At 33.8% G+C, this 239928-nt stretch overlaps 9 protein-coding genes and 2 long non-coding RNA genes across 13 annotated transcripts; 3 read left to right on the plus strand and 8 right to left on the minus strand.

Annotated features, from left to right (window-relative positions):
• Nucleotides 1–5673: 5673 nt before the first annotated feature.
• On the minus strand, nt 5674–8119 carry Lamtor2 (Late endosomal/lysosomal adaptor, MAPK and MTOR activator 2). Its single transcript, XM_067288089.1, has 3 exons — nt 7958–8119; nt 6679–6841; nt 5674–6607 (listed from the first exon to the last, which is right to left on the minus strand). Exons 1-3 carry the CDS (start codon nt 8023–8025, stop codon nt 6461–6463), a joined length of 378 nt encoding a protein of 125 aa, XP_067144190.1. The 5' UTR covers nt 8026–8119; the 3' UTR covers nt 5674–6460.
• Nucleotides 8120–11043: 2924 nt separating this feature from the next.
• On the minus strand, nt 11044–23418 carry LOC136989749 (testis-specific serine/threonine-protein kinase 2-like). Its single transcript, XM_067288004.1, has 8 exons — nt 23099–23418; nt 17111–17351; nt 16896–17027; nt 15746–15859; nt 15523–15669; nt 15332–15458; nt 11347–11408; nt 11044–11267 (listed from the first exon to the last, which is right to left on the minus strand). The coding sequence occupies exons 1-8, from the start codon at nt 23387–23389 to the stop codon at nt 11044–11046; spliced, it is 1338 nt and encodes a 445-aa protein (XP_067144105.1). The 5' UTR covers nt 23390–23418.
• A 179-nt stretch (nt 23419–23597) lies between these two features.
• LOC136989667 (large ribosomal subunit protein mL62) lies at nt 23598–45440 on the plus strand. The gene is made up of 7 exons (XM_067287892.1): nt 23598–23776; nt 23848–23893; nt 34711–34770; nt 41370–41452; nt 41579–41748; nt 43842–43937; nt 44445–45440. Exons 1-6 carry the CDS (start codon nt 23615–23617, stop codon nt 43933–43935), a joined length of 615 nt encoding a protein of 204 aa, XP_067143993.1. The 5' UTR covers nt 23598–23614; the 3' UTR covers nt 43936–43937; nt 44445–45440.
• A 202-nt stretch (nt 45441–45642) lies between these two features.
• LOC136989597 (uncharacterized) lies at nt 45643–54115 on the minus strand. The gene is made up of 5 exons (XM_067287815.1): nt 53951–54115; nt 50392–50513; nt 48598–50001; nt 45805–46317; nt 45643–45772 (listed from the first exon to the last, which is right to left on the minus strand). Exons 3-4 carry the CDS (start codon nt 49997–49999, stop codon nt 46103–46105), a joined length of 1617 nt encoding a protein of 538 aa, XP_067143916.1. The 5' UTR covers nt 50000–50001; nt 50392–50513; nt 53951–54115; the 3' UTR covers nt 45643–45772; nt 45805–46102.
• Nucleotides 54116–58900: 4785 nt separating this feature from the next.
• Nucleotides 58901–74512, plus strand: LOC136989758 (uncharacterized). The gene is made up of 4 exons (XM_067288016.1): nt 58901–58925; nt 60616–60716; nt 71394–73299; nt 74472–74512. Exons 1-4 carry the CDS (start codon nt 58901–58903, stop codon nt 74510–74512), a joined length of 2073 nt encoding a protein of 690 aa, XP_067144117.1.
• A 3493-nt stretch (nt 74513–78005) lies between these two features.
• LOC136989822 (uncharacterized) lies at nt 78006–79292 on the minus strand. The gene is made up of 2 exons (XR_010882966.1): nt 78899–79292; nt 78006–78805 (listed from the first exon to the last, which is right to left on the minus strand). It is a non-coding gene; the product is annotated as an uncharacterized lncRNA (long non-coding RNA).
• A 1620-nt stretch (nt 79293–80912) lies between these two features.
• Nucleotides 80913–95336, plus strand: LOC136989661 (dual specificity protein phosphatase 19-like). Its single transcript, XM_067287887.1, has 2 exons — nt 80913–81195; nt 94922–95336. Exons 1-2 carry the CDS (start codon nt 80982–80984, stop codon nt 95326–95328), a joined length of 621 nt encoding a protein of 206 aa, XP_067143988.1. The 5' UTR covers nt 80913–80981; the 3' UTR covers nt 95329–95336.
• Nucleotides 95337–96157: 821 nt separating this feature from the next.
• LOC136989696 (uncharacterized) lies at nt 96158–98552 on the minus strand. Its single transcript, XR_010882945.1, has 3 exons — nt 98489–98552; nt 96520–96748; nt 96158–96430 (listed from the first exon to the last, which is right to left on the minus strand). It is a non-coding gene; the product is annotated as an uncharacterized lncRNA (long non-coding RNA).
• A 3565-nt stretch (nt 98553–102117) lies between these two features.
• LOC136989508 (dual oxidase-like) lies at nt 102118–141794 on the minus strand. Of its 3 annotated transcripts, XM_067287693.1 has the most exons (31): nt 141622–141794; nt 140024–140110; nt 139510–139671; nt 139253–139440; nt 135606–135810; nt 135372–135538; nt 135240–135300; nt 135064–135160; nt 134922–135000; nt 134749–134845; nt 134504–134676; nt 134245–134426; nt 133696–133814; nt 133490–133627; nt 133321–133422; nt 133048–133253; nt 131226–131411; nt 130931–131153; nt 129329–129601; nt 125597–125639; nt 123657–123820; nt 123350–123580; nt 121934–122027; nt 121162–121211; nt 119159–119319; nt 118974–119094; nt 104259–104488; nt 104007–104171; nt 102722–102877; nt 102470–102598; nt 102118–102395 (listed from the first exon to the last, which is right to left on the minus strand). In XM_067287693.1, the coding sequence occupies exons 1-31, from the start codon at nt 141674–141676 to the stop codon at nt 102270–102272; spliced, it is 4470 nt and encodes a 1489-aa protein (XP_067143794.1). In that variant the 5' UTR covers nt 141677–141794; the 3' UTR covers nt 102118–102269. The 3 variants fall into 3 exon arrangements, with proteins under 3 accessions (XP_067143794.1, XP_067143803.1, XP_067143813.1); XM_067287702.1 differs by lacking the exons at nt 139253–139440; nt 139510–139671 and having other exon boundaries at nt 141622–141772; XM_067287712.1 differs by lacking the exons at nt 139253–139440; nt 139510–139671; nt 140024–140110 and having other exon boundaries at nt 141622–141773.
• Nucleotides 141795–145511: 3717 nt separating this feature from the next.
• LOC136989824 (histamine H2 receptor-like) lies at nt 145512–162585 on the minus strand. The gene is made up of 4 exons (XM_067288110.1): nt 161665–162585; nt 159370–159487; nt 146168–146245; nt 145512–146095 (listed from the first exon to the last, which is right to left on the minus strand). The coding sequence occupies exons 1-4, from the start codon at nt 162544–162546 to the stop codon at nt 145536–145538; spliced, it is 1638 nt and encodes a 545-aa protein (XP_067144211.1). The 5' UTR covers nt 162547–162585; the 3' UTR covers nt 145512–145535.
• A 10743-nt stretch (nt 162586–173328) lies between these two features.
• Nucleotides 173329–216702, minus strand: LOC136989588 (formimidoyltransferase-cyclodeaminase-like). Its single transcript, XM_067287807.1, has 13 exons — nt 216465–216702; nt 207503–207686; nt 207307–207435; nt 204761–204849; nt 204508–204687; nt 199774–199893; nt 196961–197110; nt 194182–194370; nt 184049–184210; nt 179653–179696; nt 176544–176682; nt 175320–175415; nt 173329–173563 (listed from the first exon to the last, which is right to left on the minus strand). The coding sequence occupies exons 1-13, from the start codon at nt 216522–216524 to the stop codon at nt 173477–173479; spliced, it is 1629 nt and encodes a 542-aa protein (XP_067143908.1). The 5' UTR covers nt 216525–216702; the 3' UTR covers nt 173329–173476.
• Between the last annotated feature and the right edge of the window lie 23226 nt (nt 216703–239928).

Below are 239928 nucleotides of genomic sequence, written 5' to 3' on the forward strand. Positions count from 1 at the left end.
AAAGTTACTACAAATTATACTAGACATTTTATTACGCGTCATAGTTGATTGAATAAACTAAATTCTAGCAATGTTTTGTCGAAGTCTAGAAATTGTGGCAGTAATTATAAAATTTGTTTCTAAGACATTCAAGAGTATTATTGAATTTATTTTTAAAAGAAAAGGAACAAGATGAAATGTCACAAGACAATTGATGCCATAACAAAGGATTTTAATACAAATAACAAAGAATAAAAAAAAATCAATAAACTAAAAGATTATATATTATAAAGTAACCATTTACAAATGTGTTTAAACGTAGAAAATCTTCATGTAAAGATTGTTCCACAAAGCCCACATTCTGAATAGACTGATAGAAAAAGGATCTGAAAGAAATGGCAAGCCTAAAAGATGATGTTAAAGAAACAAGTTTGGTTACGAGTAATGTGTAGCAGAACTCTTAGGGTAGAGCCAATCGGAATGAATGGAACAAGGAAAGTATTTATATAAAAGTAAACAAAGTATTTGATACATATGAAAAAATTCTGATTGGAAATTCTGATCTGGACCTAGTTAAATACATTAGTGTGAAGGGGCTAGCTGGGGACACGAGAGTTTTGAAAGCACTCGTATGCCACTTAATCAGCTGTCCAATTGGTAGGACTGGCCTGTGGTTGTCGAAGGATGGCTTCCTAAGATTTAATGAGAAACAAGGGTCTGTAAAGATCCCCTGAAAGTTTGTTTTTCCTGACACCAGCCTAAGTGTAGCATTAAGCATGCTAGCATTTGTTCGCAAGGAATTTTGAGTGGGAGGGTTGCGAATAAGTTGGAAAGGCTGTTAGTCAGTGATGGGTCAGAGAGGGATCCATTTTAACAAATAACAATAAAATTTAATAAAACAAATCGATATAAAATTACAAATTAAGAGATTACAAATGATATATTCTAGGCCTATTCTTGCAGAGAGAAATCTATCTAACCTAATCTAAATTATCCTATACACGCGAGAAAATCTATATGCATGAGAGAGAGTTTACATCAATCTAACAATCCATATTATCTTCACTTCAGGTTTATTCTTGGCTTCAGTTGACTTTACATTGGGAGTTGAATAGAATAAGTGGAACAAACTACCATGTGCACATTATACTAAGTTTGGTGGGAAGACTTTCATATGGCAGGTTCGGATTCTGCTGAACTCTGACGAACTGTGCGCTTCATATGGTAGTTTCATTTGAAGAGTTACCCCGAATGGCAGGAAAATGCCCCTTTTTATAAGAGCAGATGGCTCTAGTAGATGGCTAAGTAGCATATGCAAAGATTTGAATCATCTCATCGTCAGCCATCAGAAAAAGGAAGTTTAACTTCTGTTCCTGGATACGATTGTTACTTTCTTTGTTTAAAATAAAATTTTTTCTCTAATTGAAATTAAAACGTTCTTTTTACAAATAATTTCTTTGAATAATTAACCTCCCTAAACTGCAGATCTCACATTAGCATTACCATTAATAGAAATATCACTGGTGAATTTCTGGTACTTAATTATTTTTTTAAATAAAAGTTAGCAGATGGTCAAACAAATAATGAAAAATATGTTGAATATTGAGTGCTTCAAAAAATTTATAATTTTTATACAAAATTAGTAACAAATTGAATACTCATATATCCTCAGTGAAAATACGTAAAGGCGTATCTCAAAATTTGGCAAAATGAGTTAGATATGCCTTTAAATATAAGCCTGGGTCTTTCGTGCTGTGACGGAGCAGCTTATTTCTATATAACACCATTTGCATTCTAGGGAATGATAAACACCAGGCATTTCTCACATATCTAATGAAAATATTAGATAAAAATTGCCAGGACAAATTTTGTAAACTTTTGAAAATATAACAACTTATGGATGTTTCTCAAGACACCATAAATACTACATTTTTAAATGATTTTAAAGGCGTATCTAAACTTACGCCTCTTGCAAGCTTGCTGCTAAAAATGATTCCAGCTTGCTTTACATTTTGATCTTCAATGGGTCATCTATTTTCCTGTATCAGACGACAGTGCAGTATTTTACAAAAGGTTTGCTATTTATAATTTAACTTTTTATGACAGCCTCTCAGGACTTATTGCTTTACCTGGAATGAGGGCAAAAGTGGTCGAGGTGCTTCTGAAGTATCAACAGCAAGCACTGTTTAGAACATTGCTGAAATACGATGAAAGGACTGCCAATTTATTTGCTGATGGTTGTGGTGGACAAAATCAGAATTCCATCATGGCAGGAGCTCTCGTATACATTGTTTTAGTTGAAACACTTAGATGAAGTCAGTCTTCATTTCTTTACCACTAATCACAGACAATATGAAGGAGATTCCACTCTCAATGTGATGACATACAGTATCTTATAAACCTTTATCTATAATTTTACATGGGGTAGTCTAAAAATAAGTTTCTCATATCCATGCATTTGCAGCTGATGCACTTAGAATAAAAAAAACCATGTTCTGATATATCCTTGAAGTGTGTTGTGTTTTGCCATAAGAAAGCATGTTGCAGTAGTTGCAAGTTATTGTAAGTAAATAGTGTGTTCTTGCCTATTAAACCAAGGAACAAAATGGAGAACAGATTTGTGTTACCCCAAAATCAAAACTTGCCTTCACGAAGTTGAAACAGCCACGTTCCCTGCCAAAAATAAATTTAAAGAGGCCCAATCAGCAGGCAAGATTCTTCTCAGTGTTCTGGGATGCCAAAAGGAGTGCTGTTCATGGACTTCCTAAAAAGTGAAAGTGTGAATGCCAACAGGTACTGTAACACACTGACAAGACTGAAAGCTGCTATTTGACAAAAGATGTCAGTTTAGGGATTACCCTTGATAACAATGAAAGATCCCATAAGATAGTAGCAACAGTATTCCATGTTGGTAAATTTGGTTGGGAATGTGTCAATCACTCTTTTTATGGTCTTGACCTCATTCCCACCAACTTTCACTTTTTTCAATCTTTGAAGAAGGCACTAGGAGAACAATTTCACCAGCAATGAAGTGAAAGAAACCATTCAAAACTTTTTCCTTATGCATAGAATTCTATAAGGTTTCTTGTGGAGCAAACAAGAAATGCAATATCAATGGAGATTATGTCAAAAAATGAAGTGAGAATGCCTATTCCTATCCACAATATACTGTATTTAGTCTCCAGAATAAAATTTCCTGTTAATAGTAGCCCTGGGAAACTTATTTTTGGACTATCCCATTTTATACAAAAAAATGCAATTAATTTCCTCTAATTAGAATGTGGCTTTATGAAATGTATATTTTATGGAAATTGCACATGTATTCTAATACTTAGAAAATATGGAGAAATAAGTTGATATAACAATAGAGACAAATAATCAATTGTCAAATATTACAAGTTCTTATTTCATTTTCAATTCCAAAATGCCACTAAAAATGTTAAGTTAAAGCAAATTCAGTAGATGTTGTTGTTGATGTTGAAACCGTGTTGTATTTGCTTATTGTGTACAGGCACAATGAAGTGACATTTTTCTCAACACTAGGCTAGTTGAATCTTTTATTTAGTTAGAAAAATTCTTTTAGTTAGAAAAAATCTTTTATTTAGTTAGGCAAATTCAGTAGTTTACCTTAAATACCCCATTTTTGCAAATGATAAGTTTTTGTTGTAACTGTGTAAAATGCTATATCCTTTATCAAGACCTGCAATCAACAAGATGGATGAAACATATTAGGAGTCCAGACTCCTGTATGATAGCTTTCATTGGCTTGTATTGCCAATCATTGTTGTCCAACTAAAGCATGTGCACAAATAACTAATGAGTGCTGAGAATACTGCATTAAGATACTAGAAACCTGTATGATGCAAAGTTTAAATTGTGTTGGAAGGATTCAGTCTGCAGTAAGCTGCAAGAATGAACATAATATACATATAGTGTTAAAAAAGCATTCAGCATTTATATGGTAAATAGTACACCCCCATACTGAGTAAAAAACCTTAGTAAACACATCAAAATTTCAACCATTTCTATAAGATATTAAGAATTTTGTATATTAGAAGGCAATAAGTTGGTTGTGATACTGCATTGCAGACAATATGAAGGACAAATCTTGCCATGTCTTTACATTGGTATTTACAGAATATGTGTCTTCTTTCCATTTTCATCCACATTTGGCATCATTTTAGTTGCAAACTCTCTTGGAAGTTTCAGGTCTTTGTCAAATCATTCATCTCAGAAAAGGTCAAGTTTTTGACCTACTCTCTCTCTCTGTGTGCCGTATCAGAAATCCTGACGTCGGCAAGCACCTGGCACAGGTTAATAAGTGGTTGGTAAGGTGCCAGGTGCTCGCCGACGCCAAGGTGTATCCTGGGGAAGTTACAACCAGAGTGGTTCCTCGTTGCCTTCTCTGGTGAGCAATGTTAAGCAAGGGGAAATGCCTTCCAGGAGGTCTTGTAAGGGAAACTGGCCCCTATTCACTTAAGTTGTTATTCAGTGAATATAAATGCTGAATGCTTTGACAACCTTCCTTAACATAATGCATTCATATTAATGCAATTTATATACAATTAATGTGCAATACAAATTTATATCTTAAATGTAATTTAAAATTTTCCATGAGTAAATAATTCTGCACTTTTTTAAAAAGTATGACTTACTTCCTCATAAGTATTTTTGGAAACTAAGTTTAATCTTGAATGTTCAGTGCAAAACATAACACAAAATCTTATAAATGTTAATGCACAATGTAATTATAACATATAAAACACACCACAAAACAATGATCTTACTACAAAAACAAAGTATAAAACATAGTGCAATGCACTATGTTTTATACTTTATCATTAACACCAGTTAGAGCAGGGATGTCCAACTCACAGGCTGCACTGTGGTCCACTTAATATTTTTATGCAGCCCACTGCACTAAATTTTTTAAGTATATTTCATTTATTTTGGTAAAGTATATTGTAAAAATTATTCTTGTTTCACTGGATATACTTTGATATTGTAATGATGTAATTGGTGCTAGAAAACCGTACCACCTCACATGCATAACATACTGTTGTTAACAATTCTTTCATGCATGATAAACATCAAAACTGCTGAAAGAAATAAGCTGAGTGATTCCCATTTGACTAAAATTCTTAGAATTAAGACTAGTACCATAAAAACAGATATTGACATTATAATAAAAGGAAGGCAAAAATATCAAAAATCGCATTAAATTTATCTTGTGTGAGTATAATTTCTTTTTTTACTATCAAGTATCAATAATGCAGGATTTTTTGTATTTATATATATTTATTAACATTTGATATTCAAATTTTGAACTTTTTATAAGCATATATTTATATAAAGTACCTTTGTGGCCTGCTGAATGTACCTAAATTTCTAATTTGGCCCATTAAGAAAAAAGGTTGGACAACCCTGAGTTATAATTAAGTTCTTTCATCCTCTAACAGCATATCCAACATTAAATGTTGGTTTATATTTTAAAAAATTTGCAAATCTACTTATAATACAGGTTACAATCCAGAGCATCTTGCACAATTTAGATTCATATTGCAACATAATCAAAAAAATAATGCAATAATAGGCCTAATATGACAATTCACTTTAAGTACTGTGACAAAGTTGAGAAATTTTTCTGAGACAGTTATTAAATTACTGATTTCAAATAATTAACATGATTGATGATTAGAACAGAGAAAATTTAAATTTATTCAGAGAATAGAAGGAGCATACAAACTTTGTGGCTATTCTGTATATATAGTGATTCACTTGGGAGTAAATACTTATACAATTCTTTATTTCATGACAGAGCAGAGCAGTTGACTGCGGTATGTTTACATATGATATTCAAACAGGACTGTGCAATCATGAGATTATTGAACAAAGTGTTCCATACTCATAATTGAACTGAATTGATACATACCTGAGCAAGTCATCTTGTACTTTGATAAACAGAAAAGAAAATTCCAATTTTCAACTAGATCAAACTTATTTCATCAGAGTATGCAAAAACAAACTGATTCAAGTTCATAGTAAAAAAAAAATGAAATTTGAGATTCTGAGACTGCTGCTTTTATAATTATCCACATTTATTGTACTGTATATCATTGATGAAATATATTTACTACTCTTCAGAATAGTAAATATATCTTAATATATAATTCCAAGGTGTGAAAGTACAGAGATAAAACTGAAAAGAAGAAAAAAGTAATACAAAAATTATTTCAATATTTTTTACATGTTTTCAATCTTTACAGTTTAGAATATACAAAAAATTTTTAAAAACATATTTAATAAGTAAAAGAATGATATTGATCACATAATTTACAGAACAAATCTGAAAATATAAAATTTGGAAAACAAATTCTTAGCAAGGTAAGTATTTATTTAAAAAGATCATCTGCTGCATCATAGACTAAATATTATTTTAATCCACGATAATAATTACTAAATTTATTTACAACATGTGTTTTCAAGACGATGCCACTTGCATCAGCGGGCCATCTAGATATTCAGCTAGTGCCTGAGTTTTGGCTTTTAACATACCAAGTCCTACACTGTCTTTACCATGGAGACAAAGTAAGAGATTTGCAACTTTAGTTATTGCAATTTTTCCTTCCTAAAATGATATGGAAGAAATGTATTTTATGTACCAATAATAAGGTAATATTGACTCTTATAAGACACTACCTCACAATCTAGCAGGATAAATTTCATGTTATCTTCATTCAGTGCAGTTCGACCATTCTTCTCGTAAGCCAACCAGATGCTACTGGCAATGGCGGCGGCAAGTCTCGCATCTTTATCTCCATAACCGGAATACGCAAGTAGTGTTCCTTCTCGGTTTAATAACCTGTACAAAATCCAGAAAAAATTAGAAAATTTAAGTTCTTTTTAAAATAAATGAATGATTAATAACAGGCAAGAGTAAACTCTTGCCTAATTAATCATTCATTTACTCTGTTGGACATCATTGTCACCCTGCTAAGAGTAGAAAAACCCATAAAAACAAGAAAAGCATCAAAAGGAACAAAAGAATTCGGAAGTCGCTCTCAATTTTTGAGGGTTTTGTCATGTTAAATGTATAATACTAAATAATTTGCAAAAATTGAATTGACAAACATTTAGAATAAGCAATTTCAACAGTAGGGTTTAAAACTTTTCCTCTTTAGGAGACTTAAAATGGCCTATATGCTGTATGATGAAATATATTGTCAACTCGATGTTATTTGTCGATGCATACTTAGTACATAGAACAAAACCATAACAAAATTACATCGTTTACTAAATATATATAATATGCAAATTATAAGGTTGGGTCAATCTCATTCAAAGTTAGAAATGTAGGAAAAATTTGTGTGTCTATCTGACACACACAAATTGGTCCTACATTTCTAACTTCGGTAAAACAAACTGATATCAGGGACTTTTCCTGGGTTTATTGGCTGCATTTAGCAGATTCAACAGCCTTAACTAAGCAAATTGGTAGCCATACATTGCAACCTGGATCTGCCAAACGACAAGTGACATATGCATCAGAACAAAATGCCTCATCGGTCAGGTAGCGTAAACAAAAGACACTACCAAATGTGACATCAATACACCAAATGTGTTCCGAAAGAGCGCTACTGTAGAGGGCATTCAGCAGAAAAATACTAGATAGCTCTGGAACTGTCGAGTGTGCCAAACACAGCCATTACTTCCTTTTCCTTTTCTTTCGAACTTGGAGATACAACATGCAAAGCTTGTGTTAATGACATCAAGCACCCAAGATTTGATTAAGTAATCGCTTGAGTAATGTAGTGTCTAATGTCTTGTTAATAAAGGATTTACAAATCTATAATTTTTGATTCTCAACTTGATTTTATCCATAGAAATCAATTGTAAATATAAAACTTTTCAACGTAATATCTGATATCCATTGAACACTGCGAAAACTAATTTAATACTTTCCTGTAGTGATACTTACAGAGTACATTGGATTCCTCCTGTATTAGCCTGACTCAATACTTGAGTCAATGCTTTTGGTTTAAGCATTATTCCTGTTTTAGCTTTACTTCAACCAAAAAACAAAGTACCACAACACCTATTTATCTGCCAATTCACGTGATTTACGTAACGGTCCGATAACAGTGCCACCTAAAATTCTGTTAATTTTTCACTTAATTTTTTAAAGTTTATTCTAATTTAATTAATTAATATTATCATCAAATTATATGTAAAATTAATTAAAATATTTAGTATTTATTGCAAATTAAGCGAAAAATCTTATACGTTTTTTTAATTTTTTTTTTAAATTCTGTCTAGATCAATGTTTCCCAACCTTTTTTGTGCTATGCCCCACCTCAGCGTCGTAACTAGTCTTTTGTGCGCCCGGTGCGAGCTTCTGTAACTACGCCCCAAAACTATGATATAAAACTTGGTCCAGGTCATTTCTACGTCCCCCCAGGGTCTGCGCTCTGTGCCTGGGCACCGCTGGCACCGCCCTAGTTACGGCACTGCCCCACCTAAGTCTTTCTAAAATTCTTATGCCCCCCTAACATATACACTTAATTGCCACACTGGAAAGGATTGGGTTTTATCGTGGTTACGACAAAACCCAATCCTTTCATCAAAGTCTCTTGCACTTTCCAGTCGTTGCCAAATGCGACCTGGAACACCACAACTCACGTCTGTCCACTTCAAGGTCTGGGCAACGAATCTTCTTTCTTCTCTTTCACCGGCATCAGGGCTTTGTTCACCTCTTTGTTCTCAGTGGTTCCCAGAATTGTTAATCCCACCCCAAGGGAAAAGGTTATAAAGGAAAGTTCTAAAAGAAAAGGGAAACAAAGAACAAAGAAAACTAAAACTAACTTAAATCAATATTTACAATAAATACAGCGTATAGCAGCTATATGGTTAACTTAAACTCTGGACGAGTCCATTTTCGAATTGCCCACCTTGAGGCGTGGGCCCCACGTTGGGAAACACTGGTCTAGATAAAATCTTGTAACCCAGTTTTCGATCTAGTTGAAAGTCAATAGCTCTAATGCTACGAAAGTGGCTTAATAAATATTTCTATCACTTCGAGCGCTGCAATCGCTTTGCGGCGAAAGTTTGGCTGGAGCATGTCACAAACGTCTATATCCCGAGCTTGCTTGCATTAATATCTATTTCTTTTTCATTGTGACGCATATGTAAGGTCAGTCTTTTCGCCTGATCCGAAGAGTAAAGCGCGTTTATCATTGGCTGCGTTCAGCAAACTCAACAATTCCGGTGCGTTAAAAAGCTCAACTGTGAGTCGTCGCAGCTTATCATTGTGTGACGGCAAAAGAAATTCATCACAAATGAATTTCTGGAAAGAGTTGTTTACCTGTTGAGTTAGTTAAACACGGCCATGCGAGATATTATAAAGAAAACTTTAACGAATGCTATTTCTACAGTATTAATGTCAGAAAATAAAGCTTTCTTCCCATTTACAGAAGAAGAAACCGATCTGCTTTTTTTACAATCTTTATTTAATTTAGAACCAAAGTTAAAGGGGAAAAAGACTAAAATTCAAGATTATATAATGGGTGGGCAAGCAAGAGTTCAGTGGGACCGAAATGTAGGTTTTGCAAAATGCATGGGAGCCGCAGTTCTGTACTGTCGTGGCAGATAGTATGGTAAGGCGCGTGATTTTATTATATAATATGAATATAATATAAAACAAATATTGAATTTGTTTAATAAACATATTTTCAGAAAATTATAAAAATAAAATTGTAAAAATAATAATAAAGTACGAATTTACTTGTGTAGTTACGACGTAAGTCGAAACTACGGTGGAAAACGCCAATAATGAGCACTTAAAGACCGCTAAATAAGACGACAACACAGAAACACAGATGTTTTCATGTTTCGTTCTCTAGGATTTATGATGTTATATTAACATTTACTGTAAGTGTACATATTTTATTATGATTTTATGTGCTTTTAACGCTTTTCTAGTGATATTACGTCTTCAATATTTGTGGCGGACGGATATAAAGTCGAATAAAATGACTTAAACTTGATTTTTATTTTTCCATATACTTTTTTGACAAACGACGTATAATCGACAACGACGTAACTCGAGGTATACCTGTATAATATAAAACAAATATTGAATTTTTTTGATAAACATATTTTCACAAAATTACAAAAATAAAATTGTAAAAATAATAATAAAAAACAGAAATTAACACTTTCAGCAAGAGCCGCATTTGCCCACGTCTGTTATATAACAATTGTTACTTCATATAGTGAAATTGATTTTAAATCTCATTTCAGATTAAACAGGAAATCTGTCAAGATATTGTTTAATCAAGTTTATAATTTTTTCAGTTTATCAATAATTATAAGAATAATTAAGTTATATTTTAATTAATTATACTTTCTCTATATAAATGTTTTATATATTACTGGTATTAATTATATTACGATCTCTAAATATTACTCTTAAAGGAAAGTTCGTCTCGCTAAAGTATCTGCTAAAATAAACGAAGAAATTTTTGAAGTTTAAAATGCGCGGAGAACGAAAGGAGTGTTTTTAAGTCTAATGCATTTTGCCATATTATCTGCAATTTCTACCACCACTATGGATTGTCCTTTATCACGTAGCGTCATGTGATCGGTAAAATGTTTGTGTTCTTTAAATGTTGTCGTACACCGAATCCTCAATTTTACCGATCGGTAAATGTTTTATGCATGCGGCCCTTTGTAATAAAGGTGATCCGATCATGCCTCTCTGAGAATCTGAGATCAAATCCGAATTAAATTTCGAAAATTTTCGTCATCGATTTGCCACAGATGATATGTAGAGTTCCGGCCCTCATCATACAGATCGTTCCCATTGCATGCCAAACTGAATAAATCCGTGATAAGCATGAAAATATGTCCTTTTAGTGCTTGTAGAGCGAAAGATTTTTATTTAAAAAAACACATAAATAACTATAAAAATTAATTAACTTTTTAAATTTTAAATACAAAATGTAAGTTTAACTTTTTTTGCTGTCCACTTAAAAATTTTTCCCGTTAACTAAATGATAATTCACTTTAATTATCCATTTTATTTATCATTATATTACACCAATTTTTCCAACTCTGTAATTTTTCTTGTTTATTTTTTTCGTGAATTCGAACATGTTTGTGAGAATTTTCCTTTGTACGACGAATATTAGAAAAAATTCTTGCTGAATGACTGTAGTGCAAGTTTATAATATCGTTCTTCGTATTTTCACGAAAACGTTTCTGCAGTAAATTTAAATTCTTGTCCAAATCTATAAAAGTAAAGCTCAAAAATTATTTTTTTTTTTTTAAACACCAATTCATATTTATGTATTTATATAATATTTTCACTTTTTGAACATTCCCAATCTTGTATGGAGTCGGCATCTTTGGGTTTATATTTCAACTCACTTCTGAAAAATAAATATATTATATTTTATTTTAAGTGTATTGAAAGAAGAATTGATGGAAGAACACAAAAAGAAATTGCGAATTATGTAAAGTGCTTGCAGCCAACAGTCTCTAGAGTTCTGAAACAACAAAACCCTGTTCAAATTTTAACTAACACACGCCAGAAATGTGGACTAAACGAGCAACAACTGCGAGGAATGAGAGAAACTTGAGAAGGATTGTCGTGCGAATCCGCTTTAAAAGCGTTAAACACTTGCATGCACAATGCAGAACTGGAATGAACGTTAGTAGCCGAACCACACGACTTGCACACGAAGGATGCACGACTTGCACTTCAACTGTTGTGTTCCCAAGACGAAGCCATCTCTAACGAAAAAGCAAGCGCGTGTCAGATGGTGCAGAGAGAGGCTCATGTGAAACGAAGACGACTGAAACAACGTTCTATTCAATGGCGAATCCCTGTGCTGTATCTTCTGTGGTGACCAAGGCCCACGTGTATGGAGAACAGCCAAAGAGGCCTTCAAAAAAACTGCGTGAAGAGATCCTTGAAGTTTGCATCGTCTGTCATGATATGGAGATGCTTGAGTGTAACGGTGTAGGACAACTGTGCATTCTTCGGGTACATGCCGATGCACATCTTACAGACATTTATGATACTATCAACAGAGGATTTAGTCGAGGAAACATTTCTATATTAACAAGATGGGGCATCCTCTCATGAAGCAAAGTCAACGATACGTTGGTTACAAGAACGATAGATTACAATCCTACATTGGCCAAGTAATTCCCAAGACTTAAACCCCATTGAAAATTTGTGGAGAGTCATAAAACAACAACTTAAAGAACGGTGCTCAACTAGTGACGTGCATTCGATACATTTGGAACTGCATCACTAAAAACGAATGTGAAGCATTAATCCGCACCATGAACGACATTAAGATTATTTTGTTGTATTTCCTATATTTAACCCATATGTAGCTAATATTCTAATTTTCGTCACGGTCAAACTGTTATTCTATTTTTTTGTCTTTTCATTTCCATCTGTAACAAAAAACGTTTGAGTTAATTTGTCTGATTAATGGATATAATAAATATACATAGACATATTGTTTATGTAGTGTCGAAAATAATTTTCGTACTCTGTGTTGTTCATGAGAAAATGTACACTAAACTTTCAGTTAGGTGAATATTCTAATTTTTTGTCTAGGAGTTGTACATTTGTAGGCTATTTACATTCGGAATTATTTTGTTAATACACTGTTAATTTCTGTTTCTTATCAATGTGATACGTAATCTATTATGATGAATTGTCTTGTTTATGAAAATCGTTCTGCCTTACTACAGTTTAAGTACTGTACGTTGTTTTTGTGTGTTGTGAACTGTGAGTTTCTGATTTAACCCGTTACATCATCATCCAGGCTTAATTAGTAATTTGGTTTATCGGGCAATGCGGATGGACATTACATAGAAAACTTTCCCCTATTTAGTATTACTAACGAGAAAATTCGGAAAATTCCACATGGCAGCCCATTGGCAAGGAGCGAACCCACGACCAAATACCAGTGTTCAGTGTGAACAACAGTTATCCACTCGGTCACTGGTGTTCACATTCATTAGTAATTAATTTCTCATCATGACTCAAATTATGTTTTGAAGCTAGATAGTTGATCTCAATTTTTTCCATTACGAGCGAATCAGACTGGAATTTCCATCGTAAATGACTTCAGCATAAGGGTATACAGTATATATTGAAAAAATATATACAGTATGTACTGTACATACATTCGTATTGGCCGTCATAATAACTTCGGGCAGTGGTTCGAAATCCTAATGTGGTCGGGCCGTCCCCTCCCAACTTCACTTCCGGCAGAAGATGAAACTTGCATTCACAAAACAGTCTTTAGCACCTGACTGAGAAAAAGAATTACCTGACCCATGGTGAAAATTATTATTTTGGTCATGAGCCGCAAGCGTTTTGCTTGACATGTTTGGGCCCTGTTAGCTTTGGCCAAACCAGTTTCTACTATTGTAGTGTGACAATCGCTCATCATATGTATATGTTGCAGTCAAAACCAGTTTTTAGTTAGGACGCGTTTTAACTAGTTGAAACTAGTTTATACTGGATGTCTTTGTTACATCTAGAATTTTCTAGTTATAACTAGAATTTACTGCTGTACATGTTTGGATTTTAGTTAAAACTAGTTTTAACCTTAAACATTAGTTAAAACTAATTTTAGCTACATAAATATGTTTGGGGGAAATAAATAAAGTGATGATTGGGATTAAAACATTTGTATTATTTAATACAATATTTATTGAAAATATTGGTCACACATCTGTGTTATTAACATTAATTAAAGCGATACGAAATTAATCATACACTATAGGAACATTTTTGAAGAAAATCACAGAACCATGTCGGCAATATTAACACTAAAACAACATCAGTAATATTAATTAAAGGCATACAAAAATAATCCTTCAATAAAGGAACATAAATATAACACAGAGAGAAAGTTTGACAATCAGTCAAAAAATTATCCCCTCCCCCAATATTTGTACATTTTTGGACTTCGGACCCTGAAACATCGAGAAATGCAAAAAAATTCAGAGGTTTTTACTTTCCTGTTAGCTTTGGCCAAACCAGTTTCTACTATTGTAGTGTGACAATCGCTCATCATATGTATATGTTGCAGTCAAAACCAGTTTTTAGTTAGGACGCGTTTTACCTAGTTGAAACTAGTTTATACTGGATGTCTTTGTTAAAACCGGTTTTAACTCAAAGTCATTTTTGACTAGCAGTAAATTTTAGTTATAAGAAAGACATCCAGTATAAACTAGTTACATCTAGTTAAAACGCGTCCTAACTAAAAACTAGTTTTGACTGCAACATATATAAATGAAATTGTCGATTATAAATCCTTTGTTTGGACTGTTCTAGAATGTTCCATCGCCCGTTGTTGCCTGGGGGCAATAAATCCGGTGGGGGAACAGCGAGTTTGTGTATATTGACACGTGGTTGGGAGAGACTCTTCTTTTCGGTTCCATCACGGGAGTAATACAAAGGCGATCAGCGACGACAATACTGTGCGAGGGAAAAACTACGAGAATGAACGAATTACGCTTCAATCGACGAGATGGCGATTATGCGACATAAAGTTTAGAGGAACTTCTGTTACAGTGTCTCCGCCCCTCTTTGTTTGTATAATGACGGTAGGAATTTCGTGTAAGAAAAAGTTTGCTGAATTAGACCAATATGTCATTGTCGCGACCAGACGAATCGACTGATAATAACGGGAACCTAAAGATATGCATTTTGTTAATACTTTCTGATTATTGTTTGTATCCGATTGGATGTTAACTCAACTTTCAGTTGAGAAAATAAAAGTAGTTCCACCATTGCGTATGACATAATGATGAATGACGAATCACGTTCTAATCGAAATAACCACAAAGAATTTACGAAGATCTGAATCGGATTCGAACTCCTAATCACTTATAGTCCCTCTCATGAAGAACCAGGGATAAAATCCAGGTGGACGGAAACCCCAAAAAGTTTATATGGATTGTCTGGCTCGGATACATAGGACTCTAACCACTTGCTACACCAGGCTGCCGCAGTAATAGAGAAAAAAAAATGATGTTTAAACATAGTTTTGTGGGGTCCCCTATTTTGTGGGGGCTCTGGGCACCGGTTCCAAATGTCCCTATGTAAATCTGGCCCTGGTTAAGAGAGCTTTCATAATGGATACATACCCATTATGGAAGCTTTTAGTGTTCGTAGAGCCAAAAACGAAAAATTCTGCATGTAGTAAGAATTATCTTACTATGTGATCATTTAACTAATATAAAAATTTATGTAATGTCCAATTTTTAGTAAATAATATTAATTAAACGGACGCTTAAAATATTTCAAAATAATTACTTTTCAGATTTTGCAATTATTTCTTTGCTCTTCTTTACGAATCTCGAAACTTTGTTTAAAGTTAAACGAGAAGCAGAGTTTTGATCCAAAGTTAATTCATGTTCCGGTCGATAATCAAATTTTAAAACTGAAATTTAAAACTTGTTTATAACAACTTACATTATTTATTTTCAAAATTAATATATATTAACTTTTGTTCGAGTTAGATTTTACGAATGACTTCGATGTATTGACTAGTTTCATTGGTTCCCTTATCCATTTCCAAAGGCTCACAGATCGCAATGATGGTCTTAAATTTGGGTCGGGATTGAGCATGTGATAAATTAAATCACGACTTTCTGAATATATACAAAAACAATTTCACAGAGAATGCTATACAATAACACAATGCTATACAATAATTGTTCAACCAACCATTACTAATTGGTATCCTAAAAGTAATCTTGTTAATTGCCTCCAGATATATATCTCTCTGTTGCATATGGATGAAAGGAAGTCTTCCACATAACATTGCATAAAGACATATACCTATAAATAGTATTGTTTTATATCAATAAATAATGTTAAATCAGATATTATAGCTGAATATTTTTAAATTAAATCTCTAAAAGGGAATTATCCTGAAGACATCTTAATGTCTTCAAGTCGACAACATTAATTGTAAAGCTTCATTCGCTAATTTGGTAAAAACTTAATGAAATTTTCTTGTATAAAGAGGATGGGCCAAATGGCCCTGGCACCTCCGAAAGTAAAAGGAAAAGAAACACTAGTAAATTTTCCAAAACTATTTTTCTAATTAAAATTTATTTTATTTATTTATTTTTTTATTGATATTGTGTTGTGTTCTTTTTCTATATTAATTATGAATTAGCGGTCACATAAGGTGGGAATTTTATCGAATTCCCATTAAAAATTTTTATCCATTCAACTCTGATTTTTCAAGATTAGATCTCGAGTGCGCTATGTATATGAGTGCTTGTATATTATAAATTATTTTTAATAAGATTTAAGTTTGAAGAAAAAAACTTCAAATTCTTTTCTTCAAGCTTAATTCACAAATTTCGTACAAACTTGAAAAAATTATTAATATAAAGCATTTAACTATATTTTTTGGCATTTTTTATAAGCAAAAAATTGTATCAGCTTGCCGCTCTAGGAAACAAGCGTCAAAATTTGAACCGAATCGTCAGACGTTTTTGCACTTAAATAAGAAAACATGCATATATCAACCCCGTTTCTTTCCAGCAGCTACTCCATTATGGGCATGGCCAAACACATGATGAACATGAAAAAACCCTCTGGTCAGTGACGGATTAGACCTTCCCGGACCCTTCTAAGTGATTTTATGACATCATTAACCAATAAGATTTATCAATACTTGTAACTGCAGATTTATTTATAAATTGATATAAAATTGCAACGGTAAAATTGTTTTATATTTTTTTCCAATTTCGGGGTCCAGAGACTCGGGCACCAAGGCATGTGCCTCACATGCCTAGTGAGTAATCTAGCATTGCTGTTAGTGCCCACAAGGAAAAAAGTAAAAAAAAACAAGAAAAACTACCTGCACACCATACATCTACTTTATAACCATTATAATTAGATTCCAACAATATTTCTGGAGCGACATATCCATAGCTTCCATAAGGAGCATTCAGTTTCATAAGATTACAATCGGAAGCAGCCAAATCGAAATCTGCCATGTAATCAAACATTTATATTCACTCATTGCAAATCATTTTAAATAAAATTTTGATGATGCAATAATTAAATGCATACCTGTCAGTTTTAAATTTAGTTCCTTATCCAATAAGATATTTTCTAATTTAATATCTCTATGACAAATTTTATACTTGTGACAAATTTCTATAGCATTCAACAGTTGTAAAAAAAGTCTTCGGCCTTCAACTTCTGAAAGACGTTTCCGTTTGTTGACGTAATTAAGAAGATCCCCATTTTCGGCTCTTTCGAGGATCAAGTAAAATGCGTCGTCTGTTTCAATGGCATCTGTAAAACTCACCTGAAAGTGAAAATAAAAATTAAAGTTTTTGAAAAGATTAGTTGAATAGTTAGGATTCTTTGACGGCCGGGTGGCTGGAGTAGTTAAGGCGTCAGCCTACAACTCTGGAAAACCATGTCAAAAAAAGCATTCAAATTCTTCTGTTATCGTGAGGACCCAAACGAGGTCCGAAATCGCAAAAATGCAGAATTCTGTTGTGAAAAAAATAACGATGAATTATATGAGAGAGAGGGAAAAAAAAAAGAACTCTTGATCAAAACAACGTGACGGAAAATGTAAACAACGAGTCTCGGGACGACGCCAACGTGTGTTAAACGACCTGTTAATGATATACGTACTTAACACCTTACACTTGCCGAGAAAAATATATTTATTTGCAACAAACACGCAAACGTTTTCAGCCTGATTCACAGGCCATCTTCAGGCTTGGAATACATTTGAAATTAAAATTCCATCCATGGAATACAAAAATTCAAATTCAAAATTAAATAAGGTACAATCAAAATAAAATATTGAATAACTAACATAAAGCAAAAAATAACAAAAAATATATAAAAATGTAACAAATGAATACGTAAGCATTAATAAATGCAAATTTCTAAGACATACAATAAAACCACTATATTGATTGGTTAGAGCCCTTATTAAACTTCTTAACCATAAACTTCCATGCAGAGGGAAGACTATCTGCGTCCCTCGCATTAAGACAGCCTTCTTGTAATCTACTTCTAAAAATCTGCAACTTTTCCGCTGTCAAGGCTAATGATGGAGACGATAAAGGATTTATGATGGCCGCCTGATTCCATTTGACCGTAGCTCCTGGCGCTTGCGCCATTTGGGACAAAACTGTTGCATTAGACCCCTTTCTGATATCATAACCATGCTCCTTGATTCTAATTCCTAAACTTCTAGTGGTTACTCCGATGTAATCTTTTTTAACGCCTAATTGCATGTTTTCATACGGAATTTTATAAACTCCTGCTTTCTCTTCTGCCTTTATAACATCTTTATCATTCCTGAGGATTTTGTATAAATTAGGGGCCCTTTTTTATAAGCATCCTCGAACTTTTTCTGTGTGCTATTTCTTTCATGACTGTATTCATACTTTCATTATATGTAAACTTTACAAACTTATTGGGAGCATTCTTAAAACATCTTTTCTTGATGTTGTTTTCATATTTCTTAATTATTCCTAGAATTGTACTTTTTTGGTAACCTAGGGTCCTGGCTACACTTATTATTCTATTTATTTCTTTCGTCCTGTCTTGTACTCTTTCGCAATACAAAAAGGCTCTTCTTATTAAAGCTCTGAAAGCTGCAATTTTATATTTATACGGATCCTTGGATTGGGAGGGAATATACAATGGGCTGTGGGATGGTTTAATAAAAACACTAGTGGACAAGTGGCCTTTTTTGAATGTGATATCGATGTCGAGAAAATGCAGATTCAAGGAACTTTTCTGCTCCAATCTTAAAGTAAGGCCATCATTGTTATCATTGATCTTATCTAAAAAATCTTTAATTCTGCTGTTACTTCTCCATAATATAAGCAGGTCATCAACGTATCTGCTGAAATACACGATATCATCCTTAAAACCATGAAAAATTCTTTTTTCCAGCCTCCTAACTACCAATTCGCATAGGATCCCTGAGAGTGGGCTTCCCATAGGGACCCCTCTTCTCTGTCTGTAGACCTGTCCATTAAACACGAAACAAGACTCCCGGCAGACCAAACTAGTTAAACTCTCTACTTCTTCTGTATAACTAAGCAATTCCGAGTTATTGCTGTATAAGAAATCCAATAGTGCCTCCTCGCACGATTCTATCCTTACTGACGGATACATGCTCTCATAGTCGAAAACCGTTGCAACTTCATCCTCCATTAATGCTATACTTTGCAGATCCTTAACCACCTTCATAGGATCACGGGCAACAAGAGTATCCGTGTCTAGTTGCAAGGATAAGTATTCATGCAATTTCTTTTCTAACACAAATGTGGGACCCCTGCACTTCTCTACAACAGGTCTTATTTCTTTACCGGTTTTATGCACCTTCGCGAAAGCAAATAATCTAGGTGTTCCTGGCCTAGGGTTCCTGCATTTCTTGAGAAAAGGCAAAACTTTGGAAAGCTTAGAGACCTAGTATTTGCTTTCGCGAAGGTGCATAAAACCGGTAAAGAAATAAGACCTGTTGTAGAGAAGTGCAGGGGTCCCACATTTGTGTTAGAAAAGAAATTGCATGAATACTTATCCTTGCAACTAGACACGGATACTCTTGTTGCCCGTGATCCTATGAAGGTGGTTAAGGATCTGCAAAGTATAGCATTAATGGAGGATGAAGTTGCAACGGTTTTCGACTATGAGAGCATGTATCCGTCAGTAAGGATAGAATCGTGCGAGGAGGCACTATTGGATTTCTTATACAGCAATAACTCGGAATTGCTTAGTTATACAGAAGAAGTAGAGAGTTTAACTAGTTTGGTCTGCCGGGAGTCTTGTTTCGTGTTTAATGGACAGGTCTACAGACAGAGAAGAGGGGTCCCTATGGGAAGCCCACTCTCAGGGATCCTATGCGAATTGGTAGTTAGGAGGCTGGAAAAAAGAATTTTTCATGGTTTTAAGGATGATATCGTGTATTTCAGCAGATACGTTGATGACCTGCTTATATTATGGAGAAGTAACAGCAGAATTAAAGATTTTTTAGATAAGATCAATGATAACAATGATGGCCTTACTTTAAGATTGGAGCAGAAAAGTTCCTTGAATCTGCATTTTCTCGACATCGATATCACATTCAAAAAAGGCCACTTGTCCACTAGTGTTTTTATTAAACCATCCCACAGCCCATTGTATATTCCCTCCCAATCCAAGGATCCGTATAAATATAAAATTGCAGCTTTCAGAGCTTTAATAAGAAGAGCCTTTTTGTATTGCGAAAGAGTACAAGACAGGACGAAAGAAATAAATAGAATAATAAGTGTAGCCAGGACCCTAGGTTACCAAAAAAGTACAATTCTAGGAATAATTAAGAAATATGAAAACAACATCAAGAAAAGATGTTTTAAGAATGCTCCCAATAAGTTTGTAAAGTTTACATATAATGAAAGTATGAATACAGTCATGAAAGAAATAGCACACAGAAAAAGTTCGAGGATGCTTATAAAAAGGGCCCCTAATTTATACAAAATCCTCAGGAATGATAAAGATGTTATAAAGGCAGAAGAGAAAGCAGGAGTTTATAAAATTCCGTATGAAAACATGCAATTAGGCGTTAAAAAAGATTACATCGGAGTAACCACTAGAAGTTTAGGAATTAGAATCAAGGAGCATGGTTATGATATCAGAAAGGGGTCTAATGCAACAGTTTTGTCCCAAATGGCGCAAGCGCCAGGAGCTACGGTCAAATGGAATCAGGCGGCCATCATAAATCCTTTATCGTCTCCATCATTAGCCTTGACAGCGGAAAAGTTGCAGATTTTTAGAAGTAGATTACAAGAAGGCTGTCTTAATGCGAGGGACGCAGATAGTCTTCCCTCTGCATGGAAGTTTATGGTTAAGAAGTTTAATAAGGGCTCTAACCAATCAATATAGTGGTTTTATTGTATGTCTTAGAAATTTGCATTTATTAATGCTTACGTATTCATTTGTTACATTTTTATATATTTTTTGTTATTTTTTGCTTTATGTTAGTTATTCAATATTTTATTTTGATTGTACCTTATTTAATTTTGAATTTGAATTTTTGTATTCCATGGATGGAATTTTAATTTCAAATGTATTCCAAGCCTGAAGATGGCCTGTGAATCAGGCTGAAAACGTTTGCGTGTTTGTTGCAAATAAATATATTTTTTCTCGGCAAGTGTAAGGTGTTAAGTACGTATATCTATAATGATTTGCTGAGTGCTTTATAATATGACCTGTTAATGTTCAACCCAAAGGTAGAACTCTGACACACGCGCTCATAAATAGGTATAAGTTTGACACAAGTACTCAAAGAAAAAATTCAACTTAGGAAAACAATTTCAGAAAAAAAGAAAAATTGGAAGGATAGAAAAATATCGCGTGATCGTTAGAATTCCAAAATAACATCAATTATAAACAACGGATTAAATTATGAATGCTGGTGTTGTGGTTCTATCAACAATCTCCGAGCATAGTCGATAAAGGGTGTCAAATAGACACCTCGAATCGGACCTCTCCCGCGACCCGACATGGTCTCGTTTTGCGCTTGAAAACAGGGGAGACCAATCGGGAAGCGAAGAAAGGGACGAGGGGCCAATCCGAAAGGTGGATAGTACACGAGAAAAAACGTATAAATACTGGGACTTCATGGTCGAAGAGAGTCTCTTCCGGATTAAGAACTGTCTCCTATGGATTAAGCCAACGGTGTGTATAGTGCCATCGCCCGGAACATCTCAGTGTATCTCCGCTCGACCCCATCGCTTGAGACTAGTGATGTAACGAATATTCGGTTACTACCCGGTATTCGGCCTATTCGGCCTATTTTTTCACTATTCGGCCGAATACCGAATATTTAAATCACTATTCGGCCGAATACCGAATATTTAGTCACCATTCGGCCGAATACTGAATACCTAAAAACAGGAGTAAGAAATAACAAAACCACAGTAAATTAATCATTTTGGTAACTTTTATTAATGCTGAAAATTAAACTATAATTATTAAAGTTAATAAGAAATAGCATCTAACTCTAGTATTAAATTATTTCGTAATTAAATAATATTATAACGTTTATCTAGCCCGATATCTTATGGCATTGATGGCGTGTAGGTTAGAATGTATCGGGCATTAATATTATTGTTTAGTTAATTATGTTATATTCGTATTCGCGTATATTTTTATATTTTTTACGATATTTTAAAATGATTTACGAAACGTTTTATTGAAACTTATCATATTTAATAAAAGAATTATTTATCTATTTCTAGAAGATGAGTAACTAATATATAATTTATTTTATATATAAAGCAAAGAATGAGCATTTTTCATTATATGCAAAAGATAACATTTGAAATCATGTTAATTTTAAAAATATTGGCAAAAACAATAGCACTAAAATATCACAAAACTTCACAAATGGAAAACCCCCAATAATATATTTGAACTGTTCCACAACTGGGCAAAACTAGACCATATGTCCCCACTAAAGTATATCCTTAGGGCACTATTCAATCTACAAATACGTAGTAAAAACAAAATTTTAGAGTTAAAAAGATCGATTGCAAATAAAATAACTTATAAGTTATAGCTTACATCTAAATACCAACAACTGCCGAATCATATCGGGCTATTTACGGCTATTACATAAATTATAAACCAATTTGGCACTAGAGGTAGACGTTAGGCTCCATCTCATATTAACTTTAATAATTATAATTTAATTAATTAATTTAAATAATTTAGACCTATTGGAAGAAAAAATCGTAGTGACAGCGGTCCAATAGAGAGCAGAGTGGGCGATCCTTGCCATAATGCGGTTGGCGCGCCAATTTTCGTACGTACGTTAATCAAGCTGAATAGTTTGGCTGAATATTCGGCCATTCAGCCACAATCCTGGCCGAATATTCGGTATTCCGCCACGCTCCTAGCCGAATATTCGGTATTCGGCTGAGGCCAAATATACTATTCGTTACATCACTAATATTCATTCTTTTTCCTCAACATTTTCTGCGTGGATATATTTTAAAATAAAAGTTTTTAAAAAAACAAATAATATTTTTTGCATACCACAAAATGATGTCGAATTCTTTGCAAGCATCTAATTTCATTCATAGTAATTATTGGATCAACCTTATTTTTTTTAACAATTTTCACAATAAATTGAATATCATCATTATTAATTTTCTTGGCCTTCTTAATTACGCAGCGATCCTCACGATAGAGAATTTTCCCAGTTATATATCCGCGTCGGAGTAATGGATGCGATTTAACTTTATCCGGCATCCATAAACCCCGACTATCTTTCAAAAACAAATTATTTTCGTTCGAATAATTAGATTCTTTATTTACAGCATCCATTTTTGTGTTTATTTATAAATATATTAACAATGGTGTATTATTAATTTATTGTTACTAAAAATTTTGATGATTAAATAAATATAATTATAAATTTTTTTATTATTTTAATAAATACGAATAAAAATAATATTTAAATATTTCCGAATTTAATTTTAATTGTTGCAAATATTTTATTCGAGAATATTTAATGTTTTAATTCTGGCAACACTGTAATTTAGTTTTGTAATGGCGAGCATGTTTGGAAGATTTGTAAACAGTGGGAATTTTATTTTAAATGCAAATTTAAGGAAATCAGTTGATTTTAGAAGATTTTCTAGTTTCAAAAGTAATTATAGTTTGGATAGAATATATCCAAATAGTAATTTAAATATTAGCACAGCGCAGGAGGTAAATATTAAGTTTTTTGTCATGTTTTTGATCATAAATTTTAGATTTAAATGAATTTAATGTTATTTTAGATTCCAAAAAATGAAGGAGAAAAATTTTCTGGTTATATTCCACTAGGTAAGAATTATTTTAAATATTTATGAAAAGATATACAATATAGCTTATGGAGCTTATCTACAGAATGGCTACAAAGATTAATGAATTACATTATTATACAGAATTACAAGTTAATGTTACCTTAGGTAGCCAAGATGGCGGGTCGTCTCTAATTCCAGCAAGGAAACGGTGGGATGCACATTCTAACCTAACCTAATGTAACCTATTCTAATAAATTATCATAATTATTAGCAATCAAATTATTAGAATAGGTTAGGTTAGGTTAGAACGTGCGTCCCACTGTTTTCTTGCTGGAATTAGAGACGAGCCGCCATCTTGGCTACCTAAGGTAACATTAACCGAATTACAATACAGGTGTTATTATTATACAGTAACGCATTATTTGCTAAAATTTTTTATAAGCCATACACCAACATTTTCTCTCTTTTGGACATGACTTGCATGTTTGGCTTTATTGTAAATAAAATTAAGAGAGAAAACGTTGGGGTATGGCCAATTACCAATTTGTAGTATAAAAATATAATTTAATGTACTGGGCTGTCCATAAATGACATCACACTGGAAGGGCTGGTAAAGCCAAGTCGGACAAGGGAAGGAAAGAGTGACGTCAGTGGACATCTGGGATATTATATAGATTACTCCCTATGGAATTTTGGGACTTTGAGTATATATCTGAACTCGGGATCGAGACAAGTTCAACGATACTTTTGGACTGGAGACCAAAAATAAGAAAGATATCATATTTATGATTTCTTGCCTTTCACAATGCATTTTATGCCATTTTAGAGTTTTACACTAGATGGTACTGCTTGTAGTTCAGTATACATTTTCTTTTTTTTTCTTTTGTTTAAGAACTATCGTGAATCAATAACTAACAACACTGGGTGGCCTACCAGCGGTCTATCGGGAACACGAACAGTTGAACGTCACCTAAAGGAAAAATAGCATAGAATGCATTGTGAAAGGCAAGAAATTGTAAATATTATAACTTTCTTATTTTTTGTCTTCGGTCCAAAAGTAAGGTATTATTGAACTCGTCTTGGTTTCATGAGTTCAGATATATACTTAAAGTCCCGAAATTCCATAGGGAGTAATCTATATAACAGCCAAAATCTGTTTTTTATTAAATTTTATTATATTTATTTTAAACTTTCTTGTATTTTTTGTTTCTGATCAGGGTACCTATCATTCATAAAGTGAAATCAATTTAAAGGGGAATCGAGTTTTGTTGGAAGTCCAAAGAGGGGAGGGGATTACGGAAACTTGGACAAACTGGGATGAGAGAGAGAGAGAGAGTAAAAATTTCAAGAAAAATGCTTAATTTATGGGCGGCCTCTAATGGCAAGTTCGATGTTGCATAATTACTTTCTGGTCGACTCATGCAAGAGAAATAGTGAGTGGCTGTATACATGAACGCAAAGAAAGAACAACTTTCGAAGATAGTATCATTCAAAAAATATATGGAATAGTAACAATGCAGATTAGAAAGGAAAGTGACAATTTTAAAAGGAACCAATAATTGATAGACTACCTAAATATTACTAAAAACACTTCTTTTTATTTTACAAATGTAAACTATGACATTACCATTTTCTACATCAACAGTTAAAGTCATTAAATCAGTTCCTGACACCTATTTTTAGGTTACTGTTGTAAAGTGAAAGTAATAAAGTTTTTCTTCACAGGTGTCGTATAATGAATTATTAATTAAGAATCTGTTCGGAAATGCTTACTGAACGGTTGGTGGTACCAATAAATGATGTTGATGGTATTTTGGTTGGTCATTCTCTAACCCACCCTTTAACTCTGGTAGCAACCTGTAAATGACTGGAAACTTTACATGTAATGCTTTTGAGTGTCAGTCATTAAACTTGTAAGTACAGTAGAGCATCGATTATCCAAATCAATTGGGGACTGGGGTTGTTCAGAAAATCGATTTTTCAGATAACTGATTATATACGAAAAAATACGTTATTAATTTAGTATATTAGTATATTCAATGTAATTAGTATATTAATATATCCCATATTGAAATTTTTCTCCGTTGCATGTTGCTTCCCATTGAATTTTCGTTGATGTTAAGCCTAAGAAAAATTTTTATAATAATAATCATGGCAATTGTATCATTAAAAATTATTTCTTTATTTTGTACAAACAAAATAAATATATTGAAAAATATAAAAACAAAAGAAATTATACTTTAGAAGTTAATCTAGTATCAAAAACGTTTGATTCAGCACAACACACGTTCCGACGCAGTTGGACTGGAATGGTTTTGGTTAACCGATATTTCGGTTGATCGGTGTTTGGATAATCAATGCTCTACTGTATTTCTGAACAGACCTAAGTGTTGTTAAGTCTGGACTTTGGGAGGATTCAATATCAAATCCACTATTCACTGAATTGAATTTTTGTAGTTTATTCTTTCCACTCTCTGGATACTAAAAGATCTTTTTTCAATTTGGCCAGGCCCACAATGGGATAGCTGAATTGTGAGAAATAGGACTCAACATATTAGGTATAGACCTATTAAACATATCTGATGTTCTAGGCCTAGAATTGTACTTGTTTCTCAGAGCACCAGACTGATGCCTTTATTATTGCAGCCATCTGACTGTCATACTGAGTTGGATTGTGCAATCCATGACATAAATTCATGTCATAATAAATACATGGTTATTTTATATAACAGACATGGGCAAATGCGGCTTTTTTTGAGTTACATGCGGCTCTTGCTGAAAGTGTTATTCTTTCCAGCCTTACCATACTATCCACCATGACAGTACAGAACTGCGGATCCCATGCATCTTGCAAAACCTACATTTCGGCTCCCACTGAAGTCTTGATTGCCCACCTATGTTATATAATAATAATTTTAGTAATCACTCATTTATTCTTTACTCATTTTTTTTAATAATCAATTTAAATTCTTAAAATTAATACCAAAGGATGTGAATGTATTTGTTGTTTTTTTCCAAATATGTACCAGAGTTCAGTCAAATCATCAAAAAAAAAAGCTAAAATTATGTTTGAGAAAAGTTTTTGAAAAATGAGAATATTTTAAGGCTAAGTTAAGACATGTTCACTGGCATCAAGATTAAGGTAATTGATCAAATCATTTGATCTTGTCTTAATTTTTCTATTTATGTACAGTATAGTACATTGTCTTTTAAACTTAGAATTACTTATATTCTACCATTACAATGGAAACTTATTATCAAAATCACTCATCATTTGTAGTATCATTTTGACAAAAATTTACTACAGTAATTCCATTTTATAGACCAGGGGTGGCCAACTTTTGTGTACATAAGATCTACTTTTTATCTTAAAAATGTGTCGCGATCGACTTGTTGTCGTAGGCATAGTCTAAGTGGCGAGGGGGGTGTGAAATACATACTATGTTTATACACTGTGCTCAGCGCCGGATTAAGCCTCTAGCGGGCCCTAGACAAAATTTAAATTGGGGCCCCATTTAAATAAGTTGCTTCTAAACAAATCTTATATAATGTGACATTAGCGTAGCTAGCATGGCTGACACCCGATGCGGATATCGTGGTGTCACCCCAAGTCACACCGTAGTGTCACCTTTTTAACTCTTTTATAAAACACTATTGAATTGTAATATCTTCGCACTCGAGCAACTTGAACGCTGTATCGAATATGCGATGTCGCAACGTATAAGTGTAGATTTAGAATATAAATCATAACCATACATCAGTACTACCACGAGAAGCGGCCCTACGAATATTTCTGGATGGTGCGAGAGATCTGGTCGCATATATTACTTCTGACGCACGGGTGACTGTTGACCTTTTTTTTTTTTTTAGGTAATGGCTAGTCGAGCGGAGCTTAGTAGGAATTGTTAAATACAGCCTTTTCTGTCCTATCGAATTTCTTAAATAATTTTTAACTCGTTTTGAAACAGAGAAATCTTCTGCACTGAAGCCGGGTCCCTCTGAATTACGGGCCCTAGACATTTGTCTACTTTGCCTATTCGATAATCCGGCCCTGGACTGTGCTTCAGTACGAGGTGCACATCCCGCAAGCTATGGGTAGATAAGGAAAATATATGTTCAAAACTATTTTTTATTTTTTAAATCACTTATTAAGTTTTCAAGATATAAGCTCATAAAGAAAATAAATTTCCAGACCCAACTTTTGATATTTGCAGTTACGAGTTCATTCCGTACAGGCGGCACCTAAAAAAATCGATTTTTCCACACTTTCAAGATAGATTTTTATTAACTTAAAATATAATTTAATTTTTTTAATCAATTACAATGTATAAATTGTGGTACTATTTGTTCGTAAACTTGAAAAAGTTGTTATAAAACTGCACAGTACGGCTGATAATTTGATTATAAGATTTTACTTTCGCGATTTTTTTTTGGGCGAGGAAAATTTATCATGGAAGAATGATATAAGATTTTTAGACTTATTTTTTGCTAATCTATCAATAGCTCGCGGGAGTGCTCTTTGTACTGAAACACCCTGTATATCTACCTACGTAAAAAACAACGTAATTATTTAACGGGCCAAAAAACTCACGTCCAGGGGAATTAAAACAACACGAGTAATTATTAACAATATTTATTAATTCAAATTAGCTACTGATAAAGACAGATTTAGAATTTATTTTATTACGTTACATTAATGGGAGGACTGAGTTTGCACGTCTCTTACCAAGGAAACATAATTAGGTGTATATCCTGACAAAGATAATAATAATGATTCTTCAGTATGGGAATCAGTCAGGACAGAATGTTTAGTCTTCGTTAACTTTAAGTATGAAAATGCCAATTCACACAGGTATGTAGTTCCGAAACAGGAATAAATATATTTGCTACATTTGGTGATACTGGGATATTTTTCTCAATTGACGTATTTCCAAAAATCCAAAAATATAGAGGTCTGTTGCCGAAAACGCTCACTTATCAAGTAAATAGATAGGTAAGAAAAGCCATAATTTAATTTAAAACATAAAGAACAGGTACTTACATTTTAAACAAATGAAAAATTGAAACTCAACGTTGTCACCGTGGATAAATAATATTGATTAATAATAATAATATTGTTAATACTAAAGAAAAGAAGCTACTCGCATGACAGTATCAAATATTCAAGCTAAATAGCTGTGTTTTCTACGAGTCCAGTGATAACTGCATGCATATTGTTGCTTTTGCGCGTTACGTTCACGAGTTGCGTTCAGTTACAAGTGTAACACATTAAGTCAAGACATCGCGAGCGATCGACCAAAATTGGCATCGTGATCGACTTGTTGGCCACCCCTGTTATAGACAACTGTCAATAAGAGTTTTTCAGATAGCTAGAAAGGTTTGATTTTTAACTTGAATATAAGTCTGTAAAACTGTAAATAAGGTTATATATATTATCATATATACACATATACACTATTGGAAAAATTTTTATTCTTATTTTCTTTTATTTCTAGATTATTTGAGAGACTCATTCTAATTATCTTGACATAGTTTGTTTTCTGTTATGTGTTTTTCTTACATTGATTATCATTGCACACTTCCAATGTGGATGATTAGTCCTTTTATAGAATTAAATTTTAGTGTACAAAAGATACTTTAATATTGAATTTTAACCATCCTTCTTACTGGAGCATATTAATGTGTAATGTGTTGTTCTTTAATTTTAGCTGTAATAAGGTTAAGATTAATTTTCATAAATATTTTTCCTAAGTAAAATTTTTAAATTAAAAATATTAAACTAATTATATCTCATTTCTTGTGTTTCAATTGATGAAAAGTTATAATTTAAGCAATGGATATTTTAATTTAACACTTCAAAAATTAACAGTTGTAATAACAGTTGTTTGCTTCTCTTTCAGTTGGGCATATGATATAACAGAATAAAACATAATAATTGCTAAATGTTAGTAAATGAAGTAAACATTTTTATTGATATAGTAATAATAATAATAATAATAATAATCTTTATTTGGCGTAAAAGGCTTTCGCCTGTTACAAGGGTGTTTTATTTAAACGCATATTTATACTCATATAATAACATCTCAACAACATTGATATTTTCTATTTACTGATCTATAGAATTTCGTTAATATTTTGTCACAATTATCATTTAGTAGATTGTTTAACGTAGTTATATAACATAAATAAACTCATGTTAGTACAGTTAGCCAATGGCCCTATTTGGAGCCTTTGTAGTTTATCCTTTTTGTTACAGCATTCACATATAATATGAAATTTAGATAAATTTTTGGTACAATTTGGACATTTAGATTGGGTGTAGTCTATATATTTGTCATTTATAATTATTCCATATTTATTTAGCCTAATCTGTATAAAAAACTTTTTGATGTTAAAGGCTAGGTTTGTCAATATAAAGTTATTATTCACTGGGTATTTTAAAATTGTTGTATACCAGCTTGTGTTTTTCCGTTTTCGTATATCTTCAATGTCTTGGACAATGGAGTGCTTCTTAGCTCTGTATATTATTTCTTTACTATACTGCTCCATATTATATGTACGATCCAAAAACAGTTTAATAGAAAAACCATATTTATTTACTATCTTCGATAGCTGCATTATCCAGCTTCGTCTTAAATCCGTTTCCCTTGATTTGTGGTATAGTAAAAACAGTAATTTTGTTGTTATGTCTTCTGCCTTAATAATTTTTTGTAGAAACATTAAATATCTTTTTATTAGTATAGTATTTAATCTGAATCTATTTGTTTCTAGTCTTAAGGCACTGCCCGGGATATTATATTCTAACTGGAATATCTTGCAAATAAATATATTCTGTATTTTTTCAAAGTCATTAAATTTATCCATACTCCAAATTGGGGCCGCATAGCCCATTGAATTCATCACTAGCGAATTAAAAGGTTGAAAATGTGTTCCTAAGTTCTTTAGTTTAGCCTTGCAGAATAAACCTTTAATAACTTTAAATAAACTAAAATAACTTTAAATTACTTATTACAATTTTTGCTTTGTTTAGTGAATTTTTATAATGTTTCTCAAACGAGAGGTTAGGTGTAAACGTTATTCCTAAAAATTTAATTTCCTTGACTATTTTCACTTCTTCTTTATTAATAAAAAAGGACATGTGCTTTTTGGATACGTTACTACCATTTCTGAATATCATTATTGTTGATTTTTTTGGATTTATTTTAACTCTTAACTTTTCCAAGTATTCACAAATTTGTTGAATCTTTCTACGGAGTGCAGCTGCAGTGGGAGCTACCAGCACAATGTCATCAGCATATGATATAGTATGTATAGTCTGATTTTCGATTTGAATTCCATCTTCGTCTCTTTTAAAGCAATTATTTAGATCAAATAAATAAAAGTTGAAAAGATATGGGGACAACGGATCTCCTTGTAATAGTCCTCTGTAGGTAATAAACGGTGTCCATATATTTGTATCCTGTTTAATGATTGTCTTATATTTTCCAAACAGCAGCCCTATCATTTTTATCAGTAGTTCATTTGCCTCAAATCTCTTCATTTTACACTGTAGGTCTGTAATGCTAATCATATCGTATGCTTTTTCAAGATCCAAAAACAGGGCGAACACTTTATGTCTTTTCTTAAGCAACTGTATTTGGATTAGTGACAACAACACAAAGAGGGCTGTCTGGGTACCACCCCCTTCTACAAATGCGAATTGCGTATCATTTCTATATTTATTAACAGCTGTCCAGTGATTGAATTTACCAGCTAATACTGCAGTAAATACTTTCCGTAGACAAGACAAAAGAGCTATTGGTCTATAGTTGGTTGGGTCCTGTCTGTTCCCTTGTTTAAATATCATGGTAAAAATAATTTCGTTCCAATTGGCCGGTATTATACTATAAGTGTAGAATTGATTGAATTGTCTGGTTAAATATCGAATGATTTCTAGTGGCAGCATTTTGATCAGTGTATTAGGTATTGCGTCCGGTCCCAGTGTTGATTTCTCTAAGTTTTTTAATACAATTCTGAAGTTCTTCCGTCTTAATTATCTCATCTTGATGAATTTCTGGCCTTGTCTTAGTTTCCATATATTTTTTACAAAAATTTTTCCGGTAGTTTTCTGAAAATTTATTGTAATATTTAAGCCAAATATTATATCCTATTCTAGTCTGTATGTCCAAACCTGACTTTTTTTTACGAAAACCGTTGATTATCCTCCAGAAAACTCTCGAGTCTTTAGCTTCTGATAGTTTCTTACTGATGTTTGAAAAATATAGTTTCTTTCTGGTTTTGATTAAATTATTATACATTTTCTTATACTTTAGATACTTCATTAGTGCTTTGCTGGTATTTGTTCTTCTGAAGGCCTGTAAACTCTTTTGTTTTTTAATTTTGTAGCTATAACATGTATCGTTATACCATTCGCATTTAAATGTTCTTTCATACCGCCACACACAATTCTTATACCTGTATTCTTCTAGTTTAGTTGTAAGACTCAGATAATTTTCTATTGGATCATTTTCTTTTTCCAAGGTTAACATCTCCCCAGTCATATGCTCAAAATCTTTTGACAATTTCCGTTTATTATAGGATGGTCTTAATTCCAAATTAATAGAGTGACGCTGTTCACAATTATTTGTCTTATTTCTTGTTTTTTGATATTTTACTAATTCCAACTGTATAGGAAAATGATCTGCAAGGTCATCCTCCAGAACATTCATAGAATTACAGCACTTTATCATTTCTTCTGAACATATAAAGTAATCCACTATTGATTTCCCATTTGGGGAAACAAAAGTAATTTCTGCAGGGGTATCTCCCCTCATCCTACCGTTCAGAATTACTAATTGGTTATTATGAACAAAATCTAGAAGTATTTTCCCCTCTGTGTTTAACATTTTATCTTTGGATATTCTCTTGTTGGCTATATTTTCGAACGTCTGAAAAAATATGGTATCAGTGACTTCGCCAATACGTGCGTTTAGATCACCTCCTAATATCCATAGTTGTGTCAGAATCGACCATCTATCCAAAACTTTTTGTACTTCAGTTAGAATTGGTTTCTTCTCAATAGAGGGTGGTATATATATTCCTACCACTCCCAAATATGTGTAAGTCCATCTCATTTTGATTTCATTCTCTAATTTTATTATAACAGCAATGACATAATCCGATGTGTATTGGAGAAAGATTTCACTTAATCTTTTCTTAATTAGTAACAGAATTCCACCCGACAGGCAACCAATCCTCTTTTTGCGTTGAGCATTGCTAATTATTACGCTATTATCTTGTTCTAGATATTTTATTTCCATATCACTAAATTTTAAAATCCAGGTTTCTAAAAATCCAATTATTTCATTTGCGTCTATAAATTTTCTTATCGTGGTTTTGAATAACTTCCCTCTTAACCCTTGAATATTCCAAAAACTCATCATCACATTATTTTTTTCTCTTGTTGTACTTCCTACTTTTTTCTCACCCAGTTCACTGTCTTTGTCTATCAATTCATCTCCATTCATTTTTCTATTGTTATTTTCTATATTATTCTCCATTCTCCGTTTTTTCTGTGTTATATTTAAGTTATCTTTTGTTTTTACTAATCTTATATTATATTTGTCTCTAAAAAATGATTCACCTGAATTATTTCTTTAGTGTTCAAATCATATGTATACATTGTATTTTCTTTTAAAAAATAGTCATCTCTTATTTTTATCCTGTTATCATCCGATTTCTCTAGTTTAATCTTTTTTAGTAATAATTTTCTCCTGATCCTCGATCTCAAACATAAGTCAGTTGATATTATTATTTTTTTCTTTTCGTCCATCATTTTAGACCTTGTTGTCCAGAATTTACTAAGAATTAGGTTTCTATCTTTAACCGATTCAGTCATAACCTTAATTACTTGGTTATGTTTTCTATTTCCTAGTTGAATAAGACCCTCAATTTCTATACAGTTAAGTTCTAAGTTTTCTTTTATAAATTTGTTCAACTCTTCTACATATTCCGAAGTTTTGAATGGAAAATTAAATATTATTAAATTCTTCTTAGTCGTCTCGTTTAACATTTTATCAATTTCAAAATCCGCCATACGTTTTAGCTTGCTATGCGAATCAGTTCTTTCTTCTAATGTACGTATTTTTTGGCACATCTCTTTCATCTCTTCCTTGAGCTTTAAATTTTCTTCGTTCATATTGTTGATTTCGGCTCTCATGGAATGGATTTCGAGATTCAGACGATCAAATTTATCTTGGATCAATTCATAGACTGATTTTAGTGAATATTCATGTTCAGTGGTGCTTGGTACTAGAAGATCTTCTGTTGGTTCAAAAAAGTCTTTGATCATAGCATACCTCGAGATATCAGCAGTATTCTTGGAATGTTGCTCAATCAAGTATTCCTTTTCTGACATTTCGGTTGTCTGAATATTTTCTTCGATATCCGTTGTCTGCTCTTTACGTGGTCTTCCTTGTCCCCTTTTTTGCATAACTTCTTGACTTGGTAACGGAGGAGATCGAGGAAGAGGACCGGGATTTAACTCTACACCAGCAATCATTAGCAAAATAATAATTAGTATTTGAGTTAGTGAAACATTTAAACTTCTCATTTCAGTTCTACACTTCATATTGTTCTGTAAAACTTCCATGTCTAACATCGCCATAACAGCTCAGCAGAAAAGTCACCAACACCTCCGCAGGCAGATCACGCTCCCCTTTTATTGATATATTAATTTGATTAATTAAGATTTCCTATCTGAAAGTGAAAAGTATAAATCTCATTTAAAACTATTATTAATCATTTGAGTAATTAATTGAGTTTGAAAATAATAACAATAATTTGTACAAATTTATGTATTAAAATGATTAATTTCAGAAGATATACAAATAACACATAGTAGAAGCAGTGGACCTGGAGGACAAAATGTCAATAAAGGTAAAAAATTTCATGTTTTTTTTTCTTAATTTAAATTTTTATGATTTAAAGTTCAACTAATTTCATTTTGATATAAATACTCCAAATGTTAGAAGTCAAATAAGAAACCAAGCCCAAATTATATTACTAATCAAATAACAAGCCAGATTTATTATTGAGCTACGTGTTGGCTAAACCAGTGTTCTGCAACCTTTTTTACTTGCGGCACACCCATGACTCAACACAGCACACCAAAATGTTATTCCCCTCAAAAACATATGATATGATACTATTCATAGAATTATGTAATGCCACTAACATATTGTTATTATTAAACAGACATCAACACCTGTGAGCAAATTTATTTTATATTTAATTTCTTAGAATACCTAAAAATGTGTGGCTTGTAATAAAGAATAAACAAACATCATCTTATTTCATCAGTGCTGCGGCAGAGAATGAAATACAAGTATAAGAAACACAACAACTATGATAAAAACATAAATAAAACTTGACAATTAATAGAATATGTAAAAGTTCACGTCACCCCTTTCACCTTGTGACGGCACACCAGTTGCAGAACACTGGGCTAAACAAATGCTGTGTAATTTGAACTGCAGGTAGGCAGTTAAGTGAATTAATTAAATAATAAATTTGGCTTATTATTTGATTAGCTAGGAATCAAATTAAGTGTATCTTCTTTCTAAATAAACATTTAATTTTTTTTAACTAGCTGGATATATAAATTGAAATAATTTCTTTAAAAGTAAATAAATAATTTGTTTTTAATCTTTACCAGTTTAAACACTTTATAACTTTTAAGAATATAGAATATTTAAAGTGTATTGTTACCTAAATGAAAAATTTATGTAACTTTTAAAAGTTTATCAAACTTTTTACTTTCATAAAATATAAAAAAGTTTGTTGTATTTATTATTATTCCATTGTTAAAGCAAAAGAGTATACATGAGGTCTCACACAAAAATACTTTTCGTAATTTTTAACATTTTTGTTTACTATATTCATTGCTACAAATGTTTTTAAATAACCCAGCAAATCTGTTATATAAAGAAGAAAGTTTATTAATTTGTTCTTCATGAATTTTGACACAATTTTAACAAATGCAATGAAACTTTTCATTGCAAGGTATCATTGTCTCATCCAGGAGGAGGTCAACAATCACCTTCAGATAAATTAATTTTAACCCCCATCCACAACAGATTTCCCTTTCTATGACAAGTGGGATGGTGTATTCAAATAGAAAAATTACTTAATATGAAGTTATGGTAAGCATAAAATATCTTCAGGGGTTTTGAGGGCACTAAGTTTAAATATGTGATCCACATTTTGTGAAATTTGATTTGTAGGAAGTGTCAGTTGGAGTAGGTACAAGCCAAACTACAAATCAAGTTTCTTCTGTATCGTACATTATAGTTGTCTTCTATATGTTTTAGCTTTTTTAAATCGTCTTCCATGTTTATATCATGGTCTCTGCATACTGACCCCAAAGAGATTCCAGCAACTATCAAACACAACCCTAACCCCAGATGCACTCTGGTGGAGTATGACCATGATTTACATTCATTGTCCAAGAAAATAGCTGACAATACTTAGCCTACAAGTGAGTTTTCATGTTATGTAATTTCCTACACAACAGAAAAGATAAGGCTGGTGAACATAAGGCTCCAAGGGTATACAAGGTTCTGGTAAGGACAGCAGATTCCAAAAAGATCTGGTGTACCCAATGTACACCAGATCATAGAAGACCTTCCATATGCAAAAGGTTACAAGAATATCATTACAATATTATGCAAAAAAGATACCACTTCCCTGTTCACTACATTACTGACGTAATATAGTTTTAGTGTTATACTCACGCCAAGTAATAGTAGTAGTAAAAATGATTTCACTGTGTACAGTGTTATTAATATTTTTCTTTTCGAGCACTTTCAACAAATGTATTTTCGTCGTCTTCAGGCAAAATAAAAAGATGTTATACATGCAATGTAATATGGCGCATGCATGTTGCTGGTCCACATCAACAATGTGACAGACGATGTAAATCGCTGTTTAACTGTTTATGTAGGGCGATCCATATGTTGGGCAGTTTCAGAGTGGGTGTGTTGCATGTTTCCAAAGTTGTTATGAATAGATCCTCCCATATACAGAGGAGTTTTCGGTCACTGCAGGCTCTGAGTATTGTAGATTGGGTCCACAATGGGTTGTAATTCAGATTGTGCACTTTTCTTGTGAGCTCTGTTGTACACCTTCCTTTGGCCACATCACCCTGGTGTTCGACTAGGCGGGTAGCAAGCATTCTTGCTGTGGCCCGAATATATCTCATTTCATCTGCAATGATTGGGATAAGTTTTCCACCTTTGAGAAATTGGGAGTTTATGTCATACCATTGGAAAATCCCATAACGGGGAGCAATACAAGATACATTAGGGTCACAGCAAGAATGCTTGCTATCCGCCTAGCCGAACACCAGGATGATGTGGCCAAAAGAAGGTGTACAACAGAGCTCACAAGGAAGGCGCACGATCTAAATTACAACCCATTGTGGACCCAATCTACAATACTCAGAGCCTGCAGTGACCGAAAACTCCTTTTTATATGGAAGTCTGTATTCATAACAACTTCAGAAATGTGCAACATACCCACTCTGGAACTGCCCAACATATGGATCTGCCCTACATAAACAGTTAAACAGTGATTTACATCATCTGTCACATCGTTGATGTAGACCAGCACCATGCATGTGCCATATTACATTGCATGTATAGCATCTTTTTATTTCGCCTGAAGATGACGAAAATACATTTGTTAAAAGTGCTTGAAAAGAAAACTATTAATAATGCCGTACACAGTGAAAATTTATTTTTACTATTACTGACATGCAAGCTGATCTTCAAAATGCCATGTTAATCAAACAGTCCTAGCAAACTGACCACATCAGGGCTCTGTAAGCTTTAGAAATGTACAAAGCTACCTGACAAACAATTTCATTAACTTTAAAGATTGAAAAAATATCTCATATGCTTGGCAATATTTTTATGATAAACTAGATCATAAATACCATAAATTAGTTGTTATTTTTGTGGTATAGTTTTGTATAATTATTTCTTTATTTGTATCTGCTTTAATTTTATAACATTTTAATTGGCAACCTAATCGTTATTTATTCAATTTTATATTCAATATTTTTATATTTTACTCCGAAAAAAAAATGAAACATTTTGAAATTAGTTCTGCACATTCCAATTTAGAATGTTGTTGACCTGAAGCAGATCTTGTGTAAGACTGAAACCATCTGTTGAATTTACATTAAATTATTTACTGGAATTAGCAAAGTTTTGATTGGTGTATTTAATTATAGTTATTGATCCAGTTAATCGGAAGAAGTTAATTTTGAAATGAAACTTTCTTAAACTCATAACATTGAGCTCAAAAATATTATTCTGCTTGGTATCTTATTTAAGGTTTATCAGATGAAATTTTATGTATTATTTCAACATTTCACTTTTACTAATCCAAACTTGTGATAATCCACTCTGCTAATCCATACTAGTTTTATTTTCTGTCAAAAACAAAAGGATATACAGTCAAATCAGCATAAGTCGACACCCAGATAACTTGACACCATCTGTTAAGTAGTCAGTTTCTGTGGTCCCGGCCGACTTACATAGGCATTAATGTTAAAAAACTCCGGTTTACTGACCATTAACGTCACCACTGGATAAGTCGACATACTTTTGCTGTCCCCACACTCCGATAAGTCGTCACCCCCTCCCGGAAAAATGAATTCACTCCGCGCTTGTGGTGCGAACTCATGTTTTTTTTCAGGAGGGGGACTCGATTTATTTATTAATATGTATTAATATATTTAATAATATAATAATATATTAATATTATTATTAATATGTATGTATATATATATACATACATACATATTAATAAAAATGCCTTAGTATTTTTATGTATAAAATAATAACAGATAAACAAAAAGAAAATATACAGTCTACATCAACGTCACACCAGAATCCAATTTTGCATTTTCTCATGCTAGAGGCATTAAAAATCCTTAGATGTTACTTGCTAACAATTGACAATTGTGAAGATGATGTTTTCAAGGCGTTTGTGATCGTTGAAAAAGAAAGTCGAGACAGTTAAGTGCTCAAAACAAACAACACTGAACGAATTTTTCAGTTTTTCATCTACAGAGTAATTGTAAATGGAGAACACAATGTATTGTAAGCCTATATTACTGTATAACGCACTACTGTATTTTATTAATTGTAGTTTTGTGGTTTTTTTTCCGACTTCACTTTAGTCGTCACATCGGATAACTCGACACATTTCCACTTCCCCTTGGGGTGTCGACTTATGCGGAGTCGACTGTATATGATTTTGTTTTGAGACATGATTAGTATGTAAAATTAATATATAATACTCATTTTAATAAAAGTATACTGTATATCAAAAATGACAAAAAATTATTTAAAATACAGGGTTCTCCAAAAAGAATGCTACAATTTTAAATTACTGTAATTATGTTAATTATGATCTGAGAAGTATGCAATGTATACCAATCTATAGAGTAACTGTTTGAGTTTCATCTCCCATCTGCATTCAAATGTCTTGTCTACTATCTCTAGGAAGTGATAAAAACAAAAATGGCATCTATGCAAAATAGAGGTGTTTGTGTTCTGCAGTTTGTAAAGTCAGAATCACTCATCATTGTCCAACATGAGTAATCTGCAGCTCCTGCAGGAGCAGTTGCCATTTTCATTTATGGCACTTCTTAATTGAGGACTTCGTGTATGTATTTGCTTGTAATCCTCTTCGACTTTTTGTTATGTATAACTCTTCTAATCCAAACAACCCTGTACAATAAATTAATTTGGATTAGCAAGATGCACTTAGAATGAGCAATTATTTATTTATTTGCTGCAATTTTTAATTTATTTAATTTAAATTATATGCTCTCCACCTCAAATTATTAGAGGCTTGCCTCTGTAAATCATATTTTTCTTTCAACAATAGAGTCATGCCAGTTATCTAACACCTTTCAGGGGAAAATTTTTGAATTGAAATAACACGTTTGCATTGGAAGTTCATATAAAGTTAATCAAGGCCTCCTGCCCATAAGGTTTGCATATTTGTCTCATCTTTCATCCATCTAACTCTGTTCTCAAGACAGACAGATGACAGTGGGAATTTATAGATCTACAATTTTTTTAAATTGCAGCCCAATAATTATCTAAGATCAAAGGCTTTAATTGCATTGTTAAATTATTTCTTAGTTTTTAATACAATATATTTATTTACTTGTATCCATTTCAGCAAGTAATTTAACAATGAAGTTGTAATATTATTTAATTTTGTAAGATGAAACATAACTTATAAGCAGATGTGACTTTTAATTTTTTTATATTAATTATGATTGTCAAAATATTATGATGTAACAGAGAAAAAAGAATTAGTATGTGCTTATTGTAATATTTATGTAAAATAATTTAGGAAAATTAATGATTTTAAAAATTAGACATGAACTTAAAATATTGCAGTCATTTGTTACGTCTGATAAATTTATAGTCCATGAAGGGAATGTAACATATTAAGAGAGAGTTTTTTATATTATAAACTAAACTTTAATTTCTAAAAATAAGTTATTTGATTATTAACTGATTATAAAAATTAAATTAGAATTTTGAAATAAAACTTTTTATAAATTGATTTATTCAATGTATGAATTTTTGAAATAAAAATACATAAAATTTCTAAAAGTTGAATTCTTAATTAAATATTAAAATAACAACTTGAAGAAAAATTATACATAAAAAATAAATTTAAATATATTATGTATTTATCAAGAATTATTAATTTTAATAGCTTCTATAAAATTTGTGATGCTCCTTTAACTTTTGTTTGCATTTTGATGATTTGGTGTAACCTTGGCCCAAGTGGTGATCAATTCAGTTCACTTAAATCTCCAACATGACTTATTGAGAGGCGTGACATGTGGTATTGAACAAAGAGTGACTACATTCAGCTGCTACTGAAAAAAGTTTATTTATTGTGATTTGTATTTATACACTACTGCTGCTATGTTACTGACTTGCAGAGAAAGAGAAACTTATGATCAGATAAATTAGGTACCTTAAAATTATTGTATGTAACCAGGAGGGATGCACGGTGTTCGTGTCTGGCAGTAGTCCAATGTCTTCAAATTTTCTTCTTGGATAGTTCTTTTTGGTAGTTATTCCAAGACATTCACACCATGCATTTTTTCTGTCAGCACTCCATCAGAATTCCTATCTATCCATTTCTTCTGTTAGCACATCCAGTTATCTGGATGGCAAGTTGATTTTACCCAGTTCCAAATGACTCCTGATTCAACTGATAAATAATCAGTCTTCACATGGGAATATGTGCCATGTATGTGTTTAGTTGTTATTGTTGATATTAGTATGCTCTTTTGCTATAACACTATATCTTTCCCATGGTAGTGACAGAAGTTGCTGCTGTGATCACACATATATAAAACAAAAACATTGAAGAATAAGCTTTTTAAAATATCTAAATTACATTTTAAAAATATATATTGTATATTTTAGTGAATAGTAAAGTAGAAGTAAGATTTCATTTATCTTCTGCTCAATGGATACCCGAGAAAGGACGAAAGAGAATGGAAGAAATGGTATATTTAATCATTCAAAATAGTCTATAATGAATAAAAAAGTTTCTAATTTTTTTATTTTGTTGTGCTGACATTATTTTTTTTATAAATAATAATTTAAATATAATTGTCTTGAATTATTTACAGCATAAAAATCAGTTAACGAAAGACGGATATTTAATAATTAAATCTGATAAAACAAGAACTCAAAGCATAAATCTAGCAGATTGTTTAGATAAATTACGTTGTATGGTGAGGGAAGCATGCAAGCCACCACCAGAAATTTTACCAGAAACAAGTATGATGTTAAAAGCTAGGTGTGTTCTGATTTGTTATTTTAAATTATTCTCTTTAGCCCAGCACAAATGAGTCAATATTAAAACAAACTGATCTCTTTGATGTCGAAGCAAGTTTGCTTGTAATTAAGTGATGGACTCCACCTATATTTTGTTAAAAAATCTGATTTATCTGTTTAATTGAAAATTATATTCAACTTGTTGGATATTTTCATTCAGTGACTCATGCACAGTCAGTCATCAATCCACAGATATAAAAATCAGTTACTGTCTATTTTGTTGAAGCAACCACATCAACTTCTTTGTGCTAGGCTTTAAAAATTTATTTATGCTAATTGTTTTCAATATACTGCTTAAATCCATTTAAATTATATATTATATTTAATAAGAATGATTTTATTATTGCTTCATTTTGTAATTTTAATAAGTGATATACTATTACATATTTACATGATATACAGTAGAGCATCGATTATCCGACCCCCAATCAACCGTCACATCAGTTAACCGACCATGTTCTAGTCAGTCGGCAAATTCAATTGTCCGCTAGTGATGTGGCGCTACAATATTTGGCTATGTCTTGGCTACTTTAATATTATGTTTGTTAAATTTTTGCGTGTTTTAGCTGGCAACATGGCTCGCCTTGAAAGGGTAAGCCAATATTTAAACGAGATTTAATTTTCTACTTTGTCTTTATTTTTGTATTTATTTTGTGCAAAATAAATAAATAATTTAACGATGATTATTATTTTAAAAAAAAATTTGTTAGGCTTAACATTGATGAAAATTCAACGCAAAGTAGGTTAATAGTGATATACTAATATACTAATTACATGGGATATACTAATATACTATACTAATAATGTATTTTTTCATACATTTCGGTCATCCATTTTTTCAATTATCCGACCAACTCCAGTCTGCAATTGAGTCGGATAATCGATGCTCTACTGTAATCATTAAACAGATATCAATATTTGAAACAATAGCAGATATCATTAGATTTAAGTCTGCAAATTTAATAAAACTGTTAATTTCTTAATATAATTAGGAAATAATGCACACATACAAATCACCATAATAAACCAATACTGATTTAGAAATCATATGTAATAGATAATAAGAATTTTACTAATAAGACAGTAAAGTTTAAGACTATAATTGAAAATACAGTAGACCCCCCTATAACATGGGTTCATATAAGACGAATTCGTATAAGATGGTAGAAAAATTGTGATCGTGTTCGTATAACACGGTAAAAGAATGAGACAGATTGTCATGGCCAACTCGTGTCTCGACAGGATTGGTCAAATCTGGACCAACCATTGAGTTTAAACGAGCAGTGAACCTACTAAAAAACATTTATTATTCAACAGCCATAAAAATTATATTTCTATTAATGATGTCTCCAAAATTTAGTGAATTTTTCTCAGAAAGAATAACTTATCAGGAAATGCCTCCACCATTCAATGAGCCACTTTGCGACAAAAACAAGCTTAAGCAATGACATCTTCGAACAGTGCACACTCAGTAAGTATTCCTACAATTTTTTGTTTATAGCATAGTTTATATGGATTACTCCCAAAAAATTATGTGTGTTTTGGAAATGTTCAAGTCAAATTAGTCTAGAATCGATTAATTTTATGGAAGAAAACCTTTCAAATGTCTGTACCTCCTAAATTGCACAAGTGCTGGGCTGTGAATGGCTCATGTATTTGTAAAATCTAAGTGACTTACAACATGGAATTCATATAACATGGAACATATCTACCGTGTTATAGGGAGTCTACTGTATAGAGAGAATAAGCATTTGCCAGTAACCACATCTGTTTAAACATTTTCAGCTTTATTCTTAAAGATAAATTTAGATTTCTTGACAATGCTTGAATATGCCTTTAAAACATAATTTTTAATTTTGTTTAATTCATAGTTGGTTAGGTTATTTTTTTTAAAAAATGAAAATAATATCTATTTTTGAGAATTGTTATATTTTATTCTGTTTTCATGAAAACAATAGAGTATCAGAAATAATTTTGATAAAACATACTTTTCATTATAAATTGAAGTTTTTAATAAATATTTTTACAAAATTACATTAAGTTTTTTTTTTGTAGGAAAGAAAGACAAGCAAGAGAACGTTTGCGACAGAAAAGGATGCATTCTGAAATAAAGAATAGCCGAAAAGCAGTTACAGCCCATGATTTATGATTGTATGTAATTACTCTGCATCTAGTTTAATTAAGATGTATTATAGTTAGAATTAAACGTTTTTAAGTCCAAAAATTTTTCTTATTTAACTGAAATTAACTGAAAATGAAATTAAATTAAGTTTAATTATTTTATTTTCAATTAAGAGACAGTTTATAAATGAAAGCAAAATTTTCATTGTAAATGGAGTAAAAGTTTTCAGATTACACAACAAAATAGGCAGTTGTTATGTTAGATAAATAATATATTATTTTAAGGTTGTTCATTATTCTTTCTAGGCATTTTTCATTTTGTTATTTAAAAAAAATTTTTTTAACTACTTGAACAATAAAAGCACTAGAAAATCAGTTTTAATACAATTATATAAATCTTATCATAAATTGTAAAATGCATGTTTTTTCTTAGATTTTTAAATATTGAATATGATGATAATGTTTAATTTCTGTTATAACAAAATTTTAGACAGGAATGGAAATACTTTTATTAAATTATTTGTATTTGCTGGCCAGATAGCAAGGCAGGGCATCATTCTACTATTCTGGAAGATGCAAGATTGAATTTGGGTAGGTGAAGAACCCTGAGAATTTTTCATATGTAGTCTGTCCCAGATGTTAAGCCCTGTCCTTCACCACCTAGCTACTCTTTTTTACCATGCTCTCTTTGTATCCACAGAGTAGAAAGAGAGAAAAAAAGAAAAAAAAATGATCTGTAATCTTTTGTATTCTAAAAAATTTTTATGAATGATCTGTAATCTTTTGCAACTTTTTATTCTATCAGAATCAATGTGATGAGTAGAAAAATAGTATGATTTGGAATGATACCCCAGTTATTTAAAAGTTGGTATGAAATAATTTTAAAATATATGATACAATTACTGCAATCAGGTTATAGACATACATCAGTATTCTATGAGTACAGAATACATTACATATACACTAAATATTCACAAAACTTCAATGAATGTCTACAATCTACTTAAATTGTAAATAGATTATTTACATATATATAAGTAATCTAATAATAACAGAATTGATAGCTTGATGATAAATTGTCAAAAACTACAAGTGTTAACAGTATTGAAAAATATTTAATCACATTAATAATACATGTTTAGTGATGTATTTTATATATATAAAATTTTTTCATTAAATGCTGATAAATTATGACAAATAATTAGCCAAAGCAACAGAATAAACTTAATTTTATTCATTTAAATTAATTATCAATTTTATATTTCTAACCTAAATGTTTACGTGTTAAATAAACAGTTTTACAATTTTTTAATCATGTAATAGCCCAATTTATTTATTGGATTAACGTACTCCATAAATAATGTCAGCTTAATTGAATATTAGATTCTGTTGCTTATAAATATATTCAGTAATTTTTATCAGATTAGAAGATCAGTTACTACTATTTAATTAAAATATTTCAGCTGACTTATCTGCTTACTATTCTGAAGGGACAGGAATTGAATCAATAATCTTGGATAATAGGAATGTCAATAAGTCCTGGGAATTTTTCATGGAACAGTGTTCTTGGGCCCTGTTCTTTAATATTCTGCCACTCCCAATTTGGACCTGGCCTGAATTTATGATGGTATGATTAAAAATTCCTTTAGTGTCCACAGGATGGAAACAGTAAAAAAAACAGATATACACATTTAATTTTGCAGATTTTTTTTTTATCATAAAATATGATACTAATTTATAATTTTTTAGTAATAATTGTAGAATTTATTAGAACTTCTAATCAAATATATTAATAAAATAAATAAAAGTTTCGTGTAATAGGAGTATTTAATTTTTAGTAATAATTCTGTATATTATTGTTGATTCTGTATGTGGCATCATTCATATATATATATACTATTGATTCTATATGGTTACAGTGTGTGTTAATGTTGTTCCTAGTTCACTAGATTGTATTTCAAGTCATAATTCAAACATAGATTTTAATAAAAAGTGTTCTTTTAAGGGAGTCACACTAATAACAGTGTTTTGTATTGTTATATTTAGTCAAAATTAATTTAAATATGTGATAATATATGGGTTATTGTCTTCCATATTTTTTATCTAAACAATTTTATGAATACACATATAGTAATAACTAAAGATGACAACTATATTTATAAATGACTATTTTTATTTTTTTGAAATAATAATTTTTATAAATTATCATGATACAGATAGTTTCTCCTTGAATAAATTTCACTTACAGGTGAGTGTCGTCTCTCTGTCCGGATTTTTAAGTGAATGGCAAAATCATTTATTTCACGCATAAAATATGCCATTAATAGATCTGGACGTTGCATTGAGCTTGAATCTGTGATTGCTGATAATGAAACATACTGTGGCATATACATTAATGACAATGATACACCTAGAATACAGAAACACATAGGCATAAATTTTATAAATAAATATACATATATATATATAATTTATTAGTTATAAACAGAAAGGTGATCAAATGAAAAGTTTACTTGCAAGGAGTAGACTTGGCAATGATGGCAAAGCATTTTAAATGTTATCCTTTGAGTCGAAAGTAAATAGATGTTAAAGATTTAAGTGTTTCTTGCAATGCATAATGATGCTCTACTATTAACAGAAGCTAGTTTAAGTGTCTTGTTGTTGATAAGTAGGAGATTAATGTTAGAGGTTTGTGGTTTACAGTAACAAAATGGCTTGCTTGCAGTATTGCCAAATCTATTTGCAAGTAAACTTGTTTGATCATTCAGCATATTATAAATATTAACAAATTAACAAACTTTTTAAATTTTGTTTTTAGTATTAAATATGAATTAATCTTAAGATGTTTGAATTATAAAATTATTTTTTAAAAGTTGCGTTGACACTAATTGATACACACACAAAATATTTTATTGCATTTGAGCAAAAAACTGACCAGTTAATCAAATTACTAAGAGTAAGATCGAGTAAGCAAGGAGATAAAAAGATGCTGATGCCATACTTTAATTAATAATGTAATAATTTTATAAATATATTTAAACCATTTGCAAGCTTTTTATTTTTATTATCGCAGAAAATTTAGTGACAAATTATCATAAATGAACACAGTTTTAAAAATAAGAGAATTAATCTGTTGAATAATAAAATATCTTAACTATAAAAGAAAGTTCTAAACACTTTAATTTCTTTTAAGTTCTTTATATTTAATACTTGTTTGAAAACAAATTTAACTTAAATATTGATATAAACATCCAAACCCAATCATTATAAATTAAAGCCAAATGATTGCTAAATTATATAATTTGGCAATCATTTGGTTTTAATATATAACTATTGGGTTTGAATGTTTATGACCTAAATTATTAATGTGTAGTTAAAATACAGTGCTCCTTTGCAAATTTATTAATATACAGGTATATGCTGCTTAATGACAGGGATATGTTTCAAGAGATACATCATTAATACAAGTTAATACAATTTCCGTTAGTTAATCACCATCATAACTCGTTCTATTTAAATTCACAAAAAAAAAAAAAAAAAAAAAAAACTATGAAACAAAACTGGTAAACATGTAAGAAGCCAAAAAGAATGTTTTTCATTAAATAATAATCTTAAATTTGTTGAATGGCAAGGTTGTTGTCAATTTATATTCACAAGTATTAATACAATATACTTTCTGTATATTTGTATATTTATACTTGTTGTACAAAATTATGTAGTACATAATTTTATCAAAGGGTTATTGAACAGTTGAAACTATTATTAGCTCTTAAAATACATTTTGGCCCCTGGTGTTAAATGTATGTGTTATTGTTAGGTAATCATATATTATTTATATAGGATTAATGACTGATGAGGGCCATTTAACGCCAGGGGTCAAAATGCATTGCAGAAGACATAAGGCAATAATATTTTCAATTATGTGATAGCCCTTCAATAAAATTATGTACTATGTATTTGTTGAAAGTATATTGTACTATATATAAAAAGAGATTAAAGGCTAATTGATAAATTCATTATTATTAAAAAAAATTACAATTACTTTCCTGAAGTATGATTATTGTTCTGAGTTGGAAACATTTTGATAAGTGATGAATTGAAATTTCTAAATTGCTTACAAGTAGATCATTTATCATTTTCTGTCAATTTTTTAAATAAATTATTTTGAAAAAGCTTGATTTGAAATTAATTTGACAGTTGAAAAGTTCGGTTCACAAATTTGATAGGAAGAGATTGATAAATTCATTCTGACAATATTTATAATCAATTTATATATATATGTGGCTGAAATATTATTGTATACATAAAATCAATCATTTTTATGAAATCTTTTTCATGACAACTGTGATCTAACAGTCTAGAAGATTAAAATATAAAAACATAAATCAGCAGTTCTACAATTCAGGTGATATATAACAATATTTATATAGCATTTAGGATAAGTCAAGCTCAAGATTTTTAGTTAAAAATTCTAGTTTAAGCTTATAGCCCAAGCATTTAGCAAACTATGACTGAAATATGTATAAGATATACAGTATTTCTATTGGGTATACATAAAATTTGACATATCCACTGCAATTTTTTTGGTATAACAGACATCAACTGAAGTAGAAATTCACTGATTTTATAATAATTACCTTAAACAATTATTTAAAAATTACTTATATTATCAGATAGATGTAATTCTTACCAATATGCTTGATAGGCATCTTCCAATAATGAATCATTCTAACGTCATCATTCCATAATGTCTTGACACAAGACAATACATGCATGTCATTTACTATCAAAGAATATTTCTTTGTGACAGATTCTACAAAACTGTCCACCAAGAATTGAGGTAGTAACCTATTCACATAATTCAAAAGCACACTTGTTATTCTTGAAGTTAACTGTGTGTTCTTTAATGACTTTGATTGTGTAATTAATTTTAAGAGACGACATTTTATATCAAGAGTTGCAAGTGGAAGCATTACAGGTGAGAATTCACATACATCAAACTTATTCATATCTGATTTGTGCATCACCATACTGAATAGGTAATCTGGGATATAACCTTCCATCACACTATAATATCTCCTCAGAGCACCAGCAATACCAAACAATAAAACATCTTTAGGCTTGACTAGAGATTGTTCTGCTATTTTGTTAACAAATTCCAAGTTCAGATTCTCTGTCCATGAGATAGATTTCTTGCCAGATATTCTTTGTTTGTGATACTGAATTTTAGAAGTCATTAGTTCTTTCAAGAAATAAATAGGTACTTCTATGAAGTGATGAACCAAGTCCAACAGTGTCAAAAATGCCAAAGCAATTTGTGTAGCGAAAATGGTAGATGATGTGGGGTGAATAGTTTGCAAATTAATTTGTTCTTTACAAAATAATTGCTTAATAAATTCATTGAAATAAGTTGATAATATATAGTGATGGCGTATTATAATGGCATACGATGCATTTTCAGACAGAGGAACTATAATAATTTGCCAAGGAGGATTTTTTGTTGGTAGTCCATACATATATAACTCATTGAGGTAATTCTGTAAGAGATCTTCATTTAGGGACTTGCCTTTCCACTTCCCAGTTGATAAAAGTATTTGATTATCAATGTTAAATTCATTATCCAACTTTTTCCACACGTAACACCCAAATTTAGTGCCAATAGTTCTTTTAATATACGAAAAATGATTCAAATTATCAATCATTTCCACAGTTAACTTCTTTATTTTCTTAATGTCAGGAGAACCATCAACAATAGCCAGAAAAGTAGCAAATCCTTTATCATTCTGCCAATCAAAAACACTTCTGACAGGTACACTCCATATAATTTTTAATTCATCTTCAGGGTATAACCAACTTAAGAGTTCCTGAACTGTGTATTTATACGTTGTAAAGAGAAGAAACGATGCGGCAAGAATAGGGATGATAACTGAGATCAATGTAAGAGAGATAATTATTTTCAGAAGAGACGTGACTCCTGTAGATTTGGCAAATTTAGTGAAAGTTGCAACCGCATGGACGGAACTGGAAGTGATCCAAGAAAGGAATGACCCTTGGCGTCGGATCTTGCTCACGCTACGATATATAACTTTCATATCTATATAAAATAAGTTGTTCTATAAGTTTATTATTGAAAAAAATCGTCATTTGAATAATACATTAGTTGTGTATAATAATAAACTTAACCTCTACTCAGTAGAGAACGAAAACGAAACTGTAAACTTTAGTTCTTTAACCCCGAATATACATTTCGAAAAGGAAAATATATAAAATGAATCACTTATGATATTTAACTTTCATAATTAGAGCATAACTAGATGCGAAACCGAAAAAAAGTTTCTAAATTACTTTTCATTCAACTAAAATGTAACCTTCAGCTAATTAAAATTCACGGTCCGACGATCATAATAGAATTAAGGTAGCGTTTTTTTGATTAATTACATTCGGATATGTTTATTAATTAAAGACAAGAAAACGTTCTACTTACTTTGCCAAGCTTAATTGATTTGATCTGGCAATCATCGGTTTCTGCCTATGCAACAGAATGTCCATTCGCCAAGAGCCATTCACTCCGAAAGATTGCTGAGTGCGTTTTAACCTTTGAAATCTCTGAAAGTATAAAGTACAACGGCCTTTTTAACTTATCTGCACATTTTCCTCTTATCGAAGGACATGGAAGATATAGAAAACAAATATTAAATTTTATAATTATATATTAAATCTTTATCTTAATGACTTTGATTTTAAAATACGATACGGAAACGAACTTCGTAAATATTTTGCAATAAATTATTTAAGTATGTATTGTAGTTTCCTGATTGCAAAAATTTATAAAATTAAAGATGATTTGCAAGATTAAAAATAGGAATTAATATAATATATATTAGAATTTTTTTAAACGAAATATAGCATTCTAAATGGTGTTAAATTCTTGTTACGCCGGCAAGCGACAGTAATTTCATGATATATGCTATCAGATTTTGAAAGATAACGCGCAGGAATCAAATACAAGTTTAAAATTCAAATTTTAAGCTTTAATAATGTTTAAAATATTCATTTTTGTTGAATTGTTTTACGCAGTAATTGTAAATCTATCAGGTTTGTAACTTGCAGAAGCAAGATTATCCTTTATTAAAGATGATCCTTGCTCTGATTACGTGTCAGAATTTTTATTTTGATAAATTACTTCTACCGATGTAAAGATTTAAAGACTAAATAGGACGTTTATTTCGCAATTTGGCGAAAGTAAATATTGATGGAGCGTTTATCCATGTCGTCATTAAGAGCTGCTGACGTTTTAAATTGAAGGTTTTGTGCTTCTCAAGGAGTCGGTATCTACAAAGAACCAGTCAAATGGCGAAGGACCGAGGTTTGATATATCCGTATAATAGAAATAATCTAGAAAATCTGAAGAACTATTCCATACTCGAATCTGGATCTCCCAGAATGGAAGGCTGAAACCCTGGGGTCCACAAAAAGGGTCCTTAAAACATTCGAAGCCTTGTTGCTCTTAAGATAAGTAAAGGTGCAACAGCTAATTCAGATGTTGCTGAGAAATTTCTATCAACTCTGACTGGCAATTGAAGACCTTAGGTCCATCATACTCAACTTTTTTTTTTCTCGGTCCGCATACACGTGATAGCTATTACAAGCGGGCCGCAACATAACGATTATAATAAAAAACACACAATTTCTCACTCACCCTAGAAAATTAGTGCGACTGTTGTGCGAACATTTTTTCACAATTTCATTTAAATCAGGCTTGAAACTGCTGCATGCTACTCGTAAAACGGCATCCAGGTGTGAATCAGTAAGCCGGTTTCTATATATGTTCTTTGCATATTTCATTTCTGAGTGACATTTCACATAGATACGTTGATGCAAACAAAGTAAAATTTTTTTTTTACCGTCTTATATTGTTCGGGCACTACTTTTCAGAAGTCAAGGTAATTATTTTCCGCTCTCTTTTCCTTAAAAATAGCTTTCAGGTGTGTATTGTTCTTCTCAATAAATTCGTCAAATAGCTCTGCGTAATTACATGCCAATATATCAGCCAGTTCTGATATTGCCGGTTTCAAGAGCCAGGGATTTTCAATGAGCAACAGCATATTTTTTATTTTCTTAGATCATGAAATCTATGTTTAAATTCCTCGGATAGCGCAGTTAAATAATTTGAAAAATTGTATAGTTTTCTGGAGAAATATGAATACCGTCTTGTTTAGTTTTTGTCATGGTTGGAAAATTTCGCAATGTTTTGTTTTGTATTTCTTGGTAATAAATGTTTAATTTTACTTCGAAGGCAAATATTTTATTCGCTATCTGTGAAATTATTTTATTTTCACCTTGTAAACCAGTATTGAGACTGTTAAGCTAAGGCCGGATGGCCGAGCGGCAAAGGTGGCAGCCTACCACTCTGGGGGACCCGGGATCGAATCCGAACGGGTCGAATAATCCCCAGGGTTTTTCGGGGGGTGGTCCGTTCGGATATGTCGGGCCCCGTCCCTCACCACCCGGTCGCCCCATTGTGGGCCTGGCCGAACCCATAATGGGCCTACTAAAAGAGGCCCTCTTAGTGCCCACAGGGCGGAAAGAGTTAAAAAAAAAAGAGACTGTTAAGCTTCTCTGCAATGTCGCACAGAAACGTTACAATACACCATCATTCATCATTTTGCAGTTCACTGTAAATTTTATTATGTTGCTGTAAAAACAGCATTATTTCTTTCCGCAAAGAAAAAAACCTTTCCAGAACTTTCCTCTGCTAAGTCAACGTACCGAGGTATGTAAAAGAACACACTGTATTGACCTCCCACTTCCTCTAAGACTTTTAATTTTAAAAGAACTTACGATAACGATAGGTTTCAGAGTAGTGCTCGGTTTGTTTGTCTTAATGAATGCAAATGGCTTGGGGGTGTCTGGTGAGATCACCAGATACCCCAAGCTAACAACCAGTAAGTACAAGTTTCAAAACTTGTTTATTATAAACAACCACGCAGGATATAAATATATAAAACATTTTTATCACCTAACTGATGAGGGTCATTTAACACTAAGGGACGAAACACATTTTAAATTGTAATTAGGGCAACAACTAGTGATGTAACGAATAGTATATTCAGCCTCAGCCGAATACCGAATATTCGGCTAGGAGCGTGGCCGAATACCGAATATTCGGCCAAACTATTCGGCTTGATTAACGCATGTACGAAAATTGGCGCACAAAACCGCATTATGGCAAAGATCGCGCACCGTGCTCTCTATTGGCCCGCTGTCACTACGATTTTTTCTTCCATTAGGTCTAAATTATTTAAATTAATTAATTAAATTATAATTATTAAAGTTAATATGAGATGGCGCTTAACGTCTACCTCTAGTGCCAAATTGGTTTATAATTTATGTAATAGCCGTAAATAGCCCGCTATGATTCGGCAGTTGTTGGTATTTAGATGTAAGTTATAACTTATAACTTATTTTATTTGCAATCGATCATTTTAACTCTTTAATTAAACACTAAAATTTTGTTTTTACTATGTATTTGTAGACTGAATAGTACCCTAGGATATACTTTTGTGGTGACACAATATGGTCTAGTTTTTGCCCAGTTGTGGAACAGTTCAAATATATCGTAAAAATACTAAAATATACGCGAATACGAATACAACATAATTAACTAAACAATAACATTAATGCCCGATACATTCTAACCTACACGCCATCAATGCCATAAGATATCGGGCTAGATAAACGTTATAATATTATTTAATTACGAAATAATTTAATACTAGAGTTAGATGCTATTTCTTATTAACTTTAATAATTATAGTTTAATGTTCAGCATTAATAAAAGTTACAAAAATGATTAATTTACTGTGTTTTTGTTATTTCTTACTCTTGTTTTTAGGTATTCGGTATTCGGCCGAATAGTGATTTAAATATTCGGTATTCGGCCGAATAGTGAAAAATAGGCCGAATAGGCAGAATACCGGGTAGTAACCGAATATTCGTTACATCACTAGCAACAACGCTTTCGATTGTGTAATAATCCCTACTCATGACAAACAAATTCTTTCAGGTGATTCCTTGTTCTTCTGGCCGAGGCAATAAACACACCTTAATTACGAATTATAGTTCCATTATCTATCTACTTTCTTTACCTGTGAAAGAAAGAAAACGGGTTGCGTATTGAATAACTTATTGAATTTCATCGAATTCGCTCGGTATGAATCAGATTGCTCTGCGATACATGCAGGGCCGGTTCTAGGGTTTTGAGCGCCCCGAGCAAAACAAAATTTGGCGCCCTTTCATACAAGAATATACAAATTTACTGCAAATTTTAAAAAAAAGTAAAAAAAAGCAAAAAATCAAAATTACACAATAAAGAACTGTATAAAAAATTTATTTATTTAAAGCACGGCAAGCGTTGTTAATGCAAAGTTTACAGAAAGACAAAGTTATTTAACCATTAAGGCGTATGACAGGCGCCAGTATCACTTTGACTATTTATAATTTTGTTGATATTTGTAATTTATAAATTTGATCTCGTCCATTTTTTGAGTAGATTGTTGCGATACTGATTACAAATTATCTTTACAAAATAAATAAAAATAAACTTTTTAGAGACTAAAAAGCATTTGTCTGCATCAATGTTGTATGATAAAAGCCATAAAAATTCTTAGGTTTCATTATTTTAATTAGTAAATTTTTGTCTATTAATCTTTTTTTTTTAGTTATTATGAATTCTGACTATACAAATAGTTTTTTTTTGAATAATTGTAATATTATTTATATCTGTTGACAATAATAAAATAAATAGCGTTGTGACCTTTATTTGGTATTATTAAAGAAAAAACAATTTATTGCTTGCTAAAAAAATCGGTGTCTCATGAAAAATGATCAATTTTAATTTATAAAATCTAAAAATTAATGAATGTAAAAAAATATTTTATTTTTATATCGGCGCCCCTCAAAATTTGGCGCCCCGGGCAGTCGCCCGGCTTGCCCGCCCCTTTATCCGGCGCTGGATACATGTTTACTTTCGAATCAGTGCTTAACGTTAATTACACTGGTCAACAAAAAAAAAATGTTTTTGAATGTTTCCTTTATTTCATGAGTGAAATCTTTCTAATTTTAGGGTGAGAAAATCGAGTATGACAAAGAAAAATTTTTATTAGCTCTAGTTTCTGTAATATACAATAGGTGGTAGCAGTGGTGATATTCGGCGGGTTCGCACAGGTTCGGCCGAACCCGTTGTTAAAATTTTCAGTTTCCCGAACCTTGTTAAACACACGGAACATTTCTCAGTGGGTTTGTTTTTTTTTTTAAATATATTAAAATATGCGTATTATACTCTGTAATACTACTAAACTAGAGCCTTATAGCCCGTTCGTACCGAGCATTTCAATCTAGACTGTGAGCAAGGTCAGGGAGTATGTCTTGGTGCGATCTCTCTCGACCGTTTCAATCGAGGTTTAATCACGATCGATTCAAGAGAGTTCTTGATCCAGTCATAAGAGAGATCCCAGAATGCCACGCGCGCGAGATAATACAAGATGGCTGTCGAACACGTGTCGGGCTATGGACAGCGAAAGAAAAAGTATAATGTATCTCGAGAGATGATGACACGTGTGTATTTCCAGAAGGGCCATTTCGCGGTAAAGATTACCCCTGCCAAAAAAAAAAAAAAAAGTCGACAGCCCTAAAATATTATCGTTACCTGCCCTTCACCCATGGCTCGTTACGTTCCAAGTACGCCACTGATTGTTAGATATACGGTTGCAAGAAAAAATATTGTATTTATTACTATTCAAAACTTCCATTTCATTTGTCGGTGATTGTCAGGGAAAAATTTTCTGCTAGCGAACCCCTTGTTAAATATTTCGAATATCACCACTGGGTGGTAGTATGTGATTTTAATGGCTTAAGAGAAAACGGTACATTTTAATTACATGTGCTAAGAACATTGAAAGTGCTTTTGAAATTTTTTAAAATTACAGTTACATTCTAGGAGTTCTAAATTAATGGAAGAATACCTGGCAGGTGGTCGGTGTGAAGAGAATCATGTGGTGACTTCATGAGATCGTTTTCTTTTCGCTTGCCTCTTGTAAGTGAGTTTCGGTGCATCCTTACACACAGACCAGCATTAATCCGCAAGCATTGCTTCATTTCAACGGCCCTGATATCTTTGTTCCGTTACAGAAATATCCTGGTGGAATCTTTCTTCATGTTCATCACTGATAGTTCCACAACTAGGAGGGAAAAAGTCTAGATGGGAGTAGAGAAAATGGATTTTAAAGGATATGTTGCATCTGAGTTGATGGTATTTTTTCAGTACTGTTACAAACTGAGTGTTGTTGTCATCTCTTTTGTTGCCTAGAACCCCGAATAACTCTCTTTAAGGCTTCCCAAGCTTCCTTTTCTTTTCCCTCCAAAACTCGGTCAAACACAGGATCCTTTACAAGTTGTCGAATTTGTGGCCCAATAAAAATACTTTCTTTAACCTTTGCATCACTCAATCTAGGAAAGTTGTTTCTTAAGTACTTAAATGCCTGTCCTTTTGGTTCATACCTTTAACAAAAGTTTTCATTAAACCCAGCTTGATATGAAGGGGTGGAAGAAGAACATTTTTTGGGTCCAGGAGAGGCTCGGCAATGTCACAGCTACATTTATTATGTTCATAACCTACAAACATATGGAGAACGTTGCGTTATGTCAGTTGAAAGGTGTGACAACTCCCAAAAAATAAATTTCCCCCAAAATACAAATGTAGACCCTAAAAAATGACATTTCACTGTATCTCCAAAGGGAGAGCTAATCGATCATTTTTATGGTGATTTTTGAATTCAGCAGATGGAAATACATAAGAATATGCTAATTTTGAGCCCGAAACATTTTCATCGTTGACCAGTGTTATTGGAAAAATGACAGTTCGTCAGGATGGCAGTCTACCGCTCTGGGAACACGGGATTGAATTCGGACGAGTCGAAAAATCTTCAGGAATTTCTCGGGATAGTCCGTCCGAATATGTCGGGCTTCTTTCCTCATCACTCGGACACCCATTTTGGATCAGGTCGAACCCATAATGGGCTTGCTAAAAACGGGCTCGACTGGGTCTCTGCCCAATCGATTAGTTCGGTGTCGTTTGAGACCGTCGAGCGAGAGGCAGCGGGTGGTAACGACCTTCCCCAAGTGCGCGTGGCGTGGCATCCTCCTGGACTCGGGATTATGCGACGCTACACTCTGCGTCCGCGCACTTGGCCAAAGTCTTCGGGGATCGTCCCGCCACAGATCTTGCTATGGAAGATATAGAAAGTGACAGCTCGTCCGAGTTGACATTTTCTGGTTGGTCGCATTCCGCCTGTTCTTACGCGACGGCGACGCCATGCCTTGCCGAAGTAGGGGAGAAATCGGAGGAGAGAGCTGCCCGAGTCTCGGGACCAGCGCCGTAACTAGCCTTTTATAAGCCCGGTGCGAGCATCTGTAACTACGCCCCAAAACTTTCAGGTCATTTATGCGCCCCCCAGGGTCTACGCCCTGTGCCTAGGCACTGCCGGCAAAGTCCTAGTTACGGCACTGCTCGGGACCGTAGTGTCTGTCTGTGGTTTTGTTGCTGCGGACAGCTGCGGGTTCCTTGGCCAAGGCGGTGATATTCTTCGATTTTCCCCTTCTTCACCCGGACTCACTCGACACCTTTTTCCCGGACTTGACCCACGGACTTGTCTCCCGAACGTGGCACTCAGTCGACGACAACGGATTTGACTCCCGATTGTGACCACCCGGACGTGACACGTTTACTCACCGGATGCGACATTCGACCGACAATTTCTTCCCAAACAGCTGTTATGAGGATTGAGCTTCCGGTTAGATTAGGCTAGGCTAAGTCAGGGCCTTCTCTCTCCTCATGACACGTTCGTGAAGAAAGACTATCTGATAAAGGTAATAACAGTGACGTGCCGTGACATTTGATGATAGGGAAGCTGTGTTTCTGTAAGAAGCCGACTTACTGAGGCAATCAATTAATTGTGCGTCAAGGCCCATTCGTATTCGTTCGTTCGATAAGCCAGTAAAAACCGTATACTTCTTTAAATGTATTTTTAGGCCGGATGGCCGAGCGGTCAAGGTTAGCAGCCTGCCGCCCTGGGGGACCCGGAATCGAATCCGGACGGGTCGAAAAATCCCCAGGAATTTTTCGGGGGGTTGGTCCGTCCGGATATGTCGGTCCCCGTCCCTCACCACCCGGCCGCTCCATTGTGGGCCTGGCCGAACCCATAATGGGCTTGCTATAAGAGGCCCTCTTAGTGCCCACTGGGCGGAAAGAGTTACAAAAAAAAAAAAAAAAAAAAAATGTATTTTTAATAGATTATCCGACGTACTTAATAAATAAAAAAGTTCAATATAATTACCTCCGTTATTAGATTCAATAAATTTCCTATACCCTCTAAATGCCAATTCTCACTTTGAGAAAAAACATATAACATTTATTAATTTAGATATATTTATTAATCGTAATTATCTTGTTATAATTTCCAATATTTATTTTATATTGTCTACCAATCTTAAATTCTATTCTATTTTGATTTCCAAATTGCTTCAATTTTACGAAAGAATCGTCATTCGTCATAAATTTTATGGTCAAAATGTCGAAATTTTTTGTCGACGTATTTATATTTAATTTAGGCATTGGTCTTTCTCTTTTAATAATGTTTTCTTTTTCATTATAAGGTCTTGAGCCAAAACTTTTTTAAAATAAATTTTTGAATCACTAGCCAGATATAAGGGCTAAAATTAAAATTATCAGAAAAACTTACTTAGTAAAACAAAATATCTGACGAATATACTTACCTAGTACAAAAAATTCTTCAATTGTATGAATATACTTTTAATGAAACTTATAATTAAATATAACTTCGTGAAGAAACGTACATAAAAATAAAATATTCTTTACTTTTTAAATCTTAAAACAATCCACTTAGTGAAATACTGTAGCTCCCTACGAGTGGCTAATGAATGGAATCAGAGACGATCCAGGTAGGTGTGTGCATGCCAAATCCCGAGGGTGCCGATACCGGTCAATATCAAATGCCTCTTTGTCGCATCACTAGTATATATCAAAGGACGCGACAGGGTTGTTGTAGATTTTAAACGTTTCTCACTATAGCTGTAAAAATCTAAATATGTTAAACTTAACAGATTGTCCGTCGTTCGTTTTCTAACTAATTCATTTTAGGACCGAGTGTTCACGGAAATTTCCAAAATTTACAACTTTTCGGTCACTCTCATTGAACTGGAAAAATTTCTGTCTTTATTACATCTAATATTACGAAGAGATCAGACCCCACTGTACTCCGCAAGAGATTGGTTCGGTTAAGCTTCTGTTTAAGTAAAATTTCGGCTCTTTCATCGGGGTTTTATTTATGTTTCTAATTCCCTAATCGCTTAATTATTTAACTACTACTTAAGTAGAAATAAGTCGAAACTAGTTACTTTGTACCTGAATATCTGTAGTTTTGGGAAAGAAGTGCAAAGAAACTTTTATGACAACAAATACATAAATCGTAAATTTAAGGAAAATAAATTCTAGAGCTTTTTCTGTACCATTGCACGTCTCATTCATTAAATTTGGTTGTAAATGATGATGCCAAAGTAACAGTTAATTTTTTAACACTACTAGAATTGTACACGTTTTATCTGCATCCGCTTACAGATAGGACATACTAAATCGTAATATCACCGGTTTAACATTGAAATCCGTAAGTAATATAAGATAGGAAAGCGGAATAAACGCGGAATAAATATATCAAATATTTTAATGGATTTTTTAAAACTCCTGTCAACTATACAGAACTATCATAAAAACATGCCAGTAAACTTCTATCGGTTGGGTTAAGTTATAAATCTAGTCTAGGGTGGGCAACCTTTTTTATAACATGGGCCAGAATAAATTTTACGTTTTTTCCGCGGGCCGTAGTAGTTAATTGACGCCTTCTTGTGACTTTTAATTTTTTTAGTTTGCAAATATGAAATAAATAAATAAAAAGTTAATTTCTACATTTATTTCTCTTATCGTTTTCGAAAATTACAAAGAATTGGAAAAATAACTATTAATTAGTTTTTTTCCAATTTAATAACCTATTAAAGATCTCGCGGGCCGGATAGAAACTTTTCGCGAGCCGTAGCTGGCCCGCGGGCCGGGGATTGCCCGCCGTTGATCTAGTCTGCTCATGATTCACATAATCAGGCGAGAGTGGCCGAATATCTAGCAGGCGGCTAACAGCCCACAACCGCTCCGGGATATAGAGTTGGACGCTTTACGCGCGTGTTGCTTCTACCAGCTAAACCGGACGAGGTTGGTGTACTGTGAACCCCATGTGCTAATGCCTATATAATCTGGCTGATTGGAAACTGACCAGGTTTCGACATTGCTTCCGCCACTGAATTATTCGAATATACAATAGCAATCTTATCGTTTTTTTTCACATGTAGTATAGAAATTTGTAAAAGATACATAATGCAGTTATAATAAAATATTAATTTTAATTAATTCAAAGTACGTTAAAATATGAACATTTATATTTTATAAAATACAAGGGAAGGTCATTGGAAGGTGGAAGCGGCGCTTCCATCGCTTCCAATGACGGCACGCCACTGGGTAATAATGTTGACCTTAGATAATAAATGAATGACCTTCTCGTTTTCTCACTGTCTTTGTGTTTTGTAGGGATATTTGAGAGAGAGAAGAATCTCCTTCCCCAACTTTACCACGAAGAGGACGAAGTGGCCATTTATCGTACAAGTGAATATTTTCCGAAATCTCCAATGGTAAGAACTCTTTCGCTTCATTTTTTAATACATCTTATTCTTGCATCGTAATATACTGTTTTTCTGTTTGTAGACATGCCGGAGAAGTTCTTCGATCACACACACGCACGGACATAATATCACTGTACGCGTGGTTATAAAAGCCATCAGTCGTTTACTAAAGATGTCACATCTATTGAAATGATGGCTTTCATTGGATTATCGTTATTGACCGTGTCTAAAAGTAAACAAAGCCTGAGGCAAGTCATGTGATTGGACCTTCCGCTAGAACGTCGAAGTTAAGTTGCCAGTGTTGGTTAATTAATAGTCGACGCATGTTCAGCTCATCTTGGGGGGGGAGTTTCGTGCAGCGGATTTCGTCTGTATTTATACGTAACTAGGTAGCCAGTTAATTAAAACTAAAAATAATAATCAAATTTTAAAATATTTAGCTTAAATTTAAAATTAAATTAAAATTTTAAAACTCTATTCTTTATATCGAAACAAAAACCGAAACCGTAGCTAAAATTAAAATCAAAATTAATTAATTAATGTAAATTGAAATCAAATCAATTGAAACATATTATTTGGGAAGGTGCGGATAAAGTACTGTACTTGTCGGTCTTGATTGATTTTTTTTTTTAACTCTCCGCCCTGTGGGCACTAAGAGGGCTTCTTTTAGTAGGCCCATTATGGGTTCGGCCAGGCCCACAATGGGGCGACCGGGTGGTGAGGGACGGGGCCCGACATATCCGAACGGACCACCCCCCGAAAAATTCCTGGGGATTATTCGACCCGTTCAGATTCGATCCCGGGTCCCCCAGAGCGGTAGGCTGCCACCTTTACCGCTCGGCCATCCGGCCGTCGGTCTTGATTGATTTGGTTAGGTTTATATTTCGTAGAATTGAGTCTCTTATAGAACTTCTTTATAAAGGGATAGTTTCGGTTTCGGCGGTGACAGAACATTTTGCTTTTAATATGTAAAATATATAGAGTAGATATAGATAAAAGTATTCAAAGCACAAAGCAAGATTCTAGTTAATTAAGAGTGTTCTTGTTTCAAATCAACCAAGGGTAGGTAAAATCTGGGAAAATTGAAGTGGCGTGTTAAACAATCATAAAAGATGGATTTGTATAGTTTTACATGCGAAGATATGTAAAATTGTGTCTATGGAATCGAAAAAATTGCATTGCCTGATAAGTCAGCATGTTTGTTAAATTAACGTTGTTGTAATTATGTCGCTTCTTATTCAACCGCAGCAACAAGTTCCTCATTATTTATGAAATCATCAGTGGCGTGCCGTCATTGGAAGCGATGGAAGCGCCGCTTCCACCTTCCAATGACCTTCCCTTGTATTTTATAAAATATAAATGTTCATATTTTAACGTACTTTGAATTAATTAAAATTAATATTTTATTATAACTGCATTATGTATCTTTTACAAATTTCTATACTACATGTGAAAAAAAACGATAAGATTGCTATTGTATATTCGAATAATTCAGTGGCGGAAGCAATGTCGAAACCTGGTCAGTTTCCAATCAGCCAGATTATATAGGCATTAGCACATGGGGTTCACAGTACACCAACCTCGTCCGGTTTAGCTGGTAGAAGCAACACGCGCGTAAAGCGTCCAACTCTATATCCCGGAGCGGTTGTGGGCTGTTAGCCGCCTGCTAGATATTCGGCCACTCTCGCCTGATTATGTGAATCATGAGCAGACTAGATCAACGGCGGGCAACCCCCGGCCCGCGGGCCAGCTACGGCTCGCGAAAAGTTTCTATCCGGCCCGCGAGATCTTTAATAGATTATTAAATTGGAAAAAAACTAATTAATAGTTATTTTTCCAATTCTTTGTAATTTTCGAAAACGATAAGAGAAATAAATGTAGAAATTAACTTTTTATTTATTTATTTCATATTTGCAAACTAAAAACAATTAAAAGTCACAAGAAGGCGTCAATTAACTACTACGGCCCGCGGAAAAAACGTAAAATTTATTCTGGCCCATGTTATAAAAAAGGTTGCCCACCCTAGACTAGGTTTATAACTTAACCCAACCCATAGAAGTTTACTGGCATGTTTTTATGATAGTTCTGTATAGTTGACAGGAGTTTTAAAAAAATCCATTAAAATATTTGATATATTTATTCTGCGTTTATTCTGCTCTCCCATCTTATATTACTTACGGATTTCAATGTTAAACCGGTGATATTACGATTTAGTATGTCGTATCTGTAAGGGGATGCAGAAAAAACGTGTACAATTCTAGTAGTGTTAAAAAATTAACTGTTACTTTGGCAGCATCATTTACAACCAAATTTAATGAATGAGACGTGCAATGGTACAGAAAAAGCTCTAGAATTTATTTTCCTTAAATTTACGATTTATGTATTTGTTGTCATAGAAGTTTCTTTCCACTTCTTTCCCAAAACTACAGATATTCAGGTACAAAGTAACTAGTTTCGACTTATTTCTACTTAAGTAGTAGTTAAATAATTAAGCGATTAGGGAATTAGAAACATAAATAAAACCCCGATGAAAGAGCCGAAATTTTACTTAAACAGAAGCTTAACCGAACCAATCTCTTGCGGAGTACAGTGGGGTCTGATCTCTTCGTAATATTAGATGTAATAAAGACAGAAATTTTTCCAGTTCAATGAGAGTGACCGAAAAGTTGTAAATTTTGGAAATTTTCGTGAACACTCGGTCCTAAAACGAATTAGTTAGAAAACGAACGACGGACAATCTGTTAAGTTTAACATATTTAGATTTTTACAGCTATAGTGAGAAACGTTTAAAATCTACAACAACCCTGTCGCGTCTTTTGATATATACTAGTGATGCGACAAGAGGCATTTGACATTGACCGGTATCGGCACCCTCGGGATTTGGCATGCACACACCTACCTGGATCGTCTCTGATTCCATTCATTAGCCACTCGTAGGGAGCTACAGTATTTCACTAAGTGAATTGTTTTAAGATTTAAAAAGTAAAGAATATTTTGTTATTTTTATGTACGTTTCTTTACGAAGTTATATTTAATTATAAGTTTCTTTAAAAGTATATTCATACAATTGAAGAATTTTTTGTACTAGGTATCTGGCGTGCCGTCATTGGAAGCGGTGGAAGCGCCGATTCCACCTTCCAATGACCTTTCCTTGTATTTTCTAAAATATAAATGTTCATATTTTAACGTACTTTGAATTAATTAAAATTAATATTTTATTATAACTGCATTATGTATCTTATTAAAAAATTCTATACTACACGTGGAAAAAAACGATAAGATTGCTATTGTATATTCGAATGTCAGTGGCGGAATGGAAGCACTTCCGAGACAGCTTTCATGGCGAGAATAACTGAATGGTGTAAAGCAGCCAGAGGGCATTGGCGCATGCGCTTTACAGAGCACCAACCTCAGCCGGTTTAGCTAGTGGAAACTACACGTGTAACGCTTCCAACCATTCTATCCCTTAGCCACTGGCAGGGAGCTATCTGACTAAGTGAATTGTTTAAGATTTAAACATTAAAGAGTATTCAATGTTATTTTTATGTACGTATTTTTGCAAGTTATATTTAACTATAATTTTCTTTTAATTATACTGTAATTATATTGACAGATTTTCAGACAAAATCTTTAGAATTTTTATCACTTTTAGATGTTATAATTTTAATATTATGAAAAACAATTTTTCCAAGCGTGTTTTAATTCTATAAATTAAGTAAATTTTATGAGAAATTTTTTGATTTATCTAAATTACGTAGCGAATCGCAATATTTATATTCGTGTCCGGATTATATTGACAAGTAACTCTTAAACATAAAACATATTATAATTAATGTCGATCCGAACAAAGACGTACTGAAAGAATTATATGATTAAATATCATTAATTTTTACGGTACCGTCTACCAGTGGGTCTGTTGAGCTCAGTTTTTTGACCACTGAGCGAATTTATACATTGGCCAGGAACACTCGATCGGAGGAAAAATTGTCGTCGCTTTCGATAGAAAAAGAGCTTTCAAATAAATACGCTGATGGAGTCGACGACCAGCGACTTTTATGATAAAGTAATTAACGACTTTGCGGAAAAAATCGCCAAATAGAGTTAGTTTATAAAAAATTAAAACAAGAAGTTTTTCTATCATTGTTTGTATCGTATCAATTTGTATTATGTATGTATTATTTGTATTTTAGAACTAAAATACATAAATTGTTTATTTTTGTCATTTCCAGTATTTGTTTAAAACTTTTATGGAAATGTGATGTATCGGACAGGTCTGACCCGTCACGACAGACGCGAAAAACGATTAATTTACAGAAAAATTTATTAGTTTAAAAAAACATAGGTAAAAGTTGTTTGTAGTCGGACACCCATTGTTTATATCAAACGGCCAGTCAGAAACCATAAATCGTGGAAGGAAGTCGTTCTATGATCGGTGGAAGATCGAATTCATCTTCTATTTCGACTTTTCTCCCGTTCCAGGTAAGAGTCTCGTTACGTTTAGTAACCAGGGACCAACCACTCAGGAAGCGTGACTAAGGGAGAACGACCAATCAAAATGGATGAAAGAAAGAACGGAGATTGATATAATCTCCGACAATCGAGAACAACTGGCACTCGGTTAACGTTCCGAATAACCAAAACGTTGTGTGTCAACGCGCAAAAAAAGAAAAAGAAAAAAAACAATTTTTCGTCTATTGTGCTAACCTGTAACCCGTGCCACTTCGGACTTAGACCGTGTCCCCGACTCCAACGGACGAAGTCTCCCCGTGCCTTACAGACTCGTCAACGCCACTATCCCGGGGCCACCTTCGATCGACCATCGAAGAATCACATCGACGCCCAGGATGTCCGAACGGCTGATTGTCCTAAAGCAAACTATTTCGCACATACTATATGTTTATTTTATGTTAAAATAAACGGTTTTTGTCAGATACTTGTCGTCTTTGTCTCTACAGCCACCACCCATGTACGAATGGACCATAGACCATTACTGACGCGCAATTAACTGATTGCCCCTGGAAGTCGGCTACTTAGAGAAACACAGCTTCCCTATCATCAAATGTCACGGCACGCCGCTGCTAGCTATGTATATTCATCACACATTTTGTTTTACCAAGTAAGTTTTTTTTTAATTTTAATTTTAGCCCTTATATCGTGGCTAGTGATTCAAAAATTTATTTTAAAAAGTTTTGGCTCAAGACCATATAATGAAAAAGAAAACTCCTCCTAGAAGGGAAATGCTTATAAGGGTTGGGAAGAGGAGTTTTATGGAGGAATAAAAAATGGCGGTTATGCGTAGGATTCCATAACCCCCTAATTCTAGGAGAACTGCAGCAAGGATTATGGAACCAGCTACTGGGGCTTCTACGTGGGCTTTTGGTAATCATAGATGATATTAAAAGAGAAAGACCAATGCCTAAATTAAATATAAATACGTCAACAAAAAAATTTCGACATTTTGACCATAAAATTTATGACGAATGACGATTCTTTCGTAAAAGTGAAGCAATTTGGAAATCAAAGCGAAATAGAATTTAACACTGGTAGACAATATAAAATAAATATTGAAAATTATAACGAGATAATTACGATTAATAGATATATCTAAATTAATAGATGTTATGTGGTTAATGTGTACCTAGGTAGCCAAGACGGCGGACCTTCCGGTAATCTCGATCCAGGGGACCTATTCTGAGTAGTATCGTTAAGCTAACGAATGAGATAAAAACCAGTTTCTATCGGAACCACGTGATTCGCGTTTAATCAACTGTGAAAATGCTATTCTGAGCCGTTCGTTTCGTTTTCGGTGCCGATAGCCACGTGCGATAACTAAGCTTTTGTTATCGGTCACTCTCGAGGTACCGTTAGGAACGTAACGAAAGTGAAAACAACATGGCGTCTTTTGGTGTAAGGATGATTTTACTTCACGAACAATTGGAGAGAGAGGAAATTAGAATTCGACGTCGAGAATCTCAGTTTAATCTTCGAGCAGCTGGTTACTTAGTGACGTCAAGATGGCGGCCATCTTGACTGCGATTTACGATGGAGCACATGTGATCACGTGATTCGCTCCGTGATTTATTAAATACTAAATCCCGATTTTAGAATTTAAGGATTTTGTTAAAATAATTACTATTTCGAAATAATAAAGAAATAAATAAAAATAAACGATAATTATATAATGTTATTACTTACGTCATTGTGCATGCTGCTGTTCCTCTCTTTTTTTCCGACGCTTGGTTTGGACAGGAATTGATACCGTTTGACTACTCGTCTTTCTGTTCTTCTTTCTTTCGTTCCTACTTTTATCTTTATCATCATCAGTAATATTGCATTCCTTTCTTTTCTTCACCTTTTCTTCGACCACCTTTTTTACTTTTTTCTGAATATTAGAAACTGGGGCTGCAGGGACTGTCTCGGGTTCTTTTATTAGCGTGATTTCGGAACGATCGTTTTCTTGACAGATAAAACAGCTCTCGTCTTCTCGACATATTCCCCCTACAACTCATTTCGTACTTTTTAGTTTGCGGTCTTTTTCATATTTTCGTTTACATATGACAGTCTCGTCGATTTCGACGGTTTTCTTCGGACCTCCGATTTTAAATGACGTCATATTGTGCAGAGCAACTAGCATAATAAAATGTATATGGTTGGACCAGTCGACAGCAGCCTTATTCGAAATGCCTACAGCAATACCCGAGGTGGTCGAAGAGCATTCCAATGCAATGTAATGCCATATAAAAGAAAAGATTCTACTTCACGATATTTTTCCACATTTACCTTTAAAGGTTCCTTCGAATGCAGAACTATTTCTTCGACATTTTTTGCATCTCATCACACACGAATCTCGGTCGTGTCGATAAAAAATTTGGCACGAATTCGAACAATTCTTACAAACACTTCCTCAATATGCTGTAATCCTAGACTCACCGCAAATTTAAAACCTTTATCAATTCTGGGGTCCATATCTAATTCGGAAAATTCCGATTCGAGCACTCGACAGAAATCATGGGCGGTGCACGCTGCCCAAAACTCTTGGGAAGAAATATCGAAAGAACTCATAACTAACCAATTAATATTAAACGAAAAACTTCGAAAAGAAAAAAAAATTACGTCTAAAGTCAAAAATCATTCCAATCGACACAATTATCACACCTGTTACCATTTTCCGCCGATAACTCTACACGAAATGCGTCGTTACTATTAATTTGCATATCACAACTAGGGATTGCAATTGCTGGATCCCTCATCCAGCAATCCAGCTGGATCCAGCGCATTCTTCGGCCTGCTGGATCCGCAAATACTCAATTAACTTTCTAAATAATTGCGAAAAAGTTTACGTCGTCGCGTTGCCGCTTTGCTAACTACTAGACTGCTACTAATTACTTACTCACTACTTTACTAACACTAATAATTAAATTACTCATAAATAAACTATACCTTAATCAATCCAGCAAAATTTAATAAAATAATAACGTATTCAATCGCTTTTAACAATCTTCCTCAGTTACAAAAAAATACAACTTTAACTATAGAACATAAAATGTGTTTGAAATAAATATAAAAAGAATAGTGCTTAATTACATCCCATTTTTAAACAAGATACATAGATGTACTGCCAGGTCTAATAATTTTCGTATTGTATACCGACGTAATCCCACTGTTTTCAAACTTTTAAGAAACGATAAAAAGAAAGAGGATCAGAATTCAACAACGGGTATATATTCGGTGCCTTTACACAACCAACGTTTCAATTCCAAGCTTGTTTATGTGGGTGCAACGATGCGCAGTTTAAAACAAAGGCTCAAGAGCACAAATATACAATCAGTAAGAATCTTGACAACACTGCACTGGCATCATACGCAAGACAGAAGGATGGTAACGTCCAATGGGATCAAGCGGCAATTATAAAAACGACGACAAATAGGCAAACGGTCAAACATCTTGAGAGATTGGAAATCTGCAAGGCGCACATGACAACTGGTTGTATAAACCATAGAGATGCAGACTCATTGTCTACCATGTGGAGATCCTTTTACATTAATTAATGTTATTAACGGACAATGCTGGTTTCATTGGATCTTATATACAAGGGCGCATATACTTTTGGAATCAAACTGATCCAAGATCACTTCGATCGTTCAAATCGTGTATACAAAGGAACTACTGCGATCCGATCAATCTCTATTTGCGTATACAAACGCCATCTAGGATCAACTGGATCGCGATCAAACTAATCCGAGCGGAGGGTAGGATCGTTTGGATCGGATAAAAGAGATTAAAGATGGCGGCTTCCATGGTTGAAGTTAAGCAGTAAATAACGAAGAAACACGTTTGATTGTTGACAAAGAAACTTATTTAAAACTTATAAATGGCAAGTAAAAACATCATTATTAAAATATCCGATAAACTGAGATGAAAAAATAAGTATTTAGAGACAATTTTGCTACATTGTACAACAAGAATCTATGACGTGCACTTTCATCTTTTCTGCAGTTTTATTTTTTAATTTTGTGAAATTTTTTTTTAAATTTTATTTTGTGGAAAACAATTTTATTCACAGAGTAATACGATTTAAAAATTCGTATGAATGAGCACAAACAATTTTGTCAAATAAACGATAATTCATAACAGCGTATGTCGTTTAGTTCTAACTACAGTTTTAATATCGAGAGATAAAATGAATTATTTTAATTTAATTAATTGATCCTTGTTAGTTAACATATACAGAATTTCAAAGATATTATACGTATATTTTTAAAATTCAGTATATGTTAACTAACAAGCAGAGACTATTATTAACTAACAAACGTTTGCGCCATCTTCGATTCTACTCGTATACTTTCCGCCATGACAGAATCTATCTGTATCACGTGACAAGGACTGATCCGATTTTACAGATCGATCCATACAAAACGAAAAGTATATGCACCCAAAGTGTTTTTTTTTTTTAACTGACGGTACTCAGAGACATCTGTAGAGCAATCTAACAGCCGAACTGTCGCCAAATTTGGGAGAGTGACTAAGGACGACATGGGAGAAGAGATTCCGCGAAGAAAAAAGTAGTACCCAAATTTTACGGTAGGGGTGGATTTGGCGCTGTTGTAGCAAAACAGCTAAGAATCTGCATAAAATCCAGCTGCAATTAACAAACACACGAATGAATAATCAGACAGAGGTTTCAGTGTAATAACGAAAGTTTAATTAATCAGCAAATAACCTTCTCCCTTCTTCAATGTGATCACCGTCCTGCTGGACAACTCATTGCACACTGAACACCGTGTTCTCTATGGCCGAACGTAACATGGCCGTCCGCAGGAATGTTCATCACAGTTCGAGAAATGTTGTCCTTCAAAGTCATCAAGTTTGGGACACTACTAAGATAGACCTTGGACTTTAAGTAACCCCACAGGAAAAAGTAACATGGGGTTAGATCCGGGGAGTGAGGCGGCCATGCAAGTGGAAAAAAGCGACTGATGACCCTTTCTTCAGTGAAGTGCTGGTAGCTTTTTCGCTACAACAGCGCCAAATCCTCCTCTACCGGCGAATTTAGGTACTACTTTTTTCTTCGCGGAATCTCTTTTCCATGTCGTCCTTAGTCACTCTCCCAAATTTGGCGACAGTCCGGCTGCTAGATTGCTCTACAGATGTTTCTGAGTACCGTCAGTTAAAAAAAACACCCTGTATATATTTTTTCCGCTATTTATTTTGTTTATTTATCTATATTTTGTCCGTTTGGGCGTTTTCCGTTAATTTTCATATTTATTCCGAACACATTTTATGTTCTATATTTAATGTTCTATTTTTTTTGTAACCGAGGAAGATCGTTAAAAATGATTGAAAACGTTATTATTTTATTAAATTTTGCTGGATTGATAAAGGTGTAGTTTATTTATTCTACTTCCAGTACATAGTTTTACATACCTATAAATAACTACAGACTAATATGTAGAGCCTATATATATGAAAACTGGTAAGACTGATAGCCACTTAGCCACTGATTATCCGTCCTTGCATTATTATAATATATTAATATTAATTAATTAGTAGAATTACCTTTGCTATTATTTAACTTAAAGATTAAATGTTTAGTTAGATTATAATTATAATGTAAAGTTAATTATCTCTATCTCAAGTGTTAAACCGAACCAAAGTTAATTTTACTACCTAAATGTGTAAGAAGTTTTACTGATTTATAGTGACCAGTCTAAATAATAAAAGCTTTTAAAGTATTTTTTTAAATGTTTTATTTCATTAAAAAACATAAATTGCAGGATAGATAGATAAATAACACTTTATTGCACCAAAAATACATCCACGCTGGATCCAGCTGGATTGCAATCCCTAATCACAACGCGATAGTCCGCAGCTCCCTCCATCTTGACGTCACTAAGTAACCTGGATCGAGATTACCGGAAGGTCCGCCATCTTGGCTACCTAGGTACACATTAACCTGTTATGTTTTTTCTCAAAGCAAGAATTGGCATTTAGAGGGCGTAGGGAATTTTTTGAATCTAATAACGGAGGTAATTATATTGAACTTTCTTATTTATTAAGTACGTCGGATAATCTATTAAAAATACATTTAAAGAAGTATACGGTTTTTACTGGCTTATCGAACGAACGAATACGAACGGGCCCTGACGCGCAATTAATTGATTGCCCCTGTAAGTCGGCTTCTTACAGAAACACACTTCCCTATCATCAAATGTCACGGCACGCCACTGGAAATCATTAATAAAATCAAAAATCGACATCCCAGCAAATATCAAAGAAATATTATATAAAGGTCTAGACTTTAATGGTCCGAATAAATGGGATACCTTAGAAATAATACCAAACTTAGACAAATTATGTAATAATCTTCCAGAAGCAGATTCAGGTATTATGAAAATGAAATTGAGTAATAGAATTAAAAAATATGTAACTAAAGAGGGAAAAAAATCAATAATTAAAGACAAGAACTACTTCCAGTATATAAATCAAATCAAAGCATTACATAATTTTTTACAAGAAAATAAAATAGAGATCATTAAGGCTGATAAATCAAAACAAATTGTAATAGCTACCCAAGAATGGGTTAAAAATAAGAAACAAGAAATAACGAATAATACCAAATTTAGAAAACTTCCTATAAATCCTATTGAAGTTATATATTTAGAACTTAAAAGACGAATTACAAAATTAGAGCAACTACATGAAATCAACAAAACCGAAAAGTGGTTTATTCTGAATGAAGGAAATGAACGTACACCAAAACTAAACATACAACTAAAAACCCACAAAATAGGAGAAAAGGTTCGTCCAATCGTAGACTTTAAGTATTCCATGTTATACAATTTAGAGAAATTTCTAAAACAGCAGCTTAAGCAATATCAAAACTCACAATTCGCAATTAAAAATACAGATGAACTTATAGAAGAACTAAACCAAATCAGTATTGAAGAAGACTCTAGGATAGCTAGCCTCGACGTGGTAGACATGTATCCGTCAATAACATGGGACTTAATAGAAGATAAACTAAAAAATCTGGAAGTTAATAATGAAATTATAAATTTAATAGAATTTACATATAGAAGCAACTACTTTGAATTTGATGGAAATTACTATACACAGACGGATGAAATAAGCATGGGATCAGTAATAGGACCAAAATTAGCGGAACTAATCATGATAGATGTAGATAACAAAATTAGCAGCATAAGAGGTGTACAATTCTATAAAAGATACGTTGATGATATTCTATTAATATATAATAAAGCAGAAATCGCAGTAGAAGGAATTAAAAAACAAATCAATAACATACACGAAGCAATAAAATTCAGAGTAGAAGTAGAAGAAGAAACCAGTCAAGAAATTAACTATTTGGATATCACAATAAAAAGATTAAAACAGGGTTTAGAATTTCGAGCATTCAAGAAGCCGAGTTCAGGAAACATAACAATAAGATATCAATCTAATATACCACTGCATATCAAATATAATACATTTAAAATGGAATATTCTAAGATTAAACATAGAACAAGTCAAAAGATATATATACATACGGACATAGCTGAATTAAAAAAGAAATTTCTTTTAGCGGGCTACCCGCAACGACTATTAAATAAATGGGAAATTAAATTAAATACTCCTAAATTAAATACTCCAAAAATACCACATAACAATGAACAAGCAAGTAATATGAAGTATACTGCTTTCCCATATATCAAAGGCTTATACAAAGAAATTAACAAAGAAATCAAAAAACTAGACTTTAAACTTGCACCATCATACCAAAAACTGTCTAAAAGATTAAAACACCTCAACCCATTGAAAAAACATCAAGCAATAACTGAAGCTAAAAACGTAGTATATAAGATCCCTTGTACTTGTAATAATAAAAAGCACTATATAGGAGAAACAAAAAGAAAATTGGGAGTCAGATTAAAAGAACATATAGCTGACTTAAAATATCATAGAATAAATTCCGTTTTTCATGACCATTGTACTCTAAACGGTTGCAAAATAGATAAAGATAGTGTGGAAATCCTTCATAAAGAAAAAGAAATATATAAAAGAAAGTTTAAAGAAAGTATAGAAATTATAAAAAGTAAGGAATGTATAAATAAAAACCTTAGTATAAAAATAAACGAAAATTGGCTCAGCATATTATAAATTGGAACTAAGTAAATTATTTCTATATAAACTAAAAAGTAAATTATTTCTATATAAACTAAAAAGTAAATTATTTCTATATAAACTAAAAAGTAAATTATTTTATGTAAAATAATAAAATAAAAATTAATGCCTATAAACAGAAAATTGCCACGAGGTGGCCTATCTACCACATCACTATGTAAATGAATATAGTCATACGCAACAAAACCAATAGGAATTCGTTTGTACAATAGAATCTCTGGCTTCGATGAAAAAAGACCGACTAGATGATAAAAAATTAATTAATGTACAGAGAGGTTTTAAAACAATTTTATGTTTACAAAATCTGTGATTTAAAGTTGGCTGAAGAGGGGCGTCAACAGCCCGAAACGTGTACAAAACTTAATATACGTATCAACTGAAGAAAAATTAGTGATGAAATTTGCCATGTGTCCGAGAAAATACACCATATAGTTTGTGTTCAAGTTGCAGAATAAGCACCGGCACGGTTTCATAAATACTACTAGTTAATTTTATTTCAAATTACTATAATAGTCACATCACAAAAATGTTTATAGGTTCTTAGAGTGCAGTAGAAAGATTTTTCCTATTTTCTACTATGGTACTTAATGTGGGTGTCTGCTGAGAGGACAAATGTCCCCTTGCCCCTCCCTGGAATTGAGTAAAAAATCCCACAAATTATAATCATAAATGTGATTGAGATATTTAACTTTACATCACTGACCATGGGATGCTTTTATGCAATACTGCATCCTATAATGTACAGTACTTGTGAGAAAACCCCCAAAAATTAAAAAAATCACATAAAAATTTATTGATGTAATTATTTGTCTTCAAGCTTTGTCCCAGAAAATTTTCTGCAGACATCCATGTTTGTAATGTGTGCCACTATTGGCACATTTACATCATGTTAGCCATCATGCACCATCAATGGCACATAACACAAGAAAATGCAATGCTACTTATCATTGGTAAAAGAAAATTTATTACACTGAGTAATTTATTAAAAAGAAATTAAGTAGAAAATCATAAAATTGAACATTCCTTGATAAAATTGAAACTTGAAAGTTATGAATATACTGTAAATGAAAAAATTTATTTCAGAAAAGCTTTTGGCTTTTGTGAAACATTCTCAGATACAGTAATAATGAGGATTCAAGAAAGCCAAAAATGTTTCTGAAATATTTTTGGTTGCCTTAAATAAGCAATATATTCATAAGTTTTGAGATGTTTGTAGTATTGAGTTTAATGAAATTTTCAAAATTTATGCTAATAAATAATGTCAACAAAACCTTCAAAAATATACAATATACCTAATAGGATCGAAAACATTTGTCCTAGCATATTTATATTAAAGTATATTTTCTGCTATATTTTTGAAGGTTTTGTTGGTGTTATTTACTAATATATAACCAGCTGTGAGATTTAGACTTAAACTAATTTTCCTTAAAAAGGTTTCTTCTTTCAAATTAAGAATTTATTTTTAAGGTAAAATAATCCTCTTTGGGAGAAAAAACTATTTAAAAGACAAACATAAAAACAAGTGAATATTTATCTATCTTTTTCTTGATTTTGTTGGATGTTTGTGTTTGTCAAATTGATGCTAGGACTATGATAATATGTTAAGTGAGGATTATCCTTGAATTCAAATTTTGATTTCTAACAAAAGATCAGAAATGACTGCTTCTTGAAACTGCTGCATATCTACGATCCATGCATTTATGGTATTCATTCAAAGAGTAGGGTTTAAAAACATATTAAAATATTTTAGTGTAAGTCATAGGTAATACAAGACAGGTGAAATTTAGAGTATAATAATTAACCATTTGTATCATCTGTATACAGAAAAGAAGTCATCATTATAATCTAATTTGCCACAAATAATACCCTAGTATTCTAAAACTTTAAATGTTCTTTTCTAAAAAATTTTTTTATATTACAAACATGTTAATTGATGTATAAACACTCCTAAACTGGATGTATGCAATATAAGAACATTTCAAATTGTTGTTTTAAATGGATTATGGTTTTGATCTTCTTACATGTTAATTGATTTATACGTTTGAAATACACACTCATATGCTTTCATACTGCAAAAGAATGACGGTACAATTGTAATTTTTCAATTTTTGGAATATTTCTTTCCATACATATGAAAACTTGCATGTAAAAATTTACTACATTTTCTTTTTAAAAGAGAATTATATTTAATTATTAGAACTAAAACATATAACTTATATATATTGCTTTAGTCATAATTTACACAATAGTAAGTTAAAAGAAAATAATCTCAAAACATATATACCAGGGGTAGGCAAGCAAGAGTTCAGTGGGAGCAGAAATGTAGGTTTTGCAAAATGCATGGGAGCCACAGTTCTGTACTGTTGTGGTGGATAGTATGGTAAGTCACGTGATTTTATTATATAATATAAAACAAATATTGAATTTTTTTAATAAACATATTTTCACAAAATTATAAAAATAAAATTGTAAAAATAATAATAAAAAACAGAAATTAACACTTTCAGCAAGAACCGCATGTAACTCAAAAAGAGCCACATTTGCCCATGCCTGATATATACAGTAAGACCCCACTTAATGCTGATTCGATATAACGTGGTCTGCTCGGAGCCTTAAAAAACTCAAGATTTATGCAGATTTAAATTATCGCAGCATCTCACTGACTCATATATAATACTAATAATAATATTTACTAACACAAACCATACTAATAATAATATTTACTAACACAAACCAATCAGCAAAAGATGGCAAACAGGTGTACTTTCTTTAATTCTGTGTGTGTTTGGTGTAATTTTGGAAAAAATATATAATCATGGATGCCATAGGCAATATTGACTTTGTTTGGCAAGAATTAACTGATTAATGCACGAACGAAGCATGGAAGAAGTTATAGCCAAAGCTATCCAAGATTTCTCAATGAGAAGAGCCTATCACTATCGTTAGGTTGACCAAACTCAACCTAATCGATATAGCAGGACTAGGAGATGTAGGCAAACAGGGTATTGAGAAGTGGTTTCTGGTGAGAGCCTTATCAACAATGACCTTCAAGAACTGGCAGAACAAGGAATTCATGTAGAACTGGAAAATAGATTCTGAAAATGAAGAACCAAAAAATTTCTCTATAGATTTCCTTAGTAAACGTCTGATAATGATAACCGAAATCGTTGATCAAATTGTAGTGAATGATCCAAATTTTAAAGGAGTGTAAAAGCGAAATGACGCATTTTGGATGCGATCTTCTGCTACCGACATTTGCTTAAGGAAAGAAAAAAGCAACAAATGAAACTTCACGACTTAATGGCAAAAAAAAACAGCAATTTCAGAAAAGTCAGGACCTTCATCACAAAAAATGAACTTTACATTTCTGTGTGCATATGTTTATGTGTTATTTAATGTACAGTCAAATCTGTTTTTATGCGGTGGATAGGGACCGCATAAAAAAAAAAAAAAAATCGCACGAAACTTCACGAGTGGCTATAAAAAATAGTTTTCGCAACACAATTAAAAAAATATTTTTTTTTATGCGGTGAATAGGGACCGCATAAAAAAAGTCTCACATAGAAAATAACTCAAAACCGTACGAAATAGAATTTATTGACAACAGATGTCATCACTTGACTGCATCGTCTCGTCTATCGTCTGTTTTACATATTTTTGTCCAGGTGGTGTTTTGTTGACTTAAAAAATAAATTATTTCATTTTTCACATATTCATGCAATAATATTACTATAATAAGTTCATTTATGCTATAATAAGTTTATTTAGCTATAATAAGTCAACGTGAGACATGACAAATCACACGAGACTAGTCGCCAACTATACCGCACAAAAAAAGACCGCATAAAAACAGGTTTGACTGTATATTATTATACAAATTAATATAAAAAGTAACTTAAAATTAAAGTAAAATTTCTTTTTTGGTCCCATGTTCCTCTATCCCTATTTATTCTGTTAAAATGACCTCATTTAACGCTGTTTCGTTTAGCACTTTGTTGTCTAGGGACGCATCCCCTGCGTTAAGCAGGGTCTTACTGTATTAACATTTAAAATTAATCTAAATAATATTTTAATATTTATATGTTAATTCAATTTCAACTTATCTGACTCTATGATGTTTGAATTGAAGTTCCATTTCAAGAAATTTTTATAACTTAAGCTGTCCTAAAAAGTTTCAAATATAATATAGTTCTGATATTTCTAATATAAGCAGATAAAGTCTTCTATCATCTTGATAAATTATCTTAGCTTTCAGTTCCTTAATAAACATGTAATAAAACTATGATAAACATGTTCATTTATTTTAATAAACTAAGTTTATTAAAATGAACATTATCCTGAGAAAGAATGTGAATAATAGGATTTTATTATACAAAAATATTCTCAGAGATGCCTTCACCAGCAAAATTATTTATTTTCTCAAATGTTTTCAGCTGTTCTAGTGGCTATTGTCAGGATAAGTATGAAATGAATATTAGAACATAATGTAGAACATTAAAATTTGAAAATTTAACTTTACATATGTATAACAGAATGTTAGAATTACAATTTGAATGTAAAGAATATAAAAGTATTTAGATAAATAGCAGTAGAAATAAGAAGAAACACTAAAAAAAGTATATGAAAATTAATTTAATATATTGACGTGTTAGTTGCAGCATAACTCGTACAATGTATATCCACGCAAACAATAAACATCAAGCAACTTTACGACAGATGCAGAGGTACTCCAAGCACGTCTATAAACTATTAAATTTTTTCCACATTTTGGTTATCGACAATTCAGAGGAGTTTCGCCGGGCAAATCGAAGCATGGACCGTTCTCGAGGAAAGTGGAACGAATAGCTAATACAATGGTACAAAGGTTTTTCTCCCATTGTACTAGTTATCCCATTACACTAATTGTACAAAAAAATCTCTAGATATTTCTTGTACAAATGAGAACAAGTTAAGATACACAGTAGGATAAGTTAAAATTTTGCAAAGCTTCATAAGGTTAGTGCGATATATTCAGTAGGATATTTTACACTAAACCAAATAAGCATGGGTATTATCATCATATTTGTAATTATAATTATTAAGTATCATATAGATGAAATTCTACCTTCGAGCTGTTTTTACGAATAAAAAATAAAGCATTTTATTATAGTTTTAACGAATTCAAATTCGTCAAGATCTACAGTATAATTTTAAAAAATGTAAGCATATATTTTTGTCATCAATTCTTTAGTAATGAATTAACAATAGATACGAAGACAGTAAACAAACTTTCGGTTCTGACATATTAGTTCAGTAGTTGCACACGAAACTAAATATTTTTGCATCAACAACGGCTTTGCCTTCAATTAGTCGATTACATCTCAAACATAAATACGTCAGATTACTTTTCCTGTTTTCACTACTGCTTATGGCGCTTCCTACGGACAAAACAAAAGGTTAACGCGTGTTCATTACGTGTAATAGACACATGTTAAAGCCTTCTGTACTTTACAAACCGAAAATTTGCTTACCTTTATTAGTTATCGGTCTCGGAGAGATTTTTTGAGTCCGACTTTCGGGAATCTTTTAAGTCCTTCACAATTAAAGGTTTCCAAAAGTAAATACCGCTGAAAATTCCTACGATGCCGGCTAACAACAATTGTCCACCGGAAAGACCCACGCGAAACATGGTTTATTTTACACGCTGGTCGAAGTTACTCAGAGAAACCAAAGGCAATTTTATTATATCGGTAAAAGAGATGCCGAAGTAATACCTAATGGTGCAGCAGGAAGTTTCGTCGAGCAATAAAAGCGCAAAGGGAAGCTTATTGTAAGCAATAAGCAATAAGCTTAAATTTTTTTTTTTTAAATTTCTGTCGAACTTTCAATCTAAATGCAAAATGTGATTATCGTAACGTCGGCGTTCTCCAACTTCTCGTCCATATTTCGACGTCCGTAGTCCGACACTCGTTCTTCGAAACTCGCCCAAAATCGCCGGAATAAGTTTTTGACAATTAAATGGCTTTAAAATTATTTTTGAAGCGGATAAGAATTTTGTATTTAAAATTTAATGTTTTCATCTCTAATACAACAGAAACTATATCTTTTTCGGCTTTTCGAAGCTTCGCAAGTGACGTTTCTATTTTCAGTGCTAAAAACAGAAATGTCCGTACGTGTCATACTAATTTAGCTGCTAATGTATGAAATATCCATTATATGAAAATTACTGTTATTACTTACAATAATAATTTAAAGAAATTGAATAAAACCTATATATGTGTTATTTTTCGTTATACACATGCTGTTCTCCGTCACGCAGATATCGTAACATCGTGAATTTCCGGTGTTTTTAAAATTTTTCGAGTTATGCTAAAAGAAACTGTAAATGGTGTTCTATCCCTATTTTCGTGTATCACCAGCGCATTTCACCATGTACTTATTCTGCAAAAGTTTTAACGGATTTTTGGCTTTTTGCGCTCCCAAGATTGAGGTTACTTTATGACCATCTTGTGTATTTGAAGCGAAGAATCAAGAATATGCCGAAAGACGAAATTATCTTTGAAGATTTTAATGAAAGAGAATGTTAAATATCTTAATTTGTCTCGATTTATACTTTGAGTGCGTTCGTTAATAGCGGTCGCTCTGCGTCTCCGCTACCACGGAAGCGCTGCTGTTTGTAGACATTTAGGAACGACGGTGAAAGTAAGATGACGGCGCCCGCACTATCGATAGTATCGTGATGGAGGAATCTATAATTCTGAAATATGAGCTTTTAATGGCAAAAGAAGGGCCCCAATTATAAAATTTAACCATAAAATGGATTATTTGTTGAAAGAGCATTCAAAATAGCCACGAAAAAAATTAGAATGCCGGCTACCATTCGAAAAAACACTTACATCACCGCGTGCACTAACTTGCGCTTTCACAACTTCTAAATTTTCATTCATAAAACCACATAATGGACCCCGAATCAAAACTATCTGAGCCATGGAGAACGCCATGTTGCTTTCCCACCGTAAACTACTGCTACAAGCGGCCGTTTTTGCCGTTCGACGACGCGCACTCCGACCGGAATTTAGGAACGCGTTCCGCAGGAATTTTTAAACGGATGTCGCTCGCGCGGAGGAATAAAAGAACGAACACTTTGTGTTACACAGAAATGTTTTCTATTAATAATACTTTTTTCACTATTATGTGAATAAGGAGTGCCGACATTCTTTTTTTCTTTTTTCTGTAAAATTTACAAGTTAGAGAATTTCAGTACAGCACTTCTAACATCGGAAGGTTTTCAATGACCATGACTTTATTCGTTTAATTTGTAACAATAAATTAAACGAATAAAGTCATGGCCATTGAAAACCTTCCGATGTTAGAAGTGCTGTATTGAAATTCTCTAACTTACTTGTAAAGTTTACAAAGAAAAGAAAGATAACTTTTTCAATTTATATTTGTCTATACAGTCAAATAAAAATTAAAATACAGTTCTATGATAATGTGTACGATAACATCGATAATTTTTAAATCGATAAACAGCTTTTTCCAATCTGGCAACACTAAATTGAACTTCCGTAACAGTTGACGATTTAACTGTCAAAATATGCGGAAGGTGGAAAGATGAACCGAGATTTATTTTCCGATATTCGGAATTTCGGACGAGGTCGTCTTAGAAGGAGTGAGACTCGAGTGACGACGGAAGACGGTCAAGTATGGACGGAAAAACAAGTAGGCAGCGAATTTTGCGCAGAATTTAAAGGGCACACGTGGGGTTACGTGATAGACGAGAAACCCGACCTGCAAGTTGCGGTCGTCCTTCCTGGATTAATCTTAGGTAAGACATTTTCTATTGCGTTAATTAACAAAAAAAAAAAAAAAAAAAAAAAAACTCGCATTGGTTGTCGGTACTAATTAGGTAGGAATGTATGAAACACTAATGGGATGTTTACACTTTCTTAGTTGGAGAAAATACTTTCATTCATTGCACAGGCAGCGAATAGCATCATTATTGAAATCGTTTTTATCCAAGTCATTATCTAACTCTGTGATCTCAACCACTGTGCCGTGGCACTTTAGTGTGCCACGAGATTTTTGAAATGTGCCATCGCTGCGAATACCCATACATAAACGACGTCAGATGGTTCTACCTTCCTAGGGCACGTTTGGAAATTGTAACCAGTGTTACCAGTAACTGCCAGTAGTTACTAAGGTGTTTAGAAAATGTTACCTAAATAACCAACTGCGTTTAAAAATCACTGTTATGATGTCACCGGTTGTCCTGCGGTACTTACTGAAGTAACTACGTGTGCCACCAAATTTTTAAATTATTAAAAGTATATCATGTCAAAAAAAAGGTTGAGAATCACTGATCTAACTTAAAAAGCAAAAAACTTGTAATGAACTGTTGCAGTAGTAGTGTTTGAAGTTTTTAATATTTTGTGGATCTGAAGACTAGCAATTGATATTGTACTGTGTGGCAAAAATAATAATTTGGTGTTTGTTGGTTTAAGTTAGAATATGATGAACGGTCATTAAATATAAAGAAAACTTTTCAAATGTGTAGAGAAATGTTTTGTCGAGAAAAGTTATATTCTTTTCAGATACGTTGTGAGTCATCTGATAATTTTACAGTTGAATTTTTAATCAACTTTTGGTTTTTTGACGGTTGTAGAATGTGCAGATTTTCCACTGATGCAGTTTTGTAAATTCTGAACTGTTGGCATTACAGCTGAGGCAGAGTGTAATTCAATCTTTTGATCTTTTATTTCTAGTACAAACAGGCAGTGGTGATATTTGAAACATTTAACAAAGGGTTCGCTAACAGAAAATTTTTCCGTAACATCTTTGGTTTGGAAACAATAGTGTGTTAAAGGTTTAAAAACTCTCATACATATTCTGTCCCATTGACCTTTTTTTTTTTTTTTTTTAACGCGGCAAGATTTTCCAACCCGAACCTATCGGCAGGAATACTTTCTGTAAAAGCTTGCTTAGTTCTATTCCCACTTTAAACTATTTATTGAAGAAATAAAGTAACAGACATTTTTAATAGTTTCTTTATTCCAAGTAGCCTACTTTTTATTTCTAACTTTATTACTTTCGGATTCAGGGACCCCTATGGCGTCAGGGCCCAGGCCCGGTAGGCCCTGCTCTAAAGACTGCACTAATTAGCAACATTAGTGCAAAAACTGACCTTAAGATACCCATATAAATGAAAAAGAGGCGTTTGCAAAATTAAGTCAGTTAAAATTTAACATTGTTTATGCCAGAACTATATATATATGTTTATTGATAAATAATAAAAAAAAAAAAGAGTGTTCAAAATGGTTTGTTTTGTATATATTTTAATATTTTTCATTCAAAATATTTTATAAACATAAAAATTGGCTTTTTTTTTTTATCAGAAAAAGTCATAGGGAAAGCAGGTAAACAACAAAAACTTTTTTAAATCAGTTATTTTATCATTAGGTATTATTATAATAATAGACACAGCCATAATTATTATCGAACCCAAAACAAACATTATTCGGGTCATAATTCTAGTTCAATAATTTCCATATCATACTTCGGTTTTTGCAGGTTGTATTGGGGACTTTTGCTTTCACACTTTTATCACTAGCCAGATGGTGACCTTGTCTTAGCCAAGATTTAACATGTGAAGTAGCGTCGAAATCTTCCAAACTTCTTCCCATTAAATTAATTGTCATTAAATGGCTGGTTGTATGGATTAGTAAAGAATTTCTTTTAACATCCATAATATCATTCATCGTACTAAACCCTCTTTCAGTTTCAGCCGAATTAACAGCAATTACATTTAAAATTCTTCTAGCTCTCAAAATAGTAATTGGAATATTTTTCTGTTTTATATCTCTGTCATCCACAAAATCTCGAAAATCGTTTACAGGAACAACGTATTTTATTATTTTATTTAACTTTTTTAATCTATTTTCACCTTCAATCCACGGTGCTTCACAAACATCATCCGGCCAAGTTTCATGATTTAATACATTGAAAGAATTCAAAAGATCATTATACTTTTCATTTTTATTGTCAAATAATAAATGAGTTGTCATGTGTTTTACTAAAGAATCAAATAATTTTTCTCTGGAAAATACAATTGATGTTTTTTTCCTACTAACTTCAAACGGAATATTGTATTTTTTAGTACTAACAATATTTTCTGCTTCTATTTCTTGTGTGCCCTTATTGTTTTTTAAATTTATAAGTACAGTTATAGTTCGTCTTATTAACCTGTCAGCTTTAATAAGTGATACATTTCTTTCCTGTAAGGCTGTAGAAAGTAAAGCAATTTCTTCTAAGATGTCATTCATTAAAGCTAAATCTTTCAAAAAGTTTTCATTTTTAAAATATGAAACCAATCTTGCTTCAGGATTATTATTAAAATGACTGTACAAGGCTTGATACGATTTCCAAACTGCTTTGACAGTCCTAGCACTGCAGGCTGCCCATCGAGGTCCAAATATTCTCCCTATTTTAAGTACTTCTGTTCCAAGTTCTTTAGCGACGGCATTTAATTCTCTCTGATGTTTATTTGAAGTATGATAATAAACATAAAGTTTATCGAGAAAATGTTTAAAATGATTTACTGCTTTGATATCTTTTATTACATCATCTAGGGACAACTGAATGCGATGTGCTAGACAGTGCCAAATGCAAATACCTGGAAATTTTTGTTCAATTCTTGTTGCCACTCCGGACTTTTTTCCCAACATTACACTAGCACCGTCTGAGCAAAATCCAATAAGATTTTCTTTTAAATATTGTTCGTCAAAACCATGTTTTTCAAGAACTGTCATTAAAGTCTTAAAAACGTTTTCTGATGTTGTTTCTTCTAATTCAATCAGATCAATAAAAATTGTTATGCTGTCCTCGAAATCCATCACTTCAGATTTCAAATAAATAATTAACACACTTTTATGTGAAACAGTTGAGGCTTCATCAATAATAATTGAAATTTTTGATCTTGCAGTTATAAGTTTTCCAAAAATATTTCTTCTTATTTCTGTAGAGATATGCTTCGCAATAAGTGGAACCATAAATCTTGAGTGCGAGGTAATTCCCAAATCTACATTATTTTTATTTTGTAAAATTATTAAATTTGGAAAATCAGTAAATGGTTTATTGTTCTTAATTATAAAATAGGCAGTATTAAAAATGTGTATGGTGCTTTTTAAAAACTTTTCATTAGCCACATCGATATTTTTGGAAATAATGTTTTTTTCACCTGTTTTGATTATTTCCCCAGCTTTCTTGTGTGATGCTGATTCATGATGCTGTTTCAATTTTTTTCTGATTGATGCTTGTAAAATTTTCTTTTTTGTTCCGTGAGGTTTAACAGAATATGATTTCCATTCTAATGAAACGTGTGAATGTTTAGCACTTTCAACATTTAATGATCCTACTTGTGAACACCATTGACATCCAACATTTTCATTGCTAGCAATATGAAGCCATTCGTATTTTTTAAAAAAATATTCCTGTTGTGAAGCATTCCAGCAGTGTAATAAACGATTACTACTATTATTCTCAATTGATGTCGGTTTCTGTTTATCTTCACTAGACGTTTCCAGTTGTTCTTTATTGCAGTTTTCACTAGATATTGTTGTTTGTAGTTGCTTTTCATTGTCAATATTTGCTTTTTTAGATTTGGTTATAAAATCATCCAAAACCCTTTGTTTTTTCATTCTAAAAACGACCAATAATTATAATATTAAAAATTTTATACACTTTGCAATTTAAAAATATATTACTTGAGCGACGAACGACACTGTTCCGCAGCCATCTTGTATTTTCTCACACGCGTGGGATTGTGGGATCTCTCTTATGACTGGATCTAGTTTCAAGAACTCTTTTGAATCAATTGCGATTAAACCTCGTTTCGGTCAAGATTGAAACGGTCGAGAGAGATCGCACCAAGACATAGTCCCCGACCTTGCTCACAATCTAGATTGAAATGCTCGGTGCAAACGGGGTATAAGGCTCTAGTTTAGTAGTATTACAGAGTATAATACGTATACTTTAATATATTTAAAGAAAAAACAAAACCACTGAGAAATGTTCCGTGTGTTTAACAAGGTTCGGAAAACTGAAAATTTTAACAACGGGTTCGGCCAAACCTGTGCGAACCCGCTGAATATCACCACTGCAAACAGGTGTAGTGGAGAAAAAGTTTTGCTCGGTGTCAGATGAAAAATAAAGCTGTCTTGTCAAAATTAAAAGTGGTTTTAATCTCGTAATTAAAGATAATTTTCTATTAGTTATTAATATGCCTGAAAACCAAACTTATCATAATGACCACAAATGACTTTAAGGTGGCATTTTATTTTAATTGACTCCAATATAGATGTATACATTCATATCTCTTCAGTTGGGTACGATATTACAATATATCTAAACAGAGAAATTAGCAAAAAATAAGAATCAACTTAACACTACAAAAACCAATATGATCTAGGCTTAGTTTTTACTTCTTTTAATAAAACAGGTAAAATATAGATAAAAAATAAATAAAATAAAATAAATTTTAAAAAAATATAATTTTCTAGTGATTCTGGAACAGTTTAATTGTTTAACGAAAACCACAAATAAAAATAATCAAAAACAGAACAAAATATCATAAATGCTAAGAATATGGTTTATAATTTCCAGTGTAGTTTGCTAATAATAAAACATGTTGGTGAAACCAGTAGAGAACTGGGTATAAGAATAAATGAACACATAAGTGCCATCAAGAATAATAACCAATATTTCAAAGTTGCTCACTGTTGTAAAGCTGGTGCTGCTAAATTAAAAGGAATACTATCAAAATTGTTAAGAGAGAAATAATTTTAAGAGGAAAATATTAGAACATTTGGAGATAATTAAATTAAAACCAGAAATAAAAATTAATTGTAATCATGGTGTAAAATCACATGATTTGTGGATACCTTTTCTGACTAATAGGAGATAATGTAAAACTTATAAAAGGATTGGAAGGGGGTGTGGTTGTCAGTTATTCAATGGTTAGTGAACTGGATATTGATGTAAAATAATTTCTGAGTTCAGTTGTTGGATGCATTGGAAAATTATGAAACTGTTCAGGCATTAAGGAATAATAGAAGTAAGCCTTATTTTTTATCTGGAAATTTTATTGTTGGGAATTTATCAATGTAAGCTAATATCTTATTTTTAGTAATTTATTAATAGGTTCCATTTTTTATCTATATTTTATCTGTATTTATTTAAAAAAAGATGTGAAATTTTAGCTATTAACTAAATATTATAAGTAAAAACTAAGCATATTGGTTTTTGTAGTGTTAAGTTGATTTTTATTTTTTTGCTTATTTCTCTGTTTAGATATAATGTACCCAACTGAAAAGGGATGAATGTATACATCCAAAATACATATTGGAGTCAATTAAAATAAAATGTCACCTTAAAATCATTTGTGGTCATTATGATAAGTTTGGTTTTCAGGCATATTAATAACCAATAGAAAATTAACATGGTTATCCAAATGGGAAGCAATTTATGCCACAATGAAAGACATATTTGATAAATTGAAAAAAAATTATCATGAGTTACTTGCATTAAAATATTGTTTGATAAAACTGGCAAACAATTCATAACTAGCACCATTTGATTAAACAATCTCTTAGCTCAATATGTTTTGTCTCATGCGGCATTGTTTTTTGAGTTAAATCATCTTACTTCTAATACTCAGCTTTGATGTGAGCTTATTATTCTAGACACGGATGTTTTATTTGGCAGATTAAACTCTTTCATTATAATGAAAACTGTAGTGAAAGAAGAAACTTTGTAACCATTAGTTGGAAAGAATAATTGGTATTTTAACATGTTTAAATAGTTTTTAAAAAAGAGTTTTAATAATTACTTATACAGTATTAAAGTTACCAGATGTCCCACATTATCTCATTTGTCCTGCTAAGATGCCTAAGTATCCCATTATCTGCTCAGAGAATAAAAATATAAGGCAGCAAGCTCAACAAGTAGACCTTTGCCATCTGATGGTCCATCTGTAATATAAATTTACATTTAAAGCAGACTACACATAGTGGAAGTACAAGCTAAGGTATATTGCAGCTCACAAGGGAATGAGCTACAGTTGGCAGATTTCCAGGAACAGTTTATTTCCATGCTGAGTGAGCAACCTGCGGATGAGGAACTTGAAACTAAAGGCATGTCCAGAAAACAGTGTGCAGAGATATTTTAAATTTAATGCTTGGGCAGATTTTCCTGGGGCCTCAAAATGACATTATATGGTAAAACCTGATTAAGATGTTCCCACATATGATTTTTTTCTGCCTAAGTTGTTCAAATTCTGCGGTCCTGTCATTTCACCCATAAGACACATTAAAAATTCCTTTATAAGACATGAGATGTAACGAACTATGGGAGTCCAGGGCACAGAGATGCAGTGGGGCAAAAAAGAGCTGGATTATTTACTTCAATACCACTAGTGACATCTTGTAACAGAAATATCAATTGAAAGACTAGTTCACATATTGTATGCAGACAGGATACCAAAAGAGTGGTGTGTGGTTTTTGGCACTAAAAGGAAATATTGTATCATATTCTGTTAGATCCTCTTTGCCTTGAAGCAGTCCCCTGAACTCCTCTTTATATAATTATTAACCAAGCTATTTTCTTCTTGCAGATGGTGAGATCTTACAAGAAAAAAACCAATGTGTCTTAGTCAGCTGCAGGCATGTCCAGGGCAGTTCATAAAATAAAATCTGGCCAAATTCCCTTTTGGAAAGCAAGCATTAGTTACAGTGTTCGAAAGAAGCATTTGAAAGCATTATCGAGCATTTGAAAAATTCAGAGATGAAAATGGATCCATGGAATGATAACTATAATATTATTTTTACACCAGATCAAGAAGCAACAATAGTTAGTCATATTCTTGATTTAGAAAAGTTCTTTTATGGAATTACTGTTATCAGCTGTCATAGGATGGCATTTGAACTTGTTGAAAGGTTAAATATTTCTCACCCTTTCAAGAAGGAAAAAATGGCTGTTTCTGACTGGTTCACTTGTTTCAAAAAATGTCATACTGAATTGTCCATATGTACACCTTAGGTCATGAGTATTGACAGAGTAGTTAGTTTCAATAAGATAAAAGTTTCTCATTTTTTTTCCAACCTGGAATCTGTTTTATCTTTCACCGGGTCACAACGATATATGCAAGAAAAGACTTAGGACGCCCAGACATATGTTCGCTATTACAGTCGCCCTGATTTATTCATCACATTTACATGTAATCCTCAATGGAAAGATATTAAAAATGCAATACTATCTGGACAAAAGCCTCATGATCATCATGATATCATAGCTAGGTTATTTCACTTAAAAAGTTAAGGTGTTAATGACATTGCTAACAAAGGGGAATTTGTTTGGTGTTGTGTGTTGTTTTATATATTCTGTCGAATGGCAAAAACGTGGTTTGCCTTATATACACATTTTGTTATGGCTTCAGCAACATATTTCTCCAGATAAATTAGATAGTGTTATTTGTGCAGAGATACCAGACCCTGCGAAAGATCTTCTCCTTTATGAAATTATAAAAGACAATATGATACATGGGCCTTGCGGTAATTTAAATAACAGATCACCCTGTATGAAAGAAGGTAACTGCACTAAGAAGTTTCCTCGACCTCTCCTTCAAGAAACTCAAACAGGAGAAGACGGATACCCAAAGTATCGACGAAGAGCTTCAGTAGATACTGGTTTCACTGTTGAAATCAATGGTGTTACCCTTGATAACAGTTGGGTAGTGCCATATAAGCCTGTGCTTTCATGTACTTTCGGTGCTCATATTAACGTGGAATACTGTAACTCTGTAAAATCTATAAAATGCATATGTAAATATGTCAATAAAAGGAGTGATCAGGCAACATTTGGTCTTAAAAATGAAAAGGATGAAGTTGAACTCTATGAAAGTGGGCAATACATCAGCAGCTCCGAGAGGCTGTATGGAGAATTCTGGCTTTACCCATCCATGAGAAGTTCCCTCCAGTTTTTCATCTCACTGTGCATTTGGAAAATGGCCAGCGAGTCTATTTTAACCCAAATGACTCCAATCACTTAACAAATATTGTTAACAATCCAGTAAAAACTATGCTTACAGCATTTTTTGACTTATGCAAAACAGATAATTTTGCAAAAACAACAACTAACCCGTTACATATAAAGATCAACAACTGCCGAATTATCGGGCTAGCAAATGGCTATAGTAATATTAATAATTAAAGTTAATTTGCTACTAGAGTTAGGCGTTAGGCGCCATCTCTTGCTAAATTTAATAATTAGAATTTTAATTAAATAATTTAAATAAATTTAGGCCTAACTGGAAGAAAAGAATCGGCCAGAAGCGGGATTCGAACCCGCAACTTCTGCTATCCGTGCAGACACGTTACCAGTTACGCTACCCGGACCTTCGGTCTGATCTTCCCCTCCAGTTGATATAAGATTACCGTACCACCATCGACGGTCATTACAATGCCGGCTGGGGACACATTAATTGCCCACGTCCTCCCAAAGGCACTCAACCGCCCATCGCAAACCCCGGCAAGGCGTATATATATAAATAAACAACTAACCCGTTACATATAAAGATGAACAACTGCCGAATTTGGGAGGACGTGGGCAATTAATGTGTCCCCAGCCGGCATTGTAATGACCGTCAATGGTGGTACGGTAATCTTATATCAACTGGAGGGGAAGATCAGACCGAAGGTCCGGGTAGCGTAACTGGTAACGTGTCTGCACGGATAGCAGAAGTTGCGGGTTCGAATCCTGCTTTGGGCCGATTCTTTTCTTCCAGTTAGGCCTAAATTTATTTAAATTATTTAATTAAAATTCTAATTATTAAATTTAGCAAGAGATGGCGCCTAACGCCTAACTCTAGTAGCAAATTAACTTTAATTATTAATATTACTATAGCCATTTGCTAGCTCGATAATTCGGCAGTTGTTGATTTTGGCAAAAACATTTCTGTGGGTACCAAGGAGGGATGACGAGGGCAGACCTCTGTCTAATTTCAGCTAACAAGTCGGAGGGACTTGCCCACGAGTCAGAGATGGCTTATTTGTCGGTAGGGATCCCGTAGAGACGGGACTACTTTTCATCCGGTCGAGTGTAGGAGGGAAGGTGGAGTCGTGGTAAGGCGATAAGCAAATATTCAAGCAAACAAGACACCAGTTAACAGGATAACAACGATTTAATGGAAAACAAAATATACGTTTCAAAAATCTGACATAAAAGGGGTGACATATAAAAAGCTATATATCCCTATCACGCGAAGGGAGAGAGAGAGTTCACATAAATGGGTTCCATACCTCTTAGACAATCAGTATTTCCAATATCTGTCGGTCACAAGGATCGATAATTCCTTTAAAGGGAAGGATCGGTAACTGTTGAGGCACAACGTAAAATATTCCCTTAGACACAAAGGACAAAAATGGACGAGATCGCGACTTGATCTAAATCGATGATTGACTCCCCAGAGGGGGGGAGGAAGCATCTTATATAGCTTTTTGCTAGGAAAGTTGGTCACGTGCATGTGCTTAGGCCATAGGTGTTCCCGGGATTGGAAACAATACGGCGAATTCGGGCGCTAACTATAAACTTAAGTTGCAAGATGATCTGTACTCAGCGTAAGAACAATGGATAGTTGACGTTTTTAGGCAGGATGTTTATAATAGGAAAATTTTCGATTCGATATAGGGAACAATTTTATTATATTCGGATTATATCCGGATATAAGAAAGGGGTAATTATTAATTCGGATATAATTTGTTAAAACTTTCGTTCAAGGGGGTTTCCAGATCTCGCACTTCTTTATGTTGAAGTTCCCTCTTTCTATGTATGGAAAAATAACAGATTTGAGAGAAGAAAACATGGTAATGACATTGATGGCTGGCTGGGAGTAAAAAAAGATCAGACTTTAGGCAGGGTATATACCATCCACCCTAATAATACTGAGTGTTATTATCTTCACCTTTTACTACATGAAATCCAAGGCCCTGTATCTCTCATAGAATTGAAAATGATTAATGGTATGATTCAACCCACATACCAGTTGCCATGTAAGGTTCTAGGCTTGCTAGAAGACGAAAGGCACTGGGATGCAACTATGGTAAAAGCTGCGCTCTGTGATTCTCTGTTTAGATTACGCAAACTTTTTACAGTAATTTTGATATTTTGTCAATTGTCAGATGCTTCAAATCTTTGGGAGAAATATAAGGATAGTCTTTCGGAAGATATACGGCACCAAGTCGAGTTAGAGTTACAACATAGAGATATTCATCTAATTTTAAATGAAGTATACAATAAATGCTTGGTGTGTCTTGAAGATACAGTGCTGTCTTTAGGAGGCCAATGCTTACAAGAGTATAGTTTACCTCAGCCATCAAGATGTAATGAAGTGTTACAAAATACAGACTATCTCCGAGAGATGAGCTATGACTCAAATATTTTAGCACAGATTGTAACTACTAATGAAAATTTGTTAAACGATGAACAGTCTCATGTTTATAGCCAAATTTTAAAAAGCATCGAAAAAGGCACTGGTCAAACATTTTTCTTAGACGCTCCTGGCTGCACCGGTAAGACATTTGTCCTGAGTCTTTTATTGGCTAGAGTGCGAAAAGATTGCCAGATAGCATTGGCTGTTGCTTCTTCAGGCATTGCTGCAATGTTGCTGGAAGGAGGTAGAACGGCTCACTCTGCGTTCAAACTGTTCTTGAACTTGATGCGAGTAGAGCCACCTATCTGTAATATTTCAAAACAGAATAACATGGCGCAAGTTTTGAAGGAGTGTAAACTAATAGTTTGGGATGAATGCACAATGGCCCACAAGAATGGATTCGAAGCTCTCAGTAAAACATTAAAAGACATAAGAGAAAATAATTGCTTGATGGGAGGGGTCACTGTGCTGTTAGCTGGAGATTACCCATCATACCTAGGGGCACACAGGCAGATGAAGTAAAAGCATGCTTAAAGACTTCATATTTGTGGCCACATATCTGGAAACTTGCACTTCATAACAATATGGGAGTCCATTTAAGTGGTGATACATCCACTGGGCTTTTCGCTGAGGTGCTACTTAAAATAGGCAATGGAAATTACCCTTCACTGGAAGGTAAAATCACAATCCTTTCAGATTTAGGTACAGTAGTTACCTCCTTATCAGAGCTAACTTCTAAAATATATTCTGATATAAGTAACATCAAAAACAAGCTCACAGAATGGTTGTGCGAGCATGCTGTCTTAACTCCAAGAAACAATAAAGCAGCTGCAATTAATGATATTCTATTAAAGGTCTTTGAAGCTCAAGATCTTGAATACAGGTTTTGATTCAGTGATCCAAATGGACGACGCTGTCCACTATCCAACAGAATGTCTTAATACTCTGAATCCTCCTGGTCTGCCATCACATAAACTCATTCTTAAAGTCGGAACACCTGTAATGTTATTAAGAAATCTTAATCTGCCTAAATTATGCAATGGTATGAGACTACAAGTAAAAGCTTTGCATAAGAACATCGTAGAAGCTACAGTGATCACTGGATGTGCTCGGGGAGAGAGTTTTTATCCCAAGAATACCATTAATACCATCAGAATATCCATTTGAATTTAAGAGAACACAGTTCCCTCTTAACGTGTGTTTTGCTATGACTATTAATAAATTACAAGGACAGTCATTGAAAATGGCCAGCATTGACTTGAGTGATGACTGTTTTTCTCATGGACAGTTCTATGTTGCATGTTCCAGAGTAAGCTCTGCAAGTAGTCTGATCATCTTAGCCCCAAAAGGCTGTACCACAAACATGGTTTACAAAGAAGTACTGGGGTAACTGAAACTCTATTTTTCTGTAAGTATTTATAAATTTATTTATTTATTTAAATTTAGGAATTTTCAGATAATGTCATTTGTTTTGAAAAAAAATTAAACTCAGATTTATCATAACTTGGAATCCCATAATATTTTAAACTTGATTTTAGATGCATTAGCAGTCCATAGTTTGAAACAAACAAAAATCAGTAATTTTACCAAATTAGCAACAACTAATGATTGAGAATCTTAGTGAAGTACCGAATGAGGGCTATTTCTATCAAATTGCAAAATCTTCGCGGGCAAAGCCACGTGTAACAGCTAGTAGAAACATAAGATTGGTCCTGATCAACTAAATAACATAGATGAATGAGGCTTCAATACTGTTCCTGTTCCCAGAAAAATCATTGCACAGAAAGGAAAAAAGCAAATTAGCAGGTTGTTGGTAATGAGAGATTTTAACACCTAAAACCACTTGTGGTTCTTTGCTTCTGGCCATTATATTCTCCTATTACTGTTTGCCAGACTTGTAAATGCAATTGTTTTCCCTATAATGATATATGGATGTGAAAGCTGGATCTTCGGACAATAAATGTTTTTTATATTGTATAATTGCTAACATGTACTAGACAGTTAACGGCAACAAAAATTTGATATATTTGTATAGGAGATATTTAAAATTTCCTGTAAATGTTAAAAATATTCCAACATTTGAAAAAATAATTTTTTAAATATTCATGTATATGGATACAAAAACAAACTGATTTGTTATTATATAAATTTTGTTAGTCTATAAAAATTTCTAATTAAAAAATAACATCAACAAATCTTCAGCAAGAAAATTTTGCAAAAGATGTTTAAATGAGAAGGTATTTTAAATGAACATCTTAAATTTTGTTCTCGTAAATATCGTGTTCTCGAACATCGTAAATATCAAAAGACAAAGCAATTGCCAAATTTCTTATTGTTTTTTTTAATTTATCCAGATATTAAGACAAACTTTTATTTTAAAAATTATTATTGCAAATATACACAAATTAACACAACTTAAGATAATTTTGTAATAAAAATCAAACGAAGTTAGAAAGCCTACTCTCTTAGAAAAAAAAGTAATTAATTTAAAAACATTTGATAATTATATTAAACTTAATGCAGTAATGGACAATTTGCCTTAATTATTATTGTAAATATATTTTCAAATTATGCCAAAATAAAATTAATGTTTTAATTTAATTAAGCATTGTGATTGGTATGGCCTATACCACTACTACTAATAAGTCTGTTGTTGGTTGTGTTTGAACCAAATGTTTAATTTGTCTACATTGTATTTTTATTACAACTATTTCAGAACAGGAATAGTTTTTCATAGAGTAATTAATCTGCATTGCCCTTTTTTTATAGTTGCCTTTTAATTTAGAAATTTGAAAATATTTTGTTTACTTATTTGAAATTTAGCATTAGATTTCATAAAAGAAATGTTTTAAAATATTTTAATTTTAATATAGTTCTACATCAATCTTTGATTTATTATTAAATATTTAATTTTCACATTTATTTTTAATACAATATTTGATAATTTTGCTATTATCTATTAATATTTGACATAAATTGACCGATAGTAATAATCACTCAATACCATTACTGATAGTTTGTTACTTTAATTAAATCAAAGATGTTATAATAATAAATATATTATTATTTTTAGCATCTCAAGATGTGGCTCAAGATTTGAACATACTGAAAAGTAACAATATCACTCATATATTAAATTTAGCATATGGACAACCAAATCAATTTTGCAGTTATTTTACTTATAAAAAGTTAAATGTCAGGGATGATCCAGAAGAGAATATAAAGCAGTATTTTGAAGAATGCTTTAATTTTATAGATTCTGGTCTTCAGAATGGTTGTACTTTAGTTCATTGTAATGCTGGAGTATCCAGAGCAGCAACAATTGTCATTGGATATTTAATGAGTCGTCAAAAGATGACACTTAAAGAGGCATATCAATGTGTAAAAAATGCCAGATCTTCCATTAAGCCAAACAATGGTTTTATGAAACAGTTGAAAGAATATGAAACAGAATTGTATAGTAATGTATTAAAGAATTGAAAAACTGATGAATTTCTAATGCACTGAATGATCTGCTAAATATCAATATTTGCTACTATTGAAGCTAAATTACTTGGTTACTGAATAACTAAAATATTTATATATATTAAAAGTGAAATATTCAGTCAATGCCACAAATAGCGTAAATTTAAAAATTAATTTGATTTACAATTCGAAAATTTCAAAACTTTTAAAGTATTTTAATTTTGAATTGATTTGATTTTTGGTTTCGATATAAAGGCCAGAGTTTTAATTTTTGGTTAAATTTATTTAATATTAATTTCAAGATTTTATAATTATTTATTTAATTTTGCTTGCATTTTTTGAATTCTTAATCACAATTTTTTCAATTGCAACTTTTTTTTTGTGACATAACTGTAGAAATTGTCTTGTTTTGCACAAAAGATATTATTAAAATAAATTTAAATTTGATTATCATTAATTTTTATTTTATAAATTTGCCTGCTTTTTAAAAAATTTTTTAAATTTAATTTTAAGCGAGTTAACATTAATTGAACTGTCGGGTTACCTAGTTTATTTAAAGGGAACAACAAAATTTATTTAGGCTTAAAGCTAAAATTTTAAGTGACGTTGTTTATTAAAACGTTTAAACATGACGCTAGCATTTTAAAGTTATTCTTTAATGTATCTAATTTAAAGATTCCCAACTCTATCTCTTTATATTAATTATACATTAATCAAATGAAAATGCCGGATTCATAACTTTCTGTGCTGAGTGGAAGTCCAGGTGCATAATAATTGGCGATGATTCTAATGATAAATAGGAGTTGCAGGTTCGGTCCCCGTTCTGGATCGATCTTTTCAAGAATATTTTCAACTCATTTAATTCTAACAATTAAATTTGATACAAGATGACAATGTCACGATTCTAGGACTGGGACCCAGGAAGATGGCCACAATGTCCCCAACGAACTGCCGGAATTTTGCCGACGGTGCCGGCAAGTGGCGTCCTGTACACATAGGTGCAAGCGTAGCTTTACAGGCTCCTGTCTGTGCAGAGAGACTTAATGGACCTCTTCAGCCAGCGATGTCTACACTCGATGTTTTTGTGTATAGCTCGGGATTATCACCGTCAATGAATCTGCATGGAGAAAAAAGAAAAATGTCACTTTTTGATACCCTTTTCAATAACACCCATCACTTAACACAGCACAGTTTCATCCTATTTACCTCCCAGGGCCCTTCTAGCTGTGATTAATTGTCTTATGTTCTGAGAAGCCCATCGTCATAAACTGTGATATTGGGGCACGCTGTCGGAAACGACGATTGAACCGGGAGCGATGTATCTGAACATCTGGCTCCATAGAATACGCCTGCTTTTGTTGTCCACCTGAAGATATATTGCAAAACGTCTAAAATGTGCCAATTTATCTTCCGGCATACTGAACTTCCGCAAGAACTAAAAAATAAAAGGAAATAATGTTTAGCTACTACTTAGTCGAGTTATAAACTCCATAACCGTATCCGTATTCGTAAATGTTTGCTACACTGTATATCTTTAGCAATAGTTATAAACTACCGTAAGGCCTTCTCTGTATCCGTAAAGGAACAAATTTTTTTACGGTTTACGAAGCAGTCCATCGTGAGCATGCGCAAAAAATCATCGGCTGATGGGCACTTTTGCAGTTTAGGGGACGGCTGTTTTAAAGGTTTTCTTCCATAAAATTAATCGGTTGTAGCCTAATTTCACTCGAACATTTCCAAAACACACATAATTTTTTGGGAATAATCCATATAAAATGTGCTATATACATAACATGTACAAATACTTACCGAGTGTGCACCGTTTGAAGACGCCATTGCTTAAGCTTGTTTTTGTCGCGGAGCGGCACGGCGGACGCGTGCCATGTGACATTTGTCACTGCTATTCGGTCACATGACTACTCCTCTGGCGTGTTTCCTGATAACATTCTTTTTGTGAAGAATTCGCTGAACTTTAGAGACATCATTAATAGAAATATTAAAACATCATTCCATTCTAAATATGGATTAAAATCAACATACAATAACATATGATAATGCGATAAGTAGCTAATAATTCTGCTCTGCTTTTAAATGGCATAATCTTTCATAGTGTTACCACCCGTCCTGTTTTCACCCGGACAGTCCGGGAGAACTATTAATTTTGTCCGGGAATTTTGTAGAAATTGTGAAATTACGATGAAACAAAGTTCTTGCAAATATTGTTATAAATTTACATCATTTGAACAACAAAAAACGTGTGAGGTCTTTCGTCACTGAAACTCATCTGCCATTCCGCCATGTAACTCTGTTTATGCTGACGTGTGACGCGCAGCCTGCCTCTCGACCTTTTTTTTTCCGCTTCTATGTTACTCCTACGTAAATCCCTAGTCCCTAACTGTAGCTGAGTTAGAACCAGCATACACGTTATTCTTCGCATTGTAAAATGACATTGCGCATGCGTCAGGAACTTCTGTTCGAACAAACTGACCTGCCGTCCGGGTCAGCGATTTTGTAAAGGTGGCAACACTACTCTTTCATGTAAACAAAATTATATATTTATTTTACATCAAGACATTAGACATCTTATGTTGCATCTGATTAATATTTATCATCATAATATATATCATGATAGAATTGTCGTTAGCGAGCGCGGTTTTATCTTTGTTGTTTCATATAGTCAATAATAAGTCGTTTCTAATTACAGTAAAAATACTAAAGTATATTCCTAGAAAATTATACGTGTTTTGGAAATGTTCGAGTGAAATTAGTCTAGAATCGATTAAATTTTATGGAAGAAAACCTTTCGAACAGTCGTACCCCCTAAACTACACAAGTGCCAGCTAATGTTGCCACATCTAATACTATAATTATTTATTCATTTTATCATTTTTCTACTTTTTTATGACCAAAGTAACTTATCTTAAAATTTTATATTATTCAGAGGCAACATTGTCGGTCAAAAGTTACGTTTCGATCAATTTGTCAAAGTTTCGTCGGTTGCTTCCGGCACAACTTCCGATTATATATCTAATGAGGGCGACTTGGCGCATGCGCAGTTGATAATTCTCCGTATCCCTACCGTAAAAGTTTGATCGATCCAAACTTCCTACGGGATGTGGTACGGCCATACGGATACGATACGGAGTTTATAACCATGCTATACGGAGACGCTTACAGCTACGGATACGGTTACGTTTCGGAGTTTCTAACTCCACCCTAAACGGCATTTTCAAAGAAGCTAACGAACAGCTCGAACACTGTTGCCAGATCTGAAGATTAAAAAGTAGCAAAGTCGTGCTCCAAAAGTAGCCGATTTGAACTATTTGTAGCCCAAACAAAAATGAACTATTTTGTAACTATGCACTTTTACTAATGAAATTCTTAGAGTTAATTTAGGAAAAAATATGATATCTTAAATTTTATAGAGAGATATTTCCAATTGATGTCTACTTGATCAATCCATTGTGCAATTTCGTACCGACCGAGTATCGCGATAAACGTGACAATGGTAGGCTAAAATAACCAAACTATATATTTTACGTTTGTAGTGTTTGTTATATATATGGACATTCTATGCATCTGTATCAATTTTCTCTCTTGTCAAAGAGAGTCATTTGTGGGCTGGGCGACTCTTTTTTTGAACTTAAGAGACTTAGTAAGTTGGGTTAGGTAAGGATAGGGGTTTTTTTTTCTATTTCCGCCCCTTGGGCACTAAGAGGGGCCTCTTTTAGCAGTCCCATTATGGGTTTAGCCAGGCTCACAATGGTGCGACCAGGTTGGTGAGGGACGTGGCCTGACATATCAGGACTGACCACCTCCCGAAAAATTCAATGAGATTTTTCGACTCGATTTAGGATTCGATCCCGGGTTCTCCAGAGCAGTAGGCTGCCACCTTGGGTTCTTTCGTTAATTAATAGCGGTCGCTCTGCATCTCCACTACTACAGGAGTGCGTTGCTGTTTGTAGACATTTAGGAACGATGTGAAAGAAAAAGATGGCGGCGCCCGTGCTATCGATAGAAAGATCTACGATACGAGTAATAGAAAGATCTACGATTTTAAAATATGCGTTTTTAAAGACGCATTGTAAAATTTAGCCATGAAATGAATTATATTGCCTACAGAACATGCAAAGTAGCCACGAAAAAAAAAATATTAGAATGCCGGGTACCATTCGAAAAAATTTGAGAAGATATACCACCGCGTGTACTAACTTGCGCTTTCATAACTTCTAAATTTTCATTCATAAAACCACAATGGATCCCGAAACGAAACTGTTTGAGCCATGTAGGCCGCAATGTTGCTTTCCACCGTAAACTACAGTTACAAGCGGCCGTTTTTGCCGTCCGACGGCGCGCACTCCGACAGGAATTTAGGAACGCGTTCCGCAGGAATTTTTAAACGGAAGCCGCTCGCGCGGAGGAATAAAAAAATGCACTCGTTGACCGTCCGGCCATCGGAGAGGAATATGTTAAGATAGGTAAGCATAAAATTTAATGCAAATTGTACACGGAAAATATTTTTGTCTATTTTTTACTAACTTTCATTCGTTCTTGCATTGCACACATTTTTGTCTATCTAAAATTAATCCTTCATGTTGCAAAAAAAGCTACCAAAATTATTTCGCGATAACAAATATCAATAGGACTACACATCGCTCTTTAAATACAAACGAAAACGAAAAAATTATGAATGAGTCGCTTAAAGAAGCAAAAGTGAACCAATCCAACTCTAGTTGTTCACTATACCAGGGGTCGGAAAGTGAGGCTCGCGAGCCGCATGTGGCTCTTTGCATAGACATTTGCGGCTCTTCGGACATAAACTATAATATCACCTCATCTCAAGCAGCCTTATAACTTATGAGTTTATGAGATAGAGCCGCCGAACAAACTTCGACTAGTACGGCATACTCTCTGCCATTCTTTAGCCTAGCCCGTCCGCACATGACTACTCGCGTTGATCAATATGAATCGCAATGCGAGTGGTAACATTTAAAGCATATCTATAATATATAACGTATTGAACGAGTGTCCGTCCTTCCGTCCGTGTAACGTTATGCCAAAAAACGGCCTCTAGAGGCGCCCTGTCGTATTTCGCACATTTAAATTAACAATATAAATTATTATTACATTTAACAGTATAAATTGTTGTTATTCATTTGGCCAATAACAATATAAATAATTCAGTATATTTATAATAGGAATTATTATTGTCCACGGAATGCCTGTAACGCGCACTAGGGGCGACCATCAACACAGTGGCTAGAGTACTCTAGGTGTTCAGGGTAGCGACACACGAGTCATCGCCGCCATGTTCTGTCGACTGTTATCACTGGTCTATGGTTTTAACGTTAGAAATAACGGTTTTTTTTAGTTTAAGTAAAGCATTTTATTCGTAAAAATGCTTGTATTAAACTAAAAAAATCGTCAAAATTTATTAAACTATAAAAAATCACAATGTTTAATACATGAAAGTAATTCAAGATAGTTTTATTTGCAAATTTATGAATTCCGCGAAAAATGAATTGAAATAAACTTTTTGCGTTCGATAACTTCGAGACAATTTCTTCGACAAAGAAGTGCGAATATTTATTCACTGTTCCTTTATAGTGGAAGTTTCTGTTGGACCAATTGTTTGTATAATGTGTGCTTTATACACACACTTTAAGGTCTTACAATTTACAACTGCTAACCGATAGTTTGTGTAAATGATTGGTATTAAATAGATCTAACTTATTACTACTTTTATATAGGCTAATAGTGAGTATTCAGTATGTGTGTTTGATATTTCAATACTGATTCTTGTAATACAGTGGACCCCCGATATAATGCGCATGTCGGGCAGGAAACAACACCCGCGTTATAAGGTGAACCGTGTTATACCGAGCGGCGCGGTGTAACGCGGTTCACCTCTTTACTTTAGCAATAATGTCAAGCTTTTCTTTCACACTGTAAGCTTTTCTTTTACTCATCATGCATATAATAAATTAAACACTATTAAAAATACATGCAGGAACTCAATACATACACAACTACTCAATACGCAGTAACAATAAAATGCGCTACTCACTAACGCGCACGGATCTGTATACACGTGTTTGAGCTTATCGCGTTGCGAACATCGCCCGCGCTATAACCGAGTGCGCGGTATAGTGAGCAGCGCTATAACGAAGGCCACTGTACTTGATATATAGCCGGTTTTTTCACCTTACTTTAATAAACAATCTTACATATATGCTTATAGTTAGTATTAATTACAGAGGAACGTTTTCATGTTAGATTAACTGCTTAATAGATGTAATTCCATTAAGCATTACTTAATATTTTGACTTAAAATGATAATAATCTTTTGAAAATTATTCTATGCAAAGATAAAGATTCTCGTATAGGGTTCTTTTGTTTTTGGTTTCACGAGCAGACTACTAGTGAAAATTTCGAAGGGATTGTTTGTGTGGATTTAATCCTAAGTCTCCTATTGCGATAGACTGACACCTTAACTATCTCGCCATCTGGCTATCGAATAATGGATTAGGTTTCAGTTAAAGTTAACAAAGGGTAAAGGTAAATAACCGAGTATATAAAACGGACAGACGCTGGCTGACCGGCCAAGACGGTTAAGGCGTTAGCCTTTTGCTCTGGGGAATCAGGATCGAATCCGGGCAGTCGAAAATTTCACAAGTTTTGGAAGTGGTCTGCCCCGGATATGTCGCCTCATTATATAGTTAACCGAACCCACCATGGGCTTGCAAAAAGATACTGTTATTGGACGGAAAGAGTTCCCCAAAAAAGATGCATACGACAGGTAAAAAAATATATATACATTTTTATTAAGTTGATTGACGCATTTACACGTATATACAAAATTGAGTTCAGTAAACCGAAAGGGAAGGATTAATTACGTTGGAAAATGAATTCAGTTTTTAAGATTTCGGGAAACAAACGACGAATTAATTCATTTCTTAAAAATTTTCGTAATGATGTATAAAATACGGCAATTTCCGTCTTTTATTGACAGTTTCACACGCTCTACTGATACTTTTCGTTAGGGACGAAGGACCGCAACTGAATACTCCGATCTTACTCACCTGTGGAAAAGATAAAAATAAAAAAATGTGATTTTCATTTGATTGATTATGGTTACCAAGTTGAATATACTTACGTATAAGTGCCGTTGCTGTACGAAATTCAAAAATGATGTCATATCTGGTCGTCCGAAATGGTTGATCGCTTTTAATCCGGTGAACATACTTCTGTTAGATATTCTTTGGAAATGATTTTCGCAAATATACTGAAATTCGATTTGAAAATATAAGTATACAATTCCATTTACTGTTAAATAAATTCTATCAACTGGTTCTTTCTATGATATCTTAAACATAAGGACTAAAATAATAAATTAATAATCACATACCAGCATAGTCGTTCTGAGATCAAATTTATGAAAAAACTGCGTAATGAAAATATGAATTTCCAAGACACCGGTGACATCTCTTCTCTCGACGTCCCTTAGTGCATCGATAAACCATTCGAAATGACGATGAGAGGGGCAAATCCATAAGAAGTAAACCTGAAAATCAAAGGAAAAATAACAATTTCAGTAGAAATAATTGTAATTTATTCGTTAATTTGTCGATCTCAATTACCAGGAGATGACAGATAATTCAAATGATCACATTTCTAAATACTGTATTATCAAATTACATTATTTTTATTAAACTTTAATCATGATGCACACGACGAGACGATCATCTCTATCTCGGGTAGCCTACTTCAAGTTTACGCGAAAGGCAAAACCGCGAACAGAACAAAATACGAATGAGAGTAATTTAGTTCCTCGAGAATATTGTGATGTCTTTCGTGGCAATATTGTCATTTAAATACATTAGAAATACGCATAGTATATACACATGATGGTCTGTTTTAATTAATCCACTGAAATAACTCGAAAAACATGCATTCTATTAAAAAATCTAGCAACGAGTTGCGTAACATTCACGACGAAAATCATTACAAAATTAAAATTGTCTGCGGCGTCATCTGTTATGAGATTTTGTTAAAAAACAACTTGTGTTATTAATTATTATAAAATGGCATAAAGCTTGATTTTGAGGGTAGAGATGTTTTAAAAAAATATAAATGCTAGTAATAACTAGTAAAATCTTCATTAAGTCCGACCCCAATTAAGATTTGACACATGACCCTCTATCTCCTCACAACTTGACATTTATTTGCACAAATTTAATCCCATCAATGCTCCTTATGGATTTTTTTTATTTACTTTTTTGGGTTCAGGTGTCTGAAAATATGGAGATTTGCAAAAAATTAAAGGAGTCAAACTTGACACGATTCAAATACTTTCCCTTGTTACATATACATTACAGCTAGGAAAGTGAAAGATTTTTATAATAAAATTTCGTAACAGATGGCTACATGCGCAATTTTATTATGATTAATAATATAAAAGTTATTTTTTAAATAAAATCTTTTAACATCCGGAAAAGTTGCAACTCTTTGCTGGATTTTTTCTTTAGAATAAGTGCTAGTCTACTTCGTGTTCAGATAGATAATGAATTTTGCGTGAATTAAAATGTTTAAAACTTAAATGTGTAAAAATTATGTACGAATTTCTTTTCTACAATTATAAAATTGATTTATCAATAAAATTAGTGCTTTAAAATAATTATATCAATATTTACCTTTTTACAAGCCACGCCTGAATATTTATTAGTCGAGGTGCCGAAAACTAAATCGTTTAATATGGAAGCGTATGGAGTCACTCCAATTCCTCCACCAATCATTATCGCAACTTCGAATTTGTACCAGTCTTGGTTGCCTCCTCCGTAGGGACCTTCCAAACGTAACTGTAATTAATTTGATACGACATAAGATAAGCCACTAGGTCAAAATATAAATTACGGCACGTTCGTGACACTCGTGTTTATACAAACCTTTGGAAGAGGCGCATCGTTTAAATTGCTGGGATCTAGATAATTCCTAAGCTTCCAAGTCCAAGGTCCTTGAGCTTTTACGTGGACGGACAAATAATTTTCGTGTGGAGCAGAAGTTAAAGTTAAGGAATGATATTCATTCGGACTGAAAGAAGTACAGCAGAGCCGCACCCACTGACCCGATAAATAACGAAAGTTCGGTGGTCTTGCGAACTTTAATCTGGTTACATCTGAAATATACTTTCGTTTAGATGTTCATATAAGTATCTTTGCTCTGCCCTGTTAAGAGTGCGTCAATTTTTTCAACAGATTGTATAAAATACAGCATATATTTATCATTATTATTGTGTTGGGTTAGGTGAGATGTACTCGGTTAATACCAGTAGCTGTGTACTATGTCGGACCAAGTGAAGGCATAGTAACCAAAACAGAAATTAAAGAAGTGTATCAGTGTGTGTGTCTGTATGCAGGAATTTCCTCACAATATGACATGTATTCAATATAGTGGCCTTCTGTAGTGTGATGTATGTGTTTCTATTCAATTGTAATGTGCCCAGGCTTTTGTGTAGTGTGTGTGGTATGACACCTGTAGAGGAGAGAACAACAGGTACAATAAGCACTCTATCCATCCTCCACAGATGCCTTATTTCCTGGGCGAGTTCTGTGTACTTGCTGATTTTTTCAGTGCATGTGTTTTGTACATTGTGAGTGTTTGAACAGATATGTCTATAATGTATGTGATTTTATTGTGTTTGTCAATGAGTGTGATGTCTGGTCTGTTGTGGTAAATTGTTTTATCTGTGATTATGGCTCTGTCGTAGTACATTTTGTGCGTGTTGTTTTCCAATACTGTCTGTGGAATGTACTTGTAGTATGGTTCGTGGATGTCTACTAATTTGTGTTTCTTTGCAAGCTCTTGGTGTATTATATTTGCTACTTGATTATGTCTGTGTAAATAATCTGTCTGTGCCAAGAGCTTGCAACCAGAGGTGATGTGTTGTATAGTTTCTGGCATGATGTGACATTTTCTGCATGTGTCATTTGTGAGTGTTGCATCTTTGAGTATGTGTTTTCTGTAGTTTTTAGTATTTATGACCTGATCCTGTATGGCAATCATGAATCCTTCCGTCTCCCCAAAGAGGCATCCCCGATCTAACCAGCTGTTTGACGCAGTTTTGTCAACAAAATCCTGGGCCAGATCGTAAGGATGCCTGCCATGGAGTGCCTTTCGAGCCCACGATTGCTTAATGGTGTCTATGCTTTTTATATGTTGTGTTGTGTCCATATGATGTGAGTGTAAGTTTAATGGTGTGTTATTCGAGTCTGCTAGAGTTACTGCTTTATGTAATTGTGATGTTTCTTGTTTTTGTAGAAAAACTCTCGCAGTGACTGTATTTGTTTGTAGTGAAGGTTAACTATGTCAATCAGGCCACGTCCGCCATCTTTACGTGGAAGGGTTAATCTTTCTGTGGCGGATTTAGGATGATGTTGTTTATGCTTAGTAAGTGTTGTTCTTGTTTTCCTTTGGAGTTGCTCAAGATCTGTGTGAGTCCAATGTATAACTCCAAAAGAATATGTGAGTACTGGGATGACATATGTGTTTATTGCTTTAACTGTGTGTTTTGCATTTAACTGTGTTCTGAGAATAGCATTTAACCTACTTTGGTATTCTTTAATTAATCTTTGCTTTATTTGTGTATGTTCTGTTAGTTTGGCCTGTTGGAATCCTAAATACTTGTAGAACTCGCCCTCTTCCATGGATTCAATAATGTCTCCATTTCCAAGTGCAAAATCTTCTTTCTTCAGGATTCCTTTTTCTATGTGAAGTGTTTTGCATTTATCTAGGCCAAATTCCATTTGTATGTCCTTGGTGTATGAATGTGTGATTTGTAGGAGTTGATGAAGTTGTTTTTGTGTGGATGCATAAAGTTTTATGTCATCCATGTACATGAGATGTGACAGTGTATACTGTGTTGTTTTTTCGTGTCTGATATTGTAACCATATTGCGTGTTGTTTAACATGTTGGATAATGGATTCAGGGCTAAGCAGAACCAGAGAGGACTCAAGGAATCTCCTTGAAAAATTCCTCGCCTAATAAAAATTTGGTTTGTTTGTATGGAAGTGTTACTAACCCTGAGATGTAGTGTTGTTCTCCAGTGCTGCATAGTGTTTTGGAAGAATGCAATGAGTGATGGATGTATTTTGTACATGTGTAGAATATGTAGCAGCCAACTGTGTGGAACACTGTCGAATGCTTTTCTGTAGTCTATATATGCCATGTGTATGTTTCTGTGTTGTTTGTGTGCTTGCCGTAGAATGACTGAATCTATGAGTAACTGTTCTTTGCATCCCCTGTGGTTTCTACGGCAACCTTTTTGTTGTTCTGTTAGAATGTCGTGTTCTTCAACATGTTTGTATATTTTGTTTGCGATACAGGATGTCAATAATTTGTAGAGTGTTGGAAGACATGTAATTGGTCTGTATTGTGTGGGGTCTGTGGTATTGTTGTTTTTAGGTTTCATGTAGGTGATGCCCTGAGTAAGAAAATTTGGCATGTCTTGTGGATTGATGATGATGTGTGTTAGGTGTTTAGCTAGTTCCTGGTGCAGTGATGTAAACTTTTTGTACCAGAAATTGTGAATGTTGTCTACACCAGGTGTCTTCCAGTTGTGTGTTCTGTTAACAGTGTATTGGAAATCATGTATGTTTATTTCAACACAGGGCATAGTTGGTATGTTGTGCAAGTTTCTGTTCTCCTCCTCGATCCAGCCTGCATCAGCATTGTGCGTGACAGCACTGGACCAAAGAGAAGACCAATATGTTGTGAGTTCTTCTTCTGTTGGTGTGCCACTGTGCTGTGTATCAGTGTTTGCTTTGTTATTAATTTGTCTGTAAAAAAGTTTTTCATTGTTTGTAAATAATTTATTTTGTTGTTTTCGTAGTGTACATGTTTTGTATCGTTTGAGTCTACGTGCTTTGGCAGCAAGTTTTTGTTTTAGTGTATCAATGTATTCTGTAATGCGTGTGTTGTGATGTTCGTGTTTTGTGTGTGTTTTTATTTTCTTGAAAATGTTTTTGAGCTGTTTCCTTAATTTGGGTGTTATGTTGTTTTTAGTGTATTGTGTCAGCCTGCCTAATTGCTGTCTAATGTCATTTATTTGTGTTTCTATTCTTCTCTGCCAGGCAGGCTTGTTATAGAATTGTGTTTTCTGTGTATTTGTCTGTGATTGTACTTTCAGTCCATGGTGTGTCACTACTGTGACTGCCCCAGCATAAACTAATGTATGAATGTCTGCGAGTGTAGAAATTGAATGAATGTAGTGTGGTAGTAAGTGAGTGTTTACATAATTTAGTGTTTTTCCTACTTCTTTGACGTGTTGATTTTTGGTATTCGTGGTCGTTGTGTGGGATCTGTGCCTGTATATTTAGTGAGTGTTTCCTGAAATATAAGTGAGAGCGTATTAACTAAATCATGTCTATGTTATCAGTGATGAATGAGGAAGTGTTTGTAGTATCATTAGTGGTAGTTGTTGTGTGTGTGTTATTATCAGTGCTTGTTGCTGGATTATCCTGACAGGTTACGTGATCTTCATTAATGTTAGATGTTTCTGTCTGTTGATGTATTTGATCAGCAACCTGTTGTTTGATAAGTTCAAGTGTTGTTTGTGGAATAAGGTTGTTGTGTATAATTGTTCTTTTTTGATCAACAACCCTTTGTTCGGTGACAGTGAGATGAGGATACTGTTGTGTGAATCTATGGTGTAGTTGTTGTCTGTATGCTGTCATGTTTGTTTCGAGTTTTGTGATGGTGTAATAAGTACGGATGATAAACTCGTTCATTTCGTTGTCCATTTCATCCGTTGGCGTGGTTTTCCAGCCTTTGTGGTCTGTGGATGCATTGCCACAGAAACACCAAGGCTAGGTTGGTTCCTCACATCTGTTGAGGGCATTGCAGTAGCCATGCTTGGGCCGGTGCTGCTTTCGCCACCGGTAACCAAGGGAGACTGTGGCCTATTTTTCGAACGTGAGCCTCTGCCTAACCCACGAACGCGGACCTTGTTAACCCGGGCGACGTCCGAGCCGGTATCACATTTAGATCTGGTTACTACCATGATACATATCTCCACAGAATGTGGGTGTGTGGTCACTCTTAGCTTCATTTCTCCCCATAGACCTTACTGGCATGGGTGTCCCTACCAGGAGCTTGTGCTCCAGCCTGCATTGCCCTATGGATCAGTAAAATTACTGGGCTCTCCACCACGACCAGGTGGTGACCACGGGAGAGTTATTATTATTATTATGTTGGGTTAAGTTAGATATACTCGGTTAACACCAGTGGCTAAGTACTATGCCGGACCAAAGTCAAGGCATAGTAACCAAAACAGAAATTAAAGAAGTGTATCAGTGTGTGTGTCTGTATGCAGGAATTTTCTCACAATATGACATGTATTCAATATAGTGGCCTTCTGTAGAGTGATGTATGTGTTTCTATTCAATTCTAATGTGCCCAGGCTTTTGTGTAGTGTGTGTGGTATGACACCTGTAGAGGAGAGAACTACAGGTACAATAAGCACCCTATCCATCCTCCACAGATGCCTTATTTCCTGGGCGAGTTCTGTGTACTTGCTAATTTTTTCAGTGCATGCGTTTTGTATATTGTGAGTGTTTGGAATGGATATGTCTATAATGTATGTGATTTTATTGTGTTTGTCAATGAGTGTGATGTCTGGTCTGTTGTGGTAAATTGTTTTATCTGTGATTATGGCTCTGTCGTAGTACATTTTGTGCGTGTTGTTTTCCAATACTGTCTGTGGAATGTATTTGTAGTATGGTTCGTGGATGTCTACTAATTTGTGTTTCTTTGCAAGCTCTTGGTGTATTATATTTGCTACTTGATTATGTCTGTGTAAATAATCTGTCTGTGCCAAGAGCTTGCAACTAGAGGTGATGTGTTGTATAGTTTCTGGCATGATGTGACATTTTCTGCATGTGTCATTTGTGAGTGTTGCATCTTTGAGTATGTGTTTTCTGTAGTTTTTAGTATTTATGACCTGATCCTGTATGGCAATCATGAATCCTTCCGTCTCCCCAAAGAGGCATCCCCGAGCTAACCAGCTGTTTGACGCAGTTTTGTCAAGAAAATCCTGGGCCAGATCGTAAGGATGCCTGCCATGGAGTGCCTTTCGAGCCCACGATTGCTTAATGGTGTCTACGCTTTTTATATGTTGCTTTGTGTCCATATGATGTGAATGTAAGTTTAATGGTGTGTTATTTGAGTCTGCTAGAGTTACTGCTTTGTGTAATTGTGATGTTTCTTGTTTTTTGTAGAAAAACTCTCGCAGTGACTGTATTTGTTTGTAGTGAAGGTTAACTATGTCAATCAGGCCACGTCCGCCATCTTTACGTGGAAGGGTTAATCTTTCTGTGGCGGATTTAGGATGATGTTGTTTATGCTTAGTAAGTGTTGTTCTTGTTTTCCTTTGGAGTTGCTCAAGATCTGTGTGAGTCCAATGTATAACTCCAAAAGAATATGTGAGTACTGGGATGACATATGTGTTTATTGCTTTAACTGTGTGTTTTGCATTTAACTGTGTTCTGAGAATAGCATTTAACCTACTTTGGTATTCTTTAATTAATCTTTGCTTTATTTGTGCATGTTCTGTTAGTTTGGCCTGTTGGAATCCTAAATACTTGTAGATCTCGCCCTCTTCCATGGATTCAATAATGTCTCCATTTCCAAGTGCAAAATCTTCTTTCTTCAGGATTCCTTTTTCTATGTGAAGTGTTTTGCATTTATCTAGGCCAAATTCCATTTGTATGTCCTTGGTGTATGAATGTGTGATTTGTAGGAGTTGATGAAGTTGTTTTTGTGTGGATGCATAAAGTTTTATGTCATCCATGTACATGAGATGTGACAGTGTAAACTGTGTTGTTTTTTCGTGTCTGATATTGTAACCATATTGCGTGTTGTTTAACATGTTGGATAATGGATTCAGGGCTAGGCAGAACCAGAGAGGACTCAAGGAATCTCCTTGAAAAATTCCTCGCCTAATAAAAATTTGGTTTGTTTGTATGGAAGTGTTACTGAACCCTGAGATGTAGTGTTGTTCTCCAGTGCTGCATAGTGTTTTGAAAGAATGCAATGAGTGATGGATGTATTTTGTACATGTGTAGAATATGTAGCAGCCAACTGTGTGGAACACTGTCGAATGCTTTTCTGTAGTCTATATATGCCATGTGTATGTTTCTGTGTTGTTTGTGTGCTTGCCGTAGAATGACTGAATCTATGAGTAACTGTTCTTTGCATCCCCTGTGGTTTCTACGACAACCTTTTTGTTGTTCTGTTAGAATGTCGTGTTCTTCAACATGTTTGTATATTTTGTTTGCAATACAGGATGTCAATAATTTGTAGAGTGTTGGAAGACATGTAATTGGTCTGTATTGTGTGGGGTCTGTGGTATTGTTGTTTTTAGGTTTCATGTAGGTGATGCCCTGAGTAAGAAAATTTGGCATGTCTTGTGGATTGATGATGATGTGTGTTAGGTGTTTAGCTAGTTCCTGGTGCAGTGATGTAAACTTTTTGTACCAGAAATTGTGAATGTTGTCTACACCAGGTGTCTTCCAGTTGTGTGTTCTGTTAACAGTGTATTGGAAATCATGTATGTTTATTTCAACACAGGGCATAGTTGGTATGTTGTGCAAGTTTCTGTTCTCCTCCTCGATCCAGCCTGCATCAGCATTGTGCGTGACAGCACTGGACCAAAGAGAAGACCAATATGTTGTGAGTTCTTCTTCTGTTGGTGTGCCACTGTGCTGTGTATCAGTGTTTGCTTTGTTATTAATTTGTCTGTAAAAGAGTTTTTCATTGTTTGTAAATAATTTATTTTGTTGTTTTCGTAGTGTACATGTTTTGTATCGTTTGAGTCTACGTGCTTTGGCAGCAAGTTTTTGTTTTAGTGTATCAATGTATTCTGTAATGCGTGTGTTGTGATGTTCGTGTTTTGTGTGTGTTTTTATTTTCTTGAAAATGTTTTTGAGCTGTTTCCTTAATTTGGGTGTTATGTTGTTTTTAGTGTATTGTGTTAGCCTGCCTAATTGCTGTCTAATGTCATTTATTTGTGTTTCTATTCTTCTCTGCCAGGCAGGCTTGTGATAGAATTGTGTTTTCTGTGTATTTGTCTGTGATTGTACTTTCAGTCCATGGTGTGTCACTACTGTGACTGCCCCAGCATAAACTAATGTATGAATGTCTGCGAGTGTAGAAATTGAATGAATGTAGTGTGGTAGTAAGTGAGTGTTTACATAATTTAGTGTTTTTCCTACTTCCTTTGACGTGTTGATTTTTGGTATTCGTGGTCGTTGTGTGGGATCTGTACCTGTATATTTAGTGAGTGTTTCCTGAAATATAAGTGAGAGCGTATTAACTAAATCCAAGTCTATGTTATCAGTGATGGATGAGGAAGTGTCTGTAGTATCATTAGTGGTAATTGTTGTATGTGTGTTATTATCAATGCTTGTTGCTGGATTATCCTGACAGGTTACATGATCTTCATTAATGTTAGATGTTTCTGTCTGTTGATGTATTTGATCAGCAACCTGTTGTTTGATAAGTTCAAGTGTTGTTTGTGGAATAAGGTTGTTGTGTATAATTGTTCTTTTTTGATCAACAACCCTTTGTTCGGTGACAGTGAGATGAGGATACTGTTGTGTGAATCTATGGTGTAGTTGTTGTCTGTATGCTGTCATGTTTGTTTCGAGTTTTGTGATGGTGTAATAAGTACGGATGATAAACTCGTTCATTTCTACTGTCCATTTCATCCGTTGGCGTGGTTTTCCAGCCTTTGTGGTCTGTGGATGCATTGCCACAGAAACACCAAGGCTGGGTTGGTTCCTCACATCTGTTGAGGGCATTGCAGTAGCCATGCTTGGGCCGGTGCTGCTTTCGCCACCGGTAACCAAGGGAGACTGTGACCTATTTTTCGAACGTGAGCCTCTGCCTAACCCACGAACGCGGACCTTGTTAACCCGGGCGACGTCCGAGCCGGTATCACACTTTGATCTAGTTATTACCATGATGAATATCTCCACAGAATGTGGGTGTGTGGTCACTCTTAGCTTCATTTCTCCCCATAGACCTTACTGGCATGGGTGTCCCTACCAGGAGCTTATGCTCCAGCCTGCATTGCCCTATGGATCAGTAAAATTACTGGGCTCTCCCACCACGACCAGGTGGTGACCACGGGAGAGTTATTATTATTATTATTATGTTGGGTTAAGTTAGATATACTCGGTTAACACCGGTGGCTGTGTACTATGCCGGACCAAAGTCAAGGCATAGTAACCAAAACAGAAATTAAAGAAGTGTATCAGTGTGTGTGTCTGTATTCAGGAATTTTCTCACAATATGACATGTATTCAATATAGTGGCCTTCTGTAGAGTGATGTATGTGTTTCTATTCAATTCTAATGTGCCCAGGCTTTTGTGTAGTGTGTGTGGTATGACACCTGTAGAGGAGAGAACAACAGGTACAATAAGCACCCTATCCATCCTCCACAGATGCCTTATTTCCTGGGCGAGTTCTGTGTACTTGCTAATTTTTTCAGTGCATGCGTTTTGTATATTGTGAGTGTTTGGAATGGATATGTCTATAATGTATGTGATTTTATTGTGTTTGTCAATGAGTGTGATGTCTGGTCTGTTGTGGTAAATTGTTTTATCTGTGATTATGGCTCTGTCGTAGTACATTTTGTGCGTGTTGTTTTCCAATACTGTCTGTGGAATGTATTTGTAGTATGGTTCGTGGATGTCTACTAATTTGTGTTTCTTTGCAAGCTCTTGGTGTATTATATTTGCTACTTGATTATGTCTGTGTAAATAATCTGTCTGTGCCAAGAGCTTGCAACCAGAGGTGATGTGTTGTATAGTTTCTGGCATGATGTGACATTTTCTGCATGTGTCATTTGTGAGTGTTGCATCTTTGAGTATGTGTTTTCTGTAGTTTTTAGTATTTATGACCTGATCCTGTATGGCAATCATGAATCCTTCCGTCTCCCCAAAGAGGCATCCCCGAGCTAACCAGCTGTTTGACGCAGTTTTGTCAACAAAATCCTGGGCCAGATCATAAGGATGCCTGCCATGGAGTGCCTTTCGAGCCCACGATTGCTTAATGGTGTCTATGCTTTTTATATGTTGCATTGTGTCCATATGATGTGAGTGTAAGTTTAATGGTGTGTTATTTGAGTCTGCTAGAGTTACTGCTTTATGTAATTGTGATGTTTCTTGTTTTTTGTAGAAAAACTCTCGCAGTGACTGTATTTGTTTGTAGTGAAGGTTAACTATGTCAATCAGGCCACGTCCGCCATCTTTACGTGGAAGGGTTAATCTTTCTGTGGCGGATTTAGGATGATGTTGTTTATGCTTAGTAAGTGTTGTTCTTGTTTTCCTTTGGAGTTGCTCAAGATCTGTGTGAGTCCAATGTATAACTCCAAAAGAATATGTGAGTACTGGGATGACATATGTGTTTATTGCTTTAACTGTGTGTTTTGCATTTAACTGTGTTCTGAGAATAGCATTTAACCTACTTTGGTATTCTTTAATTAATCTTTGCTTTATTTGTGCATGTTCTGTTAGTTTGGCCTGTTGGAATCCTAAATACTTGTAGATCTCGCCCTCTTCCATGGATTCAATAATGTCTCCATTTCCAAGTGCAAAATCTTCTTTCTTCAGGATTCCTTTTTCTATGTGAAGTGTTTTGCATTTATCTAGGCCAAATTCCATTTGTATGTCCTTGGTGTATGAATGTGTGATTTGTAGGAGTTGATGAAGTTGTTTTTGTGTGGATGCATAAAGTTTTATGTCATCCATATACATGAGATGTGACAGTGTAAACTGTGTTGTTTTTTCGTGTCTGATATTGTAACCATATTGCGTGTTGTTTAACATGTTGGATAATGGATTCAGGGCTAGGCAGAACCAGAGAGGACTCAAGGAATCTCCTTGAAAAATTCCTCGCCTAATAAAAATTTGGTTTGTTTGTATGGAAGTGTTATGAACCCTGAGATGTAGTGTTGTTCTCCAGTGCTGCATAGTGTTTTGAAAGAATGCAATGAGTGATGGATGTATTTTGTACATGTGTAGAATATGTAGCAGCCAACTGTGTGGAACACTGTCGAATGCTTTTCTGTAGTCTATATATGCCATGTGTATGTTTCTGTGTTGTTTGTGTGCTTGCCGTAGAATGAGTGAATCTATGAGTAACTGTTCTTTGCATCCCCTGTGGTTTCTACGACAACCTTTTTGTTGTTCTGTAAGAATGTCGTGTTCTTCAACATGTTTGTATATTTTGTTTGCAATACAGGATGTCAATAATTTGTAGAGTGTTGGAAGACATGTAATTGGTCTGTATTGTGTGGGGTCTGTGGTATTGTTGTTTTTAGGTTTCATGTAGGTGATGCCCTGAGTAAGAAAATTTGGCATGTCTAGTGGATTGATGATGATGTGTGTTAGGTGTTTGGCTAGTTCCTGGTGCAGTGATGTAAACTTTTTGTACCAGAAATTGTGAATGTTGTCTACACCAGGTGTCTTCCAGTTGTGTGTTCTGTTAACAGTGTATTGGAAATCATGTATGTTTATTTCAACACAGGGCATAGTTAGTATGTTGTGCAAGTTTCTGTTCTCCTCCTCGATCCAGCCTGCATCAGCATTGTGCGTGACAGCACTGGACCAAAGAGAAGACCAATATGTTGTGAGTTCTTCTTCTGTTGGTGTGCCACTGTGCTGTGTATCAGTGTTTGCTTTGTTATTAATTTGTCTGTAAAAGAGTTTTTCATTGTTTGTAAATAATTTATTTTGTTGTTTTCGTAGTGTACATGTTTTGTATCGTTTGAGTCTACGTGCTTTGGCAGCAAGTTTTTGTTTTAGTGTATCAATGTATTCTGCAATGCGTGTGTTGTGATGTTCGTGTTTTGTGTGTGTTTTTATTTTCTTGAAAATGTTTTTGAGCTGTTTCCTTAATTTGGGTGTTATGTTGTTTTTAGTGTATTGTGTTAGCCTGCCTAATTGCTGTCTAATGTCATTTATTTGTGTTTCTATTCTTCTCTGCCAGGCAGGCTTGTGATAGAATTGTGTTTTCTGTGTATTTGTCTGTGATTGTACTTTCAGTCCATGGTGTGTCACTACTGTGACTGCCCCGGCATAAACTAATGTATGAATGTCTGCGAGTGTAGAAATTGAATGAATGTAGTGTGGTATTAAGTGAGTGTTTACATAATTTAGTGTTTTTCCTACTTCCTTTGACGTGTTGATTTTTGGTATTCGTGGTCGTTGTGTGGGATCTGTACCTGTATATTTAGTGAGTGTTTCCTGAAATATAAGTGAGAGCGTATTAACTAAATCCAAGTCTATGTTATCAGTGATGGATGAGGAAGTGTCTGTAGTATCATTAGTGGTAATTGTTGTATGTGTGTTATTATCAATGCTTGTTGCTGGATTATCCTGACAGGTTACATGATCTTCATTAATGTTAGATGTTTCTGTCTGTTGATGTATTTGATCAGCAACCTGTTGTTTGATAAGTTCAAGTGTTGTTTGTGGAATAAGGTTGTTGTGTATAATTGTTCTTTTTTGATCAACAACCCTTTGTTCGGTGACAGTGAGATGAGGATACTGTTGTGTGAATCTATGGTGTAGTTGTTGTCTGTATGCTGTCATGTTTGTTTCGAGTTTTGTGATGGTGTAATAAGTACGGATGATAAACTCGTTCATTTCTACTGTCCATTTCATCCGTTGGCTTGGTTTTCCAGCCTTTGTGGTCTGTGGATGCATTGCCACAGAAACACGAAGGCTGGGTTGGTTCCTCACATCTGTTGAGGGCATTGCAGTAGCCATGCTTGGGCCGGTGCTGCTTTCGCCACCGGTAACCAAGGGAGACTGTGACCTATTTTTCGAACGTGAGGCCTCTGCCTAACCCACGAACGCGGACCTTGTTAACCCGGGCGACGTCCGAGCCGGTATCACACTTTGATCTAGTTATTACCATGATGAATATCTCCACAGAATGTGGGTGTGGTCACTCTTAGCTTCGTTTCTCCCCATAGACCTTACTGGCATGGGTGTCCCTACCAGGAGCTTATGCTCCAGCCTGCATTGCCCTATGGATCAGTAAAATTACTGGGCTCTCCCACCACGACCAGGTGGTGACCACGGGAGAGTTATTATTATTATTATTATGTTGGGTTAAGTTAGATATACTCGGTTAACACCGGTGGCTGTGTACTATGCCGGACCAAAGTCAAGGCATAGTAACCAAAACAGAAATTAAAGAAGTGTATCAGTGTGTGTGTCTGTATTCAGGAATTTTCTCACAATATGACATGTATTCAATATAGTGGCCTTCTGTAGAGTGATGTATGTGTTTCTATTCAATTCTAATGTGCCTAGGCTTTTGTGTAGTGTGTGTGGTATGACACCTGTAGAGGAGAGAACAACAGGTACAATAAGCACCCTATCCATCCTCCACAGATGCCTTATTTCCTGGGCGAGTTCTGTGTACTTGCTAATTTTTTCAGTGCATGCGTTTTGTATATTGTGAGTGTTTGGAATGGATATGTCTATAATGTATGTGATTTTATTGTGTTTGTCAATGAGTGTGATGTCTGGTCTGTTGTGGTAAATTGTTTTATCTGTGATTATGGCTCTGTCGTAGTACATTTTGTGCGTGTTGTTTTCCAATACTGTCTGTGGAATGTATTTGTAGTATGGTTCATGGATGTCTACTAATTTGTGTTTCTTTGCAAGCTCTTGGTGTATTATATTTGCTACTTGGTTATGTCTGTGTAAATAATCTGTCTGTGCCAAGAGCTTGCAACCAGAGGTGATGTGTTGTATAGTTTCTGGCATGATGTGACATTTTCTGCATGTGTCATTTGTGAGTGTTGCATCTTTGAGTATGTGTTTTCTGTAGTTTTTAGTATTTATGACCTGATCCTGTATGGCAATCATGAATCCTTCCGTCTCCCCAAAGAGGCATCCCCGAGCTAACCAGCTGTTTGACGCAGTTTTGTCAACAAAATCCTGGGCCAGATCATAAGGATGCCTGCCATGGAGTGCCTTTCGAGCCCACGATTGCTTAATGGTGTCTATGCTTTTTATATGTTGCATTGTGTCCATATGATGTGAGTGTAAGTTTAATGGTGTGTTATTTGAGTCTGCTAGAGTTACTGCTTTATGTAATTGTGATGTTTCTTGTTTTTTGTAGAAAAACTCTCGCAGTGACTGTATTTGTTTGTAGTGAAGGTTAACTATGTCAATCAGGCCACGTCCGCCATCTTTACGTGAAAGGGTTAATCTTTCTGTGGCAGATTTAGGATGATGTTGTTTATGCTTAGTAAGTGTAGTTCTTGTTTTCCTTTGGAGTTGCTCGAGATCTGTGTGAGTCCAATGTATAACTCCAAAAGAATATGTGAGTACTGGGATGACATATGTGTTTATTGCTTTAACTGTGTGTTTTGCATTTAATTGTGTTCTGAGAATAGCATTTAACCTACTTTGGTATTCTTTAATTAATCTTTGCTTTATTTGTGTATGTTCTGTTAGTTTGGCCTGTTGGAATCCTAAATACTTGTAGAGCTCACCCTCTTCCATGGATTCAATAATGTCTCCATTTCCAAGTGCAAAATCTTCTTTCTTCAGGATTCCTTTTTCTATGTGAAGTGTTTTGCATTTATCTAGGCCAAATTCCATTTGTATGTCCTTGGTGTATGAATGTGTGATTTGTAGGAGTTGATGAAGTTGTTTTTGTGTGGATGCATAAAGTTTTATGTCATCCATGTACATGAGATGTGACAGTGTATACTGTGTTGTTTTTTCGTGTCTGATATTGTAACCATATTGCGTGTTGTTTAACATGTTGGATAATGGATTCAGGGCTAGGCAGAACCAGAGAGGACTCAAGGAATCTCCTTGAAAAATTCCTCGCCTAATAAAAATTTGGTTTGTTTGTATGGAAGTGTTATGGGCCCTGAGATGTAGTGTTGTTCTCCAGTGCTGCATAGTGTTTTGAAAGAATGCAATGAGTGATGGATGTATTTTGTACATGTGTAGGATATGTAGCAGCCAACTGTGTGGAACACTGTCGAATGCTTTTCTGTAGTCTATATATGCCATGTGTATGTTTCTGTGTTGTCTGTGTGCTTGCCGTAGAATGACTGAATCTATGAGTAACTGTTCTTTGCATCCCCTGTGTGTTTCTACGGCAACCTTTTTGTTGTTCTGTTAGAATGTCGTGTTCTTCAACATGTTTGTGGAAGGGTTAATCTTTCTGCGGCGGATTTAGGATGATGTTGTTTATGCTTAGTAAGTGTTATTAGTAAATTATTATTATTATTATTATTATTATTATTATTAAGTACTCAATCAATGTTCGTGTAGCAAAAAAATGTGGGTTTAAATAAGATTAAGAACTAAGAAAAATTCTTTATTATCAACCATGTTAGGAAATTCTTAATTACGATCGTATTAAAAAAATTAACTTGTTCCCTTCCCAATAAGTTCGATTTTCAAACAGCTATATTTGTTTACAGCATATCTGTTCAAAAATAGTTTATTTTTGTATTTACTAAAAAGAGAGGATAATGAATTTCATTAGAAATCTAATAACAATGTCGATTACTTTAACGATAAATTAATAATTTCATTAATATTCATAACGAATTACCTGAAGGCAGCAGTTCTGTCTCTAAGATGTCCAATTCCATATATTTTGTATACAAACTTACGATTTTATCAATAGTGAAGATTATCGCCGGTCCAATTACAAACATCCAAAAACGTGGCGACTGAAAAATGTGTATATAAGATACATTTTTAAAATAATTAAATTTTTTTTCGAATAATACTCACGCCAGTGATCCTCGCCAATCCGTGAATTAAACATAGAACGAAGAAAATAACGTACAAACTGTGAGTTGACCAAAAATAAGAATATGCTTTTTGCCTGATGTAAGGATGCGAGAAAACAAACATTATACATACAATAGCGAACAAAAGAATGCCGGTTATACCTGTAATTCATATTTTAAAAGATGTTAAATGAAATTCTCTTAGAATGCTACCGTCTGAATAATAATACACTTGGTCCTTGGTATTTGTGGAATTCCGTGCGCGTGTCGTATGTCCAGTGGGGTCGACTTTACTCGTTATTAGAATTTAAAATTTTTATAAAACTCATGTCTATCGCAAAATTAAGCTTTCTGCCATTTTATAATAATTAATATTATAAAAGTTATTTTTTAAAAGATCTCATAACATATAATGCCACAGAAAATTTTAATTTTGGTAAGTAAGTGTTAATGTTTTTCCCCGGAAAAGTTACACAAGTCGTTGCAGCATTTTAATTATCTTCTGGAAAGATCCACAAATACAAAGAGTTGAGTGTAATTGTAATTATTATTAATTATCCTATTCAATTAGAAAAAATACTCGTAATACTATAAATGGTATTGACTATGGCGAAATTAGTCTAAACCATAACTGTTTCTTGTAATTCTCAAACGAAAGGATAAGTAGCAAATTATATTCGTGAAGACCAGAATTACTTTTGTAATTCTATATGTTTAACTTTATATCATGATGTCCTTTAATGTTAAGCCCACCAGTGGCCGAGTGGATAAAACCCTTGAACACTAGTAGTTGGTCACGGATTCACGTCTCGCTAAAGGGCTGGCCAAGAGGAATTTTCTGGGTTTTCTTTACGTTTGTAACATCTAAATAGGGACTAGTTTCCCTTAGAAAGTCCTCCCGGGAGGCATCCTCTTCGACAGATCGCCCATGCGTTGTAAATAAACCAAACCAAACCAAACTTTTAATTTCAAATAAATATTTTTGTATTAAGACTAACTTGATAAATACATTTGAATATATATATATATATATAGCTAGGCCTAAAATTTAGGTCTAGTAAAGAGAAATAAATCTTCACTCAAAAATCTCTAATTGCGGAATATGTTTAAAAAATCAAAAGAAAAGACTTCCTTTAGAAATAGCTAATCAGTCCCTGTACAGTCCTGTACGGGATGACTTCTAGCTCAGAGTGCATGCCAATCACGGATGGTCCTGCGAATGGCACACACCCTAAACCAGGAACCATCGGACGAGTTCAGAATAAAAAAAAAAAAACCTGCAAAAATGAAAGAACGGTTCCATGAGATTGGGCGTAAGTGAAACACAAAACTCACAGTAGGATTAAGAAAAGTAAACGGCAGTAAAACGGAGAAAAGAGTACCAATTGAAACACCAAACAAAAGATGTGGCAGACCAATCTATGCCGCAGAGCCGGGACATCTAATAACTTTCTATCTTGATTCAGTGATAATCTACCCAGGGGACGTTTCATTTTACCAACCAATAGAGAACCAAAAGAACAACATAATGCAAAACATTGCTTGCTAATATCTTTAGTAACGTTCATTCGGGCAATTATTTATACAATCGAACATTTAATTTAATCATATTAGTTCTTAGTTGTCATATGTATCATTTCTGTCCGCTAGAAGCGCTGAATCGCCTGTCACTGACTTTATGACGGAGTGTCCGGTAGTCCTTTATAGTATTGTATTTGAAAAAAAAAACGAAAGGTGTGGAAGTCAACGAAAAATGTATTTCTAAATTCGGATGGCGCCAAAGTTTTTATCCGCATAAACTAATAAGGAATTTAACGTCGTAGGTTTAGAAATTCTCTCGGGTGTTTTCAGCAGCTCGTGTTAGTCATGCACATCACGCGAATCACTTCCGAGGTATCAGTCGTTCCCAGGCCAGATGGTTAGTTGATTTTAGACGAGATTCGCCAAAGCCCGTAGATTTCCGAACAATTTTGGATAATTATTAGTTGGCACCAAGAATCTTACCTGTTATTGTTTGAAACAACCAAAAGGCGATGGTCGGTTTAAAGTCGGAACTGAAATGAACAAAATGTTAATTGTCTGGAGGGAAACCAAAAGTTAGAAGAGAACAATTTTTCGTAGAAAAGAAAAATCGCTAAAATATTAATAAAATTAATCGCGTTGCTTTCGACATAATACGCGATTTTGAAATTTTTGCGGTGTTGATATATATATCACTACAATGCTTTAATATACACATCATAATTAAATATTTAATTATGTTTATTGGGTTTCGGGTTTGGGCTACTTCTAAAAATCATTGCAATGCATTGTCATAGGACTTAGCCCTCAAAATTTCAGCCATGTATCTTAATTAGAATTTCATGAAATTCGAGTTGCAAGATTTGAGGACATGATACAAAGCAAGGTAAACAAAAGCGATTTCGATCGAAAAATCGCCTTTTCGACAGAAAATATCCAAAACAAGAAATAGGGAAGAGAGTGTAGACAGATATGTATCAGATATTTAAATGCTACAATATAAATGTGTCTGCACAGTGTGTCTGTAAATAAATAAATAAATAGTAGTATAAAATGTTGCTGTTTGGTTTTGTTACATTTTTCTAAAACAGAACTTTGCTTTTAGTCACCACATATGCGTACCGGCAGTAATTGTTTTAGAAAAAGAACGTTGTTTAAGCCGTTAGGTTCTCAGGAAGAGACCATTACTCCGGTCACCGACGATCAATTAACGTTACAGATAATTATCAATATAATAAATATGATGGACACTTACTGGAAATGCATTTCCTTGGTGAGACATTTCAAATGCTCCAACGGCTGCGTAGACACGTGGTAAAAGTTAATACAATGTCCGACGGTGTGAGCCACTGCAATACAGAATTCTCGTTACAAACGTATTTCAATTATTATTTATTGTTGCCACCATTCGAAAACAATATTGAATAATAATTTGTTTTTGTTTAAAGAGACAAGCGACTGGTGAGCAAAAGGGAGAATTGTCGCAGCTACAGAAAAAATGAAATTTTAATTACAGGAATTCCTAAACTGCAGTTTTGAAATAACGCGATAGCTACCGAGAATTGGGTTACTACAATATTGTAAAACTTTTTTGTAATATTTTATTACACTACATACATACAGGATTTATTTACACATAGGCCTACATACATAGTGTTTTAAATCAGATCAAAAATTAATGTCTTCTTTACATAGCCTAAATAGAAATATTTGTAATTAAATGCCATTTTTCTCTCCCCTTAGGAAAGCTGGAACAAAGATTGAAAACAAGGATTCTGATATAGGGATAATGCCCTTTATAATGGTCCCACAAAAGAAACACTTTCTAGATGAAACATTTGGAGATATTTGTCCTTCAAGATTCGTACAAATTAACCATGAGGAATTTTTATCTAAGCACATCTATACAAGTCGTAAATATCAAAACTTCTTACTTTACGTGGGTGATAATACATACGAATAATTAACAGCCACATCAGTATGCTTAAGATAATAAGTATGCTTATTTTATACACACGGGGATTTAGGCACTTCTTATATTTGGGAATAATTATAAAGTTAAATAAAATTAAAAGTAAACAGTATATTGTATATAACTTGTGCCCGTTTAGTTCCTCCTATTGGTATTATTTTAGTCTATATCTATAGTATATCGTAAAAAATTAATAAACTACGTTATGAAGGAATATGTTATTTTTAAAACTCCACCCTTTTAAAAATACCGAGCACAGGTATGGTCTCTTCCATAGTTTCTTAATCGACAAATGTTCCAAATTGTTCCGCATTTTAATCGCCTTTGTTATGTGTAATAATTGGTCTCCCAGTCTGGTTGCTAGTGACCCTCAATAGATCAATCAATTTATCTGAGAGTCTATAACCACTAGCCATCATTAGATAAATATTTTTAATATATTTTAAAATATAATGAGTCAAATAAAAAGGAATAAGCCAACAAAATCTTATTTTGAAAAGTAGTCGACGAGCAAAATTGTCTGAAATTCCTATTGTAGAGTAACTTCCGATGACATAACTGCTATTTATAGTAATGTCTTAATGGGCAGTGTGTTCGAAGTATATACAGACTTATATTTACGAACACGAATCGCGTATATAAATTTAATTTTATTTAAAACACAACTATTCCGAGATATTAAGCAAAGATGTTACTCACCGGTGAAAACAAATCCAGTGACGGCGATTATCTTGTGAGCCCGAACATGCGAGTCTAACGGAACATATTGATGAATGGCCAATTCTCTCAATTTTGTAATTAAGTTCCGACTCATGGTTAACGGCAACAGAGAGTAACAGAAGGACAGAGCAGCAGCAGATCCGCGCGTAAACGCTATTCCAACTCCCATGACATGCCTCAAATCCGTGTGTTCGGCCAAATAAGTGTAATCTGCGGAGAAAGACGTTGGCACAATATACCTGGGACAAAAAAGAAAAACATGAAGGAAGGAAAATGGGTTACTTACGAGCGAATCTTTCCAGGAAAAGGACAAGGGTAACCACATAAAATAGAAAGAGGTAAAACAAGTGTTGTCGATATTCTTCCAGAAAGGTCGCCAGGTCGTTCCATTTTCTTCTCAACCAACCGTATTTGGGTTCCGGCGATCGAGTCACTCGGAAGCTCGTCGTTCTGCACAGTCGTATTCAAAAATCAAATTTGCAAAGCACGATCATATATTACAGTATAATCTTCGCGCATACAGTCAACTTTAATATTTTGTCGAAAAATAGCACGACCGGTAAGCAATATCTTTCGTAGATTAACCAGGTACTCAAGTGCAGAAATTTTGTCATAGACTGGCAATTTACGTGATGAAAATGACATTAGAAAACTGCGGGACACCAGGTTATCAAAGAAAAATAGCGCTTAAACCGATGTTACCAAAAATAAATTTTTATTTAAAAATTTGCGAAAATTTTCGTTTGTTCTTTCGTTTGTTCTTCGGGCAGTTAAAAAATCCTTGGAACGCTCCAAACAATTTAAATTAAGTTATAATTTTCTGTCTTTTTCAATAGCGCGAATTCTTTTAATTTTACGTAAAGACTTCATTTTAAATAAAAATTAATACAGCCTATTATTAAAATAAATAATATAATTTTTACATACAAAAGTTTAGAGATAGACATGAAAAAAATCCTCCACATAAGCACTTAGATCGTTAGTTTTCCGATTGCGGTGTCTCATGCTTTTTGTTTCAAGCTATCAAGTAACTCCCTTATAGAGATGAAAGCATTGTCGTGATACCCACAATTCAAGTTTCAAAATATCAACTCCAGAAGTTGAGATCCTTGTTTGTAGTGAAGTTGTTTATAACTCTCGTTTGTAAAGTTGATAAGTTGTTTTACAGCGTATTTTTGTTTCTATTCCATTGCTACAAGTAGCCTCGAATTATGACCGAGTTCCATTCCGAATCTCCTATCATATGACGAGCATAAAAATAATGCTATTGAGCAAATATTTATTGTGACATCGTCACAATTTTTAATCATATTTTTAATTAATTTAATTTAAAATATATTTTCTCCATCTCGGTATTAGTTGTGGCTTGCCCCTGTGCATCATACTTTTCCTTTAACAATACAGCCGTGCAGGTCATCCATTAATTGCTTTCAGGGGAAGTTTTGAATTGAAACAACGTGACTTCCGGTTTGCAACGGAAGTTAATATATAGTTAACCGGGGACTCCTCTGTAATATTTCCATATCTGTTCTCAGATTTTATCTATCTAACTTCGTTCCGAGATTAAGGAAAGACAGATGGACGGACCTGAGTTGCAATAAGTACTTATTGCACTATTATGTTTAACAGTTAATTGTAGTAACGAACAACGAGTACAAATTATTACTGAGATTCAAAAATAATTTTTTAATGTAGACTACTTATGTGGATGGTCATAATTCGAGGACAGAACGTATTCCCTTTCTACAGTTCGTTTCTTTCCGGGATTAACGTCTGTCATTTTCCCGGTCATGTGTTGTGTGTCCTGAACAAACACGCAATACGTCCTAATCTGAATTTAAGTTGTTGCGTGTAGCGTCTAACGGGAAGAAAAATGACGTCAATTTGACGTCATAGCCACGTTTGGATAGCGTGGTATGAAGTCAAATTGACGTCATTTTGTTGTACGCTAGACGCACCACGAAAGAATTTAAATCCAACTTTATATTCAACGTCCCGTTTCGAATTCTTGTTGTAGAATTCCGTTCTGTCGGATAGAAAGAGAAGAATTTTAAAATTTTCGGCTCCAAATTCTTTCGCGGATTCCGTCGACTTCGACAGAAAAAGGAGCGTCGCTCTCTATTTCACACGTAAGTACTCGGTTAAATTTTAGTTTGTTGGAAACTGTTAAAAATTAAGAAACTTTAAGCGCAAGAAGAGAATCGTAGCGTAAAGAAAGGAGCTTACCTGTCCAAGTTCCTCGTCGTGGTTAAAAAGTTCTGTTTCGCTCCTGACAAAAAAATAAATAAATAAGTAAAAAATCAGAAGACATTAATGGAGAGAAAAATAGATCTACGTCACTCCAAAAGAGTTTACCGTGTTCACTCTCTTTCGCTTCTCCGACTTTTTATCCTCTACGTAAGAAATGACCCCATCCAAAGGTCATTTTCAGCCAAAGTTTCCTCATCTACCGCCCGCGATAGGCTAGTGTTGATTTTCGCGTTCCATAATCGACCGAAGCGATATGGAACACGAAAATATATCCGTAAAGCGTTATCTTACTTGCGGAAACAGAAAAATTTTCTTGAAAGCAAAAGAATCCACAAAAACGAGTTGATAAGGAACGACTGTCGATAAAAAAGGATAGTAATATTTACATTTACACACACCATAAATCTATGAATACGTAGGCTACATAACGTAGACCAAACCCCAGTGTTATCCATATTGGAAAGCTTTTACATATCCATGAGTATTTATCTTTCAAAACGAGAAGGAATGAAACGGGACCTGCAATCAATTTATTTTCGAACTGTACTCGGGTGTAGCTTTAGACCAACCTGAGCCCGCCTGCAAAATATTAAGCAAGGGCACCACTGAACCATAAAAGCTATAGCTCTAGTGTAACTAAAGAAAATACAAATCCATCTAAAAAATTCTTATCAATAAAAAGCATTAACACTTCTACACAGAAACTATCAAATATTACTATTTACAAAGAAAACTTTTCTTGCTTCTGAGTCTACAAATGCATCGATAAAACAATGATGAGAAAGCCTGTGACATATTTTATGTTCGATCAAATCAGGTCAGACATGCAGCCATAAGTTTGTTTTAAGCAAATAAATTTTACAATTTTTAATTTTGATAAGCTTTTTTTGCGGTTGCGGCTTGTAACAGGAAGTGTCAATAACAATGTGAACGCATATAAATTTGGAAATACAAATTGTAGGATATTCAAGTACAGCATGTCTTCACTTAACATCTTAGGTTCGATAGGTTTGATGGGTTCTGGAAACCGCTATTGTTAAGCGAAACGACGTATAACGAAACCAATTTTACCATAAACTAAATGATATAAACAGAGTCAAGTTTCTGTGGCATTTTTCAGATCACAAAATCAGCACTAAATTTTAAAAGACCCAAAACTCCTCTAACATGAAAGAGCTATACAAATCACATTTAAGAACACTAATGAAAAAGTAAAATAGTTATTTATCCAATTTTGAGAGTCAATGAGTGATGACAGTTGTAATGATGGTGGGTGATATGGGAATGAAAGCTAAATCCTAGAGATGGATAAAGACGAATAACAAATGTTTTCAAAGGGAAAATTGTAGGAAACACCTACCAACAAGCACGCTAAAAACCAAACAATTAGCAATTACAACGAAAAGACGACGCTATATAAACTCAAAATGGAGAAAACAAAGTAAGTCTATCATTTAAATTGACATTAAATAATGTTTTAAGTGTTGTTAACGTGAATATAAGTTCACGTTATTTGAAAAAAGTGAAAGTATAATGAATGCAAATATTAATAAGATTTCAAGAAAAGAGTTCGGTTAACATTCTTATTGAATCGTGTTTGCAACCTCCAGCATTTATTTTGCATCTCGTAGAATTAATTTGAAGAATGTTCGTGTTTATGAAGAAAATTCAACAACAATCATTTATTGTAAATGACTAAAAATGTACTGTAAACAACAATCCAAAAAGCGCAGCTCCTGCATCAAATGTGACAATAGAAGAATTTCGATGCAATGCTCGCGTTGTTTGATTAAAAATAGCAAATCATGCCATCTGCATATCATTACAACAAAATTAAATGTTTTTATGGATTTTAGCAACATACTATCTGTATCACTGCAGATCACATTGTCATTTCTTTTGGAGTGAAGTTCTTCTAAAGCGTTAATACTTTCTCAAGCTGAAATTTTACTACTTTTATGCTTTTTGTTTATAATACCTGTTTCATATCACTAAACTGGCTTCGCAGTTAGTTTAACGTGTTTTGATAACATTGCTAGCATGCTATTGATGCTCGAGCAATTAGTGTAGTCTCTGACCCTCTGATAGTTCCAAAAAATACTCAAAAATTATCTGGAATACATAAATCTGTAAGCATGTGCAGCAGCACACATACTACTGAGATGGCACGCACAGGAAACATATACTGCAGAAGGATTATTATTCAAAATATGAGTCTGAACACTAGACACACTCCTCTTCATATTTCTGTCGTGGTTTTTTAGCCTCTACAGTATTGTAGGGATATGTTATATTTTTGTTTTTCGTTTGTTAAAATATTTTAAACGCAAGTCACTTTCATTACTGAACTGTGGCCGTTAGTAAAATGAAAATTAATCAAATGGACTTGAGGCAGTTAAAAATTTAAAATATCCTTTAAATAAACTTTAACGTAGGGGAGGGACTCGTTAATACTGATTGTAAGCTCTTTGGTTATGTACGCGATTTCCTCCAGAAGATAGCGTTAAAAATTTAATGCATTTTCTATGGGAAAATTTTCGAAAATGGAAGCAGATAACACCAAATCGAATTCGTTAACTTTCTACGAATAATTTTCTACAAGTCGTAGAAAATTGCAGAAAGTAACAAAATTCAACTTTTAAACTTTCTGAACCGCACGTCAATAGAAGAATTAAATAGGATTCTAACACAAAAAATTTGGTCTTCTCTGTTTCCGTTTCCGAGAATTTTTGGGAAAGGATTTTCTCATAGAAAAAGCATTAAATTTTTAACTCCATCTTCTGGAGATCGCGGGCGTAACCTACGGTTACAATCAGCCTTAAGAAGAAAAAGAAAGAACAAAAGAAAATTAGAAAAGAATTAAACACACACACACACAAAAAAAAATTAAACAATAACAGAATCAATAAGCTTTTCAACAAAGGCCTTTTTGTTTCTTATATTATTTTCTTGCTACCCAACAAACTTTTATAATAGCAGATGAAAGAAGTGCCAAACAGTGACCTGGATAACAATTAACATTGCTTGAAAACATCGAAAATCCTATTTTCCTATACAGCAGTTGTTTTTAATTCGACTGCTAATAATTTCACATTCTTATGGCCCTTTTACAATCAGGTTCGCCTGCTTAGAAGACATTGCATCCCCCTAAAGCGACCCCGACTGTACTAGCTTCCCTCTAGAAATTCCGACGGCTCCCAACAGAACAGAAATTCGGAAAAATGCTAGCATACTTCCGAATTTCTGTTTACCACAAAACCAACATTCTAAATTCTTCGAAAACAGGATCGACAAGGAGACAATTTTTCTTTGTTTTCTTCAGATAGGAAGTAGATTTTTAAGGCGGAAATTTTTCAGAAACCATCGATAATCGAACCTAAAGTCTACTTAACATTGTAGGTATCTGTGTCTTCTAAATTCATTCATGAAATAACCATCGGTGAAATCACAATCAGTTAAAATTCCGATCTCGGTTTACTGAGAACGGAATTTTGACAATAAAAGTGCCGCCTTAAAAATCTACTTCCTAACGTAAGTTACGACAGACGCGGCAGTGTAAATTGCCGCGTCTGTCGTAACTTACGTTAGAAATTAGATTTTTAACTGATACTGATCAGTTCAGTTAACTTATACGTTAACTAAACTGATTAGCTCGTTTAGTCATAATTGCAAAAGAAGCGACTGGTTTTCTTGATCGTTATTAATTACCTTTAAAATCCAAGCCGATGTCCACTAGATGCGCCGTGTGCTCTTTCATTATGTTAGAAAAGTCTTCGTAACTAAGTTCTTCCTTGTCTCTCAAGCCGGCCGCGGCAAAGACGCAGTCGATGGCGTCTGTCACCGGCCTCTCGGTCAAAGACGAGGTCTTGGCCATGTCCACCAACGACCTCAGCATCTTGCTCAGCTCATCTCTTCCCACAACCCCTACGCCATCGTTGTCACACATGTCGAAGATTATCCGCAGTTTATCTTCGGTCTTTCCTGAAAATAATCCAAAGTTCAGTTAGGGTACTATTCAGGTCTCCCAGAGTCCTGAGTTAAATTATATAAAAAGTTTAAAGCGACAAGGTTGTGCGGGGACAGATAAACAGGGCAGACTGGATAAAACCACGCAAATGATTGACAGGTCGTAAAACGTAAACGTATCACTATATTAGAAAACTTAATTATCCATCACTATTTAACTTAAGGGCAAAAAAGAGGAAAGAATCGAGCGCGAGATAAACCTAAGTGATAGACGAATAACTGTCTGTCTTGGAATTTTGACGCCGTTCCGATGGTATCAACACTGTCCGATAGTACCAATTCGTCTGTCGAACGAAGAACGATCACTTTTGATGAGCAATTAGTCTCCTAAGACACGTAACTCAAAAATTGTTATGTTAACATCGTTATTAAGTGAATTTTGATGCAATTAAAATAATTATATGTGTAGCTTGATGGTGCAATTTGTATGCACACGATACTATTAGCTTGCTATTTCCGCAAAGAGAATCCAGGTTTGACGTACTACGTACTATGAATTAGAGATTTCTCGAAAATTTTATCAAGGTAGTTCAACAACATTTTGAAATTAAAAGCATGACGGAGAGTTACAGGACTTTTTGAGAAACAAAATATTTTACGGAAAATATACGTATGTGCAAAGAGATAATAAAATTAAAGGAAACGAAAGGAAGGAAATCTTTTTTAAAAAATTTCCTGAAGTTAATACATGATAAATAAAAAATTTGAAAACCTTATGGATAAAGTATCTTTCCATAATGCTTTTCCACCAGTATGTGAATGTGATATAATTTTTTGAAAGATTCCTCAAAGCTTTAATTTAAAAGACGGTTTTAATTGTCCTAACTTGATTTTCATGATTAACTCAGGTCTACCATTTTATGATAAGTTTTCAGTTGCATAGAACCTTAAACTAATTAGTAACTACAATAAGCGTACAGGTGATATAAGTTGCTTTCTTTTGGTATTATATGATGACATGAAGCATTTCCTGTTTCTCTAACATCTTAATAGAGTTAGATCAGTCACAAGTTAATTGTTGCGGAATTCTAAAGTAATTTTCCATTATTTCGTTCAAATACATATACTATATTGTACTTGTAAAGGAAGGCAAATCTTCCACCATGTTTGCCGAGATTAGTGCACTAATTGCCCGAAGTTACGCTACGTGTAATCTTAAAATGGTGGACGTTTCCAGTGGTTCGAGACCGGGGAGATTCGAATGAGAAACCGAAAACGAATAACGCTTGGATTTTTAAAGACAAGATTTCGGCAGGGAACATGGGTTAGAGAAATTCTACTCACCTCTAGAGAAGGAGGCGACAGTGTCTAGAAACTCGCGGAAACTGATTCTCCCGTCTTTGTTTTTGTCGACGCAGTTGAACATGCGTCTGACGAAAAGCGAGTCGTGTCTCATTCCCAGGGCTTCGGCGAATTCCCTCTTGGACAGGGATGTGGTCATTCCGGCCGCCGCGTCTTCGTCCAAACCGTCAAAATCGGTGGTATCTTCGGATTTTATTCCGAAGGTCTGGAGATAAACATTCTATTATTAATTCGGAGACGAAAGAAAAAGAAGACGATGGGAGGCTGAGTCCCTCACCAGAGCATAGGCCTCTCTGAAGAAGCGCTCCAGGCGACTCTGCCTCTTCTCTTTCGTCTCCGAGTTTTTCAGCATGGTCTCTCTGTTAGTCGGGATCAGTTCCAACGTCTTCTTCCGATCGGTCAGAAAGTTCTCCAGTTTATCCAGAAACTTTCTTCTAGTCTGCGCCTTGTCGAACTGCAGAACCTGTCCCAAATAACAAGACCTTTTAAACCTTTCTCCCTCCATCCCCCCGCAAATAAATCTTATTTTAGAAGTGACGTTTTTCGAAAATCCGCCTATTTCTTTTACTTTCGGGCAGCTAAGTTCGCACCCTCCCGGCCAGAAATTAGATTATTAAGGCCAGACAGGAGATCCAGGAAAGATTTCTACGAACAAAAAGACGATATTATAGAACTGAACAGCTTTCTTCCGAGGCGGGTAACTTTCAGTACGCCACCCCATACAATAAATTAGCGACTACAACACCTAAACACCTAGAGAGAATGCCGAGTAGGGTAAATCGAGGAACGACTCATCCTACCGAAAGGACTCAACTACGTCTTTTCATTTCCGGAAGATATTTCTTTCTCTTCTGACGGTAGATCGAGCCCTTCCTCCCTCTAAGAGGGAACGTTTAGCAGCGGAAGACCTAATTTTTCGTCGCTTGGATGATCTATTTGAAAATCGTGCATTGGGAGGGAGGGAGAGAAAGGATGTTTTCCCTCACGTTTTATCACAATAATTATCCGAAAAGCATGTGTTTATTTATTTTGTAGTTTATTATATTTATCCTACGGTAGTAAAATATCCTCAATACATACTTAAACTCAAATCTCTTCAAATAATATCACGCTGAAGTCCAAAAAAAAACATTTTCTGGTGATTATATTTATCTCCGCGTTTTCACCTATCTGATCGACACACAAGGAAACGAAAACTTTCTACCAAATACAGTAGTGAACCGAAAATCGGAATCAATTGGGGACTGGGGTTGTTCAGATTAGGGATTTGTTCCGATTACCCATTATGTACGAAAAAATACATTAACCTGTCCGATGTTCAAATTTTTCTCCGTTGCGTGTCGCTTCGTGTTGAATTTTTGTCGATTTTAAGCCTAACGAAAATTTTTATAATAATAATCGAGGCTATCGTATCGTTAAAAATTATTTTTGCATTTTGTACAAACAAAATAAATATATTGAAGAATATAAAAACATGAAAATTATACTTTAGAAGTAAATTTAGTATCAAAAACGTTCGATTCAGCGCGACACAGTCCGACTGAAAATCGTGCCGATTACCGGGGTTCCGATTTACGAGTCTCTACTGTATCGCTAACTTCTTTATTATTTTTTTTTACCAGGCGGTAATTTACTTTCGGATGATAAATTTTTCAACAACAAGTAAAAAAATCTTATCGACATGAATATCAACGGAAGGGTCGTCAGCATTAGGTGTTACCGCTGCTAGACGTTGGTGGAGACGATTTGCATCAGTTGCCGGTCCGACTTTGTATGCAACTCTCTACTTTTTGTAATTTGAGCCAAAGGTTTGGCGGTAGGTGACTCCGGCGAAGCTTTCCATCTCTTCCGAGTTGGAGCCGGGCTTGTCTTAGCTAAGAGCGTTTCGTTTCGGCCATGAACAGGACGTTGGACAGAACGACGAAAGAATCGTTAACCGTCGTTCCGGTTGAAATGATAGCAACAGTTTTGACGTGAAAAGAAAATTTTGGTTTTATATTAACGATAGAGCTGGTCACGGCTGGGATTATTTCATCGAAGGCGAAATGCCTTAGAAAACGTGCAGATGACACAATACCGAAAAGGGTGAGTGTAGTTACCAAGTCGTGGTCCGCGGGCGATCTGATCAGTACGGTGGGCTTCTTTCGGGCGTCTTTGCTGACTTCGACCACTACCGATCCGACCGAGGCCAGGCCGATCCTCCTGAGAATTTCTCCCTTGCGATCGACGGTGGAAACGGAATCGTCGGGACCGAGCTTGACTTTGACGTAGCGCTTATAATTGCGGTGCAGCCACTCCTTTACCTCTGAAAGACAAAGAACTCGTCGATTATCGTCCATTACTCGATTCCGGTATGATAGAGAAGCACTCACGCAACTTGTCGCAAGTTTTGCCCGCCTCGTCCCTCTTCAGCTTTATCTTCCTTCTCCTCTTGTTCTGTAGTTTAATGACGCCGTAACCCAGACCAGCGCAGACTGAAACCATCGTTAAACAGATTAAATAATAAAAAGCCAGAGAACGAGGTTCGAGAGAAAGACTTACTGATAGGAACGAAGGTAAGTGCCAAGCATGAGTATATATAAGCCACTTCGTTTCCGTGGAAGTAATCGTATCCTTCGATGGCGGAACAGGGCTCCAGCATCGACCCGTTCAGTTGAACCTTCTGAGGACACGGATCGCCTGAGGCAGAAAAAAAGTGTTATGGGTTGTTATGGGTCGGCCTTTGTCGACAGACGACAGTTTCTCACCTTCTTTCCACGAAAACATGTTCTTCTGAACGTGACCGGTACCGATGGAAGTCGATTCGATGACCACATCGTAAATTGTAGTTTTCTTGATTCTCTTTATTTCTTCTTTGGTGAAAAAGCTAGAAAGAAGAATTTCTATATTACTAAGAACTTCCGTCGTCGACAAATCGAATTAAGCTAACTGTTTAGGAAATCCTTATCTTATACTTTTGACATTCTGTTAAGAATGTATTTTTCTTAAGTGGTGGAATGAGAATATAAGAACCGTTTATATTTGCTAATTCGATACACAGTATCGATAGATAAGTAGGTAATAGGTTTGTAATTCTATAGGACTATATTAAATCGAATGAAATAAAATATTCGAGACTAAAAATGTCTCTCTCTTTGGTCAAGAAAACGCTACGCGAATGGTCGGCCAATTTCTTATTTTCAACGTTCTATGAAGAGAAAATTCTTTTCCAAAACTAGAAAAATCACCGAAATTTTCGAACAATTTTTGATTGAATCTCGTATTTTGATGGTGGAAAGGGAATTAAAAAGTCTTACCCGTTGCCAGAATTCTCGAACCAGAAACGATCCGAGTCTCGCAGACGTCGAAACTGTTCTTTGATGATGGTGCGAAAGAGAATCCCGGGTCTTCCGTCCGCTTCAGTTTCCAACATTCCTCCGACATACAGATCCAAGTCGTCGGGACTTTCGCCATATTTATCCTTCAGGATCTTCACCATCTGAAAAGTAAAAAAAAAAAAAAAATAACTCTAGTCCGAATCCTGCTATCCATTAAGATTCCCACCAAAATAATTACCTCGGGCTTTTTCGAAAAGAGTTGAGGGTTAATGTCTGACCAGTTCGTTATTCGAGGCAAGTGGAAACTGGAACGGACCGTGTTGTAGTCGGGCAGACCGTTGTCTCGACCTCTCATGATGTTAAGTGCAGCCAGGTCCCTACGAGAAAATTCCATGGGCCCGAAGAGTTGATCTGTAAAAAGAATAAAACTAATCAACATGCGCGGAAAAAACCGCAAAACATACTTTTTTGAGGGACTTTTACCTCTGACATCGTCACAGAGAACGTTATCTTCTCTTTCTGCTATCTGAGAAGCTAAACCCATTATTAGCTCTTCGATTCCCGATTCCAGTAGCACTTCCTGTGCGTTCAAACAGACGATATTAATTAAAAACTACAAAAACATACAATAAAGAATAGTCGAAAAAAAAACTTACTTCCGAATTCCACCAAGTAGCGCATAGTCTCACGGCCGGGTATCCGTTGGCAGTTGATTTGAAATTGCAGGCTTTATCTCTGTGCGAATTAAACATATGAGCAATGTGACGTGCGACCGATACTCGACATAATATATCTTACCTCCGGTATATTCCGGGGGGTATCATAGTGTGGCCGAAGCGGAAGGCGGCAGACTGGAACACGTGGTTCACTCCGGGATGAATATCCGGGTTGTATCCTGAGTTTAAAAAATTTGAATAATTGTTTTTGCGGTTTGGTTTAAAACGTTCGTTCAGACACAATAAAACGATGAATACCTGAATACGCTTCCATCTCTTCTCCTAGCAACATGGGTAGATATTCGTACATAATTATGTTCTGAAAAATTCGGACGTTTTACAAATAGGAGCGAAATAATTTAACTTAACATGGAAGAACACAACTAAAACCTGAAGAGTTGCGACGACCCAGCTTCTAGATTTCTGGAAAACCTCTTCGTCCGACCAGCGTGGATTCTGACGTTGGAAACGGCGAGCCAAAACGTTGTGCCAACGAAAAAAGAGAACGGCGAATGCCAAGAGAGACGGATTCTGATTGGTCCTGGGATCGCCCAACACTTAAAACGGTGGTTTGAATGAGAAAGAGGTTTCGCGTATAGGATAAAAGAGAAAGCGTTTGCTTACCGAACATTCTTTCGGGATTGAGCATTCCCAGATACCGAGAGGTGGGATAGTTGATCAGAGGAACCCTATCTTTATTCCTAGCGGGAAAGAGACTCGAGGAATCCGTTCGCAGAGTCCCGTTACGAAAACTTCTCATGTGATCGACCCAAGCTTCGCTGGTACTATACACGAAACTTCCATCTATCCAACTAGTCACCAGATTCATCTGCAAATTAGGCCGCAATTATTTCTTACACCGAGAATCTAGTAACAATTTTAATTAAGCCTACTTCATAATGGCAAAAATTTCCGCTGAAAACTCGACGGAAAATCGAGTGGAGTGTTATTTAATGGATAAAAATCGAGTGTAGGCTGAAAAGGAGTCGATATCCGACACAAAACGAGTTTAAAGGAAAGCATTCTCGGAAAACATCGCAACGCCAACAAGTCGATAAATTAATGTACTGTACATGGAATGTTCATACATATTAAATTTCCAAAAAGCCCTCTAAAAGAAACAAATCAAACAGTACTAGGACTGATCAAAAAGTATCCGACCTAAGGTCAGGAAAAAACACCTACGTATCCGTTAGATTCAAACACTAATCCCCTTAATCGCCTCTGAATCCTGAAATCTCTTTCCTTTGAGTGGAATCTTGAGTTGGGAAAGAGCCAAAAGTCAGCCGGAGCCACGTATGGAGAGCATGGAAGCTGCTGAGCAAAACCGTGTTTTGCAAGTAATGTTTGGATGAGATACGATTCGTGGGCCAGAACATTGTCGTGATAATGAACCAGTCACCAGACTGCCAGAGCTGTGGTCTCTTGCACTTTACAGCATCTCATAGGTAACATAAAACAGCCTGATAGCACTCTTTTGCCATAGGCTGTAAATGAGGGGCGTACTTATAAACTAGGTCCTGATGTCGAAAAAAACGATCAACGTGACCTTCACATTGCTGCGTGATTGACGTACAGTACCTTCTTCGGCCTGAAAATCACGGCATTTTCCACCGAGGTGATTGTGCCTTTGTCTCAGGATTATACCTGCAGACCCATGTCTCATTTCTGATTACAATTTTTATGAAATCAGGATCCATCACATTTTGCCATTTTCACTTAATCACTAATGCGACGATAACAACGTAAACACGCACTTATTATGCTAGGCTGCCTGACTAGTGACTGCAGGGTAGGACCGGCTCGCCAAAATTCACACACGCAGTAGAGTCCAAGGTCACAGACGACATAGTCTCTTTAGCTTGTAAATACTTACAAAGAAAAAAAATGAAGGTCGGATACTTTTTGATCAGACCTTGTAAATGTAGTATATTGCATATAGTGAACAATTTGTAAACAAGTGAATAAGCGTCAACTTGGGAATGGCATTTGATTTATCTTTTTTTGCTTCACTTTTTACACTTGGCTCGGAATATTGCCCTAAATACGTGTAGCAAAATTCCATAAAGTACAAATTGAAAGTATCAAATTGAAATATAGAATTATTTTATAGTTTATCAATTTTTCATATAACTTTTCACCGAGCTATTTAATGCACATAGCAAAAATTTAAAGCTTGAGGATTACGTTTAGAATCGATAGGGCATTCTATATCGTTATATTTCATGAAATATATTAAATTAAATTTTTTTCATTTACATAAAAGTACGAAAGTAACGTTTTCTCACGATTACAAGACAAATGATATTTTAACAAGAATTTTTAATAAATTTACATTCGCCTATATTATATTCCTTTCGACAATCATACAATATATAAATATCACCGGCAAATGCAGTTAAATAACCTTCGAATTTTCCTTTCATTAAGCCATTAATATAAATCAAAAAACAAGGAAGGGTCCAAAACTAATCTCGGCAAATAATTTTCATCGGCAATATTTCACTTAATTTATCATACCAGTATATAATAATCAAAATAAGATCTAAACGAAGTTCAACTGTTTTTCATCGATACCTGTCGTCGCTAATTTATTTTTCTTTTATTACATTATCAATGAAATCAAAAACCTTCACAATAAGCTTATCATTTAATTAAAAGAATTGTCGTAAATAAAATCTATAACGTTGACCAACGCTTGCATTCCTTTATATTTAAAAATCTTATCGTATTCAAATAATTAACTAATCTTACTTTCATAAGCTTCTCCAAGATCACAATTACTAATTTCTTTTTTCCAGATTTGTGGAAATAGTGTTTTAGTCACTCGCGAGGATGGGAAACGAACGAATTTATAGCAAAGTGTATAACCTAGTTTCAACAACATCAGACTAGAGGAGACCAAGGAAGAAATGAAGGGATCAGATCAAGGAAGACGTAATAAAAAGGGGAGAGGACTGGGATGGGTTTCGTTAGAGGAGACCGTAGAATGATAGGAAAGAATGGAGATGATTTGCCGTCCTGACCCAGTAAAAGTATGTTGGAACAGGCGAGGATGATGATGATGCCGTAGTCACTACGTGCGTCATTTCGCACTTCGCAACATCTATTGATTCTGTAATATCGACAGAAAACAAATCAGACAATAACCTTGAACCTCGGATAATCGAAGATTTATCTCTCTGAGTAAGTCAAATTGTCTCGTTGTACCCAAGAGCAATGTGTAAAAGCCATTTATTTTCTAGAAAATTCAACCAACTCTCAAAAAAACGACAGTATTAATTGCTATTATAGGCAATTCGGACGGAGAGAGTTTATGCAATATACGTAAGAAATAGATACACGCGATGTACTGTACTGTACATCAACCAAGTATTAGCGAGGTTGAGGCCGAAGTTTTAAACGCGAAACGTGTACGTCGAATGTTCGGCGCCGCTTTCCTGTAAGCCTAGAAGTTTGACAATGGCGTTTGGAATGTCGAGCATGATTCCACTGACTTTCCAAACACCATTGTCAAACTTCTACGCTTACAGGAAAGCGGCGCCGAACGTCCGACGTACACGTTTTCGCGTTTAAAACTTCGGCCTCAACCTGGCTATTAACTTATTTTTAACGCCTAGAACAATATACAGGGTGAACTTTAGAAAAGAGTAACTAAAGGATACTTCAGTTAAATTTCGATTAAATAACTTATCAGAATTAATATGAAGTCGTCAGGCAGAAAATTAATCCAGATCACTTTCGTCTATTGTAACGGCTGTTCTTAATTAAATACAGTAATTAGTTGGAAGACGTCGAAGTCCATTTACTTCGAAATTTTAAGTTTTCATTTACGTTTAAAACCGTTTAACACCAAACGAATGAAATACTTTTAAAAAATGAAGCATTACGAAGATTCGAGGCAAAATGTATAACGAAAATTCATTATTTTTAAACAGAATGTGGCTGTATCCAATCTAGGCTTTCCTCTTCCTGAAATGAATTTTACTATAAATCATTGGGCTCGATTTCGCGTCGACTTTCCTCCTTCTCACCTGACCGGTTACGTTAGGCTACGTACTGTACGGAGACTGCCGGAGGACGCGAATACCGGAGGACACCATTCGACCTTCACAGGACGACGACCGTCTCTTAAAGAAAACTTTCGCCCGGCCGTCCTTCAACGTAGAAAGTTCATCACGGCATTAAAGAGGCACAGGGACATCGATCCGGGTAAAGGTCTATTAATTAAGATGGGGGAGTTTAGAAGAAATAGGAAAAAAGATACGCACCTGTTGTCGAGGATTGTTAGGAGACTGTCCAGTCTCGGGGTCGTACAAGGACCTATAGAAAGGCATGGCTCGGTCGCCCGAACACTTCCTGTCGTAGGTCCTGTCGCACTTCTCTACCGGAACCGAGTGCATCTCTATAGGACATCCGGGTTCGCTGGCCATCAAGATTTCCGACGAGACCACCTGACCTACATCACACACACACACCAATTACCAGTGCCGGGACCGGAGAAGAAGTAAAAGGCTAAGGCGCTTACCGAAAAAGGCAAAGAAGGCTGTTAGGTTGCGGACCGACGGCAAACCGTCCTCTCCTTTCATCAGGCGTCCGCTGATCCAGCGAGGATTAGGTCTGTTTCTTCCTGCCATCTGATACACTCCGTCGGCGTAGGAGGGTGGCGTCCTTCTGCTCAGCCGACTCTCTTCAACCCATACAAATAATAAATTGACCTTTCATTACTATCACGCGCCATGCGCCACGCGCCGCTCGTCCTCGCCGGTAGCGTTACGCCCGTAGTCCCGTCTGTAGACGGCGACTCGACGCGTATCCGAGTGGCGCGTTAATCTCGTCGTCGACGAAAGATCAGGGAAGGAGAGAATATTCTCTCGACCAACGGAAGCAAAAGAACAAGGGTCGAAAGTTCCAGGCCAATTCCGGAAATGGAGACCATACCGTTTCTTCCCACAGACCGAAACGGGTGAAAAAGGCAATCATGCGCGTCAGAGGATTACGGCAAGTTACCAGCGGCAGTAGCAGCGCCAAATCCAACCTACCTGCAGTTCCCCAGTCGGGATGGGCCAGGTTGTTGTACCACCCGTCATATCTGCGCTTCTCCCAGTTGGCGTGGGTAGAGCTCCGACCTGCAAAAACGCCGTCTTTAAGGTCCGTCGAACACACATTAAACTTAAAAAAGGCATTTCCACGTTCGATACCGTCCTGGCATCGAAGGTAGAAATATACTCCGAAATTTTTCTAAATCATAAAAAATGGGAGAATTAGGGGAATACACGAAGAACCCGAAGTACGGCTAAAATTCGATTGCAAGCGCATCGAACGGACCAAAAGATTTTCGAGCGAATTTCTCCGAAAAGAGGAGGAAGAGGAGGAAACAATTAGCCAATCTGTGCACATTCGATCTTTCCGGACGTCCTTTCCGTCTCGGTGTCACGATAAAACCACTTTTAAAATATTTATATAAGTTACTTTTAAACGGGTCCGAATCGTTTCGATGTAAAATGACATTCCTAAGTTACGGGAAATGTCATCCCCTTGCCATGTCAACAACGATTTGTGTGTGTAGTAGAAAGTGGCCATCTCGGTGGCGGGGTCTAGCTCCCGCACACAATTTTTTGACCATAATTTTCAAAGTAACTTGACTTTTGCCGTCAGGAATTGACATCGAGGTCTGCGTTTTTAGTCGATCTGTTGCACATTTAACAAATTGTTCGTGTGATTCAGTTTATGGGTCAACTTTTCTTAAGGTTATTGGCTTTCATAAACTGCACGTTTTAATCGGCAAAATATTTTTTGTCAATTTGTTTATATAAATTTGTCTTTTTCTCTTCCATTTTTCTGGCTTCCTAAACTTTGCTCCTCCTGCGTCTTTTCCTCACATCATTAGATCAACTACCACTTATTTCGCGTGCAAAATTGGCAAAACTCTGCCAGTTTTGCAATTTAACTTTGTGGACTTTCCCGGCGTTTTTTAATAGAAATTTCGCCATAAAGAGCAATTAAGTTCCGACAGATTAGTCGCTACGCGTTTCATACCACGTAACGCGAAATGAGAGCGTCTAAAGAGACGTGTCTTTCGTAATTTTAAATTTAAATCCCGGGATGAAGTCTGTCCGTACGAACTCAGCCGAAGAATTTGGAAACTTTACGATCGGCGCCCCGTTTCACCCCTCCACAAACGGGTATGCGGGTGGTTGGGACCGGTACGGACGCGACCTTCGTTCGTACAAAGTGGTCGACCTCTTTTCCGGGAGTCGGACCCCGGCGACCGGCGTCGACCAAAGAGGTTAAAAGACCGGTCGCGTCGGTGCGTCGCTCGCTGCGAAACGACGGCGCGCCGCCCGCCGTTGCACTAAAAAATCGGTAAGTTTCTTTTCGCCCCGAGCCCCGGCCCAAGTTGACCGAAATGGCTTTGGCCGCCGACCGATCCCAGCCGATCTCGACAGCGGCGCCGTACCGTTTCCCTGCATTTTTACAGCCGCGCGGAGCCGAGAACGGGAAGAGTAGGAAGAGAGAAGTTCGACGAACCGGACCCGGGGTCGCCGTGTTCATCGAACCCGGGAAACGGCACGGCGGAGGATCGGCGCGAATCATCAGCGGCGCGTCGGGGGTGCGTGGGCGCGGAGGAAAGGCTTACCCGTCGACAGGCAGACCAAACACAACACCATAATGTTCCAAGCGTCTGTCTTCATCCCGATCGTCTTCGTCAGGCGTCGAGCTCCGAACCTGTTCTTGCTTTTCCCAGCTGGCCCGACCGGGCTTTGGCGGCCGTCGAATCCGGTCGCGACGCCCGACCGCGTGACGTCGCAGTCACGCGTCGACCGGGTAAACTTTTAATTGGCGAATGGGATTTGATGGCGGAGCGCCGTCGATCGGCGCTCGAATGCGCGGAGGCATCTCCGTTCTTTACGGTTTTTCTGACGTTTCCCAAGCATTTGCCTTTCCATATTCGATTCTTCCCTCGTAAATGAGCTTCGTAGGTGGAATCCGACTTCCTCTCATTATACCGTTAATTTTAATCGAATCGGAACTTTTCTCTTTTGGTCCCGATTTTTAAAATAGAGTTTTCCAGTTTCGACGTCGAGTGGCGCCAAAATCGTCATGTTTTGTTGACGTGTCTACCGTCGTAGAACGAAGGAATTCAATAAAAAGTTTCTTTTCATCAAGAAACGGCAGAATTGAGATGATTTTAAATTCTGTTGCAGAATTCAGCGTTAAGATTCCGCAAATAAAAACACGAGTTTCGTTTTTTAGAGGAATTTTGCAATTAATCGCGAATTAATTTCAAAACTCACAGTAAACGTTGCCAAAATTACTTCAGAAATTGCACGAATAAGAAGTGAAATCGTAGAAACGATCGAACGACTGCAATAAAATGAAAAAATTGCATCAACGACTTATAACTACTAGACCCCGAATCGGATAAAAGTTAATGTAGAAAGTAGCGCTGCCGTCTGAAACCAAAGAAATTACACTCTGCCTTAAACTGTCATGGCGGTCCAAAAAGCGCACATACCGTGGAAAGATTGTTGTTATGACTTATGGTAACTATTTCTGGCGTATTTGCTATTTATTTAGTTTCGACGATGCGGAAATTGCCATAAGAGTGCCACCGAGTTTCCGTTCAGTTAATTGTACGGCAAGATATAAAAAGGGAACCGGTATCACGTTTCACCTTAATGCCGAGTTGCTCTGATAGGCTACTATATCGTCAGTTGGCGATCAAAATCTCGTGTAACTCTTGAAGAAATTTTTTTGGAGAAACATTAAACTTCCTTCAGAAGTTCTTTATTACCCTATGTTGATTATTATTTTTATTTATGTATTTAAATAAGTTTGACTCGGGACTTACGAGAGTTTTATAGTTAATGGGAAACGTGTTTCGTTATCCACTAATTCTGTAATTCAAATATGAGCAAATGTTTGAGTTACGAGATTTTGATCGCCGACCGATGATATGGAATCCTTTTTTGTACGTAAAATGATCACACGACGGATAGTTTGTCGACAGTGTTTCCTAGAAGCACTACTTCGTTCGGTAGTTGACAGAGCGATACGCCGTGACAAATGGAAATCAAACAATAATAGTAGTGTTCTTTATCTTCGGCACTTTGAACCTGACTGTTTCTACACACAGAACGGATACACCTATTTTCATGAAACATCGGCGTCGTTATTCTCGATCGCAATTTATGATCACGGTTTGTTCCGAATTATGGAATTTATCATTATAATTAGCCAGAAACTTAGAAATATGGTTTTTACATTCTCACAATTTTTACATACACATATTAGAAATGATTAATGAACATGGGTTAAACTCTCTTAACGAAAGCGTAACAATATTTGTCCTATTTATTGAAATGTTTATATTAATTTAGGCAATCTTATCTTTTCTATCTCGCATAATATCTCGTATTTGTGAAAACTTATTTTAACTTTTACGTTGCTATATTGTACTAAATTTAATACAGTAATTAAAAACAAATAAACTAATTTAGAATATTCTAGAAGAATAAATCTACCCGTATTTTCACGATAAGTAGAGTTGAAGGTTCGAATACCGCTTCGGATTGACTTTTTCTTCCAGAACATTCTAAATTAATTTATTTATTTTTAATTATTAAATTTAATAAAAGATGGCAATTTAACCGCCTACCTTTAGTCCAAATAACGTTATATGTTTATCATTAATTAGCCATATTATAATTCAATCAGAAATCCGGTGATATTGTTGATTGGCTAGTATTTTTGGAGTCTGTAGATGTGATAATTCCTAGAAATAACGGCGTTTGAACCGGTTATATATTGAGATTTATCCAGTGATATTGTTTAATTGTGATTTTATTATGAAATCGTTTCACTCATAGCAGTTTTTCAACCTTTTCCTAATAACAGCACCCTAACTTCGTACTTTTTTTGTATGGCATTCATACTTCTTTATTTACTTTAATACATTTTATAAATAATAAGTTTAAATTGTATAGCCTACAAAGATATTAAATAATTTAGAGTTTTATTTACGTATCAATATAAAATAACTTTTAAAAAGACATGTACAGCTTTCTGGTCAGCTTGCTCATCACCATATTTCGCGGAATCTTGCACTCCTGAAGTGTCATTCGTACTCTAATGGCCGCGTCATTCCAGTTAAAAATCTCGCTCTCTCTCTACGACTTCGCTTCTCAGATGTGCAACTTTCGCAGAAATATTTTACTGCCATTGCTGTATGTCCTTTGAAATTTTTTTATTTCCCATGTGAGATAGAGAGTTTTTTACATCTCATCTTTTTACGAACATAATTTAAAGATCATTATATTACAAAAACTTTTATGTTGGCTATCTGCAGTATACCCATGCTTAGCATAAACGCAAAATTAAAGTAACGATTTTTCTAACAAGTAAGCAATTATTTATAATTATTACAAATTCTATAGTTTGCAAATATAGTTCTTTTGTTGGACCTTAACGTAAAATACTGCAACGGAGTATAAATATTTCCACTTCTGTCACCAATTGAGAAAGGTAAGAAGATGCCACGAGATACCACAGGAGAGTTCGTCGTCGCTACTTATAAAACAAAAAAGACGGCGAATAGAGGGAAGGTCCACCAGTGGCCAAGCTGTTCCGTTTCCAGAACACTGGGAATTCGGTTGGAGTTTACGCCTCGCCACGTGGAGTTTTTCGGGTTTTTTCCAACGCCTGAATAGCCTGTACGCCTGAATAGGGGCCAGTTACCCTTAAAAGACTCCCGGAAGACATTATTTTCTGCTCAATGCGTATGACCAAGCAGTAAGCTTCGGCCGGCTCATCGGATACTAAGTGAGGTGAGAAAGGAGAGTGGAAGGAAGAGATTCCGACCGAAGCTTTTTAATATTAGATGCAACGACAATTTTCAGAACACGGAAAGGGTTTCGTGGGAAAACGACGATGACAAAGAAATGAGGATATTTCAACCGCGAGACTCCCGTGTTGGTTGGCGGATAGAAGCGTGGCTAGGCGGAAACGATCGTCTAGATTTTATTCCACCGTCGGTCTCTTCGCCTACGATTTTTTACTAGATGGGAGGCGTTCTGGCGGAAAGCCTTTACAGCAACATGCCATCAATTAGCTTGAAGCTTTCTGGAGAGGATGGAAAACTTTTGCGTCATCTAGCAAAAAAAAATTCAGCGCCGAAACGAAGAAGACTTCGAAAGGTCGATCTGAAAAACGGAAATGATCTTGCCACTTTTTTTCATTTAAAGGCCCCTAACCCGGAATCGCGCCTAACTTTCAGCGCTCTTTTAACTTTCCATCCTTTCCCCACTCGGCTTGACGCCTACTTTTAATATTAATGTTTTTCTCTCACCACTAATGTTCTTCTGCCACTGTTTATTAGACAATACTATGGAAAAGCACTAACTTTACGTGCACACGTGAAGCGGAAGTCTTAACGGTCTAATCCGATAAAGGGAATATCCCGACGCGAGTGAGTGAAAGAAATCTGTCTATAAAAACCCCATTTCACAAAAGAAGAGATTTCGAGTATACTATGGATAAAAGACACTTTTATTATTCTTTGATCCGGTTATTTTTTCCATCCGAATTGTCGGAATTTTCCGCGGAAATTCCTTCGTCAAAGTTACGAGAAAGAGCCTGTTGTAGGACGTTCTCTTTCTTCGGAATGGGATAGGCGGTCCATCTCCTCTTCTTTCGGCGAAGACTAATTTTCGACGTCCAGATTCCGGCCTTCTCGGGAAATAAAACGTCCAATCGGTCCACCGATGCGAACTTTCGGGTCGCCGTCGGAGAAGCTCGGTGTGCACGGTAGCGGGAGCGAAACTGAGTCCGTCGGAAACACCCGGGGGATCCGGAAGGTGTTGCGGCGGCCGAAGACCTCTCGCTGGAACTCCGCTCTTCGCCGCTTCGAAGTTCTTCTACACGACCGCTCGTCGGATTTCCGGAAATCCCGACTGGGACGACGGCCTTAGTCTCGAACGAAGAAGGAGGACGAGACATACCTCCTGAAGAATCCGGACGACAGGGCGTGACTGATAGAAGAGGCAGACTTGCCCAGGCGGTGTCGGACAGAAGCGTTTTCTTGGCAGTGGGAACAGCCACTCTTGTTCTTCCTGTTAAAATTATAGTCGAAATTTAAAATCGACTCTAAAAAAAAGGGGGAAAAAGAGAAGAAAGCACTTTACCTGTAGCCGGAGTACACGGGGCAGAAAAAGCTGTTCCGGAACGTCCCGCTCTGCCGGAAATGCCACCACCCCTTCGTCCTGTCCAACCAAAGTAAAAACAAAAAGATTAGAAAAATTTTCCTTTTCGTAATGTCATCGTCATCCATCCATCAGAGAAATTTTCGCTCTCGGAAGAACTAGAGAGCCAATTATCTATCGCTATTACAATGCTTCGGGAGACAGTTTGTCTAGTGTTAATGAGCTCGTTTTCATATCGCCAATGACACTGTTCGTTTCATATAAAACGAACTGCCATTGGCTTGCTTACTTAGCTGCAACCCAACATACTACATTTTCGAAAGGGATACCGTAACTTCAACGCATCGATCTTTCTTGAGAAAGACACTCGATGTCTTTCCGCTAAAGTACTAATCCAACAATAAAATGAATAGTTTCATGTGAGTATCGAAGAATTTTAATATTGAAAGAAACGATTTTGGAAAGAAAACCCTTCAGAATTTTTAAAAATGTAAGATAATTTGTTATTTATTCCAAGCCTGCAATAGCTTTCTAAAATACAGTAGAGCATCGATTATCCGACCCCGATTAACCGATTTATCGGTTAACCGACCGCGTTCTAGTCGGCAAATTCAAATGTCCGCTAGTGATGTGGCGCTACAATATTTGGTTATGTCTTGGCTACTTTAATATTATTTTTGTTAAATTTTTGCATGTTTTAGCTGGCAGCACTGGCTCGACCATGAGAGGGAGGCCAGTATTTAAACCAGGCCTAATACACTATACTAATAATGTCTTTTTTCATACTTTTCGGTTATCCGACTTTTCAGTTATCCGACCAACCCCAGTCCCCAATTAAGTCGGATAATCGATGCTCTACTGTAGGTATATAATGAAATGGGAGAATATTGCGTTAATAAAAATGTTCTTTGTTTTGTCCAAACCGTGTCTTCTTTTTCTTCAATATATTCATTAAAACTGTTAAGTACTTTATTGTTATTTCTTTCAGCTAATCGTATAACAAATTTTTCGTTTCTCTAAAATTCTTGGTTTTCTTAATCGAGAGTCACGGCGGTGACTCCGCGCCAAGTAAAAAAGTCACAGACTGATTATATAACATAGGAATCACAGTTGCTGTTTTCGGGGTTCGATTTCTTCGCCCCCCAAACACCTGAAGTATTTCTGAATATCTCTTTCGAAAGATAACTGTTTTCTTAAGTAGTACGCAAAATTTAACGATTTTCTATGAAGGGGTTATCCAGATATAAGCAATTGAAGAGTGAAAAAAATCCGAAAAAAAGCTATATTTTCTTTCATTGATCCGGCATTGCAGACGTTCTTAGAGAAAAAAAACTGCTAGTACCAGTAAGCTCAAATATTAAATTTAAGTTTTTCTGGTTATCAGTGAGGTGCTGACAAAACTTCCGAACGATAGGTCAAACAAAGTTCACGGGGATTTCCATAAAGATATTTTACTTTTATTGCTTAGTTTTATGCTTTTAAGAATAAAATTGCATTCAAGATGTTATCCAGAATAACAGGAGTTGAAATTTATGCAAATGAAAACTTTTTGTAACGATTTTACTAATAGTGTATTGAAAGCGTTCGGTCGCTGCTGTTGCAGATCGCCGACGGAACTGTACAGTACGTAGATCTTGATGTATTAATAATAACACAATCATTAACCAAAATCAATTGATATCCAAACAAAAACATTCAAGATGTAAACATTTCATCAAGTAAAAACGTATGACGATTTAGATGACAATCAAATTTTTTCTTTGGTAAAGATAAGTTTGGCGTTGAGAAGCGGTGCCTACTAGATTTTTACCTACATTAATGTTCCTTTATGTTTTAATTTCGCTTTGAAGCGCCAAACTTTATGATGTAAAAGTCCTCTTTGTACCCACAGGGCATAATTAAAAAATTAGAGCTACAACTTTATACATCTGTCTACATTGATAATTTGAATTTCATATGATTAAAAGCTTCATAAACTGTGATTTTCAGTTTTAAGGAGTGTTTAAATAATTTTTTTATTCATATTTTAGTCTATCTATATATATAATCGAGACGAGTTGATAATAATAATAATGATAATAATAATAATACTAAGCATAAACAACATCATCCTAAATCCGCCACAAAAAGATTAACTTTTCCACGTAAAAATGGCGGACGTGGCCTGATTGACATAGTTAACCTTCACCACAAACAAATACAGTCACTGCGAGAGTTTTTCTATAAAAAACAAGAAACATCACAATTACATAAAGCAGTAACTCTAGCAGACTCGAATAACACACCATTAAACTTACACTCACATCATATGGACACAACACAACATATAAAAAGCATAGACACCATTAAGCAATCGTGGGCTCGAAAGGCACTCCATGGCAGGCATCCTTACGATCTGGCCCAGGATTTTGTTGACAAAACTGCGTCAAACAGCTGGTTAGCTCAGGGATGCCTCTTTGGGGAGACGGAAGGATTCATGTTTGCCATACAAGATCAGGTCATAAATACTAAAAACTACAGAAAACACATACTCAAAGATTCAACACTCACGAATGACACATGCAGAAAATGTCTCATCATGCCAGAAACTATACAACACATCACTTCCGGTTGCGAGCTCTTGACACAGTCAAATTATTTACATAGACACAATCAAGTAGCAAATATAATAAACCAACATTTTGCAAAGAAACACAAATTAGTAGACATCCACGAACCATACTACAAGTATATTCCACAGACAGTATTGGAAAACAACACGCACAAAATGTACTATGACAGAGCCATAATCACAGATAAAACAATTTACCACAACAGACCAGACATCACACTCATTGACAAACACAATAAAATCACATACATTATAGACATAGCCATTCCAAACACTCACAATATACAAAACGCATGCACTGAAAAAATTAGCAAGTACACAGAACTCGCCCAGGAAATAAGGCATCTGTGGAGGATGGATAGAGTGCTTATTGTACCTGTTGTTCTCTCCTCTACAGGTGTCATACCACACACACTACACAAAAGCCTGGGCACATTACAATTGAATAGAAACACATACATCACACTACAGAAGGCCATTATATTGAATACATGTCATATTGTGAGAAAATTCCTGAATACAGACACACACACTGATACACTTCTTTAATTTCTGTTTTGGTTACTATTCCTTGACTTTGGTCCGGCATGGTACACAGCCACCGGTGTTAACCGAGTATATCTCACTTAACCCAACATAATAATTATCAGTGCAGAGCCCAAAGGGTAAGGAGTTGAAAGTTGAAATTTGGTACACAGTTAGGGTACGTCACGAGTACGCACACTAAGAAGGAATTTTTCGAAATTCCTCCCCACGGGGGAGAGGGACAGGATTAAGTCTTAACACTTCCATCAACAATGGAAGTGTTAAGTAACGATGGAAGTGTCAACAATGGAAGTGTTACGTAACAATGAAATTGTTAAGAGAAAGTGACGTGCAAGACGCAGATGCAGTTTTTTTCGTTTTTGCAAGAAATCGAATATATTTTTAGACCCATCTAAAAATTCTCTAATTAGTCTAGAAACAGGGGGACCCAATTCTTGCATTTTGTGAAAACGGGTAAGGTTAACTATAACGTAATAATCTTAATCTTTGCTACCGTTACTTTTGCCCGAGCAACGCCGGGCCTACCTGCTAGTTAAAAGATATTTACAATAGACTTTAACAATGACACTTTATTATTGTAAACTAAACAAAGATTTTAATTATGAAGCAAAAGTGAGCATCCAAAGAATCACGACAATGAATCGCAAGAGTATCTTCATAGCTATGATTTTATCACTCCTTATAACAGCAAGCACCTTATGGATGATCCGTAAAAATTTGAAAATCCGAGGATTTCGCGCCTGCTTCAAGCATAAATTATCTTCTTCTGTTTACAAATCTTGCTTGAAGGTAACAAATGGCCAATACAAATGTGAAAAATGGTATCAATTCGGTAAATGCGATCTTCTGGAAGAAACGATGAAATCACTGAATAAGGCCACGGCTTTTGAGTGGATGATGATGAAGTTTTCAGAGATGAAATCTTTGTTTCGAGAACTATTCCTGAAAGCTAAGAGTTATTGGCATCGAGAAGTTTTTCCCTACGACTCTTTTATCAACATCTTCATATTATTATATATAAATGATTACTATTTATTATTAGAAGCGAACATTTTCATGTTTTTATTTATACAGAGTATCATTTCTATGTATAATATCTTACGACTATTTATTGTTTAATCAACAATTCACAAACTTTCGAAATGGCCAAGACATCAGTAAAAATAGTCAATATTAAATGTTCAATATTGGTCGGATCTTAATATTTAAAATTTTGTGATTTAATTCGTCTTTGTACAAAATTCTGCAGCAAATAAAGCAATTGTTATCTTACGTCAACAAAACAGAAAGTGTTATTTTATTCGTTAGCTCCCTGGAGCAAGTAGATTCGGTGCACCCCCTTGATCCTCGGAAGAGGTCTGGCAAAATTTATTTTGAACATTTAATTTAAAAACATATATCTAATTATTTCGATTTAAAACCTTACTTAATAACAGTTTATTTGAGAGCATTTCAACAGCAGGACATTCAATTTAATAAATACAAATATAATAATAAAACAAAATATAATTCTTTAAATACGGAGTACCTAATAATATTTACTACATATTAGGTCTATATAAACTGTATTGACAACATGTATGCAAGTTTAATTTCATAACAAATATATAATAATACATAAAAAAAAAACTTTAAAATTGTTGTTTTTCCGCTTTTTCATTTGCAAATCGGTCAATCACTTTCTCCAGAACAAGTTGACAAGTTATTGTTTTCTCAATTGATACAGTAGCCAGAGCTAAGACGGTGTTGTGACATGCTGCTTCTTAAGTTTTGATTAATTTTAGTTTTGAAAAGCTTCGTTCTGCTGTCGGTCGTCGCCGGTAAGGTTAAAAAAAAAGGAGGCATGCTGCAATAATGTCGGAGAGACTACTTGAGGCTGCGGTGTGAATTAAAAGTAGTTCGGCGACTTCGCGTATAGAAGTAATTTCTTTTACCTGAGTATAAAAATACATTCCAAATCGAAGCAGTTGAGGTCCAAAACTAGGCGAAATGTCAGAGGAATATGCCGATTGCAACAATACTGATCCTTCCATCATATATTTATCAGATGACGCGACAAGATATGCAAGTGATAAACACTTAAAAAGTGTACTTAATTGTCGAGCGGATTCAAATCTAATAGTTAATTGATTAATTATTAAATCCAAACATTTTTATAAATATTTTTCAAGTTTTTATTTCGCCCTTTCTGACTTAGTGCCCTCACGATTCACGCCCCTAGAACAGTTTGCTCCAACTGCTCCACGGTAGCTATGCCTCTGATCAAGACCCAAGACGATGACGTACTGTACTGTACAGTTCGGTCGGCACTCGGCGACACCACTGCCTCCGACCGAACGCTTTCGATACGCCACTAGTAAAATCGTTATAAAAGTTTAATTTGCATAAATTTCAGCTTTTGTTATTCTGGATAACATTTTGAATGCAATTTTATTCTTACAAGCATAAAATTAAGCAATAAAAATAAAATAGCTCTATGTAAAACCCTTGTAAACTTTGACCTAGCGATCCCTTTTATTTCTTTTCCGGAAGTTTCGCCAGGACCAATCGACCCAAGCTATTGTAAAACCCCTTTATTGAGACCGAAAATAAGCGCTTATTTAGAGAGAGTTTTACTGTATGTATATATATATTAACTCTGCATGATATGCCTGGAAAGAAATCTGGTTTTTAGCTCTAATTTCAATAAATGATGTAAAAGCAAAATGTCCGTCTATTAATTGTTATAATTATGCACCAATTATAAAATATTCGATAAATAAATAGAATTTAAGAAATTAATATAAAATAAAGACGAAGACAATTGGTCTTAAGCAATTATATGGGCTATTTTATTTTAGATTTATTTCCAAATTTATTTTTTCAAATAATTTCCAAAAACGTTTTAAATCGAACAAACAAGAGATTAAAAATTTCCCTTAGAAATTTGTAGATAGAAAAAGTCCAGCAACGAATTGCGTATCTTTCCCGGCTGTTCTGAGATTCTATTTAAAAAACTACTTTTATATTATTAATCACAATAAATAAAAAAAACTGTGTGTGGCACCATCTGTTATGATATTTTATTAAAAATTTTTTAAATATTTTTAATTATTACAAAATGCCAAAAAGCTTAATTTTGAGGGTAGAAAAAAGAGTCGATGATGTTTCTCGCTCTCGTTAAGTACAGTACGACTACACCGACGCCAGCGATCGCGTGGAGATGAAGTCACATGTTCATGTCGAATTCGTCACGGAGTAGCAGGGCCGGATTATCGAATAGGCAAAGTAGACAAATGTCTAGGGCTCGTAATTCGGAGGGGCCCAGCTTCAGTGCAGAAGATTTCTCCGTTTCAAAACGAGTTAAAAATTATGCAAGAAATTCGATAGGACAGAAAAGGCTGTATTTGACAATTCCTACTAAGCTCCGCTCGACTAGCCATTACCTAAAAAAAAAAAAACAAAAAAAAAGGTCAACAGCCACCCGTGCGTCAGAAGTAATGTACGCTACGGGATCTCTCTCACCATCTAGAAATATTCCTAGGGCCGCTTCTCGTAGTAGTACTGATGTATGGTTATGATTTATTTTCTAAATCTAAACTTATACGTCGCGACATCGCATATTCGATATAGCGTTCAAGTTGCTCGAGTGCGAAGATATTACAATTCAATAGTGTTTTATAAAAGAGTTAAAAAGGGTGACACTACGGTGTGACTTGGGGTGACACCACGATATACGCACCGGGTGTCACCCATGCTAGCTACTCTAATGTCACATTATATAAGATTTGTTTAGAAGCAACTTATTTAAATGGAGGCCCAATTTAAATTTTGTCTAGGGCCCGCTAGAGGCTTAATCCGGCGCTGCGGAGTAGCGTGAATTATTGCACTGTATATAAGTAAAAATCAAAATGGTTGGACTACGACACTTACTACTAGCAAAGAAAAAGTTTTTTAATTGGGATTACTTCTTAATGAACGCATAAAACGAAAACAAAATTACCTCTGGAAACAGCGAAAGGATAAAGAACTTTATTATAGTTTGTTAATAAAACAGAATTTATATGACTGAATATCTATAGTTTTAAAAAATTACTTTTATAGCCTATATACAGTAGCAGTAGACGAAAGATGTGAGATGAAATCTTCTACTCGTGCCAAGGCGCAGTACTCAGCGAGAAGAGGTGAGACGCGATAAATATCAAACACTGTCAAATATTTGCGAGAGCAAGAAATTCGTTCTCGAGATGTCTCGCTTCTCGATCGTGCATAATTTTTCTTGAGAACTATATCGCTCGCTACTACATTTGCGTCTGCACAGTCATACCCTAAGGTGAATACTCGGCATTCGGAGAATAGCGAATGTGTGGACGCGACCTTATGCTCGAGTTTTTTTTTTGTTTTTTTTTCTTTTTTCACTGTGAAAGCATCTATTGCGCTACGCTTTTTTCGGTTTATTTTCGATATTTTTGATTATAGGAAGTATATAGTGTATATAATCCCTGCCTATTAATTATGGCATCCAAGAAGCGTGTGGAAGCAAGGAAGCTTAAGAGGAAAGTGTAATATCGACAATTGAGGTAAAAAAGAACTTACCGCGAAGAATGAAAGCGGTACAGTACACATGCAATGGATCTGGGACCACGTTTAAGATGTCGAATTCGACTGTGCGTGACCAGTAAATGCAATTTTCATTTCATTATACACTATTTAAGTATTTTATTTTTTGTTTTGTGTTTTAATTTATTTGTTGTTTTGAAACCGTGTTGTACTAAATTTTTGAGAGTATTAAACACAAGATCGTGTTATTAATCAATCACGTGGCTTCTTTTCCATCTTTACTTAGAAGCCACGTGATTGATTAATAACACGATCTTGTGTTTAATAATCTCAAAAATTTTAATTTATTATTTAGGGCAGTTAATTGTGCCTATTTTCTGTTTTAAGTTTATGGTAATGGATATCGTAATCGGAGAATGGATTAATTCACTTTCCACTATTTCTAATAGGAAAAATTGGTGCTCCTCCTGTTTTTTTTCGCTTTAAGTAATCATGTTTCTGATCTTGTTTCCTTGTTTTCATAATATCTTGGACGCAGTTAGAGAAAAAACTCGTTATATTCCGTCTTATATTGTTTGATTGTACAGTACGGTACTTTGAATTACTGATTCGATCAATTTAAAAAAATGGCGAACAAACAAACGAGCAACTATTTATTGTGGCATCGTCACAATGCCAGGCTGCAATTTTTAATCATATTTTTATTCAATTTAAAATGTATGCTCTCCACCTCAAATCAGTAGTGTCTTGCCCCTGTACAATATACTTTTTCTGTATGTAACATAGCATCATAGTTCATCTATCTAACTCCTTTCAGAGAAAAATTTTTAAATTGCAATAACCTAATTTGCGGTTTTTTCCGGGAGTTCGTATATAGTTAATCGAGGTCTCCTGCCTCTAATCTTTCTATATCTGGTCCCGAATCTCATCTATCTAATTCCGTTTTCTTGAGATTAAGGAAGGACAGCCCGGCAGGCAAACGAATGGACGACAGTGGGAATTTATAGGTCTACAATTTTTTTCAAATTGCAGCATAAAGTCGTACGAAGTTTCAATGTATCGTCCAGAATATTTTTCGTTAAATGATTAGTAATTTAAAGTTCTCAAATGGAGTTGGTTATTGGGCTGCAATTTGGAAAAACTGTACACCTATAAATTCCCATTGTCGTCCATTCGTTTGCCTGCCGGTCTGTCCTTCCTTAATCTCAAGAAAACGGAATTAGATAAATGTCCGCCTGTCAGTCCTTCCTTAATCTCGAGAACGAGTTAGATAGATGAAAGTCAAGACCAGATATGAAAATCTTAGGTGCAGGAGGCGCCAATTAAATTAACTATATAAGAACTTTCGATGCAAACCGGGTCACGTTATTTCAATTCAAATATTTTTCCCCAAAAGGAGTTAGATAGATAAGCGGCACGACTCTATTGCTAGCAGGAAAGTGTGATATACAGGGACAATGGGACGACGGGAGGAATTTAATAACGTTTTTCAATTTGGGAGGCGGAGGGTGGAACTCCACGAAGGCGTTTCCCATTAGCGAAGCCATCTGAGGCCTGTGGAGAGAGCCTCGTTCATTCGAAAATTCATCCACAAAGGCTGTGTACGTGGGTCTATATACGCATATGTAATTCGTTATTTAATTGACGTCAACGTTTCAAAATAATTTCCCTCGGTCGACACGGGATGCGTATTTCTTATTAAAAATTCCTCACAAGTCATTACGCTATTTAAAATTAAAATTCACTAGACCTAATTAATTATAAACTGTGTCAATTTGCTGTAATTGACACAGTTCGTAATTATTACGGAATTTATTTTCTTAACTCTGCAATGTAACGTATATATGGTTACGGGTCAATAAAGATTTGTATTTGTCTTGTAAGGTGAGAGATTTCGACAAATGAAAGCGTTTTCGTCTTTTCACTTTCGCCATTCTTCCCTAACGTAACGGCTCGGTTTCTTTGCACGGCTTTAGGATCATTCGAAAGCCTCTAATATTATTAAATCAACGTCTTTCACACTTCATTAATAACATTTTATCATCTGGAGGCGGGTGGGAATAATCACCCATAATCGGAGTGGACCGGAAGTTAAATGAGACGAACTATCTGGTGTTGAGGATTGTTAACCACCAGCAAAAAGCAGCTTGTACTGTACATGGAGATCAACAGTAAATCGAGAGGCGACCATCCCACCCACTTAAGAGTAAACACAACCCCCACAGGGGCGTGTCTTCAGCCATTTCTCAGTGAACAGATAGTAGACGCTACTAAATATCATTTCATTTGGTTTATGAACTTGTAAACGACGTAGATTTGAAAATTGATCAAGTGAACGGGACGACTCCCGTTTTAATTAAGTGTAACGTCATTTATTAGATATTTTCGTCATCAAATAGCGAGTTCAATTTTAATAGCAAAGAATTGGAAATCCGATGTGGAAAATAAAATCATTTTCGTTGGTTATAAATGAAAACGGTAAAAGAAGCGCTTTAAGTATTTTGGAGTTTTAACAGTAAATTTATTATTAAACAGTAAATATATTCGTTTTATCTAGACTCCAAGCTCGGAGGAGATTAGCTTTAGAAGGCGAACGGTGTAGAAGGCAGAGATGTAAGGAAAAATCTTTAATTGTTTTAACATTGGCTCTCTAAAGGATCGAGAAACCAATGTAGGTTCTATATAAAAGCTACATAAATGAGTTTATTAAGTTTTTAAACGATTTCATTAAATCTATACTTTAATTTAGAACCGTATATGATATTTGTCAGTTTTGATGTACTGTATAGTACACAGCGAGGAAAGAAACTGTAGCATTTGTTTGCTAAAGACAAATAAAAAAACATATAAAAATAAACAAATATACACCAAAGCTAGATACTGGCACTGGGTTATATTTGTATTGACATGTTGTATCATACGTATGCACTATATTGTACAGTACACAATTTCTGAAACCTCAGCATCACTCAACTTACCAGGACCTTCTACTGTATATGTGAAGCATAAGTTCATTTAATTTAATGAGTATAGATTTTATGTGTGCTTGCTTGGACTGCTGTAGGGAATTTCTAACATCTCCTAGGTGTTCTAGATTAAAGATGGCTTATTAAAAGTAAGAAGAAAATAAAAAGGTTTAACGAGTAAGATCTATTGGTTGTGTCTTAGCGCAGCTTGCTTGACTCGTGGTTTGTTCCGTGACATCGAGAATAAGGATATTTCTGGAAAATCTGGGCTTTTAACAAAAATGCGCTTTTGTTGCGGGATTAAACTCTAACGATTAATTCAATGTTGGCAAGGTCAAGTTTAAATCATTCCAAATCGTTTGTTTAAACATTTATCGTTTTTTTCGAAATGGCTAATTGTAGTTGAAGCATTTTTTAAAGATACTTGATGATTTCCAATCGAAAGAAGCCGAATCCAAACTGTCCCATCATTATGTCATTAACACTAACAGGAAGATTTTATTTGTCTTCGTATAATCGTATCTAAGAAAAATTAAAACATACAGGTTACATTGAAAATAACTTTACAAATTTACACAGTAAAACACAAGATGAACACTAGAAATTAAACAATTTAGTCGTTACGCATCAGAGAAACGAAAAAAAGTATTTTTTATTTGTTATAGTACACTACCTCGCTATAATAAAGCCCGTCTTACAATACGGTCCAGTATGTCTATCATCGTGAATAAATACTGCTAATGACAAATGACAACATTTTTCGGTACTTTAATTCTCTCGCTTCAATTTTCAACAGTCACGAACTTTAGCAAGTAACTTACGTTTAAAACTTTCTACCTTCGTTCCAAAGGAAAAACTATCTAGCCACCCCTATATCTCCCCACTTCCTCGACCTTTAACCATCAAAATTTACTAGCATCAATCTCCCTAATATACAAACCTCCCTGCAAAATTTCAGAAATTTTCAACAAAAGACACAGCAGTTATCAAGCTCCAAAGTGGATAAACAAAGTCGTGGCCCCCCACATACAGGAAAAACAACCCCGAATTTTTTTTGCATTTCTCGACTTTTCAAGGTCCATTATGTCCAAAAGTGTAAAAACCTTGGAGAGGGTGATTTTTTGACCGATTGTCACACTTTCCATCTATTATATATATAACAGCAGGGACTCATACAATGAAATGCCGATTGACACATTTTATTGTAGGGAACCAAGCGATTTTTAATTGTCATCCATGCGTACGCAATATTTCGCATTTATTGCTTTAAGTTTGAATTTTTTCCCTTAAACTCACTTGTAAATTAGTTATTGATTATTGAAATCAGGAGAAAAAGGCAATTAGTCAGAAAGAACGATGAAAAATTCGAAAGACACTAGTAAAACGAATTTAAATAACGACTGTGTCTTCCTGAAAACGGTTCTATTTGCCCAATAGCGAGGTTCGAACGCTTTGCATCTGTTTTATATATGAAAAAATGAATGGAAAATTCCCAAAATGAATGCAATGTAATTCTCAAATTCTTTGAAAAGTGATAAACACCTCGTTTGTCACAAGAGCGTGATTTTCTCTCAAGAAGGTCAAAACATTCGATTTATATCAACTAACTAACTAATTTCTTAATTCACTACATTCATAGACTTTAAACAGATTACTTTCTACTTATACTAGCTTCCTTTATCATCATGAAAGTAAATAATAAACAAGTGTAACTCCAACTACATTATAAAACGTTATGGCTTCCAAATACTACATACAGCTTAAGGAACTGCCGTCTCGTCTCGCACGGATGTAGTTACTTCAATATAAAGACTGCTTAAACAAATATATTCTTACAGAAATACAATTGTTTTATATAAGAATAATTGTTATTCGAAAATACAAAGGAAAAAAAAACCTGTCCTGGCTCCTGGTTGTGGGAGTCCTTAATTTGGTTTCGACTCTTCGGTCTATTTCTACCTCTTCCAACTCTTTCGGCCTTTTACCCTCGGCAGGGCCTTCGAGAGTTTGTACAGAAAAATGGTAGTTGAGTCGGCCCATTTTTGTCACTTTTCCAACAAATGAAATGCGTAGAATGCTTCTTTATTAATAAAACGCAATCCTAAAAATTTTATTTTTTGTTAGTAAAATTAACATCAATTTATAGGTATAGGAGTCACTATGGGCCCTTCAGTTTCTTCCGTGCACAAGAAAAAATTCCTAGTTCTCTCCTCTTTTTCGACGTCCCTGACCCTCGGTTGTCCTTAGTTTCCTAACCGGAAGTCGATAAGGAAATATTATTCAAATTAAGTTCGGGCGTCGTTCAAAGTACCAAAAGAAAGTTACTAGACCGTAACACGAACTCTTATCCGGGTCGAAACAGAACTTGAACCAAATAATTGCGATAGAAAAAGCAGTTCGGTCGGAAAAGACACCGGTATCACTTAATTAAGTTACTTTTAAAGAAGAGTAGTCCGATCGCTCCCCCCAAACCGGATACGGCGGGTCATTCTGGTGACGCAAAAGGAAAAAGAACCACTTACCGTTATCCACTGGGACGTACTCGCACATAATTTCGCGGTATCCCTGTCTAAAAGAGGGACTGCGGAGGGCATAGATGACAGGGTTGCAGGCGGAATTCAAGTAACCACACCAATAAGCCTATGGAGAAAAATACTATTTAGTAATTTATATTTAATTACATTTCCCGGATTAAGCTTAGGAATAAAAGTCTCCGAAGTCCGTTTGGCAAAATAATTAGGGAAATAACGGAGAAATTTCCCGCGGGATGCCGTTAGAGGCGGTTACCTTTCTCTACCAGCTTCCAACGAGAGCTTACTCTCTCGAGAGGGGGAGCGTCATCCGTTTTCCGCCTCCATATTTAGTTACGCCTCTAATAAATCAAATAGGTTCTCCTGATGAAATTTTCCCCTTAGTTTTACGCGTAACGCCAGCAATTTTTCTCGTTTAAATTGTTTTTTTAACACGTTATAGAAAAGCTCGACTGAAATTCCATTAGTGTTAAACTGGAACCCGGACACTCGGTAGCATCGGTCCGAAAACGCGCGTGCGTCTATCGTTTTCCCACCCTGACGTTTTTACCGGAAGTCGATGTATAGGTTAATTAGGCGCGCCTGACACGTTACCAGTCTCTCTAATTCTGAAGGTTCCCTTCAGGATCAGAGAGACTGGATCAGAGGTCTCGTATTAAAAGCATACTAATTGAATAGGTGGCTATAAGTTAAGATGTTCGTCCGTCGGACTACATTTTTTTTTTCCTGGGCGAGAAAGAGTAAATCCTTTAATTAAGTAGGCCATATCTTAGAACTCGCTAATTATAACAGAAAGAGAATTTTAAAGTATCTTAGGTGGAAGCCGGGTATATTTTTGGACACTGTGGAATACTTGGCCATCGACGGAGAAGTTCGTGGAAATTGCAACGTAGAAAATCTGAACTAAGTGCCAAATTAGTTCGAATTAATCACTCAAATTGTGTTTTGACGTAATATAAACTGTGTTTTTATCAAAAGAGACCAACCACGCGGTTAAGCGATTAACTCTTGAGTGCTGAGAAAGCGTTTCGCTCCACCCGTTACATTCTGTCTGTGTTTAATCGGTTTACGCAGTGGCTTTCAACCAGGGTGTTACAACGACACTTCAGGGGTGCCGCGAAATGGATTGATGGAAGAAGGCAACGCAACACTTGGATGATCAACCGAGAAGTGCCTCTCGGAAAACTTCCGGAAATTAATTGCTATTTAGGTGTTAGACGAGTGAAGAAATCTCAAAAAATTTCACATGGCCAGCCTGTTCGTGAGGAGCAAAATTGCGACCGACTACCAGTGTGAAGTGGTTTTATACACTTGACCACTAGCGGGCTTTGGTGCCGCGAAATATACCGTTGAGTAGTGCCACACACACTCCTGAAGTGGCTTACTAAAGTACTAAAAGCGCAATAACTGTACATTGATATAAGAAGTAGGGGTGTCACAAAAAAGTTATCAGTTGGGTTGTCACTATTAAAAAACGGACGAAAAACACTGGTTTAACGCGCCCCACTAAATGGCATTGTACGAAAACCAAATTTTTCTCACCGACTTGGACAAAAGTCGCGGGTCGAACGTCCTTCTGTTAAAAGAACGCTCCTACTAGAGAAATTCGAACGACAGGATGGCCGAGGTGTTCTGGGGACCCGGAATCGAATCCAGACAACCAACTAGAAATTTTTTGAGGGCGATCTGTCCCAGATATGTTATGCCCCATCATTCACTACCAGCTCGCCCTCATTGTAGTCCTGGCTGAACCCATAACGGATATGAAAAAAGATCCTCTTCGGAAATAGTCAGAAATGGAAAACAACGGAGAAAATTTTATAAAACTAGAAAACCAGATCTTTAAGTAAAAGAATACTTTTACAGCGTACGAAATATAATAATTTTCCGTGATTTCTTCTTTTATAATTGTGAATTATTTCATAAGTTCCTCGGTTTAATTCGACCTTCTCTGATAAGAGCGCTCCGTTATTTCGTCTGCTCTATGTACTGTACAGTACTGTACTTATCAATGGCCGGCTGGATTGATGAAGTGAAAAGCAGTCAGAAATATTCAAAAGAACGGAAAAAGACTAAAAATGATAGGCCAAATACAGTAAAGCCCGTAAATTTACTTTAAAGTTAAATAAAGTAAATTTAAAGTAAAGTTGTTACTCAAAAGAATATAGCCTAAACAACTTTAAAGTAAATAATACACGTCTGCGTTAGACTATTTGCAACCGATCTGGAAGCGTTTGCATACAAGATATATGGCATAACCCTTTATATATGGCGGAATATACTCACCACTGGGTTAATGATGCTGGGCATCTCCGATTTGTCTTTCAAGATAGAAACGGCGCTGGAATATACGATGAAAGGAGTCCAACACAACAAGAAGCAAGCCAGAACTAATACCAAGGTCACGGTTATTTTCTTCTGCTGAGAAACGGATTCGTCCAAGTCCACGTTGGACGTTTTTCGAATTCTCTGTAGATGCCGATTAATTTCTCGGAATATATGGAAGTAACAGAAGGACATGACGCACAGAGGAACAATATAATTGGTGGTGTTTATGAAAATAGAATGCGAATACTGCAACCAGCTGTTAGGCAAACTGGGTCCACACTGGGAGGAACCCTTCTTGTAAACAATGGTGTTCCATCCGAGCAACGGCGACATTCCGCACAGAACGGACCAAATCCAAATGGTGGCTATCATGGTCAGGATCTTTTCGGGAGTCATGGTGCGACTGAACGGACGCGTTATGGACACGTACTTGTGTACGCTTATGCACATCAACGTCTGAATGGAACATATCAAGAAGACGGCCATGGAAAAGCCGCTGATCTGGCAAAATACTCGGCCGAAAATCCAGTCTCCCCTGATCAGGGTTATTAGGGAGACGGGCATGTTAAAGACTGCCACCAGGATGTCGGCCACTGCCAGGTTGACCAGAAACATGTTGGTTCTGGTTCTCATGCCTTTGTGCCTGACTACGGTCAGGATCACCATGACGTTGCCCGCCACGGTTAGAACCATGACGACCAAAATTACTCCGACCATAACGCCCACCACCGGTGCTCCGTAGTTGTGATAGGTGGAACCGTTGTTCCATTCCGTGTATGAAGCGTTGAATTCGTCCGGAGTTCGGTTAAACCAGGTTTTTCCTCTGTCTTCTAATTGCATTCCAATCAGACTCAGTTGAGATCTCCCGTCGACCAAGAAGTTTTCACCTGCGCCACTGAAAGAAAATTGAAATATTTAACTGTAAATTGTAACCGGAGGAATTAAAAGTTAATTGTTTCGACACAAAAGAGACGGGAAGCGTATATCGACGGAACACAAGGGTCCGAGTCGTCCGACCGAAAACGTTCGATTAGGTGATAGAGGAGAGTAAAGCGAGTGTCGTCAGCACGGACTTCATTCTATTGGCCGAGGCAATTAGCCAAAGTAATCTCGTCCAATTCTCTCTGCCATAAATTTTCTTCCGATTCTAATTATTTCCCAGCCAGACGCCACGCGGCGCGAACAAAGGCGGGAGCGATTTGTCGCCGGAAGAGAATCGCGCGAGCCCCGATTTATTTATAGAACGGGAGAGGACCGTTTCCCGATCGAAACGAATCTCCTCCTTTTTACACATCGTCGAAGATCGGCCGAAGATAAGTTCGTTGGGAAGACAGAGCAAAAGTACTCACCCCTTCCGAATCCTTTCTCTTTCTCGCGGCCACCGCCAGCGCGGCTTTCGTCGCGCAGGCGCGTCCGCGAGATGGGAACGCTTCCGCCGTCGACGGGTGGATCCGTTTCCGAAGAAACGACCGAAATTTGTTTTCGGAGTTTATTTTTAGTTCGTTCGACGAAAGAAAAATATTCGTTCGCCTCCCGTATTTATTTATTTTCTTTCCAATCATTTTTATCGAGAGGACCGCGAACGAACGAGCTTCGATTTGGTCGTGCGTCACGCGACGATTTCAACCTTTCGTGTCACTCGAATAATTTTCTCTGAGACGATGGAAAATTTCGAAGGGGAAAATATCATAATTTTATGAGGTGAGAACAAACGAGGAACGTGTTCGAAGCGTAGGAGGAGGAGAAGACTCATTTTCTAAACAGGATTGGAAGAAACGATAAAGTCGAGACAGGACGAGAGGACTTTAAAGATTTCCGACTCGATTCAAGTAATTTTAAATCGTTCCTTTCTTCCTTCGAACCAGGAAGATCCTCAGTTTGAATTTCCTGGACCAAATCGTTTTGTTCACGTCGGTGGCAACCGCTTCTTGATCGACGAAAATCGAGATGTAGAACTTCCTTCCTTTGTAAAGAATTCTCGTGGAATAAAACTCCGCCCGCCATTAAAGTTTGGGTTTCGAGTAGGGCTAACACATCTCTAACACAGTGGTTCCCAAAGTGTGGTCGTGGACTACTGGTGTCCGCAGCTGATCTACTCGTAGTTATTTTTCCAAAATGCAATTCTATAGAACGTAGTCTAGAAAAGAAAACTTTCATGCACCCCATCTCTAGCATTGGATTAACGGATAGACAAAATATTTTTGCATATATATTTTGTCCATCAGTTAATCCAATGCCAGAGATTTTGCATATAATCATTTACAGAATGAGAAGTGGACGAGGGCATAAATGATCCGCGGATCGAAAGCCTAACTTTCAGAACCATAGAGTTTCGTCGAAGGTTGTTTCTCGCTTATTTCAACAGATGGTTCGGGGAACGCAAATCTTCCTAAATTTATCACTTTTTAAAGCCAAATTGCAAGTTTCTACTTTTATTAATTTAAGAGCGTGTTGCTAATTCGGCTGTAAAATGGTGTCTTCGTCATCGTGGTGGTAAAATTTTCAAACAAATACGATCTTCATCCAATTCTCTCTTAAGAATTCAGGCGAAAATTCAAGGGAGACGAGTGACGCCCTTTCTTAAATTCCTCGCTCTATTTTTAGACGCTTCTTTTTCCCGTTTTTTAAAATATTTTCAAAAGTAGAGCGGAATGTTTTCTGCCCATCGCCGTTAAAAATCCACCGAAGGATCCTCGGGAATAGTCGAATTAACAGAGAATTCTGGAGCCTTGGGTGACGCCATTGAAATCGACCTGCAGGTGTTTGTACCGACTAAAAAAAAATAACGTCCGAAAGTAAAACCGTTTCATACCTAATTTCGTTGGGCTGTTTTACACTTTTAATTAAACCCAAATGATTTAGAAATGACCAATTTTGAAATTAGTTGTTGAACTCCGTATAATTTTTCCGTCAAATTTCGCTGACTTTAAGCTCGTTGTTTCGGTTGTAATATTAATTATTAATTTCTGTTAATATTATTAATCGAAATTATTTATTTAACAGTACGCTGTCGCTATGTATAGATCGATAGCGCATTAATTAAGTGGCATCGTGTTAAAGTGCTCATCGAGGGTTTAAAAATATGTTAAGAACATTAACTCAAAAACGGAAACTGTGTTAATACTCGCCGTTTAAACTCTTTAAATGAAACTCCTGGAAATTGAAGAAGCTACGCCAGTGTTTAAATTCGTAGTGGAAGGTTTAGGATGGAGAAAATGTGAGCATTATTATTATAATTTTGTTATCTAATAATAATAATTAATGATATTTAAGCCAGAAACGGTAAAATTTCGATACGAATCCGAAACATTATACCAGTTAGAAAATTCTTCCCTAATTCAATATATCCCGAAATTAATGCATTAAACATTTATATTTTTCGATGAAATTATTTCGGGCACGACAGATATGTTAATGTTATTCTAACCTCGCTTATTACTTATTACATCAGCACTATCGAGTGGTCTTGATTTTATTAACACCATAATTTTTATATAATACATCCACTACCGGTACATTTTACAATGAGAGACAGTTTGGAAGTACTGTATATTGTTTCTCTCTTAAATTGTGTAATGTTTTTTTACTTGGTAAGTTCAATCCGTGATAGTTTCTGCTGAGAAATAAACAGACTAATACACTGATTCATCTTTTAAATTCCTTTCGTGGGGCCGTTCAAGTATTATATCAACAAAAATTGCCCTTTTGGATCACCCTCCGTCTAATCGTGTCATCAGGCCAGAATTCGCAAATACACACGGATTTTTGTCGGACAATTCTGTGACGACAGGGAGAAAATTAGACGGCGAGAGCAATTTTACATCATCAAAGACCCGCCCTCCTCTCATCGTCAGCTAAAAAAATCAATCTCCCCTTCCCATAAACTAATGACGTAATACTAGAATGATTTTTTTCATTTTAGCTGCCATTTCATTGAGTTTAATTCCCAATAATTTTCTATTTGCTTGTCTTTTCCTTAATTTTACAAATAATTATTTTTGTTACTTTCTAAAAGTAGAAAGTTTTTACTCGATATTCTTCATTTTTTTCCCCAAAGAAACGTACTTAATTATATACTTCTTTATTGTTATTAACATATTGTTGAAACACGAAGACGTCTGACATCTTAACTTATATAATTTATTCCATAAATTTGAGTTCTGTCATTGCGCAACTCATCAATTATTCCTTTTGCTTTTATTCTTCTATGATAAGTGTATGTCTTTATTAGATTTTCTGTATTCTGTTATAAGAATACAGGCGAATTGGGCAACGATCGGATAACTACATTATTATAAACCATTCGTTCAACCGTAGTTATCCCGTAGTTTAACATAGAGGAAAAATCATGTCCTATTGTAGTAAATTAGCTGTCATACGTACAGTACAACATCACGTTGAAAATTCGGTGCGTAACCTGTGAGATTACGATCAGCTTTAAAGCCATCTACATCCAATAGATCTCAGTTATGATTACCCAGTATATATATATATATATAGACTTATGAATCAAAGGTGCCTAATATGCCTAATATCCAGAAAAGACCAACCTTTTCTGGATGAGGGCTGCAAGGAAACTTAGTAGACTTCCGGCAGGTTTATACAGTTTTTCTTATGCAGGCTTGTAAGCTGCCGAGTAGCAAAAGAGCCATTAGCCTACACCAGATACTAAAATAAATGCTAATGATATGAAAACTAGTAATACCTGTGTATAGTATATTCTCATCTTTTAGTTTGAATGTACTGTACTTCGTCACGTATATCGGTTTAATTGGGGTTGCATAATGGTACTGGACGAGACAGAAAACAGGAAAATAAAATGACGTTACCAAAGTTCCGGGGGCGCACGTTAGGACTCGCGGGCTGAGGGTTGCTCACGACTGAATTAAACTATGTGTTCTAACAGTTTTAAATATAGATGACCTATAATTATTTAATATATCGTATAATTAAAATGATAAGATGCACAATAGAATAAGGGTTGTCAATAATGATATTTTACATCGTTAAAAAACAAAGTTATTAATTTGTAAAGTGTAGATTCTTAAATGAATGGAGGTTTAAGAAAAATACTTTACAGTGTATGCTTTATGCATACAATATGAAAAATGCTTTATGTTTTATAATGTATGTCTTTTTGTAAGCTTTATTCACCACCACTTCTATGTATGGTTACAATATTAAAAAATAATTTGTAGAATTCTACAATCGTTATCGTAATATTACTGTTTGGAAATCGAATCTATTTATGCGTAAAATTAATACATAGGCCTATATAAACATTTTGAAACGTAATCTTTCGAATTTAAACGAGATTGGAGACATATTTAAGTCTATCACCCGCGGCATCGCCATAGGTCGATGGCCCCACTTTGTCAAAGCATTTTATATAAATACAAGCAATTTTTTACTCAACCGTATTATATATTAGTTATCCTGGTCAGCATTCTCATACAAATTTCCTTCATTCCGGACCGGATTTAGACACCGACAAAATAAACACCTGATTAGATGGCGTAATTCATAAAAAAGAATATATTCTATAAAAACTCGGTGTAATCGACCTTCAGGCAAAGCCTGACTGTTCACCTGTCAAAAAATTGCGAAGAACGTTTTGCCACCTCCTTAAGAACCGAAATTCGTTAGAACGCGTAGGTAATATGCATATTAAGTAACGCCAACTTTCTTCCTAGCGACTAAATTTTGAAGTAAATTTTTTCTCAAAAATTGAAACCGCATACTGAGGACACACGAATACCAAATTTAGTTATAATTTCCTCAATAGTTCCTTTCTATAAAGCTCTGAATACCTACACTTTATCATCATCTATATAGTCTATAGTAATTAAAATTAAAACAATCTAATTTAACTTTTAAGGACACGTGTTTTGTATTAAAGTAAATTGCATTTTTCCGAACCAATTTTTTAAAATATAAGGGAAGCAAACAACTTGATTTTCTCCGAAAAGTATTTTTTAATGTACAGTACCGTTAATACAGCATACCTTGTTTTATATTTTCGGATTCGGATAAGTGAATTAACATGTAACGAATGAAATTACAAAGTACCAGCAGTATTTTACACGTGCTGTATTTATTTATTCATCAACGTGAAGTAGCATCTTACTGATCGTGTGGATCTGTCACAGCAAATACGTGTAGTTCGTGCATGACGTAAGAGAATTGCAGTGTGACGTCAGTGGGACAGAGAGAAAGGAGAAGTGGTGGTTCGAATAACTTGACATTCTGTTAATCGGAGTTCTACTGTAATTACACAATTGTCACGAAAAATTTTCTAGTTTAGGAGAAATCTTCGATCTTACTAAGGACGGATAAAACTATTGAAAGTATCAACCTTTTGTTTGGTCGGTTGTTTGTTTGGTGTTTTAGTAGAAAAGTATTTTTGAGTTATCGAAATGAAATCTCTTTTGGTCGACCGCCGACTCTGCTCTAATAAATATAGAAAATGACGAATACTATCGCTATTTTTAACAAAGTTTTAGGGTTTTTTCATAAAGAACTTAATTTATTACCACTTCATTTAAAATGTAGCAATCTTCTGTAATTTAATATGTTTCCGAGTTCGAATTCTCGAATGTTTTAATAGAGATAGCGTATCTTAGACAATATCTCGAATTTAAACGGCTCCTTGCCGAAATTATTAGCCTGTTTAAATTTGAAGTTTAACTAAAGTGTACAGTACATTAATTCTAATTTTGTTCGGAGAACCAAAATTAAGGCCGAAACGCTTACTATTTTACGTAATTAGAAGATGAAACTATTAAAATTGGCGTAGAACGTCTGGTTACGTAATCGATTTTAATTATAATTTACAGCGTGAATTATGATCGTTGCGTGACAAATCGGAAATGTCGAATTTAACTTAAAATTGGAAAATACAATTCGAGTCCAAAATTCATTTCTCAATCTATTATTATAAACGCCTGGCGATGACAATATAAAACAGAGTAAAAGGACACCGCGGCCGAAAGCTATTTATAGCACCTCGTTTTCTCAAAGCAAAATAGAGAGAAAAGGAAATCCAATTATTCTATATGCACGTTTAATTTTAGTCAAGTTTAGTGTGATTAGACGACTTAGTTATGGTTGCATAATTGCACTAGGCCAATAACGTAGCTAGGGGCGGTGAAAACGTCACGTTTGGTCTAATGCAACGAAAAGGAAAGTTCTAATTTTTGGTCGAGAGTAAAAGGATACAAGATGTCAGACATAATATAATTTTTGTACGGAAACACTACTTATTGTCGTCGGAAATTTCCTGCAATGATAAGGACTGTTCCTTTCTTGACCATCACACCTATTCGTATAGCGCTTAGTTGTGCCTAATTAATAACGCATTGCCCTAATCTTTTATACAGGTTTTCCCCCATATTTCTTCAGTTTTTGTCTAAGCATATTTGATGTGTATTATGTTGCGTTTTACGTGGGAGATGTAAAATTCAAGAACCACCGCGGGGGAAAATTCCTAGTTACACTACTGCACGAGGCAGAAGACGGGAAATTTTTTTTTTTTTTTTTTACAGGTTATCGAAACTCCGGGGGCCGCGAGTTGCTTACTACTGATCTATAGTATAAAGATTCGCAATATTTAAACAATTATCTCAATTTCTCGTTGTTTACACAAAGTTGTTCGGTCTCTGTACGAGTGTTTTCATTCACAAAGAGTAAAGTTATTTTTTTCCCGTTAGAGTTCGGTGACTTTTATATAAACAGATAATACGCGTGCAGTGATGAGTCGTTACTTGTTTGGAACAATTTACAGCGAAAGATGTGAAGTATCTGTACGATCCACTTTTATTTAGGATTCAGATTTAACCATTTCAATGTAAGAATCGGATGTTATTTCGCAAACCGAACTTAATCTTCCACTTTTAGATCCCACGTAGAAAATTTTGTTGGTGTAAGCAGGAGAGATCATCAATACGCCGTGATAAGTGATCTGGCATCTTAAATGCCACTTTAAATGGCACCCGAGGAAACGTGCGTGTCAACACCCACTGAAGTGACACAACTCGTCACGTCAGTGTCAGACGATTGCAGCAGGCTCCATTTTTGTCAGCTGTTACTAGAAATTTAGTTCAAAAGAAAACTGTTTTTAATTTTTTCTAGTCTTTAATTTTCGTTAACCACAAATAGCAAACAGTTCGTTGTAAACACGAAAGACGATCCAGATTTCAACATACAATTTGCTGGATTAATTGACATTTTCTCGCCAACAAGGATGCTACCCAAAAAGACGTTTTTGGGTGCGGCATCACAACTAGTATAATTAATTAATATTCACTAAGTCCAAAGCATCATCATCGGAGGCAGCCACGGTTAATGAATTGCTACTAGATCATTCTGGTTTGCTTTGAGTCGCACGTGACTCAAAGCAAATCGAAACGATCTGGTGTTCTGGCAGTAACATACAAATTACTGCCAGAACACTTGTGCGCTCCGCCTAACATAATAATCGAGGAAAATAAAACATTTTTGTCTGGCGAATTGCAGTTTATATTATTAAATCGAAATAGGATTCTTTGAAATTTAAAAAATATACGAACCGATTAACCCGAAACTATCGTTAAGGAGGCGGGAGAAGCGTCTTCCTTTGGGCGTGCATGGCATCGTAGATCCCCGATACTGCAGTGAAGTCTGAGATAGTTAAGTACAAATACTGGAAATTATTACTTTTTTTCATTTATATCTGAATTCCGAGCATTTGTTTTTCGTCACAGATCTTGTTAATGCTAGTTGAACGCATACATTTTCGGGAATGTGGAAAACGAAACTCCGCGCCAATTTACGATGTACAGTACAGTAAGTGCACCTACTATAATAAATTTTAAGGGAGAAAGAGAGAGAGAGAGAGAGCGAGAGAGGAAAAAAAAATCTTTTATAACGAAAAATGTCAAAAATATTTTCTGGGAAATTTACCCATCACCTGGAATTCTGGTCACTTAGGTAAGTATCGATAAAAGACGAAAACGTTTAAATCGGGCCTATAGGATTTTGGAGATCGGATCGAAAACGGCCCCATTCTTTCAGATGCTCTATCAATCGTTAGCTTCCTGAAAACGAGATCCGAGGCTCATTCTTTCGATAATCTTAGCTTCAAGACCAAGATCGTCTCTCAAGAAACAAAGGTATTTTGTCTCGAACGCGAACGCGATCGCGATCCTTTAGCTTCCGTTCCTAGTGTAATATCGTAGTTGTTCTTTTGTATCGCTTATGAGTTTACTTTCAAGTATAACATTTAAATTTTTTACGATACAATATGCATAAAATGATAAAATTGTGTAAGTGAAGTAGATTAATTCTGAATTCGTAAATTAAATACAAACCTCCGAACCATATTCTTCTGACGCTTTACTCTCCTATATTGGAGTTCCCCTCCTCCTGATGTCCATCAGTGCTATCACCGATAAACAATCTTCGCGTCTTCAGAATAAGTTAAATAACAAAATTCTAAGGACGCCGTTTATTCCTCTATTACTGTAAATCTATGATGTAACTCCGGCTTATGCATGATTGTAAAATTACATATTGGGGTAAAGAAACGATCTGCCAAGAGAGAATGCATACCGCGGGGACTTTCTGAGAAACTGGCGTTAGATATAGAAGTATGAAGAAAACCCGGAAAAGGCGCGTAGCCAACCCTGGGTAAAGCTCGAACCCATAACAGTCGGCAACTAGTGGGCTGGCAAAACGGCTCTGAACTGAATGACTCAGTGGGGTACACTCGAGTCACTAAATTTGGTTGACATTATCTTATAAAATGCGACCATTTTATAAAATAATGTTTAAACCAAAACCTAAATTTAGCATGCATTACTATTGTAAATTGTACATGTCAACTTTAAAGTTTGACATTAGATAATCTACAAGTATTAGGCGATTCAGCAAATTTACGAAAGTTAAATATCACAAACGGCAGCATCGAAGTTGCTGGACAGAAAAAGCATGTTTGTACCCTAAAACTGATTGTAACTTCTGGTTACGCACGCGATCTGCACTGGTCGACGTCAAAAAATGTAATGCCTTTTCTATGGGAAAAATCCTTTTCCAAAAAGTCTCGAAAACGGAGCAGGTAGAACCAGTCTTTTGAATCGATTTTAATTCTTCTATTATAACGTACTGTACCGACCGTTTCAGAATTTTGAAAATAGAATCTATTAATTTTTTTACGAACTTTCTAGATTTTAAAAATCCTTAGAAAATTAATGAATTAGATTACAGATGAGTAAATGCTTGTACTTATTTATCTGAGAAAAACCCTTAAGTGAAAAATCCTGACTTAATTATCGAAAAGTACACAGGTTGTTACCCACGCCTGTAAAAGCAAAAGTAATCCTTTCGAGAGATTTAAATGATCAAATTGAGATTCATCTTCCGGACGATAAAAGCAGGTAGACCGGTACACGCGACCCAGTTCATTAACCGCCTTGTTTCTTTAAACGGTACGAACCAGTTAATGAAACGAAGTCTGCATTACGCGCCGATTTTGGAAAATGACGTGGCTGCAGAGAGAGGGTTAACCCAAGATTTCTTTCGGGGGGGTCTATTATCCTCCTCGGAGATTAAAAATGGCTCTCAAATAAAGCAATTTTATAAAAAACACACAAAGAATTATTGTTTATATATACTGTACGTATATATATTGACCGACTACTTGCAGTTGTCACCTCCCTCAGATAAGAAAGTTACCCAGGAGAATGTTTTCTGCAAGAAACACTTAACTCACCTGTAGACCAATCTAGATCAGCGTTTCTTAAGACTTTTCGGATTACCGCTCTCTTTTAATGCATATATTTGTTTCAAAATGAAGTTTTGTCCCTCTTATTTTCCTACTTTCTACTGCCCCTTGAGTTTTCTATCGTCTTTAGGTAGCGGTAGCGCCAACTTTGAGAATCACGGATCTAGATTGTAATGTTCTCCACTGTATTCACGTTCGTCACCCAAGAGAGGTAAGAACAACTGCCCTTGGCTAAGATTCAAATAGTTTTGTGAAACTGTCAGTAAATTGACAGACTACTCTTACCAACGAAATATACTAGAAATATTTCTGGTCGTTATTTTCTTTAAATGGTCTTTAACATATTATGACTTGATCTTTGCCAGAGTACATTTATTTTGTATTAATTCTGATATTTTGTTAATGAAATTTATCAGCATCAGTTTCAGAAATAATAATGTAAATACTTTGCAATTATATATTATCATACTGTATTTAAATTTACGGGCTTATCACACATATGGGACACTATTATACTAAGTTACAACAGTACAGTACAGTACAGTACATACAATTTAGACCATTTTTATTTATGTTATGAATATGTTAATAAATAAAAATGGTCTAAATTGTATGTACAGCACTATATAACTTAGTATAGTAGTGTCTTGTATGTTTAATAAGCCCATAAATTTAAATACAATATAATAGTAAAATATATATAAAATAGATATATTTGGGCAAGTAGTAGTTTAATAAAGTTACATCAATTATTTAAATTAATGGGAAAATGGCACGACAGATACTTTTATTTTCATTTAGATAAGTTCGTCTGCCTAGTCAAGGAATGGGATGTACAGTAAATTCATCTTTAGTCTAACAAATGCATTTTATAATATCTGAACTTTAATTTTTCCAACAGAAAATTAGATCCACATCGTGCCGTTTGGATAGACAAATTTACATTGAATAAGTTGCAATTCCCGTGTCAGAATTTAATCCTAATTTTACACTTTAAATTTACTTCAGGTATTAAGCCTTTCTTTCTTGTAGTAACTTCAGAACTTCATTGCAGTTCTTCTCCGCCAGATAGCGATGCTGCTCTATTTCTTGTAATACCTGTTTCCAAAGGAAAAAAGAAAATCAGTTATGGATTCTGAGATAAAAACAATTCCATTAAAAAATTAAATAAAGATAATGAAAACCTAATTGGAAAGTAACTCCTTTATATATAACATCATTAATAAAAATGGCAATTTTACTCACAGCCTAGGTAAAAAAATTACAGTATGCTCCTATGCATAAATATATATTGGATCTATAAGTTTGTAAACTAAAGATAAAGATTATTCAGAGAATGAAGTTTGCTGGTTTGGGTCATAGATTTGCCATGGCAAATGGTGTTATGACTTTTTTTCTGGCTTTGTTTGATGAAACACGACAATACAACACATGGATGATTTGCCAAAGGAGTACCTCCCAGGAGGTTGTTCTAAGGGTAACTGACCCATTTAGGTGTTTAGATGAACAATGCCGTTTGTTTAGGCTCAAACCCACCACCAGTGTTCAGTGGTTTTACCTACATGGTAAATGTTAGGAATGGGGTTTTTGAAACATATGTTAAATAAAGAACTTCAGATAAAATAAGCAATTAATGGACACTGCAAAACAAACGTTATTATATTAATGGACAATGGTTCAATAATTGGTAATCAGTGATGATATAGGGATGGGTGTGCATATGGCTGTTACTGGTGCTATTGACAGGAGTGATGGATTAATGGACCAACAGAGCACTACTGTATATTAACACCATAACAAGTATATATACCAAATAAATTATAAAAAAACTTATTATATATGTAACATTTTTCTTTCCTTTAACTATAACTCCACTCATCCAAACAACCCCTTAAATAATTAGTTTGAATAAGGGAGAGATACATCATTTTTTTTTCTTTTTTTTATAGAATGAGTAAGTTGTTGGTAATTAATTTTTGAATGATTCGAAACCAGCGATTGCCAACCGTTGGTGTGGACCACTGATGGTCTGCGAGAAAATTTTGGCAGTCTGTGGAAAAATTTGGACATTGATCAACTCAAGGTTATGTGAGATGATATGAAATAAATGCAAAATGCTTGGTTGCTTTTTCTTACTCATTGGGAATTTTTAATGAATTTTAAACCAAACATGAAATGACTATTATCAATAAATAATAATGTCAGTAAAATAATAAATAATGTGAGTGAGATTGTCATCCTTTGAAGAAGAGAGCCAAGAATCCATAAATTTATTTCAAACAAGCAACAACAAATGTCACACTAATTTGTTATAATTATACAAGTGAATTTTATATTAATACAGTAAAATGGAACTTTTATGATCATTATTCTATAGATGTTTGTATAGTTTAAAAAAAAAATTTATGACAGTGGTCTGAGGAATTTAAAATTGTGAGTTTAGTGGTCTGTCAGGTAGAAAGGCTGGTGACCGCTGTTCTGGTTATTGGCATTTTTGCATTTAAATCATTAAACATATAATATATTAAATTACATAAAAATAAATGATATTAACAAGATTTGACATCTTTTTGGTTACTAATTAAATTAATATAAATAGATACTAATAGATAAAAAACAGATAGATATTAATAGTTTTTTAAAAATCTTTATTGGTTTTCTGTGTTTTTAAGGAACTTTTTTAAGAGTGGGCAGTTGTGTAGCCTAAAAAGGAAGGTCCAGCTGTCTATGATTTGTTCTAGAACACTAAATAAAAATGGTAATCGTCTGAAATATTTCTAGAGCGACTTTGTCTTCTATTTGTACAAAAATAATTATTCATCCAATGGAAATTCAAATAAATAGATGCTTTTACCTCATTTTTATATTTTTCATCCTTGATTCCTTCTGTATTGATGGTTACATTCCAATAAGCACCAAGCACACCTGTTTCTAAGCATTTCACACCAACCTGTATAAATTATAAAATTTTTATCATAAAAATATGAAAAATAGCCAATTTGACAAAAATGGTTTTTATTTATTAAACAATTTGATATTTCTACAATTTCACTAAATTACAGGAATATCAAAATTACCAATACTTTAAAATAATTTTAATTTACATAGTGGAATACATTTTAATTGGAGAGAAAAAGAACATTTATAAAATTAAGACAAACCTGATCTTTATAAATGATTTAAATGAAATAATTAACAAACTTTAAATTCTCAAATATTTACCTAAAAAGCTCTTTGTTCAATATTTTATGAACACAAGGAAGCATGAGCTAGGATGAAATATTGAATAATTAATCCAATATTATGTCATCTCATATTCATAAAATATTGATTAAAGATGACATGTTCAGTCCGAAACCTGCAAAGATGACCTCATTCAATTTAATCATTGTGAGAAAATCCTTCCTTCTGAAGAAATAAGAAATATCTTGAATTTTTTTAATTGTTTACAAGTAAAACATTCATAACTTGGCTGGAGTATTTTTAAATCAAATCTCTCAATTATAAAAAATGCTTATGAGTATAATATATTCATTTGAGATTTCCACTTTTTATATTTTTACTAATAACTTTAAAAATACCAGAAGTTTCAAAAGATTTTCTTAGAACAATAATCATCAAATGAATGTAAACTCAAATATTCATTCATTCATTGTTTTACTAAGTTGAAATATATAACATAAATCTGTTCTCAAGAATAATACCACCTTTTCTATTTAAAGAATAAAGGTCATCACCATATACTACAAACATTACTGTAAGATTATTATGTAGATTATTGCTTAAATTCCTACAAAGAAGTATTATATTATATTAATAGATTTTTAAATTTATGCCCATTATAAATTGAAAGAAATTCATAATGTATTCACAGTAATTAATTGATCAGCATTAATATGATTAGATTAACATAAAAAAATACCACAAAATTTTAAAAATTACTTCAGACTGTTAAGACTATTTCAGAATTTAAACTATTTAGAGAAGTTAATTGCTTGAAAGACCTTTCAAGCAATCAACCTTTGAAGATTAGAATATGTGCAAACTACATCAATTATATTATTAGTTTAAGACAAACCTGAAGATCAGATTTTGTACCAATATTTGCAACAACAGCCAATTCCTTTGTTGCTTCCCACACTTTGCTCACAGCTCTAGCAAGATTCATGGGAACAGCAATAGCTTTCTTTAATCCTGCCTCCATTGCAGCATCTCTCCTATAAACATAAAAAACATTTAATTTTTAAAAAATATATTTTACTGTCATTAGTAAAATAATAACTATCATTCAAAATATTATTATTAAAGAAAATATATTTTTATAAAATTCTTTATAAAATTTACTGATATTGAATGATAAACATCTAATCAGGATCTATAATAAATATTCAATAAGAATAGCACAATGTCTGTAAGAAGTCAGCTAAAAAAAGCACCAAAATAAATTACAGTAGAGCATCGATTATCCGACCCCCGATTAACCGTTACATCGGTTAACCGACCGCGTTCCAGTCGGCAAATTCAAATGTCTGCTAGTGATGCGGTGCTACAACATTTGGCTATGTCTTGGCTACTTTAATATTATTTTTGTTAAATTTTTGCGTGTTTTAGCTGGCAACACTGGCTCGACCATGAAAGGGAGGCCAGTATTTAAACCATGCTTAATTTTTTATTTTGTCTTTATTTTGTGGAAAATAAAGAAATCATTTTTAACGACACAATAGCGACGATTATTATTTAAAAAAATTTTGTTAGGCTTAACATCGATGAAAATTCAATGCGAAGTAGGTTAATAGCGATATACTAATATACTATACTAATAATGTATTTTTTCATACTTTTCGGTTATCCGTTTTTTCAGTTATCCGACCAACCCCAGTCCCCAATTGAGTCGAATAATCGATGCTCTACTGTATTATTATTAATACTTTGTGTCTTCAGTTTAGAATAAATAAGACAACAGAATAACTTTTAAATTTATTCTAAAATGTATTCTGCTACCTTATTCATTCTACAATGAAGACATCCAAATAATAAAGGCAAAAGTACTCTTTGTTTTTTGAAGTAATTTGTTTGTATTGTTGTTGTGTTCTTCTCATTTATTATTTATATCTAGTATTTTGACAGCTAGAGGATTAAAATTATTTGAAGTTAATGTACAAAGTCTGATCAAAAAGCTTACAGATAAAAAAATCTGTAAGCTTTTTGAAGTTTAATCAGTACAGCTTTAATCAGTACAGCCTTCATTATTTATAATTTTCTATAAATAAATTAATTGATATTTTTCCCTTAAAAATACACACATGGCTGTCATTTTTTCTCCAGATCACAGAATATTTTTCATATTCATCTTTTGTATAGACTTCCTTTTTCACTGATCTTTTATTATCCTGTCTAACAACTGAAAATGCAAATCCTTTAATTTTTTAGCATAGAAAAAAGAATAGCACAATGTCTGTAAGAAGTCAGCTAAAAAAAAGCACCAAAATAAAAGTTTATTATTAATACTTAATAACAGAATAACTTTTATTCTTATTCATTCTTTTGCCTAACAATAAAGTTAGGTGAAGATAAATCTGTAGTATATTAGAGTTGTGAAGTGACTGTCAAAAATTATGCTCAGAAACTGAATAGTGAATGCAGATCACACATCACCATCATGCTGTAGAACCCAGAAACTGTACTCTGGTCACTCTAAGAATTATTTCAGATAAGAGACAAAGGCTATCTTCTGGAGTAATTGAAATATGAATGCCTGCTCTTGGTGTCAGCAACCTTCCAGTTGCTGATGTCATGCTGATGCAAAGGTTCATAGTGCAAACACGGACAAACCCAAACATGTTATACATGCTTGGGTTTGTTTGTACTTGTTTGCATACATTCACTTATAAAGATTGATAAATTTGAAATAAAAATTTATAAGAAAAAATCTGTGCCTCAGTTTACACTCTAAATTGTCCAAAAGACCCATTTTTTGGATAAAGTGGCCTTTTACGCTTTAATCAGTACAGTTCACAAAATATTATGTAATTGGAACCTTCTACAAAAGCACCAAATCAAATGTAGCTTTATATGACTTATGAAATTAATAAAAGAACTTTTGTGAATTTAATTAAGAAAAAGCATAATAATTGTATTAGGTCATAAAAACATAATGACAACAGAAGGCTTTCAATTCATTTCTACTGATCTGATATCTTGAATAAGTTAACAAAATATATGAGTAGTTATGATTATCATATAACAATGAAAAGGAATTTCTTTTCTTTTTAGATTATCAGAAACAATAACATTCAGATACAAAAGTTGAAACCAGTAGGAACTGTAGGTCCTAATAATGAGCACTAGTAATGGGAGCTTTTATAGCTACAACAAAGTAATTGAAGAATTAAGGAGATTAAACATAGTATCTGTTATGAAGATACATCTCATTCCCTACTCCATATAGTTTTGGAGAAAAATATGGATGTATTGTAAAATAAGACAAAATTATTAGAAAAAGCTTTGAACATGGTATCACTAAAAATGTGAACGATGCCACATCCATCAGTGTCAAATGCATGGCTTATCTCCATGACTGTTTAGAAAATATTTTTTTTAGAACTATATTTGGCTCCATTTATTTATTCACTTTATTGGGCTGCAATTTGAAAAAATTGTAGACCTATACTTTCCCATTGTCATCTGTTTATTTGTCTGTCTTTCCTTAATCTCGAGAACAGAATTACATAGATGAAAGAGAAGACCAGATATGGAAATCTTAGAGGCAAGAAGCTCTGATTAACTATATATGAACTTCTGATGCAAACTGGAAGTCATGTTATTTCAATTCAAACTGTTTTCCTGAAAACAGTTAATAGACAACCAGCACGACTCCATTGCTAACGGAAAAGTATGATGCACTAGGGCAAGACACTACAGTACTAATTTGAGGCGGAGAGTATATATTTTATTACATTTAATTTTTTATTTATTTTGCTTATGTTTGAATCATAAATTTTAATTTTAAGTTATTTTTGTTTTGTCTTTATACCAATGCAGTGTGTTTCTATAATGATGCATTTAGGTGAACTTAGTTCTTATTCTTATGTTGAAAAGGAATTTTTAACGAAATTTTTTTGTAAAAAAAATAGCTGAAATTATTACTATTTTAAATTAGAGAAATAAAATAATGTTTAAGAACATACACTGCCTCTTCTTCTACAGTAGTTCTTGGAAGTTTGAGAGCAGCCTAAAAAAATAATCAACTTTAAGATCATTTTTAATTATTGCAAATAAAATATTTTAAATTATAAATTACTATTAAAATTCATACAAATTTATAACTACAATAATGCTGACTACAAAAATAAATTCTTTATTAAAATATAAGAATTACTTTTTCTGGTTATGCAAAGTAGTCAAACTGTCAACTCTCAAGAAATCCAAGTTTATTTCTAATAAACATTATCAGAAATTCTTTGTAATACTTAATTTAGAGATTTGAAGATATGTAAATTAACTATTATGAGAACTTTAAAACTTCTCAAAATGTCTTCTTAGTGAAAATAAACTTAAGACTTCTTGATAAAATAATTTTCTTTAATAATTTAAATTAAACATTTCTCATATCACAAGATTTGTATAAACATAAATTTTGTGTTGAATCCTTGACATTTTTTCTTGATCTAAACAATCCTAATCCAACATAGGCTATAAATAAGATTGTTTATTCTCACTAAAGGTTACAGTATAATTTCAGACTAGTTTTCAGAATTTTGAATTATTTATGTAAATTTATTTTAATACCATTGTTTTATTTATATATAAAAAGCCATTAAATAAATTAAATAAAGCAATTCAAAATTTAAATTTTGTAAAGTTAAATTTATTTTACACAAACAATATAATTTGATTGTTTTTAAATATTCTGACAAAGTTTCAGTGTAGCAACAGTGAAAATATTGATTAAAACAGTTTACTTTTACATCAGTTATGCATTTAAATTCACAATATATGCCTATTAAAATGCCTGAAATATGTATTATGTATGTTAAAAGTGACAGTATGATACACTTTTACTTTTAGCAGATAGGGGATGACACCAGGGCTACTCAAAGGTATTGCCTAGGGTGAAAATGGAGGAGAATGATGATTTAGAGGAAAAGGCTGAAGGTGAAATAATAAATAAGGATAGGAAAGGGGATGAAATGGAAGTCCCAAGGGCACTTGTATCACTTTTATTTAAAACAAACTTAAAAATTTACATTCAGTTGTGGAACAGTAGCTAAGAATTACAGAAGTGCCCTAAATGATACACACTCAAACATAACTTATTTACAATACCCATTGTACTTGCAATGGGATAACTGACAAAGTTCCTTATGACAAGACAATAAACAATTTAACAATATGTACAAACAGAATACAAGCCCATGTTACAGAAGTGACATAAGCAAGGGATACTCACAAACTGAATAAACAAACCATTGCGACTTGCAATGGGAGATTAACAAGACTATTAACACAGGGCATGAAACAATGAACGTATGCCGAGAAATCACCACGTGTGTTACAAAAGAAAAAAATAATAATAATAATTGACTACACAAAAGCATGCCAAACTAGTGGTAGATGAACAAACTTATGAAACATTGCAACTTGCAATGGGAATCAAAAATCCTCACTAGGGAAGAAAATAAACAGATATATACATGATAATATCACGTACTAAACAAAAGTGCTCTGGATATGGGGGACCACTATGAATACAATACACATTGCAATTTGCAATGGGAGACCGACAATTTTCTGTGAAACAGGTTATCTGACACTTGCAAGAGTCCTGCCTAGTCTTCTTAGTATCTGAAGATATTGAAAGCCTGAGTTGAATGTGGGAAGAAGCACCATAGATTTATTTTATGATGTAGACATAGGTTTAGTCTGTGAAGATGAAGTTCGCGTTGACTGCTTTGTGGAACAGCATTGAAAACACCAAGTATGTATATTTAGTCTGTGAAGGTGAAATCCCTATTCAGTGCTTTTGTAGAGCACTTTTGAAGACATCAAGAATGTATGTTTAGTTTCTGGGAGTGAAGGTATCATTGAGTGCTCCTGTGGAATCGATGAAGACATTTAGTTCTGTATATAAGTCTTTATTGTTGAAGGCACTCAAAGGCACCCAATTCCATCCTGAGGAAAGGTCCTTTTGTAGAAGTGGAACTCTTTGAGTATCAAAAGTAGCACAGTCAAATATAAGATGATGAACATCTTGCAGGGTTTGTCTGTCGCAATTACAGTAGTTACCGTCTCGAAAATGGAACCTATGGAGATAACTCCGTAGGTTTCCATGGCCCGTGATGAATTGGGAAGTGGTATGGTTGATTTTCAGGTGTTTCCATTTAATATAAATTTAAATTTTTAGGTTGAAATGCATACATACTTTATTTTTGTCTGCAAGCAAATCTTACTACATCTATCATGTAACTTTTTTAAGTGGGAGAAGATAAACATGCAACAATAGGGTTGACACAAGGGATTTGAAAATTATGATGTCACCAAACATCTTTTAGAATAATGATTGTGTACCTTCCACATAAAACAAATCAATTATGAATAAAATTTTATAACTTTTTATGTCAGCGGTTGCCAACCTTTCCGACCTCACAGACCACTAAACTAACAATTCTGAATCCTGCAAAACCACTGTCATAATTTTTTAAAACAATACAAACATCTATAAAATAGTGAATTTATAGAATAATGATCATAAAAGTTCCATTTTACTTTATTTATATAAAATTCACTTGTTTAATTATAGCAAATTAGTGTCATTTGTTGCTGCTTGTTTGAAATAAGTTTATGGATTCTTGGCTCTTTTCTTCAAAGAACATCAAATGCACTCACATTATTATTTATTGATAATAGTCATTTCATGTTTATTTTAAGATTTGAAAATAAAAACTCCCAATGAATAAGAAAAAGCAACCAAGCAATTTGCATCTCTTTCATAATATCGCTTGTAACCTTGCATTGATCAATGTTCCAAATTTCTCCACAGATTACTGGTTGGCAACTTCTGTTCTTTGCTATGTAATCAATCATTTCTACGAAGGCTGTTTCTTTTTCAACCTCAGATGGTCCATAAAACAAAGACAAATGTAAATAACAAAATGAATTTATTACCAAAAGTTAGGTACAAACATGGTTACTTTTCGACATAATCACCATGAAAATTCAGGCATTTGTCATATCTGTGGATGAGCTTTTCCATCAACTCTTCATAGAATGTTACTGCCAGTGAATTGAGATGGCCTTAATGACATTGTTTTGAAGATCATTATTAGTCTCAAACCTTTGTCCTCCTAGCCACGTTTTCAGTTCAGGAAAGAAGTGGAAGAGGAGAAAAGGCTGTTTTGGCTTGTTTTGACACTTCATACTGTGCTGATGTAAATATGTTTGATATTTTATCAACATGCTAAGACATTTGAAAATTTTTTAAGCAAGAAATGATTTCTGACACACAACAAAGAATCTTTCCATATGTTTTAAATGTTTAGAATCCAAACTCATGTATATACTTTTTTTGCAATTCTGTATTAATTTTACTCATATTGAATAAACCAAACTTGATATAATGTAATCTTTTCTATTCATGTTTCATATTCAAAGGCTCAGTAGAATATTTCTCACATAAAGTGTACATGCACTTATTTAGTCCCAAAAATGGTCAAATCTGAAAATTATGCAGTAAAAGTCATAAATGTATATTCTATATGCATTATCAGACAACTTTCATTTGATCTACTTGAACCCGAATTGTTGTTTTTTTTTTATCAAGGTTTCAATATCATAGCACTTAGGAAAAAACATGCATGTGCATACAAATTTAGTCCTTAGTTACATGACAAATTATAACATTAGAATGAATGGATTGATAATTATTGTTGCCATATCTTTACTTCACAGACTGCACTATTGTCATATATAATCTGTTATATTCAATGTATTTCTGATGCATTGCTGATTGTTGCATCATCTATAAAAATGCATTAAATGTACAGTACATTCCACCATAACAATGCTCAAAGTTACTTGCTACTATTACAAACAAATTTCAAAATGCTATTTCAAATTGAAACAGTAGTCCATCACTGGTTTAATATGTAAACTTAAATGATTAACAGGAAAGTCAAGTAGGTTTACTTTCCTGTCAATCATTTAAGTTTACATATTACTTCTAACATGTTTATTTATGAAGAACTGGTAAGTTTAAAATATAGAGCCAACATTATACAACAGACACAGTAAAATTTTAAACATAACATAAAACACATAATAGATAAGTATCTCACATAAGGTGTAAAATTAATTTTTTAAGCCTAGATTTGTGGGATAAGCAACACATACTTTCTTCAAACCGCACTGAACTTAGTACTCTATGAGTGGAAAGAAATCCTATTTTTGCCATCATCACCTCTTTTATATTATAATAAAAGAAATTTTTAAAAAAGTATAGTTATTTAATATTGTAAATACCAATTCAAGCTTTATCTCTATACATATATATTTGAAATTTTTTATGCATTTATAACAAATACTTACCATATAATCATTAAAAGCTGTAGTATCTCTATCAATAATGGTAAGTAGTTCTTTCATGGTGTAATGCAATATAGGAATTAAGCGCCGCATCTGTACATCATACATTTCCCACTGTCTCTTACCATAAGTCATCTGTCCAACCATTGCACCTAAAGCAGCACCCTGAAAAATTCATGCCGTTTTTACTGTCAACAACAAATTTTATGATTATATAATTATACTTAGAAAATATTTTAAGTACCGTATTTACTCGCATATAAGACAATCTTGCATATAGGATGAGGTGTGACTTTAGAGATCAAAATAAAAAAAATTAAATTTATTAATACAGTTCCAATTTTTATTTAGTTTAATCACAAATGAAATATTTTAAAATGCATGTATCATAAGGCAAACATGGCTGTTTGCCTTATAATGAATGAAAAACAAAACCAAACATTATAATGCGCACGACCAGAAAAAGTTTATTTTCAATTATTTAGAATGTGCTAATATTCATTAAAAACAACAATTTAACTAATATGAAATAACTACATTTATAATCATTGCTAAGTCGCCTGTATTTCGTTAATGATTTTAGAAATAACGAGGAACTATTTTCTGCGGACGAATGAAATGCATCGAGGTTTTAATTGATGGATGTAGGATTAAACCAATAAACAAAGGAGGTGTGTCTTAATTTGTTTACAGTAGGTGCCAACTTATAATAAATAGACTGTAAACCTATAATGGCGGCATAAACTATACATGGTTTACAGAAATTATTACAAAAACACTTTGGGTTTTAGACCAAATAATCACAATTTCAAAAAAAAAATTTAAAAATTTTATTTGGAACTGGGGTATAAGGACTGGCACCAGTACAACGTACTTGGTAAGAATGAACTCGAAAGGGAGCCAAAGACTGTGGGGATGTATTGAAGTGTTGCCAGGTTGGCCACAACACAAAGAATCCTTCCCTCACGCATATAGGACAACCTAGGTTTTTGAACTGGTGAAAAATGAATGAAAACCTCGTCTTATACGCAAGTAAATATGGTATATTTTTTGCTTTTAGGGCTTTAAATAATCAAAATATTTTTTTGATAAACATAAATTCTGTACATTCGATGAAACAATCAAAACATACACTAAAGATTACATTTTATCATATTTGATCAAAATTTATTTTGTATTTTTATAGTTATAATAAACATAAAAACGAAATGAATTTCTGAACTATTTGTTATGAAACTCTTCAAAACTTCATTCCTTGTTTTGTTATTGATATATATCAAGTTTACTAACTACAATAGAATCCACTTTTTGTAATTTAAGATATTGTTATTAGAATCATACACTTATAAAACTTTGCTTATTGTAATAATAGTTTTGCTCATTGTCATCATTATCTTTCAGATAGACAGGCATTTTTAAGCTGTATTTTTATGTTATCTGATTTAACAGTTTCAGTTGTCATTTATCAATTTTTAACAATCTCTTTAATTCTGAAACACTAATTACACTAAACTATTATTTTCCCACAGTATAATAGTTTAAATTAATAGCATTTCTTACTTTAATCGTACAGCAGCTAGCTACTGAGAAACAAGCAAAAAACAATGAATGAATGAAAATTCGTAATAAAAATTTATTACACACAATAAATTTTTATAAGTTAACATTTTTTAAATTGTTTTAACATGGCGTTTTAACCAGGGCTGTGGAGTCTGAGTTGGAGTCGTGGAGTTTTGGTATTTTAGCCGGAGTTGGAGTCATCAAAAATTCCCCCGACTCTGACTTCTTTTCACTTTCCCAACTTGTTATGTATATAAAAAATGAAAAAGTATTTCAATCGTGCCACTATTGACTCTCTGAGTTTTTTTGCAAATCTATACATTTGGAGATCTCTCAAACCCAAAAAATGTCAAATAAAGGGAAAAATTCGCATGTCTACACGCGTATGTTGGCGTCTAATTTGTTTAATTTTTTTATTCTGCTCTGAACTATTAACAATATCTCAGAATGAGTAAAATTTAAGAAACAAAATTTGGCACAGTAGCATGTGTATAAAGGGCATTAATGCTCTTAAATTTTGGTTCTTTATTAAAGGTCGACAGGGTAGAGACATAGAAGGGGTCATGTGTCATATCTCCAGTGTGGTCAGACTTAATGAATATTTTACACGTTATTAGCATTCACAATGTTATAATATAATCAAGATGGGTTAATAATAATAATAATAATACCGTAATAATGATGATAAGCTCAGAGTTCAAACGGTTAAGAGTTGAAATTTGGTACACAGTTAGGATACATCATAAGAATGTACACTGAGAAGGAATTTTCCGAAATTTCTCTCGCGCGGGGAAGAGGGAGAGGGTTAAGGATTAACCCGACGAACTCCGTTTCTACCGTGCTATTTTAGATGCGGTATTTTGCGTTTTTGTGAAAAATCGAACATACTTTCAGACCCAGCTAAAAATTCTCTAATTAGTCTCGGAAGAGGGAGGACCTAATTCTTGCACCCAGTGAAAACGGGTAAAATCGGCTATAATCTAAATATCTTAATCTTCGTTATTGTTACTTTTTGCATGTGCAACATCTGGCTCATCTGCTAGTTTTTTTATATTTTTTTATAAAACTCGTCTCTACCTTCATAATTAAGCTTGAGTTCTAATATGAGAACAGACAGAAAAGGAAATCTTACAATTTGAAGATGATATTTATTATGCACTGGAAAAAATAAATCACATTGACCACTGTTCAAGTTTGGATGTTAAAACGGCAATACTGCACTATCCAGACATTATCCAAAATACAACATTGATTGTCACAGCATTGTCACCAACCAAGTTTCGGTAGAGCGTTTATTTTCCGCTCTTAAAATTATTAAATATGATTTAAGAACTTCAGTAAATGCTGACTTAATAGAAGTGATTTTTTTTGTAAGGAGTAATTAAGTTTATAACAGAGATGAAAGATAATAAGTTAATCAACATGGCAAAATAAGCAACCTCTTTTTTACCAGTCTAAATGTTATATTTCTCATTCTTGACGTAGTTTAATATATCTGTATCTATATATATAACCCATTCAACAGGTGTCCGTCCTTCCTTCCGTCCGTCCCGTAACCGTTTGATAACCGACACTAGAGGCGCCCCTATCGTGTGTCATATTTCAAACATTCAAATTAAATTAACAATTTTAATCATTATTTAAATTAACAATATAAATTATTATTATTCATTTGGCCAATACATTATTATTTGGTCAATATAACAATATAAATAATTCAGTATATTTGTAATAGGAATTTATTACTGTCACGGAATGCCTGTAATGTTCACTAGGGGGCGAATAACGAAAAATCAGATAGATTTGAACCGCTACGATAAAACGATAAGTGAAATAGTTAAGCTAATATCTATATATATAACCCATTGAATGCGTGCCTGTCCGACCGTCCGTCCAAGTAACGGTATGCCAAAAACGGGCACTAGAGGTGCCCCTATCGTGTATTATATTTCAAACATTTAAATTAACAATATAAATTATTATTTAAATTAACACCAACTAGGGGCACCCTAGCAAATGTTACCAGTGAAGGTAAATAAACAAATTAAACTATTTTAAAGTATTTATAGAATGTTTAATAACACTAAATAATGATTTTTAATTATCATAAAATTTGTAATGAACGCCCATTAGGGGGTGTCCTGGGCTCCTAGTACTTATATATTACCCAATATACTCATATATTATGTACTGTACAACATTTTTATTAAACTAATTTGTTTGTATAAGAATGTATTTACTATTTTTATTCATACACGCTTACCAAATACCAATGCCATCATCAAACAAGTCAATAAATGTGAACTTATATATTCAGTAGATGTGTCAAATTTTAATGTTTAATTAATTTTTTAAAATAGTTTTATTTTGTATTTTTTTTAAAATAATCAGAATCGTTGTCATTATTACTTTCCCTGCTGTTATACAGTAAGGCCTATAACAAAGGAAAAGAATGACGATCAGTCAAAAAATGATTTTCTCAGATTTTTACGCTTTTGGACTCGGGAAGCCTTGAAATGTAGAGAAGTGCAAAAGCATTCGGGGTTTTTCTATACGTATGGATGTTAGAATGTGTACCAACCGATTTAGTTCAACCATTTTCAAGCTTAATAACTCCTGTGTTAAACCATCCAACTCCAATTCAAAATCATGCCTCCCATACAGTCTAACATTCATACATACAGAAAAAAAAAAGAAAACCGAATCTTTTGCAAATCTCGACATTTCGAGGTGCCCTGAGTCCAAAAATGCAAAAATTTAGGAAGCGATCATTTTTTGAACTATCGCTACACTTTTCCTCTGTTATATATAACAATAGAAAAGTAAAAATTATCGTATTGACTCATTACTTAGAGGCATATTTTAGCTTTGGGAATAAAAAAGTTTCTACATTCTATCTTTATTAGAACTATATTTATTGATGCTAATATTCTGAGGTCACGTGATGATGTCAGAATTTTCAGGCCTACTTTATTAACAAGTCCGCCCTTGGTCGGAGTCGGAGTCGAATCGTAAGAAAAAGTCAGAGTTGTAGTCGTGTAAAAATCTACCAACTCCACAGCCCTGCTTTTAACCTTAAAATCTATAAAACTAAAATTTTCACTAATTGTAATCATATTTACTTATTCCTCTTAATTCTTTCAAAAATAATTACTTCTGGTATACATATATGATCACTAAAACTAAAGTTCTGTTTTAAAAAAAACATTTTAAAACTGTAGTATTAAAAACTGTTTTTGTTTTAAAAACAGTTTTTAATACTGCTATTTATTTAATTAATAAATATACACTGTCTTTCAGCATTAATTTAGTTTAATCCAAATGTATGCAAGTACTTTCAACATTTTACAAATGTCGTCTTCAGGTGAAATATAAAACAACATTTGTAAATTGTTGAAAATACTTACATACATTTGTATTAAACTAAATTAACATCAAAAGACTGTGTATTTATTAATTGTACTACTTTGGCATTGAGTGTGTTCATCAGTTTTATTACTATGTATTTATTTTTTCTTTCTAAATCTGTGTATTTCTATCGTAACATTTATAGTATTTTCCAAATCTTTTGTATGTCCCATCTACACTTTCTTCTCAATTTCTCATATTGTATTTACTGTTGGTAGCTAAATGACACCATGTTTTTGCTTTTCCTTTTCAAAATATTATCTTTAGCACTTCTCCATATCTTGTTTCATGACAACAACATAGTAGGGACAAAATTACCAAATGGCATTGTCCATTCAATTAAAAATAATCCCTGACAAAAGAAGGCATCCTATATCTTTGTCACTTTACATTGGCTCCAATTGGCCTGCTGCATTTGATGTGGCCAGTTAAATGGCCTGGTTTATTTCATTTGTTTTCATTGTGTCAGTTGCCAGACTTCTCATCTGAACATAGAATTTTTTTCATTCAGTAACTGCCAGTACAGTACACCAGCATATTCCAGCTGAAAAATAAAACTGCTCTTAATATTTATCACAGTTGATTATCATCATTAGTATAACTGAGTCCTAGAGTGTTTACAATTAGCAGATTTACTGTTTTTGCATATTTTACTTATCAAGTTAAAAGATAATGCTTAATTTTAAGCTATTTAAAATAAATCAAAACAAATAGCAAATCATTCAAATTTGACTAATTTTCCTGTATAAATTTAAACTTGAACAATACACTGTATACCAGAGGCAAAGCACATTAATTTACCATATGGGGAAGATAACAACTACTGAACAGTAATGCAATATTGTTCAAAAAATTTCAATCAGAAGTGAGCATTCAAAATAAACCAAATTAAAGGCTTTAATTAAATTTGATACATGCCAAACTGCTTGAAGACATTGCAGGAAAACTAGGCATTAACTATTAAAAGCTTCCTGGATCTCAAGATCATTTTGCAAAGAGAAAAATTGGTAAAGTGTTTTACCAAAAGGTTTCTGATATAAAGCTCCTGAAAAAACATTTCATATTTAACAGAAAGACATAATAAATATCAATATGAAACAAGCCCTTCTTTCCCCATGCAACAAAAGATGTCCTTTTTTGTGTAGAATTGTAATAAAAAATAGCTATTGGGTTGTTCGGAAAGTAATTTCGTTTTTTTATTACTAGAGGAATTAGATGTATTTTTACCAGCCAATTTTATTTTAAACCACATTTTCATTATATACTTCAACAGCTGACATTTTAAGGCTTATTTGTAAAAAATTTTGTTTGATTCTGTACAATTGTTTTTTTCGGTGACCCATCAAATATGGAAAATCGAAAACATCATTTTCGGCATATTTTGCTTTTTTATAACTAAAAATCAAAATGCTGTTCAAACAAGAAAAAAATTGTGGTACATGTTTGGAGAAAATGTGTTGAGAGAAAGACAGTGCCAAAACTGGTTTACAAAATTGTGTTCTGGCAATTTTAATATCGAAGATACACCACATTCTGGATGGCCATTTGAAGCCAATGAAAACAAAATAAAGATACTGATTGAAGCAATCTGCTGTATAACAACACGTGAAATCACTAACAAATTAAATCTGTTAAATTGAACCGTTTATTATTACTTAAAATGAATTGGTTTTGTTTCAAAGTTCGATATATGGGTTCCACATGTTATTAACGAGAGATGCTCTCTATGGTTGGATTTTAAAGAATTTTTTTTTGAGCTTTTACCAGACAATTTAACAATTGATTCGAAAGTGTACTGCCATCGAGTAAACAAATTGAGTAATATCATCAGACAGAAAAGGCCAGAATTGATCAACAAACAAAGTGTAGTGTTTTACCATGATAATGCCAAATTTCACACAAGTTTGGTAACTCGTCAGAAACTGTTATAGCTTAGATGGGATGTGTTATTACACCAACCATATTCGCCAGATCGGGCACACTCAGATTATTACTTGTTCCGGTCTATACAAATTTTTTTTTAACTGTAAGGCATTTACTTGAAATGACATTGTCAAAAATCACTTGGATCAGTTTTTTGTAAACAACGATCAAAATTTTTATGAATGTGAAATCATGCTACTACCAGAAACAATGACAACAGGTATTTGACCAAAGTGGTCAATATATAATTCAATAAAATATTCATTTATTATAAGAATATTGCATTTATTTTTCTATGGAAAAAACAAAATTACTTTCCGAACAACCCAATACTTTATGATAATCATCATCAAGTTGCTGAATAGCAATAAAGCATTTAAGTCCAATCTTCACAGATTCTGGTGGCAGTATAGGATAAAGACCAGTTGTGACTCTTGCATCTATATATTGTGCTGCATCTTGATTTGCATTTTGTTTATTAATAAAGCATAGCAAAATGATAATAATATAATTGTTTTTATCTTACTGAAAAGTAAATAAATTTCACACAATAAATTCTTTGAAAAAAATATTTTTCTTTTTTTATTTTGACATTAAAATTACTCTTTTTAAGAGAAATTTTATTTAAAATTTTAATACATGTGTGACAATCTCAAGGCATGAAACAAGAGTCTTTCCTTAAATTAGAAAGATTTCTTCCAACATTATTTAATCATTTGTGGAATTAAATAATTAACTTTTTGGAAAACAATAATTTTTGTTTTTGAACAAACGAAATGTACAAATTTTACACTTTCATGTGAAAATGATAGAAAAAGAAAAGAAAATTTCTTTCCAGTTATCAATTTTCCATGCAAGATCTTGCAGGTTGATGATACATCTGCAAGTGCAACTTATCTGTTGCATCCCCACATTGGAAAAACCTTAACACCTGATTGGAAGGGATTTGGGAATTAAAGGGCCAACCAGTTTCAAAGCTCTCATCATTCTCTCCTCTGAGGTCATCCTCCTCGCTACTCCGACACCCAAACAGACTAAGTCTGAAGACATCTGATGGTCTACAAGAGGTATTATCCACAAAATAATGTAAACTCTCTCTCAGTCTCTTAGAGATATAAGTAGTTAGATATTCGATAGAATTTGTTTAATATTAGAGTCAGAGAATCTGACCATAAGTTAAATTTATCTATGTATAATCTTTGATTCTTTCATACTAACAAACTTCTTGTTTTTGTTTAACTGGTTTCGAACTAACTTCTTTTGAAGGCCAGTCACCTTATTGACAAGTTTGCAACCATTCCCATAGAGTTTTAACTCATTCCCCAACCGAGAGTTAAGACGCAAAATTTATCTTAACTGGTATCCGGAGACAACAATCAGTAAGATCTTACGATCTTGTAACAATTTAAAATTTATAGCCATCCACCGACAAAGTGAGTGGGACTAATTGTCCTGATTTCGCAAACAGGCAAATTGAGTAAGAAATCCTGCACCATGGATTCTCATACATGTTAAAAAACCTCTCCCTAGAGAAAACTACAAAATGTTTTTTTTTTTCTTTTTATCAGAAATATTCTAACCACAGCCTTCTAATTCTTTTTATAATTTAAATAAAAATTTGCAAGCTGTTTCTTCAAAATAAAACTGAAATATGGCCTGTGAATTTCAAAAAATTTCAGATTTCTAGTCTGAAGTTAGTATTATCAATCACCATTACTCTTTAAAACTACGTAAAACTGTATGTATATATTTTTTCATTTTTAATTCTGTCCTGTGACACCAAAGAGGGCTTTTTTCACATCCATCATGGGTTTGGCCAGGTCAAAAATGCGATCAACTGAATGGTAACAGATGGAGCAACAAATCCTATCAACCGAACTGTGAAAACTGCCGAGTTGATCTGAAGTCAGGTCTAAGGCTGATGCCTTTGGTTTCAACTATTCAACAAATGCAATTTTGATACAACAGAATTGTAATGGATTTTTATATTTTTATGAATAATGAAAAGTTATGTTTTAAGATAAGTAGAATTCAGTAAATGTATACTGCCACTATTAGATAGAATCATCTTTTCTTGTTTTACAAAATCAAACTGCTAAATTTTACAGGGTTCCTACTCAAATTTTTGTTTTAAATTCCCTGACTTTTCCTGATCAACTTTGTACAAATTCCCTGACCCTCACGTCCTTCACAGTATGGCACATTAACAAAATAAAACATCACTTGACTTACTACGTGCACAAACTATTGCTTCTCCAACTTTTTAACTGGTTATTTTTGTAATTAACAGATATATTTTTTTTTATAATCAATGAATTAGTAAAATTAAAAATAAAATAAGAAAAACAAAATTGTGGCATGTCTTCTCTACATAAAACAAAAATGTTTTATTAAATAAAAATAATTTATCCTGTTAGTAACTCATAACTGTAAAACTTCATGGCTTTGAAAGCGCCATTAATTATTATTAAAAAATTCTGTATAATCCATGTACAAAAGTATAAGTTTATTAAATTTGTCTCTTAATAAATTTTTCAAACTTTATAAATTATTAATAAACTGGGAAAAAAGTTTCAGAAATCACAAATTGTTTTGTTATGTGATCAAAATTATTAAAATCAAACATGATAACATTAATTCAAATGGTATTATTTAAGTTATTTATCACTTTTGGTTCTTTATCATCATTTTTTTCATCAGTTCATTAACACCTGCCAAGAGATAAAAGATTTTTGAAATATTTTAACTCTCTATCAATGTTAGATTATTAAGAGTATTAAATTTTTCTCTCAAATTTATAATACTGCATAATTAATACAGCAGTTTTAAAATTTAAAAACAACAATTGATATTGTTGTATGCTTGTATATTTTGTGTGCTATAATTTTGGGAAAATTTTGTATACGTTTGGGTGAAGTTTTGGATCCTGAAAATATTCTGCACCCCCTTTTCATAAGTTGCATTGTACCATAATACTTGCCTGCAGACAGCTACACTTGGTCAGCTATACTGTCAGCAGACAAAATCAACAAAGCAACCAAGGAAACAAATTCCCTGACATTTTGACAATTTTTAACAAATACCCTTACTTTCAATGACTTTTTCTGAACAATAATGAAAATCCCTGACTTTCCAGGTGCATAGAACCCTGTTTTTAATGTGTAATACACAACATTTCATTTATAATTGATTCCCTAAATAAAGATGTGAGAAATTTTTTTGAGAAGAATTATAACAGAACTTACCATTGCAGCTACAGCACCAGCAATAGATCCACCACCAGGTGCAGGTGTTCTGGCAGCCACTGTACACACAAAATCTTTTACTGTCTTGTTTATTAATGATCCTGATTGTTGATCTGGAAGCATATATTCTATTATACGTTCTTTTGGAATGAACTGGTTAAGTGAATTCAGCCCAAGCCTATTTATGACCTAATTAAATATTTAAATTTTAAATAATTATTTAAAAAATTAAAACATTTACAATTAAGTTAAGTTTCTATAATAATTAAAATAATAATCCTTGAATTTGTAATAATAATATGAATAAAAAATTACATAAACAATTGAATAAAACTTCTAATTTACATTATATAAATGATTAAATTTTAATTTTTCTCATTTTAATTATACATATATTTTCCTACATATATTCTGAAACAAGAAAGAATTAAGTCATAAGACAAAACTTACTGTGTACAATACAGTTTTTAAACCTTTACTGACATACAGTTAGAAATAAGGGAATTGACCAAGAATTAGAAGCAGCAGAAATAAGAGTTTTCAGGAAAATTAGGAGTGTTAATAGATGGATCAGTGGCAAAATCATATTAAAAATGAAGACATAAGGAAAAACCTTAAGATAACAAATATTTAGTCAAAAGTAAGTGAGGCTAATCTGAGGTGCTTTAGCCATTTGGAAAGAATGGGAGAAGACTGACTGGCCAAACAGGTATTTGAAGCTAAAATCAAAGAAAAAAAACCAAAGAGATGACCTAGACGAAGATGGATTGATGGTGTTAAACAGGCTTTAGAGGAAAGGAATTTAACTTTGATCCAGGCAAAAAACTTGTCTGTTGATAGGAAAGTTTGGAAAAAAGTAGTGGATGGTAGTATGAAAGTTTGATTTTTTTCACCATGTTGACCAGTATACCCTCTGGGTATCAACAGGAATGAATGATGATGATAAAATGTTATTATTATATTAATAAATTTTTGTTATTTAATTTGAGTTAAGCACTTTTAAATACAAATTCATGAATGTTATTTATATTATGCTAATGTCAATTAAGGCAGTTTTTATTAATTAATTTGATTTAAATTCAATTGTGATGCATACTGAAAAATGGAAGTAGTATCTTATCTGCATGCACATTAAAATCTAATTTGAATATCATCATCGATAGTTCATGTTGTGACGTCTAATGATGCAAGGCAGTCTTGGTGCAGCTAACTTCTGAATCAGTAGTCCCATTAGTTGGGCCATCAACTTTCTTTAACACAGGAAGTATACGGAAGTCGGGAAGCTGACTGTCTGCGTCACTCTAATCTGTACCAGCTCTTGCTGAGTAGCTTGTTTGGCAATTGGAGCAAATATGGCATTCAAAATTTTGTTTGTAAACCAAACTGTTCAAAAATTGAGGCATTTGAAACCCAAGATTTGACTGTACATTTAAAAAGGTAGATTCTACAAATAATGTTTGAAGCTGATGACATAAACAAGAGAATTTTAAACAAGAATTTCAGAATGGTTAAATTTTAAAACTTTTAACACAAGTTTGAAACTAGTAAACATTTGAAAAAATTCCAGAACATTTATAAAGGTTCAACTCTCAATACAAATCTTTGATGAAAATGCCTGAGGTGACCACTGAACAGGGTTAAAAACATTTTCACTTTCAATTTTGCAACATCAGGTAGCTTCTGGAAATGTGTGAAAAGTACTGTTGCTTAGTAGTATATTGGTAAATAATATTAAGATCAATTTCTATAAATTTTAATTTTAGGAATGGTCTAATATGAGGTTTGCAATGATTATTTTGAAAACCATCTATCAATAAAAAATTGTTTCAATTGAAGATACATCATTGATAATTTTTATTAAGATATAGTATATGTAAAAGTATAGAAAGACACAATAAAAACATTTTCCATCCTTTTGTCATTAAAATAAATCTTCAGTTATTGAAAACTAGTTTTAATGGTGAAATGCATTCATGCTTTTAAATGCTATATCTATTTTATAACAACAAAAAATGGAAATTTTATGAACAGAGGCAGCTCTAAAAAGTTCACAAACCACTGTCTTATGCAAAGACCAATAATTCAAGTACTGGAATTCAAAGATCTTTTAACTTGATTAACCAAATGACAAATGATTTGACATCAGTCTTTGAAAATCAATCCTGTAATACATAACTTTGATTAATTATTTTTTTCATTTTTAAATTTTAATCAACATATGAGTTTATAAAATAAGTTTATCAACAAGTCTTCAAAGTATTACATCACTATTCTGTCCACTTAAATATAATGAAATTATTGAGCAATTAAAATTAATTATTTCAAAATCTGCTTTATATTTTCAAGTTAAACTATTTTTCTTCAGAAATACAAATTCTTTTAAACAAGACTAAATAATGTAATAAAATTTAAAATAAACAAATACAAAAATTTAAATATTTCACATAACATTAAATTCATATTAAATCATCAAAACATTAATTCTTTTTACCTATATCTTTACTCTTATAAATTTCTGTCTACTTGGACCTTGTTTATTAATAGGACTTATTATACTGATAAACAAAGATATCTTGTTTTGACTTTTTGACTAAGATCTCCTCTATTTGCTAATCAGAAACTATGTAAGTATAATAAGTCCTATTAATAAACAAGGTACAAACAGAGAAATTCATCAAAACATTTTTTTTTTTTTAAATTCTTGAAATATTTGAATTTTCTGTCTTACTATAAACTAAATTTAATCATTATAGTTATAGAATAATAATGTTATAATTACCAAATGTATTTTTTGTTCTTCTTCTAAAATGAAAAGATTCTCTTTTTGAATATAATACTCAGCAGCTTGTAATAATGCTCGCAATGGTACCAAACCCACAATCTGAGATCCAGTTACAGCTATATTTAATTCTCGAGCATCTGAAGAAACCTATATAATAATTTATTTTGTACGTTTAAAATTCATTTAAATAATTTGAAAAATAATAGCACAAAGTTTAGAAACATTATTTTAGTTAATTGAGTAAATTAAATGTTTCAAATTAAATTAATGTTTATTTGTCCATATAATTATAGATGTAATATAGTTACATTAAAATAAGTTATAACTATATTTAAATAAAACTAAAGTAAACAGATTATTAAATTAATCCTTTGATGTGTAACTAGGTCAAATTGGCTTAGGTGATCATTTTTCTATGTATATGTTTATATTTTTATAAAAATATTATGAAAAAATTATTATTAATGTAAAAAATTCTGTGATAAAATTATTCAGCCTATATATATACACATATATCATTATTTCTTTTGAAAGTGTGTGAAAAATTAGTTTTAGTAAGTTACTCATTCTAGCTCGCATATTCACATATAATCAATACAAATTTGTTTTCATTTTAACATCACAATATTAAAACATTAATTTTAAGAACAGAAATATTTTTCAATGCATTTATCTTATAACATGCAAACATGTATTGACTAATGATAGCTTATTCTATAAATTAGTTGCGAATGATTTCAATTATTGTATTTTCTCAAATAAGTCATGCATCTTTTTTCCAAAAAGTTATGACAAAAAAGTCAGTGTGCAGTTTAGTTGAAACAAATTTGATGATGCAACTTGCAAAGACCAGAATGCTACCAGTAACTAAGCATTTTGCTTACTTTAATAGTGATAAATTTCACTTATCAACCGGATGACGTTAACATAATGGCCATGTTGATAGTTAAAATCATTATTATTAAACATTTTTGTGTAACTATTTTTGTGAAAGTGAGGATAAATAAAGCAAGTTAAATGTACAACTGAGACTGATAGAAAATAATCTTTATATCTATATTACTTCTTAAGGCTTGTTCAAACTTATTCAGTAATTTAGTGGACTGGCAAGTAATTTAGTAACTTACCATGTGTGGACAGTGAAATTTAATTGAGTAGTTTAGTGAAACAATTTAGTTTAATAAATCCATTCATTCTATTTTCTCTGGATGAGTAGCAGCACCTCCCATTGTCATTAACTAACTAAAAACATCTGAATAGAATTGTTTTTAGTTGAGTTCATTAGTTCAATATTACTTATAGCTCTAGTCAATTAGCAGTGGATCTAGAGAGATGCTAATTCAAAAATTAAAAGTATTTAAATTCTTAATAAGTACCTTTTTAACAGGCGCATGGCAATCACATTGTGAATGGTCCAATAAATCACATTTATCATTGTAAAATTTTTAAAAACAATGTTTTCAACTTTAAACAAACATATTTTATTTTGTTTTTTTTTGTATTAATATAGTTTGAGTCCCTGTAACCTTCTCTTTGTATCTGTCATTATATTCAGTGCCACACGTAGAACCATTAAGGGTTTGGAAGCTGTTCCTCCCTGTATAAAATGAATGTTAGTTTTACATTATTCATTTAATCCAAAAAAAAAAACAAAAAACTAAATGGGTCTACTCTACTCTCAGAACTCACACAAGCTCTTGATGGGCATATAAATACATATATGTCTGTTCTTGAGCTTGCAAGCTTAACTGCACTAGTCCAGACATTTATGCACTATACACAGTAATAAGTGACACTAACTACTTGAGTGAATTACTGGAAACATCTGAAGGAGTCTTTAGTTTAAGCTATTAGTCTATTAGCAGTTTTTCACCTTTGACTTGAATTAAACAATGTAAAGAAGTCTTACTTTCATTTAATTTGTAAGTTCATTCATCATAAAATACATTACTACAACTTGCAAATAATTTATCTCTATTAAGTATACAAATTATTTTTTCCCCTCAATGCTTTATCTTTTAATATCATATGGACATATAAACTGAGAAACATCATAATAAATGCTACAAAACAGAAAGAGGGAAGACTGTTAAATTACAATCATAAGTTAGTAAAATTTGTTAAATATTTAATACACTAAACTGGTTGAGATTTTTTCTTCTTCTAAACCAGTATCTTAAAAAATGGGGTGAGCAGATTACTCAAGATATGAATTATTCAAATAAGTATGGTATTTCAAAGAAGCTGTCAGAAAAGAATTGAAATATAATTCAAACAAAAGAAAATCTTAGCCTGAACATTTCAGTTTGAAATTGTTTAGAAAAAGTATTTAATGCATCCTATACAATTATTAAATTTGCACAGCTTGCTTTAATTATAGAATTTAGACATGTCAATATGAAACATTGCATTTACTTGAAATTTTAATATTTAACCATAAATTTATACTTAAATTTCAATATCAATCTTTTCCATCAAAATTATATTATGATCAAACAGTAATTTAAATTTTTCATATACATATTTAAAAAAAAATATCTCTAGCTACTTTGTTTTTCTGATTTGATATTCAATACAATATTTACAATATTGTATTGAATATCACAAATATTTGAAATATTCCTGAAAATAATATCATAAACATCAAAATTTTAATCACCAATGAATATTCAATTTTAGTATTACAAAAACAATGTTGATTATTTAAATGCCTTGTTAAGATTCACTCAGGTATTTAAAAAACTTCATTTTTGTATGTATGTATATTATTTGTATGTATATTACATTTATCAGAAATTTTCAAAATGTACCTCTTCAAATGCTGTATGTATAGGTGTTGTTTCATGATCAGTTAAATTAATTGATACTTGAGCAATATTTGATTCATCCAGCCACCAACCAATTGCTTGACAATTCTTTAATCTTCCAGGCTGTATATTAAAATTTTTAATTCATTTCACAAATACAAAATAATATATTTTCAGCTTAAGAAATTTATACATAGTAGTTAAAAATAAGCCAAACTTTGGTACTATTTATTAAACAACATATACATTCTTACACTCTACTACTTCAAACTAAACTTATTCTGACTTACAAACTTCTGTCAGTATCTAGGCCATTTGTCAAAGCAGTCTCGAAAGCCATTACTGTTATAAATAACAGAACCATTCCGTTTCTGTTACAAATAAGAGAGGAAAAGTATGGCAATTGGTCAAAAAATAATCCCCCAAGATTATTTTCATTTTTGGATTAAGGGAACCTTGAAATGCTGAGAATTTGCATACATGCAGAAAATTTGGGGATTTTTCTACATGTATGGATGTTAGCATGTGGCAGGCATGATTTTGTTCACCCTCTTTGAAGCTTATTAACTTGTGTTTTTTGTCAAAAATTTCTGAAATTTTGCAGGGAGGTTTGTGTATTAGGAGATTAATACTATACAATTTTGGTGGTTAAAAGTTGATAGGGTGGGGAGATAAGAGGGTGTCATGTGTCATATCTTCAGTAGGGTCAGACTTAATGACAATTTTATTCCTTATTAGCATTTACAATTTTTTATAAAACCCATTCCTACCCTTTTTTGCCATTTTATAATAATTAAAAATATAAAAATTATACATCTTCACCCAGGATTATTTTAGTTAATTCAGTAATGAATTTTAAAGGCAATACAAACTATGTTTGAGTCCTTTATCCTAACTTCACATCCTTTTATTCCAACCAGGAACTATAGAACAGCAGGCAACTTGATGTAAAACACTTCTAAAAATAACAGACAAAATACTATCAAACGATTCACAAACACAATTTAAAAATGATCCTGATGCCAACCTGTTGTCTGGATAGCCTGTATCTGCCAGAGGACTCTCAGCAGAAAATGCGATAATGTAACAAGAATGCTGCCGAGAAAGATTTTTAATATTTTTTAATGTTTGTAGATGCCTTAGCCTACAAAAACAGGTCAGCGTTGAGTTCATTTTTAAATTGTGTTTGTGAACCGTTTGATAGTATTTCGTCTGTTATTTTTAGAAGTGTTTTACATCAAGTATCCTGCTGTTCTATAGTTCCTGGTTGGAATAAAAGGATGTGAAATTAGGATAAAGGACTCAAACATAGTTTATATTGCCTTTAAAATTCATTACTGAATTAACTAAAAATATAAAAAGTTTTTTAAATAAAATATCATAACAGATGACACTACACATAAATATGCAGTTTTAAATGTTGCCAGGAAAGTTAAGTGACTTGTTGCTGGAATTTTTAAATTTTTATATATGTCTTTAATGGCTTTCTTTGCTGCTTATTGAAACTGACATCTCAACAACTTCTCTTTCATTTTAGGAAACAGATAAAAGTCTGTTGGGTGCAAAATCTAGGGAATAACATTAAGAAAGCACTTATGTTCTTTTTGATCAGATATTCACTGACCAAGAATAACAGGCTTCTATTTGGCTTCCATCAATTGATACTGTAAATAGTCTTTAAAAACTTCACAAAAAATGGCTTGCAGTATAGTTTTGACAAATAGTATGGACTCTAGAAGTATGTAGCTGCAGAAGATACCTCTTTTGAAGGTAAATTTGCTATAAATATTCATACTATTAATTAAATAAGTTATATTAAAAGTTTGGTTTATTTTTGACTATCACATATTGTGCAATAACAATATATATAGAAAAGATACAAAATAATAATAAAATATAACTAAGCAATTTTAATGTAAATATCTTACCTTAAAAACAGCATACTTATAAGATGCTGCCTATAACAATCAACTTACAAGCATTACTGTTTTAAGGTATTCTGAAGTATTCATATCTGAAAATTCTTTGAAATGGATTCAGTTATTTTAAATATAATTGGATAACCTAAATTTATCATTTCAAATAATTTCTATTCTAAACAATAATAATTTAGAAAACAACTATCTCAAGTAATTCCAAAATGTTCAAGCATTAATATTTCATCAGGAGCAGAAATTTTTTATTTTTTTTCAAAATATTAAAAATTTTAATATTTTGATTCATTAACCCATCTTCAGAAATTCCTAAAATTAAAGTAAACAGTCTGGTTCTAATGTAAAAATTCAAATGGTAATATGAATTATAAAAATGTAAGCAAAGTTCAACGTATAGTTAATGTATATTCAATATTGAATAAAATTTAAAACATTTATAAATTGCTTTATAAAAATAACAGCTTAATGGAACTGATACCATTGTCCACATATGAAAATAGTTGTATTTATTATGTACTAATTTTAAAAATTTTTTTAAATAGTGGAGCAACAGAGAGAAAATTAGATGGGTGGAATGCAAACCAGTTTGTAAATAGGAATTCAACAATTGAATGAGAACAAATGTGACAAAATATTGTTATATGTAGCATTTTTGTTTAGTTATTACTAATAAGAGTAGTTCTTAGAAGAACTGATTGATCTTTATTGGTCTATTCTAGATTGATTTGAGTATATATTTCCTGAAGTAAATAGATATCTTATGCCACATGACACTACTTCAGTATTTCGAAGTTCTTCACCATGATTGTAATATTTTATTTTGAACTATCACATATGCCAGTACTGCCCAAGCAAACAAATACATTAAAATGTAAACATATTAAGAGTTTGGTTATTTTAGATTATTGTTGTCATGTTTCTTGCAATATTTGAATGTATGGAATGGTGCAATTTCATTGGCCAGGTTGCAGGAATTGATGGTTTTCCACAGAAAATAGTCAACTTCTGTCTTCATAAGAAAATAATTCGAGACATCAAATTTTTTTAAATGTTAACTTAAATGTACCATTCACAACTGAATATACCAACCAACTAATCAAATTTTGCAAAAAATAGACCAAATATTTAACCTCGGTACTCTCAAAAACTCCTAAAAACATATTTTGTGCTCACTGGAAACTTTGTATTAAATAGTTTTCCTATTCAAATGCCACCATCCCACTAGTCAGAAAGAAAGGAAGCTTGTTGCAAGGGAAGGGTGTTGAAGTTAATTCAGCCAAAATAGTCATTGACCTCCTACATTAAAGGATGGTCCCTAAAAAATTGTATTTGCTCAAACCAGTGTTGAAATGTATAAAGTAACAAAAACTAACAAACTTTCTATATCAGATAAAAGGTAAAATCATTTATATAATATTTTAAATGTAATTTCAATACTTACGAAAAGTAATAAGGCTAATATAATAAATCATGTTTAGTTATAAAGCAGCTGCTGTAGTAATTTCCAAAAATATGACAATTAATTATAACTTGTATATCACGCTTTACTATTTAACTGTGATGATGGATTAATACACAGTAGATCGGATACATTCTAAATTTGGGACAGACTAAAGAAGCTATCTCCTAAAGACAGAGAGCTTGCACGATTCTGTTTAGAAGGAAAGTTATTATTACTATAATTAGCAAATATGTTTACAACTTTTCAACATTTAAAAGTAGAAATTTGTTGTAAACATATTTGCCTAAAACACAAATTCTACACTTTTCCATTAAGACGAATTCTTCTGATTCTCATTTTATAAGATTTAACTTTAAGTGAGAAAATCTTCATAATAGAAAAAAATTATTTTAAGGGCATAAGCAGTTTTCTACCAATTCTCCCATTCCTATATTTAGAACTTTCCCTTTAGATCCCACTTTAAGTTTTTTCATTCCCAGTGGGAATATTCCCTCTTCATGATTTTCCAATCATTTTTTTTTCATGTATTGTTTACATTTTCAAATTTTTTTGATATCTTTTACATTTTATGATTGTAATTTTTCAATTCATTCTGCTGAGGTCTTTTTGAGCATAATTTTTTGGATTGTAGCCCATTTTCTAATTCAAAAGTATCTTATCTCTAACATTTAACATACAGAAACATATCAATTAAAGAAAAAAAAATCATCATTAAATTTATCTGATTACAAAGACAAGCAAATAATTAAAAATAGATGGATTCTCCCATTACAAAAAGAAACAGTTACAATCATCTGGAACATGTTTCCTATATGGGAACACAGGAAAGACAAATGATCCTAAACAAAGAATGCTCAAAAATATCTGAAAAAAGTATTTATAAATATTTAGAAAAAATTGCTACAAAACATGCCAAAGTTTATATTAAAATACACAGTACAATATATTCTACTATAATTTATTACATGGCAGTGTCTTCTGATTTAAAAGCAAAATAAAAATTAATATCTGCAATAAAATTATTTTCCTCAATATTTATTTTTAAAATGATCATTCCTGAAGATGGGTTGCTGACCCAAAACATTAGTATGCTATAAAAATGTTAATGTCTCTAATAAAGAATATAAATAACTAGCTGTATAAACTTTTTACAGGAAATGAAAATTTTTTTGGTGCAAAATTCCCTTGTGTTAAAAATGAAATGTGTGTCCTAGAAGTGAAAATGTTACTGTCTAAACAAAATCTTACTGTAGATTATAAAAGCAGATGTCTTCTTTATATCAGATTATTTTTTATTGAAGTTTTGCAGAAACATACAATATCCAATACATCATAATTCACCTCTTCTTTGCTCCTTCCTTGTTCACGAATATTCAATGCTATTCGATGTGCTTGTTCTTTTGTGCCCAAAAGGTTTACATTATAAGCAATGAGGAATTTCCTTGCTCCAGCCATGGTAGCACCCCACTGAGGAACAAACTCAGCTGGTCCATAATCAGGTTTCCATTCTGGTTTAACAATCTACAAAAATTATTAAATTTATTTAAGTATACAAAATTTCAAAATAAACTAAAATAAAAGAAAGTTATTATACTTTTTCAAGAATTCCTTCATATTCACCACATCTAATCTGAGGAACCGTTTTTCTATATTCATGTTGTGCAGCATATCCATATAAATAAACTGCAATCAGAGAATTCAGAAAATTCAAAATAATGCATAAATTAGCATAAATTCAAAATAGTATATTTATTGAAAACAGATAAAAATGTTTATCCTAAATCTAAAGTATCTAATTTATCCTAAATATGAAGACTGATAAGAAAATAAGTTTAATATATTAAAAATACAATAATTTCCTGTCATTAAATCTATATTTCTTCTTACTTTTTTTAAGATACTTTTAGTTTTATTCATTTATATTTCATTTGATCCATAAAAGTAAAGGTTTTTTCGTTCCATTTAACTACCTAATTTTACTTTAGACAATGTTAAACTATCCTTTTTATTAATAACTCTTCCATATAGATGTTTCATATCTTTTCATCAAAATAAGATATCAGGGAAAGTAGAAATAAATCAGAAAGATGCTAAAGCATTAAAAAGATTAAACGGGAAGGAGAATACAAAATATGTTAAAAAGATATATCTACAAAACAAACATGAAAGAACAATTATTATAAAAGATAGCATAATACAGCTTAATGAAAGAACAATTATTATGAAAGAAAGCAATTAATTAAAACAAAGACAGACCTTGATCATGAGCAGAGAAGTCAGAGTATGGTATATTTCTTCACAAAATTTGTCATACCTCAAATCCCTATTCACAGTAAAAACAACCTTTAACAATGTAGGTTTCCTGTACCAAAAATTGCACAAGAAATTTCAAATATTACATAATGTTTCTGAAATATAAAAAAATGAACATTTCTGGAACAATAAGCCCCCTTTATCTTCAAAACTAAATGTTTTGGAATATTAGCTTTTCCTAATTACATTTATTTTTTGATTTTCTATCACCTCCTGAAATTTGTCTACTTGTATTGTTAACCCTGTATAAAGTTAAAATAAATTATTTTTACTACTTTTTGAAACTACTCACACTGTTCTTTTCAAAGCTAAGTTTTTAAATATGACAATTTTATTCATCGATCAACTCATAAATCTTAGCATCAAAACATTATGTCTACTTCAAGAAAAAAAAAAAGCCCAGACTGAAAATAAAATACATTTTTCATCTAGAAAGGGATATAAACAAATCAAATATTCCAAGGATAAAGTTAGAGTTCCATTACAAAATAGTATGATTCCAGTAGCTTAAGCATTCTTACCAAAAGAATTGGGTTCCCACTCACAACCAAATCATGTTTTTCCTGTAAAGATCTTGAAAATTTTCTTTCAGTGAATATTCATTTTATACACTAGCATTTTTATATTTATTATTATTATTATTTCAGTCACTCAATGTACTGTACATGCTGGCATATAAGATGCCAAATTTGAGAAATTTCATAATTTTCTTCAATGGATTTAAAAATAATGTTAAAGATTTTATATTATTTTTTCTTAAAAAATATAAACAGAATGGTTCAAAACTATGGAAACAAACTTTTAGAGTGGATTCTCGGCAAGTCAAAGAACAAATATGATCCTTTCATCCCATGTCCAGAAATGTATCAGTGCCAAGATAGATGACATCACTGGGCTTCAATATATCAGGTCTCCTTATCAATAATTACAGCAGTGAAAATGGGAGTATGCAGTATGTAGTTTGTCAGGTCCATGAACAGCTCCATGGTGCACATGTAAGGAATAGTGCTAGTATATTTAACAAATATAAAATATAATTATGACTATACAAAGCTGGAACTTTTGTATAGTCGTAATTATATTTTATATTTGTTAAATGTAAATAAACGCCGGCCATGTTCTGTATTTAATTTTTACTTTAAGTGCTAGTATATTTTATTATTTCTATAGCCATCTCTTAACATACATAGTAACTATAATTTAAATGTGGAAGAGTACTATAATTTAATTTTTAAATTTAGAATAATCTGATAAAAAAGAATTGTTCGGATGTCTGGGTGGTGTAACTGGTTAGTGCAGCGCACAGTAAGCAGAGCTTGCGAGTTCAACTCCTGCTCTGAGCAGATTCTTTTCTTCCAGATTATTTTAAATTTAAAAATTAAATTATAGTTACTACTTTTGTTAAGAGATGGCACCTAACATTTACCTCTAGTTGTTCTAATCATGTAATTTCTAATTAATATTTGTAGAATAATTTTTGTCTGATTAACTTAGCTAATGGTTGGATGATTATAATATATTGTTTCTTGGGATGTTTATATATGTTTATACAAGAGTGCCCTCTGAACAATTCATAATAAAACTAGCTTTATTCACAAAACAACAATTATAGTTCTTGCCTATTAACTTGCAATCAAATATACACTGTATAACAGTCTAAACTGATCATTATTTTTTAAATTGCCTTCTTATTTTAATAGTATATGATTAAAAGTATTTCAGTAGTTAGCACTTTACAAATATTAATTTTACTCAAATAGGACTTTCAGAACAATTTAAGAAAAGTATACATTTAACTTAAAATTGCAAGAAATTAATCATTGTTACCTGGTACTTTCAATTCTGCTGCAAGTTTTTCAGCAAATTTACGAGCACAATAGATGCATTCTTCCATCTCTACACCTTGAACTGGAATAAAAGGACAGACATCCAGTGCACCTAATCGTGGATGTTCACCTACATAAGGAAAAAAGCTTAATATAATTGTATGTATAGATTTTAATATTTTCTTGTTTATTCATACCTTTGTGTTTTGCCATATCAATTAATTTAAATGCTGTCCTTGCAGCATTTAATGCTCCTTCAATTACAGCATCTGGTGACCCAACAAATGTATAGACAGTGCGATTAGTTGAGGGACCAGGATCAACATCAAGTAACGATATACCATCCACAGATGATATGGCTGCAGATATCTTATCAATCACCTGTATATAAAATTTTTTTAAATAGTTGTTTTAACATTTATTAATTAAAACTTACAACAAATTAAGAATATTCATTAAACACTAAATATTACATTTCATTCATTTTATATTCTACACAATACAGATTGGTGATAAAATTTTATCTAGCTGATTATTTCAAAACTGAATAGTATAACTATTGAATCAATGTATACAAAAGTTTAGCAAGTGCTAAACAATGGCATTATCATCTGTCATTCTTTTTAGATTAACAATTTAACAAATATGAAATAATTACATTTATAATCATTGCTAAGTGACTAGTATTTCATTAATGATTTTATAAATAACGAAGAACTATTTTCTGCGTACGAATGAGATGCAACGCGTTTTCTAATTGATGGACATGGGTTTAAACCAATAAACAAAGGGAGGTGTGCGTTAGTTTGTTTACAGTAGGTGCCAAGTTACGATAAATAGACTATAGTGATCTTGTTTTTTCTCCATTTAATTGGGTTTTAGTATTTTTCACTCAACTAAATCATTTAGTCATGTTCATGAATATTCAAATGCTGCATTTAATTTGTATTCTTACAAACTAAGAATACAAACTCTCTACAGAATACAAATAGCATCATCATGTTTCAAAAACAAAATAAAAATAGGTAACAAAAACATCACTATCTTCAACAGTGCATGTAATTGAAAAAGCTGAAATGATGGATTAATTTGCATACTGACAGGTAATAGCTGGTTAATTGCAAAATAAAACTTTTGTTAAAAATAAGTAAATCTAAAATTAATTTCAAAAAAAATTTTTATTATTTTTTCAAAATTAATAATTCTTAGTTAGATTTTACTTTTTGCACACTTTATATTCATTAAAAACATAATCCAATTAGGATGTGTTGCTTCATAAACCATGCAACAGCTCACAATGCAACATTGGAGTATGATAGTGACACATCATATAGGGCTGAACCTAACAGTGCCAAAAAATATTTCTTCCTTCCTTGTATGTGAATAATTTTGTCACTTCCTTGTATGTGAATAATTTTTACATAGACTTTTTCTAAACAAGAAAAATATTTAATGTATGATAACACTAAATATTTGTGCTTGACGTGTTTTTTAAGTACTGTTTTAAAAAGAACCACCGCAGTGCTACAGTTGGTGTTCTGTGAATGTGCACCGAGTACCTACATCTGTTGGTTAGCCACAGATGTAATTATGGAAGAACTTGTTCGTTTTATGTTTGTTTATGTGTGTTTAATATGCCTCCGACAATTGAAAATCCCGCCAATCGTGAAGTACATGCGATGATTCGTTTTTTTAATGCAAAAGACGTGAAAGCGGCTGACATTCATCAGCAAATTAGTGAGGTGTATGAAAAAAGCATGAGCGATGGAATGGTAAGAAAATGGGTTAGAACATTTAAAGATAGTTGTACTAATGTCCATGACGAGGAGTGTAGAGGGTGATTGTCTGTCATTACTGAAGACTTGGTGCAGAAAGTTCTTGCAAAAGTTTGAGAAAACAGACACTTTATGATTTTGTCATCCAAAACAAAAAGCATGGCAAACTCAGTAATGGGATTGTTTTGCTTCATGAGTATACCTGTCCACACGTGACTCAACAAACCCAAGATCTTATCACATCATATGGCTAGGAACAACTTGATCACCCTATGTATAGCCCTGATCTAGTGACTAGCAACCATCACTTGTTATTCCACTTGAAAAGGCATCTGGGCAGTCAGCGTTATGATGATGATGATGACGATGACATCAAAACATTGAGCTGCAATGGTTGGCAAATTGGGCAGCAGGTTTCTATGAGGATGAAATTCAGAAGCTGGTTGTACGATATGAAAAGTGCCTTCATATGGGAGGAAATTATGTTGAAAAGTAGATTAAAGTACAGACTTTCATGTCAGAATAAAATTATTTAAAAAATTACAGTTGTGTTTTTTTAATATCAAAATGGTACTTGCTTAAAAAACATGCCTTATATAATGCTCATTTGATAATTATTATAAAATATATTCAAGTTAACTATTATTAAAAAAAATTATTACTACACAATTTCATGATTAAGAAAAACACCAGTGAGATATAGAGAACTAAAGAAAGACATATTACCTTTAGCTTTTGATTATTACAGAAATTAAAACATTAGAATATCAAAATTTTATTGAGTAGTCTGAATTCAAAGAACATTTCATTTGAAGATCTAAAAAATACTGATTTTCAACAATTTACTTAATATAATAAAATATAAATAATTCCTTGATTCTACTGACTCTATCAATAACATTAAGAAATTAAGAATTAAAAGTTAAAATTAAGACACATTAAGAAATCACAAAGCTGCTAATAAAATTAAAGGAGTTATCAGGTGTTCTAATTAAATATTCTTTTTGGAAGATGATTAATCAGAGATCTCAAATTGAATACATTACTAGGACATTGCACGATTTTGTCGTATCATGATAGAATTGAAGCAGTGCTAGAAGGAAAGAAGCAATCCCTGCACTTGTTAGGCACAGAAGAGGCGATTCATGTACAGTACCTGATTGATGAAGACAGGTGAACTTTGCACTGGCTGTCACTAAAGAGGTTATCCTCACATACCTGCAGGGCACAGGAGACATGATCATTGCACTGGCTAGGTACAGAGAGGCAATCCAAGATCAAAGCAATCGACGAAAATTGCTTTGTTCTTGTGTTTTGTACATTTTTCACACCTGTTTTCCATTAGGTGCACATAATACTGTTTTTATTTTTGACCCCTAGGCCTAAATTCCATTAGCTGTGCTCGTTGCACCAAAGAGCATGGACATTGTCACTGTAATACCTTTGATTTTGTATATCGAAAACAAAGTCATGGACTCCGATTTTTACTTTCCTGGCTCTGTTATAGATAACAGAGAAAAAGTATGGCAATTAGTCAAAAAAATGACTCCAACCCCAAGATTTTTACATTTTTGGACTTAGGGGACCTTGATACGTTAAGAAATATAAAAACATTCAGTTTTTTTCTGTATGTCTGGATGTTAATGTGTGGGTGTGTGTTTGTTTGTGGCACTATTGTTTACTCTCTTTGAAGCTTAACTCCAGTGCTTTCAAAAATTTTTGAAATTTTGCAGGAAGGTTTGTGTATTAATGCTATTAAATTTTGGTGGTTAAAGGTCGATGGAGAGGGGCGATAAAGGGTGGTCGTGTGTCATATCTTGATTAGGATCAGATTTAATGGCGATTTTATTCATTATTAGCATTTACAATTTTTTAAATAAAATCCATCCCTATAACTTCTACACTCACACCGGGGTGTGTATGTTTGTTTTTTAGAAGTTTTTAATTTTACACGCCGGTTAAAGGTTTACGCAAGTGAAATTTTTTGTTATCCATCCCTATTCTCAAAATAAAGCTTTTCGTCATTTTATAATAATTCAAAGTGTAAACAGTTTTTTTTTAAATGAAATATTGTAACAGATAGCAATTAATGGAAAATGGCAAAGTTTTATCAAAATCAATACATTAAATTTTAAGAACAAACACAATTCCGTAAGTCTTATAGAAGAAGCTCCACTTCAAAAATGTATTTGCATAGGGCAAACAACTTACTCTTCATGAAGCAGTGTAAAAGAATACTTTCACACTACTACATAATTTGATATGAAACTGAATACTAGTTTTTTTTTGTCAGTGTTTGATTATCCTCATTTGAATCAGAAGACTGAATTACATCTTGGACTAATACTTTGTTGATCACCTTGCTAATGATCTTCAACTCAACCAATGAAATTCAGTAAGACTTCTATTTGGTTGATGGAACATCTGCTGATCCCCAGTACAAATTTTACAGATTTTAAAAAGCCTTTATTAGGTAATATGCAAAATATTTACAGACAAATTGTGAGTAGAGGTAAATGACAAACAGAGCTGGAGAGTTATCCAGACTCTGAGAGGAGGTTGGACCTTGAGCAGCACCAGAGTTAAAAGGGAGGAACAAGGCCAACACCTCCTAAGAAAACAACCGCGAGTAACACGGGCACAAGCCAGATAATGTACAACATTTCGCGAGTAACATGGGCTCAAGCCAGAAAATGTACATATAAAGGAGGGCGCGATTTACATGGGCACAAGCCAGGTAGTGAACAATGGGTCGCGGTTACATGGGCTCAAGCCGGGTAGAATAGATCGCGATTGACAAGGGCTCTGGCCAGCCAGGGAAATAATAGCTCACCTAGCTAAGGTGTTCCACAAAAACAAACTTTTGTACTTAGAAAGTGGAGGGAGCATCATAAACTATTTGTGGTTGGCAGTAGCTGGGTGAAGTCTGATGACTAGATGTTTTTGTCAGTAGCATCATTTGAGTCCAACTGCAGTTGAAGCAAATGCGGGCTTGGTTGCAGTGCACCAGATGTCTGTGTCTTGGTTTGGTTTGGAAATCCATCAGTGCGGTTGAGGGCAGCTTGTTAATTTTTCCATTATTAGTCTATGGGGTTTCTCAGCCAGAAAGTTTATTGACATTATTGGTTCTTGTCACTGAGAAATGGTGTGGTCAACTCTGAATGTCAAAGACCATTGTTGCCATTGTTCTGAAGTTCTTCCCAGATAATCTTTTGATTTAACATCACTAAGACACTCCCTCTTTTGTCAAAGCTGAGATCTAATGAAGATCTCTCTGATCTGTTTCTCTAAAGATGTCCTTCATCAGATTTTCTTTTTCCAGCCTTTATCATCTGGCATCTATGAGTCGGCTTTATCAACATAAGGCTTTTTGAATGTAGATTTTTCTCTCTTTCCCCAACAATTGAGTTTGGTTCTCAAGTCATAGTTTGGCATCTCTGGTGGTTTCACAATTGTCTCTGAATACTTCACTAACAGCATTACAGAAGGATGGCCAGTCAACAATTCAGCTCTTGTCTTTAGTAAACTAGCATTCTAGTGGTGCCTACCAGAAAGATGTAAATAATGTCCTGTTTGATTTTGTTTCACTTGTTGTTACAGGCAAACTACTAAAAGTCCTCTGTCCAGTAGTGGATGTCTTTGCAGTCATCAACTATCTGACCAACAGTTAAAATCCCATGGGATGTAAACTGTTGGTTGGATAGTCAATGATTGCTGGTTGGTTGATGTACCTGCAGTGTAATGCATTTCCAGCACATTTTCAGCTGTAGTTACCATAATCAAATAGTTTCAGATGCAGTTGCAAAGACAAACACAAATTACTACAGACCCAAATACCATACTATAAATACATACCATACAGTTTTAAATAACATGTGCAGAACATACAAGCCACAATCATAACAAAACAATACATCACAACAGGCCAGACATTATATTCATTAATAAACAAACAAAATCACATGCATCATAGACATATCCATTCCAATACCCATAACATACAAAATGCATACATCAAAAAAATTAGCAAACATTAATAACTCACAGAATTCATTGTCTGTGGTTTGCATGTAGTTCTCTTGCACAGGCACTACATATATACCTATTACATACACTAAAAGTCTAGAAACATTAGATCTTAATAACAACACATTACTGAAAGGAGCCAAATTAAACTAGTCAAGAAATTCTTAAATACAAATACATGCATGCAAACAAAATAACAACATTTTCTATAGTTACATCTTGACTTGTGTAGACTTCTTTTCATAAACATTTTAAAATGAATACTTTTTTATAAAAATTTTAAAGATTTCTAATAAAAAAAAGTACAAATGAAATGCAATAAATTTTGAATAGAATTGTAATATCAGTACTGACTCATATCAGTAACATTGATTACGCAAGTAATAAATGTCTTGCATTTTTTTTTATCAAAAAAGTGTAGATAATCAGGAAAATTGCAGTTGCTATGTTTTCTTCAGTAATTGTGAACAATTTATAGATACTCTGTAGATAATAGTTAATTTTTTCTTGTCAAAGAAAGAATATAGGCAATATTCTCAATTGGAAAAGATTAGTTTCAATCAATAAAAAAACTTAGCACATGTTTTATATTCATTTAAATGAGGATTATTATTAATGAAACTAGATGACATTTATAAAAATATAAAACTGAATACAATTATTCAACAATTATTTTTGCCATTACTGTAAGATTATTGGTCTAGGTCATATTATATACATCAGAGTGGTAATGATCAAATCAAAACCTGCAATACTTTTAGCTTTTGTGACTTTTCTGTTTTTGTGTAATTTTATTTTATTGTTTTTACAAAATATTTTGTATATCCAGTTCTTCGGAATGACATTCAATCTTAAAAATAGAATATTTTAAAAATGTACAATAAATGAAAATGCATAAATTCAACTGATATACAGACAATAGTAAACTTACTTCATTTCTACATTATGTAATAATGAAAACTTTTAAATACAGGTATACCTCGTCTTACATCGATAATTGGTTCCAGGAGAGGTGACGTAAGTCAAATTTACTTGTGTAATTACGACGTAAATCGTAGTTTCAACTTACGTCGTAACTAAACGCCAATAATGAGCACTTAAAGACCGCTAAATAAGACGACAACACAGAAACACAGATGTTTTCATGTTTTGTTCTCTAGGATTTATGATGATTATATTAACATTTACTGTAAATGTACATATTTTAATATGATTTTATGTGCTTTCAATGCTTTTCTAGTGATATTACGACTTCAATGTTTGTGGCGGACAAATTTAAAGTAGAATAAACTGACTTGAACTTGATTTTTATTTTTTCATATACTTTTTTGACAAATGACATATAATTGAGAGCGACATAACTCAAGGTATACGTGTATAGTAAATGAATTCAAATAGAAAATATGTATTTTTCTTATCACAGAAACTACTAACATTATATTAACCAACAGATTATTAAGAACTCAGAAAAGTTAGAAACTTATACCAAACAGAAAATAGTGCCAAAAAATACATTGTCAATAACACAAGTAGAAATAGGTGCAAAACATAACTAAATTATCCAAAAAGGCAACAACTGTAAGAAAAAAAAAATAGTTAAAGAATTTCTAAAATATGGCTTTTCATATCGGAAAATAAGTGACGAGCATCAAACATTTTGTATAATCTGTAGTAAACCTTTAGTAAACTCTAGTTTGAAAAAAATCATCCAATATACATCAAAAAACCTATTATATTACACTTTTTGAAAAGAATCTGGCCAACTATCTCAACATTAAACCTTATTTTGTGAGCCTTATGATAAAATAACAACACAACAAAAATGACTGAATTAAGTAATTTTTTAAATTTAATTTGTCTTTTATTAGTTTTGTGTTAGTTATTTTCTGAAGAGAAAGGTTAGAAATAAAAATAAATTATTTTATGTATATTTGGTATTAGGATTGTAAAAATTTGTTATTTTTCAAACTTAATTAGGAAGAAAAGTCTGGAATTATTGATCTATAACAGTGTTTCCCGACCCGTGTGCCACAATGCACTTATGTGTCGTGAGAGTGCCCCAGGTGTGTTGTAAAAATATTAGAAATTTTTTAGAATTTTGAATAAGCTTTTTTAAAATTTCATTTATCTTTCATCTTTTAGTGCCAGCTGACCAAAGGGAGAAGACATTCAATAAAATGCCAACCATTGTGGCATCGGCACATCTCCCTCATAAAAGTCACACAATTCTTTGAACCTGGTATACACATCAAGGCTTACTGGATTAAAGACCATTACTAGCTCTTTATGCATTAATTCAAATAGTCTTTTTATTTTATAGTATATGTGTAAAATTGCAATTTTCTTGGTAAGTTTAACTTCCACATTATCAAAATTTTTAAAAATCAACCTTAACATATTTTAAATTTTATCATTTTTATTTTAAAAATTATGCATGCCGCAGGAATCTCATTAAATTCAAAGCATGCCGCCAATACAAAAAGACGTATATCATCATCTGCATTTTCAACCTGGCAGATTTGATGCCAACAAAATAAGACATTCACAGAGTCTAAGTAATAAAATAGCAAATATAAAAGGACGTTAAGTCACGAACACGGATGCGCAACATTAATCCCAGAGCAATTTTCATCCAATTAATCCCAGAACAATTTTCATCCAATTACACAAATTGACCTATTCCAAAACTGTGTTTTCTTTTAATTATTCTTTACTTCACAGCTGGGTGCGTAGACAGACACCGGGCATCTTTAACATCCCAAATAAAGTGTAACGTTAAAGATGCACACCATCTACCTATGCACTTAGTTGCGAAGTAAAGAATAATCTATATAAATGGCCGGGAGGAGTCCAGAATCTTCCCGTCTCTGCAAATTCGGATCCATCTCCCGACTCTCCGAGACTCCAGAAAGGTCAAAGGATGCTCTCGGGCACCCAGTCGACACTAAATATCATTTGTGTCATGTAGTGCGAATATCTTAAGATGGCAGGAAAGGCACCACCAAAATTTTTCCAAGAACATTATTAGTTTAAACGAAACGATTAATAACTATGTGGTAGAGTAATTTTCTTGGCTTTGAGAACGTAGCAGCGGGAATAGGGGGCCCGAATTCGGTCTAATGTTGCCGGTAGTCACGTTCTCTCTTACAAGTTAGTAGGAGTCAACGACGATACACCGCAGACTTATCTCGTATAAAGGAAGGCGGAAACGATAACGAGCCCGTCTATGTACCGATCCGTAACGCAGCGTCTCTCTTATTCTTCGTAAATTCGTCCATCGTTTCCGTAGTCAGCCGTAGAGCGACCGATCCTACGCCGGGGAGACGGTGATTAATAATTTCAAAGCGTTGACACTCACCTCCCGATTCTGTCCTTCCGAAAAATTGGGTACGCATTCGACGATTTTCTGCTTGGTCATTTTAAACGCTCCTTCGATCGCCACTCGTAAAGCATCCAACAATTACCGTCGGCCGCGATTTATATAAACCGGAGCAAAGTTTAACGTAATCATGACCGACGGTATTCGACATTGATCTTCCTTATCGATTTTCGATTTGCCTTACTTATCGCGCCGACCAAAGCGCCACTAGGGCGACACACTCTGTCTGAACAGCGACCTCTGCCATTTTGTTAGCGAGTATTTTATTATTATTATTTTTTATGACCAAGTAACGTAAAGGTGGAATAGAGCTTTCGAAGGAGGCGTTGTTTTTTTTATTTCTTTTCTTAAATAATTGATGTAATTTTGTAGAAACGAAGACAAGGCGATCGCCGTCTAAATAATCGCGTTTTGTTATCAATTAAGGAACTGATAAACCGTTATCACTATTGGGTAATAGTTATTAGTTGTTTCTGAGGGGAAAATAAGACGCACAGTGGTCGAAATTCGAAAAACTTTTGAAAATTTTAATCGGAGAATGCGCTCGAATTGTTCCGATGCCGATTTTCCGAAAACGCTTCTGTAGTTCACGAATATTTAGAAAAAGTCGAGCTAACGAGCAAACCAATAATCGGGAAAAGAAATATGGCAATCCTTCGGGTCTGTCCAACAGTAACGATAAGAGACAACACGCATCGCTTTCACGACTAAATGGACCGCGCACCATAATTAACCTCCAAACTTTCCGTTACGGTCGAAATTCGTGCGAAATTCGGTAGGAAAAAACGAATGGATAGCCTACTCTCTCGGAAATTATCGTTATTGGCACCGATATCACCTGTTAGCAGCGCCATAACTAGCCTTTTATGCGCCCGGTGCGAGTATCTGTAACTACGCCCCAAAACTATGACCAAAACTTGGTCCAGGTCATTTCTGCGCCCCCAGGGTCTACACCCTGTGCCTGGGCACCGCTGGCACCGCTTTAGTTACGGCACTGCCTGTTAGGTGTTAATATTAATATATCTCCTGGTTCCTACAAACAGAGAGTGCGTATTCACCTACGCCGGCGAAAACAGTCTATCGGCCTTTTCTGCTGTTTGATTGGATTTCATTCGTTATGCCCTGTTTATTCCGTTGCTTTAGATTTATAAAATGTCATGTTGTGTTGTCGAATGTTTTCTAACTTTCACTTTTAATATGATTTCAATAGTTTGTGTCATTTGCAATCAAACTTCAATTATGAAAAGACTGACCATATGAACAGTTTTACGTAGGACAGTACAGTTTCTTTGCTCTGTCTGCATTTTAGTAAAACTTTCATTTTTATTCCGTTTTCTGAAAATCAAAAACCTAGCTTTCTAATTTATATGTTAAATACATGTACATTTTTATATCGTATACCGAATTCGTGATTTGTTAGAAAATTTCTATTCTGCGTTGATATGTGCCATAAATTTGAGTAGTGTTGAGCTTTCCTCTCATCATGTCTTTTTTCCTCTGTGTTTCCCAACTGTAGCACATCAGGCAAAATAAGCAAGTCTCTAAATAAATTCTTTTTGAAAAGAACAAAGCCTGGATGGTAAGAAATACAGAATAGTTTCAGCATATTTAAGAAACCTGTTAAACAAATAGAAACAGGTGAAGTTTGATTATTCGATCAATGAACGCCTAATAAAGACAATTATAGCTAGACACTTGGAAAAATGGAATGCAGAATTAACATGGTTGACAGATGGGTCAAAATACAGGTGCTCTCCTCTTCTTACGAACAGGTTAGGTTCGAGGTAAATCGAAATGTTCATAAGTCGAAAACTAACCTAGAAAGTACATTTGTATTCACGATAACTACTTATTATTAGTGTTTAATCCTTCACTGTACTTAATAGAATGCTCCTTTACCCATTCGCTACTGCTTAGTAGCAACGTTTCAAACTCGATTTTTTACATAATGCACTTGTTTTATAATGTCCAGTTGAGTTCCTATGGTAACAGAGCGACACCTTTTGCATTTATTTTCTCCGCTAACTTTGGTATTAACGTTTCGGACACATTATTGAAGCACTAATCGTAAAAGTTTATAAAAGTTGCAAACAGCGAAAGCGGATTACTCCAACGATACCGACTTCGACCGCAATCTCATGAACGACAGTGCAACCTCAGAATTAGCGCGAAAACGAAAAAGGACGTTACGCGATTTTGGGTTAAAACGGGTAAGGTTGACTGTAACGTAATAATCTTAATTTTCGCTAAAACGGTTAGGAGTTGAAAGTTGAAATTTGGTACACAGTTAGGGTACCAAATTTAAGTACCAAAGTGTTAAGTAACAATGGAGAACAAAAGAAAGCGACGTGCAAGATTTACGGGCTCTGGATAAAAAAAGAAAAAAGAAAAAGAGTAATATGTTAGAACGCATTCGATTTTCAAATTTAAACACATTACAGTAGAACCTCTATTATCCGGACTAATTGGGGATGAAGGTAGTCCGGATAAGAAAAAATCCGGATAATCGAAAAAATAATAATTGACAGTGCATATAGTATGAATAACTTTTATTTGTCTAGATTTACATATAGCTTCAATATTAAATTAATTTTTATTAAGAAATTCAATTAACGATTTTTGTTTAAAGCTAGCTGTTCTTTTTGAAGCTGCTAAATCGCGAATACTTTTAAGACATATAAGTTGTCCTGAATTACACATTTCTTAGCTCTCAAACCACTTCATGGCGACATCTAAGCACTGAAAAACTTCAGAATGTGTAGGACCAATATCTTTTACTTCGCAAATCTCTTCGTCTTCTCGATCTTGTTCATCTGAGGCAGATATTTCTTTAATTATTTCCTCATCATTCAAAATTTGGAATCCAGGATCGTTCGCATCGCAATTTAACCACTCGGTTACATCTTCTTTGTCACATTCACCACATATTGAAATTTGTGCTATTGCTTCCGCTATGTCTCCTATACCACTTTCTACTGTTACTGGAATTTACTAGTGGTCTTTTCAAAATTTTGTTCCGTGCATTTCATCACGTACGTACATAAACAGTGTCGCAATTCGCCAAGTGCAAATCAGCAAATTCGTACAATTTTTGTTTATTTTGAACAATCCAGATAATCGAAAATCCGGATAATAGAGGTCCGGATAATCGAGGTTCTACTGTAGTTCGGTTTTTCTCAACTTTTCTTCTTTAGAACATTTGATGAAAATCGAACGATAAAATCAGAACACGTCGTGAAAATCGAACAATATTAGAACATTCGATTTTCAAATTCGACCTTTCTTTAGAAATACTTAGTTCGTTGATGAAATTACTTTTTTTCTTTTGTGACTATAACATAATAATCTCAATCTTCGCTATTTAAAATTTATTTTGTATATTAGTACTTTCTATATATTAACAGGACTTATTATACTGGAAATTATGGATGCAGATATTTAGTCTTACAGATCAAAAATAATGTTCTTTATTTAGTTCACCTGAAAGTTCCAGAGGGGTCAGAGTATCATACTCTGACCCCTCTGGAACTAGGCCGGATGGTCGAGCGGTAAAGGTGGCAGCCTACCGCTCTGGGGGACCCGGGATCGAATCCGAACGGGTCGAATAATCCCCAGGAATTTTTTGGGGGGTGGTCCGTTCGGATATGTTGGGCCCCGTCCCTCACCACCCGGTCGTCCCATTGTGGGCCTGGCCGAACCCATAATGGGCCTACTTAAAAGAGGCCCTCTTAGTGCCCACAGGGCGGAAAGAGTTAAAAAAAAAGACCCCTCTGGAACTTTCAGGTGAACTAAATAAAGAACATTATTTTTGATCTGTAAGACTAAATATCTGCATCCATAATTTCCAGTATAATAAGTCTTGTTAATACAGTGGTGCCTCATATAACGTGCTTAATCCGTTCCAGGTGCACGTCCGTTAAGTGAAACGTCCGTTATACGAAATGCATTTTTCCATAGAAATACATGTTAAAACATCTAATTCGTTCCGCAGCATAAAATAACCGTACTGTATCATTAAAAAATGAACATGGGGTGCGTTCTTTTATTCCTCCGCATAACTCTTCGCGAGCGACATCCGTTTAAAAATTTCTGCGGAACGCGTTCCTAAATTCCGGTGAGAGTGCGCGCCGTCAAACGGCAAAAACGGCCGCTTGTAGCAGTAGTTTATTGTGGAAAGCAACATGGCGTCCTCCATGGCTCAGATAGTTTCGTTTTCGGGTCCATGTGGTTTTATGAATGAAAATTTGGAAATTGTGAAAGCGCAAGTTAGTGCACGCGGTAATGTGTCTTTTTTTTTTTTTTTTTTTTTTAATTCTTTCCGCCCTGTGGGCACTAAGAGGGCCTCTTTTTAGAAGGCCCATTATGGGTTCGGCCAGGCCCACAATGGGGCGACCGGGTGGTGAGGGACGGGGCCCGACATATCCGAACGGACCACCCCCCGAAAAAATTCCTGGGGATTTTCGACCCGTTCGGATTCGATCCCGGGTCCCCCAGAGCGGCAGGCTGCCACCTTGACCGCTCGGCCATCCGGCCGTCCGGTGATGTGTCTTTACGAATTTTTTTTCGAATGGTAGCCCGCATTCTAATTTTTTTCGTGGCTATTTTGAATGCGCTTTCAACAAATAATCCATTTTATGGTTAAATTTTACAATTGGAGCCCTTCTTTTGCCTTTAAAAGCTCATATTTTAGAATTATAGATTCCTCCATCACGATACTATCGATAGTGCGGGCGCCGCAATCTTTCTTTCTTTCACCGTCGTTCATAAATGCCTACAAACAGCAGCGCACTCCCGTAGTAGCGGAGACGCAGAGCGACCGCTATTAAAGAACGCACCCATGGAGCAGTCATCAATTATACCGAAAGTCCGTTGTTCGCAGCCAGTCCGTCGCTCGAGTCACGTAATGGCCAAACAGAAAGTCCGTTGTTCGCAGCGTCCGTTATTCGAGGCGTACGTTATACGAGACACCACTGTATATAGAAAGTACTAATATACAAAAGAAATTTTAAATAGAGTTAAAAAGGACACAAAGGCATAATAATCAATCTTCGCTATCGTTACTCTTGCCCGAGTAACGCCGGGCCTACCTGCTAGTTGTTTATAAATCTGAAAGTTCGTAAGCTGAACGTTTGTAAGTAAGGAGCTCCTGAATTTAATGAAATACACGAAAAGGATCTCGAATTTAAATATTTTAATAATTTCAGAGAGAATTTCTTTTTCCCAGGAATTATTACGTCTCTAGAAAAAATAATTTTACTCATGAATTCCCTGTGGTCAAATTGGAAGCCGAGGTTAAATATTGAAATATGAAACCAGTAATAATTATTGATATAAAGCCAAGGGCGTCGCCAGAGGGGGGCAGAGGGGCAGTTGCCCCTCCCCAGACATGCGAAAACAATTATTTAAATGCTAAGTCATTTATTGCCCGATTTATAATTCCCGCGCGAAAAACCCAAGAAGATTATGTTTTAATTAAAATAATCTTCTTAAGCTTCTTAAAATTTATGAATCGTTTTTATTTTACCTACATACAATTCATATCCTCTATCAATTAATATCATCTTGCCCCCCCTGGCCCATTGGCTGGCGACGCCCTTGACAGTGGCCTTCTGTAGTGTGATGTATGTGTTTCTATTCAATTGTAATGTGCCCAGGCTTTTGTGTAGTGTGTATGGTATAACACCTGTAGAGGAGAGAACAACAAGTACAATAAGCACCCTATCCATCCTCCACAGATGCCTTATTTCCTGGGCGAATTCTGTGCACTTGCTAATTTTTTCAGTGCATGCGTTTTGTATATTGTGAGTGTTAGGAATGAATATGTCTATAATGTATGTGATTTTATTGTGTTTGTCAATGAGTGTGATGTCTGGTCTATTGTGGTAAATTGTTTTATCTGTGATTATGGCTCTGTCGTAGTTCATTTTGTGCGTGTTGTTTTCCAATACTGTCTGTGGAATGTATTTGTTGTATGGTTCATGGATGTTTACTAATTTGTGTTTCTTTGCAAGCTCTTGGTGTATTATATTTGCTACTTGATTATGTCTGTGTAAACAGTGGCGTGTCGTGACATTTGATGATAGGGAAGCTGTGTTTCTGTAAGAAGCCGACTTCCAGGGGCAATCAGTTAATTGCGCGTCAGTAATGGTCTAGGGTCCATTCGTACATGGTGGTGGCTGTAGAGACAAAGACGACAAGTATCTGACAAAAACCTTTATTGTAACATAAAATAAACATATACTGTGTACAAAATAGTTTGCTTTAGGACAATCAACTGTTCGGACGTCCCGAGCGTCGATGTTCTTTTACAGATGTTGCCCTGTTATTTCCTAATCTCATAACTGATCGCGAGCTTCAAAGTTTAGATTTTGAATGGAAACTATTAAGAAATGATAAGAAGCCGACTTCCAGGGGCAATCAGTTAATTGCGCGTCAGTAATGGTCTAGGGTCCATTCGTACATGGGTGGTGGCTGTAGAGACAAAGTCTGGACACAAAGTCTGGGACACTTTCGATCGACCATCTTCGATGGTCGATCGAAAGTGGCCCCGAGACAGTGGCGTCGACGAGTCTGTAAGGCACGGGGAGACTTCGTCCGTTGGAGTCGGGGACACAGTCTAAGTCCGAAGTGGCACGGGTTACAGGTTGGCACAATAGACGAGAATTTTTTTTTTTTTTTTTTTTTTTTTTTTTTTGCGCGTTGACACACGGCGTTTTGGTTATTCGGGGCGTTAACCGAGTGCCAGGTGTCCTCGATTGTCGGAGATTATATCAATCTCCGTTCTTTCTTTCGTCCATTTTGATTGGTCGTTCTCCCTCAATCACGCTTTCCGAGTGGTCGGTCCCTGGTTACTACACGTAACGAGACTCTTACTTGGAGCTCGAGAAAAGTCAAAATCGAAGACGAATTCTATCTTCCACCGATCATAGGACGACTTCCTTCCGCGATTTATGGTTTCTGCCTGGCAGTTTGATATAAACATCGGGTGTCCGACTACAAACGACTTTTACCAATGTTTTTTTAAACTAATAAATTTTTCTCTAAATTAACCGTTTTTTCGCGTCTTTGGTGACGGGTCAGACCTGTCCAGTACATCACATTTCCATAAAAGTTTTAAACAAATACTGGAAATGACAAAAATAAACAATTTATGTATTTTAGTTCTAAAATACAAATAATACATATATAATACAAATTTATACGACACAAACAATGATAGAAAAACTTATTCTTTTAATTTTTTATAAACTAATTCTATTCGGCCATTTTTCCCGCCAAGTCGTTAATTACTTTATCATAAAAGTCGCCGATCGTCGACTCTGTCAACGTATTTAAAAGCACTTTTTCCATCGAAAGCAACGCTAGCGATGGCAATTTTTCCTCCGACCGAGTGTTCCTGGCCAATGTATAAATTAGCTCCGTGGTCGAAAAACTGCGCTCGACAGTCGACTGGTAGATGGTACCGTAAATATTAATGATATTAAATTATATAATTCTTTTAGTACGTCTTTGTTCGGATCGACGTTAATTATAATATGTTTTATGTTTAAGAGTTACTTGTCAATATAGTCCAGACTCGAATATAAATATTGCGATTCACTACGTAATTTAGATAAATCAAAATATTTCCCATAAAATTTACTTAATTTAAAGAATTAAAACACGCTTGGAAAAATTGTTGATAATTTTAATATTATGAAAAACATCTAAAAGTGATAAAAATTCTAAAGATTTTATGTCTGAAAAATCTGTCAATATAATTATAATTTTCTTTTAATTATACTGTAATTAAATATAACTTTGCAAAAAAACGTACATAAAAATAACATTGAATACTCTTTACTTTTTAAATCTTGAGCAATTCACATAGTCAGATAGCTCCCTAGCCAGTGGGAGAATCGTTGGAAGCGTTACGCGTGTATAGCATCCACCAGCTAAACCGGCTAAGGTTGGTGCTCTGTAAAGCGCATGCGCCAATGCCCTTTAGCTGCTATACACCATTCGGTTATTCTCGCCGTGAAAGCTGTCTCGGAAGCGCTTCCGAGACAGCTTTCACGGCGAGAATAACCGAACGTAAGATTGAACGTACCCAACGGTAAGATTGCTATTGTATATTTCGAATATCAGTGGCGTTCCCGAATATACAATAGCAATCTTACCGTTTTTTTCACACGTAGTATAGAATTTTTTAATAAGATACATAATGCAGTTATAATAAAATATTAATTTTAATTAATTCAAAGTACGTTAAAATATGAGCATTTATATTTTAGAAAATACAAGCGAAGGTCATTGGAAGGTGGATGCGGCGCTTCCACCGCTTCCAATGACGGCACGCCACTGCTGTGTAAACAATCTGTCTGTGACAAGAGCTTGCAACCAGAAGTGATGTGTTGTATAGTTTCTGGCATGATGTGACATTTTCTGCATGTGTCATTTGTGAGTGTTGCATCTTTGAGTATGTGTTTTCTGTAGTTTTTAGTATTTATGACCTGATCCTGTATGGCAATCATGAATCCTTCCGTCTCCCCAAAGAGGCATCCCCGAGCTAACCAGCTGTTTGACGCAGTTTTGTCTACAAAATCCTGGGCCAGATCATAAGGATGCCTGCCATGGAGTGCCTTTCGAGCCCACGATTGCTTAATGGTGTCTATGCTTTTTATATGTTTTGTTGTGTCCATATGATGTGAGTGTAAGTTTAATGGTGTGTTATTCGAGTCTGCTAGAGTTACTGCTTTATGTAATTGTGATGTTTCTTGTTTAATGTAGAAAAACTCTCACAGTGACTGTATTTGTTTGTAGTGAAGGTTAACTATGTCAATCAGGCCACGTCCGCCATCTTTACGTGAAAGGGTTAATCTTTCTGTGGCGGATTTAGGATGATGTTGTTTATGCTTAGTAAGTGTTGTTCTTGTTTTCCTTTGGAGTTGCTCAAGATCTGTGTGAGTCCAATGTATAATTCCAAAAGAATAAGTAAGTACTGGAATGACATATGTGTTTATTGCTTTAACTGTATATTTTGCATTTAACTGTGTTCTGAGAATAGCATTTAACTTACTTTGGTATTATTTAATTAATCTTTGCTTTATTTGTGCATGTTCTGTTAGTTTGGCCTGTTGGAATCCTAAATACTTGTAGAACTCGCCCTCTTCCATGGATTCAATAACATCTCCATTTCAAAGTGCAAAATCTTCTTTCTTCAGGATTCCTTTTTCTATGTGAAGTGTTTTGCATTTATCTAGGCCAAATTCCATTTGTATGTCCTTGGTGTATGAATGTGTGATTTGTAGGAGTTGATGAAGTTGTTTTCGTGTGGATGCATAAAGTTTTATGTCATCCATGTACTTGAGATGTGACAGTGTATATTGTGTTGTTTTTTCATGCCTGATATTGTAGCCGTATTGTGTGTTGTTTAACATGTTGGATAATGGGTTCAAGGCTAGGCAGAACCAGAGAGGACTCAAGGATTCTCCTTGAAAAATTCGCCTTGAAAATAAGATGTCTTCTACATCTTATTTTCTAACTTATTAACACTATAAAGCATTAAATTAAAGCAAAAACATTAATAAATTCGCGAAATTTGTATAAGCGGTGGTAAATTAAAATTTGCCACCGCTGATGTTAGCCACTGTTTTTCTGTCTTTGTAATCGGCTGCGGCGCTAAACTGAAGGATATCGAGCAATAGGGATTAGATGCAGTAATGAGGTCTACACAAATACTTGAGTTTGAAAGTGATATGCTTTAGTGATGATAATGTCATCCGAAATGTAATGTTTTACATTTAATAATTTACAGATGTTAAAACGTATTTTTATCTAATATTAATGCGTTCACAAGTGGAGCTTTATAGTAACGCTACATCGAGGTTTGAGTGTGTACATGTGTACATCTGATGTGTAACTGTATTATATGTATACACACACGTTTATTTGGAGCCTTTGGTCCTTCGAATCACATGTTTTAAAGTGCACTACGAAAGTGCATTAGAAAATATGGGCGCACTCTTCTTTACTCATGACCCAGCCAGAAAAGTGTATATTCACCACTCAGCTCCATTCCAATGGGGACTTATGGTCATATATAATATGAGAGCCCTTCAAAGTGTGCCATGAAAGTGCACCAGAAAGCGTGAACGTTCCTCTTTATTCATGACCTAGCTACACACCAATGGGGGCCTTACATCTTCTATACTAATTATCTAACTTTGAGTCAATTACGATCTTTTCTAATATCCAGAAGCTCCTGACAACGTCGAATTATCAGCAAAAACAGATAACATATACACATTTTTAAATCGCATTTAAATTTAAATTTTAATTTTTCCACGTTCAATTTAACAAGAAAAGTGCATTATATATTTTTTTATAAATTAAAATTATTACTTTATTGCCATCAGAGAAACCAATATAAATTTTTATTAGACACTTCAAGTGCATTTTTCCAGAAGATTCACTGAAAATCTAATTCAGGTTATTTTTCTGAAGGAAGGAGGAAGAAGAGGAAGAAGAAAAAAATGGAGTCAAGCTATAAACACTTGTTTCTACGAGATATTTTCAAAGAAATATTCCCTTTTTTGACAGTTTCTCGATGATTTATTAAAATATTTAATGAATTTATCCACTTTATAGATCTAAAATAAATTTAACTTAATTCATAAACATCACTGTTGTAACAAATCATTACTGCTAAAGGTATCCTTCTCTACTCTTTTCTCTTTGTTAATGTAGATTTAAAAAATGCTTATTTTAATTACTAAAAAGTTTTAATTTAGTTATAAAAATAATTTTAACCGATAAAATTTACAAAAAATTATAATATACCAAGAGAATTATTTTATGTTTTATTCATAACTTTCCAATAATTTAATAAAATTAGCAATGGAAATAAGATTATTATAATTTTTCTAAGATATTTTTTTCTGGATTTTATAAAAAAATTTTAAAAATAATAACACGTAAATTTGATAAATTAAACATTAAAATTAAAAAAAAATTATTTATAAATTAAATATTCTTATTTTTTTTTATCCTCTCAGAGAAAAGGCTCAGCTTTTACATTTTAAAAAATTATTTTTCCGATTTAAAATTCTTATTTTTTTTCTCAAATAAAAGGCTTAATTTTTGCCTTATTTTTATGATTTTTCTGATATAAAATTTCTATCACTTCTATTAGAAAGCGATAGTTTTTAAACGTTTTAATATACTACAGGGTATTGATATTCTCCATTCACTCAACTACTCAAATTCTGGAAAATGTGAAGGAAAAATCGATTATTTTTATAAAATATCCTATACTCAGCTTAAAACCGTCTTATACAAAGCCGAAAATCGATTATTCTCTTCACTCTAATAATATATAAATCGGAAAATTCTGCGTATGTTTGTAAAATCGCAAGCACCAATCCTTCTTTCTTAAATCTGTGGAATCTTCAATAAATTCACGTTATTACTAAAACTAAACAGCACTTATCTCAACAATGAATGATAATGGTTTTTTTTTTAATTCTTTTGTTACAATAAAAATATATTAGTGTTGATTATAACAATAAATTCCGATTGTTTTAAAGGCGAAGCTCGTGTTTTAAGCTATAAAAGGTAAGAAAAAATTCTTCTTAATTACTTCCGTAGAACGTGCATTAATTTACAATAAATTTGGGATAATAATAGGTTAAGTTGAGCCAAAATAATACGAATTTGTTCAATTTTCCGTTTAAAGATTATAGTTTATAAGCCGGATTTATGATAAATTCGATATAAACGGGTTAAACTAACGTAGTTTTGAGGGTGTTTCCATCTAATAGTTGGAGAAATTTCATGGGAATTAATATCTGGACTTTGTAGAGTTAGTGTCGTGGGAGGATTTGATAGAAACAAGAAATTGCCAAAGCAAGCAAAGAGCTAATCAATGAAGGCGTGGTTGTGTCAGCTTTGATGTATAGTGTTGTGCTATGGGTTTATTAGGGTCAAGGTGAGACGAGATGTCTTTGAGATAGATGTAAGCTAATATATTGTGCATTAAAATCTTGCCTTAATACAATCTTTGATGCTTACTTAAATCCACACATTTCAATAAAGAAAAAAATAATGGCGACTCTGAATATTTTATCATTACCAGGATCAAAAGAGAGTTAAAGAATAAAGTTTTTAATATTTTCACCAATACGGAATGAATATAAATCATTGAATTGTTTTCTGCTATATTCGTTTCTAAGGAAACTCTAATTAATTTTTAATACTGCAGGGCTGTAATTAATTAACTAAATTAACTAAAAAAACAATTGCGTTTAAACTGTTTTCACCGATTTTGTAAAAGAAAAGCGCATGTTTCTAAACTCAGTTTTCGATTTATATTCACAGTTAACTGACCTTTAGGCTACCCTATATAAGTTAGAGTAATTGTTCAAATTATTATAAAACTTATTCAAAAATATTTTTCTTAGACTTTTAAACACTATATTTACGTATTTTTAAAAACTCTTTTCGCCCTATGGGCAATAAAACGCCCTACTGTGGGCTTGACCGAACCGGCTATGGGTTCGAAAAAAATTCTTTACCAATTCAGTCAGGCTTGTTCAGTCAGGCCCACAATGGGAGCAGCGGGCGGTGAGGTACGAGACTCAAATTATCAGGAATTTGATCACCCACGAAACATTCCTGGATGTTGCTGGCTCCGATTCAATCCCGGCTGCCCCAGGGCGGTAGGCTGACGCCTTAACAGCATCACCATCCAGTCGTATATATTCATATATAAGTTTTTTTTTTTAATTTGATAAATATTTTATATTTATTTTTATGTAGAAAATGAAGTTAATGAAAAAGATTTTTCTTCTGTTAATTTTTTTCTCATTCTGTGCTGTGGCATTGAGTTTCTTTTCAAGAGATGCTCCAGGTGATTTATATATATATATATTATTTTTTTCAAACGATTATTGATACAAACAAATTCATAAACATTAATTATAATAATGATAATTACATTATTATTATTATATAGGCAAGAAAACAGAAAAACGACGATCTTACTTCTCGTGCAAAAGTCAAAAGCTGCCATGCGATGATTTTAATGGTTAGACTTTAAATGTTTACTCTTTATATTATCTAAATTAATTTTACAGAGTTTTGAATTAAACATTTGTTTTAAAACATTGTAAATTATTAAATATAAATCTCAAATTATAATAATTAACATTTCTAGATATGTTTGAAAGCATTAAAAGATCCATCCTGAGCTTCCCTACTTGCATGAAGAGCTATTTCGCGCCACTCAACATTAAGCTTAGAGAAAACTTGGGCTGTATTTTAGATAATACAAAATATATTTTCTGCACATTTCTCTTCCGTTTGCAAGTATACACATCCATTGCACAAGAATACTTCATCGAATGGATGCACGTAGCTTCGAGTATCATTTGCCAATGGAGTCAAATAACATGGATTATTATTAAGGAATGGATTTATAAATTATTATGTATTTTGGAAGAAAATATTGCAAAAATGAAGCAAAAATTACAGCCCGAAGATCTGAAAATTATTCATCCAAAACAGAAGCAATATAATACTGTAAGAGAGAGTGGCTTTTGCGCATTTTGGAAAATACCAGGAATCTTTGCATTGGTTACTATTTTAATCGTAAGTAAAATGAAAAAATAAGCAATTACTGTGTTTATCTGTATTAATTTTTATTTGTATTTTGAGTAAATATAATTATCTTTCAGTGCCAAGGGATTGAAATATATTTTGGAATAAACATTATTGAGTTTCTTTTAGAAAGTAATTTTATCAATATTTACTACTTTCATTATTTCTTTTCTTGTAGATTTTACTAAAATTAATTTACTTTTATTTATTTTTACAGCTGTACAAGATGCATCTATAATGGCCTGAAATATAATTATTTCACGAAAATTTTCGTGTGCGGAAATCAAAATCATTTAATTTTTATTATTTTTTAAAAAATTGATTTAAAATTTCACCAAAATTTAAGTTTTATCATTTTGATTCGCTTCATTTAAATAAACGCTAAAATTCAGTAAAATAATTTTTTTCTTGATATTATGTGACTTAAATTGCAAATAAATATAACATACATTTATACTAAATTCCTCCCCACGGGGGAGAGGAACGGGATTAAGGCGTAACACTTCCATATATTTTTTAAATTTATATTGCTGAATAATTTTTTAATCTGGAAATATTTAAAAAACACCACGTGAAGGGAAGAATTGAGGAGCGCTCCCCAAAAGGGAATAGGTTCACTCCATTGGAGTACAAACTCGCTTACAACTCGCCATCTGATGAGCGATAATGCGGAGTTTTAAAATAATTTTGTACGAAAATCGGAAATATTATTCAAATTAATTTTTATTCTAATATATTTAATATAAAAATAAATATTAAAACAACAAAAACAAAAGTTTTTAATATTTTTAGATTAATTTTTGATTTATGTTACCGATTGTAGCGCCAAAACGGTTTAAAATATTAATTAAATAGCTTAATTTTTACAATATCAACTTAAAATGGATAAAAACATTAATAAATAACTAGCAGGTAGGCCCGGCGTTGCTTGGACAAAAGTAACGATAGCGAGGATTAAGATTATTACGTTATAGTCACAAAAGAAAAAGAGTAATTTCATCAACAAACTAAATATTTCTAAAGAAAGGTCGAATTTGAAAATCGAATGTTCTAATATTGTTCGATTTTCACGACGTGTTCTGATTATATCGTTCGATTTTCATTGAATGTTCTAAAGAAGAAAAGTCGAGAAAAACCGAACTAATCTGTTTAAATTTGAAAATCGAATATGTTCTAGCATATTACTCTTTTTTTTTCCCCTCCAGCGCCCGCAAATCTTGAAAGTCGCTTTCTCTTGTTCTCCATTGTTATTTAACACCTCCATTGTTACTTAACACTTTGGTACTTAAATTTGGTATCCTGTGTACTGAATTTCAACTTTCAACTCCTAACCGTTTTAGCGAAAATTAAGATTATTACGTTATAGTCAACCTTACCCGTTTTCACAGAATGCAAGAATTGGAACCCCAGTTTCCAGACTAATTAGAGAATTTTTACATGGGTCTAAAAATATGTTTGATTTCCCGCAAAAACGAAAAAAACTGCATCTGCTTCCTGCACGTCGCTTTCTCTTAACACTTCCATTGTTGATATTTCCATTGTTGACACTTCCATTGTTACTTAACACTTCCATTGTTACAATGGAAGTGTTAAGACTTAATCTTGTCCCTCTCCCCGTGGGGAGGAATTTCGAAAAATCTCTTCTCAGTGTGTGTCCTTGTGATGTACCCTAACTGTGTATTAAATTTCAACTTTTAACTCCTCACCGTTTGGACACGTCTCGATAATGTATATAGAAGCATTAATCCTGTCCCTCTCCCCTGTGGGAGGAATTTCGAAAAATCCCTTCTTAGTGTGCGTTTTCGTGACGTACCCAACTGTGTACCAAATTTCAACTTTCAACTCTTAACCGTTTGGGCTCTGCACTGATTATTATTATTATTATGTTGGGTTAAGTGAAATACACTCGGTTAACACCGGTGGCTGTGTACTATGCCGAACCAAGGTCAAGGCATAGTAACCAAAACAGAAATTAAAGAAGTGTATCAGTGTGTGTGTCTGTATTCAGGACTTTTCTCACAATATGACAGGTATTCAATATAGTGGCAAGGGCGTCGCCAGAGGGGGGCAGAGGGCAGTTGCCCCTTCCTAGACATGCGAAAAAAATTATTTAAATGCTAAGTCATTTATTGCCCGATTTATAATTCCCGCGCGAAAAACCCAAGAAGATTATGTTTTAATTAAAATAATCTTCTTAAGCTTCTTAAAATTTATGAATCGTTTTTATTTTACCTACATACAATTCATATCCTCTATCAATTAATATCATCTTGCCCCCCCCTAGCCCATTGGCTGGCGACGCCCTTGTATAAAGCAAAATTGTGAGTTTTTTATTATTGACTCCGACCTACGGGCACTAACAAGGAGTACTACACCTATGTTCTCTACCGATTTTGATAAATTTTGGCACAAAGGTAGTGCTTGGATATGATAATGCGATTCCCTTAACCATTTCATTCTATGGCCTATAATGAGCGAGTTATCGAGGTTTAATAACAAAACTTTCCTTTCATCATGTGTTTTTTTCTTTGTGTTTCCCAACTTGTAGTACATCAGGCAAAATAAGCAAGTCTCTAAATAAATTCTTTTTGAAAAGACAAGTAGTCCGAAACGCAAAGAAAAGTTTCCTTCTGGTGATAGATTATGGGGCAGTCAGACAAGTATGGATTCATTTAGAAAATTCTTCGGTCAAGCTGGCAATAAACGAGAAATTGCTTTAAAAATTGTACCGTAAGGACTGTTTCACACTATGACTGACTGGACCGACTGGTCCGACTCCAAGTCGTGTTGCCATGGCAACAGCAGTCGGCTGACCGACTGGTCGTTCAGTCGGACAGATTTAAAAAGTTAAATATTTGTAGTCGGGTCGGAGCAGTCGGTGAGCTACAGCCAATGAGAGCTTCGAAGCTATAACCAATCAGAGTTTAGATTTATCCGAAGTTAGAAAATGGCGGAAGGTACGGTTTTCTCGGAAGCTTTAATAAACGAAGTCAGAAAATATCCGTGGCTTTATGATATTCGGCGAGCCGATTATAAAGACAACATTAAAAAAATAATTCTTGGACGGAGATTTCCAAGAAACTAAACGTTGAAGGTACGTGATTGACTATAAAACATTCCAATAGATATTGTTGCCAAAGATATGGACTGACGATAAATTGTAACATATTCAGAACTACAATTTCTGGATACGAATGAAATATGTTTTAAAACAATTCGAAACACTCGATCGCTTCCCATGACGGCCATGTTTTCTGTGTAAATTGAAAAACTTACCATGATTGGCTAGTGTTCTGATCTGTAACACACGTTCCGATTGGTCCTTACGAGTCGGCCACCGACATAATTGTACTCAGTATGAATGCTTTTACTACTAGTCAGTCCGATTATAGGATCGGTCGGATCGGACCGGTCGGTCGAGTCGGTCATAGTGTGAAACAGCCCTAAGGCTAATGTCAGACGAGCGTGATTTTGCGTCTGTCGTTTTTGACGGACGTCACGGAATTACAAAAACATACGGGAGCGGTCAAACGGGCGGGGACGCAAAAAATGACGCTCGCTGCACGAACCTGCTGGATCGTCCGCGATAATCTTATGACGGAGCGTGACCAATGCCCTTTCCTGAGTAAAGGTTATTAATGCAATCGCCAAAAATAATTACTGTTGAGAACCTACTAGATGTTACTCATCAATTGGGATAATAACTCAAATAAGCCCACGACATGAAATGACTTCTTTGATTTATCGGTTAGACTTAATTTCTCAACTTTTATTAATTAAAATATTAATTAATGTAACTGTTTATAAGTTTCATTAAAATACTGATGTAAGTGTTTTTAAATATGTTGATATAATTACTAATATTATGTAACTAATATGGAAAGTATTAGTGATACTTAAAAATTTAACCATGGTTGAAATAAAACTACTCTCTCCAAATAACAAGTGAGTTGGTATTTTAATGAATGGTGCAACATCAAGGCGTAGATAAAAAACATGCCATTGACTTTCTCTTGCTGCTCTTTTCTTTAGTAGATCAGCGCCTGCGTAATCGAACTACTTTATTACTCGTCCTCTATGAGAAGTGGTTCCAAATTCAAATAGTCATAACTCGCTTATTATGGTCCATAGAATGAAACGATTTGGGTGACTGCATTATCAAATCAAACACTACAAAAGAAGTATTTGATTTTATAATGCAGTCTAGTGATGCAATTTGATAATGCAATCTAATAATGTAAGCTTAGTTTGATAATGCAAACTATCTAGTAGTAGATTCTCAATAGTAATTATTTTTGGCGATTACATTAATATTAATCATCTTTATTCAGGAAAGGGAGAAGCGATGCAGAAATAATTTTTCAGGGAGAAAAGCTTGGAGACAATTAATTACATCAATAAATTTTTATGTAATTAATTAATTTTGAGGTTTTTTCACAAGTAGATTACAGAATACTAACAGTGTTGAATTAATACAAAAAGACAAAGTATCCCGTAGTGGAGGGCATAAAGTTACTTATCTCAATCACTTTTACGATTACAATTTGTAGAGTTTTTTATTCGACCCCAGGGGAGAGCATGTGCCTCCTTTGCTCTATCTGCGGCAGCCCATTCTTGTAGGCTACTGTTCCCTTGTACAGTATTCTGTGCCGGATCAAGCCTCTAGCGAGCCCTATACAAAATTTAAATTGGAGTTCCATTTAAATAAGTTGCTTCTAAAGAAATCTGAAATAATGTCACTTAAAATTTTTATTAAGAGAATACAAACACATACAATACGTGTATACATTATGCATATTTGGAGTTATCACGTATACGTAGCTCACGCATATTATACAGTATCTAGTACAGTGTGTAACATCGAATCCGATTTTATTACTTTATTAATTATTAAGAAGGTATTTTTAAATACAAATAAATGTCACAAGTATTTTATTATTAAGGATTTATTTAAAAAATATATAATTTTCAAATTTATCATTATTTATTTTTATTTTTTCTGTACTGAAACCAGGCCCCTTCGAATTACAAAACCTAGACATTTGCCTTATTTGTCTATGGGTTAATCAGGCACTGACAGTACCTCAAATGTGGAACTTTTCATCATGGGTTGTCCATTGAAATGCTTTTTAAAGAAATTTTAATGTGGTGAGGTCTTTTTTAGAATTATTAATTATTCTGTAAATGTTTATTAGTAAATAATTAGTCATATAAAATTCTTTTACAAATTGCTTTAGAACTGGTTATGCCTAAATGAATACATTTTCCATAAGGTGGCGATTCTAGAAGAAACGCTGTGTTGATATATGCCGGATCTCTTTCGAGTTAAAGCAGTTAGTAATATGAGAATTAAAAAAATAGTGGATTATTAAACCGTTATAATATTTGTAATATAGAAGTTGATCAAAATATTTGATTTGTTTATAAAAGTCGGGTAATTATTATTATTTCGGGAAAAGTTGTGCAGGGTAAATTGCTTAATTTATTAAAAAGTATGAGAGTTTTGGATATGTCTGCTGTTATTCTATCAAGTTGTGTTTGACATGCAGAAGTCCCTATGCAGTAAGTATTAAGTATTGAAAATTAGGGAAGTAATTGTGTAAAATTAGGGAGACACTGACGGTTCTTACTTGACGTGAAGTAATGGATAGTCAGTGTCTCCATACAATTCCTGTGCGAATAGATAAGCGTTTTATTATTTTATCTAAATGTGGTTTGAAGGTTAATTTTTTTAAATCGAAAATCACACCCATATTATTAATTGTATAAATCGTATCAACAGTAATTGTTATTAGGAGTAAATACATATTTGTGTCATTTTTTAAATAAATTGTAAAAAATATTTGGTACGGTGTATTTTAAGTAAACGTTACTATCATTTCGTTGCCATGTTTAAAAAGAGAATTGCAACTACTGTATATACAACGTGTACTTAACGCTAATATTTCTGTTAACTTCATTTAAAAAATGTTAATTATAGATAAAATAAGTCACTGACAATAAATAATAAAATGCGATATCAATTATATCATCACTGATCACAGACATGCAGAGATATTAAGGAAAGCGCGCTTCCTTATCAGTAGCCCTTTCTTTTTGAAACATGATGTTGAAATGATAAAATGTATAGGTTATCTAAGACATATCGTGCCATTACTAATTATAAAATATATAATGTCATGAATGGCTGTTGTTTTTAATCTGGCCGTCGTAATCACATAACACTATCAGATATGTACTGTACTATATTACTTAAGAATTCTAAAATATATGTTATATTGGTTGTCCTTAGAACTATACTCGAATCATAACTTTATACTGTATATCTTTGTAAAATATACGGTTTTTTTAAACCTACAGTTAAATGAAATTTCGATAATATAAGCATTATTACATTATTATTATGCAAAATACCTGTTTATTAGTGTGAAGTTGAAGAGTTGTTCTCTCAAGTCAGAACGGAAGAGAAGTGCCGATTCGTATGTGGATGTGATAGACACCGAGTTAGACTCAACAGAGGTCAGTCCAATAATATGAGGTGAGAATGCACCTAAGTAAGATCTTGCACTCTGAGAAATTGGAGAGAAAAGCTCTCGTTCTTGAAATTCAGAGTTTTTATCGTTTTCTGTCTCTGATCGCACATTCCGATTAGCCCATTATCTCCCATTGTCCTATATGTAGGACAGCTATATATATGCCCATACATGCTGCACCAAAGCAATCACGTGATCTAGGATGCATTCAGAACAGACTCTAGATTGCATGGTCTAGTACCTTACAGGAAATGACCGAGTGTCACGTGGCGTGTGGGCGGTGCTTAGTGATTTGTGGCTTTAGAGGCAACTTTTGGCGTTCTATACGTTTGGTAGCAAGTCTAGACGTGTTATACTTATTTGTAGCAACAAAAAAATTGAGGCCATGTAAGTAACCTATCTGAGTGCCCATTTGCTAATTTTCATGCCAATCACACGAACAGGAACTAAATGGCGCATCATTTTTTTACTGTCCTGTAAATAGGACATTGGGATGATGTAGTATATAGAGCCTATACTGAAGTGAGCTTTATTATCCCATGTTCTCAGTTGAAGCATGTCAAAAAAGTTTCTTACATTGGAGGAAGTGAGAGATCATCTTGAAGAGTTCGAAGGACGAATATTGAGAAGTTAATGTCTGGCTGCTACTGCCGGATGCCAGTGAATTGTCAGACGAAAATGAAGATGATGATTATGTTGCTAATGCTGGGGATGTATTGTACTTGTTTCTGACGTTCCCAGAGAGTTAGAAGGCGGTTGTTTTAAGCCGCTTCATGATGTCAAGCGACAAGTAAAGGGTCAGAAAAAAAAGCTGTGAAAATTCCCAACTTGATTTCTCATTACAATTCATATAAAGGCGTATCGATAATCGTGATTGTCTTGTTTTAAAGTACAGTGTTTCTATTCGTGAAAACAAATGATGCTGACCTGTTTATTCGCTGTGTTGACATGGCAGTAGTGAATGCATGGATTCTGCACAAAATTATCCACAGGCAAATTCATTGTCTCTGAAGTAACTTCAGACGAGTAATTGCCACAGTTTATTTGAAAATAACCATACCTCGGAAGTATTCAGGAAGGCCCAGATTACCCAAGTTATCAGTGGGAGCTGACATTTCTTGATGCAGAGGGACAAACAGAGGAGCTGCCAGCATAAAGGATGCAAAAGCAAGCCATATTGTGAGAATTGCAATGCAACTCTCTGCCGTACTTGCTTTGAGCCATTTCATAATCCATAGTGACATCATTTGGACTATGACTCATTTTATACTTGGTCCCTTCATGTAAAGAAAATATAATGAACAATAAATAGATATGTTCTTATAGTTATGCAATGAAGCTTTTTTATATCAAATTATCCCAGTGTCCTATTTAGAGAACAGGCTGTATCTTCATATTTACAGAAATCACACGGTCTAATGTCTTTTTGTGTTCTAGGGACATCAAATAGTGCAACTTCTCCAACGGAAACAAAATTTTTCACAAAAAATAATTTGGGAGATAAAGGGTTAAAACAGTGTTAGAGCGAAACCGTATTGTAGAAGTACCGCGTTGTACGAGGGATACCTGTATATTCTTTTCTTTTTATACGCCCAATATCGGAACTTTTTGATCGCATCTCGATTGTCATTGTTTTACTCTCTTCTGAAGCAACAGGAACATTGTTTAAGTCACGTTCCTTAGTTTCAGTTTTAGTCGTTATATACGTGTAATTTTAGTTTTACTAATCAACACAGGATTCGATGTTCACACGAAATCATACTCAGTGCCATTTAATGCACCGGAAATGTAACATTTCTTGATAGACCGCTGCACAACTTTTTTCTGTAGTTTTCATCCAAGTACTTACTACGTTACTGTAATAGACTCACGAGATTGAGCTAAGTTGATCTCTTAAGTATTTTCTATCACGAATATCGATTTAATGATAATATTAAAATGACGCCATAGAATTAGTGACAGAGAAATAACACATAACACTACAGGAAACATTATATTTCTATTGAAATATTCGAAAAATTTCCCATTTATATTGATAAATTCAATAAAAGGTTCAAACATTATATCGGCTATATTTTATAAAATTTTTATATTTATGTCATTCGGAATCATAAACGTTCTTTTTGAATTTGAAAATTCTTAAATACGCTTCCTTTTCTATTATATCCGTATTATAGAAAGTATTTAGGTTAATATTTTGTATCATTCCACTATTAAAACGTTCTTATAGAACATCTGTGTATAATATTAAGATAGGGCCTACTTTATATAATTTTAGCCTATTTTGCTTCACGTATTTCTCTGTGTTTTGTTTATGTTTACATTCATACAGATGATCTGGGAAAGGCTTATACAAGTGGCAAGACTATTCTTAGTGCTTTCTATTAATCTGTTTGATTTGATTAAAAATATTGCTGCTGGGGTCTTTCGAGTATCAAAAGAAAACAATGGATTCCGCCACGAAGGTGTAATTACCAGACTTAATTGTTCGATTGACATGTTAGAAAGGGCGTCTGTACGGTAGATTAATCGGTAATAAAAACAGAATAATCATTTATCTCGTATTTCTGTTGCCCAAACCGGTTACTGCTACCGGTCGTCTACAATTTCGTCGCTCGTGTTAATAGATAATTAGATATAGTCTAATACCAACTTAAAACTTTTATTCATTTCTTTTGTTTCTTCTTTGTTATTTATTTACCGAACTTTGCGGAAAGATTTCTTAATCAAACTATTCGTTAATTTATACATATCGGTGGAATAAGAAAAGAGCGTTCGACAGATTATTTTCTAGAAGAGCGTCAGAAAATTAATTGGCTTCTAACACCTTTTCTTATCGACGATTCTCTTAAGTTCCGCCACTCGTGCTAACCAGTAATTACTAGTATTTATTTTTGCCAGCGTAGGTCGAAGTTTAGGTTGGACAGTGCTTTTACCATCGGTAGACTCATCCTTATCCTTTGGAAAAGTTTCCCTCTGTAAATAAGATCGTTCCTCGACGATTACGACGAAAATGATTTAGTATTCCTTCCATGTTTTTCTTTAAATGACGTAAGAATGTTATTCGTATTTCTGGTTCCGAATCCGAGAGCGGTATACCAGATTAGGCGCGTCCTTCTTCAATGACCGCTATCCAATTCTCAATAAAACATTAATCATAGGAGAAACGTAAGAAGGGGACCTTGAAGCTTTAAATTTCTGGGGACAGCTTTAAAATATTTTTACATGTGCATATTAAAATAAAAATTTTAACAACGTACTGTACAATGCAA

This window comes from Centruroides vittatus, unplaced genomic scaffold (assembly GCF_030686945.1).
Source record: "Centruroides vittatus isolate TY-2023 unplaced genomic scaffold, ASM3068694v2 contig_13, whole genome shotgun sequence".
In the NCBI taxonomy this organism is placed as follows: Eukaryota; Metazoa; Arthropoda; class Arachnida; order Scorpiones; family Buthidae; genus Centruroides; species Centruroides vittatus.

Coding starts and splice junctions, on each gene's coding strand:
- LOC136989824 (XM_067288110.1), bottom strand. CDS start 162,546: ATGCAATTAGAAGACAGAGGAAAAACCTGGTTTAACCGAACTCCGGAC. Junction 159,488..161,664: donor CCAGCATCATTAACCCAGTG/GTGAGTATATTC, acceptor TTTTCTCCATAG/GCTTATTGGTGTGGTTACTT. Junction 146,096..146,167: donor CCCGTGTACTCCGGCTACAG/GTAAAGTGCTTT, acceptor TAATTTTAACAG/GAAGAACAAGAGTGGCTGTT.
- LOC136989588 (XM_067287807.1), bottom strand. CDS start 216,524: ATGACCAAGCAGAAAATCGTCGAATGCGTACCCAATTTTTCGGAAGGA. Junction 204,688..204,760: donor ATGAAGGAATTCTTGAAAAA/GTATAATAACTT, acceptor TAATTTTTGTAG/ATTGTTAAACCAGAATGGAA. Junction 176,683..179,652: donor ACTGTAGAAGAAGAGGCAGT/GTATGTTCTTAA, acceptor TTATGTTTATAG/GAGAGATGCTGCAATGGAGG.
- LOC136989749 (XM_067288004.1), bottom strand. CDS start 23,389: ATGGATGCTGTAAATAAAGAATCTAATTATTCGAACGAAAATAATTTG. Junction 17,028..17,110: donor ACTAAATTTAAAACTGACAG/GTATGCATTTAA, acceptor ATTACATGGCAG/ATTTCGATTTGGCTGCTTCC. Junction 15,860..16,895: donor AGTAGATGTATGGTGTGCAG/GTAGTTTTTCTT, acceptor TACTATTTATAG/GTATATGTCTTTATGCAATG.
- LOC136989508 (XM_067287693.1), bottom strand. CDS start 141,676: ATGAAGACAGACGCTTGGAACATTATGGTGTTGTGTTTGGTCTGCCTG. Junction 139,441..139,509: donor AGCCTTCTTTGCCTTTTTCG/GTAAGCGCCTTA, acceptor TGTGTGATGTAG/GTCAGGTGGTCTCGTCGGAA. Junction 104,489..118,973: donor GACAGAACTGCTGCCTTCAG/GTAATTCGTTAT, acceptor AGTATATTTCAG/ATGTAACCAGATTAAAGTTC.
- LOC136989661 (XM_067287887.1), top strand. CDS start 80,982: ATGAACCGAGATTTATTTTCCGATATTCGGAATTTCGGACGAGGTCGT. Junction 81,196..94,921: donor CCTTCCTGGATTAATCTTAG/GTAAGACATTTT, acceptor TATTATTTTTAG/CATCTCAAGATGTGGCTCAA.
- LOC136989597 (XM_067287815.1), bottom strand. CDS start 49,999: ATGAAAGTTATATATCGTAGCGTGAGCAAGATCCGACGCCAAGGGTCA. Junction 46,318..48,597: donor GATGCCTATCAAGCATATTG/GTAAGAATTACA, acceptor TCTGTATTCTAG/GTGTATCATTGTCATTAATG.
- LOC136989667 (XM_067287892.1), top strand. CDS start 23,615: ATGGCGAGCATGTTTGGAAGATTTGTAAACAGTGGGAATTTTATTTTA. Junction 34,771..41,369: donor AGGACAAAATGTCAATAAAG/GTAAAAAATTTC, acceptor TGTATATTTTAG/TGAATAGTAAAGTAGAAGTA. Junction 41,749..43,841: donor AGTATGATGTTAAAAGCTAG/GTGTGTTCTGAT, acceptor TTTTTTTTGTAG/GAAAGAAAGACAAGCAAGAG.
- LOC136989758 (XM_067288016.1), top strand. CDS start 58,901: ATGAATGGAATCAGAGACGATCCAG. Junction 60,717..71,393: donor ATTTTCCGAAATCTCCAATG/GTAAGAACTCTT, acceptor GGCTTCTTACAG/AAACACACTTCCCTATCATC. Junction 73,300..74,471: donor AAGTATAGAAATTATAAAAA/GTAAGGAATGTA, acceptor AATTTATTTCAG/AAAAGCTTTTGGCTTTTGTG.
- Lamtor2 (XM_067288089.1), bottom strand. CDS start 8,025: ATGCTTAAACCAAAAGCATTGACTCAAGTATTGAGTCAGGCTAATACA. Junction 6,842..7,957: donor GGAGGAATCCAATGTACTCT/GTAAGTATCACT, acceptor GATTTTGTACAG/GTTATTAAACCGAGAAGGAA. Junction 6,608..6,678: donor TTATCCTGCTAGATTGTGAG/GTAGTGTCTTAT, acceptor ATATCATTTTAG/GAAGGAAAAATTGCAATAAC.